The sequence below is a fragment of the Ochlerotatus camptorhynchus genome, unplaced genomic scaffold, assembly GCF_037179485.1.
Source record: "Ochlerotatus camptorhynchus isolate MF236.1 unplaced genomic scaffold, CSIRO-AGI_Acam_v1.1 ptg000530l, whole genome shotgun sequence".
In the NCBI taxonomy this organism is placed as follows: domain Eukaryota; kingdom Metazoa; phylum Arthropoda; class Insecta; order Diptera; family Culicidae; genus Ochlerotatus; species Ochlerotatus camptorhynchus.
Genome location: NW_027041014.1, coordinates 5,436,831 through 5,725,188, shown reverse-complemented (window position 1 = coordinate 5,725,188; position 288,358 = coordinate 5,436,831). Strand labels below are relative to the sequence as shown.

The following is a 288,358-nucleotide window of genomic DNA, read 5'->3' as shown; positions in this document are numbered from 1 at the left end:
TTGGTGCTTATATCCATAGAAACATCACATTGTACGGAGAGATTGGAGTTGTACAGCTCCCAATTTGTTTTCCTAGGATTACGATAGGTTTCCTTGATTATATCACTTGCTTTATATTCAAATAGAATTTGTCTATGATCAGATAATGAAATTTCATCTGATACATGCCAGTTTATTACCCGATCTGAGAGAGCAGAGCTACATAGCGTTAAATCCAAAACTTCCTCTCTTATTGCATTAATAAATGTTGGAGAATTACCCCTATTACATATATCGATATTTTGTTGTGTAAAGAATTCAAAAAGAGACTCACCCCTTTTGTTGATTCCAGTACTGCCCCAAATGGTATGATGAGCATTTGCATCACTTGTTTTGGCCTTTGCAGTATGAAACGAATGCTGCAATTTCTGGAGGAGGTACGTCATCAACGTCACCAGGAAAATACCCCGATGCAACGTAAAACGTTGTTTTCCCCCGCGTAGTTGGTACCTCTATAGTAACTGCAACAATGTCTCTGTTGATGAATCCTGTAATTGGGGTCATTTTTATATTATTATTTATAAGAATAGCAGCTCTTGGTAAGAGTTGTGTATCGTCATAAATTAGCTTACACGATTGTGAAGGCATTCCAAAAATCCTGCTTTTGTGTGTCCATGGCTCCTAGAGGAAAGCAACATCCAGTTTGCTTTGAACAAATGTTTTGCTGAATATAGCTGAAGCTCCCATTGCGTGGTGAAGGTTTTCTTGTATGAATTTTATGCTTTGTTTCGTCATCGGTTTAATTAGTGTTTCATTTTATTGGGCATTTTCTGCTCAATTTACATGGTATTGTGATTACCCGTCAGTTTGTATTGTTTTGTGTGGACTTGTATCTCTCGATATTTTTGTCCAGTATTTTCCGATGCATTTTGTGTACTTTGGAGGGCTAGTTTTTTTCCATTTCCTTCGCTTCTTTCTGAAGTGGACTTATCTGAGCGACAGCAATCCATCTCAACATCATTAGAAGCTTCGCTAGTCTGTCTGGTCTCCCGGATTTTAATTTTGCTAGCTTCTTTATTGCATTGATCAGTATTGCCATCACCCTTATCCACAATTTCAGAATTCTCGTGGATCTTAGGAATTTTAGACTGTTCTTTATCTCCCTCGATTATTCCATCACTATTTCGGATTTCTTCATCTTCTGTTGGAATTTTTTTCCTTATAAAAGCACTACCAAACTTGTAGTCAACAGTAAAATTGCATTCTTCTAGGGTTTTCATGGATACAGCATCAACAGTGAATACGAGTTCAGTGTGATGCTGTTTGACGATATACCTTTTGAGGATTCGCCAGGCATCAACCATTAACCCCTCATTCTGGCTTTCCACCAAAGCAAGAATATCTTCAGTGCTATCCTCTGCACTTCGCGGGAAAAAGCCCAATAAAATTTCAGGTCGAGGTATGTGTTTCTCGTCGACTGCAACGAGACAGGCATTTTCCCATGGTCTGATACTGGGAACTTCAGCCTTTAACCAGTCAGCCGTTTCCTGGTTCTTGCAGATGAGAATCATATACCCCGGTCTGAACAAACAGTTCCCACATTTTGGCTTAACTTTTTCTTTTCTTTGCTGAGCCACAATTTTCAGTATTGCTTTTTGAGTAGCAACCAATTGTTGAGTTGTAAGCTCAGTGTTTGGATAATCTTGAGGCATAATTCCAATTTTTACAGAGCTTAAGACATCTCTATAGGACGGTTTGTTGTTATTTTGTTTGTGGACCCGTTTGATCCCGAATTTCCTGTTGAGCAGAATGATTGATACGAAGATCCTGCTCTAGCTTTATTCAACCTGTCTTGTACCGAGGACGATCTTTTGGGTGGATTTCCTCTCTCATCCTGGCGCGCAATCCTTTTCGGTGGATTGCTGTCGCTACCATTTGACGCATTGGGATCTGCATTTCTACGCCGCTTAGCTGGCTCAACAAACGGCGTTCTAAATGGCTTCTCAGCCAACATACGGGCATCTTCAGGTTTGTGACCTTGAGCTAAGAGATATTTAAACCTCTTCTTTGCAGCTCCATTCAGTCGCTTGATGGGTTTCATTTCTGGCGGGTGGGTTTTAACCTTAATGTTTTATGTTTTTTTTTTAAATCCAATTTCAATTCCAAGCAGACGACAGCGATCCACGTAAGACGGCAAGTTAGCCGTGTCACGCCAAGGCAGATCTCAAATCTTTGATCTGGCTAATCCTCTCTAACGTTTACCCGGAAATGGAATAATGAAATATTATCGGGTGTTGCTTGCGGTGAAATGATATCACATTGCGCTTGTTGATGCTGAGCGTCAAGAAGTTACGGGAGCACCAACTCTGCATACGATCCAATATCAGCTGCAACTCCTCACAATCAGCGATGCAATTGATAATCCCATACATTTTGACATCGTAAGCGTAGAATAGCCGGCATCCAGGTGGCAGTAGACATGAAAGCTCGTTGACGAAAAGCGAAAACAGAAGGGGTCCCAGATTACTTCCTTGGGAACCGCCGGAAACGTTCGTGAACTCTTGAGAACGAGAAGCTCCAATCTTGTCGCAAAGCGAACGGTTCGTAAGGTAAGATTTGAACCAGGAGATGAAGGATCCAGACACTCCGAGTTTCTCAAGCTTACTCAAAAGAATGTTGAGTTCTAATCGGTCAAATGCAGCCTTGAGATCAGTGTTAACATGAGAGAACGCAGAGCGACACGAATTCGGTCAAATTGGTTGCTACTGACTGTTTTGGGTAGAATCCATGCTGAGCCGTGGAGATGTTATTTTCATAACGGCGCCGGTGGTGTAGTGGTAAGCGTGATTACCTCTCACCCCAGCAGGCCTGGGTTCAATCCCAGTCGGCGCCGCCGGGATGTTCTGAGGCATAACATCTCTGATCACGCCTTCCTTCGGATGGGAAGTAAAGCCGTTGGTCCCCGGTTCATGAGTTGATGGGTCGATAGGTAGGGTCCAGGTGTGGGAGCTGCCTTCCTGGCACGTCGGTAGCATTGGTGCTCAGCACGGAAAACAAGATCGACGGAAAAAACAAACCAAAGGAAAAAAAAAAATGTTATTTTCATAGCACCTGAAGAGCGCCTCTCGAATACTTTGGAGCAGCAACATAGTGATGTGATGCCACTGTTATTCTGGGCATTCCTTTAATCCCCTTTCTTGTGGACGGGGAACATATATGAAAATTTCCACGCCTCAGGAAATTTACTCTCTTGTAGTAACTGAATAAATGACTTCACCAAGGGAGTGAGCAATGACTCCGAACACAGCTTCAGAACGGACGCAGGAATGCCGTCTGGCCCGGCAGCAAACGAGAGTTTCAACCTTTGAAGACCTAGATTGACGGTTTGTTCACTGATGTGAAGCGGACGGAGCTCAAATGCATCTGTTGGAGAATCGCTTAAAGCAATCGTGAGTTGATTTCGTGAACGAACTCATGAAATGTTGAGCAAAAAGACGGCATTTTTCCGGTTCAGATTTAACGGTTTGCTCACCGAGATGAACTGACAATGGAAAACCGACTTCGTTCTTTTTTGAGTTTACAAACGACCAGAAACGCTTTGGATTTCTGCGAAGAGATGATTGTGTACGGAAGACATATTGTCGATACAGGAATCTGTGCGGTTGAACTCCTGCTTCGTAATGTAACGATTTTGTCGACGTCAGTGACCGTTAGACCATGGTGGCTTTGGTGCGGGGCGAGCAATAGGTACAAATTCAGCTATGATATCCCAAATCATTTGACTGAAATATTCAACGGCATCGTCAACTCATCCAGCTAATTCTAATAGTCGACAATCGATACCGAAAATAGCAGCACTAATCGCAACATAGTCGGCTCGACAGAAATCCAGTGTACGATAATTTTCAGAACAATCCTCAAAAACATTTGGCGCTGGGAGGTTCATCAGGACGTCTAAAGTAGGGTGGTCTGCATCAAGAAAGATCAGAGGTTCTATGGGTTCCGAAATGGTGCATTCCAGAGTTGCAGCTTCGTTAGACAGAACAAGGTCTAGAAAGCGAGCGTTCCTATTAGATACACGATTGATCTACGTGAGGCCATGTAAAGTAAAATCGTCGATAAGCGCTGAACTAGCACCCGATAGAACCGATTGCGGATCATCCTGCAAAGACCCATCGTACGACTTACTCCACCGGAGCACCGATAGAGTTCACAAGGTCCTGAATACTACTGACATAGTTGCGGCAGTCAGGAGGTTAATAGATTACGCTTACACTAATAACTCGACTTGGCGTAGTTTGGATACCAAAAGAATACCTGTGTGGTATTGTTTTCGTATTGCATTATCATAATTTGGTATTGGAACTGTATTGTGTGAACATTTTTTTGGTATTTTACCTCTTATTTCAGGCTCATCCATACCAATTTAAGTTAAAGATATATTCGTTACTGCTCCGGAATACCTTCACAGCAAAAAAATAATTTTGATATCACGTCAAAGTGGATGCACTACAATCATGTCTAAAATATGGTGTAATATTACTTGCTAAAAAGGACAAAATTATCATTAATACAATGCATGAACTGACATTACGCTGCTTTTACTGCATTTGTTTATTTATGTGGTCATAAAAATTACATGAAATTTTCGACATGATTGTAGTGCATCCACTTTGATGTGATATCAAAATTATTTTTTTGCTGTGTTTCAAATGGACTAAATAGAAGGAAAATGGGACGTAACATTACAGAGATATGAACATAACATATATGCATGTTTTTTTCGGGGGGTGACCCCAAACTTATGATCGGGAGTCATATGTTGGTGCTTTGTGTAATTAAAGTTGATCTGACAAGCCAGAGTAACAACCCTGGGCGGTCAATGTTGCTCATGTTCATGCTCATGCTGATTACTGATAATTGTTCTTAATACCAATCATCTTCCTACCGAATTCCCGATGAAGAAAACGATTTGTTGTGTCAAATGACCATCAACATTTTTTGCTAATCACTTGCCAATATGTGATTTGGAAGATAAAAACACAGCTTTTTGCCGGCTCGTAATTCGCCGGCTCGAAGTCGTTTAATCCTCTCGCTCTATAACATTGCTGTCGGACTTTCGATTCGGCGCGGCAAGCAACAAACAATCGCGCAAGAGAAAGAGAACCCCGTTAGCTTCGCTCGAGCACAAAAAGTAAGAAAGCCAAAATAACAATATTATAAAACATAATTATAATAATCGCTCCATACGATACAGGCAAAAACCCGAACCCGTAATGGTGCTTTTGCTCTTCTATTTGCTTCGCACTCCTTTCGTCGAAGGTCAATCGAGAGGGTTCACATTTAAATCCGTATTGCCGGGATGAATTATCTTCAAAAATTTGATACACATTTACGACCGGATGCCATTTAAGAAGTCATTTACTTATAAATAGAACATGTTTGGTCATAGATGAGAATGGTTGGAAGCGAAGAAAAAATCAGCCGTGGCCAATGGAGACGAATGAGCTCTAGTGCGGGCGCGGGGCTCCATGTGGGGTTGCTGATGGCTACTTACAAGAAGAACCCGATCCAATCCAATCGCGCATGCTCCGTGGAACCGTGGAATATTTTGCCCAAACTGGGAAAGACAATGAAAAAAACATACTGTGTTGGTAGTAGCTGATTTTTTTTTTTATTATTGTGTCCATTATTTTGATATCTTGTAGTGGCACCCTGTCAATGTTCTGCATATGGATGAAATGTGAACGCTGCTCGCTGTCGAAGCAGCGATGAAAATCTTAAGACGAAATATATCAGGTGTAATTTGTAAAATCGCATCGCTTGGTGAGGAGACATTCAATAACTAGGGGAAATGGATGTAGTGTCAGCCTAAATGTCCCTAATTTGGGCCCATACTGCAATTCAGCAATCGACTAAATTTTCAAAAATATCCATAAGTACCGTCCCAATGACGCGTTCATCTAGATAAAATTGATAAATTGCAGATTTTTAGCGATGGGTCCAATCTTAGATCCATAGGCCAACATTCGAGCCATTTCCCCTATGTAAACAATTAGGGACGAGGCGGGTTGTGAAATTTGTTTGTCTTCTTAAAGGGTGTCCCACATCAAATGGCATCACGGAAAAAAACGCTGCAGAAAATTATCTAGGCGATCGATGCTTTTCAAACTTTCAGACAATAAAATTTAACCCATTTGTAAGCTTTTGGCATATTAATTTCATTCAACTACAATACGCTCGCACCTTACGCCTAATTCCACTCATTAGGTTCTGTACAACATCTGGCTGCAGCTTCTTCTGTACGGAAGCCCATTTTTTCTTTATGTCTTTCTCAGATTTGACCTCCTTGGAATGCTTCCGTAGTGCCTGCTTCATAATAGTTCAGTATTTTTCGATGGGCGTTCCGGTGCGTTGGGAGGGTTCATGTCCTTGGATACGATAGTGACCCCGTTGGCTTCGTACCACTCCAGGACAACATTTGAATAGTGGCACGAAGCTAGATCCGGCCAGAAGATCGTAGGGCTCTCGTGTTGCTTCAACAGATGAAGCAGACGCTTCTGTAGACACTCCTTGAGGTAGATCTTCCCGTTTACAGTCCCAGTAGTCACGAACGGCACACTCCGTTTGCCACATGAGCAGATCGTTTGCCCAATCATGTATTTCTTGGCAAACTTTGAAAATGTCTGCTTCATTACTTCCTCCGGAACATTAAACTTGTACTGAGCGGTGTAGAACAGTAGCCCCGGAAGCTGCCGGAAGTCCGCCTTGACGTAAGTCTCATCATCCATGATTAGACAATGAGGGTTCGTCAGCAATCTGGGTGTACATTTCCTGCAACAACATATTTGAATGAAGAGCAAATGTAGAGCAAAATGGAATAAAATGGCATCAAATTTGCAATTGCATAAACTGAAATCAAATTAGGATTTCAGTTTGATGTTGATATTGAAACTTGATTTCAATTTGCAGTCATTTTTATGCTGGACTTTGCTCGGGTTCCGAGTTATTTTCCGATGTCCCGATGAGTGAGTTAAAAATTTTCAGGTGCTTGCGCAAAATCAATTCGCGACATTGTTTTTCGGGTGACGTCATTTTTTTTCCAACTTTCGAAAAACTGACAGCGATAAAAATACAATGTAAAAAAATGCACTCTATACTACTTCTACCCAAATTTTCAAGAGAAAATACCCAATGAGTAATTTTCAACAGCATTTTTTTCCGTGATGCAATTTGATGTGGGAGACTCTTTAAATGGGAGGAAGAGGGTTTTCAAAAATATCTTACGCATTTCGAAAACGTAGTGTGAATTTCTTTTAAATATAGCGTTAGCGTTAGCGTTGTTACGATATACTTCGTAGATTGGATACTAGCGATACTCACATCTTTTCTGAAATTCTCAGTTAGACTACTTTCAGGAATAATGCTTGGGAGTAAACATTGGATCCAATCTAAACAAGAGTAACAGAAGCATGACTGTCGCTATTCCCGGCCACGCCCATCTTTACCATAACCTTAAAGAAATAATTATAATAAAGAGCTCACTTAATCATTTCCCGAATAAAATAATTTCAACACTGTCATGAGCGCAATCTATTGATAAACGGGTGAAGCTTTTTGTTCCTGCCTTGTGCATTTTGTGTTTGTACCGTGCGCATGCAAATTAATTACCGGCGCATTTTCTTTGACAATGAAAACCGAGATGACGACAACTTGATCAGCTGAAAGTTAAACTCAATTGATTTTAGAATAGGTCCGATCTTCATATGTCGATCAAATAATCGATTTACTTTATTCGCGTTCTACTGCGATCTGAGCGATGGATTTGCAATACTTAAACATGCAATCAACAGTTCAAGGTTTGAGCTTTTGATTGCGTGAGTCAATATTGCAAATCCATCGCGGTTGCGGTAGAAACCGAATAAATTTATTCGATTCTTTGATCGTAAAATGGAGATAGGACCTATTCTTAAATCAATCTAGGTCCATACAAAAGGTCTATACCACAATAATAAAAACAACCTCAATTTTATGCTTTCCTCATTTTTGAATAATTCTAGATAAACATTTCAAAGAGTGCTATCTGCATTGATCGATTCTCTTCATCGACTTCCTCTTTTGTTAATAACTCAGCTGCAAAACTTTTCCTTGTTGTATTTGAAGCCGATGAAGAGAATCGATCAAAGCAGATAGGACCATTTAAAATGTTCATCGAGAATTATGTGGTAATTATTGATACAAAAAGATCTTTGCTTCTACGGAAAAAAGTGCGTTGGAATGCATTTTTTGCATTTCTAAAATTAATATTATCAAATTATATCCCTACACACTATTCTTATTTCGCTGGAAACCAGCAACATTTTGCTGGATTTTGCCAAGCTAGAAATCCAGCAATCCTTCCAGCAAAAAAATATTGCTGGATAACCAGCAAAATAATCTGACATAAAAATGACAGCACTTTACTGTAGAACCAGCAAAATTTGCTGGTTGTTCAGTAATACAAAATAGGAATTTATTTTGCTGTATGATCAGCAAAATGAGTGAAGTATTATTTTGAAAAAATATCAAAGATTTTATTTAATTCAAACTTAATTTATTTCATACTCTTGCATCATAACTGTATTTCAAATTATGTAGCGATAAATTCAGTGAAAATGAAGAAATACTATCAAAAACGATCAAAAACGCCGACCAATTATCCACTTCCTCCTGCAAATAAATAAAAAAAGACGTCACATTACAGATGCACTGTTATAACGGATATTTGTATGCAAATGTACCTTTAATTATAATTTTAAATCACATTCAATAGCAAAACACGTTGAAAACTAGTATAAAACAATCAAAATAAATCAACTTGCTATCAGGCATGCGATAAAGAATCCACTTACGAAATTGCAATCAATTTGACAGTTCCCGTATTTTACTGATCATCCAGCAAACAAACATGTTTGCTGGATTCACAGTAAATCTTAATTTTGCTGGACTCTATTCAGCAATTCGTTTTGCTGGAAGGCTGATTCAAAATTTGGTGTTTATACTGTCATTCCTTCGGTGTTGAACCAGCTTCGAACGGATTTTGGAATTCTTCGTCACTGTGCCCGTTTCAGACACGCTTCGTGCTTTATTTAGCTGCATGCCTATCCGGTGGTCCTCGATACACTCGATATCTGATTTTCGTCGAATGTATAATTTTCACAAGTTTACTCCTGCCTTTCAATCTTGAAACGTGAATCAATAAATAATTACTTGTTTGGTAATTTGACAGCTGGTAGTTCATCGTACATGTAAAATGCGCACGCTTGCTGTGAATTAGTTCACCCGTTGGCTGTCATAATTGAAAGAGGCGCTGTTTCAGTGATGCTAGGTTTCCTTCGAAATGAGCTCTCTATTATAATTATTTCTCTATGCCATAACTAGGGATAGGGAAGGAAATGTTGATGTAGTACTTACTTAACGAGAGGCCACCGACTTAGCTACACCCTCATAAGTGCTACGGAGTTGGAGGGTTGGGTAGGGTGTTCGGTTAGGATTCACCTCAAGTTGGCAATGCAACCAAAAGTATGTATTGTTTATTTGTTGTTTATTTAATCTCTCGATAGCCGGCTATCGAAAGAAATTATTCATTTTGTTTAGTGATCATGAATTTTAAGAGTCATGACGGAGAGCTTGGGATTAACCCTAATAAAAATTGTATGGTTAATTTGCTTAACGACGTGTTCTGGGTATAATCCAAACCATTTGTGGAATAGTTCAATGATTTGGGTTATCGTTCGTTTATGGTTATTTTTTATTAGGGAAACCCATAATTTTCTGCTCTGTAAACAAAAACGATCCCTCCAGGGTCATCGAGCATCTCAGAACCATAACGCTTCGCGACAATGCCGGACTACGTTTTCGCTTGATATGCAAAGAGTTTCCAAGGTTAATGTTCAATATCAAATATACAAATGATGGTGGCGATTTATTGTGCTGTGGAAGAGCTTGGGGTTAAATCCATGATTTCCTGCTCAGTAAGCAAAATCGATCCCTCCAGGGTCATCGACTATCTCATAATCCACAGCGCTTCGCGTCAAAGTACGAATAGATGGATGAACTATCTATTTTATTTTTTTTTTATTTTCCTTTGGTTTGTTTTCCGTCGATCTTGTTTTCCGTGCTGAGCACCAATGCTACCGACGCCAGGAAGGCAGCTCCCACACCTGGACCCTACCTATCGACTCATCAACTCATGAACCGGGGACCAACGGCTTTACTTCCCTTCCGAAGGAAGGCGTGATCAGAGATGTTATGCCTCAGAATATCCCGGCGGCGCCGACTGGGATTGAACCCAGGCCTGCTGGGGTGAGAGGTAATCACGCTTACCACTACACCACCGGCGCCGTTACATGAACTATCTATTATTGAATAACTATTATTTACGATAATTGCATGAAAGAAATAAAATATAAACTACAAACAAAAAGTGACTACTAAAATATCAAAAAGATATTCTCATAAATATATTTCACGCAACCAGGAATCTCAAAACCATTAGACGCTATAATGATACTCCACATGTTAGACACAAGAAGAGGCCAAAAAGCAAGCACCTGACACACAAAACCCGCTGTAGTAGATAGAGTTAGTGTTGAATAAATAATGATTAGAATCAAGTGAGCGTGAAGCGTGATAGTTCGTATGTAAACAGAATTTCATTGGGTAGAGAATTTTGATAGGTTAGCAGGTATAAATATGAAGTACCTAAGCTCGTTGAAGTGATGATTTCAGTACAACAAATTTGCTCAGCGCTGAAATGCACCCAGAACATGAAGGCTCCCGGGTTTGACGGTATATTCAACTTGATCTTGAAGAGACTCAGCATGAAAGTGCAGTCTCTTCTAACCGCTATCTTCAACAGATGTTTGGAACTGCACTACTTTCCAAGTATCTGGAAAGTAGCAAAAATCATACCAATCCGCAAACCCGGTAAGGATCCAACATTGCCTTCAAGCTACAGACCAATCAGCCTCCTTTCAGCGCTGAGCAAATTGTTCGAGAAACTCATTCTCAATCGTTTGCTCAAGTTTGTCGAGGAAAATAACATTCTCCTTCCGGAACAGTTTGGGTTCAGAAAGGGGCACTCCACCAATCATCAGCTAGTACGGGTGATGAATAACATCCGAAGTAACGAAGCTGTATCCAAGTCCACAGCCATGGCCTTGTTAGACGTTGAAAAGGCGTTTGACAATGTTTGGCATGACGGACTTGTGTACAAGCTTTGTAACTTCAACTTCCCATTACATCTGGTTAAAATCATCCGTAACTACCTTCAGCAAAGGTCGTTTAAGGTATCGTTGAATGGTTGTCTTTCCGACACGTTTTCCATCCCAGCAGGAGTCCCGCAAGGCAGTCTACTGGGCCCGTTGCTTTACAGCATTTATACTTCCGACATTCCTCCCCTTGGAGACAGTTGCGTGTTCTTCCTGTTCGCAGATGATACCGCAATAGCCGTCAAAGGAAGGATGGCTCGCGAAATAACGAACAAACTTCAACGATGCCTTAACGCCTTTGCTGATTATGCCACCACGTGGAAAATTAAAATCAATCCCTCCAAAACACAAGCGATCATGTTCCTACATCGGCAATCGCCCAAACTGAAACCGGCTCCATCTTGTACTGTAATCATGGATGGCACAAGGGTTGAGTGGTCCGCCGAAGTAACCTATCTCGGGATGTTGATCGATGAAAAGCTCCTCTTCCGTTCGCATGTAGAGAAAACTGTAGTCAAGTGTTCTGCCTTGGTTAGGTGTCTGTTTCCGCTGATTTGCCGCAGATCCCGCCTCTCAAGGGTGAACAAACTGGCCGTCTACAAACAAATCATAGCACCTGCGATCCTCTACGCAGCTCCGGTGTGGGAATCATGTGCACAGACTCACAGGAACAAAATCCAGGTCGCTCAGAATAGAGTGCTGAGGATGGTTCTTGATCGTCCTTTCGACACTAGAATAACAAATTTACATGAAGAGGCAGGCATTGCCAAAATAGATTCCAAAATTAACGAAATTAAGACTAAATTTGCACAAAAATGTAATTTATCAGAACATGCTTTGATAAGCAATTTGTATATAGTAGGTTAGGTGTATATAGTAGTTGTAGGTTAGTTGTAGTTGTAAATAGTAGTTATAAGTAGTCTTCTTTTTCAAATTTTCAAGCAAACCAATCCCACCAAGGTGGTCATTCTCGTAAACAGGCCTGATAGGACTAGGAACTGTAATTAATAATAATTGAAATTTCACAGGAACTAAAGTTGAAAAGACGCATCTGTGTCACTTGATAAGTTATACATGTAAACCACACAAATTCAAGAAATATAGATCATTTAAAGTCAAAAGTCATGAAATAAACCAACCTATCTGGTCGGTCTGTCTGCCATTTAAAAAAAAAAAAAAAAAAAAAATCGAAGCCTTGGACTATTAAATTTTTGAGAAGATCATCAACTAACGGGTGTTTAATAAAAATTATTTTTTTTTCAAAAACAAAATTTTTTTTTCAACGAATTTAGTATTTTTTTTTATTAAAAACATAATTTTAATTCTTCAAAAAAACGTCAATGAATATTGGAAAAGGGGCCCTGGTTAGCCGTACGACGCAACTTAGTCACGATGCTCTCACAAGAGCGCTGGATGGCACTGAAATCATTCTCATTTTATATTGAACACCCGTTATTAAAGATTACAATAGAGGTGATATAACGGCGCTGGTGGTGTAGTGGTAAGCGTGATTACCTCTCACCCTAGCAGGCCTGGGTTCAATCCCATTCGGCGCCGCCGGGATGTTCTGAGGCATAACATCTCTGATCACGCCTTCCTTCGGAAGGGATGTAAAGCCGTTGGTCCCCGGTTCATGAGTTGATGGGTCGATAGGTAGGGTCCAGGTGTGGGAGCTGCCTTCCTAGCACGTCGGTAGCATTGGTGCACAGCACGGAAAACAAGATCGACGGAAAAAAACAAACCAAAGGAATAGAGGCGATAACACGCCTCCTTGCGGGTATCCTTTGGTTGCTCTTACACTGATGAGTGAACTTGCAAGATTTGCTGATATTTCTCTTTTTGATAACATCTCATAAATTGGATCTTACAATGCTTTGATCGAAACCACGTTTCTTCATAGCTGTAGTCATTGAATAGTGAGATGAATTATCAAATGCAGCTTCAATGTCAAGCAATGCAGCAAGTGAAATTTCTTTGGCTTCAAAAGATCTTTCTAATTTTGTAACAACCGTTTGGAGTGCTGTTACTGATGACTTACCTTCCTGGTATGCAAACTGATTTTTGATCAAAGGATTTCTAACCAGATATGATGACTTTATGTGTTCATCTTTTGTTTTTTCATCATTTTTAGCATAATAGACGATAAGCTTATTGGCCTGAGAGATATTGGTGAACTTTTATCCTTTTTATTAGCCTTGGGGATAAAAATAACCCGTCGCCTCGCTGCCGGTAAATTCTGGTAAGCGCCTACATAAATTTGGTGCCGTGACCAGGATCGTCGACACCGTCCCGGATCCAGCATCCGTCGAAGCACGTGGTACGATCTACTGGGCGCTCCCATTTTGCTCCCGCCATACTGCTGGTGGCGGATTGAATACATGCAAGGCTCGATCTATCGGGCAGCAGGTGATTAGCTGTCCAATTGTTTCTTCCGGGGTCTCGCTTTAGATTCCTGTTTCTTTTTGCATGTACGAACGGGCGTTTTCGATTGCTGCCAAGCCATTTGGAGCACATCAATAGGACGACGCCATCCCGTTCATCGCCATTGAAGCAAGGGGTAGAAGCTGCTACCCAAGCCACGCCATTCCGCCATTGCATTCCGGCCATCCGGCTTCTTTCTAGAAGAATCCACGAATTGTTTCAACCATCGGCATTGTTCCTGCGGTGCATTCATTGCAAGCAACAGTGATCGTACGACCACGCTTGCTACGCCACTTTTCGGTGGATTTCGATCGACATCGGGCTCGACCAACACCAGCTGTGCGTAAACTCGTTCCGGCTTGCTGTTTCTTTGAAAATTCAAGGCATTATCTTGCCTTGGAATCAGTGAGTACCAATCCAAGTGAATATTTCAGGCCCTCCAGGTCTACCGTGGTCTTTTTGTTCGACAGATCCCACAACTACCACCAGTGCGAATTGTACGCCGTTTCCTGCAAACAAAATGGCGCTTCCGCAAAACCTGGCAACGTTGGTGTCGAGGAGGACCACCAGACGCTCTGGGTCGGGCAGAGGCTTTCATAGAGGCCTACGACGAACAACGTGATCGGCCACAGGTACCCATTCGACTGGAGTATTTCAACAGCATGTGGGCTGCTCTGGAGGTGGTGCAGGGGCAGCTAGAGGATCGAGAGAAGACGGAAGAAGGTAGGCAATTCCATCGTGCCGTCCGTGCCAATTTTGAGCCTCGGCTATTTTACAATAAAAGCCGATTTAATTTCGAAGCTAGTAATCTTATTTTCACTGTTCCCTGGGTGTGTTACAGCGAATGTAAACGCATGCTCCATAGGCAGTTGTCGAGGCATCGGCAAAGGTGTGTAGTACCACGCTGGCGTCTGGTAGGAATGCGTAACGGTCAACTCTGTAGACGGAGATCTTCGGTAGATCGTTCCGAAACTGTTCCCACTTCACTCGAATGGCATTTGGCACCGGATAATCCCACTTACAGGCAAGCGACCACAACTCCTGCATGAGAATTTTTGCTTTGATGACGACTGGTCCAATTAGACCAAGAGGATCGAACAATCTGGCGATGTCAGATAGGATGGATCGTTTCGTGGGAGGGTCATCGCGTGTTTGCACTACCTTTGTTGAGTAGTTCAGAATGCCTTATTTTGTTTCTTGCAGTATGAAACAAACGCCACTACGGAACATTATCTATAGTTTAACCTTTCTAGGCAGTCTACAGAAAACGTACATTGGAATGACAAGAAACCAACTCCAAACAAGAATCAGTGGACACCGACCGATTAACCAATACACAAAACTAAACCAAAACAACCACACAATGAAGAGATACGTAGTCTAAGGTAAAGAACAACCATGATCAAGCACATCATCGAAGAATTCCATTGTTCAACATAACACAACCAAAAATTCTGGACAAAACAAACAAGACATCAACATTATCAATATTAGAAATGTGTCACATAGCACACACATCCAACACAGTCAACCACAGGCTTGACACCACGTATACAGGTATGTTACACACAATTAAAAGTCAACAACACGTAGAAGAAACACAGCTGAGTTAAGATCTGATCAAACAGTCCAAGATCATTTAGCTCACAATGATGATCATGACCCACCGTAAATAATCACGGTCACTCCCCTTTTGTAGATGTTCCCACCATCTTATTTAAAACAAACGTTGTAGTGCTGTGAAAAAGATCTACAAAAAAAATCTACAAATTTACAGTAAGTAACAGTATGATCAACCAACCAAACTACACTTTAACATACCGTTTGTTTATATAAAATTTAATTAGACAGGTCATGAAAAATCCCCATGTACGGTGTTCACGATGCGTAAAAGTTTTTAACGAGAAACGATAGACATTATTGAGATACAAATTTGAGTAATTATGTTTAATTTATTTGTTATATGTGCAATACATTGTTTGTAGCAACCCTTGAGAAAGACCGAAGCCGAACGGTCGAAACGTCGGGAACGTAAAAAACAAATCATTTCTACTAAAAGACTGAGGAAGCCACCCCATAAAGTAACTTCAATCAACCAGTCAAAACCACCATTAGCATAAGTCCAGAAAATTTTCTCAAGATGTCAGCTCAATTGGATACAATCCCAGTGTGTTACTAATTTTTACCCGCTAGATTTCACTCCTGGCCCACTGTGCATTGTCTTGAAGACTCTCGTAGATGGGAGCTCCAAACAGACTCATTCTAATCTTCTCATTGCTGTGGATTTTTCGTAGTCTCATTGTATTACAACTAAAATAAAGTTTCAAATTGGTGAATGCAATGCTCACCGTGATATTTGAGCATTATCACAAATTATGTTTTAAACTAGCATCCTCAGCTTTTGTCAATATCCACATGACCCAGAAGAGTGAACAAATTATTTTTCACCTCAGTTGAATTTTGCACCCCAACACAAAGCGATACTTTATTATCTTGCATCTTCTCTTCATACTAGTAGAGCAGTAGAGTAGATAGCAAAGGTGCGAGTATCTTCTCTTTTCAAGGTTCTCAGAGGTCTGGGTTCAAATCCAGGCTGCAGCACCTTTGGCTTTTTTAATCTGGTGATCAATCGTCAAAAAGAGCGCTGGGCCCCGCGAGGTTGAGGACTGTTTTTTATGATGATCTAAAAATAGGAAAACACTCAAGCCCAGATTGTGATGAAAAGCCCAGTTTATTTAGTTTTACCCTAATGTGTAATTTTATAACAAGCTATGTTGGAAACATGATAATCCCCTCACAATAGTTGTTATAATTTCGTTACCTAGCAGTAGATTTTTTGTTAGGTTTCTTGTTATTTTAACTTCATATGAGCTCTAAAGTGTAATATCTGTTGTTTCAACAATCTATGGATCAAAATAACACAAGAAATAATAATCTTATTATTTTCTTCTGGTCGGGAATCCTTCTTCCTACCCAAGTAAAAATTTCAGTTTCATTTCAATGTTTGCAAGATGCTTGAATTTAGGAACTCTATTTAACTTCAAACAAGTTTCGCTAAATCTTGAAAATATGGAGGAGTTAAGGCATTCGTATGATTCTATTCTTATCTCAAGTGCCTACCCTAACAAGAAACTACACAGACTTCGTCCACCTGATTCCATCGTGCCACACTCTTTCCGTTTTTTTTCTTCATCTCGGCACTCAATTTATGCACATTATTAATGAAAGGTGATGGACGGTAATCGACATTTTATTCTACATATTGATTGTCAGATTGTGACTTCGGAATTCACCGCAGCCAGCAGCGGGCCGCCGAGCAGCGTATAATTGCTTATGATTATACTCTCCGAAGCTCTGCCTCATTCGGCATGGCCACGGCTGGCCGGTTCTCATTCAACACTGTCCAAAAGTGCTCTGCCACTACTGGTCACAGACGGTGCGGTGTGGGTTATCGCCGGTGTGAATGTATTTTCAGTGTCTCCTGTTCGGAAATAATGATATTGAAATTGCTTTTACCCGGTATTATTATTATGCATTATGCTTTTAAATTAAGTTTTGGCAGCTTAATAGTTGGACCTGCGATGTAGGACATTGTTCGGCTGGTGGCGGCTTTTGAGAATTCGTGGCAGCTTGTTTTGATTTTCATCGTTAAAACCGTTAAAATTCATAAATCAAAGAGGAAACTTTTTACCCACGTAGAACGCTATTCAAATCTGCCTACACTTTCATAAAATATTCAATGGCTTCCATCAATGTAATCAATTCACGTGTCGATGCAAACTAAAATGTATACAAGTAAAGCAGTAAAATAAAAAAAAGACTAAAAAGAACTACCTTTGCATGCACATCTGAACGGTGCACTCGAGCAGCGACTGTATTCGAATGGGAAGAGAAACGCCCCGAGTTGATCGATTGGACCAATAGTTGAGTGATTTTTTTTCGTTCGTTCATTCATTCATTCGCTTCACCTTGCCACTTTTGCTCTCTGGGCTGGCCTCTTTCGACATACATATTATATAAAATATAAATAATCGTTGTGCATACAGGTTGCATATTTTTTTAGCTGTTCTCATAGCACGACGGGCTTCGCGTTGGTGATTGGGGATTGCATGCGACCTGGTCATTCGGGGCCAACGTGACTCGCACTACCGCTGACGGTTTGTGTATATTTTTAATATTATTTCCCATTTTTACCGAGTTAATGAGCTCGAACATGATTCCTCTTCTCCTGGTCGGTCGGTTGGTCAGTCGGGGTACATGAATTAACCCAGTGGCCACGACCAACCGAGAACTCGCTTTTTATAATAATATGCAAGCAATTTTAAAATAAATATATGGCTTCCACAGAGAGCGAACCAATTCCGAATGTGTATTTCGAATTTTAAAAAAAGAATGCAAAATATATAAGAAATATAATGCCGTAATTATGCATGCACATATCATTCGGTGCGCACAGACGAGTTTTTACCACCACGAGATGTTGTTGCAGTTCCAGGCCGGTTTTTGAATTTCTTTCCGATAATTCCAACTCTCAGAAAATGGACGGTACTTCCAAAGAGAGCAGCAGCCGACTTCGAATGCCCCTTGGGACTTGGATCGATGGCAATGCAGTTATGCACTGCCTGGGAAGCTGATAAATGTATTCATCAGGCACATCAATTAAGGTCGTTTAGTGTGAGACACAGCTGACCAGAGGGTGTGGGGAGAACTGGCGTCCATCACGTTGTTGTGGCTACTGAATTGAGTTTCCGATGAATGATGCAAATATGTAATTTTGATAATGCGATGAGAAGATTTTCGGTTGAAAGCGGTTGGCAATCCAAATTAATGGCGTTCAAGATTTGTGGGGTTCGATTTCGGATGATTCCTTTTAGCTGTAATCAATTTAATTAAAATAGTCTCATTAGCCAAAAACAAAGCCAAGGGATTCAATAAGATCTTGAATCACCATCAGCAGTTCAATCGAATTTGTATCAGCAAATCGCTAGTAGTTCGCTTGGGAACTGATTTGGAAAGAACTCTGGGGTTCTCTTCATATGGGGCCAGGGCTGTTGGCATACAGACGGAAAGGTACTCCAGTTGCCACCTCAACCACAGTTTCTTTAACAGCTTATGGGGTCATGCAATAATCACGTTAATCCTTTTTTAGGATTTTCAAACCGCCCTCTCCCCATTGTAAGACTAAGTTATATTTAACAAACCCCCTATTCCCCCCTTTGTATAAGTCGAATATTTTAATGGTCTGTATAGAACTTGATCATGCTTACGTAAAATACTAACTGAGACACCCTCCCACCCATGTAAGAAAAAAGAAAGAAAATGTCACCCCCACCCAGGGGTCGAAACAGTTGACGTTTTTTACTACACTCGCTTCGGTGTCGTGCGCGACAGTTTGTTTGTATTCGTACTCTTATGCTCTACTGTCGTTTCTCTTAAACAACACAAACGGTAGAATAACATGCGAGCAAAAATAAAACTATAAAATAACTATCATATGACATGTGTGATTTTGTTCTAATTCATCAATTTGATGTAAATTAAACCATTTCTGATCAGAAATGATATTACTAGGACATCATTGCTTGCTATTCTCAGAATTCACACAAGCACAACAGCAACTCTTATTATGAGAAAAACTAAAATACATACATTCGTCACGGTCTTCGATGACAGCGTCGTATGACAGAGCCTGTCATATGACATTTTAGTTTGGTACTGTACTATGATAGCTTGTTTAGCAAATGTCGGAAGCAAAGGCAGTAAGATCAGTCCGCATCGTGCTCTCTTGCCGTGCGGATATATTTGCTTTTTGCTGAAGGAAGTGTTACTACTACCTAAAGCTACAACAAATTTAAACAGCACTTTTCAGTGCTCAACCTGTAAAATTTCTACCTTGTTCAAATTTATTCCTCTTCGATCCTTGTTTGGACCCTACCCGAGGTAATCCTTCTTGGATATCGATTTGGAAAATTCCTCTTCGATCCTTCAGATTCTTATAGTAATCTGCTTGGAAGTCGATTTGGATAAAAATTTACTGTCGCCATGGCGCCTAAACGCAAAAGAAAGGGGCAAACTCTTGACCCCCCTTCTGAAGAAATTAATTTGAGTAATCAATTTGATTTGCTCACGGATGATGAGAATGATCCATCATCCAAGAAAAATTCTAGTAAACTTTCCCGGCTTAATGCCAAGAAGGAAAAGATTCCCCCTATTGTGATAACCACTTCCGATTTCCATGCTCTTCGCATGGAACTTTTGAATTTCGTGAAAGTTGAGTTTTCACTACAAATTGGACGTCGGGGTGAATGCCGTGTATTGGCTGAAACCTTGGACGGATTTAAATGTCTTCTCAAGTATCTTACTGAGAAGAAGCACAACTTTTTTACTTACGACACCAAAACTGAACGTGTGTTCAAGGTTGTCATGAAAGGACTGCCCAGTGGTGAATCCCTGGATCAGATCAAAGATGAACTGGCAAAATTACTTGGAGTTGTGCCACAGAATGAAAACCCGTCCTGGCGATTCGCGCAACGGGATTTCTAATGATTTTTATTTAGTTCACTTCAAGTCTAGTGAACTAAACAACCTTAAGGCCTTAGAAAAAGCTAGCCTTATGCTCCATGTCCGAGTGAAGTGGGAACACTTCAGGAAGACTGGAGGAAATTTCCAAAACCTCACTCAGTGCCGGAAGTGCCAGGGATGGGGTCACGGAACTAAAAATTGCTACATGCCAGCTAAATGCATGAATTATGGTGATTCCTCTCACGCAAAGGACGACTGTCCTGTGAAGGAAGATCCTAAGAAATTTAAATGTTCAAATTGTGGTGAAAACCACAAATCCAATTTTTAGGAATGTAAGACTCGCAAAGCGATCCTACAATCTCGTTCTAACCGACAGGTAAGAAACGCTCCTCGTTTCCGACCAGGTACAAATTCCTCTGCTGTTAACAACGGTCAGCGAGGAACAAATTCTACATTCGTACCCGTAGGTACAAATATCACCCCTGCTTCAAATTTTTCATCTGTACCTACTCCCCTCGCTGCTAACAATGTTCAGCGAGTTAATGGAGCTACCTATGCTGCTATTGCACCGGGTAGGAATCAAAATACTAACCAAAGTAATTCCAACGGAAATTTTGACAATTTTAACTTAGGAAGCATTACTGCCCCTAAAATGGATTTTTTACAGAAATCATTAATTGACATGATTTCTGATATGCTAAAATCTAACTCCATGTTTGATGCTATTCAAACTGGAGTAAAATTTGCAAATAATATTGTCATGACTTTAAAATTCAGTAATGGATTTTAAAGCATTAAATATTGTAAATTGGAATGCTCGATCTCTTAAAGATAATGAAGACGAGCTATTTAACTTTTTGCGAGTTCATAACGTGCATATTGCCGTTATAACTGAAACGTTCCTTAAACCTGACCATAAGGTAAAGAAGGACGCAAATTACTTGATTTATAGAAATGATCGTCTTGATGGACCCTGTGGTGGCGTTGCCATCATTATTCATAGACGAATCAAACATAAAATTCTTTCTTCATTTGAAACCAAAGTTTTTGAAACTTTGGGAGTTTCGGTAGAAACAAAATTTGGACAACTTACGTTTATAGCTGCCTATTTGCCATTCCAATGCGTAGGCCAGAAAAAGAATTTTCTCAAGGGTGACCTTCAGAAACTTACCCGTCATAGGTCTAAATTCTTCATTATTGGTGATTTTAATGCAAAACACCGCTCATGGAATAATGCTCAAAGCAATTCCAATGGTAATATTCTGTTTGATGATTGTTCTGCAGGTTATTACACTATTCAATATCCAAACAGCCCACATGCTTTTCTTCTGCAAGAAATCCCTCCACTATTGATTTGGTCTTAACTGATTCATGTCAACTTTGTAGCCAACTGGTTACCCATGCTGACTTCGGTTCTGATCACCTTCCAGTAACTTTCGAAATATCCCAAGAAATAATTTGTAATCCCAGCAGCTCTACTTTCAATTACCATAGAGCTGATTGGGAGCAATATCGAACATTTATGGAATATAATTTCGATCCAAACATTCCTTTGCAAACCAAAGATGAAATTAATTATGCTCTTGAATCTCTGACTACTTCTATAGTTGCAGCAAGAGCTGCCTCAGTACCAAAATGCGAGGTTAAATTCGATTCAATTATAATAGACGACGATCTTCAGCTCTTGATCCGTCTTAAAAATGTCCGTAGGAGACAATATCAAAGAACACGCGATCTTGCCATGAAAGTTATCTGGCGGGATTTGCAAAAACAAATTAAAAAGCGATTCGCTGCCCTGAGGAACAAAACTTTTGAAAATAATATTTCTAAATTAGACCCGAGTTCCAAACCCTTTTGGAAACTCACAAAAAATTTGAAAAAACCTCAAAAGCCTATTCCAGCGCTTAAAGAAGGTGGTAAAATTTTGATCACAAATTTGGAAAAAGCTCAGAAACTTGCTAAGCAATTCGAGAGTTCCCATAATTTCAGTTTGGGTCTTACTAGTCCTATTGAGAATCAGGTTGCTCGGGATTTTCTGAATATTTTCTCTCGGGAAAATATTTTTGATGATTCCTGGGGGACTGATTTGGACGAAGTAAGGTCTATAACTAAAAATACTGTTAGAGATGTAGGAAGTAAGACACAGCAAGTTAGTGGTAATGGAGCGACCAGCCATGAAACCATTATGGTCGATACTAGTGAGCGAGTAACGATTCCATAACAATGAGTTCGAACAATTCAGCAACAGCGCTAAGTGAACTGATGCCACGGTAGTTGCCAACGTCTTGTTTGCTGTTTTTCTTGTGTACTGGAAACATGTGCGCTAGCTTCCGACAGGATGGAAATACGCCGACGTCCACGGACCGTTGAAAAACGTGCAGCAGTGGAGGCAATAAACTGCCCAAGTGCGTTTTGAGGAACGCCGATGGAAATCCGTTAAGACCCGGATTGTACGACGACTTGAGTTTCGAGGAAGCCCTGGAAAACATCTCGGGATTGATATCAATTCTGCTCATGGTTTGGCCAGAGAGTGGTACGTAACTGGCACAACCAGTCGGGCATGGTCGTCACTCAGTCTCACGTCCGTGAAGACACAAGCAAATTTTTCAGAGAACAGCTGACAGATATCTTGCGTAGATGAGGCCACGTTACCATTATGTATCATAGACGACGGCAAACCAGCTTCATGACATTGCTCGTTGAAAAACTTCCAAAACTGCTTGGGACGTGACTTAAGCTTTCTCTGCAATCCACGTCGATACTGAAGAAAACACCGTTTCGCAACTCGTTTGTATTCGTGATTGATCCTTACATAGTGACGTTGAAGGGATAGTGTGTGGTGCTTGGTGAATTTCCTAAGGGCGGCTCTCTTTCTGGATTTCAGTCGACGAAATTCGCTCGTGGCGGTGGATGGGTCGTATGATCATGAATCTTTTTCGGAACGTGTCTGTCAATGACATATGCCAATACATTGGAAATAGTTTGAGCGGCGGACTCAATGTAAACGATGTCCAATAAGTCGTCCCAATCTAAGCTGGAGAGTAACTCGGCGATACTACCATGGTCGGCGTTGCGAAAATCGTAGAATAAGGTGGAAGGTGAAATATTAATATCATGCATCAGCTTAGTACTTAACGTCACCAGTAGCGGCGGGTGGTGCCGATCCAGTCTTCAGAGGTGTGGACGCCTCGCATAAGAAAGGATCTACGTCCTGGGCGGTTACAAATCAAAGATCCAAACTGCGGTTGTTCTGGTTAATAACATGATTGATTTGAGAAAACGTGAGCTGTAATTGTCCAGAAGGAGCGAAGCGTTGGAATGGATAACAGAGTGATCCATATTAGACCTGTGCGCCGCCACGCCGCCGATGAAATTGAGCCGGCGCGCCGCCGCAGCAAAATCGTTCACGCCGCCGAATAAATTTATGTCACGCAGATGAAAAACCGCAATACTTTTTCGATAAAACGCATCTTGAACGCGTTGAAATTAGAACACTCGTTCATGGCTACTAAAAATGGAGTGGAAAACCACTGAGTTTCATTGAAATCGAATCTACTCAAAATTTAGTAACATAGTCAGAACTAAATTTTGAGTAAAACGGCGAAAAGAAGCAAATATTTCGTTTCTTTTCTTTTTTTCTTCTTTAGGATTAATAGACTTAAAACTAAAAAGCATTTGAATCAAGCATTTTATTTTAAATAAAACAGATTGCAAAACAATTACAATTCACACAATTATCACGCCGGCTGCAATTTGCACCATTTTCGAATGATTTCTTTCGAAATTTTAAAATTTTCTTCTACGACGGCAAACTTCGTTTTTTTCAGCACTGAAAAATTTCATCACAGCTACTTTTTTGAATTATGAAGATATGATATATTGTAATAATAATTTTTATATGTAAGATACAAGAAGAGGAGGTGAAGTTTGTGTATGACACAAGAAACCTGTCAATTTCACTTCCAGAGTGTCGCAATTAGCTATTAGTTATAACGAAGAGTACTCACTCATTGAAATATTTCAATTCAGCTAAAATAGCTTATTGTAACCCTCTGAATGTAAAATTGACAGGTTTTATGTGTCCTACACAAACTTTACCTCCTCTTCTTGCATCTTACATAAAAAATATTATTAAAATTTCTCATAGTTGCATAATTTTGAAAAGTAGCGGTTTAGCTGTAATAAGATTGTTCAGGCATGCTCACAATTTCATTTTGTTTTTTTTTTTAGTCAACAAATGGGCTGCAAACTCAAAATTGAGATCCACCTTCATTTATTTATTTATTTAAATATTGTTGCGTCAATGTTACTCATATCCAAAAATCCCAACTACTCATGCTTTGACGTTTAAAAAGAAGTTATGAAAATGAATACGTCTGACTCATGTTTGAGTAACCTCTAACAAGCCTGTATGAGGCAGCGATTTAGCGTCATTTAGTTTTTTGACGTTTGTTCGCACTTTCTCTATCTAGCACACAGGGATGAATCCAAGGGGTAAGTCACTCAGCACATTGTGCCATAATTAGATTCGGCACAACTTGAGCACATCAATCGACACACCTTTGGCACAATCTCGTAGGCATTTGATTGTTGTAAATAAAATGAAAGAACTGCTGGTCACTCAAGTTGTTCAAAACATTACGTGCTGATGGTTGTATATTCAGGAACATCTTCTAATGAGATATACCTGAGGAACTCATACCAGCAGTTCACTTCTTGGTTCACTAATAGATTTAATTCCGAAATGCCGCTATGCCGGTTTATCCTTGCGATTTTAAACCAAAACATTTCAGGTGCCAGAAATAACGGGTTGCCGGGATAAGTATTTAAAAAAAAATCGCAGCTTGCTCTATGACCGGCACAAACGGCACACCTTCGGCACACTTGTGGCACACTAAAAAAAGATGACCCAAGATTGGTGTGTGGAGTGACCTATCCTCGTTGATCGATTATCTTCATCGACTTTCTCTTTGGTTCACCACGGCAACATAAACGAATTTCTCGCTAAGCTCGCAGCACAGTTCTACATTTACAGCCGGGTTATTCGCGAAAGAGAAAATCGATGAAGAGAATCGATCAACAATGATAGGCCCTTTTCTCGTGTTGCGCGAGATTTGTCCTCCTGCTCGTGCTTGTTCGAGATAGTGTTTTGGTGCGCTGATCAAACGTCAAAAATCTCAGTTCACTGGTTTCGTCTAGATGAGCAAGAACGGCGAGATCTATAGGTGAGACAGAAGGAAAATAGCCAACTCTTTCTTTCTATCGATCCGACGAGAACCCTGGATGAATGAAACAGTCGACTAAAGTTTCCTTCTGCCTCACCTATAGGTCCTGCACATCGGTCTCGTCTCAGTTACGCATTTTATTTTTGACGTTTTGTTTCCCATTCACGACAACATCCACGATGTCGAATTTGAATATAAATAAAATTCCTTTGAATTTTCTGTCGATTGATACTTCGAGAGGAAAAAACCTCGATATGGAAAAAAAAATAATCAGACAAATATTACCCGATATCGAAGAATCTGGAGATTGGCTTGATATGGATGAGTAACACCCGTTATCTATTATAGAGGAGGAGCTAGATGGTCAACTTGCGAGTTTGTGTGAAACGAATATCAATGTTCAATTTGACGGTGAATCTAAATAAGCCCCAACATTTAAAACAATCAGCGTAACACGTTGGCATTAATTACTTAAGATGATGATAAGTCTCGAACTGAATAGAGCTGGCGTGAATGCTTTATTGAACCGTCTTAATAAGCACGATCTCATATTCACAGCACATAAGTGGGCGCTAGTTGAAGACTTGTGAAACTTTCTTGAGCCGTTTAAAGTGAGTTTTTTTTTTAAAGTCGTGGTTCTGAAACTATAATAATTATTGTAAACTATTGTTGCTATATCTCGAGCAACTAAGTCTACTAACAAGTTCCATCTGACCGACTGGTGACCATATAGGGTTTGAAAATCAATATCCAACCAGTGCATTGAAGATCAGATGTTTGTTTACTGATACACTAGACGATAGCTGAGAAAATAATGTTAGATTTTCACCTAGGGAATGGAATTCACTAATATCAATGCATTTAAAAAGCATCAGTGTTCTTCCAGTTAATCTTGACATTTTGAAATTGCATCATTTTGGCAGAAAAAGTACTTTAACTGAAAAACTGTCTCAATTAGCGGACAAGTTAAAAACGTGCCAGTTAAAAGTCGATCACGTAGCGAACGTCTAGTGTGAAAAGTTTCATTTTTGTTTCAATGTGATTTTATTCTAGTCTGTTTCTGAGACATGGTGACATGGTGGTGGTGAACATATTGTTGTAAAATTTCGTTTTGGTTAAAAAGAATGCAACAGTTTACATTGCCATGCTCTTGCGACCTGAGATTGAAGCTTGTATCAGTGAAAAAAATGAGGACTTGCTTATCATCACACATATGAAGCTGGGGATGAAGGAGCAACTGAATCGAAAGTAACCGCGTAAATTCCGAAATCCGCGTAAAAAACCGCGTAAATTCCGAAATCCGCAATCAACAATCTTAATTCATGACAATTACAGCATTTGCCAAAATAGAGTTTTGCAACAAACACTGGCTTACTGACGAGGAACGTATTTACATAAAGGTGAATAAGGGACTATTATTAACTATAGATACTATAGATTCCATAGATAAGCGGAGGCACAAAAAGTTGTTTTGGCAACCATGAAAAATAAATTATCTTTCTGGCATCCGTGAAAAAAGTTTATGCCATCATAGAGCTCTTTGTTGTGCAGTTTTGTTTTGTTTCGTGTGCAAAAGTTCAAAATGAAGTGCAAAGCAAATCTTTGCAACAATGAACCAAAGAATGGTTTGCTTTATCTTTCATTCTTCCGCTGTCCGCGAAATAAATCGGAATGTGGAGTGTGGAAAGCGTTTTGTGCTCATAATATTACAATACTTCTCCCTCAAACAACACCATGATGACGTCATTCTCGTTTGGCTACACTAACTGACAGTTCGTTTGGCTACATTATACTTTGCCTCCGCTTACCTATGGAATCTATAGTATCTATATTATAAACAAAACGCTGAAATTTTACCTTTTTTTTTAATCTCTTACAGGCCAAGTTGTGCGGAATTCTACGTATATCCGAATGACATCATCTTAAAATACATTAACAAAAACTTATATGACTACAATGCGCGTACATTCAAATATGTATCAGAGTAATAAAAGCACATCATTTATCGCTATCAACATATTAATAGCGTGTAAGGCTCAATAAAAGAAAAAAATCCTAGGGCCCATTAAATTGTTACGTAATGCAACATGTTGCTTTTAATACTATCCACCTCTACCTTTTCTTATACTTAATAAAGGGTTGTAACACTTTGCCATACGACTCCACCCCCTGCAATTTTAATAAGCACTTGACATACGTTAAGAATGTCTCAAAATTGAGAACGACTCAAAATTAAGTAAGAGTTACTCATATTTGAGTACCGGTTACTCAAATTTGCGAAAACGTAGGTCACTCATAGAATGAGTCAATTTTCCGATGCTTTTCAGATGAAAACTTCTCGGATATGAGGAAAACTGAATATGGTTTTAGTCTGTCCACTAGTGAACTTCTAATCTGTGTACAATTTTCATAAATTTTCCCCATATTCAAAAAGTTTTCCGCGGGAAAGTGTCGCAAAATTTATTCACACTATAAGTGACCTACGTTTTAACGATTTTGAGTAATCTGAAATTTTTTTGTACATGTGCGATTGGCTTGAAAAGTTATTTTTCTTCTAAATCATTAAAAATAAACTAACGCCGACCCACGCCGCCGCCGCCGAAAGCAAACGGCGTGACGCCGCCACGCCGCCGTCGCCGGCAGAAAATAACATATCACGCCACCGCCAACATTTTTTTGATCGGCGCACAGGTCTAATCCTTATCAGGATAGAGGAAGCCGTTGCAATTTTTTCCATACAATCCCCGGGAGATTAAAGTCACCAAACACAATAACTTCATCAGTTGCTTTAGCGGTATCATGAACAGAGAAAACCGATTGGCAATTAGTTTCGATGAGGTCACGCTCGCGTATACGGTCGGGAGGTAATTACACCGCACAGAGAAGCAAGGTACGATCGCCCAGTTTCATCGACGTCCATACCTGCTCTAAGCATATCCAAGCATTATTTTCTAGTAACCTTGCTTTAAACCTAGAATTTACAGCTACTAAAACACCTCCACCTTTAGCTTTCCGGCTATTAGCAGCAATCCTATCGTAACGGAAAACTTCGAAATCGTCGCCAAACTCCTGACGAGAGAGCGTGCGTGAATCTAACCATGTCTCCGTGAGAACAATGATGTCGTAGCAAAGATCACAGTTGATACCACCGACGTTCTGGTAGTAGACGGATATCTCACGCTGGCAGTTGGCAGGATGGATGCATGGACATGATGTGGGTAGTGCGGAGGCCGTAGAACCGGAAACACAGCTAGAAATTGAAGCGGCATCAGGGAAAGGAGAGGCTGAATCGTCAATATACTTGCCAGTAATAGCTGGTTGGAAGACGCCCGACCTACATCTACACTCAGGGCCGAGACCACTATGCTGAGCACTGGCTAGAGTAAGCGCGACTGAGGCAGAGAAACCGGCGGCTTCCACAGTACTATCCACGATGCGTCTCTGTGGTGATGGTGGTGGTACAGAAGCAGTAGATGTAGCATTTCGTAAGAACGATGTGCAAGTAGGTCCGTTGTTGGGCAAACAATTTCGGAAAACCCCGTTTCTCGACTCAAGCGCAGGACCGGGATGTCTGCTGATCGCTGGCGGAAAGGGTTCAAATGCGGAGAGTGGAAAAGAGGCTTCCAAAAGGCGAGCGACAAGAGCGCGTCCCGGTATCCGGCTAGTAGAGGAGACTCTGGGAAACCAACTGGCAGATGTAGTTTCTTTGAAACTGAAATTCGGATCAACATCAGGCTCCGAAAGATCACAATTACAGTAGTACTTGCCTGATGTAGCAAGCTGGGAGACCCTCATCCCACATCTAGACCCAGGGACAGGACGACTTGAATGAACGCAGGCAGCAATAGGCGCGACTGAGCTAGAGGAGCTGGGGACTCCCAAAATGCTTTCTACGGTGCGTCCTGGTACAGCATTATTCTTGGAGATCGTGGAAACATCTACGGTGTGTTCCGAAGTAGCAGATGGACCATTCGAAGACGTATCGTTTAGCCTCGAGGGATTTGGGAGTACCTGAATGCGGTAAAACTCATCACACAACGACGAACACGAATAATTGAGATACTTGCCTGAGCAAGCGTGGTGGAAGACTCCCTTTTCACCGCTAACCTCAGGGTCGAGACGACTATGATGAACGAAGGCGGCTGTACGCAGGACTGAATTGGGATTATTGGGAGCTTCCATCAGGCTTTCTACGGTGCGTCTCGGATGCTGGGAGTATGTTAGGCCTAGATATCGTCGTCACTCCATGGGTGCAGGATTGTTTAATTTGGTGACTTTCAGTGTTCGTGAATCTTTAAATTCATGAAACCGGATACTCTCCGGCCAAGAATCGCAGGAAAGTGCCGAATCACTTAGATTCTCTTGTACGCCAATCTTGAATGACACGGAATTCAAAGTGGATAGATCTCTCCCTCTTGGTACCAGCTTAGTCACCATTACATCATCACTGGGCTCCAATGCCAAACAGTCGCGAACGAGTGTCGCACTTTCATCGTTCGTAGTGCTGATGATACAATATTCAAATGACTGTTGCAATACTTTTCTATGTCCGTCCATACTCACGACGGGTAGTGTATATGTAGTATATCTGGAAAATACTGATACTAAAAATTCATGCTAGTGTTCAATCGTTAATACCATTTTTAAGTGACTGTTACTCAGAGTTAATGTACACGTGCATCCATCCCGCGTGATAGAGACACGCTTTCTATAAGATCGTAGGTGCCTGGTACATTTCGAGACGTATTATTTCGCGTTTCTTTTTGTTCCTACGTGCCTCATTCGTGTCACATGTGCTGTGTCTCATGAACTAAGCTCGGCGAGCTCCAGGGAGATCGGCAGCGTACCTACGTCCTGCGTGCATGCTAAAAGTGGTTGGTTGGTGCTAAAGAAAACAACAGAGAACTGTTGATCGAGTAGTCCTGTCACATTCTCGTGTTGCTGGTACAACTGATTGATTTCAAGCAGTTGGTATTCAGTTTTTGAGGGTTGAGAGATTGTGGTTTTATAGAAGTATTTCAAGCGGAAGATGAGTTAAACGATTACGAACCAATAACCGGCGGGGCTATTTGTTACCGATCCATGCGCATGGAATTTTCATGGTTCAAAATATTGATTTAGGTCCACCAAGTTCAAACGATTTCAAATCAGCTCCTGATCATTCTCACAAAATTTGTTCTCATTAGGATGCGAACTCATACTGCACTTGGCCCTTTGAAGTCTATGTGGGAATTGAAAAATTGAACGTTAGGATAATTAGTTATTAATTGATTAGGAAGATGATGTTCTTCTGACATGGTTCATTTACTACTCAGCACTACTGGAATAATAAGACAAAAAATCGAGGCTATTATGTCAAAAGGGTAAGATGCAGTGTTGCCCTGAAAACAGCCGATTAATCCTACCAGCAAGTTATCAACTTGGAAATTAATTAGTAACAAATTTTCTTGACATTCAATTAAAAAGTGGTTTTCAACAAAGTTGTAGCTGGGAAATTTTCACGTATGAGGGGGGGGGGGGGCTCTGATGGACAACTTTTCCATAAATCATTATGGTGTAGGGCTAGAACGATGAGGACATATAAACTTCAAAGAGCCAGTGCAGAATCAGTTCGCCACCAAATTAGCTCAAATTTTGGGATATTGATCAGCCTGATTTGGATCCGATTGATCTTGGTGGATCAAATTGATAGGTATTTTGCAGCTGGCAGAGAACCAATAGTTCGGAGGGCCTTTTAAAAAACTTTGTTGTTGAAATTGATTCGTGTGACTTCATCCATCAGCATTTTCAGCCTTTCAAGCTGTAGCCGACATCAAACATGTACTTAAATTTGAGAACTGTTCAAATACATTTAGACAAAAAGCATGGTGTGTTCGTTCCAAGTAGTAGTCAACCTGAAAATATGATGAGAAATAAGAAAACTGGATTGTAAATTTTGGGATGAATCCAACATATTTGTCACACTCAACGGTCAGTATCTGAATCAAAAACCATGTTTTCCAAAATGTTTATTTAGTAGGCTGAATATCTTTGAAAGCTCTGCGGAGCTGAAGGACTAAGCAAATATTACAATGGAGATCTAAATCGATTTCCTATATTTTTTGTGCTTGCAACGCATCGAATCTCGACAGATCCGCAAACCCTTTCTGCCGAGGATGCTGATGTTCGTTTCTGCATGCTTTATCGGCCTTTTGAGGGCACGTCCATTATCACCACCTCTTCATGCAGCACCTCTACCACTTCCTCTGTTGATTTGCTGGTGCTGTCTGACAATGCACCTACAGCCACTACAGCAGGGTACGAACTGCTATCCGAGTTGCAAGGAATTTTGTAGTTCTTCGAGAAACTTCGTGGTACTACAGGGAACTTTTTTAAAAGTTCAGGAAACTTTCTTGAAGTGCAGATTTTTCTTTAAAGTTCAGCTAACTTTGTAGAAACTCACCGAACTTCAGTGCACTTCATAGAGTTTCATTGAACTGCTTCGGTAACTCTTCTTCTTCGTACCTGGAAAAGTTATAAGACAGCGACATTTCATACACCTCGCAGCTCGTAATTGACAGTATGGGCTGAATGAGGCTATTCATACTGTCGCTAATGTGATTAGTAACACTTATGTTTCGTTTGACTCTAATGTTCCGTTAACTGTTTTCACTAGAACACTGTCCTGATTTTGAATGTTTCTTTGGTATTATTATTATATTTTGTTTTATGCATTAAGACCAACATATGTCATATGAATCATGAGCTAAATTTAGTGAAATTATTTGAAGTTCTGAGATCATGGAAAAGTTCAGAAAACTTCGTAGAAGTGGGAACTTTATATAAGTTTAGGTATCTTCGTAGAAATTTATTGCTTAATGGCAGGGAACCTCTTTATTATTCAGGGACCTTTTTTATAACTTCAGAGCTTTGATGAAACCTCATGGACTTGACATAGTTCAGAGAATTCCGCACAAATTCAGGAAATTTCGTGCGTCGAACTTTGCGGAAAATCAACCAGAAACGTAGACGTGAAGCAAGCATTGATGAAGTTTTGTGGACTTCGTAATAATTCGAGGAACTGCGTATAACTTCATAGACGTACAGGGCATTTTGAAAAAGTTCAGGGAATTTCGTAAAGATAGAAAACTTCAGGGATCTCCGTTTCAGTTTAGGGAACTACATAGCAGTTTGCCAGAGATCTTAAAAATCTCAATGAAGTTCCTTGAGATGAAGATTTTGGACCATCGTTTAATTTCAAGGTACTTTGAAATTTGAGTAAATTTTCTAAAACTTAAGGAAATTTTGTAGATGTTCAGGAAACGTTGCATAAGTAACAGGATATTCTTTCAGATATGCTCCCTAGTCAGCCAGGAAGTTTTAAAAGATCAGCATTTGCTGATGTTCTTCTGATCTGAATTATCGAGTTACTAAAAAAAAAAAGGATGACTTAAGAATGTGCTTAAGTTTTTGAATATCATAATTTTTCAAATGGATAGATCAACTTTCAACACGGTATTTTCCAAATTTAAACCATACACTCTAGCAACATGGTGGCAACATGGTGATTTGATTGGTTGATCTGTTGCAGGTTGTAGCAATGGCTGTACCACTTTCTGGTTTGTTGTAGCGAGATGGTGGCGCTTGGTGGTCACTTTGTGGTATTGGTGCCGACACTCAGGCGCTTCCTTCTGACACTGTTGGTATACAAAGGCAAGGTCGCCCATTATCTAACCGAAAAGGTTATTTCTTCTTAGCGTTTACGGACATCGACGCGAAAACGATGCCATCGAAACCCGCAGAGCAATGGTCAGCAGAAGTCACCTAGATCATACCGTGCAAACCAGAAAGCGATTTGAAGGAACGGAACAGAAGGTCGGTAGACTTGGTGATATTAATAATTGGAATGGTAAATATATCACTACACTGGTCTACACGCTCATCTGAGTTAAAGCCAATGATGCCCACTCAAGTCATTATTTTGCTGCAGCTATTGCTAGATAAACATTTCAAAAGGTCCTATTTGCATTGAACGATTCTCTTCATCGACTTTCTCTTCTATTAATAACTCAACTTCAAAAGCATTCCCTGCTGTGTTCAACGTTCTAAGCACAAGATATGAACTGCTGCTATCAAACTCTGTGGCAAAATTAGCACCAAATGCATTTGCGTAGGCGTGGTTATCAAAAGAGAAAGTCGATGAAGAGAATCGATCAAAGCAGATAGGATCATTTGAAATGTTCATCGAAATTTAGCATAGATCACGCCATCACCCAGTGGGTCACCGCTTCTGTTATGAATTTATCTGAATACTCGATCACATGAGGCACATTAAAAAAAATCTGAACATTTTTAAAGTAATGGTAACAAAGTACATGTGAAAGCGTTACGCCAAGAAAAAAATGTTCTGCAAAAAATTCTTCCACCCATTAAATTATCATAACATTGCTGCATTCGTAGCATTCCGATATAATCTATTCAAAATATGTAACATCCCATCTAACAATGTATACCAGTTGTGTTGCCGATGAATGGTTAAATTACCTTGAAAATGTGTGAACATCTTGCAACGGTCAAATCCCCGTACTAAACAATACCGATACACTTTTTGTAGAATTTTTGTCCATTCTATATTTAGAAAATAACGGGTCAAAAGATGTTAGTCATGCAAGTGCAGTTAAGTGTTGAACCGGAAAAAGAAACAAAGAATATTCTAACTGACCGGCAAATTAATGGCTTTTGCTATTAGAGGATTTCAAGAATTTAAGCACTGCAAATATATGCTACCTTTCCTCTAAAATTGGAATGGTTTGTGCAAACGCAAATGAAATGTCGGTCAAAGCAACCATGTTTCAACAGCCTGTATTTCGCATGCCTACACATTCCAGAACTTCGAGCTCTGCAGTTCTAGCATTAATCGTAGCACATGAGATGAGGCACATGAGATCAGGGCGAGCCTCGCGCACGCCAGGATTTTTGGGTGTCGCATTTGTATCTCGCTCGTATCTTATTCTCGCGTGTCTCTTTCTCGCTCGTCACATGTTGTTTTCGTTGTTGTTGTTGAGAGTCTCGGCAGCACATTTTTGCACACACGAGGAAAATGTAACTCTGCTGTTACTCCAAATCTCCCTGTCGTTCAGTAAATAATGATGACAAATACATGTACCGTAAAACGGGGTATCTTTGATAATGCGGGTATCTTTGATAGTATAATATAAGGAATAAATTTACTCGCTGTGCTTTTTCCAAATAAGAAACATTGGTTCCATATTGTAGCTTAGGGTATTTCCTTTGATATCGTATATAGTTTTTATATAGTATGTGTTACATATTTTACAAAAATATTTAAAAAAAACCATTTTCGCAAATGGCAAAAATGTGCGTCATCTTGAAAACTGTCGCTTTAATGGCCCTTCGCTCATTTTCAACTTCTATTCAATTTTCATACTGCCGTACTCTAACGGAACTATCCACCTACCCTCTTCTAAAAAAGATCATTCTCTAGCTAATAAATCATCACACTAAAGCTTCATGTTAGCATTTCCAACCAACTCTGAAAATCGTTAACTTCGCGTATGAAGTAACATAAAAAACACTTTGAATGTAACCATTTTCGTGTTTTTCGCCTTTTTGAAAAAGCACTCAAACAATCACTTATGAAATGTATTTTCGATACAGCCATCACAAATTCAATGCTGTATTCTTATTGATTATGAAGTTTTCTGATTTTATACTCATTCAAAGTTTCATATTCAAAGAACTAAATTGTTTGAGTTTCACTAATTATTTCTACATTCATCGAGCATTATCAAAGTAACCCCAAATCAAAATACTGAAGTTCAGTCACAAACCTAAAAAAATAGTGCAAATGCTTTAATTTTCGTTCAACATATTACTAACGAATTAGCTCTTGGATCTTCAGTACTTGTTTAAAAAATATAAAATTTGAAAAACATTCATTGCTGTAAAAAATATTTAAATATACTTTAAAAAAACTTTCAATGTTATCCCGTTTTACGGTACCTTCTATCATGTTTTTAATATTAAAACATTACATTCTGAGTTGATGTACTACATAAATGGCAATTTTTGTGTTTTATATGAATTGTTTCGATTGTTAATGTGACCTTGATAAACACTGAAAACACAACATAAATCTCAAACAGCAAACAAGGTTATCTTCCATTTAATTCCACTTAATTAATTTTGGTATCCATGACAGATACGTATTTCGACTACAATGTGCAGTCTTCATCAGTGTCATTCCCACTAAAGAACTTATCAAAATCTAACCCCCTTAAGTACTCATCCCCTAGGTAAAAAAAGTCAAGATCATAGGTATAAAAATACGTATCTGTCATGGATACAAAAATTAATTAAGTGGAATTAAATGGAAGATAACCTTGTTTGCTGTTTTATTTAGCATTCCGCTAACAACCCAATTTCATTACTTCATTATGATGGCTACCAAGCCTTTGGGGATTTTCCTTTTTAGAGAGTTTTATAGATTTTTCTCCTTTAGCTTACTTAAATCTTTGGTTTTTATTAGTTAGGTAGGTTCCGATTCAACACATTGTAGTTTCATTTTTATACCTATGATCTTGACTTTTTTTACCTAGGGGATGAGTACTTAAGGGGGTTAGATTTTGATAAGTTCTTTAGTGGGAATGACACTGATGAAGACTGCACATTGTAGTCGAAATACGTATCTGTCATGGATACCAAAATTAATTAAGTGGAATTAAATGGAAGATAACCTTGTTTGCTGTTTTATTTAGCATTCCGCTAACAACCCAATTTCATTACTTCATAAATCTCAAGGAATTCATTGGTTTTGAGTGATTGCTTGTTGAAGTTAACACAGAAGCAGAGCTGGTTAATATCACGGCCGTCATGTGACGATAAGAAAACATGTCCTCTCACTATCACGAGACGAAACTACCTATCATTAGCTTTCTTGTAATTTTTCAATGATCAAGTACTCATGAGAATAATTCTTATGCAGTTTTGACATCAACATTTCTAACTGATTTAGATGAATTTAAGCAAACAACCGTATGTAATCGGTAGAGTGAATATATTATTAAGATTTCCTTGGTACAAGTAATTTTAATAACATTAAATGAGCAAGTAATACGATGATCACAACACTGTCACGTTCTGTCATGACAAAACATTCGATGAGATTTTCAAGAAAATCTCTGTCATCGTTTTCTCATCCAATGATAGTGACAGAAGTATCTCTGTAAATATCACGTGAGATATATTGAAAATGACATTGGCCAGCCCTGCACAGAAGTAGATATCAACCTGAGGCTTCCAAGACGACTACACAGAGTTTTTAATTTTTTATTCAAACGATACATTTTCATACACGTTTAAAAGCAACATCAACTATTGCTGTCCCTGCTTATTGCTTTACGTAGGGGAGAATAGTCTATAATGCACCCCTGGGGTAAAATTGCCCCACATGGCTTTTCGTTGCTTTCCCATTACTAATTCTTTAATTGTATGAGCCAGAATGCAAGTTCAAGTACTGAAACTGGCAATGCGGCTCGTTAAATCCACGAATTGACAATCGGAAAGCTATGCAGGGCCAGGGGTGCGTTTTTGACCATCCTACACACGCGCACCGATGGATTTTTCCTGCCAACCGCCAACTAGCCTGATCTCAAGTGCCATTCAGTTTTCGTACCCTGCAGGGGTTTCGTGTGAACTGCGCGTGAAAATTTGGTAAACGCACCATGTGCGTTGCGGTGTAGCTTTCCATGCCTTTACCAACGTAGGGCAATGGGCCCTAGTCTGGCCCAGAGCAGCGGGGAGGAGCGGCACAAGGGGTACGAATTTCGAGTGCGCGTAATTTAAAATTATTTTTTTCCCTTCTACCCCCCCTCATCATAATAGCACTTGAGAGCTGCGCACTTCACGGTGGTTTTCCAGCTGATGAGATTGTTGCAAAAATTGATTGAAACGTTTTGGTATGGATTTTTCGCCGTTTGGGAAACGCTGCGGGCTAAAATTGTGTTTAGTTTGGTAATTGAATCTGATTCGTTCGTTCGTTCGTTTCTTTTTTTTCGCTGCTTGCTCTTTTGTCGTAATTAAAATGTATTGTGCTCTACATTTCATCTTTTATTATTGAACATAATAAAAAGAAAACCAGAAAATGCAAATTTTAATCGCTTGTTTCCTGATGTCAGGATGGTGGCCGACCCTCCAAACAAAAAGCTCGATTCCAGCTTCCCTCTAGCAGTCGGCCGAATGCACATCGAATCGTGACCGAGCCTTGGTTGTGTCTTTCCCCAATGCTGTCGCTTCTGTTCATAATGTCGAGAAAAATATTGCAACACGACGACGGCGACACAGGCAACAGGGCATCCAGCCACACGGCCAGGGCGACTAAATTGCCCTTAAACTGACTGCTACCGCGATGCTACCGGTCTACTACTATGGGCCCAGGCAAGCAAGCAAGCACCCACGACAGACACAGAATTGGGGCTGCTGTTTGTGTGGGTAGGTAGGTTGGTAGCCAGCAGCCAAACCGCCCAAGAAGACACGAATTCGTGTTGGCCGATTGTTTTTCCATTCGGCTAAGGCTGAAATGCAAAATCGGGACAGAGAAACAGAGGGAACAAATCCGTGAGGGTCCGATAAATTATAATAATCATATTACGAGTAATATGTTTATTATTGTGGAAAGTGTATCGACAAAGAAAGAGACGAATCCGATGCCGGCGACGATGGGTGCCGTTTGGGGGCGCGCGGCGCGGTTTGCATTCAATGTCTCATGGAAACTATGGAGGTTATGCTTTGGGAAGCTGGAGAGTAAGCAGCTAAATTTACATTTGTGACGTGGGAATGTAACTGGAGGATCATAAATCACTGATGTGCATTTGGAAGTATTTTATCTCAATTGATAAAGGAGTGGAAAGCGGTATTTGCATGCGGTTTCGTAACCCAGAATTAATCGTAAATTAGGCGCTGTTCAACAACTACGTATTTAGACAGCTTTTTGAAAAGGCTAAGACCCCCTGCCCTCCCCCTGCGTAGACAGTTCATATGCCACTCTACCCAGATACCACCGATTCTCCGACTTGATTTCTATTTCGTTACGTCGTCGTCAGGGTTTGTGATGTTGAGAATATTTCAGATTCGGTGTGAAACGTTAATTTATTTATTATTATTTATTGGGACCACGAAATAGCCAATTTGAGTGGAGCTTACATAAAAGCTCCTGTTTCTCAAATGGGCATAAAACCTCCTCATCCTTTCGCATCAACAGAACAGTACATTCCAAATGATGCAGTATTACCTTAAGACTAAACAAAAAATCAACTTATTCTATTTCTAACTACTTCCTATAATTTACAAACTGAGCACTTCACGGAACCTATTTTTATTTATTTCACGTGACAGATGGAAGTCGAAGACATGGTAACAACGATTGAACAGACGACGCTTACTAGTGAAAGGCTCATTAGAGCCTTAATTAGTACGGAATGTCGATATACGAATAAATTGGTGAGAACGGAGTATACACACTTATCCAGTCAGTAATTTTTACCATGTTTTTGAATTGCGGAACTCTTCGGTAAAATTTAAAAAAGTCTGTGAAAAATTCAAAGTTGAGAAAATGTGTTACGAAAATTTACAGACTTACTTCTGTTAACCCCGTGTATTGATGAAACATAAATTTTGTCGATACTGACTCCTGTAAGTGTGTCCGACGAAGAATATCAAAATTCAACTCACGTAACACTGCAGGACACTCTGTGTGAGATTAAAGAACATCCGATATGTGAGAAGCCTTAGTGACATTCCCACGAACCTCCAAAAGGCCAATGTCAATTAGTTTACAACGGTCTTCATATATAGGGAGATTATATGGATGATTCCAAGGCAAACGCCGAAGAGCAAAGCAAATAAACATATGTTGGATAGCTTCTACTTGCTGTATGTTGTTCTGATAGTCCAGACCTTACCACTTATCCAGGGTTTAGGTGTTCGGGAATTATTTTTGCCGACTCTGCTTTGCAAAGCAAAATAATAGCTGAAACATCAGTTCAGAACTGATTTAAAACCGACCATCGGTACTTAATATCTGAATATCAGTTAAATTGCCAAAAAATAAATAAATACTGTATACTGCGAATCTTTTTACGGATTAAACGGTAAGGTAGTATGTTTACTGAACAGCACTAATATTTAGTACAATCGATTACCAAAGAAACAGTTTTATACAGTATTTACCGAATCCTCATCAATGTTGATGTACATATAACTGATCATGAATAATAATGGAGATGTTGGATTTTTGGTCAGAACAAGTTTCTGACACGTAAGCATTTTCAGTTAATTGTAACTATTTCATATGTAACTGATTGAACTCAGGTAAGTAGCTTATGTATAGATGATGTTCTGTATTCTCATTAGTTTTTCCTTCCTAGTTTTACAGTTCCTTCTGTACGCCAAATGATACTGCATGCAGTTGAAAGTATTGTAGAATTTCAAAACAACATTATTGAGCCACTTCGCCAGCATCGATGAACAAATGCAACATCAGAATGGAGATGTTGTCAAATTGAATACAGGGATTCTGAAGATCCCAATTGAACTAAGATATTATTGTTTAATTTACATAAAAGATAGAGAAAAATAGTAACAGATGATATCACTGATATCACTGAACCAGTATCACAATACGACCATGATTGCTTCGATTGTATCAGCCAACGACGATGGATTTGTAATGGCTAAAGTAGCCGGAATGCTATGTCGTTTCTTAATTGATTCCGGAGCTCAAGTTAACACCTTTACGGAGGATATGTTTAGTGCCTTGATGTCTAATGAGACGTATAGTAGAGAGGTTTTCAACATAAAACAGGAGTCGGATCGCTCTCTTAAAGGTTATGCTTCAGTCGGCAAAATTGAAGTCTCGGGTACATTCGAAGCATATTCTTACAAATCCGATGAAAGGCCAGTATTTTTGGAAAAAATTCTACGTTGTTAAAGAATTTCAAGCATAGTTGGGCCGGTCAACAGCCACGAGATACAGCATTCTAATGCTAGGTGTTACAGTACCTATAGCAGTGAATTCCTTCATCGATTCAACGCAGCTTTTGGCTGGAGAGATAGCTGCCATAAGCATGGAAGAAAATTTCCCAAAATTCAACATTCCTCCTGTTCATATCAATTACAACAAATCCGAACCACCTTGCCGTAATGTTTTTATGAACATACCACAGGCAGTTAAACCACTTGTTGAAGAACGATTACGTAAATTGGAATTGGCCGATATAATCGAACGTGTAACTGAGGAAATGGATACGTCATTCTGTTCATCAATGCTGGTAGTACCGAAAGGCAAAGATGACATTAGATTGGTGATAGACCTCAGAGGGCCAAATAGATACGTTTACAGGACACCCTTTGCAATGCCTACACTGAAAGGTATATTAGCTGAATTGAATGGAGCATCGTGGTTTTCAACTATCGACTTGAGCAACGCATTCTTCCACATTGAACTGGATCAAGAATCCCGTCTTCTGACCAACTTTTGTACAGAATTTGGCATGTTTAGGCGCGTTCGCCTTCCGTTTGGACTCTGTAACGCTCCGGATTTGTTCCAGGAAACCCTACAACGAAGAATTCTAGGTGGATGCCAAGGCGTAAAAAACTACTTGGACGACATACTCGTCCAGGGAAAAACAAAGAAAGAACATGACGAGAACTTGGCAGCGGTGCTGGCAAGACTCTGAGACCATAATGTGAAGCTAAACGATTCTAAATGTATATTTGGCAGTCGTACAGTGAAATTCTTGGGATTCACATTAACTCCAGATGGCTGAAAAGTAGAAGAAAATAAGTTGAGTGCAATCGAAAACTGTAGAAAACCTGAAAATTGTTCAGAGGTCAAAAGTTTTCTTGGCCTAATTACCTTTGCAGACCGGTTCATCCCTAACCGAGCAGATCTAACGAAATATTTGAGGGCTTTGGCAAATGCGGATAAATACTACTGGACTGATAATGAGGAGCATTAATTCCAATTTCTGAAAACTGGAGCATTGCAGACCATCCGAACTCTTGGTTACTATAGCCAGACGGACAAAATAGAGCTTTTTGTGGACGCGTCTTCGATAGGACTAGGAGCAGTCTTAGCGCAATACGATAATCAGCTAGCTGCACGGATCATCGCGTGTGCCTCCAAATCTCTGACTCCAGCCGAGAAAAGGTACCCTCAAACACACAAAGAAGCACTGGCTGTAGTCTGGGGAGTAGAGCGGTTCTCCACATATCTTCTTAGTAGGTCCTTTGTTATCAGAACGGATGCTAAAGCGAACCAATTCACTTTCAATGGCAGCCATCGCCTAGGTAAGCGAGCATTGTCTGGAGCTGATGCATGGGCAGTTAGGCCGCAACCGTTCGATTTTACCATCGAAAGGGTACCAGAAAGCATGAGCACTTTTTGTACGCTCTTGATACGGGCTGCATGGATATCACCTGGGGAGAAATCGAAAAACAAACAGAAGAAGACAATGAGTTACCGAAGGTGTGTACAGCTCTTCAATGTAACTTTTGCCCTGAAGATATACAGAAATACGAAGCTCAAAGAAAAAATCTGAGATTCCTTGGATTCCTCATTTTCAAGGACGATAGACAGCCCGAATCTATGCGCCTAAAGGCAATGCAGTCAGCACACGGTGGGCATGTTGGTGTAGGAGCAACGAAGAAAATAATGCGGCAGTTTTGACGTTGGATAACGTCTTTCGACAACATACGGGTTACAAAATTGAAAACAGTCATTTTGGATGCGTTACGAAAAATTAAAAGATTTTGAACGATAATAACTCAACCGTCTCTCGATAGATTTACGAGATAATGGCATCAACCGATTGGAAATATTTCTAGCAATTTGTTGAATGTTTCAAAACTATTGATTTCATTCTGTAAACTATTGAAAAATGGTTAAAAGTAAACCATTGTCTAAAGATGGTGAAAATCGATTGATTTTTTTATATTCTTATACTTTCTCCAACCGAGACATCAGATGCGAGTATCTGACACCTCTAATATTTTCTGTTCTACTATATAAGCGTCCAACAAGGTCGCCCGTTCCATCATTGTCTATCCGATCGTCGACCCAGAGCCTGGGGGCGAAAGGGCAACTAAGCCGAGTGCGTTGTTGCCAGTGCTCCGGTATGCTGGGCCGCCGTCATGGAATGCCCAGCTGCTGCAGTTCTCAGTCGGTCGTATTTACCGTCTGCTCCGCAAGGGGAACTACGCCGAGCGCGTTGGAAAAATGGCCCTTTTCAGGGCCACAACATTATCAAGAAATAGTTTAACGTACGTATGCGAGTATCGGACACCTCTGATATTTTCTGTTCTACTATATAAGCGTCCAACAAGGTCACCCGTTCCATCATTGTCAACAACATCAGCCCAACAAAACGGCCCTTTTCAGGGCCACCAAACTTTCGCAAAAGAGTTATCAAGGAATATTCCTAAAATATAATATACACAATTAAGTACAACACATAACAGACGTTTTTTTTTTTTTTTCCTTTGGTTTGTTTTTTCCGTCGATCTTGTTTTCCGTGCTATCAACCTACTTGATCACCAATGCTACCGACGTGCCAGGAAGGCAGCTCCCACACCTGGACCCTACCTATCGACCCATCAACTCATGAATCGGGGACCAACGGCTTTACTTCCCATCCGAAGGAAGGCGTGATCAGAGATGTTATGCCTCACGCTTACCACTACACCACCGGCGCCGTTATAACATACGTTATCCAACGCCAACCCTGCGGTCGTATCTAGTATACAACCCTTCCAACTTTTTCTGGTGGCCCGGTATGTCTACCGCAGTTGAAAACATCGTAAAGGTTTTTGAACAACATGCATGCAGTGGTCCAAAAAAATCCACCAATTCCTTTATCCAGCAGAGTTCTTCCGGACGGCCCATGGGAGGTCATTCAAATAGACTTTTTGGCAATGACAGGCTTCGGAAACGGTGAGTTTTTGATTGTCATCGATACTTACTCTAGATACTTGACTGTAGCTGAGATGAAACATACGGATGCTGAGAGAACGAATGCAGCGTTACGTGCACACTTAGATTTTTTCGCCGAGATGGCCACCACCGAGCAGCTCGGCATTTTATTTTGCTGGATCTCAGTGAAAAACTTGCCGAGATTCAGCTAACAAACGGGAATTTTACCGAGATCTCAGCTAACAAACATATTTTTTGCTGAATTTTCAGCAAAATAAAATGCTGAGTTTCTCGGTGGTGCCCATCTCGGCAAAAAAATCTTAGTGTGTGGAATTTTCCGGCAGTGGGGATGTCCGCTAATAATTCAAAGTGACGATGGGCCACCATTCCAAAGCACTAACTTCACTAAGTGTTGGGAAGATAAAGGTGTTAAGGTAAGAAAAGCAATACCGTTAAGTCCTCAGACAAATGGAACAGTAGAGAGGCAGAATCAGGGCATTATAAAAGCGTTAGCAGCATCAAAGTTGGAAGGTTCCAATTGGCGACATGCACTTGAACAATTCGTTAACCATCACAATACGATGGTTCCACATTCCAGATTGGGTATTACTCCTTTCGAATTGATGGTAGCCTGTGGGATCAATCCAAATCGAGGTTAGATCGTACCGATGTTGCTGAACGTGATGCTCATGCAAAGCTGCAAAGCAAGAAGTATGCAGATTATTCGCGAGGCGCTAAAGATTCTACTATTAAGGTTGGTGATTTAGTTCAAATGGCACAACAAAAACGAAACAACATTGATCCAACTTTCTCAACTGAACGATTCCGGATCGTAGCTAGAGATGGTATATACTTTCATCGCCTCACCTATCGTATACAAATTACCACTTTAGTCTGTTATTTGAAATTAGCATCTTCAACTATCTTAACTTTTAATTGATTTAGTTGCTGTTGAATTGACGAGCACAATTTGAGTGAATCATAATTAACTATAACGTTATCTAGAAAACTTACTCTATTTACTGTAGCGCAGCTCAACTTGTAGCAAGCTTATTTTTAGTAGAAATACTCAGAGGGAGAGATGGGCGGAGAAAACAAAATACAATTCGGCAGCAGGGATTTGTATCTAAATTATCTTGCAACACTTGCTAGAAGCTATCATTTCACATGGCTTTCATTTTTGTTTCTACTAACGTGTAAAATAATAATTGATTGCATCGCAATATTTTGCACATTTCTTTGTGCCATTAATTAATCAACTAAGATCAATTAATCAACAGAGTTAGAATATTGTTTTTTGATTCCAAAAACTAGTTGAATTTGAGAATATAAAGGTGATTGAATTTCTATTCGATTGCAATACTCTCAAATGTTATGTAGTAAGAATAAGAAATCCTCGAAAAAAATTCGGAGTGGAATGTCCGATTGGCTCAGATTTTGACAGTTCATTTGGCTCAAAACATTCTCTCCGCCCATCTCTCCCTCTGAGTATTTCTAATTTTTAGAAGCTGTAAAATTGCACCAGGGTTCCAGAGAAATTTGACTTCACTCGAGTTGTTCGCAGATGATAGACGTTGCAGTCCTGTGCTTGCCAAACGCCGTTTGGTCTAGTAACATTTGTAGCAGGCTATTAGCGTAGGTTACCCACAAGTTCGTATTCTGCTGGTAGCGGCGGGTTTGGTGCACAGTACCGTGTTTTTCTTTATCGTCAGTGGGTAATTCTGAGATCTGTAGGCGCTTTATCCACGGATACGGTGAGCGAGTTTGATGTTCTTCGGTGAAAATGGCCCACAGCAGCGTATCGCACAAAGAGAAACTGTACCCGAACAGTGGCGGCGTTGCTTATTGGCTTGGTAGCAATCTGCTTGCGGGGAGCTTTTCCTTCGTTCCGTAAATCGTCTGTGTTGAGCTGCTGCGTAATGATTGATACAAACATATTTTTTTTACGTAGGATTACTTTTTTTGGCAACATATTAGGGGTGCAATTTAAAAAAAACCAAAATTTACCGCGTTACGAAACGTGGTCAGGTTTTGTCCACTTATAACTCTGTCAATAGCGGATGGATTTTAATTCTGAACAAGCCAATCGATTGAAAAAAATTCTACAAATCTGCTAAAATGAACGCTTGATCAATTTTCAATAGGTCACTATTGAAAATAATACAAATGTCCAACTGTTGCAATGGTGATCAAACTGATCACCGATTGCCTGCAAAAAGCGTTTGCCCTAACACAGATTTCGAAATCGTATTCCATCCGGTCTCGCATCAGCAGCAGCAGTGCTTTCGGCGCGTGGCAGTGTACATTTTTCTCCTGTACACAACGAAAGGCTCCCCGCATGCAGCTAGCTATCAAAGCTGACATCAAAAGGCCCTCGATTCACCGAAGAAGGAGAAAGAAGCCGCAACGCTACTGATCAGATGCAGTTGCTCGTCGTGAGCTGTTGTGGACCATCTATGCCAAGCGAGTCACCCTCGTTCAAAACAACACTCAGCTCGCCATCCTCATCCGTGTTAAACACCTTAATATCTCAGCATCACGACAAAACGGTTCTTTTCAAAAGGACCATAAATTATTGTTGTTTAAGAGTTTTTTTCTGTTCGGGACGTAATACCACTGCGACCAGTAATTTGATCTATTGTAGTATATCTCGTGTCCTTAGTTTAGTGCATGACGTATTACTCCATCACTATTGAGAAATGATGAAGTATTCGATTTTTTTTTACACTTGTCATTCTTGCATTTATCACAAGGATCCGACTCTAATTGAAAGTTCCCGCCATTTATACCATTCGGAGTGTTGGAATATCCTCCAAAGACGTGACCCCTTGTAACGGAAGCCTCGTAACCTGCGATATTTCAACCACTGAATACACTTCCTGTCTCAAAAGAGGAGCTTAAGCGCCACCTCCGAAGAGGACCACTCGTCACGGTTTGATTTGCCCAGCAAGAAACCCAACCTCAGGGCGGGTTTATGTGTAGAAGAGACCGAAAGTGAGTTTGAGGGCGATTCAGTAGACTGAAATCCCACGAGGGATTGAGATCCTCGCAGATAGAGGCTGCTTCAAATAGTCTTAAGCGAAAGTTGGTGCTAGCCGCCGTTCTACCGAAACACAACAAACCCCACTCACATTTATCATCACTGGAGGAACTTCCCCTTTCAGATTTCCTCCACCGATCGTGACACGTGAGTACGGAGACTGTTTTCCCAGGCAGTCCAACCTGGAGTAAATTCTGCTAACAAAAAATACCACAACAACTAATGCAAAAATAGAACGACGCCAAATGTGAAAAACCTAGTCAACCAAAATAACATTACATCGAAAGCTTAAATTTTACGAAAAAACAACATTTATTTCAAGGGAAAATAACGGAAATCGTTGTATATTTTATTACAGTTCCTAACCTAGGTTTGTTCATAGCTTGTTCCTTTCCATATGTTTATTTGTTTGCTAGCTCTCCCTAATCGTGTGTGTGGTTTTCTGATCTGGTTCTAGCGATTGCTAGCCTATCCTTTCACTTTTCTTCGAGCTCATGTGTTTGTGTGTGTGGAGATTTTCATGCATTTTGTTTACTCACGGTACCATCGATGTCGTCGCTGCTTTATCCGTATCGGCACAGAAGCATCCCTTTGTCGGAGTGAGGTCGACAAAGAAGCACTCTATTGATCAGTGTTGGTGTTGCGCATTGCACCCCGGACTGGTATGGTGTGGAAATTCCCAATCGAATCCTCGAATTGGTACTGATACTAGCATCGATTGCCGGCGGCGCAGATGTCGGCGAGAGGATTGTCGGTTATGAACGGAAGCACGTTAGTTCACGTGGTGTATGCTGGCGGATTTGGCCAACACTCTGTCGGAGGATAGGTTAACGGTGTCTCCCTGCCGGATTCTTCACAAACCGGGAACCTTGACACTGAAGCGTGGGGTCTAGAGAGCGCGAAATTTTATCATGAGTGCGGTGTGCCGAGCAAAGCCATGTATCGCTAGAAGCGATGCGGTGCAATCTCCAATCTGCACAAAACGATCCTGCACAAAAAGCCGGCTGTTCGACACATTTAAGTAAAATCTCCACACAAAAGACTTTATTCACCTTACCTTTCTATACACTTTGCACATACAAAAAGTTGACCGCACGTAACTTCTAACCTAATGTTTGAACTCTACAGGCTAACGGAAAGGAACGAGAAATGTAACATTAAATTCAGTCTTTTTTAGACTTCTCACATTTTAGACTTCACATACCACGAAAAACTCACCGCGACACTAAGTACACTTAAGTATCAAGTACTCGCACTCTCGCCTCTTCCACGGTTCAAGTCAAAGTTAACGAGTAGAAGTTCCAGAAACCCTCAGATAGGTATGGATTGAACGGTCATCGTGGCCGGAAGTACGTCAAATTACCGAAGTAATTCAACGACCTTTCAAACGACAATTCTCATCATCTTTCTCTTAAAATCATTCAATGCTACATCTCTTTCCTTATCATGCAATTTCAATATACTTTCTTGCTTAAATCTATTTTCTGTTACTCTTTTATAAGAGAGCATGGTTCGGATTCGTACCCCGGACTTTAACGAACAGGTAGCGTATTCGGGTCAAATGGAATTAATTGGCTGAACGTATTGGGAACTCTTTGTTTATTGAGAGGACATTCCTTGGCGGGGAACACATTTACGATTTAATTGTAAAAAACGTAACATCATGCAATTTGATTAAATGAGTAAATTGCATAAATATGAATTCTGTATGAATAAAAAACTAACAAAATAAATAATCAAATTACACCCTTTGTCAGTCACAATTGGATTCCTCAGCAACAAAATTAAGGAATGACACCGATAATGACCATGCATCAGAACCCTAGTCTTAACCACTTCAAACTAGAGAACAACGAATAGAAGATTAGGCACCACATAGATGAAGACTAAATAACTCAATTTTTCCTTGATTCAAGATCATCTTTGGTGGACAAAGCCGATTCTTGTCAATATCAACAAGGCATAAAAAGTAACGCGATTGCAAGAAATTCCTCCAATAAATTTTCGTTTTTTTTATTATGAACCAAAAATTCCGTGTGTTTTTCATACGAAAATGATTAATTTTGTCATCAGAAAACAAGGCGTTTCCAAGATGGGAAAAAGTGGTTTCCCTAACACAGTCTCCAAATATTGGTACCGAGCATTGATCCTACGTCAAATCTACGGTCGTGTCTTCGAACAACCTCTTACTTTTTTAAATCTTTATGATAGAGATTTTTAGCCGTAGACTAGTTCATCTTTTGATACGAGCACGTGCAAAGTTCGAATGGAAATGTGGCTTCGGCTTGTTTCGGTTGTTACCAACTATTTGATGTCTCTGTCAGGACATACATCTTGTGGTCTAAGCAAATGTATGGGGAAATTTGAAGCTTTCAATTTTGGTTAAATTTCTTAGTTGTTTAACTATTTTCACTATTTGTACTATGTGCCAAAAAAAATGCTGGATAACTTTCCCGTAGATTGGCATATTGCATGACGTATATCACCTTAATGCTTTGGAGAAATAGACATTTGAAAACACCTCCTTTTTTCGTTGCATGCTTCATTTTCGATTTCTTAATGTGACCCCCAGTATAGTAGTACTGCGTCAAAAATCCCCTTTAGTCTAGTACGAGGTTAACAAGTCCCATAGAGATTTCTATATAAACTTCAGTGTTGATTCAGTTTACACTCTAGAACTTATTTTTTATATTGTAAACCTCCTTCATTGCTGAACACGATGTTTACGAACAATCATTTAGACATAACAGTGACGCGTTCGATGAAAACTACCAAACCGTGATCCACTTCCATCTGCATTGTGTCATAAAACATGTTGGAATGAGAACATGCAAATAGGCATTGATATGAGAAAAAAAAAAAGAATTCTGAAAAACAAAGACAATCCTCTCACGGAATGATTGAAATCCCATGCATTCAATTGAACCATTGGCAACGCAGTCTGCACATCCCACACTACCAGCAAGGCCAGAGAGCTCTCAAGCATACATATCGTCAATTTGATTAGGCACGTCCATCCATAGAAAAGATGCGTTGCACGTCCACTTTTTGATTGAAGAATTTCATCTCCACTGCAGCCTGGAAAAGCTTCAAAGACCTCGTCCGTCAAAAAAAAAATCCGGGGATTCAAGTATTTTCACAACCGATGCACTCCTGGGCCGGGAGTGATGTTGGGAGAAGTCCCTGGCGCACGCTGCAAGCGTAAAATTCTTTTGATTGCAAAAGACAGATGCATGTTATCGGAGAATAGTTTCGCTTGTTTAATTTCACAGCATCACGCTCCAGCTTCCCCGCCCCTCCGTCCAACACACACGAGAGGAAACACAAACGCGCCCGCACACATGCACACAGTTCCATGCTCAAGCAAATGGTATGGGGAGTTTTTCGGGTGGGCCTGAGTAGTACACAGCAGAAGCCCACTTGCATTCCTCAAACAACGCACGGCGGCGTGGCACAGATGCCGAACTGCAGCGAGAAAGCACCTACCTAGCTACCAACATACAGCCGCACATCGCAAGCCGTTCCAGGACGCTTTCCTTTTGTACGAATGCACACACAAAAACCACCACCCAGCAGCGCCCGAAGAGTTTGATGTTTTTCCAATGCGAAATCCTACCATCAGCAAGCAGTGGGTAGATAGGTAGGTAGATAGGTAGGTAGATAGGTAGGTGGCCCGGCCAGCAATAGTTTCGAGCAATCGCAGAGAGGGTGGAAATGCATCTCTGTGTGTTTTCTGTTCGTTTCAAAGCGAGTCAGTGTGTGGATGACGACGATGAAAAGGAAACGGATATGCGTAAATGCAGCCAAACCGAAGCCTGGCAAGCAAGCCAGTAGAAGCAGGACCAGGAGCTAGTCGTCAAACACTCATTTTTCTTGCAACCCTCCATCCACCATCCACCCGTGGCCCACCTACTGAACGAACGTCGCGACGCTCCTGCAGTTGGTGCATCGGTATTCGCATTGCTTTTCGCAACGAAGCACTTCACAGCGGTTTGTGTTTTTCGGGGTGGAGACGTCCGGGAATGTGAGAAAAAAGGCGTTGGCTCAAGGCTTTTCATTAGCTGGATTTTGCATCGAGTTTACCAAAGTTACAAAAAATCTACAATTAGGCATAAAATGTGGCTTTTCCTGAATCAGGAAACAGTACATCTATTCTGTTGAATCGATGGAAGTCTCTTGTAAATGACTCAATAATTGGCAATTTGCACATCCGACAAGTCCCGAATTGAGTTTCACCGTTGGAACAAGAGGAAATTACGTCCCGATATGTAAATAGACAACATTCGAAGCCAATTGCTATTTCAATTTGCCAAACGGCATCAAACCAGCATCTCTTAGACGCAAATCAAACACACACACATATCCCGTTCGATTGCAAATTTGTTAACTCCGCTTGCCGCCACACATCGTTCAATTCGATTTATCAAATTTTCTATTTAAATTTTCAATATTGAACATCATATAGAAATACAATCGATTCCATATGCATCATGTATTAGTTGGCAATCACGCCCGGTCATTGATGGTACATCGAATGATCTGTTTCGCGTTTTCGTTGGAAATGGAACGAAAACAAAAATTTGCAAATTCATATTCGGTATCTTCCCAAAGGACGAACCGCCTGCCTCCCACTCCGAACAACATTTACACACCCGAAAGATAGGCGAGTGCACGATTACTCCCTCGTAATAGTAGTCAACAGCAGCAGAGTCGAAAGGCAACGGTTGATGATTTCTGCCCTCATTGACCCTCTCCTAAAACTAACTCTGGTCGGCGATGGTTGCCGGGAAAAAGGCACTTTTCCTATCTTCATCATGAGCCTCGAAACAAATCGAGAGACGGGAATCGTACACACACACACATGGTATAGTCACCGAGGCCAAAATCAAATCACAAATTTATTTCTCTTCTCCATTAGGACTAACCTTCATCATCATCATCGCTCACTCCACTTGCATACACTACACATCCTATAGAGGCTGGCTGAGCGACCTTACCGTTTACGAAAAACAGCAGCAGATGAGCCTACCTGCTGGAACGATGGCGTTCCCCATCGGCAGCACGAGGAAAGGCATCAAAACAAACTATTAGTAAAACATCCGTTTCGATCTGAACTCCCCGCACCAACCAACCGAGCCGGCCCACTAACCCCAACACGGCTGCCGAGCAGAGAGTTTTAGCAATATTACGTTGTATTTTATGTAAAATGATCAACGATTCAACTATGTCAATTTGTGAGTTTTTGCAAAATTGATTGATTGAATTTGGCTGATTTGAAATCGGTGCGGCAGTCGGAGGCACATTCGAGGATGATGACGATGGATGCAATTGGGAAATGACATGTGCTAGTGCTACGGGGCCCGATGGCTTTGGAAACCAATTCTAGAATGGAAAATCACATTTTCGTTGCCGGGTGAACGAAGATCTAAATCAACTGTGCGGGCGGAAGTCACCGCTGATGGGTTCCACGAGACGATGAGAATCTAATAACTGGTAATGAGAGTTCTTCGGAGTAAATTATTTCGGATAAAGGGCTACTTCTTCCTTGCTGTTTTCTGGCTGTACTGGAACTTGAAAGCTGTTTGGATGGTGGTGTTTCTTTTACATTGTTATACTTGTTTTTCACCGCGAGAGTTCATAAAATACATATTCATTTAGTAGGAACTAGCCTACGGCTAAAAATCTCCTAAATAAAGGAAGAAAAAAAAATTTAGTAGGCCTGATACTGATGAAATGATTCGTGGGTGACTCAGAAGAAAAGCGATGTTATCTCATCATGTACTGATGAAAAGCGAGGTGGGTTCAGATTACCATAATCGTAAATCATCTACCTAAGTCTGTTGTAAATACATACATACATTAAAAACGCTACCATTCAGGCATTTATTGAGCGATTTTTTTAAAAATTTCACTGAATCAAGCTAAGAGTATATAGAATCACAGTAGGCATTGATTGTCAGGATAAGTTCTTCTGTTTACATCATGGCTTCACTGGATCAAGCACGTCGTGATTCGATCCTGTACGCTTGAAGCAAAAATCCCGGTCTATCCGGTCCTGGCAGTTTTCGATAAAATTCCTAGACATGAATTTTATACCTCGGTTGACCGCAAGAGTGTATGAAGAAATGTTCAAGGAAGGAAGGAAGACTGAAACAATGTAAACATAATACCTACTAATGTATAGCTGTTACATTGAACTATGGAAAATAAAACGCATTTTTAAACCCCAACAAGATTTTCGTGTTAGCATCGCCGGTGGTGTAGTGGTGGGCGTGATTATCTATCACCGCAGCAGGCGTGGGTTCAATCCCACTCGGCGTCGAAGGGATGTTCTGAGGCATAACATCTCTGATCACGTCTTCCTTCGGAAGGGAAGTAAAGCCGTTGGTCCCCGGTTCATGAGTTGATGGGGCGATTGGGGTAGGGTTCAGATGTTGGAGCTGCCTCCCTGGTATCGGTAGCATTGGTGATCAGCACGGAAAACAAGATCGACGAAAAAGAAGTCAAGGAAAAAAATATTTTTGTGTCCGGATTTTTTTGTGTTCAACCTTTATCTCACAACACTTTTAGTTTTTCTTTTATTCATAGTCAAATGTCACTGTGAAATGCAACGCGTGACACTGACGACATTTAACAAAATTGTGCAATACATTCCTATTCTTCTATTAGGCTATCAAAATATGTGTAGTTCATTGCTGATTTGTGGAGTAGTGTTAAGCTTAAATAAGTCTTGTTCAGTCCTTAGTTCAGCTAACTTATTAAGGCTGTTTTATGCGGATACAATTTGCTTTATACATTATGTTAATCAGCTTTGGACACCTCAAATCAACCAGTAATCAGCTTCTGTTCTTACTGTTCAGCTTGAATTGTTACTTGAGAAGCCTGCGTTTATTAACTTTTAAGCCTGATTTTAGTTAAGATATTTTGAAAGACGTCCGTGAGATTTTTGAAAACATTAAGAAAATTTTGTTCATGATCAAAATTGAAGATAGTTCAATGAATTTCAGGGAAAAGGTTTTTTGAATAGTTCTGAGAAAGTATAACATGTGTATTTTAAATGTCATCAAATTCTAAAACCGTGTTTGCTATCCTTAATTCCAAGAACCCTAAGTTTCAAGACCACACTAGTGGGACCCTGCTTCAAATATTGTGTTAGCAGAGCGTGAAAAAGAAACAACTGATCGCTAAGGATTGTAACAGTGGAATGAATAAATTTTTATTAATCGTTCTTTACAGGCTACTTTGATAGGTTTAGGTTTCAGCTGGTTGCTGTGATTGTTCGTTATCTCAACACTCCTCCTCGAACTTCACAGCTAGCACACCAGCCGATGTTCGATGTTTTGATATCTTGAAGTTGCTCAATGTTTTTGATGAGCATGTCCGCAACCATATGCTCCGTTGGACAGTAGATTACGAACAGCATGTCTGTTTGAACAAGATCCTTGGTGAACTGCGACTCGGTGTCAACGTGTTTGGACCGGCGTTTCAGTTTCTTCGACTCCAACTGTCGGATGGCACTCTGGTTGTCCTCGAGTAGCGGGATTTAAGTTTCCGGCTCGTGGAAATTCTTCATCAGCTTTCGAATCCAGAGAGGTTCTTGACATGCCTCTGCAGCAGCTATAAACTCAGCCTCGGTTGAAGATAGGGCAACGCAGGTTTGCTTCCTTGCCGCCCATCTGATCGCACCTTCAACGAACATAATCATAAAACCGCTATTGGATTTAAGGTTCCGATGATCGCCTGCCCAATCTGCATTCGGGTAAGCCTTCAGGTCAACATTCTTGCCGCTCAAATGCAATCGAAAATGCTTTGTCGCTAGGAGATACCGCATAGTGCGCTTTGCTTCAGTCCAATCTGCTGCATGATCGCTACATCTGGCCTCGTATTGATCGCTATGTAGAGCAAACCACCAACCAAACTGGAGTACGAAGTAATGTTTGGTAGCTTGCTGGACTCCTCCACCTTTGCTTGAAGATAGCCGGGGTCCATGGGGATAAGTGATGGCTTTGCCGTTTCGAGTCCGAATTGCGACGCCAGCCGCTGGATGTAGCACTGTTGGTTGAGCAGAAACCTTCCATCCTTTTCCCGCTCCACCTGTATGCCCAGGTACTGCCGCACATCGCCAAGAGAAGTGGTTTTTATGAGATGGATAATAACTTGGTAGGTCATGACTTTTCTTACACATTTCCTGTCAGTTGGTGAAAGGTCATTTTTGGATTCAGCTGCTGCACGGGTATGTTGAACAATAATTAGCTGCGCCGTGGGTGATTTGCCCATAACTAATATCGGCGGATTTTTACATTTCTGGCGATCCTGCCAGGAGACGAACCTGGAATCTTGGAGACCACCGATAGGTAATAAAGGGCAAATCATCCACTTGCAAGGAAAATTGGAAATTTGAACGCGACCGGGACGGTCGTTCTAAGAAAACGAGTGAGGACGGATTTGCGAAAAATCGTCTCCTCGCGGTGGCACGGCCACAGGATAAGAACGCGACCGGGACGGCCGTTCTGAATGCGAGTGAGGACGGATTTGTAAAAATCGTCTCCTCACCGTGGCAAAGCCACAGGAGAGAACGCGACCGGGACGGCCGTTCTGAGAAGACGAGTGAGGACGGATTTTCACAGGTGTGACGCCAGTCAAGCCCAGCAAAAAGAAGAAATCGGAAAAGAAACGGATTGCTCTGGTCAGGCACAGACGAGGATGCAAAAATGAAAACACTAGCTTCTCGGAAATTTGCATCCTCTATCCCCAGATTCCGGTCCAGTATCTGTGGGATTTGTTCGAGAACTGCAATGGCACGGTGATTGGACAGCAAATCTGTTTCTAGAAGAGCAAAACTAGATAATTTGGAAGCCGGTGCGGTTGGCAGCCTACTCGCGTTTGAATGTGATTGCAATGAAACAATGGTATTTATCGCAAGTGCCTTCCGGTGATCCCTCCGGTAGTGGTGGTGGTGGAGGGGTTTACGAAATCGATCGATCTACCGTCAGCTCGAAATCACCCTGGAACACAACGAAAAGAAAAGACAAAGCGGAAGATTTGCAAAACGATCCCTAAGTGCTGGAAGTGACGTTGGGAATTAATCTCATAGGCCAGCTACACGCCGTTTTCAAGGATAAGCATGGCTCGGGTGCCATCTCCTTAGTCGAACTAACCAATGAACGAACAAAGGTTTTCAAGGCACCGAAATGGCAGAACAGTTGTATTTGTCGTTCTTGGATTCCATGTACAGCTGCAGGGGGAAAACAAGATTCTATGAAAAAAGATTCTCGATTGGCACAGCAAATGGAAGCGAAGGAAAAGTATCCCGTTTTGTTCAAAATGACCATCGAGGATTCCTCCAACCTGAACGACATTATGTAAATGGAGTACGCCCTAACGGCGTGCCGAAGCGAAATCAACGGCTGGGCTAAGCAAGCTCCGCAAGATCTGGCCTCGCATATGACTCATCAAAAGCTAGCCTATCATTGACGAGAAAGTCCTGGCAGAAATCCTACATGCCCACAAATTCAGCGACACTATAACCTTCCTAAACAATTCCATTCCGGAAGAGCTGAGAAACCAAATCGCCCGCGCACGGGAAGCCCTTATGAAGCGAGCAGAAGCCGAAAAACAGAAACCACTTCCTTCGTCCTCAACGTCGCCGCCTCCAACGGTCGAGCAGGTATCGTCATCCAGCAAAGACGACATCAATCTTCACCTGAAAACGGCCGAAGAATGCCGCAATATGTCCCAGGACCACCAGGAACTGAAAAACGAATGCCACGAAAAGGCACGGAATGCCATTCAGCGGGGCATGGCCGGGGTGGTCGAGTACTATGTCCAGGTTGCCCGGCTTCATCGAACCAATATCGATATGTACAGCAGTAAGGCCTCGAATGCCATCATGGAGGTGCACAAGCTGACGCTGAACAATGTGGACTTGTTGGATTTGCACTATCTACACTCGGAGGATGCGCTGCAGTTTTTAGAGATTTTCCTAACAGAGCACGCCAGAAAACTGAATCACCGGACGCAGCAGTTCAAAGAACTGTTCATCATTACAGGACGCGAGTTGCACTCGGCGGACGGCATACCGATCATCAAGCACCGGGTGAAGGCTATGCTGCGGGACCTGGGATTGAGGTAACAGGAAGCGATGGATCAAGATTCAGTAATTGATCATCATTAATTATTGTTTAAAAATACTTTTTATAACTTTTATACCAAAGGAGAGGGAAGATATGAGATGGATAATAACTTGGTAGGTCATGACTTTTCTTACACATTTCCTGTCAGTTGGTGAAAGGTCATTTTTGGATTCAGCTGCTGCACGGGTAAGTTGAACAATAATTAGCTGCGCCGTGGGTGATTTGCCCATAGCTAATATCGGCGGATTTTCACAGTTTTGAACTTCCTCGATAATGCTTTCAGGATCGCTTCGTAACCTCGGTCTCACACACGATGAGCAGATCTTCGAAGTACAGAAGGATGAACGCTTGCTTCTCACCCTTGATCCTTACGTATAGGCACGCATCAGCAGTTGATTGTAGAAATCCCAGCTTCTTGAAGCAATCGTCAATCGTCTGGTTCCAAATTCGACCGGATTGCTTCAGACCGTAGAGGCTTTCCTTCAAATGGCAAACTTCTGCGGGATTTCCAGTCCGGTATCCTTTCGGTTGACGCATGTATACGGCCTCGGTAAGCGTCCCATACAGGTAGGCCGTCTTGACATCGACGTGTTTCACTAGAAGTTGACGACGGGTGGCAATGGTTAGCAAAGAACGAAATTTTACCTGTTTTGCCACTGGAGCGAACACCTGGTCAGTGCCGAACTTCTGACTAAAACCTTGTGCGACCAGTCTCGCCTTGTAGCGTGTCACGTTTTCATGCTCGTCCAATTTCAGCTTATACAGCCATTTGCAGCCAACCGCCTTTCCTCCATCTGGAAAGGCCTCAACTGTCCATGTCGAGTTATGTTGAAGGGACTGGATCTCTTCTTCCATCGCAGCTATTCACGATTTGCTCTCTTGTCCGCTTACTGCTTCTTCGTACGTCCTCGGTTCAGTAGCTGCTGCCATGTTGCTTGCTTCATGGTACCGCTGTGGGTCGACACCTTTGTTGGACCGATCTGATCTTTGTACGATGGTTTCATCCAAATCTTCATGAAGGGACTCGTCACAACAATCGAAGTCCGTGTCGATTACGTCCGACCTTTCATCGTCATTTTCTTCGTCAATCTCTGGATCGTTTGGATCCGGAACTTCTTGATTTGCTTCAACCATACGAGGTACTGGCTGTAGAATTTCCTCGTACAACTTCTCCTCCAGATTAGGAACATCGGTAACCAACTCCTCCTCAAATAAACGAACGTCTCGACTGATGATCAGCTTGTTAGTGGCTATATCAATGAATCTGTAGGCCTTGTAGTTACTGGAATAGCCCACGAACGTCATTTCCTTTGACTTACCCTGGAGTTTGCTTCGCTTTTCCTTCGGCACATAGACAAATGCTCTGCACCCAAACACTTTCAGATGTGAAACGTTCGGTTTACGTCCCCACCAAAGCTCGTATGGTGTGATCTCCACAGCGCGAGGAGGTAGGTGGTTCTGTAGGTACACGGCCATAGCGGTTGCTTCAGCCCAAAATCGTGTAGCCATCCTGGCGTCCATTAGCATGCACCGACACATTTCAATGATCTATCGATTTCGTCTCTCCACCACTCCGTTCTGCTGTGGCGAATATCTGGCACTAAACTCGGGGTGGATTCCATTTTTTATGGTAGAACTCCAGCAGTACTTCGCTCGAATACTCCCCTACCCGATCAGACCTGATGCGCTTGGGGTACTTCCCGAACTGCGTGTGGACATAATTACAGTATTCCACTATGCATTCTGCGACCTCGGATTTCTGCTTGATAAAGAAAACCGTACAGTAGCGACTATAATCGTCTACTAAAGATACAAAATAACGATATCCACTCACCGAGGGTGTCTCCAGTGGTCCATACACGTCCGAGTGGATGAGGTCTAATGGTGCAGAGGTCTTGGGGAAGAGAGTTCGAGCCTGCTTTCCGATCACACAGCATTTGCAACCTTCACGTATTCCGCAATCTGCAACTTTCATACCGGTAACAAGCTTCTTTTTCAGCAGAACATTCAACGCATCAGCTTCCCGGTGTCCAAACCGTTGGTGCCAGGTGTGCTGGCAATCTCGCTTGTGAGATGCAGTTACCCTCGCGGTGACTGCTTGTTCTTGCTTATTCAGCCGGTATAATCCTCTGCATTTCGTCGCAGATGCAATTTCCTTCCCATCGACGATGATTTTGCACTTAACGTCATCGAATTCAACCTTCACCTTTCGAGTGGTCATAGTAAGTACTGACAAAAGACTCGTCGACAGCTTTGGCACAAACAAAACGTGGTTGAGACGAATTTTATTGATGCTTCCAGAACCGTCCACACATTCGATCACACCAGTTCCAGTACCAGCGACCGCTACTACACGCCTGTGAGCCAACTCCACTTCGCCTGTGGCCGATTCTAACTCCTCGAAGAAATCCCTGTTGGAAGTCATGTGCGAACTTGCGCCGGAATCGATGATCCAGTCGTTCGCCGTGTCGCCAGTTCCGATGGTACATGTTGCTGTAGTCATCATCCCGCGCGGGCTTCGCATTCTGTTTCTTCGATCCGAATTGCTCTCGAGCTTGCTCTCTCTGTAGCTGCTTGCAGTCCCGTTGTTTGTGGCAAGGCTTCTTGCAGAAATGACACACACTCGGCTTTCGTCCCGCCGCTTTCAATGCCGTCCCTCCGGTTGCGTTACGACTTTGCTTGCTTACCCGGATCAGGTTCAGCGTCAAGACATCATCCGTACGTGTTTCGAGGGCAGTCGTCAATGGGTTGAATGATTTCGACAATCCTCGTAAGATAAAAGCCACCATGGTATCCTCTCCCAGGTCCTTTCCTGAGCTGCACAGCTTCGTGTACAGGTATTCCATCTTCGTGAGGTAATCGTCCATATCCTCACCTTCCGTGTACCGGATTTCGTACATCCGTTGTAGTAACGAAACCCTAGTGGACAACGTTGCCGATTGATGATGCATGGCCAACGCCGCCTACGCTTCCTTCGCCATCTTGATTGTCCACCAGCAGTAGCAGAATCGTTGCACGGGCCTTTTCATCGCCTTCCACCCACGCCGCCGAGGCACCCGCAGCCGCATGACCTTCTCCAGCTGCCGGTGGGTTGTTCTTGATGTAGGTCCACAAACCTTACCGGATCAGCAGCGCTTCGGTGCGAAGCTTCCATGCTTCATAATTTGCGTTGTTCAGCTTCGTAGAAATCTTCAGATCCATCCTATCGCAGGTTTGGCTTCGGTCTTTAACTTCTAGAAGCTTCTACAGGGAAAAAACTTACACGTTGCTAAGGGCCCATAACCTGTTAGCAGAGCGTGAAAAAGAATCACTAAGGATGGTAACAGTGGAATGAATAAATTTTTATTAATCGTTCTTTACAGGCTACTTGGATAGGTTAAGGTTTCAGCTGGTTGCTGTGATTGTTTGTTATCTCAACACAAACTACAAGAAGTGGTTCGATGATCGAAAACACTAGTTGGCGATTCCATTTTCTGTCCCATAAGGATCATGGCCACATTTCACTGTTACCAAGGATGCTCTAGTGATTTGTTACAAAGCACCTATTAACGCTTTCTACATTACATGCGCTATTCTCTCAATTTCAATGTCGATCACCGATTGGTGCGCTAAGTCCAAAACAACTTAAAAGAAGTTAAGATCCCATGAACGTCAGTTAAATTGCGGGAACATAAATGAAGTTCCAAGAACTTATGGAAAATTTAAAAAACTTTATATTAGTTCCATTAAGAACTGCGAATTTCATGGGAATTCCAAGAAATGGATGTGGAAACATCAAGAACGTCTAGAACGCTCGGAACAACGCTCCGATAATTTCAGGGAAATTTCATAGACTACAGTTAAATTTCGAGAATTTGAGCAGTTCTGACAAATCAGGGCAGTTTCATGATGATCAGGAAAATCATGGGCACTTCAGGTATATTCCGAGAACTACAGCGAGGTTCGGATAATTTTAGGTTAAGTTTGAGTACTTAAGGGCAGTTCCATTCAGGAAAATAACGAAAACCTTAAAGAAGTTCCATAAATTAACGACAGTCTGGAGAGCATTAGTAAGTTGAGAGAACAATAAAAATGTCGGAAACTGGGGGAAATGGATGTAATGTCGGCCTAAATGCCCCTAATTTGGGCCCAAACATAAATTCAGCAATCGACTAAATTTTCAATAGCGACCAAAAATATCCATTAGTACCGTCCCAATGACGCGTTCATCTAGATAAAATTGATAAATAGCAGATTTTTAGCGATTTTTAGCGATGGGATTAGATCCATAAGCCAACATTAAAGCCATTTCCCCTTCTCAGAAAAAAATAACAGAAAACGTCGCGAAATTTAGTGGTCTTTAGGGCAGTTTTATTAATTTCAGGGACATTCTACGAACATAATCAGAAGTGTAGTGAGAACTCCAGGAAAATAAAAGAAGTTCAGGGTGATCTTCAAAATTTGAAAAGGTTCTGAGGAATGAAAGGAACTTCCGAGGATTTTGAAGAAAGATCATGAACATACTGCGGGATAGTAAGAAAACTTCTGTAAAATCTCGGGAACTTCAGGCAAGCTTAGAGAACTTTAAGGTGGTTCCATCAGCATCAGGAAAACCACAGAAACTTTCAATAAGTTATTGAAACTTCAAGAATATCCAGAGAGCTTCAGGTAAGCCACGAAAACTTCAGAGCAGATCATAAAGCTGTGGAAACTTTAGAGAAGTTCTAAGAACCTCAGAGAAGATATGATTAGAGATTATCAGGGTAGCTCAGAGATCTTAGAGAGAACGTTAGATTTGATAAATTTAGGACAGGATGGTCGTCAGCAAAATTTTGAGATGCGATCGAAGTGTGCCTTGGCCGCGATTAAACGTGTTTGTTTTCTATTGTCGGGATTTTTTGCGATAATCTTCTGTCAGCGTTTTGGCTGGTGGCGCTACGCCATCCGGAAGAATTTTCGTTTGAATTATTTCCAAATGTATAGTCCAGTTCAGTTTTTACGTATTCAGTAACCATGTTGTGGCAGTGTTAGTGATTTAGACCGTGAAATCAGCATGGAAAGAAAAGATTCCCATTGGTTAAACCCTGTTAAGCCGTGCCGTTCTTTTCTGGATACTAATTTGGTGAGCTCGTTCCTTAATTTTAGTGGTAATTCTATAGTAAATATTTTTTTTTAAATCATTAATACGCGTCAATCAAATTTTGCGCTACTGTTTTATAGAAAGTTTCAGTACATTATCAGCATCGATACTGTACCGGAGCGGGGCTTATTGTAAGCAAAATCTTCGGAAGCATGCGATCTTGAAATGGGCTAATGAGTATACGGTAAAGCTATCACCTTCGAACTTTTTGCAGTCATAAAAAAATGGTTACAGGTAGATTTTATACATAATACCACTGCCAGACCACTGCCAGACAGGAGTGTGATTGTAGATACATACAGTACATACAATAAATGAACGAATGAAAAATTGCATCAGTCAAATGTGTCAAAATTAGTCTGTTTTTTTATAAAATCTATATTCTGTCTTCCTAACATATAAACATGTCTTACAAGCTAAGCTATTCTAAACTAATTACAGGCATTTATTTCTAAGAAGAATTTGAAGCTAGGCAAGGAGATCATATGTCGTTCTGTTTCCAAAATATATTGACTAAACTGAACAAATTTTCTTAGAATCATAATTTTGTCATCCCTGCTAAACTCTTCTAAGGTTGGAGCTATCAAACTGGAAAAGGTTAAGAAGCGCATTAAACAAGGATCAAATCTGTTTAGTAAATGTCTAATAAAATAGTTCCATGACTGATTGACCGAAAAACGTTTACAAAATATATGCTCAAGATCTTCGAGGAATCCGCATGATAAGCAATAAGGGTTGTCAGCAATACCTATGCGATACAAATGAGCTCTGTGATCAATTTTCCTATTATAAAGTAAATAAAGAATAGATTTTTCATTTGAGTTCAGGTTCTTTAAGTTAATATTATTCCAGACACGTGGCCAATTGTTTTGTTCTTTAGTTTCAATAGTTGGTCTAGGCAATGATCCAATTTTATCAGAATATAGTTTTGTCAGAGAAAAAGGTTGTGTTAGATCATGTTCGTAAAACAAATTCATGAAAGAAGGATACATATGTGGTAATATAGTAACAGGTTTCCTAATGACTACTGACTACTGATATTAGGCAGAATATAATTTTTCAACAAACACGTGTCGGTCGAATTAGGATTTATCCCAGGCTACTATTGTAGAAAAACGTAATTGATAGATATTGGGCGGAACGCGTCGGAATGTTTAGAAAAATATGGCGCACGCTTGATCCGATTTAAGATACATTGTTGACTGCTTTCGGGAACGTGATTTCATTTTAATAACTTGTTTACTTGTTTAACCATTGAACGTCGCGTGAAAGTGGAACTTAATGAAGGCATCAGTGCTTTTTCGTAACTTTTAGTTTTCGGATTAGAAAAATCATCGGTTGCAGGACAGTGTTACCGATTTATATTGGATAATCCAAAGCTATGTTGATCATTATAACATTAAATTTTGAATAACAAATGATAAGACAATCTTATTCAAATGTCGTAACAATACCTCTGACCAAGGAAAAATGATTTATATAGTTTTCATAAAAGTTGACGATACAAATACTAATGAGGAAAGGAATTCCGCATTTCCTTTTCCCAAGTCCTTTTCCTCTCCTTCCCTTCCCTTCTTCTCTTTTCAGAAAGCGAGTAATGGCGCTATAACCATATGCCATATAGGGCTAGGACAAGAGTTAGTGCTCAGGTCCCAACCGCTAGAAGAAAATGGTAGCGAGCAAGGGCGCTATAACCTAGGCGAATACAGCATTCCCTCCGTATAGGTTACGTCCGCACACCGCTCTCTGTTGTCCTTCGACTGAGGTCGGCTGGATCGATTGAGGGATGGCAGTGGGTTGGCGGTGCCGTCCACGCTTGTACGGAGGGAGGACTGTACGCTCGAACACAAGGGGTAAATACCTGTGTTCCATCCCAGGAGATCGGACAACCAAGGAGTGTACATTAACTTTCTTAGCTCTGTCACTCCCAACGATTTATATAGCCTATTTTCAAATCCTGCATACGGAGCGGTTGGTACGGTATGTCCCCGCTCTTTGATTACCTGTGGATTAAATGTTAACCCATGTCTATACTTATTAAGTAGACATGGTAAACATTCACTTCCACAAAATTAACTAAACGCTACACAGTAGGCCTGGCCGCTTTATTGCTTGTTTCACATCCTTGATGTGCAGCAGGCATTAATAATGACAAGAAAATGATAGATGTATCATTTTCCAGGATTCTTTCAAGTACTGGCTGTGTATGTGTAGACTAGGATGGTCGTCAGCAAAATTTTGAGAAACTTAAAGAAGTTCATGGAAGTTCAGAGAAGTCCTGAAAATTTTTGAAATCTCTAGACATATTTTGGGAATTTCAAAGAAGGTCCAACTGTTTTCATGGAGACTCAATGATTTTCAAGACAGTACCAAGAACTTCACGAGAATTACAAGAACTTCTGGATGGCTTCCCTTAGCTCAGTCGGTAAAGGCACAGCTACAAAGCAAGACCATGCTGGAGTCGACTGGGCTCGATTCTCGATTCGGTCTAGGAATTTTCCAGGTTGAAAAATTTCTCAACATCCCTGGGTATAGAGTATGATTGTTCTTGCCACACAATTATACTAATTCAAAAATAGTAGAGCCATCGTAAGCTCTCTTTTAATAACTGTGGAAGTGCATCTAGAACACTAGGATGAGAGCCCGCAATAAGCTAATATGCGATAAGCAATAAGCTTGTAATGCGAAGAAAAATAAGAAGATCTGGTTGACTTCGAGAACCTCAGGGCAGTTCAATTAACTTCAAGGAAATTACGGTAACTTTAAAGAAATTCCAAGAAATTAAGGGAACTTTTGGAAACTTCACCAAAGATCCAACATCATAGAGAAGATAAAAGATCTTTAGATAAGTTTGAAGATTTTAAAGTAGTATCATTATTTTCAGAGATATTCCAAATATATAGAAAAAGATCAGAGATCTTCAGTGCAGTTCCATTGAATTGCAGGAACCGCCAAAAAGTTCCAAAAAGATATAAGTAGATAGGGGATATGGATGTAATGTCGGTCTAAGTGCCCCTAATGTGGGCCCATACATAAATTTAGCAATCGACCTATATTCCGAGAATTTCAGGAATATTCTTAAATGTCTTCGCATAAGTCAGGTCTTCAGGGAAGTTCAATTAATATTACGAAAAAAATTGAAACGAGAACTTACAAAATTAAAAAAAGTAAGAGAAAATTCTAGAACTTCTTGGAAATTTGGGAAACTTCAGGAAAGTTTCGCGATTTCAATGGTTTTTCCATGAGTTCAAGTATCTTCAAGAATATTGCGTTGACTTTTAAAAATTCGATGAGAAATTTAGATCCAAAGAACATTATTGATGTTCAGAGAGATCATTAGGGAAGTTCCAATTACTTCAGAGAAGCTCCAAAAACTTCAGAAAAGTCTAGACTTTCGAGGAAGTTTAAGGATTTTGCAAAATTACAAATTTGGATTAGCTTTACAGTTTCATCATCGTCAACGTTTTGGTCCAGGGATTGGGTTCTTCATTAGGGCTAGTTTTAGTTTAAGATTATAAATATAAAAATATATACTCTGAAGCGAAGTTAAAAGACCAAACCATTGAGCATGAGCATGAGCATGATTGACCGCCCACGGTTGCTACTCTGTTATTGCCAGACCAGCTGTAATTACTCAGAGAACCAATAGACGATGCTTGGGACTAGCAATCATCCTCAATGTGTAAAAACTGATGATCTCGAATTAGGTAAAACCAGCGCCAGCCGCGCCTGAACGCAGGTCAAGAAAGGAATGGGTAGGAATGTGTTGACGTGACACTCGCTTTGATGGAAGCCGAGGAGTCCTCTGCACTTCCACGAGGAATCACAGGGATGTTGGGTACGAGAGTTGGGCTTGCAGCAGGGTTCGTTTTGGTTAACGATAAGCTGAATTTATGTCCTAACGATCGTATAACGCGAAGGAGCTTGGGTCTTCTGCTTAGTAAGCAAAAACGTTTGCTACTAGGTAAACGAGCTCCTTTTTAATCATCTAGTTGCAGTTATTACCATGTAGTCATATTAACAAATAAAACGATTGACGAATCTTGATGTGGATGGGCTTGAGATTAGATGCATGATGTTCTGCTCAGTAAGCAAAACCGGTTGCTCTAAGGCCACCGAGCCCCTCATATCACATCATACCGTTACTCAAGTTGTTATAACTATGCAAACCCGGCACCGACGACAACGAAATTTTTTACAAAATACACGATAAACAAGCGATCTTACCATACATTTTTAATATGAAAGGACCTGGGACCGCGTTTTTCTGCTAAGTATGCAAGCCACTGCAACCGCCGATCTTTCAAATCCGAAAACAAAAGGCTACGAAAAAGTATTTAGGCCTCGATTAAATTCCACTATCACGTGACGTTCAATGTTTCGATTTGCTCTTTACGCATTACGCATAACAAGCTATGACCGACGTGACGATTGTTTAAAGTAATATGAGTAATCGAAGTTAAAAGACCAAATCATTAAACATAAAGATTGTACTCGAAAAAAAAATGCAACACTTTCTTTTGTGTATACCGTTTTATTGCATAGCTAAAAATTGATGAAATTTTGAGTAAAACTAGTTTAGAGTGTAATGCTTACATGTGCAAAACCTCGTCACAATCTGTCGAGTGGCTATCGAGATAGCTTCCAAGCAAGAAGTGCTTCGACAAAAAAATATGGGAGTGGTGGTGGAAAATCCAGGCCAGTCCACAGGTGGATCGCGAAACAGTTTGGAATCGACAATTCGACCGTGTCCCATGTGCTAAAATCGTCCAAGGAGACTCAAACAATCCAGCGGCGAGGTGACAGTGGAAGAAAAGCGAAGACGACCAACCCCGTGAACGCAAGGAAGGTGAGGGATTACTTGAAGCGCAGTCCGAACCTTTCGATTCGGGACGTGGCCAAGAAGGTCAATTCTTCCGTCTGGTTTGTCCAGCAGACAGTGAAGCGGCCGGAATTCATGTCTTCAAGGTAAGGAAGGTGCCTAATTGAACCGATAAACAGAATACGGTGGAGTAATCCCGCGCCTGGAAGCTGTACCGCGAGTGGTTGGTGCAGCCAAAATGCATCGTAATGGACGACGAGACGTAGCGGACGCCAAGCAGATCGCTGGCCTGGAAATTTTCGTCGTTCCAGAAGAAGAAGGTCGACAAATTTGCCAAGAAGTGTTGGGTGCGGTAAATTCAGCAAGCCGTACATAACGACCGGCACCATCGACGGCCAAATATATAAAGAAGAGTGCCTCCAGAAGCACCTGCTGTTCTTCCTCCGGTCCCACAAAGGTGACACTCTGTTTTGGCCGGATCTAGCATCGTGCCATTACGCTAAACCGGTGATGGAGTGGTACGAAGCCAACGATGTTGTTTTTGTGCCGAAGTAGGCAAATCCACCAAACTCGCCAGAACTTCACCCAATAGAAAAATTCTAGGTGATTATGAAGGGTAAGCTCCGGAAAACAGGGAAGGTTTTCAAAGCCGTGCATGTTTTGCGCACCATTCAAAAGGTGCGTCATTTAGCCTAGGAGAGGAGGTCGAATAAACCAACTTTGCAAAATCATAGCTAATATGTGTTTATTTCCACCCCACTGCGACCTAGCAAGAAGTACAGTCGACTTGTTTCGCGCTCCGGTATTTCGGAAGTTTTCTCGGTATTCGGTTGGTTTAAATTATCAGTTTTTTCTCGCTTAGTGATTACTGGCATAGTACCCGGCTAAACAATTATCTGAAAGTGAGTTTTTTTCTGAGAAGAAAGTGTGTTTTCGGCATCATCGGAAGGAAAATTGTTTTTGCGATTGCCAATTCGCCAACCATTTTGCCATCGGTGCGTGATCACGCATACCTGCACACAGATCATCGTCATCGAGTGTCAGCATCTGCCTCCGCATTTATACCGGTCATCCATCATCGTGTGTCCAGCTGAGTGCCGAGCCTAATACAAGCACACCACTACAAAGATCGCCCGCACACGCGCATCGAAGGTCACCCACGCTGCGCGTCGCTCCGCTGCTGCTGTGTAATCACTCGGTGGTAGTAGTATAGCAGATAAGTTTTTTTTTTCCTGTTTCTTTCTCTCGCCCATCAGTTAAATTTAATTTTGTGTTTCTGTGTTTGTAGTTTTTTTTTTCTGTTTATTGTGTCTGTGTGGTTTTAAGCATCGTTTCAGTGGTAGAGCGTTTACCGCTCCCAATAGTACGGCAAAATGGACGTCTCGTCAGAAGACGATATGGACATTTTGTCGGAAGATGACACCAGTTTGCCACTCGATGGCAAGAAAAGACGAAAACGTCCTGTCATTCATGGTTCGTCTCAGAAAAGCCCTCGATCGCGATCCTATCCAGATGACTCGACTGGGCCATGGGTTGTCTACTTTCAGCCCAAAAACAAACCTTTGAACTTGATGCAAATTTCCACTGATCTGACGAAGCGATACTCGGCCGTGACCGAAATCACGAAGGTTAGGCATAATAAACTTCGTGTTGTCGTTTCTAACCTGAAGCAGGCTAACGAGATTGCTGCCTCCAAGCTCTTTACGATTGAGTACAGGGTTTACATACCAGCTCGTGATGTGGAGATCGAAGGTGTGGTCACCGAAGCGAGTCTGACCCCCGAGATCTTGGAGAAGCAGGCGGTTGGCCGTTTCAAGAACCCCTTGCTCCCCCCGGTGAAGATACTGGATGTCCAAAAACTGGGCTCAGTATCTGTCAGCGAGGGTAAAAAGAGTTTTACCCCCACAGACTCGTTTCGCGTGACCTTTTCTGGTTCAGCCCTTCCTCAGTATATCGAGCTGGGAAAACTTCGACTACCTGTGCGCTTGTTCGTTCCCCGGGTCATGAACTGCCAAAACTGTAAGCAGTTGGGACATACGGCGTCCCACTGTGGCAGCAAGGCACGCTGTTCCAAATGCGGGGAGAAGCACGAGGATGGCGCCTGCACAGTCACGGCACCAAAATGCGTGTACTGCAAAGGATCTCCTCCTCATGGTCTCTCGTCGTGTCCGGTGTACAAACAACGCGGGGAAAAACTAGAGCGCTCTCTTAAAGAACGTTCCAGGCGGTCTTTTGCAGAAATGCTTAAGACAGCCAAGCCATCGACCAACGAAACAAATCCCTTCGCTCTTTTGTCAGATGACGAGTCTGGCTCTGACTTGGCTGAGGAGGGAGTTTCTTTCAGTTTTCCGGAAGGTTCTGCCCGGAAACGAAAACGCATCCGTTTGCCCAAATCAAGGAGTGGTGGAAAAAAGGAGACTTCTACTCCTCCTGGATTCCGCAGAACTGATTATACCCAGGATTTTCCACCTCTCCCGGGGACATCCAAAACCCCCGATGCCCCAATTTTCAGAACACAAGCCCCTTCTTCATCTGGGTTGTTCTCATTTGATAACATTGTGGACAGTATCCTCAATTACCTCGATATTTCTGATCCTCTGAAAAGCATTGTTCTGGCAATGCTTCCTACTGTGAAAACCCTCTTGAAGCAGTTGACATTAAAGTGGCCCCTCCTTGCAGCAATTATCTCCTTGGATGGATAATTTTCCAAACGAGGTCGGGGATTTGATCACTGTTCTACAGTGGAATTGTCGAAGTCTTATTCCTAAGATAGAATCGTTTAAGTTTTTGGTTCACAATAACGATTGTGATGCATTTGCTCTGTGTGAAACTTGGCTCTCTTCAGATATCGATCTTCCTTTTCATGATTTTAACATTATTTGACTGGATCGTGAGGATTCGCATGGAGGAGGAGTACTTTTGGGGATCAAAAAGTGCCATTCCTTCTATAGAGTGAATCTTCCACAATTTACAGGTATTGAAGTTGTCGCATGTCAGGCTTTTGTTAAAGGCAAGAGCCTTTGTATTGCTTCTGTGTATACTCCTCCCCGAGTTTCGATTAGTCAAAAACAACTTTCAGATATCTGTTCAGTTCTTCCTACTCCACGGTTGATTATGGGAGATTTTAATTCCCACGGTACAGGCTGGGGGGAACTGTATGATGACAACCGTTCTACTTTGATATATGACCTCTGTGATAACTTCAATATGACAATTCTTAACAATGGAGAAGTAACACGTCTGGCTGGTCCATCCTCAAATGGAAGTAGATTAGACCTCACACTTTGCTCTAATTCATTATCGTTGGATTGCACGTGGAATGTGATCCAGGATCCCCACGGTAGTGATCACTTGCCGATCAAAATTTCGATTGCCAGTGGGTTCAATTCGTCGGAATCCGTTAACGTCGCGTACGACCTCACCCGTAATATCGATTGGACAACGTTCAAGACCGCGATAGATGAAGCCGTGTCGTCGGTAGAAGAGCTTCCACCGTTGGAGGAATATAACTTCCTCTCCAATCTGATCTTGGACAGCGCGCTTCGAGCTCAAACTCGGCCGGTTCCAGGAACGTCTTTTCGTAGGAAACCTCCTACCCCTTGGTGGGACCAGCAATGCACTGAGGTTTATCGTAAAAAATCCGACGCGTTTAAGCTTTTCCGGAAACGCGGAACACCCGAGTATTTCGAAGCGTACTCAACTCTTGAACGCGAACTCAAGAGCCTCATCAAAGCCAAGAAACGCGGATACTGGCGGCAATTCGTGGACGGTTTATCGCGCGAAACGTCGATGAATACGCTTTGGAACACGGCGCGAAGGATGCGTAACCGGTCTTCAAACAACGAGAGCGAGGAGTACTCGGATCGGTGGATTCTCAAGTTCGCGCGAAAAGTATGTCCTGATTCCGTGCCGGCACAGATGATTCCTCGCGAAACGACGAATTCGGTAGACGAGATCAGCCAGCCTTTTTCAATGCTGGAGCTCTCACTCGCGCTCCTTTCGTGTCGCAATTCGGCTCCGGGGGCTGATAGGATCAAGTTCGACTTGTTGAAAAACCTCCCAGACGTCGCTAAGAGGCGCATATTGAACTTGTTTTGTCAGTTCCTGGAGTTCAATATTGTTCCAGATGATTGGAGGCGAGTGAGAGTTATAGCCATTAAAAAGCCTGGAAAACCCGCATCAGATCATAACTCGTATCGTCCCATCGCGATGTTATCGTGCATTCGAAAATTGTTGGAGAAAATGATCCTTTTTCGCCTCGACAAATGGGTTGAGACGAATCACCTACTCTCAGATACTCAATTTGGTTTCCGTAGGGGTAAGGGAACGAACGACTGTCTCGCGTTGCTTTCCACAGAAATCCAGTTGGCTTTTGCTAAAAAAGAGCAAATGGCTTCTGTGTTCTTGGATATTAAGGGGGCTTTTGATTCACTATCGGTTGAAGTCCTTTCAGACAAACTCCACGCTTGTGGCCTTTCCCCATTAATTAATAACTTTTTGTACAATTTGCTGTCAGAGAAACATATGAGCTTTTCTCATGGAAACTCTACAGCTTCTCGATTTAGTTACATGGGTCTCCCCCAGGGCTCATGTTTAAGCCCCCTTTTGTATAATTTCTACGTCAGAGAAATTGACAATTGTCTAAGTGACAACTGCACGTTGAGACAACTTGCAGATGATGGCGTAGTGTCTATGACAGGGCCCACAGGGGTCAACCTGCAAGGACCCTTACAGGATACCTTAGACAATTTGTCTACTTGGGCAATCCAGCTAGGTATCGAATTCTCCACGGAGAAAACTGAGTTGGTCGTTTTTTCTAGGAAGCATAGCCCAGCACAACCGAAGCTTCAACTTTTGGGTAAGCCGATCACTCATTCCATGTCTTTCAAATATCTTGGGGTCTGGTTCGATTCCAAATGCACCTGGAGATCCCACATTGAGTATCTGAGACGAAAATGCCAACAAAGGATCAATTTTCTCCGAACAATTACCGGAACCTGGTGGGGAGCTCATCCGCAAGATCTTCTAACGTTGTACCGGACAACGATTTTATCGGTTTTGGAGTACGGTAGTTTTTGCTTCCAGTCGGCGGCTAAAACTCACATCATCAAACTGGAACGTATCCAGTATCGTTGTCTTCGTATCGCGTTAGGATGCATGCACTCGACTCATACGATGAGTCTCGAAGTGTTGGCGGGCATGTTGCCACTATCGGATCGGTTTTCGGAATTGTCCCTAAGGCTCCTCACCCGTTGTGAAGTTATGAACCCACTGGTAATCGAAAACTTTGAGAAGCTTCTTGAGCTAAACCCTCAAACTCGTTTTATGTCATTGTACTACGTGTACATAACTCAGGATGTCAGCCCTTCACAGCATAATCCCCATCATGTATGCTTCTCCGACTTCGGCAATTCAGTTAGTTTTGATTTATCTATGACGCGGAAGATTCGTGGAATCCCAGAACATCATCGTTCCATGATTGTTCCGTCAATTTACGCTGCAAAGTTTGGCCAAGTTGATTCTGCAAGATCGTTCTTCACAGATGGATCACTAATAGAGTCGTCCGCTGGTTTTGGTAGTTTTAACGAATTTCATAGCGCCTCTCGAATGCTTCAAGCTCCTTGTTCCGTATATGTTGCTGAACTGGCGGCAATATACTATACGCTAGAAACGATCGCCTCACTTGCACCAGATCACTATTTTATTTTTACGGATAGTCTCAGTTCTGTCGAGGCTATTCGATCCATGAGGCCGGTAAAGCACTCCTCGTATTTTCTCATAAAAATACGAGATCTTCTGAGTGCTTTATCTTTAAGATCTTTTGTCATCACCTTTGCATGGGTCCCATCTCATTGCTCGATTCCGGGCAATGAGAAGGCGGACTCACTTGCTAAGGTGGGCGCTATGCAAGGCGATATTTACGATCGACAAATCGCCTACAATGAATTTTTCTTCATTTATCGTCAACAGTCGCTCGCCAGCTGGCAAAATAAATGGAGAGAAGGAAGTTTGGGACGATGGCTATTCTCGATCATCCCTAAGGTGTCGAAGAGTCCTTGGTTCAAGGGGTTGGATGTGGGTCGAGACTTCATTCGTCTGATGTCTCGCCTCATGTCCAATCACTATTCGTTAAACGCTCACTTGTTTCGTGTGGGGTTGGGAGACAGCAATCTCTGTGAATGTGGACAAGGTTATCAGGACGCTGATCACATCCTTTGGTCTTGTGCGGAGTATCGTGGAGTCAGATCAACTTTTTATGATTCCCTTCGGGCTCGAGGTAGACAACCTAATGTTCCAGTTCGGGATATTTTGGCTAGACGCGATCTGGAGTTTATGAAACTCATATATGTTTACTTTAAGAATACTAACCTTAGATTGTAAGTTTGATTAACCTTGTGTTTAGTTTGTGTATTGTGCGTGTAGTTTTTTTTATGTTTGTTTTCAAGATGAATAGAAATAAGTTCATGTTTTAGGATTAATTAAATATTTATATAATAAATCATATTTCAAACCTCCTTCTCCCTTTCCCCATCCAAAAAATTGTAAATCTCCACTAACCTCGAGACGACCGCGAGTAATCGGTTCAATTCCTTTAACTCTAGATTTAAGACATTATTCATGTATAATGCAAATGATAACTCGGCTCTGTAAAGTTTATTCGATTGAGCCTGTACAAATAAATTAATATAAAAAAAAAATGTGTTTATTTACTCCCTGAGAGTGTCAAAAATATCCGACTTAAAATTAATTTTCGGTGATGATTTTTGTCTGTTGCATTTTTTTCGAGTACAGTCTTTAAAACATCCTAGCGTTTTGATCCATCGTTAAACTGGAAAGCTAATTTGCGAAAAATTTGTATTTCTAAGATTTAGGGTGAGCTGATAGCAAACAAGAGTACGTTACACAGTGATTTTTCATATGTGCACCCCCTTTATGGACCGCCCATAATTTTAATTTCGGAATGTACATAAAATTTAGTTCCTTCTAATTAAAGCGGCAGCTATGGAAACGTTATATTGAATCGATTAAATGCTCCATAAACCTCGGATAAATGCTTTTTTACTGCGTAGCTACTGAGATTTACTGTCCTGCCTGTGTGTGTGTGTGTGTGTGTGTGTGTTTTTTTTTTGTCAAAGTGGAGCGACAGTCACGCCTTTTTTAAAATAATCTTGATTAGCTTCTTCTGACAATAAATCGAAGTTGCTACGTAGTAAAATAGCATTTTTGCAATGTTTAAGGAGCATTTCATCGTTTTACTATTTCGAAAGTCATTTTCTCAATGAATAATTGCAAAAGCCTCAAGTAAATGAATTCAAAAAAAAATCAAATAACTAAAGTCATGAAGTAATTATTTTCAATACTTGCTACTCCACAGAGTACAATGCATTGACAAATAAACGCATCAAAAATTAAAATATTGCATTTTTAACATGAATACTACCTGACACATTGATTTGTTTCAGATGACTTCAGTGAAATCAAATATAGCCGTATAATCCTGGAGATTTCCCAAATTCTCACCCCGGCTCTCATTTCATCTCAATTTTCCACGCTCCCAGACACCGTTAATAGAAACATTCGTAATCCTTTTTCACACCCGCTCCTAATTGTTTGGCCACTTTTCCAGCAAAAGGACAAATTTTCACACATTGCCGGTGCCATTCCTCAGCCATGAACCGTCCACCCATGGTGATGACAATGGCACCGACCAACCGACGAAAGGACAAACGAATCCTTTTCCACCCACCCACCCACGGCACACGTAGGAAAACATGAATATATTTACCCAGAGTAACCCTTAAAAATAATAAAAGGATTATCCTTTTCCCACTGACTTGGCTGATGCTCACTCTGATTTTCTCGGTCAAGCATTTTGTTGCTGGTTTCGGTTTCTGTGGTTTTCGCCCTCGAGCGCAGAGCGTTGTCCACCCAGCAGCCGCTCTGCTCCACCCCGCCCCTTCACGACGACGAAAGAGTCTTGGGCGACCACCGACCGTGTGAAAGGAAAAGTTTTTCTTTCATTACCACCAGCCCTACCGCCTCGATCGCACACCAGAATGGGAAAATTTTCGAAAGAACAAGTTTTTCGGAAAACCGAGAAAAGCGCAGACAAATTTTTGGGAAGGATTGCTCCCCTCGCCGCACCGCTCCCAGATCCAGAAGCAGATTGTGTGTTGACTTTTCAAACAGCTCATCGGGGTTTCCGGTAAAATCCAAAGGAATGTGTGAAAGGCAATTAGGATGCCACAAAGTGCGGTTGCAATGGGAGCAGGAACAATGGGTGAGGGGGGATAAGGTTGGATCATTATGCTTCCTGGTACCCGAGGTACATGGCTGGTTGCTTCTGGTGGATAGAGAAAAGAAGGAGAAAAGCGTGCTGGGTTAGACAAGCCAGTTAATCGTTTGTGTAGTTTGTTTGTAGCTTCCTTTTTGTGTGGGGTATAAAGTGCTGGCAGCAGATGGTCAGCGTAGGAGACAGAGATGGTACGAAAGAGATATGTACAGAGTTGTCTAGTGGTCCCAGGGTGCTGACCTAAGTCAAGAAGGATCAACTTCTTCTTTGTCGACGAGGGACGACCGTGTCGAGAGCTTCGGCGTGCAATATGATACAGGGGGATATTCCGGAAGACACTTGTTGCTTTGCTGGATGGTTTCGGTGGTGAAAAAAAGGGTACGTCAGGGATTAGAAAGGGTAAGAGTAACAGTAGTACAAATTATGCGAAGGAATTGGCCTGTCATGATGCTGTACGCAACTTAAGATTGGGCCATCGATTATAATTAATCGATTGCATATTTTTCCGCGATTCATGCGTCATCTACAAGAAGGAGCTTTTCTTGATTATTTCCCGTCCCGTTTCAGTTCCGCACTTAGTGGCAATCACCAGCATAAAGGAGACAACTCCAGGATGTCTTTATTAGAATAACATTAAAACCAAACAAAAATCGGCATTGAGCCACACCTCCGTAGTGAACAGACGCTCGGGCTTGGTGACGCATTTCCTCTCTCACCGTACTATGGCTACCGCGCCAGTGTTCGCGTCGCACCTCTTCACGGAGTGGCAACATTGCCCAGGCTACGCCACCCAGCTGTGTCCATGTTTCAGCTGATAGTCTTTTGTTATCACATGACTCGGGGAGACGTGAGGTAGGAACTTGTGAGGACCAGAGCTAGATATCCCGTTCCTTCCAGGCTGTCAACTCACCATGTTTTAGCCCACTGGTATCCAAGCAATAAACGATTGGTTCAAAAGCTATTAAGTCTTCGCCACACCTAGATTATATCGAAGTATGACTGTATTACATTACATTACCAACGACTCACTATCGATTGTCAATAGCTTCGAAATGGAGGACAAGAGGCTGATGGGGCTATAGCTTCTGGCACTGGTAGGATCTTTACCAGGCTTGCGTATTTGGAATCACTTTGGCTAACATCCAGCATGCAGAGAAGTAGCCAAGCTCCAAACATTTGTTGAAGATAACAGTAAGATGGTTGAAGAAGTCAATACTCAAGTTTTTCAACTCGAGGTTGACTACACCATCCATACCCACGACCTCCATGTTTTTAGTGCTTCTAATAGCTGCTATCACCTCATCATCCGATATTCTACTATCATCTTGCACTACTACGGGGGTGTCAGCGACCCTAGACATTGCCTCCAGTGCGACAGGCTCATGGGGGCTCACCATGGTTTGGCCAAGATTATGTAAAATCACAAAATGTTGGCCAAGAGCATTGGGGTTATGAGTAGGTATGGTTCCGAGTACTGGTCAACAGAGGAAAGCGGAGGGATCGGTTTCGACTTATTTTTCAAAATTTTGGTCATCTTTCTGGCCTGGATAATTTTGGTTAGCCTGTTGACATTGGTCTTCAAGTGGGGCAGCCCAGAACGCTGGAACTGCCTACGAATCGTGTTACGGAGCCTGATAAGATCTTTGGTTGGGCTGTCAAGGTTCAGAGTATGACTCACCTGTCTGGATGCTGGTACGTGTTGCTCGATGGAACGGGATATCGCCTCTTCGATGATTTGTAGACACCGATCGACTTCTTCGAACGACTCCGGTAGGACGTCGTAGTCAATTGCTGTGTCCACACAGCGCTGTTACTCCTGCCAGTTGACACGATGGTAATTTCGCCGCGAAACTTGAAACCTATTGGCCGAGGAACCTACTTCGGCCACCACCGAATAGTGGTCCGAGCTCAGTCCCTGATAGGTTTTTTTTTTTTTTTTTAATTCTTTATTTAAGAGATTTTTAGCCTTAGGCTAGTTCATCTCTAAGTCCCTGATAGGTGATAGGTTGAGAGATGTTATCGCCAATCTTGCTGATGAAGATGTCGATGGTGGCATAAACTGACGCGATTGGTCAAGGTGACGATGGATCGAGTGATGTGCGTTGTTCGAGTTTCGGGGACACTCTCGAGTCCCTTTGAATCTCGAAGGGGGTTACGGCAGGGTGATGGACTTTCGTGTCTGCTGTTCAACATCGCGTTAGAAGGTGTGGTCAGAAGAGCTGGGATAGACACGAGTGGCACGATATTCAGGAAGTCCATCCAGCTCCTTGGCTTCGCCGATGACATTGACATTATGGCACAGAACTTTGAGATGATGGCGGAAACGTACATCAGACTGCAGGCTGAAGCTAGACTGATTGGACTTGCCATCAACGCATCGAAGACAACATACATGAAAGGAAGAGGTTCTAGGGAAGACAATGTTAGTCTCCCACCCCGAGTTCAGATTGACGGTGACGAAATCGAGGTGGTCGATGAGTTCGTGTATTTGGGCTCACTGGTGACCACCGAAATTGATAAGAGCAGAGAAATTCAAAGACGCATTATGGCAGGGAATCGTGCCTACTTTGGACTCCGGAGGACGCTCCGGTCGAATAAAATCCGCCGTCGCACGAAGTTGACTGTCTACAAGACGCTGATTAGACCGGTGGTCCTCCACGGCCACGAGACCTGGACTATGCACGTGGAGGACCAACACGCCCTTGGTGTTTTCGAACGGAAGGTGTTGCGTACCATCTACGGTGGAGTGCAGATGGATGACGGAACGTGGAGGAGGCGAATATACCACGAATTGCACCAGCTGCTGGGAGAACCATCCATCGTCCACATTGCAAAAATTGGGCGACTACGGTGGGCTGTGCACGTCGTAAGAATGTCGCACGACGACCCAGTGAAAATGGTTCTAGAAAGCGACCCAACATGAACAAGAAGAGGCGCGCAGCGGGCAAGGTGGATCGACCTGCGAACCCTTCGCAGACTACGAGGCTGGTGAACTGTGGCCATGGATCGAGTAGAGTGGAGACAACTTCTTCGGACAGCAGAGGACAACAAGGCCTTAGCCTGATTGGTAAGGTAAGTAAGCCCCAGGCTTGATGCTTGGCGTTCAGGTCGCCAGCGATGATGGTGATTGGACCAAGCGATGTGCTCACCTCAACTCCGATTGCTTCAATAATTTTCAGCTGGAAGTTTGGTAGTAGCCGGCAGCTGATGTTCCATCTCGCAGTGATGAACACTCCCCCTCCCCCGATGACTTCACGGTCCATACTTAGTGACAAGGAACAGGGCAGCATGTAGCTGTTCCGATCGAGTCTTGCAGATGCGCATGATGATGATGACCTCGGCCACGAGCGTCACAAGTTCCTCCGAGGTGAACGGAGAATCGTCGACAGGTTCACCTGAGACAACACCAGCGTATGATAAACCAGGGGCGGTGGATGAACCTGGAATTGGCTGGGCCGCAGCAGCAGCAAGACGGTTCTGAACTGTCCGACTGTTGGGAACCATTTGGATACTTGCAGAATTGGCTTGTTTGGGCGGCAGCGGGGCTAGGTTCGGAACATGTCGACGGGACTGGAGAGCTAGATAGTGGACTTCCGTGAGTATAGGAGGCGAACGATGATTACGGAGGTGACCGAGTGGTTGTTTATTGTAGCCTTCCAACGGAACTCCACTCGCTTGGGACATCAGTGATTGGAGGCTTGGTGGTTTCCACCGTAGTTGATACACGTTGGCTCGATGTCATTCTTGCTCACAGGATGCAGTTGAGTGAGTTCCAGCACACTTGCCGCAGTTTGTCTTTATATTACAATTTTTGGTGCCATGACCATAGGAGAGGCAGTTCATACACTGCGTAACACCACGATGTTGGGTTTTGTAATGCTCCCAACTGATGATGACCTGAAACAGGTCCCGGATTTTGGATCTCAGAGCCGCAAGACTGGTGGATCCCTTCGTGAAGTGCACCAGGAACAACTGGTCATGGAAGCTGGTGTTGTTGTTCGAACGCCAGTTCATCTGGAACACCACCTCAGGTTTGAGCTCAAGCCGCTCCAGCTCGGATTTCATCGCAGCCGCCTCGAACGACGGTAATCCACTCCAAACCACCTTAAGTGGCTTGCGCGATGACAGATCATGCGTGAAGTAGTCCACGTTGTTGTCCTTCAGGAAACACCCTATTTGTTTGTACTCCTCCAGGCACATGATATTGGTACCGATGCTGCAAAACTTGAAGCGAGGCAGCAGCTTGTGTTTTGTCAGTTCGGCACCCAGCTTAGCAGCATCCTTCATCGGCGTGAAAAGCGGGGGAATCCGCTCTCTTCTTGCAATGGGAACGGCGTCACCATCGCAATTTTCTTCCGGGAGTACTGCATACTGGTTGGCTTGCAGTACCCGTTGTCCGGCGTCATCCTGCAACGCGCTGGGCTTGATTAGCACCTTCTTTGAAGAGCCCGCTGCTGTCTCATTTGAACCTTTCCGCACCATCTGTTTCGTGTTTGCAAGTTCATCTGAACTTCCACGGCGCAACCCGACAGCACAAAACGAAACAAAATCGAAACAAGAACTCGAGCGAAAATACGAACTGAACAGCTCAACAGTCGAGCAAAGAATTCACTTCATGATCGAACGTGTTTTTTTTTTTTGTTGTTATTTGTTTTTGAACACATCACATCTAGTGAACAAAAGCCAACACAAACTCGAATGACTCAACACAGCAATCGAACAAAAGATCACGAACGGTTGAGGTCATAAGGGGTAAAAGAGGAAAATGCGAGAGCACACCAAGCACCATCGCATGAACAGAACAAGAACAAAACGTGTGCCAAAACTTTTACAATCAATTTTAATTATCACGCACTAGTTATAAAACTAATAAAAGGCTATCACCGGCTTACAACAACCAATAAAACTTCAATCACTCAAGAGCACAACTTATGTGAAAAACTTCTTCTTTTTTTTTCCTCATTTAACGTCGGTCTCTGTTCCGCAATCTAGTGCCAATCACCGACGGACATCGATTGCCATCCATTGACGGCAACCGAATGTGCAGGAAGGCCGCTTCCACACCTGCGTAGGATATCGCACCCATTCACAACACACATGGGCCGGGAACAACGGCATTACTTCCCTTGCGAAGGAAGTCACGTCTTGCCTCAGAAAAATCCCACCGACCTCGGCTGGGATTGAACTCAGACCCATTGGGGTGTTAGAAAGCAGACACGCTTACCACTACACCACTGGCGCCGGCTGTTATGTGAAAAACTAATTAAGTCAAATTATCACACACTAGGTCCTGGACTAACACAAAACGTGACCGAGCCGATTGGCTCCTCACACAGCCTTATCATTGAAATAATAGTCATTGTATGCAAAAAGTTCAATTCAAATAACAAATTTGGATTAGCAAACATGTTATGTACACATTTATTATTCATAAAGTAATACATAACATTGGATTTTAAATGTCCCTCGTGACTGAGCAGATTTTGTTTGTCTTTTGGCATTTGATTTAAAATGCATTTTTAGGAGCCAAACCGGAGATGGCGGGTTCGATGCCAAGGAAGCCAGGCCCTCTCCAGAATGATCTTTCATCCGGAAATTTAATTTCAGGGAACCTCATTATTGCTCGGGGATTTTCATATAATTACAGGACACTTTTTTGAAGCCTTGTGAACTTGGAATAGTTCAGGAAATTACATCTAATTTCGAGAAATTCCATGCTATGAACTTCGTGGAAAATCAATGAGAAAAGTAGCAAACTTTGTAGAAGTTTGGGAAATTTCAAGCATTTTGAAAAGCTGGATAAAATTTCATACAAGTGCAGGGAATTTTGTAGAAGATCTAAAATTAGTTTAGCAATCTTCCAAGATCTTCAGCGATTCTTGCTTCAGTTTAGGGAACTTCTTTGCAGTTTTTCAGAGATCTTTCTTCAAAAAAGCTCAATGAACTTCTTGGAAGTTTTGAGAACTTCGTTAAATATCAAAGAACTTTCCAAATGTTTTAAGAATATTCGTAGATGATGGGGTCTTTCCAGAAGTTCAAAGATGTTCAGATTTCGTAGAATAATAATTTGGAATTTGGAATAAATTCAGGAAACTCTTATAAGTTGAAAAAAATTTGAAAACTTTATGGAGTTTTGTAGATGTTCAGGAAACGTTGCATGAAATACGGGATGTTCTTTCAGACATCCTTCCGAGACAGTAGGAAATATTCAAAAGATCTCCATATAGACGGAGATATCAGTAAAATTCTCTGGATATTTTTCCAAGACTTCAGGTTGATCAAGTTCTGAGCATCTCCAACTGTTTAAAAATTTAAATATTCTTTCAAGACTGTAGGTTGTTCCAGCTAGTTAATTCTGATGGAATCTTGATTGATGAATCTAGATTTAATGGACATATTTGTACATTTTCCATAGGTAAGACCCTTACCGAAGATATCATATCAAGAAGACAGGCAACTTTGCCAGAATCCCATTTGCTGACAGATACAATAGCGCTTCGCTTGAGTGAAGGTGGAAGCAACGCATAAAAAAATGAGCAAATACACAAACCTTTCATCTGAGGATGTACTCTTTGCTAACAAATTCGTTCGAAGCGTTTACCTTTGAGCGGCAGATGATGCGATTGTACCTGTCTCATAGTGTTAGTATGAGAAAATGGAAGAGTTGTCAGTCTTCTTGATTTGTCGTCTTCGCCCTTACCCTGGTGATTTAGCTATTCTGTCAAGACTTAACACTCCAGGATTGTTTGGATGGCTTAGAACATTAAATAAAATGTCTATTCTATTATGTGTGCATTTATTGATATAAAAACACCGGCAAAGCTCTTATTCGTATAAACTACGAGTAAGATTTCAACAATAACTAATTCCATTTCAAATTAAAACTTAGCTTTTGTAGAAATAAAATAAAATAATATCTAGTTCCAAACAAGGGCACAATGATACAAGTTTGGAATTCATTCCTTTCGATTAGATTAGAATTAAAGTTAAATTTGGGACTTATTCTTCTTCTCGAAATGAATCTAGGAAAGTTTTCCAAGGTCTTTAATTACGATTTTATTTTGAAGACCGGGAGATTCAAAGCTGGTCCATGAGCTCAAAACTTTTGATTATTTGGTATTTTTCTATATTGACAAACATTTGGTCGAATTATTTTTCCTGGCGTTTTAATGAAAGTTCAATGTTTGATTTGGTGACATTTAGAATAGTTATTACAATTCTCAATTCATTTTTCTTTAATATTCATGTACTACAATTTTTAAGAAATTACGGCCTAGGAATTAGCTTGCTATTTTATATAAGTCTTAAAATTATGAAAATTGATCAAATTTGAATTTGTACTTACAATCTGTATTTTCATTTTAACTTTCAGAATTTTGAGAATTATTCTTTAACATATGTTTAGAACATTTTCCTAATTCCTAAATAAATGAAATGTTTTCTATGTACACATTACCATATTTCAAAGCCAGATATTTTATAATTATAAATTTAATGTCCTTCAATTTAATTTTGGTACCTATGACTGTGATTTTGTTAATGATTAAATATAGAAGATCTGAAAAAAATCATTCATGGAATTATCTAACTCGCAGAATCACCTAACGTGAGAATTTTATTAAGTTTGAGATCCTCAAAATCCTTATGAGATCTGGATAATATGCTTGTTTAGAAATAAATATAAATAAATTCGCCATAATAGATCATATTATTGCACAAAGTGGAAATGCATCCAACAGGAAAATAAAATAATAAATAGCCTTGACGCTTTTTCATTGATTAGCAGTTCAAGAGTTTCTATTTAACCGTAGTTTAACAAAACATAAAAACCACCTAGGTAAAATTTTCTTGCTACACCAATGCTTACCTTACCAATCAGGCTACGGCCTTGTTGTACTCTGCTGTCCGAAGAAGTCGTCTCCACTCTACCCGATCAATGGACACACTTCGCCAACCTCGTAGTCTGCGAAGGGTCCGCAGGTCGCCTTCTACTTGGTCGATCCACCTTGCCCGCTGCACGCCTCTTCTTCTTGTTCCTGTTGGGTCGTTTTCTAGAACCATTTTCACTGGGTCGTCATGCGGCATTCTTACGACGTGCCCAGCCCACCGTAGTCGCCCAATTTTTGCAATGGTTGGATGATTCTCCCAGCAGCTGGTGCAATTCGTGGTTCATTCGCCTCCTCCACGTTCCGTCATTCATCTACAATCTACCGTAGATGGTACGCAACACCTTCCGTTCGAAAACACAAAGGGCACCGTTGGTCCTTGGCATAGTCCAGGTCTCGTGGCCGTAGAGGACCACCGGTCTAATCAGCGTCTTGTAGACAGTCAACTTCGGGCGGCGGCGAATTTTATTCGACCGGAGCGTCCTCCGGAGTCAAAAGAAGGCACGATTCCCTGCCATAATGCGTCTTTGAATTTCTCTGCTGGTATCATTTTCGGCGGTCACCAGTGAGCCCAAATACACGAACTCTTCGACCACCTCGATTTCATCACCATCAATCTGAACTCGGGGTGTAAGGTTAACATTGTCTTCCCTAAAACCTCTTCCTTTAATGTACATATTTTGTCTTTGATGCGTTGATGGAAAGTCCAATCCGCCCAGCTTCAGGAGATTCAAAAGGAACTCGAGAGTATCCCCGATACTCGAACAACGCACGTCACTCGATCCATCGTCGCCTTGACCAATCGCTTCAGTTTATCCGGAAATCCGTACTCGTGCATAATCTGCCATAGCTGATCTCGATCGATTGTGTGGTATGCGGATTTGAAATCGATGAACACATGATGTGTGGGCACGTTGTATTCACGGCATTTCTGAAAAACATGCCGAATCGCGAAAATTTGGACCGTGGCACAGTGGTTCCAAGGGTATTAAAACACGCGCTTTTTTTTTATTTACGCTGAAATGGTTGATTAAAGGTACTAGGTGTCTTCTTTAAAGTTTCTTGGGTTACAACACTCCTTCTTATGGTAACAGAAAATTAAAGATAAATCCATCTAAAAGTGAGATGCAAAATTTATTTTTTCAATATAATAAGATACAAAATAATTGTGTTCGACAAAGCTGTAGGAAACATTACTGTGAATAACTTTGCTGAAAACTATAACTTTCTAGCTCTCAGAACTGCTGAGATATAAAGGTTTTTTTTGTGGAGACATCGTTAAAATCAGTTTTGTATCTGTAACTTTTTCTACAATATTTCTACATGTCTGGCATGTTCTACAAAGGTGTTAGAAATATCAAATTACATATCTTTTCACAAAACTGCAAATTGTTATCATCAATATTTGAAAAGTTATTTACATTTTTTGGTTGAAAATTACCCAACTTCCAATACTAATAGCTCCTAAACGGGCAAAACCGAGCAGGCCATTCTTTAAGCAATTGAAAGTTCAAGAAAATGCATTAAATGGTGAAGAAACCAGCCTTCCCCCCACTTGACCCTTAACCAAAATACTTGCATCAAAAATTGTCACTTTTCAGAATTTGAAATGACGATTTTGTGAAACTACGGGACTGCTATCGAGTAGGTGTGAAAAGAAGCATACCAATGGATAACCAAGCAACCTGGGTTATTTCTAATGACTAACAAAATGACTCGGGATCAAAACCAGACCACCCCAATGTAACGTTTTACGTTTATTTGTAAATAGTTTTTCGTTGAAATCTAATTTAATTAACAATTAAATCCTTTTTATGTCAAGTTTGCTAAGAAATGAAATATTTCAACGGTGTAAATAAAATCAGACCATTACTGTGTCGATTTTACAACTTTGCCATATTTACTGTGTCTAGGCTACAACTTCGCCATAAAAGCTCAACTTATAGTGAGCTGTATTATATTGTACATGCTTTCTGGAGGCGCCATGAAGTCCGTCGCCATTCGAAAGGTTTGGCGCAACTCTCGAATAAAGAGAGAGTTTTTAAAAGATGACCTATCTGAATAGGAAAAGGTCGTTAGGAATTTTCCTGCTCGCAAAATTATTCTGACTCATCCATTTCGCTTTCGAATCGGCTGGATAACAGAAGTGCGCGAATTACTTTACGTTCTCGAGTTATATTAAATCAAATTGATTTTGTGCGATAAGTTTCTCTAAAGGTACTAAATAGTAGTGAGTGAGTTTTTATCAACCAGTGGTTTTTTAAACGTTTTCTTTCTTTTTGTACAGTGGACATAAGTCCGTATTAAGTTCCGCGTAGTCTGTTCAGTGCGTTTATTTGTAATATTGTACAAAAAAGGTAATTTTATTGAATTTTGTTAAAATTTAGAATTGTATGAGTAATGTGAGTTCGCGTTGGATTTCCAGCGCGTTGCGCTTTTTTTGTACGGGCTGGATATACGTTCCGTTCGGCTATCGTCAACGCCGGATCGGGGGTTCCATCTGTGGCATCGCCATCATCGTTCGTGGGAGACGGACATTTTCTGTGACTCGTGCGCCCTGCTAAGGCCCGCCTTTTCGAAGGTAGCTAAACGGAGGTGGGTGAAGTTCGCTAATATTCGAAGCGAAATATCTTCCGACGGTCGCCAATCATCCGTCGACGAGGTCCCTTCCACTACAACCCCGTGGACCATCATTTCCGAGAGCTCGGACCGTGTGAGTGCGTCGCCAAAAACGTGCCACGGTCCGGATTCAATCCAACGGGAGAGGGGGTTCATTTCATCGCGGATGGTCATAGCGGAAACAAAGTACGCGAAGCCGTCCGAAGGTAAGTTGGCCTCTTCTCTTTGCGGAGCGAATCTCCCGGGACAGCACGACTTCTCGTCGTAGCTCAGCTCTCGATTGCCAAATCGGAAGTCTTCCGTCCAGCCGCCACTCCCTCCGCAACTCTAATTCGGCCATACCGCGTACGAGTCACCTTCCGTTGCTGCGCGCCATACTGCAGCATGTGAGCGGCACCATCACGTTTACGCCGCCATCGTTACACCGCCATCATCGAGTCATCGAGCCCTCATCGGTCAGCAGTCATCGATTCATCGTTTCGTCAAGTAAAACCTGCGCAGGTACGTGAGAGCATGTTTAATTCATGGCCATGATTTGCTCTTTCCCGTAAACCCCTCTCAGAAATCCAATGCGAATGAATGCTAGAATATAGTTTAAAGAAAAAGTTGAAGATTAGTTTTTCGAACGTTTTGAATGCTACTCCCTGAATAAAACACACTTACTACGTTACGTTCTGTTTTCTTTCGTTTCCGCTCAGTTGAGTCAGCATTCCTTCGTTCTCTTTCCGTTTCGTTTCGGGGGTGAGTCAGAGTAATACCTTGGTTTATTTATTTGGTCCATGCGCTCCATTCCTGTATTACTGAAGGACTTGGCACTTCCAGAAAGTTAATAGTTTTTTTCATTGCCGTTAGTAACCAACGACCGTTCAAGAGGTCCTCTGAGAGAAAAGTCTCATTTGTCGGGCAAAGCTTTAACATGACCAGTGGTCTCTCTTAATAGAGAGTGGCGCTTAAGCCACTGAGTTAAATCAAAACCTCAGCGAAATTTCACTGAATCGCTTATGTACTTTAAATATTTTTCGATTTTGTCAATAAACAATACCAAAATCATTCATGTTTAATGTTCATTACGTTCCGATTCAAATTGTACGAATCTCAAAGAGCGCTTGCAGTTTCCTGTTCTCGCCGTTGCAAAGCATCCCGGAGCACACGTCATTTGTGTTTTTCGGTAGTTCCTTCATGTTGGAAATTAACGGATCGGAGGATTCCAGAAGACGGTGAAGAAGATCTGTATTCGTAGCTTCTCTGGAAAACTTTCTCGTGTGGTAGATTCTGTATTGCTTGGTATTGTTGTTTCTGCTTTCCTGGGCCTCTTCAGACTGTTGCCCAATGGGTATTAGATACGAAGAAATCACTTTCGCCCCGTGTATGAGCACTTTCAGACACGGGAAGATAGGGCCATGGATATAGATCGACTAGTTTACGAGCCGTTTCTATTCCGCAGCTTTCGAACCTCTCGCAGTTAATTTCGTTTGACGTTTTGATCGCGAGTAATTTTGTTAGTCACTAGAAATAATCCAGGTTGCTTGGTTATCCATTTGTATGCCTCTTTTCACACCTACTCGATGGCAGTCCCGTGGTTTCACAAAATCGCCATTTCAAATTCTGAAAAGTGACAAGTTTCAATGAAAGTATTTCGGTTAAGGGTCACGTGGGGCGGTCTGGTTCCTTCACCATTTCATTGCATTTTCTTGTACTTTCAATTGCTCAAAGAATGGCCTGCTCGTTTTTGCCCGTTTAGAAGTTATTGATATTGGAAGTTGGGTAATTTTCAACCAAAAAATGTAAATAACTTTTCAAATATCAATGATAGCAATTTGTAATCTTCTGAAAAGATATTAAATGTGATATTTCTAACATCTTTGTACAACATGCCGTACATGTAGAAATATTGTAAAAAAAGTTACAGATACAAAATTGATTTTAACGATGTCTCCACAAACTAACCTTTATATCTCAGCAGCTATAAGAAATATAAAGTTATAATCTTCAGCAAAGTTGTTCACAGTAATGTTTCCTACAGTTTTGCCGAACACAATTATGTTGTATCTTGTTAAAATTAAAAAATGTTAAAAAATAAATTTTGCATCTCACTTTTAGGTAGATTAATCTTTAATTTTCTGTTACCATAAGAAGGAGTGTTGTAACCCAAGAAACTTCTCAGAAGACACCTAGTACCTTTAATCAACCATTTCAGCGTAAATAAAAGAGCGCGTGTTTTAAAACCCTTGGCACCACTGTGCGTGGTAGCGCGGGAACCCATGAATCCCATCTGGTATTGCCCCACGAACTCTCTTGCAAGTGATGACAGGCGGCGGCATAGAATTTGGGAGAGTACCTTATAGACGGTGCTCAGCAGTGTGATCGCACGGTAGTTGCAGCAATCCACTCCTCCTGTAATCCTCCTCCTCTTGGCAATTACCCAGTGCAGCGCTCTAGCCAGTGCTTCACCACCGTATTTTAATAGCTCACTTGGTAGTTGATATACACCAGTTGCGTTGTTGTTCTTCAGCCGACCGATCTCCTCCTTGAAGATCAGGGGTCGGTAGCCAGTCGTCTTCTGCGCGTGCTCCAAGGTATGTTGCCGTGCCACCTTCGTTTTCTGCTGCATCACCGTTGAGGTGCTGGTCATAGTACTGCTTCCACCTCTCAATCACCTCACACTCGTTCGTGAGAAGGTGACCGTCCAAGTTCTTGCACATATCTGCTTGCGGCACGTAGCCTTTGCGCGAACTATTTAGCATCTCGTAGAACTTTCGTGTGTCGTTTACGCGGTACATATTTTCCATCGCCTCGCGATCATCATCACCATCATCATCATCATCACGGTCTTCCTGCTGATGCTTCTTCCTTCGGAAAACCGAGTTTTGTCTGTTCCGCGCTTGTCTGTATCGCTCAACATTCAATCTCGTGCGGTGTTGCAGCATTCTGGCCCGTGCTGCATTCTTCTCCTCTACTAACAGTTTGCATTCGCTGTCAAACCAGTCATTTCTTCGATCCGGGATCGCAGTACCTAGTGCCGCTGCAGCAGTACTATCTATTGTTCTTCAAGAGAAGCTGCGCCACGCTGCTCTTCCGTGGGTAGTGCAACTTCCAGCTGCTGCGCGTAGTCCTGGGCAACTCCGGCGTCCCGTAATTGCTCAATGTTGGGTCGCGGCGTTCGACTTCGACGGGTGTTTTGCACCGTCGAGAGTTTTGACCGCATGCATACAGCAACTAGATAGTGGTCCGAATACATGTTCGTACTGCGGTACGTGCGGACGATGATAATGTCGAAGAAGAATTTCCCGTCGATTAGAACGTGATCGGTTTGGTTGCGGGGGAAAAAGGTACTTCGAACTACCATACCCCGAGAGGCTGCAAAGTTCACGCATCGTTGGCCGTTGTCGTTCGATACGGCATGCAGGCTGTTTGGCCCGATTGCCGGTCTATGCATTGCCTCCCGTCCTACCTGAGCGTTCATGTCGCCGATGACGATTTTGACGTCCCGTTGCGAACAGCCGTCGTACACCTGCTCCAGCTGCGCATAGAACGCTTCTTTCTCGTCGTCGTGTCTCCCTTCGTGTGGGCAGTGCACGTTGATGATGTTGGAAGAAACGGCCCTTAATCCTCAACTTGAACGTACTCGCTTGATCGTGACCAATCCACTATGGGGCATTTTCATACAACCAGGCGGTCAAAAATATTTCTATAATTTTTTCACAATTTCTGCTATTATTCTTGCTTTGTTTCATCAATATAAGGTGTGCGTTATCACTTTTCAACATTTTCACGACCAACTTTTGAAAAGGGCCTAGCTTTTGATTAATTAAAATTTAATTTTACGATTTTATAACGGTTACAGTTTCAAGCTTGTTTTCAAAGAATAAAATCTATTGAACAAAGACAACCTACCATGGTTTTATTGGGGGGAACACCGTAAAAAATAAAAAATAAACCTTTTTTTTGGAAATATGTTTATTTTTTTCAACAAATCTTCTGTAAAAAATACAAAAAGCCATGATACAATAATCAAAATCAAATATGTTTCAACGAATTTCTTTTTATTCCTCTGTTACAATATCATCATGAACAAATTCTTCTTCAATTTCATCGACTGCTTTCATAAGTTCCTCCAAGGCTTTGAAGTTATTAGTATCGACTACTGAATCACTTACAGAATTTTCAAATATCATGAAAGTTTTCACGATGTCGGGATAATCCAGGGATACTTTTTTCTGTTGTCTTTTTGCCATCCAAATGGAACTGATCAGTGGGTCCGATTCATTAATGGCACGAATAAAGACAGCATGTAAATTTTCTACTCTTGATCGTTTTCTTGCATGATGGGCTCGTTATTTTTTTCAATTGTTTATGTTGACTTTCTGCTGCCTCTTCCGCTAATGAACCAAGTGGTGCTGGTGAATGTATGATTATTTCTCCGGCATGAGCGAGAACTTTATGCACGGTTGCAGGAATTTTGTACCAATCATACAATTTAAGATAGAGCCTATATGTTTCCTTGCAATATGCATCAAATTTTTCCGGGTTTATTGGCTCTTGGCAGTTAATAGCAATTAATATATTCCGGAATCTGAAAATTAACTCTTTATCAATGTTCAGCACGGAGCTTAAAAGCTTGGGATTTCCAAATGCTCTTCGACAAACGTTTCCTGTAGTACTGGTACCTGTTCCACCCGATCGTGGTTGATCTACTCTTACTCCAAATTTTTCGTAAAGTTGTGTCGTCACATGTTTTTTTTAGTTCTTTGAACGGTTTCGTTACCTTCCATTTTTTTTGATATCCATTCTGTATGCAATATGCAAAAGGCATTCGAAAAATCTTATCCAAGCATGAAGTGGAGATATGCCGTAATGCAAGGCTTCTTCGTTTGATATAAATCCTTCCTCGAATTTCTCTGCATCATTCATTACATTTGGTGTTGCCCCACATATTGGACAATTCTGCATCGACGAATTTCCAGTGATATAAGTTAAGACTTTTCCGTCTATCATACTGAGGACAAAATCAAAATCAACAAGTATAAACTTGTCGTTTGAGAGTTCAATTTTCACTGGCGTTAGTTCACTCATTTCTTTTTCTACATCCTGTTTTGTAGCCAGAATAACTTCTTTACTCTCTTTAATGAATTCAAGGATGAATGGCCTACAAAATCAAATACTTTGAGGCATGGGATTAAACCACATAATTTCCTTTCGATCATTGCACATGAACAACTGAATTGGTGTTAAAGTGCACGAAAATACATCTGAATCGTTCTTCTGGTAGCACTTGATGATATTGCGAATATCCAGTTGATCCGTCCATACCCCAGCTACATAGAAGAACCAGTTCCGTAGAAACTAGATCGTTGCTATCCACATACTCGTTGAGCTCTGCATCAATTATTTGGACGATTCGTTTCACTGTATTTTCCATCTCTTATTTTCAATGCACTTTTTTCGATGAATTCACTAGGAGGGGCGCATATTTTTTTCACTGCTCCGATCACATAGTAAGGTGGAAATCTTGAAGGTGATTCACTATGTATTACTTCGTATTGAAATCTACTCAATCCAGCCTCGATAAGTACACTAAAAGCCTCTTCTGGTGACATCATTTCTCGTTGATCAGTTAGTTGAGCCAGCATGGTTTTAGAGCTATTTTGGTTTTTTTTTAAATATGCCCAACTAAATTAAATTCCTTTCCATTATAAGCGGTCCATCTTGCAAATAACAAAGCTTTCTCGATGGTATCGAATTTTGGATCAACTGCTTCTTTATCGATGACGCGACGTTTTTCTCTTTCACTCAAATCCAAGAAAGGTTTTGAAGGTCGTCCACGTTTTGTTCCCGAGGCCGAGGTTGAGGCAACACATTGCTCCTGTTCGATGAATTCCTCGATGTCAAATTCTCCATCAAGCCAATTCCGAAAATACGACTCAAATCGCTCTTTCGTGCGATTAGCTTCATGCCATTTGTTGATTATTTAGTAACGATTTTATGGATCTTTTCATCGAGACGTTTACGTTTTTCCACCGAAATGTTATAATTTTCACAAATGAATTCAATGGCTCTGTGAACATTGTCACTATGGCTTAATTTTGCGTCTAATAGATTAATAATGGTTCTATTATCCATGCTCACACTTGGTCTCAACCGTAAATTTGAATTACACTGTAGTAGTTTAAATAAAAGCTACACAAAATACACTATGGCTTCAAATTGACACTACAGTAGGTTAAGTACAGACTTAGGTATACATTAAACTCATCCGCGCATATGCGTAGGTACATACTTACGCATAAGCTTCTATAATCGTCATAACCCAGGTACTTACTCTAGAATAAAGCATAAACGAATGTAGTTTTACGTTCATCCAACAGTGAACTTTATGATAATGATGACTTCTTTTTGTACAAAAACTTAAGCCCTTTTTAAAAGTTGGTCATGAAATATGAGAAAATGTTCTTTAACAATATATTTCGACAATACCAACCGAATATAACTCCAAAAGTTGCAAAATAATTGTTGAAAAAGTTTATTTCCAAGCCGGCTCTTGTACAATTTGAAATCTCCCATAATAACCGAAAATTTTCAAATCGCTTATATTTCCAATGGGGCAGGTTGGTGCAGGCAAACTCTTCAGTACTTGTTAGAGTACACTCAAAACTTCATCCAGAGCTGAGAATTAGCCTGGGAATGTGCGAGACTCGAAAGTTTGTGATCGATAAAGTTAAATTTTCATTAATTTTCAATTATTTTTTTCTATTTTTATTTTTAATTTTTTTTGTCTCCATCAAATTTCCAAATAGATTTTATTTTCGGAAAGCTTATTAAATTACCTTTCCAACGATGTATAATGATGTGGTAGTTATATGATAAATAGTGGATGAAATTTTATTTGAGTGGTAGTGTATTTTTGCGGCAAAATTTGTACTTTTCTTGCTCTTTTTTGACTTCGACATCCGATATCTCAGAAACTAAAACTGCTAGAAGCTTGAAACTTTCAGATTCTCTTAGTTGAAATGTTTACTATCGACCAAAAATAACGAAATAAGGATTAGTGAAAGTCGATTTTTTGATTTTTGACCGCCTGATATCTGATAGTGAAATCACGCTTTGGCGCATCTTACCCAGCACTACAAAGCCGGTTCCCAGCTCGTTGATGGTGCCACAGCTCTAGTAGAAAGTAGCCCATCGATGTCCGCTTTTCCATACCTTTTGTCCCGTCCAGCAAAGTTCCTGCAGTTCGAAGTTGCGTGGTTGAAGTTCGTCATAGATTAACCTATCGCAGCCCGGGAAGCCGAGCGGTTTGCAGTTCCAGGTTCCGTGTTTCCAATCTTTGAAGGCATACATAACTCTCAATTAATAACTGAGGAAGTGCATCTAGAACACTAAGTTGAGAGATGTCAAAACGCTGGCTAGAGAAGCTTAAAAAGCCTAGAAGAAGCTTAAGAGTTGCCAATCATCTAGATATGATGTATACATTATTCAGTTACCGAAATTTTATACTTGGATCCTAAGGAACAGAATTTTGATTAGTTTTCAAATTGAGTCTTCAATTAAGAATACTGAATGTTGCCTATTTTCATAACTTGGAATGTTGAATGTTCGTTCATTTTGGAATTAAATTTAGAAATCAATAATTATGCAACTATTATTGCATTGAGCAACTAAAACAATCCCGTCTAGTCCTACGCCAACAATTCGGTCATGCTTAGGACACTACCCTTAACTTTTTTGTTGCTTATATACGATCATATAATGGTAGCCTTTCAAAAATGTTCCCAATTGAATGCCTCGGGTTCCATTTACTTAATCCGGCTTCGAAGGCTTCCAACCTCCTCTGGAGCACACTCGCATCCAGTTCAACAGTGCATTAAGATTAATGATCAAATATGCAGAACTCTCCTCGCTCGACGCACTCATCTTTCCCAAAGCCAAATGCATGACCGTTCCGACTTTTGGGGGAGGCGATGGCTTCAATTTACTTTTCCGATATTTCTCGCAGGATGCAGCAACGGGAACCCGTCCGATTCTCGAATTCTTTCTAAATTAATTAAAAAGGTCTACTCTCTTGTGTGCGGGGACGTTCAGTCGTTGGCTCACGTTCGGTTGCCATCGACGTCGTAGTCGACGTCGTTCCGGGGAAAAAGATCCTTGAATTGAAGACTGCTAGCTGCTAGTTGCTAGTTGCAATGGGCCTCTTTGCTAGACGCATATGTGTGTATGAACGGGTTAGGAATGGGGCCGAAGGATAGGCGGGGGAAGGAAGCATTTCGTATATGCATTCGAGCGACTGTTCCCGGTAAAACCTCTCATTTCGTACATTTCGAAATCGGATCAATCGTTCATTCTTTCTTTATTCTATTTCCCCAGTGCAGCAGTGGGTGCGTCTGTGTGTCATGGCTCCCCGTTGATGCTTGCATCCTGCATCTTTCGACTGGACGACGCACGGTCCTGGTCCTGGTCCTGGTCCGGTGGGCTCCCGTTTCTTTCGTTTCTGCGTGATGTACATCCTCGATAGGTCCTTCTGACGACTACGACGACGATGACGACGGTAAGTCCCGGCCAAAAATTTGCCCTGAAAAAAGGCCTATCCCGTTGTTGCTGTCACCCACCCTCCGATTTCAGAACCAATCCCACCCCAAAACCGGTATCGGGATCGGGGAGAAAAGGTGAAAAGGAAAAGTCCCCGGGAAAAAGCAAGTCTCGGCAAATGCATACACACGGTTTTTACCGATTCGTTTCGACTTTTCGGCAAGGCGGATCAAGGAAGTCGGCCGAACTATTTCTAAAACATTCATAATAATCATGATATTTCATTTTAGGCTTTCACTCGACGGACCCGTCCGACGTCCGTGGGGGTGCATGCGTGTGCCGATGCCTAGATGTTTGAATTCAAACCGGGTGGAATGAGTGCACTCTGCCGATGCCTATGCCGATGCAGCAGTCCAAAAAAGCACCACAGGGAAAATTCTATTTACATACATTTTTGAATACATTAGCAACGGAGAGAGAAGCAGAGAATCGAGGTTTTTCTTCCGATCGGTGTTCCGGCTACTAGGCATATATTCAAACTCCACAGCTACGGCCGCTGTCGGTCGATGCGATGAGCAAGTGCATGCCGGTTTGGCTGGGTTGGAGAAATGCGTGCATGCATCATTCGCTTCGGTTGAGCCTCTTGGCTTGGAGGGAGAAGCACCGTCTTTTCGGCTGGGAACTATGGGCCATTGGTACAATGCATCGTGTAGCATTTTCCACGTAGGTTATTTCGTAGTCTTTGGAGCGATGTAGTATTTATGATGTAGGATTTGTTTTGTCATACGATATTTATATATGTTTAAAATAAAAGATAGTTAGCTAGTTAATGCAGTCGACTCTCCATATCTAGATGTTCTTTATCTCGATATGTGACCCCTTTTGTTTCTATATATCGATGGTTATCCCGATCCCTTCAAATGATCTAGTAGGCTATTCATGTTCTATATCTCGATGGTTCCATCAATTTCGGGATATGGAGAGTTACATACATTTATTGTCTTCAATTTGATACGACCAAATGCACCCTTCAACAATTATATTAGTACAAAAACGAGACTTATAAGCGATAATAGATGTTATCAAATCACACAAAACCATTCTCAACTCAGCATCTCGAACATTCAAAATGCTCAAGCTTGGAACCCCATTTCAGCCCACTGCAAAACCTCCTTCCAAAATCCACCCATACATTTCGGACCTGGGTCCCGCAAGCCTTCCGGTATCCTTTTCCAATGGACGAGGAATGCACACAAATCGGGCCTTTTTCCGCGCGAGGTCGTATTTCTGTGTAGCATTCACTCGAGCTTGCTGCACCAACCACCGCGACAACGACGACGACGAAAACGATGACGACGTGGGCCTTGAGGAGGGCAAGCACAAGGATGAGAAAACGGCTGCCCGGTCCATCTGTGCATATGCAGGTACATGCACACACAAACACACGCAGCTTCACAGAAAAAGGATTCGTTCGGAGCCGCTGCGCCCTGTCTCTGTTGACCACTCCATCTCAGGTCAGCATCTGCAGCCCGGACAGCTTTCCCTGGAAAGCGAAGAGGCCGCCCCATGATATCTGATGATTTCTGCGCCTGCTGGCACCTTGTGTTTTTCCCGTGTTGCTGGTTGCATTCTAAGCCATGGTGGATCTACCTACATATGTATGTGTATCCATAGCAATCGCGGACGCGAGGAATTCTATATAGATGGACCATCATCGATGGGCTCCGGCTCCCGGATGTGAACACGGTGCATGGTGGATTTTCGGAATTGAAGGCTTTCCGCTGTGTTGTTAGGTCGTAGGTATTCCGAATCGTCTTTTTCGCGGTGCAATCGATGCACTCCCTGGTCTTGTCTTTGCCATCACCAGCGAAAGCGAGCATGAAGCTGAAGAGAATCCGAACAGTTTGCGGGGTAGGGGTTTTTTGTGCACCGTGAATTTGGTTCAATATTTATTTATCCGGAAGCTTAGCTGTTTTCGGGGAATTTATGCTGTTATGGAGCGTTCTGGTAGTTTGAGGTATTATTCAGTTGTGTTTGTTAATGTATTTTTGCAAGCTGGCTTGACACTACTTAGTAAATTGAGGAAATGTTAAAAGTGGCCAATGTTGAAAATCTTTAACCTTGTGTTGGAAAATATCATAAATTTTAATAATCTCAAGCTCTAACATGTTACTGTATCTTAATAAAGTAACTGCAACTTGTTCTTTTTCTATTTTGTTTGTTTACTTCTGCGTGATGTTAACGATTTTACATAGTTTAAGATGCTATCAACTCTATACTTTCATATCCTCTTCTATCGTATAAAAATGAACTCCTTAGTCTGTTATTTGAAATTAGCATCTCTAACTATGCAACTAGCTATAAACGATTTTTTTTTTTGAAAACAGTGAAATATACACACTGATCATTTCATATAGGAGAATTTCGCCAGTTATGGCTCTAGTGCCTCCCTAATTGGCCATTTGACCTAAATCAGGTTCAATATAAGTTTTTTTTTCCAAATTATTCAACGTAGGCATGCAGAACAGCATTAAACTAAAAGAAAGTGGAAGAAACTTTGAAATGACCATAATGGCCATTTAGGGGACCACTAGTGCCATAACTGGTACACTTTCCTTGTACAATATGCACGCAAAATTGAATTAAATACAAAACTATTTTACCTGTCTGACCCTTCTTACGTATTTGAATTTTTACGACGATTCACAAAATATTCAAATGAAATAAGTGTGGTCATATGATCCCACATTAAGATAAGGGGCTGTTCATAAACTACGCAGACAATTTTTTTTAATTCTTGACCCCCTCCCTTGCGTAGACAATTGTCCATACAAATTTTTTTAAATTTGTATTTGTCGTGGATAATTTCAACCCCCCTCCCTCCTAAACTGTCTACATAGTTTATGAACAGCCTCTAAGATATCTCGATTTTGCCTACTTTTTCTGCTGAACGGGAATTGGAAAGTGTGTGCGTCGTTCTACAATAAGTGTGTATGTATTCCCTCTAACCTCTACTGGCCGACAGTGTTATTATGGAAGAACTCTCTCTACAATGTCGCAATTTATGGTCATTGTAGACAGCTTTAGTCCGGGAATTAGAAAGTGATAGCTCTATTGCAGATTCAGCAACCCATGTAAGAATGTCTGGAGAGTCACGCCCATTCCGAGGTTACTTTCACTTACAATAATTGCATGTATGCATCACCATTATCAAATGGATATTGGTATTACATACACGCTTCCAGGTTCGAAAATATTCTTTTCAAACCTGGCACGTATTTAGTTTAAAAAACATTTTAATTGTGAAATGTGTTTGGACTTGTCTTATCATGTTATTGTGATTCTCCAATCCATAGGTAATTTTGATTTTCTCTAAGCTTTGCATCTCATTTCGTGATGCACCTTTGTCGTACTACTTCCTTTAACAAACACACATTTTCTTGCATTGCCATGGTCATCTGGGAGGAGGTTCGCGTCTAGTGCTTTCCCCAGGAATAGTTCATGACCACCAACTGCCAGCCGGCGTATCGCAATCTCCGACACCGGAGAGAGACCAGCAGCCGAGTACTTTTGCAAGCGAAAAACTTGCTGATTCACGGCAACGTCGGCCACCGAATAACCACCAAAACTCGCGACGGAGATATTAATAACACGTTCCCGGGCTAATTCACCAACCGGACCGATCTCTCAATAGAACTATACGCCGAAGGTGCAGCATACGAACTCGGAGAACCGGGCTCCCGGGAGGCAATGAAAATCGACACCGAACAATGGAACTGAATCTGCGTTGTATATTTTGGAGGTAAGATTCAAGGCCAACCAAGCCACTCAAGGCAAACACAGGCAAAACACGATATATCACTTAATGATAACTTTATGAACTCTTGAAACTAAATTTCAGCACACTAATTAGCAAATTTAAACCCAAATACGAAAAATACGCAGCAAAAGAAAAACACGACAGCTTTCAAGCGCGGCCTACTGCGATCGCACTTTCTTGTATATACTAGGTGCGGTGAAAAGTAACCGCCTTGGAAATGAATTTTTTTTAATGTTTATTTTATTTTATTCAATGTAATAATACACTTATTCCAGCGATTTTCCAACTTCATGATCCCGTCCGAAAAGTAATTTTCCTGAAGATCTGCAAAATACTCCTCCGCGGCGTCGATAATTTCCTCGCGCGGGCTGAATTTTTTTTATGAGCCTTCTTTTGAGGATTGCGAAGGTCTGAGGGAGCCAAATCGGGCGAATACGGTGGATGCGGAAGCAATTGGAACCGTAAGTCATTGATTTTAGTCGTGGTTGTGATGCTCTTGTGAACCGGCGCATTGTCTTGCAAAAACAAAACAAAAATTCGCTTAATGTGAGGCTGTTTTGCAGTGATTTCGGCCTTCACTCATTCGTGTATTATTAGTGGATCCAGGTTTCATCAACAGTTACCAACAGACACCAAAAGTCCGCCCGATGCCGCATCAGCAAGTCCAAACACTCTTTCGAAGTTCTCTCGCGTTCGTGGTTTTGGTCAGGAGTGAGCTTGCGCGGCACCCAGCGACAGGATAACTTTTTCATATGCAAAATCTCGCCCAAAATATGGCGTATGCGTTCAGTACTAATCTTTGTGGTATCTGCTAGCTCTCGCACCTTCACTGTCTGGTCAGTCAACACCATTTCATGTATTTTTTGACATTGTCCTCTGTAATCCGCATCGGAGGGCTTGCCGCTGCGGACTTGATCGGTAGTGGAGTTGCGACCACCACGAAACTCTCGAAACCAATATTTGACGGTGTTATCTGACGGAGCATTAGCCCCATAAAAAAATGTTTTATGAGAGAACGAAAATCGTTTTTATCCATACTCAACATGATGTCAAATACGTCAACAACAATCAGCTGTCAAAACAAAACTAAAGACAGTATCGCACTGAAGTTTGGCATGTTTGCCTAAATATGAACGGAGTACAAGGCACCATAACCGTTTTTGCAGTCGCAGCGCATTCTGGCGGTCAAGGAGGTTACTTTGCATCCCATCTACTCCCAACCGGGGGATGTGAGATTCGCTTACAATTATGTGGGATTCATCATCAGAGGATGTTAGTGGAGACCGAATGAACCGAGGATGCGATATACCTAGCTGCGGTCCAATGCAAGAAAATTGGATACCGAAAAATTTAGAGTGTATTAGTGAAGTAAATTAGTTATGTCGAAAAAAAATTGGAAACAGACTGCCGTCGAACCACGAATGTTGTGATTATCAGACCTGTGCTTTCTCCACTGCTCTCTCCATGCTTCTGAATATGGATAGCCTAAAAGCAATCACGAATCGCTCATTTTCTCGCATACTCGACTTTGTATGCTTTTTTTCTGCTGGAGAGTTTCGAGGCAAGTGTGTGCGTCGTTCTACAATGTTCTACAATGTGCGTCATTCTACAAGCTTACTGGTATAGTCGAAAGCGTAAATAGAACACGAAATAAAAAAGACAAAAAAACCATTACATCGCCTGCATGGTCAATTTCTAACATACGTAATCACGCTTACCAATGAACAGAGGATGATAGGAAACGGAACTAACATACATTGTAATAGATTTTTGGTTTGCGTGTAGTATTTTAACGCGTAGACATATCATGAAATAAAAATTAACAAAAACCTTACGTCATCTGCAAGGTCGACTTAAATCATTCAATGTAATATATGTTTGGTTCGCGTTTGTGCAGTGCACTTGGCATTGAGTTGAATTGGAATTTAGACATCCCAAGTAACAATTCTGCAATCGTTTGGCATCCACTCTGATTTAAATACAGCATTTCACAGTGTAAAACGTTCCTGCTTAGTAGTTCACCTTTCCGCTGTTTTAAAAACCTTTTACAGTCTGGCGAGAAGTCAAAAAACTGTCTTGTTTTAAGATTAAATTTAAAGTAGTTCTCAATCCCACCATAGAACTGTTCTATAAATCAATCATAAACTTCATTCGCAATTTTGTATTAATGTCTCGATAAAATACTCTATAAACCTGAGCAAAAGGCATATACTGTTGCCTTTTAGGCTTTTTAAAGTGTATCATAAAATCTCCTCTGTATACAAATTGAATTTTAAGGATGGATCCTCACAGTGAATATAAACCAAATATATGACAAGGATATCTCGAAAGATAAAAGAAGTTGCAGTAAAAATTTAAGCGGTGCTAACGACCGAAGGTAAGTCGATTTCAGTAAAGTTTAGTTCTTTAGAAGAACCAGCACGTACGGCGGAACGGGTACCATCAACGACTGAGCATCTGGTGGAGAAGAGTGAAGTGAGTGTGGTCCTCAAATTCATAAAACATTGTCAAAACAGTCTGAAAACAGACCAGCCTTCTCCAGACCTTGCGAATAGATGAAGATTGGACTAACTTGTGTCAGTACCGACAGCAAACCACTGAAACTGTCAGTTAGCGGACACTAGTTGGTTTCCGATCCATAGCTGCGATTTTATTCGGCGAAAGGGTCATCACTTGGAAAAAATTCATTCAACCGTACATTCCTGCATCGCTTGATGGTGCACTTCCAGAACCATCCGGAAGAAGGGGATCTTTTCGGGAATGATCGAGGTTACAGCTGTGCAAAATGTTGTGAACACTTTCTGAGTAACTGCTTCCAAGTTATCGGGAGAGAATCGCCTGGAAGGACGCTGAATCGCACAGCGCAACTTTGGAAAGATAAACAAACTTTGACGTTGGGGGGGGGGGAGGGGGGGGGGGAGGGGGGGAGACACCCCTCACCATCCCTCTCCAAAAGGGGAGTTTGGTAAAGAGAGATGAAAAAACCGATTTGTAGCTTCCTTAAAAGTTGTCCTAGCTTGCTTTTCTAATATCTATATACAATCTTCACACTGCCGTACTCTAACGGAACTATCAACTCTATGCTTTCATCTACTCTATCTATCGTATAATAATTACCACTACAGTCTGTTATATGAAATTAGCATCTTCAACTATGTAAACTTTGACGTTTAAAATTTTGTAGGCAACATTGCCGCCATAAATGCTGCCATAAATCTGAACGGGCTAGGATCAAGCAAAATGGCTTTAGATAAATACAATTCAGTCTACAAGTCTTCTTCATGAAAGCCTTTTCAAAACCTTATGAATTTGTTAAGGATTTCTTGAAAGCAAAATAACTTTTTCACAAATGGCCCATGAAAATCAACTTTTATGCCTCCGCCATATTACAATTATTTTGTTTGTTTTTTACAATCTTTGATTTAAATCGATATTTCCTTGGATATAACTTTATTTTAAATAATTTAGCAATGAGAAAATATTTAGAATGCAAAAATCTCGGCTAAGCTTAATGATCGATCTGAAGAATTTTTCTTAACGTAAACTAATTAGTAAAATTGATGTTTTCCGTGGATGGACTCAAGTTTTTCGATGTTTTCACGTACATTTCACATCAAATTTTAATGGCACCTAAAACTAGGCCACTTCATGAGAACTATTTTATAATTTTGGAAATTCGACATGATTTTCATACGATCAGTTCTAATTTTAATTATTTTGATAAGATCGGATGGTATATATGATTCCTTTTTTATCATGATTGTTGTTTTTCTAGTGGACTTAGCAAGCAGCTAGGGTAAATGGCTCGGATAATGCTTTTAATTGTTGCCAAATAGCTTTTATTGTAGCTTAAATACGGGTTTAAAATGGATCTCAATGCGTCTATCGCACAACCATTTTGCAGTAAATCAATCTTGAAGAACTTCGAAAATATACCCTTCAGAACCTTCTCCAGGGTGGGCCAACTAGACAGATTCTAGCATCAATGAGGTTTTGGTGGATGCATCAATGGCAAAGCAGTCTTGACCAGGGTTTTATGAATGTTGTTTTATAGCAGCTTTGTAGTATTTCATTAAACTTAAAATGTTACTTGGGATAGTACAAGTGCGATCGATTTCTTCTGGAAATGATAACACCCAAAACTAAACATTATGCTTTCCCATGATTTAAAAAAAAATGGAAGTTATAAGTCATATAATATGTCAACCATCTTGATCGAATAAACCATATCGGAGAAAGCTTGTCTAGATAGTACGTGTCCACAGACGCACATACAGAAATCATTCAATTTCGCCTTGCTCAGTAAACTTCTCATATGCAATTTGATTCGACGATGTCGTAACGAAACTGTCGAGTTAGAGCGAACAAATACCTATCGATTGGGAATGTTGTATACAGATGAAATAGTTTGTGTGGCCGGCAATTACTCACAGACTGAAATACGTGTTGAATCCACTATTAAAACCTTAGTTACAGATTAGGTAACAAAGGTTAAACAGTAAAAATAACCGAAGTTATAACAGAAATAGTGAGAAATGTAATTTTGGGTTGGTGCTTGAAGAGTTAATATAGAATATATAGATGTAGCATCAACATAATTCGTACTCGTCCTGGCTACAATACCTAAGTACTTACAAAAAAAAAAATAAACAAACAATGATTGTGAGTAAACGATGACTGTGATATTAGACAGTAGTTAGTTGGTTATCTTTATTAAAGAGGCATTTGGCTTGTTCACCTCTGGTAAAGAGTTTGGGATAGCCAGAAGGATTCCACCTTAGTTACAGAGTAAGCGGAAACGAAGTTTGGTACAAGGATATCCCAGAAGGGGTTCTCCGGGAAAAGGTGAGGTTCCAGAGGGTTGACCTCCTTATACAGAGTAGGTTTCAACCGAGTTTTTTTTTTTTTTTGAGTATCTTCATATCGGTGCTGTCGATTGTCTGAAGGGTAAAGTAAAGTCGGTTCCGTTATAGATGCGGTGGTCCTCATTTCCGGTTATATGGTGGTTTTTCTTGTTCCGTATCGTGTTCCTTGGATAGGTGGTAATCATTGTCTAAGTTGGAGATTGTGATTCGTTCCCACCAGTTTGATTGGTGGGAAGGTCCGTGGGCACTGCTATAATCGGGGTTTATTGGTAAGTTTAAGCTTCAGCTTGTGGGTTGGAACCTGCTAATTTAACGGAACTATCTTTCTATCCTCTTCTAAGACCATTCTCTAGCTAATAAATTTTCACACTAAAGCTTCATGTTAGATAGCATTTCCAACCAACTCTGTTTTTGATAGTTGGATTTAGGTAGATTTTGGGTAGGTTCCTACTTCTGGCTACAACACAGTGAACCTGGCTCACTGTGGGGAGCTCCTGGTTGGATTGGAGGTTTTAAATTTCATTAGGAAGAACCCTCCCTCGCATGCTGTCTTTGAAGCTATCCCGATCGTTATTCGACTGATGGCGTTGGCAATAAACCGGTTTGACAGTGGATTGTTTACACTTCTATAGAGAACAACTGGTGCAAGTTTGATCAAAGTAGGTGATCGCGTTCAGAAATAATGTGAAATGGAACCCGAAAGAAGACAAAATATTGAACACAAATAACTGGAAAATCCGGAATGGCCCGGCTCCAAGCTTGCTAAATGCTCAAGATGCCAAAAACAACAGTTTGTCGAGTGCTCAAAACCTACAAGAAAACCCTGAGTGTGGAAAGGAATCAGCGAACCTACCAAAAAATTGGAACCAGAGATCGTCAGCTGCGCAGCAAGGTGTTGAGGTGCGTTAAAGCCAACCAAGTATTTCGATCCGAGATGTGACCAAAAGGTACAATCCAAACTTTCAAACAAGTCATACAAAGCCAGTAAACATCCGAACCGGCACATGAAGCAGAATTCCGTGGCCAAAAAGCGTGCAAGGCTCTTGTACGACCGTGTTTTGACGAAACACAAAGGCTGAATGTTGATCGATGACGAAACATGCGTCAAACTCGATTTTAAGCAGCTTCCCGATCAAAAGTTTTACATCGCGATTAGACGTGGTGATGTGCCGGGAAGATTCAAGTTCGTGGTTGTCGACAAGCTCGCAAAGAAGGCCATGATTTGGTGAGCGATTTGCAGTTGTGGCCTGAAAACGGAACCATTCGTCACATCATCGACTATGACATCCCAAGTTTACATCGAAGAATACCTGAAAAAGCGTGTATTGCCGTTCATCCGCAAGCATAAGTCATCTTTTGGCCCTATTTGACCAGCTGCTACTACTCCAAGGTGGTTCTGGAGTTGTATGCTGCCAACAAGATCGATTTTGTCCCCAAGCTAATCCTCCGAATTGCCCCGAATTTTGACAAATCAAAAAATACTGGGCAATTTCAAAGCTGTGACTTCGACGAAGCGGCGGGGCAGTCAAGGACATCCAGCAAATGCGGGCAAAATGGAAAAAAAAAATGCACTGATTCCGTGTCCATTTCTACTGTGTGGGCGCTGATCTTTTTGTGCGTACCAATTTACTTTCAGTCAGCTTTTATGTAGCTTTCCTCAGGAAAGTTTTAGAAGATCCCATACATCCGTACTAGAAATAACGTTACGGCGATAGCCGAGACTTGTGGGACTCCTGTCTCCTCCGAGAAAGTTTTTGAGCGATGGTTCCCAATAATTACCTTCAGCAGAAGGTTCAGTAGAGCAGGAAATTCCTTATGAAGTGGAGGATGTGTCCGCGAAGGCCCCATTCTGCTAGTTGATGGATGACGTCAGGCATCCAAGCCATCCCAGGCAGGAGTTGGCCAAGGAAATTGAACCGGTCGAAAGTATGAAAGGCATTTTGCTGGTGATCGAGTAGTCCTTTAGTTTTCAGGAAGTTCAGGAGCCGCCTATTAACCATTCACTCGATAACCTTAGAGAAATAGCACGTTAAGGAGATGGGGCGATAGTCATCCGGCTGTCTTCCGGGTTTCCCTGTTTTTTTTTTGACGTAGGACTACGTCTTTGATTTCTATATGGGAGTACACTTTGTGAAAACCGAAAATGGAACATGTAACAAATTAAGAAAGATTTTGAACGTTAATAACTCAGCTGCCCCTCGTCCTATTTCAATAATTTTATCACCAATCGATCAGAAATATGGCAACGCATCGATAACAATGCTTTCGAATGTGGATTTTCAACAAGAAACTATTGAAAAACTGGTAAATGTCCAGCATTGTCCAAAAGCATCGAATTAACTAACAAATCCACCAATTACCTACATGCATATGCTGCTTCCCCAGCACAGTCGTCAGAGAGTAGTAAGTAGACGAAACAAGTCGAAGTGGCATTCGCGTCCGCTCCTCGGGCGCGTGCGAATAGAGAGGATTGTGGGAAGGGTATAATATTTTGCACACTCATCGCTATATTCAGAACCAAACGCAAATTCTTCGAGATAACTACCATCCGTCGTCTGGCTCGCCGTGGCGGTGTCTGACGTATCTCCGGTCCGATTTACGAGGTGTGCTGAAGGTGTTCCTGAAAAATGAGATCCGTGATGCTGTCACCTACACTAAACACGCCAAGCGTAAGCGGCCATGGATGTCATCTACGTTTTGAAGTGACAGAGACGCACTCTGTTTGGTTTCGGAGGTTAAATCATCACCAACTTTGGTAATAAAATGGCTCTTTTCAGGGCCACCAAGCTTATTACAGTAAAGAGTAGGAATAGAATTCATCTGCCTGTTTGTCCATATTCAGAAACAACGATCACACAAAATGCTCATGTAATCAAACTGGAAGCAGGGGTACAAATTATTTTGATCAACCTTGATCAACTTTGAATCGCCACGGCCGGATATTTTCGATGGAAGAAGCAACAATCTAGCATCTAATTCGGCGAAGACGGCAGGAAACATTTGTGAAACCGAGTTATTTACGAAAGAGAGTGTCGATGAAGAGAATCGATCAATGTAGATAGGACCTATTGAAAAGTGACGCGAGATTTGTTTTCCTTACTGAGCTCCAATGCTACCGACGCTAGGGAGGTAGCTCCCACACCTGGACCCTACATATCGACCCATCAACTCATGAACAGGGGACCAACAGCTTTAGTTCCCGGCGTGATCAGAGATGTTATGCCTTAGAACATGACGGTGGCGCCGACTGAGATTGGACCCAGGCCTGCTGGGATGAGAGGTAATCACGCTAACCATCGGCGCCGATATCTTTCAAGGTGATATCACGGCGAATGAGAACGACCCAAATTTGAGTTTAGTTATCTTAGAAATAAGAAATAAAGTGCAGGAACTCAGCGATGAGTAAATTTGCCTCAGGTTTTCCCAGGTTTTTCCAGGATTTGAGAAAAGTAAAGATTGGATTCACTCAGTATATTGGTACTACTCCGAGACTGAATAAAATTTTCGTCAATTTCTTCATTTTCTGGCAGATTTCCACAGGAAACCATGAGACAAATTTACTCAACGCTGAGCTCCTGTACTTTTGGCGATTATGAGTGAACTAAACTCAAATTTGGGTCGTTCTCATTTGTCGTGTACGCAAAAGGAAAAGAGCCAGTGTCGCTACTTGATAGCAAACTACTCATAATGGGAGGTGTCTTTGTAGTTTTTATACCACTTGGTTGCACATCATTCTGCTTTAACCTGAAACGATATAAAAGAGCACGACTGTATGGCATTAGCTCATTAGCTGCTTGAACGTCAAGCAGTACAGTTCGGTCTTTGCTCGCTCTGTCGAGTTGTTCGATTAACCTATAGTTTGTTACAAACGTTCGCAGATATACTGCACGTCGCGTCGTCAGTAGTGTCGGTCGCATAGCGTGATGGGAAGACAGCGCTCTCGGAGCAGACTTCGTGACCAAGCGGAGAAGAAGAACAGTGGTGAGGGTAGCTTGGTACCTACCTCAAATAGGTACGCTACCCTGCCCACCGATGTTGGAAATACCAACCCAGTCCCGGTGAAGCGGACGAAAAAGAGGAAGAAGAACCAAGGACAGTCCGATGGTACGAGCGGACGCGACGATGTTACCGCGACGAACGCCAGCGACATCGGTGATTTCGGCGACGCCGTCGAAACCGAGAATTCTGCCGGCCCGAGTGCGGTGAAAATCAAGCTTCCTCCACTGGTGGTGAAGCAAGTACCACTCAACACGCTGATTGGCGATCTCTCATCGCTGGGCGTTGCCGCTGAGTTTAAGCTCGGCAGGATCGGCACCAAGGTGATGCTCCAAACAAAAGCGGAGTACGAAGTGGCCGTGAAATATCTGAAGGATTCCAAGGCGGAATTCTTCACGCACGACATCCCCGGTGAGAAGCCCTTCAAGGTAGTCATCAGGGGTCTACCAAATTTCGACCCCAAGATGGTCGAAGCTGAAATCAACCGGTACAAGCTAGCCCCAATCGCTGTATTCCGAATGACAAGGAGAGACGAAAACGTGAAGACGTACCCGGATTGCCTCTTCCTGGTGCACTTCCAGAAAGGGACGGTGACTCTCAATGCGCTGCAAGCCATCCGATCGATCTACTCCATCATCGTACGATGGGAGCCATACCGTGGCGGCCATCGTGACGTAACGCAGTGCCAGCGGTGCCTCAATTTTGGTCACGGTACCCGCAACTGCAACATCAAGCCACGCTGCAGCAACTGCGCTCAAGAACACGCCACTTCCAACTGCCCTGCGGATGGAGCCGTGGCGTTAAAATGCGCTAACTGTGGTGGTGCACATCAAGGTTCCGACAGACAGTGCTCCAAACGCGAGGACTTCAAACGCATCCGAAAGCAGGCGTCAAGCAACAATCAACCAGGACGCAAGAAGGACAAAACCCCAGCATTCAGGACGGAGGATTTTCCGCCTCTTCGTGCTCCCCAGCAAAGGCAAGCGAATTCGCGGGTGCAACCCGCCCCTCCTCAAGAAGCTTCCGGTGATTCTGCTGGCCAAAGCTCTCCATCCCCCCCTGGATTCTGGAGACAACCAACAGCGCAAAACAACAACCCCGATCTGTTCTCAGCGGATGAACTGATGGAAATTTTCGTCAACATGTCCGGTGCTCTTCGTAAGTGCCGCAATAAGCCCGAACAGATCCAAGTGCTCGGTAAGTTCATCATCCAGTATGGCGTCTAAACCGCTAACTATCGTCACCTGGAACGCTTGCTCCGTAAGAGCAAAAAGGATTGAGCTTGCCGACTTCCTCCGCAAGCACAGCATCGACGTGGGCCTTCTAACCGAGACCCATCTAAAGTCCGGCGACAGCTTCTGGTTGCCTGACCACAATATTATCCGGCTTGATCGCACCAGCTCCAGGGGGGGGTGGTGTTGCGGTCGTCGTCAAGAAAGGAATAAAATACCACACTCTGTCCCATATCCGCACCTCTATCATCGAGGCCCTTGGTGTGGAGGTGGAGTCGTCGACTGGATACGTCCAGTTCATCGCCGTCTACTGCCCTCGACAGTGTGCCGCCAGCAGTGGACTAGCGGCTAAATTTAAGAAGGACCTGTCCACCATCACCCGTACCGGTTCCCGCTTCGTAGTTGGAGGAGATCTGAATGCTCGCCATGAGGCCTGGCGGAACTACCAGCAGAACCAGAACGGTCGTCTCCTGTTCGACCACTCACAGCATGGGCTGTATTCCGTTTGGTTTTCGGAAGAACCAACATTCATCTCACCGGCGGGTAACCCATCGACGCTAGACCTGTTCCTGACAAATATCGGCTTGTCCAAGCCGGTAGCCTTGAACGAACTCAGCTCCGACCACCAACCGGTGGTGTCTGAGCTGGGCTGCAACGTGGCTCCTGCTTCAAGCCTGCGCAAGAACTATCATCACGTAAACTGGGCCCAGTTTGGACGCGTGGTAGACAGGCACATCATCGACAACCCGCCGCTTGACACCGTGGAGGACATCGACCGAGCGTTGGAGGGACTCCACCAAGCCATAACCGTGGCTGACGAGACGTGCGTCCGACGAGTTCCTGTGAGGGGTAAGTTTATTGCTATTGATTCCCACACCCAACTCTTAATTCGCCTGAGAAATGTTCGTAGACGCCAGTTTCAGAGGACTGGAGATCAAGCGAGGAAACGTGAAATGGCCGATCTGAACAAGGAGATTGCTTCCAGAATGGTCTCACTCCGGAACGAAAGTTTCGGGCGGCTTGTCCAGAATCTGGACGACCGCTCCAGACCATTCTGGAAAGTTGCCAAGGTCTTAAAGACGCACCCTAAACCCATTCCGCCACTAAAAGATGAAAATGATGACGATCGGCTCATAATCACCCCTCAGGAGAAAGCAAATGCGATTGGTGAGCATATTGCCAAATCGCACATGCTTGGCTCCAACATCCAAAGTCCGCTTGAAGTTCAGGTTGAGCAATGCGTACTCAACCTTGATTCCTCCCCTTGTGCCATCCCTCCGGAGGATAGAATCACAGTGGAACAGATTTGCTCAGCGCTGAAATGCACCAAAAACATGAAGGCCCCCGGGTTTGACGGAATATTCAACCTAGTGTTGTAAAATCTCAGCATGAAGGTTCACTCTCTGCTGGCTGCTGTCTTCAACAGATGCTTGGAACTGCACTACTTTCCAAGTATCTGGAAGACAGCGAAAATCATACCTATCCGCAAACCCGGGAAGGACCCAACGCTAGCTTCAAGCTACAGACCAATCAGCCTCCTTTCAGCGCTGAGCAAATTGTTCGAGAAACTCATTCTCAATCGTTTGCTCAAGTTTGTCGAGGAAAATAACATTCTCCTTCCGGAACAGTTTGGGTTCAGAAAGGGGCACTCCACCAATCACCAGCTAGTGCGGGTGATGAATAACATCCGAAGTAACAAAGCTGTATCCAAGTCCACAGCCATGGCCTTGTTAGACGTTGAGAAAGCGTTTGATAATGTCTGGCACAATGGGCTTGTATACAAGCTTTGTAACTTCAACTTTCCATTACATCTGGTTAAAATCACCCGTAGCTACCTCCAGCAAAGGTCGTTTAAGGTATCGTTGAATGGTTGTTTTTCAGACACGTTTTCCATCCCAGCAGGAGTCCCGCAAGGCAGTCTGCTGGGCCCCTTGCTTTACAGCATTTACACTTCCGACATTCCTCCCCTTGGAGACGGTTGCGTGTTTTTCCTGTTCGCAGATGATACCGCAATAGCCGTCAAAGGAAGGATGCCTCGCGAAATAACGAACAAACTTCAACGATGCCTTAACGCCTTTGCTGATTATGCCACCACGTGGAAAATCAAAATCAATGCTTCCAAAACACAAACAATCATGTTCCTCCATCGACAATCACCCAAACTAAAACCGGCTCCCTCTTGTACTGTAATCATGGATGGCACAAGGGTTGAGTGGTCCACCGAAGTAACCTATCTCGGGATGTTGTTTGACGAAAAGCTCCTATTCCGCTCGCATGTGGAGAAAACCGTAGTCAAGTGTTCCGCCTTGGTTAGGAGTCTGTATCCGCTGATTTGCCGCAGATCCCGCCTCTCAAGGGTGAACAAACTGGCCGTCTACAAACAAATCATAGCACCTGCGATCCTCTACGCAGCTCCGGTGTGGGAATCATGTGCACAGACTCACAGGAACAAAATCCAGCTCGCTCAGAATAGAGTGCTGAGGATGGTTCTTGATCGTCCTTTCGACACTAGAATAACAAATTTACATGAAGAGGCAGGCATTGCCAAAATAGATTCCAAAATAAACGAAATTAAGACTAAATTTGCACAAAAATGTAATTTATCAGAACATGCTTTGATAAGCAATTTGTATATAGTAGGTTAGGTGTACATAGTAGTTGTAGGTTAGTTGTAGTTGTAAATAGTAGTTATAAGTAGTCTCCTTTTTCCAATTCAAATTAAACCAATCCCACCAAGGTGGTCATACTTTAAAATAGGCCTGATAGGACTAGGAACTGTAAATAATAATTAAAATCTCAAATGTACTAAAGTTGAAAAGACGCATCTGTGTCACTTGAAAATTCATACATGTAAACCACACAATCACAAGAAATAAAGATCATTTAAATGGCAAAATGGCATTAGCTCATTTTCGCTTCGGACGGCGTGGTGAACAGCAATAGCAGCAGTAGGAAGTTGGTGGCTAGTTCACTCGTTCACACCTAACAAAGGAGGGAAAGGTCTGGTAAAGGAGGCGCTAAGCGTCATCACAAAGTTCTTCGAGATAACCGCCATGGGTCGTCTGGCTCGCCGTGGTGGTGTCAAACGTATCTCCGGTCTGATCTACGAGGTGTGCTGAAGGTGTTCCTGGAAAAATGGCCATGGATGTCCTCTTCAATAAAACAGCCCTTTTCAGGGCCATCAAGCTTACATCAGTAAAGAGTTGGAATAGAATTTATCTGTGCTTGTTTGTTCATATTCAGAACCACAAACCCCCAACGACCACACAAAATGCTCTCCAGAGTTGTAATCTGGCAATCAAACTTGGAAGCAGGGGTGCAAGTGATTTTGATTGATGCTCTTAATCAAATTTCTCTTTGAAAAAGATTACTACAAATTTGATACGCCTACAATTCAAAAACGGAAAGAGTTGAAATAATAGATAATTGATCAATTAAAAGAACTAAATGCTCTTCACATTTATTCCGTCCACTAGCGGTCCTACGTCAAGCTTCCGTTCATGCCCCTAGGCACAGACCCTTCTACTTTTTTAATAGGGACTACAAGGCTATGTGTCTATTCAGCGGGGAGGGTGTTGTGGGTCCAGTTCAAGTTGTACAGATCCTCTCTGGAGGGTTTCTTAGAGCATGACGATGAAATTTAATATGCATATTCATTCATTTTGAGAAAGTCGCACTTATAGATTTTAATTAGTTATGTCCTGAAAACATTCCAAAGAAGACGTGAAGAAATTTATTTTATTCCTTTAGAAAATGTGTCAAGAAAATTCAAATCTTTTTCTTTTATTTTAATTTATTTTCCAAATCTGCATGTACTATGCTTTGAAATTTGTAGAAAAAGGCTGTGGATCACGATGGTGCTAACAGAAAAATATTTGATTATATAGGGGATGTAATTCGGTCTTAATGCCCCGTAATTTGGGCCCATACATAAATTTAGCAATCGACTAAATTTTCAATAGCGACCAAAACTATCCATTTGTACCGTCCCAATGAATTGTTCAACTAGATAAAATTGACAAATATTAGATTTTTAGCAATGGGCCTAATCTTAGATCCATAGGCCAACATTAGAGCCATTTCCCCTATACTTTAAAAAAGCACGTTTAATATATTTAAAACAACAAGTCAAGAGAATGAATCCATGTATTAAGAAAAAAAGAAAGACATAGAAAATTTAAAAAAAAGTTAACCATTTTTTATTTTTGATGATTCAAAACGCAATTGCTCAGGAACGACGTAAATTTATTTTTGTCAATCAGTATTTCTTATGTAAAGTAGGATGGCAAACACGATGGTGCCAACTAATTGGAAATACTTTCAGAGTTTTCAAACGTGAATCAAACATTTGGCACCACAGAATAACAATAAACAATACCCAATGCTATCTTAGCTTCATTCATGTGGATTGGGAGTTTAATATACTTTCCCTACAAATTTTGTCCCAATCGGAAGAGGTCATTTTCAACTGCCTTGGACACCTCGGGCGGACCGATGTGATTTGGATGGGGAGAGTGAAGATGTCAACTCCCTGAAAAACAAATTGAGGACAGGTGCAGAGTTCCCGTTGGATCGTAGAAGCCATGAAGAAGATTCAGCCTCTCAAGTTTCACTACGACCAGCAGTAAAGTTCAAGGCCATTTTTGCGATATCCAAGCATAATCATAGAACTCCTAACATCTCTATCAAAACTAGCTACGCAACATTGTACGTTAATTAAGCTATAAAATAAGCTACTTCATTTCATTAATTGCTCTATCTGAACAATTAAATCGTAGCAAAACCAGCTAGGAAAAAAAACTTAACACACTTTTGTACCGTTCACTTTCTGCAATTTGCACCTCGATGCACACGCATCCCATAAAAAAGTCTCAACAGCATTTATTGTTCAGTGCCAATGAGTCCCTTCATTCCCCTTCTTCTGAAAAGCCCAACCTAGCCAAGATAGAAAGATAACCCATTACGACAGGAAAGCCACTCGCTGAAAGGTGCCGAGTGGTGGGATAATTAGTGCTGACATGAAATGAGCTTCCTCGCATAGTTCAATGTTTCGACTTTTTATTTGCAGTTGCTTCGTGCTTCATCCATCTACAGGTTGGTTGCCGAGTAGATACGAAGTAGCCCCTATGTCCAGTAATGCAAAGAAAAGGAGTGTGGCTTATGATGGGTTACCGCTCGAAGGGATAAGCGTCTTGTTTGGAAGGCCGGCTGAACATGTGTTCTTGTCTTTTCCAGAAGGGGAATGCGTGAAACCGGTAGCTGTAGGTAACTATATGCATGTCAAGCAGATGTTACGTCACTTGTCGGAAGAACGACGTCGACCACGATGAAGGGAGCATCTTGTTGTTGCTCAGTTCGAAACCGAAACCTGTTGATCGGATTCCAAGGGAGGAGAGAGCTCCGACTCGAGAAATGCCCCACATACTTTCGGGCCCATGAACATTCTTCGCATTTACCAAATGCAATAAGAAAACCGGACGGGGTGAGAAGGAAATCGTCTCTCGTTCAGGATGTTGATTCGGAAAGCATCTTCTCCGTTTCTGAACTGTAGAGAACCCGGCAGAGTACGACGACGACGACGACGACGACGATGATGATGCTGCAACAGATGGTACACAAGAATCTGGTGGAAAGAGATTCAGACTAGACGACCGCCAGACAGAAGGATAGCCTTACTGCGGTACAGACCCCTTTTTGGAGTGAAAGTATGAGGGTGTTATCTTTACAATTCTTGTGTGTAGCACTTCTGGCACGTGGCAATCTGGAGAAAAGGAAACGAGGAATGAATTCCTGGCTTAGCACTGGGCACTTCCAGTCATGTGCCAACTGGAAATGCTTTCTTCACTCGTGCGGCTGGATTGGAATGTTAGTTAGACTTCACCCTCTCACACACCTCGCAGACGAAAAGAGCAAGATTTCCTCCACCGACCATCCGGACTGTTGTGGTTCTGGCTCAATGAAGTGTTTAATCAATTTGCTGTGGTCTTAGTAGTGGCTAAACGCATCAAATCTTTCCCCATCTGTTGAAAACGATCTTGTAGTAAGCGTGAGCGGAAAATAGCGCAACGAAACGAAATCAATTACCACTCCGTGCAGCGCTACCGGGCCGCCCGTTGGATGCCAGCTGGCAATAAATGTCAAAAAACGTGCCTCATGGTGTATGTATTCATAACGCTCTTATAAATATACTCATTATCATCGCCACACCATCAATCGGAGCATTTGATGGAAGAGTGGGGGGTTCGGCAGGCTCCCCCATCGTGGTCAGCTTGGGAGCGGAGCAGTCAACGGGTGCTGTAAATATTATTTTCAAGGCTAGATGATACGGAGAAAAGAGAGAACCAACGTAATGCGCATTCGTATATCAAACGAACCATTTGAAATTTTAATCGTATCAATTAAAAAACAATTACACAAATTATCAGACCAAATAAAAAATCGCATTCGCACAGGTAGCAGGTGTGTTTGGATTGCGTACTACATATGAGTATTGGGATGAAGATTGATTTATGGTTTTGATTCTCGAAATGCTCTAGGAATTATCCTTCGAATACCCTCGAGTACCTTCTCGAAATTATGCCCGCAAAAATCGAATTCATTGGTGTTCTTCTTAGAATTACCTTTGGAACTAATCATTTGAATTACCTTTGGAATTTGCTCCAGAACTATTTCGAAACTATCCTGATAATTCAAAGTCCTTTGCGTTCTTTTCGTAATTTCCTTTGTTTCACACATCAGAACCCTCTTCAAATTCATCTAAGAACTTGTTAAGAATATTCATACGAATTGGACCGTGTATTCTCTTCACACTCTACTTAGAAGTGGCATCGGTGGTTCAATCACAGTCAGCACCGCACAGTGGAACCATTCTGAAAAAAAGACAGTCATAGCCCTTTTCTCACTTTTCCCGATGTTATAGCGTTTAGGGTCTGCATATTCTGCATCTTTTGAATTATGCATATACATTTTTATTAAGGTTGTATTACACTTAGAACAACTAACTCTTTGAAATAACAAGATAATATGATTTTCGACAAAGTTGTAGAACTATAAATTTCATAAAAATTTGCTCAAGACATTAAGTTTCAACATCATAAGTCTAGTGAGATATAAATGGATATTTGTCAGGACTACCTTAAAATCAGTCCTTTAACTGTTTTGCATTATACATCTTAACTAATTGATTCCACATCTTCTAAAAAGTTCATCATCAGAATACACATTTTTTTTACGTAGGACTACGTCTTTGATTTCTATATGGGGATACACTTTGTGAAAACCGAAAATGGGACATGTAACAAATTAAGAAACATTGACTATATGTTTTTTTAGTATTACTTCTACGTGAAGTCAACGATTTACATAGTTGAAGATGCTAATTTCAAATAACAGACTGTAGTGGTAATTTTTATACGATAGATGGAGTAGATGAAAGCATAGAGTTGATAGTTCCGTTAGAGTACGGCAGTGTGAAGATTGTATATAGATATTAGACAAGCGAGCTAGGACAACTTTTAAGGAAGGTACAAATCGGTTTTTTCATCTGTCTTTACCAAACTCCCCCTTTGGAGAGGGATGGTGAGGGGTGTCACCCCCCCCCCCCCCGCCACCACTGGCAAAAAGAGATGAAAACCGACCCGCTCATGTACCAACTGTGTGTTTGAAGCAGTTCTATCGATTTTTACCGCACTTCAGTTGTTATTTGAAGGAAGGCATCCAGTCGTAGGTTTGGCCGTACTCTAACGGAACTATCAACTCTATGCTTTCATCTACTCCATCTATCGTATAAAAATTACCACTACAGTCTGTTATTTGAAATAAGCATAAATTAAGAAAGATTTTGAACATTAATAACTCATCTGCCCCTGGTCCAATTTCAATAATTTTATCACCAATCGATCAGAAATATGGCTACGCATCGATAACAATGCTTCCGAATGTTGATTTTCAACAAGAAACTATTGAAAAACTGGTAAATGTCCAGCATTGTCCAAAAGCGTCAAATTAACTAACAAATCCACCAATTACCTACATGCATATGCTGCTTCCCCAGCACAGTCGTCAGAGAGTAGTAAGTAGACGAAACAAGTCGAAGTGTGAATAGGGAGGATGGGATTGCGTAAAATTTTGCACACTCATCGCCATACTCAGAACCACACGCTCCCAACGGCCACACCACTGTTTGGTGGTGTTCGGTCGTCGAAATTAGAAGAAGCAGTAGCAGTGCTTTGTGTGTGGCGTTGAAAATTGTTCTCCAGTAACAACGAAAGGCTGCCTGCAAGCAGCGAGCTGCAGAGCCCACATAAGCAACAATCAAAGGAGGAAGAAGCTGCACCGCTATGCTATGGATCGGAATCAGTAGCTCTTCGTGAGTCGATGCGGGTCGGTCATCTATGCCAAGCGTGTCACCCTCGCTCCAAACGACATACAGCTCGACAGCCTCATCCGTGTTGAACACCCAGCTCAGAATTACTCAACCATCACTACAAAACGGTCCTTTTCAGGGCCACCAAAAATTTGTTAAAGAGTATTATTTGGACATTGGTCAAGGTCATCAGTTTCCACAAGCAGCTAGCTCAAGGCTCAACCTGTCTATAGAAGGTGTAAAATTTTAGGCCTGAATATATTGGTACAATTAGTTTTTCCTCGGCTTTCATTCCGCACGATTCGTTTCTTTCGTTTAATCAATCACCCTTGTAGTGAAGTCGAAAAGATTGTTTCAATCGGCGCTTACATATGAAATTTAATGTGGATTATAGAATTTTTTGTATGTTAATAAAATTTATGAATGGTTTGCAACTAAATCTTGAGATAATTAATTGACTATTGAATTATCACACTGTATACCATGAAAAAGTAGGCTGTTTGTGAGTTTTTGCCTGTTTTCAAGTAAGGATTTATCATAAAAAACAAATCGCCAGCTGGTATTTCCAGGTGACTTTACAAATAAATAAAATCTAACAAAATCATCATGCAGAACTAGCTAGGATTTGTTTTACTGTATATTTCACAAAATTGCTTTCGAGTGGAAATTTATCTACCAATCTGCTAAATGAACACTTAGTTAATTTTCAATAGGTCACTATTGAAAAATACCAAATGTCCAACTGTTGTAATGGTGATCAAAATTATCACCGAATGTCTGAAAACAGCGCATTCCCTAACACAGACTTAAAAATCGAATTCAATGCGGTTCCACTGAACGGTGCTCATTCAATCACCGTAAGTGGTGGTGTCCAGTCCAGCAGCAGCAGCAGGAGTACTTTCAACAACAACAACAACGAAAGGCTGCCTGCAAGCAGCGAGCGCAGAACTCATATGAGCAACCATAGAGAAGGAGGAAGAAGTCCCGCTAGGCTAGGATCGGAATCAGTAGCTCGTCGTGCTCAACTCAGCATTACTCGACCATCACTACAAAACCACAAGACCACCATAAATTTGTAAAGAGTAATATTTGGACATTTGTCAAGGTCATCAGTTCCCGCAAGCAGTTAGCTATCAATGCTCAACCGGGTCTATATAGAAGGTGTGGAATTGTAGGCCCGAATTTCCAGAACACGCTGGTGGGAAGTGTTAAAAATCCATATAGAATTTGAGAGAAGTGGGAATAAGTCGCTTTGGGTGTATATTCAGTCCCCAGAAAGCCAATAATATCAAATTTGTGAGAAAATTAGCTCTCACGAGTTCAATCTCTCGAAGTCCCTCCTTTTTTATATATTCTGCACAAACGATACTTTCCGCCCCGCCCCATTCATATAATTCGGAAGGAAATCCTGTGAGGGGTGAATTGAATACATTTTAATACCAAAATGTACAAAACTCAAATTCAAAACGTAGGACCAAGTTTTGGATATTTTTCCAAAAACTTGAGTTTTTTAAAACATTATAACTTTTTTGTCCACCATTTCTCTATCTTGACCTATAGTGCAATAGATGGAAATTTGTGTTCCCTAAAATATATCAAAAAATAAAAAAAAAAATACAAAAAAATCTTTTTGAAGAAAAATTGTTTTAAAGATTTAATTTGAAATTTAAAAAAAAAGTTTGGCAGGTTTTTTAAAGTACATATTTTTTTCAAATAGTCTCAACCATTATCTTGAATATATACTCAAGACACCAAACCGATCAGGCAAACAGTTTTCGGGTAAAATTTTTCTGAAGATAAGCTTGATATTTTTCTATATTCCATTTTCAAAAATAAGGCTGGATTCAAAATGGTTATATGAAGATGCAAAATGGCATTGTCAGTCATAGGGAACGTTCTGCAAAATTTCAACCTAATCAAAAAATACAAAAATAAACCGATTTGCGAATTCGTAGGGAATTGCTCACCTGTCTCTACAACCGAATTTCATTACGCTTTATATCATATTACTAAAGAAAGCCGATTTAAAGTATAACAATATAATGTGAAGGAGCATGAGATTGAACCCATGATTTTTTGCTCAGTAAGCGAAATCGGTCACCAAATGGCCACCGAACTCCCCATTTCACAAAACAATTACGACCAAGTTTTTATTCAACTTGCTGTTACTAGATTACGATCCCGGTGGTGACCTTACCGACGACGACAAGAACTACTCTTAAGACAGATTTGTTATAAATTTCCTATCAACACTTCTTTCCCAAAACTCGAATATTATTCTCCCAAACGAATTTCGCTTGATCTCGTGAATTTATCGTGAAGTTCTCAGTCAGACTGCTTTCAGGAATAATGCTGTGATTCTAATTTAAACGAGGTTATCAAAACCATGACTGTCGCTATTCGCAGCCACGCCCATCTGTACCGTAACTAGAGATAGCGAAGGAAATGTTGATGTAGTACTTACTTAACGAGAGGCCACCAGCTTAACGACACACTCATTAGTGCTACGGAGTTGGAGGATTGGCTAGTGAATTAGATTAGGGTTCGCCTCAGTAGTGATGTTGGTGAGGATAACAAATTGGAGGTAGCACAATACAAGACTTCTTTTTTGGCAGTTTGTGGAAAGAAAGTGTATACGGAATTGAAAAAATTGTTTCCGGGGACAGATCTGAAATCTGATGCTCTATCTTACCAGCAAATTACGGACACCTTGCGAAAAAGGTTTGATAAATGCGACTCTGACGTAATACACAGCTTTAAGTTTTGGACAAGAAAGCAATACAAGCATGAAAAATCGGAGGACTTTGTGATTGCGGTTAAGGTGCTGGCAGAAAAATGCAATTTTGGTACGTTTAAAGAGAGAGCTATTAGAGATGTTTTGGTGATTGGTGTTTACGATCGCCAATTGCAGAAAAGACTATTTGATGAAGATGATCTGACTGTTGAAAAAGCTGAAAAAAATATTCTTAACCATGAAATTTCTAGCAGCCGCACCAGGTACATTAAAGAGGATGATGAAAGTAGAGTTTCTGTTGTAGCGCGTTTAGGACGAAGAAGATGATCACTTTCGTTCAAGACAGAGATATAGGCGTAGTAGTTGGAACCGTGATAGAAGTTTTTCTCCATCTAGAAGCAGGCAGGACAGAAGGGAGAGCAGATTTTACGATCGTCGGTTTAACAAAAAAGACAACACTTATTTGTGATCCTTCTGCAAAAAGAGAGGTCATACAAGAAAATTTTGCTATCGTTTGAATGGTAAGGACCTAGATCAGCCAAATGACACCAATGCCAAAGAAACCTCCTTACTCACCATGGACACCAACAAGTAAGCCTTTTAGCAGATTGCATGTTGATTTTTTTTTTTTTATTTAGAGAAAAAGGTGTTTTTAGTCGTTGTAGACAATTTTTCAAAATGGATAGAATTGAAGTATATGAAGACTACCACGGACTGTAGAACGGTTACTAAGGTTTTTATAAGTATTTTTGCAAGATATGGATTACCTGACGTTTTAGTCACCGACGGAGGCCCCCCTCTCAATTCTGGAAGTTTTGTAGAGTTTTTTGAGAAGCAAGGAATACGGGTAATGAAAAGCCCACCTTACCATCCGGAAAGCAATGGACAGGCAGAAAGGATGGTTCGTTTGGTAAAGGATGTGTTTAAGAAGTTCCTTCTAGATCCTGAAATGCAAAAACTGGATACTGATTTACAGGTTTCAAACTTTTTATTTAACTACAGGAATACAATTTTGAATGCTGATGGTAAATTACCATCAGAAAAACTCCTCGCGTACAAACCAAAAACCCTTTTGGATTTGATAAATCCCAAAAACAGTTCGAGGAATTTTGACACTAATGTGCATGATGATTACTATAACATGGATACTAGCAAGCCTGATAATTTCAATGGCGATTTTGCTAAGCTAAAAAATGGTGATCTGATTTACTACAGAAATACTAACAAGACTGACATAAGAAGATGGCTTCCTGCAAAATATTTAGGCAGAGTTTCTGAACATGTTTTCCAGATTTCGCTCAGCGGAAGAATCATCACGGCGCACAAACAACAGATTAAGGTTTATGAAGGTTCTCGCCGGAAAGTAAAGAGACGTTTAGTTTTCCATGGAGAGAACAAGCAACAAACCAGTACCAAACGAAGAAGGGAGGAAGATTTTGAAGATGACGGAGAGATCTCAGATTCTGAATCCGAGTTTTATGGTTTCCCGGCGGATTCTTTTATTTTTGGAGATCATCCCTGTGAACAGCAAGTTGAGGAGATTCAACGTTCAGAAGTACCATGAAACATAAGAAAATCCAATCGAAATGTGAAAAAGAAGCTGAAGAAGGATTTCGTTTATTATTGAAATATTTTGAATTCTCATTAGAATATCGATTACCAGAAGATTACATTTAAACATAAGGAAGGAGGAGTTGTAGTGATGTTGGTAAAGAGATTTGAGTTACGGGTTAGGTTTAGAGATAAAAGAGAAAACGAGAAATCAAGAGAGTGAGTTCTCGCTAACGAATGTATAAAAGGTAAAGACGATAATATATGGGTTCAGAATTTGTACAACCATCAACGGATTAAGTGCTTTATTATTTACTCACATCACTTCGACTCGGTACCCCTTTTTATAGTTATTTCAGCCTCAAGCTGGCGAATCGACCAAAACCTGTTCATGTGTTCCTCATTTAATCGCTCAACAGCCGACTCTCCAAAGAGTATATTAATTTTAGTTAGTGCTTGTGCATTTGAAGGTTTATGGTTAAGGAGAGGCAAGGAATAGTTCCAATGTAATAATTATTTAAACATTCAAACTTATGGTTATTACGACGCATTATACTCTAGAAGCCCGGAAATGACGATATATTCTGTTGTGGAAGTGCTTAGGATTAGACCCCTGATGATTTGCTCAGTAAGCAAAAACGATCCCTCCAGGGTGATTGAGCATCTCAAAACCATAACGCTCAACAACAAAATACGATTAAGTTTTCGCTTCGTTTGTAATGAACGGCAGAGATACGCGATAATTCAAATAGTAGCAAAGTGACTTTCCTGATCTTCATTCCTTTATTTAACGTCGGTCTCTGTTCCGCAATCTAGTGCGAATCACCGACGGACATCGATTGCCATCGCATTGGAGGAAGGCAGCTTCCACACCTGCGTAGGATATCGCACCCATTCAACACACACATGGGCCGGGATCAACGGTTTTATTACCCTTCCGAAGGAAAACGCGACCAGAGATTTTTAAGCCTCAGAAAAATCCCACCGACCTCGACTGGGATTGAACCCAGACCCCTTGGGGTGAGAAAGTAGTCACGCTTAAGGTTCCTGTTTCACCTGTGCATACAATGCCCTGGTTTTCTTTGCATGCACGTAATCTATAGCTCATACCGTAGTAGGCTGTGTTTAAAAGAAAATGATTTACTTAGTTTGACAGTTGCACCATGACGAAGTGGCAGCGTATTCGTGATTTGTCCCACGTGCAAATGTCGCAAAAAAAAACATTTCAATCGCCGTGGGAGTGTCCCGGTGGACCGTCAAAAGGGTTTTAGACCGAGAAAAGAAAGGACAACTATCCGCAAAGGTGGCCACAGGTCGTCCGAGGGTTATCGCTGCTATCAAAAGGAAGATTCGGGTGAATCCAGTGCGTTCAAGTAGGAGAATGGCAAAGGAACACGGGATCAGTGACTTTACGGCACGGAAGATTGTAAAGGAAGATTGCGGGGTGAAGTCGAGGGCACGGAAAAAAACTCACATGATTACCAACCGCATCCGGGAGCTACAAGTCGAACGATGCAAAAAAATCTTGAAATTCTTTAAGTGAAAAAATCCGGTAGTCCTGTTCACCGGCGTGAGCATGTTTACCGTCGATCCCGTATCAAATTCCAGAACCTACCGGTATATTAGTTCTCTTCCGGTAAAAGACGTGGTCGACGAGCACAAGAACGTGTATCTGACCAAGCATCCTGCTAGCGTTATGGTGTTTGGATTGGTGGCTTCCGATGGCAAAAAAATGGACCCGGTGTTCATTCCAGAAGGCGACAAGGTCAACACGGAGGTCTACATCGGGATTTTAAGTAAGTATGTTCTTCCGTGGATCAAAGAACAGTAAGGTAAGTAAGTAAGTAAGTAAAGAACAGGTCCAAAGCCAAATGTTGTATTTCAACAAGATGGGGCTCCATGCCACACCTCGAACCGCACTCAGAAGTGGTTGCAGGAACATCTTCCGTTCTGGGCGAAGGATATGTGGCCGCCATCCAGCCCCGATCTTAATGCGCTGGATTACTAAATATGGCGCGTCATGAAGGCCAAGGCCTGTTCTAAACGCCACCCGAGTACAGCAAGCCTCAGACAAACATTGACCCGTACCTGGAGATATGGATCCAGACTACATTATTAGAACCTGCCGTGCATTCCGGAAGCGTGTGGAGGCCGTAATTGCAGCAAGTGGAAACTCGATCGATGATTGACATAGTTTAGGACTCTGAGAAACATCCCCTCGTTTGAATAAATAAAAAACTCGAAACGAAATTTTTGAGAATTTTTTTAATTTTGACATTGCTCAATGGTGCAAACATTATCACACATACGGTACCACTACACCACCAGCGCCGGCTTGTGACTTTCCTGATGTTTAATGTGCTTTCTCTATGTTATTACGACTACCAGAACGATCTCTGAACTTCCCTTAAATTATCTAGACTTCTCTGAATTTATCAGTATATTTTGAAAGTCCCGCAATTTTACTGAAGTTAATTTAATTACCTTGAAGTTCCTTGAAGTTCCCGCAATTTTCCTTTAGTTTTGAAAACTACTGAACAGCTCACGGAACTTCATATAAAATTTATATTATTTCCTGATGTTCTCTGGAAGATTCCTAAATTCTCGGAATATGTCCATAATTTCATACCTTCATGAAAATTCCTGCAATTTTCCTTCAATTAATGGAACTGCTCTGAAGATCTCTGATCGTCTTGAAACTTCCCTGAATATATTGAAACTTCGGAAAAATCTTTAAACTTTTCAAAACGTCACTGATTTTTGCTGAGCTTTAGGCTATTTTTGAAGTTCTTGAAACTTCCAGAATCCTTGGAACTGCATAAATTCAATGAGTTTACCGAAACTTCTTTCCAGTTGATGTAATTTTCTTGGAATTTATTGAACAGCCCTTATAGGTTCTTTGATTTGTCTTGAAGATCTCGTAGCATATCTAAAGCTCTCTAAATTGTTTTGAAGTTTTTGGTACTTGTGTATCGTCTACAATGTGCAGACTTTTTCGGTGTCTTGTACTAATACTCGACTGTTAAGAAATGAATGGAACTGCTCTAAAAATCAATTAAACTCACTTACTGTTCTCTGTGCTTCTATGAAGTACCCAAATGTCCAATGAAGTTTTTTCACGTTCTCTGAAGATCTTTCAATTTTCGGAACTTTTTAAGGTTGACGTCAAATAAATCAAATTAAAAAAGTATTAAAATTAAATTATTCCGATTGAAAGTGGTATCGTAAAACTTTTCCCCGATTAACGAAACTAGTAAATTATAGACTGCGATCGTAAATGTGTTAGAAAAAATCTAAAGCTATGTCCATTTAGAATCCGGAATAATCCGAAATTATCTGTATCTCGGTAACGGGTTGACGTACAAATAAGGTTAATACATCAAAACAAAGGTAAGGGCCTGTTCATAAACTACGTAGACAGTTAAGGGGGGGGGGGTTACAATAATCCACGGCCCATATAAATTTAAAAACATTTGTATGGACAATTGTCTACGCAGGGGGAGGGGGGTCAATAATCCCAAAAAAACTGTCTTCGTAGTTTATGAACAGACCCTAATTCACTGTACTTTTAGGAAAAAATGTCAAAACAAATCATTTCTCTTCGTTTCTAATGAAAATTAGCACTGTCTTCTTTAATCCTCCCATCAAACGCTGCACACCTCCGGAGTCAACTTCCTTGGCACATTAGTTCCACATTTTGGTCATCTGAATCGTGTCCCGAGCCGTTTTTCCACTTTTCTAAAGCTTCCGCTTCATTATTGCGCAAAATCTCTCGATGGGCCGGAACTGCGGGCAGTTGGGTGGATTTATGTTTTTATCGATGAAATCTACGTTATTATCGCGGTACCACTGGATGACAACTCGCCAAATCTGGCCAAAACTTCACGGGACCTTTATGGGGTTTAATGAAAGGTAGTACGCGGTTTTTGAGGCATTCTTCCTTGTACAGCTTCGAGGGCGCCTAGGTAAACAAACCGCTGTAAAATAATTCTTGCAGCGGTCACTTTCCGTGCCGCTGCAACACAATAAGTGATTCCGGATTCTAACTGGACAGAACTTTAAGCTTAAGGTGATTCGCTGTGATATCCTTATTCTCGTAACCACTTCGAAACTTTAAGTGCACAAATATCAGCTTCAACGACACGTGCAACATTTAAATAGTTACTCCACGTTTGCTGCACTGCAGCGAAGTAGCAATTTCAAATGAAATGGAGAACTGATTTCCGAGATTTGTTTAATTGAAAATTCGAAGTGAAAGTGCAAGTGGCGGCCATTTGTGGACTCAACAAGGAATCATCTTAATTTTCCGGCTCTTCATGCTTCTTTTATTGAGAATTTCTACACACTTCGAAAAAGTCATGTAAATGTCGATTCCCTGAGACCGACACATGTAAGTGGCCCTTCTGACATAAGAATCAGTTGAAAGAAACGATCAAATCAATTCAATCAAACGTTCTCTTCATCGAGTTGCTTATGTTTCGGTTTGAGAACACTTAATGTTACATGAAATGTTTGTTTACGTTCCATAATTTACATCCAGTATGGATAACGTCTCTTGTAAAAGAAGTTACTTCTAAGTGTGTATTTTATTTAAGGAAGACCCAAACTTCAACTGCCCGGTCATCATATCTCCACGAATGGCATCAGTCTGCTGCTGCACAACGGTAGAAAAAAAACCTCTGCCTAAAAAAACTGCCTCACTCCCATCCGTTGGCGCTTGGCTTCATATTATATTAAATAACGTGCACCAGAGATGCTCGCCACATATTCATCTCACATAGCCGCGAGGTGGACGATAGCACCACCACACCGGGATGGGAGAAAACGCACATGTGATGATGCAAAAAAAAAATACTCTTGCATCCTTTTCCCGAACCGAGCTCTTCGTTCCAAGCGAAGAAAAAACGAAAACAAGATGATGGCTTGTCAGTCGGAGAGCACGCTGGGAGAGTGTGACTGCTGCTGCGAGCGCACGTTTTTATACCTACGGAAATGAAATCCTCGCTGTCCACGTAAACTTTTCGCGAGGCTTGCAATTGCGAGCCGGCGGAAGAAACAAAAAAATCCGCTAGAGTTTGGGTGAGGACACCTAGGCGACAGTCACCGGTGGTGGCTGGCATATTTGGGCATGATATCAACGACGACGCTTGGATAGTGGAGGAAAAGGAAAATGAATGCGATTTTTTCCGCGGCTACCTTGAATGATACTGCAGTGTGCAGAACCGGGAGAAGGGACCACATCCATCGCGAAACGGAGGACGGAAGAAAAATAACGGCAGGCCGAAGCGCATCGTTTTTCGATTTTTCAACGAGGTAAGGAGGAAAAGCAAATGGAAGATGCGGGCTAGCTATCGGCGTGGGGGGGGGAGGTGGAAACTAAAATCAGGCGCACTCAAGCCGGCATCGCAATCGGAAGGGTGTCCTGTAGGCTTCCAAATCACCGTGCACATTGGAGGATGATAAAAAAAAATTTGGGGAAAAATTTGATAAAGGAAGGTGGAAAAAATGGATCAGGATATCCTGTAGAAGTGGATCTTGATGCGAACGTGTGCGTCACCTAACGGTTTGAAATTTTCTAATGATACCGTTGAATGTGCTCCGCTGTGAATACTTTTGCAAGCTTGAACAATAACGAAAGGCTTTTAAAGAAATGGCAATGGAGATGAAAATAGCTTAAACCATCGCATGCGGTAAATTATAAAAAAAAACGGTTACATGCAATAATGTCGGTAAGCAAATATTTTAAGCTAAGGGGTGTGAGAGTAATTTTCAAATGCATTTATGATCAAACAAATCTGTTGCAGGGAACCAAAATTATGTAATCGCAAACGAACGAAAACACCGCTTCAACTGACGAACGGTGTTACCACGGCTGGAACGTCAAGCTTAGAAGTTGACAGACAATGGCGTAATCAAAACGTCCATGGTTCGGTTCCAGTCTGCTACGATTTATTACTTGCTTTGTGAACGTTAGTTTTCATAAGACCAGGGCTGTCATCTGATCGATAAATGTTCGCAATGTACTGATTTTCCAAAATAAACAAAGTGAGAATCACACAAACACAAAGTTTGCTTGTCTTTCACCCTGCGCAAGTGTAAAGCAGCGGAAAAGAGCAGATATACACACACACACACACACACACAGAAATAACGAAAGCTCAATGTGTAGCCATCGTTCCGACGGCTCCTACGCAAAGAGCGCCACTCAGTGTATGGGTGCACATGGGAAACCCAGCAAAAAGACAAAAAATTTCTTCTTTATGCCCTTCTTCATCTCATATGCATGCAGTCGTGGTAAGGAAAGTGTGCAAATAGTTCAAAGAAGACATTTGCGCTTGTTGTACTATATTTGCTCCGCACGGAGTGTACCGCTCATTGTGTGGATCGCTTTCTCACAGATAAGTTGGAAAAAGAGAGTTTAAAGTAGATGGGAGAACCACACACACTCTTTGTCGAGTGTTGTGAGATGCATGCACAACGCTGCTTTGCTAACACTCTGAGGTGCTTTCCAGCCCTGCATAAAGCTGGGTTTAGACTAGGCAAGTCAAATGATCAACTCAGTTGAATTCAATTGTCTTGAAAAGTTGAGCCCGGTTCTATTTTTTTCAATTCAAGTGAGTTGATCAAGTCAGTTGAATGACATGGTTTACACGTTCAATTCCCGTTCAAGTCAGTTGAATTCAATTGACTTGATCAATTGACTTGCCCTGTCTAAACCCAGCTTAAGGCAAATCAATGACATTCATACTGATTTCTTGTGGCTAAAATTCATAAAGCTGGGTTTAGACTGAGAAGTCAAATGATCAACTCAGTTGAATTCAATTGTCTTGAAAAGTTGAGCCTGGTTCAAATTTTTTCAATTCAAGTGAGTTGATCAAGTCAATTGAATGCCATGGTTTACACGTTCAATTCGCGTTCAAATCAGTTGAATTCAACTGACTTGATCAATTGACTTGCCCGTCTAAACCCAGCTTAAGTGTTTCTTATGAAATGCTTACGAAATGTTGCCTGTAATTGAGCAGCCTTCAGATTTGTTTGAACGAATTAAATTGGTAACTCTTAAGAGTTGATGGGTAGTTGAATGCCCATGGCAAAATCTTAACTGCTCGTCTACAAAAATTGAGTTCGTATTGATGTGAAGCCATCATTCTATTCAAAATTATCCTTTCGAAATGTTTACTTATTAAAGAAAGAAAACTTATTGGACAGTAGCTAGAAGCTTTAGTTGGATTTTTATCCGGCTTCAAAATTGGAACAACTTTTGCATTTTTCCATTTATCAGGAAAGTATGCCAAATGGAAACATCTGTTAAATAATTGTACCAAGAAAGACAAGGTACTCTCTGCGAGTTTTTTATGAGGATATAGAAAATTCCATCATCACATGGAGCTTTCATATTTTGAAACGTTTAAGTTATAGAACTCAATTCGTCCAAATCAGTCCCCCAGGAATCATCAAAAATATTTTTCCAAGAGAACAGATTCAGATAATTTCGAGCAACCTGATTCTCAATAGGACTAGTTAGACTCAAAATGAAATTATGGGAACTCTCGAATTGTTTCTGAGTTTCTGAGCTTTTCCGAATTCATGATCAAAATTTTACCACCTTCTTTAAACGCTGAAATAGGCTTTTGAGGTTTTTTTTTCAATTTTTGTGAGCTTCCTAAAGGGTTTTGAACTCGGGTCTGATTTTGAATCATTATTTTCAAAAGTTTTGTTCCTCATGGCAGAGAATCGCTTTTTCATTTGATTTTGCAAATCACGCCAGATAATTTTCATGGACTGAGCGCGTGTTTTTTTATATTGTCTCCTACGGACATTTTTCAGACTGATCAAGAGCTGGAGATCGTCGTCTATTATAATTTAATCGCGCTTTTTGGTACTGGGGGCGCTCAGAGCTCAGAGATTTAAAGCATAATTAATATAATCTTTGGATTGCAAAGGAATGTTTGGATTAAAGCTTTATTCCATAAATGTTCAATATTGCTCCCATTCAGCTCTATGATAGTTGAAAATAGAGCTGTTGGGATTACAAATTATTTCTTTGGATATTTCAAAAGTTACAGGAAGGGATCAAAGTCGAAGTCAGCATGGGTAACCAATTGGCCACAAATTTGACATGAATCAGTTAAGACCAAATCAATAGTTGAAGAAAAGCATGTTGCGTTGATTGGATATTGAATAGTATAATACCTGCAGCCCAATCATCAAACAGGATTTTGTCATTGGAATTGCTTTGTGCATTATTCCATGAGCGGTGTTTTACATTAAAATCACCAATAATGAAGAATTTAGACCTATGACGGGTTTCTGAAGGTCACTCTTGAGAAAATTCTTTTGCTGGCCTACGCAATGAAAAGTTGTCCAAATTTAGTTCCAACAGCAACTCTCAAAGTTTCAATAACTTTGGTTTCAAATGAAGAAAGAATTTTATGTTTGATTCGTCTATGAACAATGATGGCAACGCCACCACAGGCTCCATCAAGACGATCATTTCGATAAATGAAATAATTTGCGTCCCTTTTAACCTTATTGTCAGGGTTAAGGAACGTTTCAGTTATAACGGCAATATGCACGTTATGAACTCTCAAAAAGTTAAATAGCCCGTCTTCATTTTCTTTAAGAAATCGAGCATTCCAATTCAAAATATTTAATGCTTTAAAATCCATTGCTGAATTTTAAAGTCGTGACAATATTATTTGCAAATTTTACTCCAGTTTGAATAGCATCACACATGGAGTTAGATTTAAGCATATCAGAAATCATGTCAATTAATGATTTCTGTAAAAATTCCATTTTAGGGACAGTAATGCTTTCTAAGTCAAAATTGTCAAAATTTCCGTTCGAATTACGTTGGTTAGTATTTTGATTTCTACCCGGTGCAATAGCAGCATAGGTAGCTCCATTAACTCGCTGAACATTGTTAGCAGCGAGGGGAGTAGGTACAGATGAAACATTTGAAGCAGGGGTGATATTTGTACCTACGGGTACGAATGTAGAATTTGTTCCTCGCTGACCGTTGTTAACAGCAGAGGAATTTGTACCTGGTCGGAAACGTGGAGCGTTTCTTACCTGTCGGTTAGAACGAGATTGTAGGATCGCTTTGCGAGTCTTACATTCCCAAAAATTGGATTTGTGGTTTTCACCACAATTTGAACATTTAAATTTCTTAGGATCTTCCTTCACAGGACAGTCGTCCTTTGCGTGAGAGGAATCACCACAATTCATGCATTTAGCTGGCATGTAGCAATTTTTAGTTCCGTGACCCCATCCCTGGCACTTACGGCACTGAGTGAGGTTTTGGAAATTTCCTCCAGTCTTCCTGAAGTGTTCCCACTTCACTCGGACATGGAGCATTAGGCTAGCTTTTTCTAAGGCCTTAAGGTTGTTTAGTTCACTAGACTTGAAGTGAACTAAATAAAAATCATTAGAAATCCCGTTGCGTGAATCGTCAGGACGGGATTTCATTTTCATTTTGATTACTTGGAGTGGCCCAACTCCAAGTAATTTTGCCAGTTCATCTTTGATCTGTTCCAGGGATTCACCACTGGGCAGTCCTTTCATGACAACCTTGAACACACGTTCAGGTTTGGTGTAGTAAGTAAAAAAATTGTGCTGTTTCTCAGTAAGATACTTGAGAAGACATTTAAATCCGTCCAAGGTTTCAGCCAATACACGGCATTCACCCCGACGTCCAATTTGTAGTGAAAACTTAACTTTCACGATGTTCAAAAGTTCCATGCGAAGAGCATGGAAATGGGAAGTGGTTATCACAATAGGGGGAATCTTTTCCTTCTTGGCATTAAGCCGGGAAAGTTTACTAGAATTTTTCTTGGACGATGGATCATTCTCATCATCCGTGAGCAAATCAAATTGATTATTTAAATTAATTTCATCAGAAGGGGGATCAAGAGTTTGCCCCTTTCTTTTGCGTTTAGGCGCCATGGCGGCAGTTAATTTTTATCCAAATCGACTTCCAAGCAGATTACTATAAGAATCTTAAGGATCGAAGAGGAATTTTCCAAATCGATATCCAAGAAGGATTACCTCGGGTAGGGTCCAAACAAGGATCGAAGAGGAATAAGAGTTGAACAAGGTAGAAAAATTTTACAGGTTGAGCACTGAATAGTGCTGTTTGAATTTGTTGTAGTTTTGGGTAGTAGTTCAGCAAAAAGCTAATAGATCCGCACGGCAAGAGAGCACGATGCGGACTCTCATCCTAATTATTTTGTTAATCTACTTAATGTCATTAGGCTTTCTGAAGTTTCTTATTTAAGTTCATTTGATGATTATGATGTCTCATTAGTCTAATTGAATAAATTATTAAAAGCTCTAATTCACCTAATCAATCATAACCCAGGCTTAATTAAGTACCTGCACTTGTGCTTGTAATCTAAAACTAAACGTGTTTCAAGTACTTTTGATTTAAGCCTATACCTATTTATTATATCTTAGTTCGACAACTTCATGAGACAAATGTTTCATTTTGAAGTTAGTTTCCTAGCTGATTTTTAAATTATATAGGGTATATGCTCCAACTATGCTCACACGCTTCCACTATGTCGCACCACAAAAATACGTATGGGTATGTCACAATAGAAGCACGAAACAGTGGAAATCCCGAGCCATAGTTCAAACACTTATCCCAAATCAAAATGAAGCAAATATAAGATTAGTTACAATACCATGTATAAAAATGATGTTTAACATTGTTTCCTGAGTAATACTTCAATGAAAACAACAATGAAAGCTTGTAGCGCAAATAGAAGGAGCACCGTTGGGCACTTTCTGAAATTAGTATAATTCCCTTGCAAACCCAAATAAATCTATCTGCGTAAAAATAAATAAAATAAGAGTGATTTGCGGCAAAACCCGCCAGTATCACACCCAACGTCAGTGCCTATACCTAAGCGTACTACGACGCGGCTCTCAATTGATGGAGTAACAAGTGTGATACTATCACTGCTAGACTAGATCTTTGGTTCTCTCATGCAGTGGTTTATCAGAATTGTTTTCCGTCCTGAGCAACAATGCTACCAACGCCAAGAAGGCAGCTTCTACACCTGGACCCTACCTATAAAGCCATCAACTCATGAACCAACGGCTTAACTTTCCTTCCAACGGAAGGCGTGATCAGAGATGTTATGTCTCAGAACATCTCGGCGGCGCCGACTGGGATTGAACCCAGGCCTGCTGGGGTGAGAGGTAATCACGCTTACCACTAAACCACCGGCGCTGCTAACTTCAAGATTGATGTTTAAGGTAGACTTTGGTTCGAAAGATCACTGACCACATATCGACAATACACAGTGATATTTACAAAATAGCTATGGTCACTCACCCGAGTTAAAAATGAACTTCCAGGGAGATGTCAATTGTCAGTGTCAGGGACAAGCATATGTAGTTTTTATAATTGCCATGATTTGGAACAATATGTAATGAATTAAAAAAATAAATCCTTGGAGCCTTTGAAGTGAAGCCTGTAACTGCCTAGATAACAATAATGTGATAAAGAATGCACGGAATTACACTACTTGTTGCCAGGTGAAAATTTGTGATTGACGAAAAAATTAATGAGATTTTGACAAAGGTTTTTGTGAGAGTCAATTCTGCGCCAATATCGCGTGAAAACTTTCAATGACAATGACAATTATGCGCATGGGTTTCGTAGAACATTCGAAAATATGTTCATAAGAAGGCTGACAAAATCGGACTAGACAGTAATTTTTTTTTTTTTTTTTTTTTTCCTTTGGTTTTGTTTTTTCCGTCGATCTTGTTTTCCGTGCTGAGCACCAATGCTACCGACGTGCCAGGAAGGCAGCTCCCACACCTGGACCCTACCTATCGACCCATCAACTCATGAACCGGGGACCAACGGCTTTACTTCCCATCCGAAGGAAGGCGTGATCAGAGATGTTATGCCTCAGAACATCCCGGCGGCGCCGACTGGGATTGAACCCAGGCCTGCTGGGGTGAGAGGTAATCACGCTTACCACTACACCACCGGCGCCGTTTAGACTGTAATTTTAAAATGTTAGAAATTTTCAAAATTGCATTTACCGACGGCATTCTGAAGCAGCTTTCCTTTCGACAATGCGTTGATCCTTTTCCAACAATCAAACCAAAACATTTCCAACACTTTTGCAAATGCGTGCAAAAATTCCGCAGACTAAAATGATTGCCAAACAACGTCGGACCTAATTGAGAGATAAAACATAACACAACACCCCATCGAGATGCGTGAGATAAGAAAAACGACATGCTTTAGGTACAACATAAAAGCGTCTTCCAACATGCAGTTTTCTCCACCACCCAGATAGTATGAATACGAAAAACAGAAAAAAAAAATAGAAGAGCTCTTCGAAAACAAAAAACACCCAACATTCGGCGGTGTCGATTTCAACCGTCGTCGTCCGTCGCGACACCCAGCTCTCATTGTCTGTGTGTAGTGGTGAAGAAAATGCACTTTCTCACATGGTGCACTTTTGTGTGAAGCATTATGGCATGCATGCACGTTTTGCTCCGTCCGTATGTATTACGGTTCCGCTTATCTTCGAGCCCCCCCCATCAGTCTCCACCGTCCACGCTCCTCAACCGAAGGAACAACATAACCCATGCAACATAAACGCTTCGTGATGGTCGTTGTGCTGCGAGAAAGCACTCTCCTCATCACCACAACCACAAATTCACAACGATACAAAGTTTGCTCCAAAGCTCCCCCGACCCCGGCTGATAAGGTGGTAGTGGTGCCGATGACGATGACGATAATGACGATGACGTTCCCCCACTTTGGATCGCTTCTCCGAGAGCGAGTCGCCCTCTCTCTCTCTGTCTCTGACTCTGAACTAAGCGGAGTTGGCGAGCGATCAACAACAAGAATTATGGACGTCCTCCATCAATCAACTCTCGCTGCGCTGCTCTCAACGTCTCCCATGAAGCCGAATGCCATATTTATGAATGACCCAGACGGCCGACGACGACGATGATAACAATGATAACTACCAACGGATGACGATGACGATGACGATGCTGATGATGATGATGACGGCTCTCGAGAGCGAGCCTAGACCAAAAAGGGGGGCCACGCGCTGCAATGATCTAGCCGAGCCGCTCTCCCGGAACTGTCAGCAGCCGTGTGTGTGCTTTTTTCTCCATCTTGGAGAAGGGGGCGGCGCTATTTTTCCTCTGTGTTTGGTTTTGTTATTTTCGGGAGAGGTGCGATTTATTTTCTAGCATTTTTTTTATCGAGGCGCGAATAGTTTTTATTAGATATTTATTTCCGGCGTTCGATTGGTGCGTGAGCTCGAGGTGGCCCACGTGATAGATGGGTGTTTTCCTCTGCCGCCTATAGCGGTCGGAGAGATCCCAGAATGGTGGGAGAAATTGTTGATGAAGGAAAACGTTCATTGGGGTATGGATTCGGAAATGTATTAACATTAGAGTATAAATTTACTAAACACACAATTTTCACTATGCAATTGTTCTATGTGGTACCCATTGTATTGAATTCATTAAAAGTTTAAACCACAATTGAAATGGCGTGTAATTTAATGTGTCTTTGCGAATGCAGTTTTTCGATACTTAAGTAACAATCTATTCATATGTTTGAACATTTCATTGCACCAAGTCATTCTTTAATTTTATTATTTCTACTACTCTAGCTTTTGAACTCCCTATTTAAGACTTTCTGCATAATTTGGCCGGTTTATTTACAGTAATATATGGTTACGGCTAGAGAATGGACATTTTTTTTAAACAGTGTGAATATAGATTTTTTTTTCAGCTTGGGCGGTACTTGATCAACTATTTGTTGATACATCGGTATAGTTTTGGACTTGATTGGCAGAGGATGTATGAAGTTTGACCAATTTTAGTAAATCGCTCCGTCCTCATGGAGCTCATGGGCTCGGCGCAGTTGTTAGCATCCATGCCTCTCACGGTAAAGGTCACGCTTAGTGTTACCTACCCGGGACGTACAGAGAAATTAGCTAAAATTTACATTTCCGATTCCCGGGAAACTAAAATGACTTCCTGGACAACAGCTTTTTGAAATGACCTGGATAGATCAATAGTTCTGCTATAGTACGGTAGTGTGAAAATTGAACAGAAGTTGAAATTGAGCGAAGGGTCATTAATGTGACACTAGTAATCAAACGCGCACTCTTTTACCTACATCATAAATTGATGGATCAAGGGATTTGAGGTATGGAACACTGCGTTCTTAGCTCATTTACTAATTTTTAGTAAGGCTAAGATCTTACTAAAAAATCAATTACTTAAAGTTTTGAATTCCAAGCCCAAGATCTTGAAAATGTTCAATGCGTAAGAGTAAACAAAAATGAAATGAAGAGTTCACAGTCTTAAAACATGCGGAAGTTCAGTATCACGAATACTTCTGTTAGTTTTGGAACTAGAAAACTTCTTACTTTCCAGAATCTATAACAGATACGTATTTCGTTTACTACTTGCAAACTTTTTTTTCCTTTATTTGTTTTCCGTCGATCTTGATTTCCTTGATCTCCAACACCTGGACCCTGCCTATAGACTCTTCAACTCATGAACCGAGGACCAACGGATTTACTTGCCTTTCGAAGGAACGCGTGATCAGAGATTTTATGTCTCACAACATCTCGGTGGCGCCGAATGGGATTGAACCCAGGACTACTGGGGTGAGACGTAATCATGCTTACCACCGGTGCCGCTTACTTGCAAACCTCTTCAGTGTCTTGTCATAGACTCATAGATAGATAGACTTTTCTCCATGTCCGGAATATTTTAAAATAAAGCTTCCTGAGTTTTAAAGTTTTTTTTTTTTCATCCAGGATCATACATTTTCTAAACATGAAATATCATTTTTTTTTATTAAATTTTTCATAATCTTGGATTTTGATTCATTTTTTTGTCCAGCATCTGGAAAAATAACACTAGTTTACAGCATTTTTGAACTCGGTAAGGTGAAGATCATTTCCAATGCAAAATCCTACGCTGAATTCAATGCCGTGGTCAGAAAAAATTAAAGTAGAGCAATTTTTGTGATATACAAAAAATTTGATTTTTTGAATTTCGGACAAAAGTACGATTATTAAAATGTCAATATCTTTGGAACTAGTGCACCAATTTTGAATCTTTTTTTTATGAAAATGAAGCTAAATAAATTTGCTGTCGTTCACTTCAGTATTATGTCTTAATTAAAAATTTAACTTTGAAGTCATTTAAAAATTTACAGCATTTTTTTTATTTTTTCCTGAGAATTTTCCATAAAAATCTTGTTTTAATCAACATTTTTAATGGGATAAAAAGATTCAAAAAATCATTCAAAATCCATTCAAAACCGGAGAAAAAGAGCCTTTAATGGATGAAATCGGTTGGAAATTGTCGAAGTTATGAGCATTTTTGTAAAACACTTAAAAATGTTGCTGAAATACAACAGCTTTAGAGTTCCTTTTCTAGGTGTCGTTGTAAGCAACCAAATCGCATGTAAAGTTTTCATGGGAGATTCTTTTCTCTACATATCAATTTGATTAAGGCATATCAGGATTTAAAACCGAGTTGATACAAAAGAAATTTATTTAGGTTTTATTAAAAATGATTGAGAATCGAATGACTTTGTCTTCGATGTTTTGAACTTGTTTCTCGAATCAGAAACCAACAATAGTCACCCATCATTGCTTCATCCCAAAACTCTTGGTAACGACGTTCCATCATCTTCATTTGTTGGTGAAAACGTTCGCCGTGCTCATCACTCTCGTCACCAAGATTTTCCGGGAAAAATCCATGTGAGAATGTAGGAAATGTATCTTCACACCTGTGTTCAGTGAAATAAAAGGATTTGAAATTAATTATATGTAGCAAACACAATATTTTTGATTTATACCTATTTTCTCATAATTTTTGAGCAATTCATCGACGGCTTCCTCATAATCTGGGCTTCTGAAATTTCCTAAAAAGGTTGTGACAACACGCTGGAACGATTTCCACGCTTCTTCCGCATCTGGTGTCAAAAATGTATTGAATGCGGAATCATTGAGCAGTTTTTTGATCTGTGGGCCAACAAATACACCTTCCTTTATCTTTGCGTCAGATAAATTTGGAAATACTGATTTCAAGTACTGGAATGCCGGCCCTTCTTTTTGCAACGCTTTGACGAAATTTTTGAATAGCCCAAGTTTCATATGGAGTGGTGGAAGTATTATGCGTTCTTTTACCACAAGAGGATCATTTTTAACGTTGTCTTTACCAATTGTGAAATTATCCCGTTTTGGCCAATCTTTTCGGACGTAGTGTTCCTTACGAGCTCGACTGTCCCATTTACACAAAAAACTATAAATAAATATTTTGTGTATCCCTGTTGCAATCCAGTCAAAATGGCAACCATTTTAAGATCGGAACAAATTTTCCAATTGTGTTGATTGTAATTTATCAAATTGAGCAATAGAGCCATTGATTCATACGTTTCCTTCATATTAACGGCATGAGCTAATGGAATAGAAGGTTTCTCATTCCCTTGATGCAGTAAAACGGCTTTCAAGCTCAACTTGCTGTTATCGATGAATAAACGCCATTCAGCTGGATCATATGGCTCACCAAACTCTTCAAACAAGCCGTTTACGTCATGGCAAAAACATGCCTTGTCCTTTGTAGAATAATATTTGTCAAATTTCTTGTGACGATTCCTGTGACAAGAAATTTTGACCTCCTTGCTCAGCATGTTGTGTTCTTTCAAGCGTGATGCCAGCAATTCGGATTTCTCCTTCGATAAGTCGAGATCTCGCACCAAATCATTAAATTCGGATTGTGTAAACAGTTTTGGGTTTCTTTCCAATTCCACCTCGAAGTCTTCCTCGCATTCCTCCTTGAATTCCTCCTCACTTTTTGTAACGGTCGATTCAACAGAGGGCGCTTGTTTCCGCTTTGGATAAACAGGATACGGGACCGAACTTGAATATGGAACAGGTTTTGTCATAGAAGCCACTTGTGGATACTCAACTTTTTTGTGACGTCCTTGTTGCTTAACTTTTGTCAAGCAGAAATAACAATCCGTTGCATGACAAAACGGTCGACGCCATATGGTGGGCATGTCAAAGGACAAATAGCGACTGACAGATAACAAATAAGTGAGTTAGTAAGTAAGACATTAACACTTATCAAAAATAGATGAAGTAAGATAATGTCGATCAGGAAAGAACAAAGCACTACCATGCTGTACATAAATTGTCTATATGAAAGTTATTCAAAAAATCAATTTACCTTGCGCCTGACATCCACCTAGCCAAGCACGTTTTGCACGAACTACATAATACTTTTGGAATCCACGGTTCGTCAAAGTCTCCAGGATCAATTTTAAAATAAAGCCTGTATGCAGTTTGCAACGAAGCAGTGAAATTGACCGATTTTGTAAATATATAGTTGCCACACGCGTAACAAAACTTTTGAGGATCATTTTTACACTTGAATTCACGTTTTGTCGTATACATCGTTAAGCAATAACGACGCCGGTGGTGTAGTGGTAAGCGTGATTACCTCTCACCCCAGCAGGCCTGGGTTCAATCCCAGTCGGCGCCGCCAGGATGTTCTGAGGCATAACATCTCTGATCACGCCTTCCTTCGGATGGGAAGTAAAGCCGTTGGTCCCCGGTTCATGAGTTGATGGGTCGATAGGTAGGGTCCAGGTGTGGGAGCTGCCTTCCTGGCATGTCGGTAGCATTGGTGCTCAGCACGGAAAACAAGATCGACGGAAAAAAACAAACCAAAAGGAGGATCGTTAAGCAATGTTAAAGAAAGAAAGCTGTCAAATTGAGTTGGTTGCGTTAGGTTCTCGCCGAGCGGTCTCACCGAGCCGAGCGGTGACAGCTGGTAGTGTTAGTGAAATGCACCGTATACGTACACGTCCGCAGAAAGGCTTACTCGAAGTGGTGCATGAACCTAGGAGCGGGACAACGGCCAATCTTAGAACATTCAATTTCCATGATTTTACAAAAAAAATCATAACTTCGACAATTTCCAACCGATTTCATCCATTAAAAGCTCATTTTCTCCAGTTTTTAATGGACTTTAAGAATAAATTATGGAATGATTTTTTGAATCTTTTTATCCCATTAAAAATGTTGATTAAAACAAGATTTTTATGGAAAATTCGCAGGAAAAATAAAAAAAATGCTGTAAATTTTTAAATGACTTCAAAATTAAATTTTTAATTAAGACATAATATTCTACTGAACGATAGCAAATTTATTTAGCTTCACTTTCATAAAAAAAGATTTAAAATTGGTGCCCTAGTTCGAAAGATATTGACATTTTAGTAATCGTACTTTTGTCCAAAATGCAAAAAAATCAAAAATTTTGTATATCTCAAAAATGGCTCTACTTTATTTTTTTTTTCTGACCACGGCATTGAATTCAGCGTAGGATTTTGCATTAGAAACGTTGGTCAACCACTAAAGTTCACACTTTTTATGTTGTTTTGTAAACTAGTGTAATCTATGCGTCCTGATACTTTGACACTCTTTGCAGGATTTATTCAGTATTTTCAGCATCCTCATAGTGCATCTTAGACCTCTTTCTGATTTTTCCTTATAATTTGCTCCATAATACTCTTAAAAATCATCTGCATAACACTCTTTGATTTCATCCTGCAATGCTCTCCAAATTGTTTATAATTCATGGAGTATTACCTACGGAAAATTCACCTGAAGTTCTCCTCTGCATTCAGTTTGTATTCTCCAGAAACTTCTTTTGAATTTTTCTACGAATTCCTATTTAAATATGATAAGGCTCCCAAAAATTGTTTGAAATGCTTCTCTGAATTCCCTTTGAACTCTCTTTTGAATTCCCTAAAAATTATTACCGAAACACGGTTGAAATTCTCGTAATTCAATTTCCATGTAATTTTCCTCGGAATTACCTCAGTAATAAATCCTTAGGAACTATTCTCAGAATTTCTTAGCTTGGAGTTCTACTCACTTTGAAAGTTTCCTAAGAATTCGCTTGCCACTCCAGTAACAAATTCCTTAGATTTCTCATTTAGATTATTTGGCATTCATGTCAGAACTCTTCTGGAATTCTTTTCCAAGTTCCACTGAAGATCACCTGGAATTATTTTCAGATTTACATGTAATCCTCCTCCTTTAAATGCAATCCTCCAAATAAAAGAAATTTTTTTTTTTTTTTCTTTTGGTTTGTTTTTTCCGTCGATCTTGTTTTCCGTGCTGAGCACCAATGCTACCGACGTGCCAGGAAGGCAGCTCCCACACCTGGACCCTACCTATCGACCCATCAACTCATGAACCGGGGACCAAAGGCGTGATCAGAGATGTTATGCCTCAGAACATCCCAGCGGCGCCGACTGGGATTGAACCCAGGCCTGCTGGGGTGAGAGGTAATCACGCTTACCACTACACCACCGGCGCCGTTAAAAAAAAAGAAAAGTTGCAAAGACTGGCTACGGTATCTACAACAGGTGCGATGCGTAGCACACCTACGAAAACCTTAGATGCGATACTAAGTCTTCTTCCACTACACCAATTTGTGCCAATTAGATGCTGAAACGAACGCACTAAGACATAAGCGAACTAAAACCTTGTTTAAAGGGAACAATAAGGGACACTTAGGGGTTGTTCATTAACTACGTAGACAGTTTTTTGGGATTCTTGACGTCCCCCTGCGTAGACAATTGTCCATACAAAAAAAAATTGTATGGACCGTGGACGATTGTCAAACCCCCCCCCCCACCCCTACTGTCTACCTAGTTTATGAACAGCCCCCTTGCATATATTAAAACAAATTCGAATCAATCCATTAGTTAAAGTCCGTAATGATTGGATGGAGACAAAATTCAATTTTAGTCGACTGTTCAATGTGGTACAACCAGACCGCTCTCTCTGGAGTGCGGGAGGACCAGAAATCCACCCAAGATCAGTTATATGCTTTACTTATGGATCAAAACAAAATGATAAAGTGGGAGCTGGTGTGACAGGTCCTGGTGTTAATATTTCAGTTTCTATTGGTGGATGGCCAACCGTTTTTCAGGTTGAAATTCAAGCCATACTAGAATGCACTATTGTGTGTTTAAAGCGAAAATATAAACATGCAAATATATGCATCTTTTCTGATAGGCAAGCAGCTTTTAATGCTTTAAAATCATTTACATAAACTTCCAAATTAGTATGGGAATGCATTCAGTTACTTCAACAGTTGTCTAATAACAATACAGTAAATCTCTACTGGGTGCCAGGACAGCGTGGAGTAGAAGTTAATGAAAAAGCTGATGAACTAGCAAGGCAAGGATCATCTAAACAATTTCTAGGACCTGAACCATTATGTGGAGTCTCTCCAAGCTCCATCAAGATGGAATGAAGGAACTGGAAAAAGATAATGATAGATTGTAATTGGAATAATACTGTCACAGCCCGAAAATCAAGAAAGTGTGTGATGCTAAATGCATCAAACACACAAAAACTCCTTAGCCTCTCAAAGAAAGACCTATGTACTTACATAGGACTAATTACAGGGCACTGTCCAGCCAAATATCATCTAAGACTAATTAAAAAAGTTGATGATGATATGTGTCGGTTCTGTAACGAGGAAACAGAAACCTCCTAACATTTATTGTGCAACTGTGCAGCACTTCTTAACAGCCCTTTGAAATATGGTGTTCATTTTATTTTATTTTATTTTATTTTATTTTTATTTATTACATCCATCTGACAATAAGTCTTAATGAACCAGAAGCCATAACAAATACTAAATGTATCTTGAGGTAATAATACGTCTCTGGAATTGAGCAGCAGGTTCCCCAAACTCGAACAACTCTTCAACTGTAGAAAACGTGCGAATCATACTCGTAACAGGTTCATGTTGTCCAAAAGAAGAGCGGTGTGAGTCTTGACGCAATAGGAACGTTGAGCGTAGAAATCTGCTTGGCGCACGAAAGTTCAAGCAAGAGAGTAAGTGGGTAGAGTCAATTTCACCACTTAATAACTTCGCGACGAATGTTGCCTGTTGAATTTGTCGCCGTCGTTGTAACGTGTCCATGCTTAGCAAGCGACATCTCTCAGCATACGGAGGTAAGTTTAGTGGATCTCTCCAAGGAAGTTGTCTTAATGCTCGACGAATGAATGTTTTTTGGATACGTTCTATTCTGATGTTCCAGGAAAGTTGGTAGGGAGTCCAAACAACAGATGCAGTCTCGATAATCGGACGAACGAGTGAACAGTACAGTGCTTTTAAACAGTACGGATCCGAAAAATCTCTTGAGATTCTTGATATAAAACCAAGCTGACGATTAGCCTTAGTGATTACCATTGAACGGTGTAAGTCAAACGTAAGTTTAGGGTCCAGCATTACACCTAGGTCGCTTACTTGTTCTACTCTTTCTAAAACAAATCCATCAATTGAGTAATCGAATACGATTGGCGTTCTTGTGCGATTAAATGTCATGACCATACATTTTGATATACTGACGGCAAGCTTGTTTAAGCGGCACCAATCAACAAATTGGTCTAACATTGCTTGGAGCTGACGGCAATCCTCGAAGTTCTTGACAACAATGTATAGTTTGAGATCATCGGCGTATATGAGCACACAACCACTCGGCAAGAGGAGCGTCACATCGTTGCCCTGCCCGCTGCCCTGGGGAACACCGGAGGTTGCAGCAAATGGTGATGAAGTGCACGAACCCAGCTTGACACGAAGTGTTCTGTTGGAAAGATATGATTTCAGCCAATCAACCAAACCATCCGAAATTCCCAGGCGAGACATTTTCCGAAGAAGAATACCATGATCGATGCAATCGAATGCCGCTTTCAGATCGGTATAAACGGTATCTACTTGAGCCCTATTTTCCAAGTGATTTATACATGTTGAGGTAAACTCCAGCAAATTTGATGTAACTGAGCGTCCTGGCATAAATCCGTGTTGCGTTGCTGAAATGTAGCTTTTGACATGAAAGAAGATAGCATCGTTCACAATGATCTCGAATAATTTTGAAGCTGCAGATAGACTTGTTATGCCACGATAATTTGTCACGTCACGTTTGTCGCCCTTCTTATGGACAGGGAACATAAAGGAATGTCTCCATATTTCGGGGAAAACTCCTTGGTGCAACGAAGCGGTAAAGATGCGAGCTAGGGGATCAGCTAAAACAGCAACACAGCGGCAAAAAATGATTGCAGGTACACCATGAGGACCCGGTGAAACAGATTTCTTCAACTTCCTAACAGCTTTAACGACATACATATTGCTAACCACAAATGTACGCAAATCGATGAGACCCTCAGGAACATTGCAAGCCGCTCTTTCTACTTCATCTGCGTTGGCGGCTGAATCCGAAAAAACAGAACTGAAGTGGCGGGAAAATAGATCACACGATTCGAGCATAGAAGTTGACTCCAAATCGCCAAAAAATACGGATGAAGAAATATTCGACGATTTTCGCTTGGAGTTCACAAACTTCCAGAAGCTCTTGGGATTTCTACGTAAATTGGTCTGGACACGCAAGACATATGACTTGTATAGGGTTGAATTAAGCTTACGATAGGCGTTGCAAGCGCGATAAAAGTTGCGTTTCGTTTCAGAAGTTCGATGTCGGCGAAGTTTACGCTGCCAGAAATTTTTATCGCGTTTCAAAAGCCGCAGGAGAGGAGAACTCCAAGCAGGAGATATAGGAGGTTTTCGTCTTGGAGTGTTATCGGTGAGCCAATTGCAAATTATGTTGCAAATTTGTGCTGCCATATCGTTGACGTCATTTGTTGCCAGAATACTGCTCCAATCACAGCTCATCAGGAACTCGTTGAGCATGACGAAGTCGATTTTTGAGTAGTCGAGCGTATGTTCACCAGCATCAAGGGATTCCACACGGTCAACACAATCGGATTGAGTTGGTAAGGAGAATAAAATCGGTGGATGATGCAAATCAATAGCCAGCAATGGGGACACCGCTTCGTTAACTACAATGTTGCAATCGGAATCACAGAAAACCAAATCTAGGATGCGCCCCAGGTGATTGCGAATAGAGTTGTATTGCCGGATATTCAGGAAGCTCGTTCCATCCATCAGAGCAGCACTGGCAGCAGACGTCGTGGAAGGATCAAGGTTTAAGATTCCATCATCAAGACAATCCCATGCTATGTGTGGTTGATTGTAGTCACCACAAGCAAGCAAAAGGTCACCATCTGGAGTTGCATCACGTAATTCACGAAGAGTAGCTAAATGGGCATCGATAACACCTACGTCCCGACTACGATCTGGAGGAATATATACAGCGCAAAGCACGAACCGCTTTCCGCGAATACAGGCAGACACACTTACTTGTTCCAGGTTACTACCATTAATAGTCTTTATCTCAACAGACTTGTAAACGCTGGCCACGGCAATAAGCACTCCTCCAAACTTCGCTTTCTGGCTATTACGAGCACTGCGATCGCAGCGAAATACATTAAAGTCAGTACCAAAAAGTTGCAGTGAGTTGATGCTGTCGTCAAGGCCCGTTTCTATCAATATGATGACATCGTAATTGCAATCACATACCGCTACAACCAGCTCGTCAATTTTGGTTCTTAGACCACGTACGTTTTGGAAGTAAAGCCAAACATCGTTGTCACCAGCAATTCCACAACTGTTGTCACGAGATGCCGGCGTGTAGGAATTTTCGGCGCGTCCCGACATAGGTAGGGGACGTTCAAGGCGTTGTCCATGTTGGCTGGAGGTACTCCCGGCAGAACAAGTTGGTGATCTGAGGAGGGAATCATCATCAGGCAGGAAATTATGAAAATTATGTTGATACTTGCCTAGACAAGCAAGCTGGAAGACCTCTTCTCGCACATCAGACACAGGGCCGGGACGACTTCGACTGCATTCACCATTTATCGGCGTGACTGTGCTGAGTGGATAAGAGGCTTCCAAAATGCTTATTTTTGCGCGTCCCGGGGTCCATCCATCGGTTGATTTGCTGCAAACGTCGTCTGCGGTGTCACTGGCGTGGGTGTTAGATTCACACCAGATGGTCTCCGAAATTTTTGAGGCTAGTGATCTTCGAATTCACGGAATAGAACTCCTTCGGGCCAAGATGACGGATCTAAAGCTCTCTTCTTCAAAGCTGGGTCTAGACCGACTTTGAATGAAATAAAGGTCATGTTACTGGTGTCTCCGGAAATTCCCATGGAATAATGATCCAGATTATTTTTCTCCCTGAAACTTATTGAAATAATCATCAGAATTCTTTTGTACTTCTTCTCTAAATTCCCTTGACGCCCTCTTCAGAATTCTTAAGAAATTAATTTCTGAAATTCTTTTGAATTTTCATTAAAACTCAAATCCTATTCGTATACTTGGAATTTTACTCAGAACTTCCTTGGTATTCAGCTTTCACATAGAATCTGAAGTTTCTCAGTTCTTGCCAGAAGTCCCTTGGAATGAGTTCCTTAAGAATTATCACCAAATTTCATAAGCCTTGAACATTATGCAAGGTCCTTAATGTTGACGTTTTTCGAATCTGTGATCATGGAAAATACCTAAGAAAATACTCATTGTCCGACATAATGCAATTTAAGGTCAATATGCATATTTATTCTTCTATTATTAGCTGGTTATTATCTTTTTCAAACCAGCAAATTTTCTTCGCAAGTGATAAGAAATAATGGTTTTCAGCCTAATGACCATTCGGCTTATTGACCATTTGGCTTAATTACCGTTTTGCTTAGTGACCATTCGGCCTAATGACCATTCGGCCCAGTGACCATTCTGAGTCATGACCGTTCGGTCTAATATCCCAGCAAGTACCCTGAGCATTCAATATAACCTGTCTGGTATATCTCATGAGAGGTCCAGGTGTTAATTAAAGGTACGGATCATTTCCCCGATACACCAGGAACATGTTCTGATGAGGTCGATGGGTCCTGGGTACTCAATATGACCACCAGTTATCATGTTTTGGGGCCTCCCTTTGCTCAGTCGGTAAAGGCGCAGCTACAAAGCAAGACCATGCTGGAGGTGGCTGGGTTCAATTCCCGGTCCGGTCTAGGAATTTTTCGGGTTGGAAAATTTCTCGACTTCCCTGGGCATAGAAGTATGATTGTACTTGCCTCATAATTATTCCAATGCATAAATGGTACAGGCATCGAAAGCTCTCAATTAATAACTGTGGAAGTGCATCTAGAACACTAAGTTGAGAGTACGCAATAAGCTAATATGCGATATGCAATACGCTTGAAATGCGAAGAAGAAGAAGCTTTCATGTTTTTAAAAAGCCTTTGAATTCAACATCAACATCACAGAATTAAGAAGCTATCGAGTTCTAGAATCAAAATAACACTACATAGATCATCGATCAAAGGAGGCATTGACTTATGGAGAGTACGATACATAGGAAAATGAAGGGATTGCAGAACCCATCGAGTTATACAAAATATCGAGTTATAGAATATCGAATTGTGGAGAGTTGACTGTATCTCAGAAAGTATATCTTCAATATTTATATATATTTTTTAATACACCTCATGAAAAATACAATTGAACTATTTAAAACCATTAACACGGTCATATTTTCAAACATTATGATAAGTAGCTTTTTTAAGTAACTGTTGCACAGATAACGATTCAGAATGTCTCAAATATAGATTATGTTTTTGAAATAACATAAAAAAGCAAAAAGATCAAATAATTGACCAACAGTTCTTCTTCAACGATTTTTGTCAATTTCCATTATTTTAAATATTCCAAAAATTTACATTTTGTGTGAGCTTTTTTATTTTAGGAAAAAAAAAATTTAATATACTTTTTGAGATATTTGAATTGTGACACTCTTTTGGAATTTTTACTCTAAATTACCACAAAAAACTACCATCCCAGAAAGGCTATATTTGTCTCTTAAACTTTGTCTCGGACGTCATTTCGATCAGAAGTGACGTTTTCGTGCTACAATTTACTGAAAAATTACAAAGACACCATTTTGAAAAAAAAACTACAACATCCAATATGAATTGGGTGGTGGTCAATCGATAGCAGAATGTGCAAGTTGAGGATCAAAGGCAGTTTCTTCAATGTCAGCATAATCAACGTGCACAGCCCTCACTTAGCAAGTGACGATGACGATAAAGACGCTTTTTACGCGCAGCTGGAACGGGAATACGACAGCTGCGCAAGCCATGACGTCACAATCGTCATCGGAGATCTTAATAGGAGGAATTCAGACCGGTCAACGAACGCCAACGGCCTTAGAGTCATCGATTTCACCGCCTCTAAAAACATGGCCATACGTAGTACCTACTTCTAGCATAGCCTCCCATATCGGTACACCTGGACATCACCACAGCAGACAGAATCGCAAATCGACCATGTTTTGATCGACGGAAGGCACTTCTCGGACATTATCGACGTCAGGACCTATCGCGGCGCAAATATCGATTCGGACCACTACCTTCCAATGGTCAAGGTGTGCCAAAAACTTTCCGTTGCCAACAACATTCGGTACCGAAGCCCGCCATGGTACAATCTGGAGTGACTGAAGCTGCCCGAAGTCGCAACTGAGTACGTGCAATGCTTCGACGCAGCGTTGCCGGATGAGGGAGAGCTCACCGAAGCCCTTCTTGAGGACTGCTGGAGCAGCAATTAACAGCGCTGCTGAAGGCGCCGTTGGGTTCGTGGATCGGAATCGACGGAGCGTTTGGTTCGACGAATAGTGTCCGACGGTTTTGGACGTCAAGAACGCAGCGTGGGCGGCGATGCTGCAGCAAGGAACCCGTCATAATGTTGAGCGATATAAACAGAAGCGAAGACAGCAAACCCATCTTTTCCGAGATAAGAAGCGCCGCCTGGAAGAGCTGGAGTGCAAGAAATGAATCAGCTGTATCGTTCTCAAGAAATACGCAAGTTCTACAAGAAACTCAAAGCATCCCGGCAAGGCTTTGTGCTGCGAGCCGAAATGTGTCGAGATAAGAAAGGGGGTATCTTAACGGACAAACGTGAGGTGATCGAAAGGTGGGAGCAGCACTGCGATGAACATCTGAACGGCAGGTGGCAGGAGGAATGGCTTCGTCGGTACAGCGGATGAGGGGTCATGCCAGCTCCCATGATAGGTGAAATTACGGATGTTATCCGACAGCTTAAGAACAACAAAGCAGCTGGGAAAGATGGTATCGGAGCGGAACTTATCAAAATGGGCCCGGATAAGTTGACCACTTGTCTGCACCGACTAATATTCAGGATCTGGGATACAGAACAACTACCGGAGGAGTGGAAAGAGGAAGTAATATGCCCAGTATATAAAGAAGGCGACAAACTAGAATGTGAGAACTATCGAGCGATCACTATTCTTAACGTGGCCTACAAAGTGCTTTCCCAGATCATCTTTCGCCGTTTTTCGCCGCTAGCAAGCAGATTTGTGGGAAGTTATCAAGCCGGTTTTGTAGATGGGCAATCGACAACGGACCAAATCTTTACGTTGCGGCAGATCCTCCAAAAGTGTCGTGAATATCAAGACCCTACGCACCACCTATTCATCGATTTCAAGGCCGCTTATGATACTATTGACCGTGAAGAGCTATGGAAGATTATGGACGAGAACGGTTTTCCCGGGAAGCTGACCAGACTGATCAGGGATACGATGGATGCTGTACAGTGCTGCGTGGAGATATCGGGTACGTAATCGGACTCGTTTGAAACTCGCAAAGGACTTCGCCAAGGCGATGGTCTTTTCTACCTCATGTTCAACAATGCGCATGAAGGTATTATGAAACCTGTGGGCTTTAACATGCGGGGCGCGATGTTCAATAAGTCCAGCCAGTTCATCTGCTTCGCTGACGACGTGGACATTGTCGGAAGAACGTTTCAGGCCGTGGCGGAGCAGTATACCAGGCTGAAACGTGAAGCAGAGAAGGTTGGATTAAAGGCGAATACGTCGAAGACAAAGTATCTGTTAGCTGGAGGAACCGAGTGGGATAGGGCTCGCATAGGCAGAAGCGTGACAATCGACGGTGATGAGTTCAAGGTGGTGGATGAATTTGTGTACCTCGGATCATTGGTGACGTCCGATAACAACTGCAGCAGAGAAATTCGTCGGCGTATTATTGCCGGAAGTCGTGCTTACTACGGACTCCACAAGACCCTGAGGTCGGGTAAACTTCACCTCCATACTAAATGTACCATGTACAAGACGCTGATAAGATCGGTAGTTCTCTACGGGCACGAGACGTGGACGATGCTCGAGGAGGACCTGCAAGCACTGGGTGTTTTTGAACGACGAGTGCTTAGGACCATCTTTGGCGGGGTATGTGAGAACGGTGTATGGAGGCGAAGGATGACCACGAGCTGGCACAACTCTATGGCGAACCCTGTATCCAGAAAGTTGATAAAGCTGGACGGGTACGATGGGCGGCACACGTTTTAAGAATGCCGGACAACAATCCCGCAAAAATGATGTTTACCTCGAATCCGGCCGGTACAAGACGAAGAGCACTTGTTCAGTGTTGGGCTGGGAGACAGTTGTCTCTGTGAATGTGGACAAGGTTACCAGGACACAGATCACATTATTTGGTCATGTGCTGAGCACCGTGGAGTCAGATCCGAGTTGTACGATTTCCTTCGGGCTCAATGTAGACAACCTAATGTCCCAGTTCGGGATATTTTGGCTAGACGCGATCTGGAGTTTATGCAACTCATATATGTTTTCTTTAATAATATTAACCATAGATTGTAAGTTTGATTAACCTTGTGTTTCGTTTGTATTTTGTGTGTGTGTTTTTTTTGTATATTTGTTTCTGTAATAATTGTATAATTACAGAGATGATCTAACGTCGATAGGAGTAAGTATATGTTTTAGAAATAGTGAAATTTTTGAATCATAAATCATATTCCAAATCTCCTTTTCCCTCTCTCGATCCAAACAATTGTCATCCACTTACCTCGAGAAGACCGCGAGTAATCGGTCAAATCCTTTAATTTTAGATTTAAGACATTTATAATGTATAAAGAAAATGATAACTTGGCTCTGTAAAGTTTATTCGATTGAGCCTGTACAAATAAAGTAATTAACAAAAAAAAAAAAAAACGAAGCGAGCAAGGTGATTAGACCAAGTGGAGCAGGATCTTGGAAGCGTGAGACGGTCAAGAAATTGGAGACAAGCAGCGACGCATTTTATTATCTAATTGAAGCTGTCATCCTCTACCCATTTTCAAAAGCTATTTAACATCTTAGGGCTTCATTCTATTCCCAGAGTATCGAATTTACGGAATCCGATGAAACAAGCGGTTCGTCGAGTACATCTTCCAAATTCTTCACCTGAAATCATTCACTGACGAGGATTTGAGTTCCGAAATATACCTACTATTGAATGATTCCGTTTCCGTACTGCAACTGGACGTCAGTCAGCTGTTAAAATTTAAAATCGTGAAGAACATGAAGAAAACATGACCTGCCTGAGCACGCTCCAAGACAATGGTTTGCCCACTCGACCAATGCGCAGCTGGGGAACGTCATCCTATTTTTTTTTTCTTGGGCGACACTCAACAAAGTGTAAACCCAGCTTAACCAATGTTGTTCAAATTGAAGATGGTTGTCACTTTTTAAGTCAAATTTACCTTTCACTGCTATACAAATTTCCAATCGAGTTATATAGGGGCGATGGGGATAAAATGCCCATGCTAAGAAAGATCTCCGTTTAATCCACAAAGTGAATCTATATTCAGCCATTCCATATCAAAACGATATACCGTGGCAAACCGAAATCCGTACACCTAAGAAATGAATCAAAAATGCTAAAACTGCTTGATATGTTTTTCAAACTCACTTTACATTGTGGTTCATGCATATTCAAACATAGTACATTGAAGGAAAAATGTAAAAAATATGGTAATCCAAAGTTGATGTTAAGTTTATTGTCCAGCTCGGCCGAGGGACAATTATAGATGCTCGAAAAATCTCACACCAGCGAATCAATCTACGAAAATTTTTCTTTCATTCCTCGCATTTACTTGCATCTCACATCATCCTTTTGTAGGAAATCGTCAGAATCGTCAGCAATCAGAAACAACACCAAAACAAAATCTTTCTGCATCGTAGATAGAGCCGCCCCTCTCGAGCTCTGCTCCACTGTTCACTGTTCAGATAAGGGATGCCAGATTTGAAGAAATCTCTTCATTTTGAACAAAATTAGAAATTCTGTGAAGACATTTTTCCTCGCAATCGTTTAGAAGACATTTCATGATCTGTGAAGATATTGGAAAATGTGTTGAAATTGATGTTGTCTTCTGTAGGCTTTTTTTAATTTTAAGCACACGCGTTAAGATTATTACAATAGAAATGTAGATTTTGATTACTTTTTTAAGCTCCTTCTTGCAAATGTCAATTATAAGTAATGTAAACAAACTCAGCTTTCCTTTTTTTCAGAACAATGCTCTACCTGACAATGCACTGGACCTTGCTGAAATTTTCAATTAGCTGGCGATGTTTTGAATATTTCCTGATCAACCAGCATTCTTGGGAGAATATCTGGAGGACGACATTTGAATTTTAGATCAGTTGAAGATCATCACAACATCATCATGGGATGCTATCTGAGTACCGTTACTCAAATTTTTGAACTGATGGATATCTTTTTGGAACTCCCTGATCAACCTTCCAACTAGGGAAAATATCTGTGGACGTAATTTTAATGTTTAAACTGGTGAAGACCGTCAAGACAACCTTTATCAAGTATAAGTTTTGAAAAAATCTCGGAGATCTTCAATCAGCTGAAGAACTTTAAATACTTTAAGCCAGCAATCATGGGCGAAGATCTGAGAGTCGTCATTTGAATTTTTGAACAGTGATTGCCTGCCTCTTAGTTGAGACATTTTCGTATTTCATTTAAGGTTCCTTATTCTTGTAACCACTTCGAAACTTTGAGTGCAAAAAAAATCAGCTTCTACGACACGTGCAACATATAAATTGTTACTCCACGTTTGCTGCACTGCAGCATACATGAAGTAGCAATTTCAACTGAAATGAAGCACTGATTTCCAAGAAATGTGCAATTGAAAATTCTAAGTGGAAGTGGATGGATAGCCTACGTGGCGACCATTTGTGGACTCTACAAAAAATCACCTTAATACCCAGGATTTTTGCAATGAACTAAGCTTTATTTTAGAGGTACAGCAATCTTGGAAGAATATCTGCGAAACGTCATTTAGAGTTAAAAACCTTCACTTCACATTCACCTTCACCTTTAATACTTGGATCAATATGAGGTCTTGAAGAAAATATACAGAGAACTGAAAGTGAATCTTTGATCATCTTTAGATCTTTTGGGATCACCCTTATCAACCTGCCGTCTTGGAAGAATATCGTAGAGCCGGCATTTTAATTTTTTAACAATTGCAGATCTTAAGAATAATAATAAGTTTTGAAAATATCCAGAGGACCTTATTCATATATTAAAGAAAATCGGTCCATATCAACAAAGTTTTCTAAAATTCTTCGAAGTATCCTGAACTTCAAAAAATGTTCCAGTACTTTAACAAAAGTTCTTGAACTTAATCTCAGTTCCATAAACTCAAACGAAGCTTCCTGAACTTCTTTACAATCCGTTGAGCTTATCTTAAGTTCCCTGAACTTGTGGAGAATTAAGCTAACTGCTTGACTAAAAAGTTTTCATAAATTACACAAACTTTCCTTAACTTTTAGAAAGTTAGCCCAAGTAACGCAAATTCATAGAATTGTGTTAAGCAAACTGCTACACAAACATACATGCTAGTCATACAAATGTTATATAAACTGTTATAGAACATGTGTGTTACTTGGGGACTGACTTTCTACCAAGTCTGCTGAACTTATTCGAATTTCGTATAGCTCAAACTTCTAAAAAATTTGCTAACTCAATAACTTCTAAAAAATTTGCTCATTATCTTTGAAATCCCTTGAACATGTTCCAAATTCCATAAGTTTTCATTCAACTAAGATCGCAGAATATCCGACCTTCTGAGAGGACACTGAAACTTTTCTACGAATATTACCTAAAATTAAACGAAGTTCCCAAAACCTTAAGTCAGTTCTCTGACAAACTACTACGAAGTTCCCTAAACTAATACGGGGATCCCTAGAGTACTAAGAAGATTGCTGAACTGCTACTATATTCCCTGAGCTTGTACGGAATGCCCTAAACTTCTACGAAGTTAGCTGAGCTTCATCAATGTTTACTGATGGTTAAAGAAGTTCCCTGAACTTTATCAAAATTTCCGTGCGCGTCTATCAAACTCACGTTAATTTGAGTAAATTTGAGAAACAATTGCTAAATAAACTAACTAACTTTAATAAACTTTTTTTGGGGGTTAATAACCATAACCCGGTTAAAAACCTTAACAAAAAAAATCAAAAAGTTTTTAGCATTTTTACAAACCGCCCTGAATTCTAATTCTAATTCTAAGATAATTGATGGTTTCCTGCGAAGTTTTACGAAATTTCCCTAACTTTTACGGAATTCACTAATCTATTTCAAGTTATTGAACTTATATAACAACAAAGTACCGTGAAGTTAAAGAAGTTCCAAATGTTTATGAAGTTCCTTGAAATTAAAATAAAGACACTTAACTTTAATGAAGCTTCCCAAACTTGTGCAAAGTTGCTTTTACGAATTTTTCCCTAATTTTTCAAAGTTTGCTTAATTTTTACAACTTTCCCTTAGTTTTTTTGAAGTTTTCTAAAGCTTTACGAAGTTCCCCGAATTTTGAGAAAGTTTCCTGTACATCTATTATGTTCCGTGAACATCTACGAAGTCCCTGAACGTCAACAAATCTGATGTTTTCTGAAGCTTTGAGAAGTTTTCTGATTTCCTATGATATATTTCCTGAACATCTACGAAAACCTTAAAACGAAGTTCCCAGAATTTCTACGAAATTAAAAAAAAAAATCCAAAGCTCGCTAAATGTCTACAAAATTTTCTGAACCTCTCAAAAGTTCTCTGCAGTTCTACAAAGTTTACTGAACTACTATAAAATTCTCTGAGCTTGTACAAAGTTTGCTGACCATCTAGAAGTATGATGAGCTACTATGCAGTTCCCTGAACTTCTTTGAAGCTCCCTAAAACTCTACGAAGTTTCATGAAGATCTACATAGTTACTTGAATTTTTGCAACGTTCTTTGAACTTTTATGAGCTTCCGCGAATTTCTACGATGTTCCCTGAACGTTTATGAAGTTCTTTGAACTCAAATGATGTTGTCTTATCATATTTTCTTTGACTTCTGAGAATTTCTCTGAACGCCTTAAAAACTCAGTTTTAAAAACCTTAAATATCGAACACCCTCTCACGCTCTCAAATTTGAAAAAGAGCGGTGAAGACTATGCCTTTTTACAAGTATGCAGGCTCGCGGCATAATCAAGGAATGGATGCGGTGTCCTCATCTGTTTATACCAGAGGGCAGAAGAGGATCGCAGAACCTTGGGGAATTTCTTTTCCGTTTAGCGGTGTCCAAACCTGTGTATCCCAAGTTGGGCAGGAGAGGATCGCAATCCAAAGTGATTCTTTGATCGAAAGTATCTGGCTTTATTAATCAACTGCTTGGGTTTATATACGGAGTTATTGTCATAATACATTTTACAATTTGTTGCATTGGCATGATGTGATTTATATTTAATTACTGTAGGCAAAGTGAGATGCCTATAACGGTGTGACAATTCTATGTTTGTTTCATTGATGTCAATGTGCTTGCTAGGCTATTAGCGTATTGAAAGATGTAACATGATCCGCGCATTCGGGTTCGCTGTTCTGGGTGTAGGAAAGGTAAATTAATAATTCTGTTTGGCAAGGCTATGAAGAAGTGAACGCTACTGACGTGAGTGCAACTGCATGATATGCATTTTTCTGTCTTATCGGCAAATTTAGTAATTTCAATTCTTACAGTGGCGTAAATGATTTTAGCTACATATGACAAAGACATTTCATCGAGCTCGTTGATTTTTTTCTTCTGAATACACCAGGCATCCCTGGTGCAGAGGTACCAAGAACGAAATCCGACAACGGTACTCGGCTATTGAGAAAAAAAAGTAAAGCGATCCTGCAGACGGTACAACCGAGCGTGGGTGGACTCTCTGGCTCAAAGGGGAGAAAGCCGCAACAACTGGTAATATTCGACTTCTGGATGAACTCAAGGATGCCTGTGAAAGACGTGACTGGACTGTTGCTAACCAGCTGAAACGTTACAACTTCTTCAAGTTTTGACGACCAATCAGCCGTCAACATCTGGGCATGATCCGCATCACTCACTTCAGCTTCGAAGTTCCATCATTGCAGAAGATAGAAGCAGTTATCCTAAGCATGAAATCCAACAAGAATCCCGGGCGTCAATCGTACTTCGGCAGAGTTGCTCAATGCTGACCCCGTGTTCTGGAACACCGTGACTTTTCCGGTCGATTGAATGCAGGGGGTCTCTGTCAAAGAAGGGAGATCTGACGGAACGAAGAGCGACAAAGGTGCACAGATTGAAATATTTGGAGATCTAACCAGACTAGTCAACGTAGTGGAAAAGTTGGCTTCGGCAATACCTTAACCTATTATCGTCAGGGGCGTCCTAGAGCACTCAAATTTGGCCAATAGTTTCTCTGAAACACAATGTATCCACATGCCAAAATTGAGCTCTCAACGACGTTGTTTACCTCCCTGACGATAATAGGTTAAGGTATTGCCGAAGCCAACTTTTCCCCTTCCACAATTCGAACTTTTAATTCAAATGTGAAATATAGTTTGTTATACGCCAGCAAAACAAATCACTCAAAATTTGCAGGTGGCCTCACAACTGGATCTCGAATGATCAGTCCTATCGTCGATGTCATAAAAAGCCTTTATCGACAGAAATTCGAGAACTGAAGCGAAGATGGCTCTGAAATGAATCTGCAACCAAGCGCTGCATTGGAACCTAGCAAAGCATTGCAGCAGAGGTGGCGGGGCCTTGATAAGCAAATCATGCAATAGTTTGACCTGAGCCCAGATCAAGGCAAAATCACAAAGCCATCCAGGATGGAAGTCTTTCACGTTGGCTCCATCCATGGATAAGCTCAGGATACTTGCGTGGTTGAGTAACATGATTGAGGTGTTCTACGCTTTCCTCAAATTTCCTTGACTGTTCGATTGAGCCTTCAAGTTTACCATGTTGGCTTTGTTAGACATGTGTCTGGAACCAGATACTCAAGATTTAATCTGAAATCAATGACAGTGGGAGTTATTCCGAAAGTCGAAGTGACTTAAGCCACTTTACTAGTGGCAGAAGTCACTTCGACTCTCGGAATAACCCCCATTCTCTAGTATTTACCTGGGCCATATTTTATCTAGTTAGTTTGTTTGGAAGTCTCAATCGTGTTAGCTTTACAGAGCCGTATTTTCTGGACCTTTCCAGCATCCATTACCTGATCCCTTGATAATCCTGAAAACCACTATCCCTTGGTTGAAAAACTCGAATTGTCCATCGCCATTCCAAAGCAAATCCTATCATCGAGTCCAGTTCAACGTAGCTTTAGCAGCCGCTTTAATTTCCCAGAATTTCTGCTGAAAACCCGTTGCTACATTTCCAAAGCCATCATCAAAAGCCACGATCAAAACCGCACTGATTGTTTATTAATTCCCACGAATGCATTAATCACCGGTGTGAATTGCTCCGAAAGCTGTTGCTCACCTGTTTGTGCTGCTGCTGCTGCTGCTGCTAACTACATAGACGAGCTGCCATCGATATCGCGCCGATGAGTTGAGTACCTACATAATGAACTGCTTAATGTAGCGTTACCTCGCACCATCATCATTCAGCACCCTCCAACCCTTCCGCTCTTTATGCCCTGGTGTCATTCAGCCATGATCTGAATTTATGCATCAAAAATCGCATCCCACCTCGATACCTCGTGCCACGTTCCAACATCACGTGGGCTCTAAATAGTGCGGCGGCAGCGGCGGAGGAGTAGCGCATACACGTGGTCAATAATCCCGCTAACCGGTCCACCTCGCGTGGAAATTTTGGGCATAAAGCCCGGCCCCAGCTTGTTCTAAGTGATTCAATGGAGTGACGCTTCACCACACCACTCATCGTCGTCGTCGTCGTCATCGTCGTTGCCGCCCAGCGTCATTTGACCTGCTGCAGGCAGGCAGCCAGCCAACCAGCCAGTCAGTCAGTGTGTGCATAGTGATGATGACAATCAACCACCGCTCGCGGCCGGGAAAACTGCATACAGGGGGGGATATGCTAACGCTACCGCCGCTGCCGTGATAGGCATCAATGAACTGACATGTGTTCCAGGACTTTGGGACACGCGGTTGTCAACCGAAGGGGTATCGGTGTTGGCAAACGAGGCGGCGATAATTAGCCAATGGTTTATGATTGATCAGCTCAATTTACATATTTACAGAAAAGATGGAGGCGCCTGGGGGGAGGGGGGAATGTTGCCGTTTTACTTTTTACCATTCTGTTCTGGGAAGCCCTGTGTTCGAAGTCCATCCTACATATAAAAAATGCACTTCTCACAACCACAGCTGAAAGATGCAGCCGCGATACGAAGCTTAATTTAAAAGCATAATGCATAATAATAACGCTGGGAAAGCCAATTCCAATATCGTTATTGGATGAATGGAGACACGAAGAGCCTGGACGGTGTACTTTTGGGCACTGTTCAGGCCGAGTATAGGGTTTCTTCAATGGGGGGAGTGGTCATGCCATTGGATTAAGAAGCGGGAGCGGACCTACGGAGATGATACAGGACCTTTATATACCATTAGCAAGGCTCATTTATTTCAATCGAACCTGCACACACCACTGCTCATAACCTGGCCCAGCACGCTAGCTAGTACCAAACATGGAATATTGCACACTTGCCGTCTCGTTTGTTCATATGGACTTTAAATTGCCCAAATTTATCGATGCCTTCCGGACTCCTGCCGACCTTCTTCCGCCCCACCCGAAAGTGAAAGCAAGAGAAACGGCGGCAGCAGCGGCAGCAAAGTGAAAGCATTGGCACATTAGCAATTAAAACGATGCTTGGGATTTCAGTCGCAATGTGACAATCAATATGAAATAAAATGTCGATTACCGTCCATCACCTTGCATTAATAATGCGGATAAATTGAGCCGAGCCGAGCCGAGACAAGACTGAAGTGGGACGGGGCACAACTAGGGACGGGCGGGTTGGGGGAGGTGAACTGCATTTTAGTTTAATCGAAAAAAGATCAACTGGATGCAAATTTTGATTGAAAGCCAAAACCGGTTCTCTCGTTCTCGGTTGTCGGTTCTCCTGGGTTTGAGGGCGAGGAGGAGAATTGTCGGTCAGTATTGGCAGTTCGAAGGGTAGGAAAAAAAAAACTACAATCTAGCTAGATTATCGTCTAATTACAATCTTACCTATTTGAGTTTCGGTTTCATAATCCTACAAAATTAACGAGAATGTTAAAATCACAAATCAATTGCTGAAAGGCACGAGCAGCTCAAATCAGACCACACCACATCCGAGCATTCATAGCGCTTCCATACCGTCAAATTCGGCACTCTTCCGGCCTTTCTTGCCGCCTGTCATGATCGAATCATGGTCGTCGGTTAGTTTTAGTCCTTCGTAGTACAGCGAAACGATCGAGTGCTTCCGACAGAAGGCCCACCACCACCGAAAGCCGGGCTTTCCGCCAAACTTGAAGCGGTCACCCTTCTCCCGATAGCTCTGGAAATGGCTCACAAACTCCAGTATGCTACTCAGCGATCGCTTCGTTCGTTTATTGTACGGTGAAGTTGCAGTGTCGCAGCAGAAGTTCAACACGGCTGCTTCCTCGTCGGGATTGAGGGCCAGCTCCTGCAGGACGGCCATCCGGTGAGCCTTGCCGAGAATGTTGTCGTAAAGCGTTCCTTTGGGGATGTTGTACTGGGCGCTGGCTTGCGTAAAACGTAGTCGCTGGGTGACGACGGCGGTGATCGCTTCCTGCAGTTGGTTCCAGTTCCAGGCGGGTGCCTTGGACGATTTGGAGCGGGATTCTGGTGAGATGAAAAGTAATTTGTTACAAAGGTGGGTGAACTTTGTGATTGGATCGGAAATGGACTTACCCGTTGTAGAGCTCCATTCCTGAGAGTTATTGAACGATATCTGAAAATAGGAATAAGAGAGCTGATATTAGTTCAGAGCAACGACAATTAAGAATTAACATACAGAGAGGTACCGTTGTTTGCGGATGGAGTTTTAGTCGGTATTCGTTTTCCCAAGTCCTAGCTGCCTGATTTTTGTTTACTAAGAATACTGACCACAAATGGTATCTATATTACCAAAAACTAAGGTATCCATCCAGGTAATGCATCCGCAAACTATAGTAAAAATAAAGTACCTCTTTTTGAGAAGAATTTTAAGTAATTTTTGGGCGCATAGAAAAGGAATGCAGCATATTTCATCATAATTTTCGGAGAAAATTTAGGGTTACCATACGCGTGATAATGTTTGCACCATTCCTGGAGGGGATAAATTGAAAACGGAGGAGTATATCGGCATTCTTAGTAAGTATGTCCTTCCGTGAATTACTGAGCAATATGGATCGGAGCCGAACCTATAACCACACGTTGAAGGAACATCTACTTTTCTGGCCATAAAATACGTGGCCGTCATCCCGTCCCGATCTTAACCCCTTGGATTATTAAGTGTGGCGCGTCATGAAGGCCAATGTCTGTGCCAATCACCACGCCAGTACAGCAAGCCTCAGACAAACATTGACCTGCGCCTGGAGATATATGGATCCGGACTATATTATCAGAACCTGTCGAGCATTCCGGGAGCGTGTTGAGACCGTAATTGCGGCAACATATTTTTAAGCTCTTACAAACATATTCTATTCGAATAAATTATTTTTGCCACTCCGAAAATTTCATTTTTTTTACGTAGAACTACGTCTGTGATTTCTATATGGGGGTACACTTTGTGAAAACCAAAAATGGAACATGTAACGAATTTATGAAAGACTTTGAACGTTAATAACTCAGCTGCCCCTTTACCAATTTCAATGATTTTATTACCAATCGATCAGAAATATTTCTACGCATATGCTTAATTTAAGATATTATCATTTTTCAAAATGTCACTATTGAAAATTGCACGAATGTGCAACTGTTGCTATGATAATTAAAATTATCACCGATTGCCTGGGAAAAGCGATTTCCCTAACACAGGGTTCAAAGTTGAATTCGATTCGGTCTCACCAAACGATGTTTATTCAATCACCGCGTGGTGAGTGGTGGTGTTCTCCAGTACACAACGAAAGGCTCCCCGCAAGCAGCTAGCTATCAAGGCAGCCCTCAACCGCTGATCGGATGCAATTCCAATCACCGTGTGTTTTGGTGTCCGGTCGTTGACATCAGCAGCAGCAGCAGCAGCAGCAGTGCTTTCGGCGCGTGGCGTTGAACATTGTTCTCCAGTACACAACGAAAGGCTGCCTGCAAGCAGCGATCTGCAGCCCACATGAGCATCCATAGAAGGAGGAAGAAGCCGTACCGCTATTGATCGGAATCAGTAGCTCTTCGTGAGTCGCTGTGGGACATCTATGCCAAGCGCGTAACCAGTGATGGAAAAGTTCGCAAAAAATCACTATTACTCACGATTTTTTCCCTTGGTGAACTTCGTGAAATATCGTGAACTTTTCCAACACTGCGCGTCACCCTCATTCCAAACAACATACAGCTCACCAGCCTCATCTGTATTTAACACCCTAATAGCTCAGCATTACTCAGAGTATTTTTTGGACATTTGTCAAGGTCATCAATCGGATGTCAGTTCCCATATCAAGATAGAGCTGGAATTAGGACGTAACAGCTTTTGTAAACAATGACTTCTTTCGATGTCACTTTGAGCGTGTTTCTACTAAAGGGCTAAGATTTACCAACTTATTGAGAGAAGGAGTTTAACGAGAAAAACTAAAAAGGGGAGGAGCTTTAGCTTGGTGGACACTGATATTCTGCCGCCTTCCAACCTGTCGCAGACACCAGTTCAAGAGAAAAACTAAAAAGGGGAGGAGCTTTAGCTTGGTGGACACTGATATTCTGCCGCCTTCCAACCTGTCGCAGACACCAGTTCAACCCCTGTCCTACATCAGACGGGCCGCGACTCTTGCAAGTGCCCAATCATTGAACCGAAGAATATGGGATTGTCCGGTTCGATTTGCTGATCCAGCTGCCTACACGTCATCATCATCTTTCAAATGCTTTTCAGGGCCACCAAGATACAGAGAGTTAAATTTCTGAACATGTTCCAACTAAAATTCATATCAAAAGGTTCTTTTCAGGGCAATCATAGTCATACTAAAAAGTACAGAGAGAACCCCGCTCAAATTCCTATTCCTACACAAAATACAAGCACCTGATGCAGTTAACAAATAACATTTATTATATAAGACCACGTAATCCTACGTCACCATTGCGCACAACCCCATAGTGCTGACCCTTATAGTTTTTTTACAAGGCTTAATAGTGCAAACATTATCACGCCTACGATAGGGTATGTTAAGGAATATTACGATTGCAAGAAGAACTCCAGGAGAACTTCAAAGGAATTCGGAGGAGAGCTTTAAACTGCCTTGTTTAGATGACACAGTTATAACATGTTTCAAGGGTGTTACAATAATTATCAACTAGAAAGAGGTCATCAAGATAGCCTAATAACATGTTATAACTCTGTTGTGTTGTGTTGCAGGTGAATACTAAGAAGGATTCCAAGGGAGTTGTGAGTAGAATAACAAAGGAAGAAATATAATGTAAAGGAAATTATGAAAACAATTCATTGAAAACTGTAAGGAATTCTGAGGTAAGTTTCAAAGGAATTCCGAAGAAAATTTCAAGAGAATTGAACTTCGAGGAAAGATCCTTCAAAATTTTCCGATAAATTCAAAGGAAATAATTAGGAATTCTTAAGTGTATTCCAAGGCCATTCCAGTGATAATCTTAAGAGCATTTCTAGGAGTGTTTAAATGGAATTTAAACTCTCCTAGCATTAATTCTAATGTAAGGTGTTCATAAATATACAGGTCCGCAAGTATCTTGCCCACTGAATAATACATCTTCTGAATACAAATTTTCTCGATAAATTTTACACATTTGATTTAATATATTTTTCATGATTAAACTCTCTGATTCGTTTCACTTTACTAAATTGATGATACACTACGGTTACTTTTATGGAACTATGTATTTATCAATTCCAAACCATTTTAAAGCTCTTTAGAAAATGACAACCTTCAAGTTTTCGAGCACTTCGTTCACCATTTAAAAAGTCAAAGGGTCTTATATGCAATCCAATTCAACTAGTCGGAAACTGTTAAACCTTATCAAAGAACTGTTCGACCTGAGTTGAAGAATTTCTCGTTATGGATTGAAAAATCGGTGCAAGGAACGTTGAACTAAAGGGTGTCCACGATGAAATTGCCACACACAAAATTGATTCGCAAAATTCGAGTTTTCATCCGATTGCCATCAAATTTTCAGGGATTGAGAAATAACTATTAAACTTCATTTTACCATTTTACTCGTATTTTATTTACAGTCCATACGCAAATGCCCGCACCTTGGCCTTAACCCCGGCCATAAGATTCTGCACAACCTGTGAATCAACCGTTTTTTGCATGTAAACCCATACTTTCTTCAGTTCCTCGACTGTCTTAACTACCTTAGGTCGTTTAAGAAGGTGCTGCTTCATAATCGCCCAGTACTTCTCGATGGGGCGGAGCTCCGGAGTGTTGGGAGGGTTGAACATTTTCGGCACGAAATTGACCTTATTGTCCGCATACCACTTCAGCACGTCCTTGGAGTAGTGGCATGAGGCCAAATCCGGCCAGAAGATTGTTGGGACGTTGTGGGCCTTCAGGAGAGGAAGCAGCCGCTTCTGGAGGCACTCATTTATGTACACCTGTCCGTTCATCGTGTCCTGGGTCACGAAAGGTGCACTCCGCTTCCCGCACGTGCAGATGGCTTGCCAAACCAGGAATTTCTTCGCAAATTTGGACATCTTCTGAGTGCGGACATGCTCCGGAACGCTGAACTTATCCTTGGCCGTGAAAAACAGGTTGCCGGGGATCTGTTTGAAGTCGGCCTTCACATATGTTTCGTCGTCCATGATGCAGCATTCAACTTTCGTCAGCATGTTGAGGTACAACTTCCTGGCACGGGTTTTGGTGGACTTGTTCTGCTTCTCGTCGCGATTAGGGGCCTTTTGTACCTTGAACGTTCGAAGCCCAGCCTTAGTTTTGGCCTTCTGGACAAAACTTCGGCTTAGGTGCAGCTTCTTAGCCACATCCCTAACGGAGGCGTTCGGATTTCGGTTGAAGGCCCCAACTACGCGGTTGTGATTTTTGTTGTTGTACGGAATACTTTTTCCTTCACTTCTGGGCTTCCGATCGGTGGTCAACCGTTCCTCGAACCGCTTAATCACTCACGACACCGTGGAATTCGCGATTCCCAACGTTTTAGCGATGGAACGATGCGAGAGATCCTTGTTCTCGTGATGAATGCGCAAGATTTTATCACGCACGAGCTGTTCTTTCGACTCCATTTCCGCGAGTTTTGATCACAGGACTTTGCAGGATGTAAATAATGCACTATGAACTAAATCCACCCAAATATTCATTAAATTCTACCCAACGGTTAAAAAGTTAGAGCAATTTCATAGTGTGGCAATTTCATCGTGGACACCCTTTATTAATTACAAATTTATAACATTATTACACACGTTATTATCCCAAATGGTCATTACCCCGAATCCCTTGCCAAAAGCTATTGATTACATATTTTCCTTATATATTAAAAGAAGGGAATATTCCCTTCTTTATCATACATCCAAAGAATTAATCATTTTCTCTTTTATATATTCAAAGAAAGGAATATTCCCTTGTTTATCGTTTATCCAATAATTAATTATTTCCTTTTGCTATATTTTCAAAGAAGAGAATATTCCCTTCTTTATCATATATTTAACGAATTGATTATGTTCTTTTTTATGTATTAAAAGAAGGGAATATTCCCTTCTTTATCGTATATCCAAAGAATTAGTTATTTCCTATTGTTATATTTTCAAAGATGGGAAACCCCCGTGAGCCATTAAGGGGCTGTTCATTAACTACGTAGACAGTTTTTTTGGGATTCTTGACCCCCCCCCCTCCCCCTGCGTAGACAATTTTCCATACAAAATTTTTAAAATTTATATGGACCGTGCACAATTGCCAACCCCCCCCTAAACTGTCAACGTAGTTTATGAACAGACCCTAAGAAGTTTTTCTTTTCTTTTTATATACGCGAAAGAAGATTCCAGGAGTGACTATACTAAACAAAAATAGTCAATCTAATACATGGCATACTTTTCTGGGGAATGGTACATTCTGGGGAATGGTTTTCTGGGGAATGTTATAGAATCCTATCATTTGTATTCAGTATAAATTAGAAAAAGAAATTTCCTTCTCAAAAATTTACCCTTCTTTTGATCCCTTGCTGTTCTTCCATTTGTCTTAATTTCGGGGTAATGGCCATTCGGGGTGGTGTACTATTCGGGGTAACGGCGTTCGGGGTAGTGTAACGTTCGGGGTAGTGACATTCGGGGTAGTGAAATTCGGGGTAGTGTCACAGAATCGAGCTACTTACAGCATTTATTTATTAAATACTTGATATAACGATTGCCAGCAACGCCGGTTGGGCGTATCGTATGGTTTACCCTCCCTACTAACAAAATTCCATCCTTCACGTGACACTTATGAGGGGTCGTAGAGTTCTCTGCATCTCTCTTAAGTAAGTGTTGGACTAACATTCCTCCCCCTTCCCCACCAGATGCAAGGACGTGTCTAGGACAGCTCTGATCTGTTGGAGGGAGACACATTCATTATCTAAGAGCTAGTAATTAATCACAAATTACTATCTAAGAGCAATGGATGAAGGTGGGTCTCCTTCTTAACAACAGTTTGGAGCTCGTACCACCTACGACATTGTGCAACCTGGTTTATGCTATGCTAAATACAGATTTATCAGATTTTACTGGAATGCAAATTATTTTCTGCAGTTTTTTTGGAAATGTAATATGATTTAAGTTTTCATTGGACCTGAATTGCATTCAGGGTGATCATAAAGCTATATTTTATGAAAGCTCTAATACTCGTCCCATACATTAAGTTTTCGCAAGGTTCAAAAATTTATATGCAAAATTTACTAGTTCTTAGTTCAATATTTCTTTCTGTCAAGAACTTTGCAATTTTTAAATGTCGGTAAGTGTAAGATCCATTTTAAATATTTGATATGCTTGGGTTCTTTCTATTGCTATTCTATCCTATTATGTGCTGTCAATACAAGTGAGCTGCTTAACATTATTCAACCTTTTCACGTAAGTTGTTTAAATCATGCAAAAGCTTTCAACGTGAATCGCTTGAAATTTGTTCGCAGATGCATACATCACGTGAAATGAAGAGTCCAGCGTACAGCGATATGTTGTTCTCTAGATTTTTAAGGTACTCCAAATAGTGAGGTATCACATTCGGTTCAGATGAAAAATTACTCCTTTTAGAATTTTCTCCAATTGCAAAGGGACATACCACACCCTGCACAAAATATCATCGTTTGCATCGGTTCGAGGAGGCAAACAACTGCATCCCTCGAACTAACTAGACTCCATCAGGCACTCTCATATGGGAGGAACATTTGGCTGATGCATCCCGAAAACCACATTTCGAAAGCCCACCGAAACCGGACCAACGAACGAATGCCTCGAGCCATCATAGTCGATGCGTGTGCAAATATGTTGTGACCTACACAGTGGCTTCTTTCCGGTAAAGAAGCAGCCAATATTCCAACAGCCAACGGCCGGGGTGCATCCGGGGAACCTTTTTCCAACGACTTTCACGACGACGATGACGACGACGATGCGATGAAAGTGCGTGAATATTCGAGTACCAGGGACTAGTTAAGGCATCCCGGAGTAGCTGAGGCAGTCATGGGAAGGGAAAAATTTGCTTAGAAGCATCTCCAGTAGCCGGATGTTTTAATGCGGTTAGATTGCGTTTCCGAATGTTTCTAGTAGCAGCGGTGAAACTGTGTACAGCTCGATTCCCGAATGTCCGGACAGTCCATTGTCCGATGGTTTCGTTTGGTTCGAATGAGGAACTTATCGACAGCACTAGAAGGTAGAATCTTTCCCCCGTTCATTAGAGATTCTCTAAGAGGGCAGCACGGAAGAGAGATGCCGGACTCTTTCCATGATAATCAAATGCACCAGGATGAGCGATTCGGTTCCGGAGGGAAAGCGGCTCCTATCGGGCACATCGCAAATAGAGAAGTGTACATTTTTGTGTGTTTATTACCATGTGTAATCCAATTTGTTGCAAGCCGGTCGACTGATTGTTTGACTGGGATGGATGGTTTCGGCCGAAATGTGATGGAAATGTGACTTTTATGGAACAAGGCGAATGTGTTTGCCGTTAGATGTAACCCGGTGGGGATGCTGAAGGGTTTCGGGATGATATTCTGTGACAACCGGCTGTGGACAGCCGCCTTGACGAGCAACTTTTGAATGCATCGATGATTTATTGGTCCACATTGAACGATAAAAGGGAATGACACATATACTAATTATTCTGTATTTTACAGATTTTCTCATCCGAAATTCCGTTTTTCCAGATGGTTTGTTAGATTTTCAACATAAATACAGATTGAAAAGATTTTACTGGAATGCTAATTTTGTTCCGCATATTTTTTTTTAAATATAATTCGATTTACATTGACCGATCTATATATCATTGACATTTGAAGGTATTTGTATTAAACTTCACTTAAGTTCTTTAAACTATTTTACCATCGTAAATAAAGTTTAAATATTCAATTCTGTGATGATTAGGTGCTCCTAAACTTAAAACAAATTTTCATCGGGTTTTTCAAATCTTTAAACGCGTATATCTGCGTAAATATGGCTTTAATTGTGATGGGTGTTTGGGTGTTCCAAATCTTAAAATTTTGATTAGTCTTTTAAAAAGATTGTGATTTTAGGGGTGTTTGTGTTTTCCAAATCTTTAAACTCATACATCTGGATTCCTTTTTGAATAGCCCCTGTGGCCATTTGCCGATTGAAAAATCGATTAACTTGATTAGCGGTGGTGGCTTTGCAATATTGATGCATACAATCAAAAGTTCAAAAATTAAGTTAAAGATTATACGTCTATTTATTGCAAAAGTACCGCTAAAATAATCGTATTTAAATAAAGCCTAAATCGTGATTTAATGGATGTTTGCATTCTCTAAATCTAAGAATTGATTTAACTCTATTAAAAGGTCTCAACCGCAATGTGTTGGGGTGTTTGGGTTTTCCAAATCTTTAAATTTAATTCCGTGAAAGTGCTTATTTATCCACCGGGCAGATGTAAATAACCTTTGCTAAATAGGATAATCTCGATGTTGGTATCATCTTGAAAAAAAAGGCTTTGTTTATTTTTAATTGTCTCGGTTTCAGTTCCTTCACAACTCAACAGAACACCAAATGCGGAAACCAGTTCATATATTATAATTGCCGGGTGAATGCATATGGTTTCCAACTTTGGTAGGCCTCTAGCTAATCTCTGCATCCTATACGACTTATTTTAATCGTATATGATTATGTCTAGCAGAATATATGCACCTTCATTTTAAGTGGAAACTATCCATGCACAACCTTCCTATATTGCTGGTTTGGTTATATTTATACCAGTTCTGATAGCGATTGTATGAATGAAGATTATGTTAAGGTACAGTGTAAGTGCGTACGATTTCATCTTCAATAATTACGAACAAACTGAATGTTATGCCTTTCCTCCTCTTAAAAAAAACCAGAAGTAATATGTCATAAAATATATCAACCATAAGCCGTTTCGGGGAAAACTTTCCTAGATTGGTTTGTATCCACAGATGCACATTAGGGTGCTTCATTCTGAAAAAAGTGATGAATTTCTGATGGGCCACCCTCCAGTTCGATTCATAGCCCCAAAATATGAACCTGTGCAAAAATTGGTAAAGATTGATGAAGGTTTAGAGGTCGCGCCAATGATTTGAAATTTGTATGGGAATTACTATGGAAGAATTTAAAAAATCGCTTATATCGCTATAACTTTGCTTCTACTTGTCCAAATGTCGAAAAAAATTAGTATGTTATTGCTATGGCAATAAACAAAAAGCCTACAGTTGCTACGCTCATATAAACTTCAAATGGTTTGTACCAAGTCAGTTTCTTATAAAATGAGTTTAAACTTTCGGAGGCTAATCAGGACCCGATTTGAAACCGTTTGAACACTGTGGAGCGAAAATTTGAAATTTTGCATCAGTCTAATGCACATACTGATAAACTGGATCCTCCATTTATGAACCAAAACGGAGGTTCGTAAATCGAATTAGTGCGTAAAAAAACCTCGTTACATATTTGGGATTTACTTCGTAAAAAGAGGTTTTTGAAAATATTGTCAAATACCCCACAATATGGGTATTTTTGGAATCGGAGTGACGAGTAGGGACTGGAAATCGATGTTTGACACCATTTTGAAATTCAAGGTACACGGTAACAGTCAAGTACCCTATTGTGAGCAGGGTTGCTTCCACTCACTTGCTATAAAAAAATATTTTTCGGAATTATGCAATCATTAGATGTTTTAATGATATGTTGTACTAGTAAGTAACAAGAAGAGGGTGTAAAATATGTGTTTGACTCATAAAATCTGTCAATTTCGCTTTCAGAGCGTCACAATCAGCGATCTTATGATTCGTGAGCGTTCACTCAGAGTGAGCGCTCACGAGTCGTAAAATCGCTGATTGTGACGCACTGAAAGGAATATTGACAGATTTTATGTGTCAAACACATACTTCAGGACCTCTTCTTGTAACTGACAAGTACTAATTAGCATTATACTATTTCATGATTTCATAATTCCCAAAAATATTTTTTTATAGCAAGTGAGTGGAAGTAACCCTGATTGTGAGTAAAGGTTAACCCATTTTTGATAAAGGTGGTTTTACTCATTAATGAGTAAATTATTTTAACAACAATGAGTTTCTGCTAACAGTAGCTAACAGTTACTACTTAATTGGCAAAATGAATTACTCATTAATTAGTGGTGCCGCTTTTATTGACAATTGGTTCACTTTTAATCATAAATGGATGTTTGATTCTTACCGTGCACATGACAGTATACGCTAGTGTGTGTAATATTATGTTATCAGTGTAGTGTTCGTGAGATCCTGCTTGGAGAGCTCAATATTCCAGTTTCCCAAAATCACAAAAAAAACTCGTTATTTGGAATTTACTTTGTAAAAAGAAAACCCGTTATTTGGGATTTACTCGTAAAAAAACCTCGTTATTTGGGATTTACTTCGTGAAACGAGGGACGTAAATTGAATACGTAATCGTATAAATGCGTTTTTCTCCGTAACTTCTTCTAGGGTTTTTACACTCCTTTTGCGACTGTTTTTCAGGCTCTCAAATTAGTGTACTAGCTGCACTTTCACAGTTACTAATGGAAAGCTTTTTTTTCTCTTCTTATTTACAAAAATTGAAGATTTCTCCCAACGCTTCCAAAACTCAATAATTCCACATATGCCTAGAGCTTCCTTTTTGAAACCTAGTAGTAGTCACATAGTCACTATGAACGGAGTTCCAATTTCCTGGTCAAACCAAGTGAAATATCTTGGATTAATCTTGACCAAAAATTAACTTTTAAAGATCATATTGAGGGCATTCAAGCTAAATGTAAAAAATATATAAAATTTTTGTATCCTCTTATAAACAGGAAATCCAAACTTTGCCTAACGAATAAACTTCTAATATTTAAACAAGTTTTTAGACCGGCCATGCTTTACGCTGTGCCAATATGGTCTAGTTGTTGCACTACAAGGAAAAAAACACTTCAAAGGATTCAGAACAAAGTTCTGAAGATGATTTTGAAGTTGCCTCCCTGGTACAGTACTAGCGAAGTACATATAATTTCGAATGTAGAGACTTTAAAACAAATGTCCAACAAAATAATTAATAATTTCAGGCTAAAATCGTTGCAATCCTCAATTGCAACGATTAATTTCCTTTATACTTAGATAAGATTTAGTTTTTTGATTTAAGTTTTAAGATTTCAATTGTTATACTGACATGCAGGTTTAAAAAAACCTGTTTATAATACTGAATTGCCAAGGCAGGAACAATGATATATATCATAACAATTAAGGCTGGTAAGTAACTGTAGTAACTTGAGCATCTAGGTTAAATGAAATGTAATTTATTTTGAATGTGAAACAAATAAAGAGTTAAAAAAATGGAAAGCTTTCTATGCCAACCAATGCATGAAAATGTATATTGTGAGTCAAGCACTATGATACTCTGTGTCCCGGAAAGTAAAAAATCACTTTCTTTCTTAACATGAACCCATCACTTCAATTCAGCGTATGGTTAACCAGCCAAGCGATTCCTCGTGGACGTGCAGACAATTTCTCGGCTTCCATCACAATGGAGCGAGTGTCACGTTAACTCATCCCCCAAGTGACCTGCATTCGGACGCGGCTAACGCTGGTATTGCCTATTACTTAGAAAATCTGAGTTCACCACTTGTTACACATCGAGGAAGAGTTCAAGCATTAACCTAATCATTTTCCAGGATGCTTTCTCGTACTGGCTGAGATTTTATTATATTACATTAGATTATATTGAGGAAGCATCATATAATGGTTATGTGTGTATTATAACAGCTGATCCGACAATAATGGAATGTAAACCGCAATCTTTCTCATGCTAATGTCTGACGTTCAACTTTGAAATGAACTTCAAAACTTCAATTCCGGAATGAACTCCAAAGTTTCTTGAATCCAGTACATATAACTTGTAGAGTAGGCTATACGTTCTTTTTTATGGTTTGTTCCAATTATAGCCTACCCACTTCAAACATATCTAAACGAATGGAATTACATACATAGGAACAGAAGCTTTTCAGTTTTTTGAAGTAATTTAGACGCCTTCCGAAGCTCAGCATGTTTTATAGAAGTACACTTATATTCGTCTCTAAACTGGCCGTCAGATGAGGGCTTAAAATGAGATAACCAGGGATGCCAGATGATTTCTTTAAAAGCCTGCGATGAGAATTTAAAATGTCGGTAGAATTGTGTGTTACCAAAATTAGCTGGTATTGGCATGAGACCTATTTATCCCAAGTATCAAAAATTTTTTTTTCTGTGTCTACGCTCTTGAAAAAATGTCTACATTTGTATCACAGGATTGATTTAGAATTTTCCTGGACTTTCCGCTGAATCAGAATTTACTCAGAGCAGTCTTGAAAACTGTCACTGTAGAATTCACGAAATGACTGATCATAAAGACAATTAACGCCGTCTTCAACCAGAGGTTGTACAGACTGAATACTTAACACTAGACAATGGACAACACACAACACCCAGTAGACCAGTAGGGAAATTTCCGGGTTGCGAAAAGTTCCACCGGCTGGAGCGGGAATCGAACCCTCACTTCGTGGCACTCACAATACGCCTGAACGACGGGTGACGCCGCTAACCGCACGACCACGAAGCCCAACATAGTCACCTTTTTTATTTTATCACTCTCGAATCGGACGCTCACTTAAGCAACGTACCAGTTGCTTTTGACAGTTGACAATGAAAGTTGGACACTCACCGCTCCACTCAATCAATCGTGCTGTTTACACGCTTCTTCATAGTGAGTGTCATCTCAGTAGCAAAGTTTCTATCAATCAGTATTGTTGACATTGAGATGCTCAGGCATCATAATTATCCCTATCCATTATCCATTATTCAATCTATCATTGTATATTATCCCTATCCCTATCCGAATAATTTTGAAGCCTGGTTCGTTTTTGTGTCAATAAATCTCCTCGTGGTGTGCCCTGGAAACCTTAATTATCGAACCCAAGGAAGACATATTGCGGCTAAACGAACTACAGCAGAGTAAGGACGCTGGAGCTCCATCCAGCTCGTCCCAGGAGGTCGATAAGCCCTGCACAAACCCTCGTTGTGCAGAGGCAGGAGTGACACCGGGTTCTTAGAGTGCTTAGCACACGCAGCTGGTAAGCGGTCACATCTGTCCTGTGCTGCCCTGGACAGTTGGCTGGCTATCACGTCTGCTCTAGAACTCAGGCGAACAACTAACAGCGATCAACAAGAGGAAGGCCCTGCACAGCTGCTCACTGTGCAGTAGCGAGTGTCACGTCCGACACAACACCTAGTGATGTGCCATAGCGCAATCGGCCCCCTCCCATGACGTAATGCCTTCGGGCGGTTCCGGGGGGCAAGGGCCTAGAGCACAGGGTAAGGTTTAGTGGGTCGGGAGCGCTACTTCTCCCATCCCCACACCCTGAGTTATCTTCTCAGGTGTCTGGGAACAGATTCCCCCCGCTGCATAAAAAAAAAAGTGTAGTACATGTCAGGTTTGGACAAACAATTCATAATTAATTTCACACTGGCGCTGCCTGGTGAATGAATTTTGAACCAAACTCTTTACCTTAGGTTAGGTCTTGTCCATCTGAACCACTTTGCCGAAGACGGAAACCTTATATCTAGTCCATATTTTAAGTTAGGGCAAACAATGCAAAGTTAACGTCACACTATCACCACCTGGTGAATGAATTCTGAACTAAACTCTTTACTTCGGGATAGGTCTTAGTCATCTGAACAAATTTGCTCAAGACTGCAACAATTCATTTAAGCAGGAGCTGTAGATAGCGTTATGAAATGTTTATTTAAGAACGTAATTTGATCATTTTCATTTTAGCGCCATCTAGGGAGTAAATTACATCATAAACTAACTATAGTTTTGAAGACCTTGTATTTCTGAACTTATTTGCAGACGGATGCAACATCCTAGATGGATGGGATCTTGTGATATAAACATCTCTAACATCAACTTATTCCACTTCATGCCTATGTTTTTACAATAACCCCTCCCCCGAGAGATCCGCCCAAAAAAAATTCTGATAAATTTAACTGTAAGTACATTAGATTTACTTTGCATAAAATTTTAAATTTAAAAAATCCATTCAACCTTCGCTGAAATATGAGAATTTGAATTTGGGGTAGTTTTTTTTGGCACAGACGAAGGGTTATAAGATCTTCCCAAAAATCTAAATTAACTCAAACTTGGTCCTTGGAGCCCAATGCTCAGTGGGCAAAAATGGACAAAACCACGACTAAATTGAATATATCGGCTGCCAAATGCTTTCAGTCAACATGTTATACATATTGTCTAAGGAAAAACTCTGCTGAATCGATTAGTCTCATTGGCCGGAAACTTTTGCGTACCGTGATAGAGGGCCGGGATCAACCCGAGTTCCCGGTAAAATTGGAAATGCCACTATCTATCGACATAATTTCACACTTTACTTAACGTATATTACTGGAAATTGATACTTCTAAGTATATATGGTGTAAAGACATCATAAACGCCTTCAGGAAAACTCTACTGGCCTACAGGAGGATCCGGAAAGACCGATAAAGTGGCTACATTATAAAAAATGTCCTAGAACTTTGTGATTTTTCTATGTAGCCGTATACCGTATATACTTAGTACTATCAATTTCCAGTAATATACGTTAAGTAAAGTGTAAAAATGTCGATAGTGGCATTTCCTACTTTAACGGGAACTCGGGTTGATCCCAACCCTCTATCTCAGCACGCAAAAGTCTCCGGCCAATGAGACCACCTCCAATCGATTCAGCAGAGTTTTTCCTTAGGGATTATGTATAACATGTTGACTGAAACCGTTTGGCCGTCGAGATATTCAATTTAGTCGTGGTTTTGTAAATTTTTGCCCAGTGTGCAATGCCATTCTAAACAGCAGTGGAGAAAAGGAGGTTGTAACGTTGACCCACCCTTATCGGTATGAATCCGACCTCCAAAAAATGTGTTAACAATTCGTTAACCGCCCCTCCATACATGTTATGGGTGGTACCGTCCACCCACCACTAATTCTCGGCTGTCCTTCAACCAACTGAGCTGAGATTTTCTGAGGGTAGGGGAAATGGATTTAATGTCGACCTCTATACCCCTAATTTAGGCCCATACATAAATTCAGCAATCGACTAAATTTTCAATAGTGACCAAAAATATGCATTAGTACCGTCCCAATGACGCGTTCATCTAGATAAAATTGATCAATAGCAGATTCATAGGCCAACATTAGAGCCATTTCCCCTATCTAGTTTATTGTTGACATTAAGCACATACAAAACATCAACATTATAGGTTGAACGACAGCCGAGAAATAGCGATGGGTGGACGGTACCACCCACCGCATATATAGCGGAGTTGCTGTAAATGCTTCGTACTGTACTTCAACCAGCCAACTGCATTTGAGAAAGCTCACTTCTTCAAAACAGAGCTCCTTCCATCAAACCCCTCTTATGCATCAACAGAACCATAGCCCTATTTGATATGCAATGCATCCCATTCCGGCTCAGTTGCAGTAGCCTATCCGATACATTGCCTACCACCGCCGCCACAGTCAACTCACATTCATCCAAATTCATCGAAATCCAAAAGAAGAACCATTCCGAAACCAGGGTGCACTGCAGCTGGTTCTACGTTCAATCGGTAAATATGCCACGAGCAGAAAATCCCGCATCCTTCCCATTCGGTGCATTGTTTCACTTTGCCAGGATCGGGCAAATACGCAAAACCCAGCTCGGTCCAAGTTTTACAAAACTATTCAATCATTTTGAAAAATTAATCAAGAATTCTATTTTCTTTCAATTAAAAAATGTTTTCCGATACGCAAACCGTTGACCGTTGCTGGTCCCGGCCAGCCGGTCTGAATACATACCTACGTCGTGGTGGCGTACATACGACAAGAGCCCAGCGAATCTCTTCAGGATATGGGCGGACAAACGAACCAGCGAACGAACAAACGAGAAGGAGAATATTTATTTTCAACGCTACCGCCTTTGGCCAACTGTAGTGCGTGGATCGACTCATGATGGTGAAGCCGTTCGGAACTCCTTTCCTTTTCACAGATGCGCTACTGCACGGATGCAACGCACGTTTGGACTCGGATACTGGACCGAGTCCGTTTCGAATCTGGGTGGCTACAGTGTGGATCTCCAAGGCAGTGTCACTTTGGTGGGCCAGCTCTGGGGTGACCAAACAAATGCCACTAGAATTGTTAGCAAAATTCAAAATCAGGTAACCCTATCGACGAAAAAGAAGTGCAAACCCCATTCACGGATGCACCCGTTGCATCTTCGTGTGTCTAGCTCTAGATTGGCCCGATAGATGGATGGATGGATGGATGACTGTACACAGACACTGCTCTACGGCGGTTGGTGGAGGTTGATGTCGATACCATTCTCGGTGCACGTTCCGTTTTGAAGCACTACCATTCTGGTGCACTGGTCACTGTTCTCAAACTGCGAACCGCAAACTTTCGAACTCGGACGCCTCTCGGATCGAAGGCCTCCTCTGGAGACGAAGGGTTGAACCCCACCCAACAACGAAGTCTCCACAGCTCTCGCGTGTAGAATATCGCGCAGCACAGCGAAGCTAGGCAGGACGAGATCCGGAAAGGCTTTGATTTTTGGAAGAGAAAATTGAAACTTCGTCTAAATTAAAAGGGTTTTGAACAGGAAACGCACAACCGCACACTCGGAAATAGCTCTCTGTATGTATGCGATATACTCTATTGCATCGCGCGTGCATCGGAAGAGTGAGATCTGAGCTCTTGTTTCGAATGCAGCGGGATTCTTTGATTTGCGAAAGACGTATGTGTACTATCGATGTGGAATGTTTGCCTTGTTTAGTTACGCTGAATTCTACATTCTTGTGCGCGTGTTTTTGCTGGATGCAACTCAGATTGGTTCAGGGGTGAGTTTGAACGATGAGCGATTTGTGCTTTCTCGCTTTCTGTACATATTTTTCTGAGTGGTTTTCAGACTGGACGTCCTGGAAATTATCCACAAATTCTTCACTGCCTTTCCTGGAAATCCCATCAACAAAAGCATGATGTTTCCCACTTGAAAGAATATTCAAACTACCCAAATTAACAAAAATTTCACCATGAATTGATCTGTTGAGTGCTTTTTTGAATATTACATTTCGGCATTTTATTCGTCCGTTGCTGCTCTTCGGCATCGCTGCAGTACTCAATTTGTCCATTGCATCCTATTCACCACCACCAACAGCAGAAGCGCATCCCGATTTGAAAGGCAACTTCAAATTGGGATAAAAAGTACCTGTCCCCTACCCGGCCTTCGATCAACCATGGTCGAGTTATATATCCGTAAGTGATTTTCACTATTCACGTGCATTCACTTGGATAAAGGCCTGGCACTACTTTTTTGCGCATTCATTTTTCAACAACCCGTTGCAGCGGTTGGGGCGGGTAATATATGAAACATGTACACTTTTACCTTTCCTCCCACCTTCACTGCAACCGCTTCACCCGCATTCTAGACGATGATGGCAACGACGACGACGGCGACGACGGCGAACCAACAGCCTACCAACCAACATGCATCGATGAAAACTAGGTTTCAGGCAAAATTTACTTCATATTTTTTAATTGAATCGGACGAATCTGGAAAGAAGCGCTGACGCGGGAAAAGAGCTAGCAGAGGACCCCCCCCCCCCTTTCCCACCACTTCTAACAAACAACATACAGGTAGGTACAACATAGCCGTATCTGCGCCTGCATCACCGCTCTGTGTGTTCCATGGATGCTGGCACGACCGAGTACTGAATAATCCTGCTGCTATGTTGTAATCGTATTTTATTCATAGTTCCACCTTTTCTGAATAAAAAATACTTTTTTCTCTAGACCAACCCAAACTTTGTTACAAAATGTAGGCTTGGATGTGAAAATATACAGTTGCAATCTCGGTGCGAGAGTGATCAATATTTAAAACAGGTTAGTGGCCGTTTGAAATGTGCAACAAAATAACAGAACAAGAAAGGGAACGGATAGGTACTTACATCGTCTCCTTCGTTGGTCGAATCCAGGAAGTTCATCTTCGAGTCTGTATCTTCCGGTTGGAAGGTGGACTGAAATACCAACTGCGGCGCAGGAGGTGGATGCTGAGGTGGGGCAACCATCGTTGTCGGTTGGCTGATTGCGGGTGGAATGTACGGCGGCTGTTCTAGTGGAATTGCGATGAAGTTTCCTTCTGCGGGTGCGTCAATGGACGTAGACTTCCGTTTACGAGGATTCTTCGATGTTGACTCTACCGTAGCTGGAACCTCCTCTTCCTTGGGCCACTCAACGGGAACCTCCAATGTTTCAAGGGTCTGCTTTCGAGCAAAGTCCCGCTCCTTGGATGATCGCCTTTTGACGATATCGTTGCTATGGCTGTTGAAACTCTGCTGAATATTCTCGACGATCGACGCCGTGTAAACCGTGAACTGCTCAACGTTGCTAGCTTCGCGAGTTACGCGAACTGGTTCCGATTCGACGTCCTCGTGTGACACATCGGTCAATCCTCGGATTTGAAACATTTGTGCCAGATTCAGCAGCGGTCGGATCTGTTCCTGAGCTACATTGATCTCACCGCGATACATAAAATCCACCAACGCTTTGAGCTCTTCCCACTTGACATCATTAATGATAACGACCGGATGTTTACAGGGAGTCTCCTGAAATATGGTTTGGAAGTAGGGACTGCTGGCAGCCAGAACCATCTTGTGAGCTTTGATCGGACGACCTTCGCCAATTAGGGTCACATCGACGAAGGACTCGGCTTGGAGTAGCTGATCGAAGACCGTAGACAGATTCGAATGGTAGTTGTTCCAGCGTAGACAGAACTGCTGCTCTTGGGTTGGGTTGGGCTGAATCGTCGAGTTGCTGCTGTGGTTCATGGTGAAGTTATTCGTTGTGGTAAACGCCAATGGCTGTAGGTCGTTCAGAGGCATCTTGACATCTGAGATGCCGACGGTTTCTGAAATTGAAAACCAAAGTGATACAATTCAATTGGTGTGTTTAGAAGAGTTTTAAATAATGCTGAAGTAATTTGCAGGAGTTCCAAGAGGTAAGATTGCACGATCTCAATGCTTTCGATGTGATTTCACATACAGCTGTTGTACCACGCGATCACGTATAGTCGAAAGAAGATTCGGTGTGCTTTGTTCATTGTCAACAGATCGGTCGTCTTCGCCGTTCAAAACATAAATTTGATGATGGATGTTGAAGTGTAGAAAGCACTGGATTTCCACAATGGAAGCGCGAGGCTTATTTGTGGGCAGTTTGCCAATAGGGGTGTTATTATCGGTAATACCGATAAAGTAAGACAGAGGAAATTTGGTAGGTTTTTTTTTCAAGTATATTTTTAATATTTTTACAACATTTTGTAAATGTTTTTCAAATGAGGGGGTTAGAAGGAAAGGGGTGTAAGTGACTTTGATCGATTCTCTTCATCGACTTTCTCTTTTGATAGCTACAGCTTTATAAGCCCCTCAAATATAACCTGTGTTAAACAAGTACAGAGGATCCTACAGTCAAGTAATTATTAATATGTTCAACGGAAATTATTGCATTTGCACCTTTTTTTGTCTTGTGACTGAACATCAGTTTTTTTATTTGGGGTTACTCGATGAATGTAGAAAAACATGTGCGAATCTCAAACAATTTAATTCAAGAAATATAAAACCTTGTATGAGTATATAATCAGAAACATTCTAAGCAATATAAAGCCAAAATTGAATTGAGGTATATCGGCAATGCATTTAATAAGTGTGAGCCTTTTCAATCAGGCGAGAAACAAAAAAAAATAATTTTTTTCAGATATTTGGAAAATATGTAAAACATACTAAATACAAACTCTGTACGTTATCAAAGATAATACCATGATCTCCAAGAAGTTGAGTAGGAGATCGGTTGGCTGAAAAACAACAAAGCAACTGGTGTAGATCAACTACCAAGTGAGCTATTAAAATACGGTGGCGAAGCACAGGTTAGAGCGCTGCACTGGGTAATTGCCAAGATTTGGGAGGAGAAGATATTACCGGAGGAGTGGATGGAAGGTGTCGTATGCTTAATCTTCAAAAAGGGTGACAAGTTGTATTTATGCAACTATGTGGAGCGGCGCCTATAAGATACTCTCCCAAAGTTTATGCCGCCGCCTGTCACCATTTGGAGGCGTTTTTCGAGTATCGGGGACACTCTCGAGTCCCTTTGAATCTCGAAGGGGGTTACGGCAAGGTGATGGACTTTTGTGTCTGCTATTCAACATCGCGTTAGTAGGTGCGATAAGAAGAGCTGGAATAGATACGAGTGGCTTCTTAGCTTCACCGATAACATCGACATCATGGCACGGAACTTTGAGACGATGGTCAAAACGTGCATTAGACTTAAGACTGAAGCTAGGCGAATTAGACTTGCCATCAACGCATCGAAGGCAAAATACATGAGAGGAAGAGGTTCTAGTGAAGACACCCACCCCGAGTTCAGATTGACGGTGACGAAATCGAGGTTATCGACGAGCTCGTGTATTTGGGCTCACTGGTGACCGCTAAACATGATACCAGTAGAAAAAAATTAAGACGCATTATGGCAGAAAATCGTGCCTACTTTGGACTCCGGAGGACGCTCCGGTCGAATAAAATTTGCCACCGCACAAAGTTGACCAGGCATGGAAAATCATTTGCATTCATTTCGTGCATTCATTTACATTCATTTACCTGTAACTTTTTTCTTCAACAGCATTCCGCAAAATGATGTATAGAGCTTTTTGGTATCCTGAGGTTTTGTTATTAACTACAACTTTTGTTAACAAGTTAAATCCGCATCTCTTATGCATGACAAAGCAGAGCGAACAGAAGCCACTACTGTTTTCAATGAATGTATTTTACATTTACTGAAAAACAGTAACAAGTTCTGCCCGCTCTAGTTCGTGATGCATAAGAGATACAGATTTGAGTTATGAGCAAAACTTGTAGTTAATAACAAAACCTAAAAAAGCTCTATACATCATTTTGCGTAATGCTGTTGATGAAAAAAGTTAGAGGCAAATGAATGTAAATGAATGTATGAAATGAATGCAAATGATTTTCCATGCCTGAAGTTGACTATCTACGAGACGCAGATTAGACCGGCCACGAGACCTGGACTATGCTCGTGGAGGCCCAAAGGGAAGGTGTTGCCTACCATATACGGTGAATGACGGAACGTGGAGGAGGCGAATGAACTACGAATTGCACCAGCTGCTGGGAGAACCATCCATCGTCCACACTGAAAACATTGGGCGACTACGGTGGGCTGGGCACGTCGTAAGAATGCCGAACGAAAACCGAATGCCGAACCCTGTGAAAATGGTTCTCCAAAGCAACCCAACAGAAACAAGAAGAAGAGGCGTACAGCGAGCAAGGTGGATCGACCAAGTAGAAGGCGACCTGCGGACCCATTGGTAAAGTACCCTAAGCTACAAAATGGAACCAATGTTTGCAATTCGGAGATAATTCTAAGAGTAAATTTAACCATTATGTTCTAATATAAAAGTTAGCCGCATTATCGAAGATACCCCGTTTTATGGTACCAAAAATCGGTAATACCGGACCTTTACTTTTATTGTTGGGTCGATTGGAGCTTGGACAGCTAAAATGGTGAAGCTAAACCCCTTCAGTAAAAGTGTCGACGACTTTCACCAAACGAGCTGTAGCTTTGTTACAGAAATCTCTTCTTTGAATCCACAAAATCCGTGCCAGGATACCAAATCAGCGCCATAATATTGAATATACCACTCTAATATTTACACAAAATTAGGACTACACTCAAATATATTAAAAATAACATTAGACTTTAATTATATCGAACTTCTAATACTTTCTAAATAGTGGTGCTTCACTACTTCTGATGAAGTTGGAGTATGGGGGAGGGCTTTCAATATATGTATATTTTTAAATTGATGTAATTATTCATAATCATAATATCCAAAAAGAGGGATTCAGGGAGTATGCTACGCCCAATACATTAGCTTAATAAATTTGTAGATTTTTTTTTTCAAATTTCGGAAGTTCAAGAATCTGGAATCATTTTATAATTTTGGGTAGGGGAAATGTATGTAATGTCAGCCTTAGTGTCCCTAATTTTGGCCCATACATAAATTCAGCAATCGAATAAATTGTCAATGGCACCCAAAATATCCATAAGTACCGTCCCAATAACGCGTTCATCTAGATACAATTGATAAATAGCCGATTTGTAGCGATGGGCCCAATCTTGGATCCATAGGCCAACATTAGAGCCATTTCCCCTTCTTTCTAGAATTTATTTTTTTTTTATGTGCGTAAACTCCAAAAGTCTCCGATATTTTAAGTATCATAGAATTTTTTCAAAGTCTGTTAACGCTACTGGGATAAAAAACGCTTGACGCTTGAAATTTCATTAATTGAGATCCGATGCAATTGTTTTAAGATTTCATTAATATGAAAATCTTCAATCAAGACTGTGATATTTAATGTAAATTTCAAAATCATGAGTCATATTCCTCAGATCCTGGAAAAATAAAATTTTAAAGGGCTGAAGAATATTTTCAATTCCTGGACCTTTAAAAAAATAATCCAAGCTTGAAGAAATTTTCAAGATTCAGGAGTGAAGATACAGATTTCGGATCATGAAATATTTTGCAAGATCCCAGATTTGAAAACGAATATTACGGTGAAATAATGGTTCTTAGAAAGTTTTCAAGGTTCATGGGCTGGAATAAAATATTAATGATTCTGGAATTTCGTAGAATTCCTCTCGAATTTTGAGGCGAACTTAAAGGGCATTCTAAGGAGTAATCTAAGAGAGCTCTGACTGGAATAGCATTTAAGTCTTGAGGAGAACATCAAGCAAAATCTATGAAATGCTTTCAAGGTAATTCTGATAACCTTTTTATTACTAGTAAATGCTCAGGAGGTTTGCAAGGAAGTTCTGAGAAGAATTCATTGGTAGGTCGGAGAAGAATTCAAGAAGAATTTAATTCTAAGTAGAATTTCAGTACAATTATTAAGCAAATGTGAGAATAATTCCGCATTCCAATCGAATTCTAAGAAGAAATTCTACGGGAGATGGATGCCAGTGAAGAGGAGAAAACTTAATGAATGCCTAAGAACATTGGCTAGGAATTATGAAGAGGGAGTTTGGGTATAATTAAAGCTGGAGAATTATGAGGAGAATTCAATGAAAGTTGTGAGGATACATCCAAATCTAAATTCAAGGTGTATTCCAATGGAATTCTGAGAAGATTTCCAAGGGAATTCCATGCAATTTTCCAATGCAATTTCTATGAGAATTTCATAGAAACTAAAAACGGAATTCCATGCGAGTTCTGAAGAATATTTTGAAGAATTACTGAGCAGAGTTGTGACCTATCGCAATCGCGATCGTGAAACAGCTGATGCTAGTAACGCATGGTACATTCCTATCAATGTGCTTGTCGAAGCATTCTCAATGACCATCCATCAAGTTGACGAAAGAAGTAAAAAGCAACTGGTGAATGTCATCTTCGGTGGTGATCCATCACCGATATAGTCATTCCCGACTATCACGACACTCATCAGTGCTCGTTTTGAATCTGTTGCTACTTTGCTTACTTATGGGAGTGGGGACAAAAGCTTCCGTTTAATTTTGCCAGCTTTGTTTGTAACTCACACAGTCGCGCGGGCCGAGGCGAACTTGGAATGCGTAGGCATTGTTTTCATTGTCTTTTGTCGTTTCACTTTTTCTCATCATCGTACTGCAGAATTCTTTACTGTTTTCGTTGTGCAGCGAGTGATACGTTTTGCCTGTGAGCAGCGACCATTACTGGTGATTGTAGTTTGTCATGGCTCTACGGTTGATGAGTTGACGAGTGTCGAGTGTCATGATATTTTGCATCACTGTTGCTGATCAGATTTCAAAAGCAATTTAACGAATAATTCCTTAAAAATTTTGTAGAAATACTAATACCGAGGAGAATTTTAAATTAATTATGCTACAATTATTAGAAATTCGAAGTTAATTGCAAAGCAAATTTCAATAGATGATTTCTAAATTATTTTGAAGAAAATGATGCATACATAACCATAGAGCGTCTTAGTCCCATGTTGGATTTCAAAGATTATTTTAAAAAAAATTTCAAACAAATCCCAAATAAATCCTGTGAACGATTCCAAGATAAATCTGACTTGGAACAAAATTAAGATTGTGAGACTTCAGACAAGATTTAACAGTCAAAAATTGGGCGATTCAAATACAGCGTATTTATTTTAATCGTGCATTTGAACAACTTGAACTGTCCTCATTTTGCATGTCTGTGCGAATGAAATGTTGCCTCTATTTTGTGTTTGCCATTTTCCATTCAGATGTCAAAATGCCGTCGAAGCAAGAGGAACAGCGTATCAAAATGTTGCTCGCGCATAAGCAAAATCCAAATAATTCCCACGCAGATTGATTACGTCATAATCGATAATGAAACATACGTCAAGGTGAACTTCAAAAAGGAATTATTCAAGATAAGTTCAAGCAGAAAAAGTTGTCAAAGTTCCCGAAAAAATACTTGGTTTGACCGGCGATTTCCATCTGTGGACTGAAAAGTAAAATTTTCAAGGCAACTGGCATTGTCAACCAAGATATTTATGTAAAAGAATGTTTGCAAAAACGCTTGTTGCCTTTTTGAAGAAACAGTTATTCCATGCTGTTTTTATAGACCTCGCTTCCTGCCAACAACGTGCAAATCGTACCCAAGGATAAAAACCCTCAAAACTCGCCGGAGCTACACCCGATTGCAACATATTAGGGAATCGTTAAGCGGCACCACATGAAAACTCAGAAAACGGTTGGAAATGAGTAACAGTTCAAAGAAAATTGACGTTCAGCATCAAATCAGATGCTAGAGGCAAGATAGCTACTAATCATGAGCAATTTCTGAGTTGCTTTTGATACACCACGAGTAGCTCACATTGCTCAGTGAGAAAGATCACTGTCATTTGCTTTCTCACTTTTCGCATCACAGCAACATATGAAGGCGCACCTTCATGCGAAGTCGAAAAGCTGCTGTCAATGTTTACAGAACTCAATAATTCAGCGAAACTCGGAGACACTTAAATTGATTGATTTGATATCACCTCTGTATCACCTCTGCTTAATAATCTTCGTTCAACCATAACCAACTGTGAACTTGAACGGAACCTATTGCTGCGTAGTTGCCTTACACTTACCAAGGGCGAATGCTTGTCCGGCTTGATATGTTGGAAACATTTGATCTGCCTGACCAAATACTCAAAATCCGGCAAATTACGTACCCCGCACGTACTACAATACTCGTTGAAGCAATCCTGTTCCCATGGCTTGGCAAACTACCGCTGGATGAAACTGCGAACCGAGCTCTGAATTACCACTGTGCCGCTCTAGTGACAGTGGACATCCATCCTTCCTCTTTTGGTGCTTCCGATGTGCCTTCCGGATGATCGTGATCAGGGAATCAAGAAAATGCTATCTTCCGATGCTTACCGACGATAAAAATACTAGTTAACGGAATCATGATCAGTGTACAGTAAGATCATGGATTATCATTTGTGTTACACATCATGATCAGCAACAAAAACGATAATCTACTGATATGATAACAATCACTTTGTAATGTATATCAAAATCTAGGAACTTGCTGTCTTCGGAAAAGTTGTTCTAGAGGTCAAATACCCTGCAATACGGATATTTTTGGAATCGGGATGACACATATATTTTGAAAATCAATGTAGGTCGCCATTTTGAAATCCGTCATCTCGGCCGTTGGTTTCGGAAAAAAAAACTGTCAAATACCCTGCAATATGGGTATTTCTGGAACTGGAATAATGTATAGATGTCGAAAATCGATGTCAACCGCCATTTTGGAATCCAATTTGGTGGCCTTTGGATTTAGATAGAACTGACAAATAAACTATTCAACATGGCGGCCGACATCAATTTTTGACATCTACACGTCATCCCGTTTTCTAAAATGCCCACATTGTAGCGAAAAGTTGTTTCTAAAATCAATAGCCGCCATCTTGGATTCCCAAATAGCGGCAGATATTAATTTTCTACATCTGCATACTATCCCTGTTCCGAAAATACCCACATTTCAGGGTAATCTTGGATTTCCAAATGATGGCGGACATCAATTTTCGACAGTTTTTCTTAAATCGATGGCCACCATCTTGGATTTCATAATGGCGGCAAACATCGATTTTCGATCTCTATTCGTCATCCTCATTCCGAAAATTCACATATTATAGGGTATTTGATTAGCCTTGTCTTAAATGGGGAATTTTCAGTGACGACAGCTGATGATGATGATCTGAGATTATCGCTATTGCATATGATCATGATGTGTTACGCAAATGATAATCGCATTATCGTTTCCAGAACTGTCCATTGTGATTTATGGATTTGTACTAACCATGAGTGTAACCAAAATGAGAATGCCATTATCTTTATCTGAATCGTTCATTTTGATTCCCTGATCGTGATACGGTCCCAATTCTGCGATACACCACCGTGATTTTGCTACGGCCGTCGACAGCAGTCTCCTGTAAAGTAGAACATCACTACATACGTGTGTTTTTCTGTTTCTCGTTGGCTAAGTCCATAGCGGCAGCGCTGACGATATAGAGTGATTGGTAGTGATCTTGTAAACTTAATCACGTTTCATGACGATCCTGTGCCGGAAACATTGGTAGCGGTTACTTCAACGTCCTCCTCCTCTTCGGCTTGGGAAACGACGGGAAAACGCTGTGATGAAATCTTCACGCTGTAGCTAACTTGCATGGTGCTAACGAGAAGGGGATCGGAGTTAGTTATTACCATTTTCAATGGGACTGCTGTTACGACTACTGGATGATCCTTTTGAAGTGACAACTGAGACTGGCTGCTGAGGAGGAAGATCAGCTGCTGAAGGCTAACTGGAACTGTAAGTTCTTGCTGGTAGTAAGCAGGTACCGGTACAGGTACAGGTTCTTCCATAATATTCAAGCTATTCGAAAGCCTCAGGATACACTTGGGCTTACTTTGTTTACAAACAAAACCGACGTCTAATATGAGAAGCATATTTTTAAAGGGAAAAAACGGAGCAAGCAGAGAAAAAAATCGATGAACGTCGATTTAATATTGAGGTACATTAAGTTACTCGTGAGTTACTCGCTGCAGAAAAGCAACTCAGGGTAAACCTGTCCCACCCCTTGATAAGATGGATTCAACAGCGGTACAAAATCTGATGGAAGGTTCGAAACGCAAGGCCCGACAGTTCCCATTTGGAAAATCGAAAGCCAAAGTTTGATCATTTATACAATCTTGTATAAATGCACTGTACACCTAATCATGTTTGATCAATTTGTGACCGTCCCACCCTTTATTGAAAATGTGGAACTTTTAAACATTGCTAATTTTAAATAAATCAAATGTCTAAGCCTTCTTAGCATTTTAGGGATCTTGCATTCTTAAAATCTTGAAGATACTGAGCTCAAATAACTTTTTGAAACGCTAAGGTACTGAGATTTTTTGAGATCTGGGATTTAAAACCGATTTCCGAAATTTCTAAATTTGAAAACATTTAAAATTTCAGACTTGAAGAACTTTTATTAAAGGTTTCATGATCAAGAAATGATTTTTCATAGCAGATTTCCCTTCCAATGTGATCCCTTTTTTTAAGATGTTGCCCCCTCTATTTTGATATCTAGTGACACTCATAATAAGATTTGTTTAGAATATGCTTAAAATATGAATAAAAAATCTACTTCAATCTCCAAGTGTATTAATATGTCCTAAAACGTCTTCACAAAACATGAAATGTCTTTAAAATGTCTGCGGAACACAAAAGTCTTCACAGGATTTAAAATGTCTTCAAAATGAAGGCATGTCTTCAAATCTGGCATCCCTGATTCAGAGCTGTGTGAAATCAATGACATTTATATAAGGTCTGGGCCAATATGTAGCTTGCTGGTATTAGAAGCAAAAATGTTGTAAACATTGCTGAACATCTGAGAACAGATAGAAATACGTAACTGCCAACAGCTGTTTCGTGTAAAAAGATAAACATTGCAATAAAATACGAACACCACTAAACAATTGCACATTTCACTAACACCAATAACCCCTTTGGCCCAGACCTTATATAAACGTCATTGGTGTTTAATGGGGCCTATTTTTGATGATCGAGTTCCACATATAGTTATGCGCAGAGCAACAATAAAATAATAACTCTTTTGTATTTCCAACCTATTTCCGAACTTGGTGAAATTTTAGCAATATTTGCATTTTTGGCAAGCAAATGAATAGGTTCATTTCGTTTCTCATACATTTTCCCATACACAAATTAAAATTCTACCGCAAAACCAAGTAATAATCAAATTCGTTCAAATTTGGGAACGTTTCTGAAGACCTTAATATACATCCGAATCAGGGTTCTGCATTTTCGAAACAAAGAAAAGAAAATGAACTCTCCACAGAATCGCTTCATTTCAAGCAATATTATTTTCGTGTTAGTCATTGTGTTTCTTGTTATCGAGTCACGAGGAACATTCCTCATGTCAAATATGACTTGACCATAGCTTGTCTCGTTCGTCAAGTTCATCATTTCATTTCGTTTGAAGCAGAAACTTGTTTCAATTGACGTAATGAATGACTCGAAAGCTGCTTCCTTCATTTATTCCACTTTCACTTCAATCCGGGGCTCATTCAACTTGACACGCGACGCGTAGTAAGGCATATACATTACCTCTATCCATTATCCATTATTCAATGTATCATTGGATGTTATCCTTATTCTTATCTCGATAATTTTAAAACGGATAATATCCAAGTTAGATCTATCCGGATCGAATCGGTTTTAAAATTATCCAGGTAGAAGAAGGGGATTGGGATAATATCCAGTATTTTTTACGAGGGCGACTCAGCGTAGTGGTCACCACGCCAAAGTCACGAGTTCAAATCTCACCCCGGACAAGTCACGAATGACCCCGGAGTGTTAAAATACAAAAAAAAGGAGATGCCGAAAATAAATATTCGACACCATTTTGGAATCCAATGTGGTGGCCATCAGAGTCAAATACTCTACAATATGTGTATTTTCTGAACGGAAACGATGCGTAGATGCCAAAAATCGATATCCGAAACCATTTTGGAATTCAATGTGGTGGCCATCAGGGTTCAGGAAAAGTGTCAAATACCCAAGATCTGGATATTTTCGGAACGGAGATGAGGCATAGATGCTGAAAATCGATAGTCGACGCCATTTGTAGGGTATTTGACACTGCTTCTAAAATCAGAAGCCACCATCTTGAATTTCAAGATGGCGTTGGACTTCGATTTCCAGACTCTAGATGTCACTCCGATTCCAAAAATTCCCACACTGATCGGTATTTGACAGTATTTCACACATTTTCTAAGCCACAGCCATCATCTTAGATTTTAAAATGGTTTCGGACATCGGTTTCTGGCCTCTATCCGTTACTGGGATTTTGAAAATATCCATATTGATGGGTATTTGACAGTATTTCACGCTTTTATTCCTGTTAAAAAAAAACACATATTTTAGGGTATTTGACAGTTTTCTGAAATCGGATGCCACCATCTTGGTTTTCAAAATTGCGTCGGATATTGATTTCCGATCTATAGACGTCACCCCAATTCCAAAAATACCGATATTGATGGGTATTCGACAATATTTCGCACTTCTCTTAAAACCGGAAGCCGCAATCTTAGATTTAAAAGGGCGTTTCATATCGATTTTCTATGTCTACACGTTATCCAGATTGCAGAAATAAATGATGGATCGGCGTCAGTATTTCCCACTTTTTCTGAAATCGGAAGCCTCGCTTCAATGCGAAAGTAAGTTCATTTGACAATGAAAGACGAAATTAACACGAGTCAAGCCAAAACAAACAGCATGAAAACTGATCGAAAGTGGTTCTGTTGATGTTTAAGTGGATCTGCGCGAAGAGAGGACAGAATGACTTTCAATTCAAAGTAATGGTTGACAGCTTCGTCGTCACTTGACGATTTTCGATTGAAAGTGACTTTGTTGGGTCCTGATCCGAAGAGCAATGGCGCACAAGGGGTTGTGATCCACAATGCAAACTTGACCCACCCTGTTTAAATCAAATGGGCGATATTCGTTTGGCTACACTTTTCTACAGTTAGTTTGGCTACTTCAGACAGACATTGGTCTGTATATATTATACAGTGTCTATAATTTTGACCTGGGTGATGCGGAAACTGGCACCAAAATCGAACCATTCAAACCAAAATTTTGTAATTGCCTTTTAATAATTTACACATAAATTCATAAACTTGAAAGGTATTTATCTAAACTCTTTTATCTAAAAATGACGCATTTTTATTATCCCTTCTCTTTCAAGAATTTATGGATGTAAATAAACAATCCAATTTAAGATCTGTTAAAACAACATTCGCTACTTTTGGTTGGAACAACACGTATACAACCTTAAAGGAAACATTTGAATCCAACTAAAAACACCACATCAAAATAAACAAACCCATAACTCGAACAAAGCTGAAGCAAAACCTTACATTTTACCCAAGGGCACCCCCGGAAACCAACGTCCTTCATCGACGAAAAACGAAACGAAACAAGGCCTCCTCTCTCTCTCTCGTTCTCAAGTCCCAGTCAGCCCCGTAATTGGATTTCAATGAAAAATTGCAGTTTAATATTATTACTGGTTGTTGTCGATAGAATATTCAAAAGTCCTGTGTCCATCCGTTTCCTTTCGCGGCGTAGTCAACCGTAGTCACCATTCCCGTAGTTTTAGGGATGTTTATTGAATTTCGACCGTGTGCGACCGATGTGCAATTTCCTTCGCTTTTGTCTCCAAACGACGACGAAGTTATGGACATCATCGTCGTCGTCGTCGTCGCCCGAATCACACGATTCGACACATGCAGTAAGAATACGTATTCCAATTGGTCCTGAAAATTGTAAATTTTCCATTCCAAATGGAAGAAATTGCTGGTCAGTGCGCTTTCGTTCGATTGCCGGAAGAGAGCTTCGTCGTCGTCGTCGTCATCACCGGGTATCCTAGCTGTTGAAGCATACCGGGGCACTGGTGATGGTGACTGAACGAATCCGGTTCCTTTTTACACCACTACCTTATAGGTGGGAGAGGTGGAGGAACACGAGACGGTCGTCAGTGAGAGAAAAAAAAGCTTCGTTTGACTAATTTGTTTCGTGAAATGCGCGCACGTTTCACAAATGGACGAAGAGTTTGGGGTTCAGTGCGGGGTTTCGGTTTCGGGGGGGTTGGAGCTAAATAAATTATAAGCTATACAACGGTCGAATTTTTTTGCCTTTCTCGAGTCACACACCCTGTAGGTAGGTGGAGAAAGCAGTGAGTAGGAATGCGATTTTGTATGCATGTGTCCAGAAAAGTGTGAGAGTGTGTTTGTGTGCGAGGCTATTTGTGGTAATACTCTGAGCTGCCGCGTCGAACGGGAACGGGGAAAACAAGGATGGCGAACTAAATTTTTTAAACTTGCATACACTTATTGCTGAATTTTTAAAATTTAATTTTCATATTGACGTAATTTTATCTCGCTTGTATTTATTCCCGCTGGCGGTCTGTCTTTTGCCGGTGCTCGTTTTGCATTTCGAAGCCGAAAGAGATTTTTTTTAGTTTCTCTTATGAATGTAGTTAGCTTGAGTTGGACAGTCGCTGGTATATTTATTAGATGAATTCCGTTTGATAAAACCATTTCTTTTGACATTTTTTTTTGCTTAGCACTATGAAGCTTATGTAAACTAGTAGAGCGGAAGCTTTTCGACCTATTTTTCTAAACATTACACTTAGTGCTTAGTAATTGAGTATAAGGCCTTAGTATCTTTAAATAAACGATATATTTGAATGTTTTGATGTGGAGAACCTTATCAAAATATTTTTTTTTAGATTTCAAACCGCCATATTGCCTCACTCTGACTTGGCTGAGGAGGGAACCATTTTCAATTCTTCGCAGAAAGTTGCAAATCAGCTTGCTTAAATTAAGGAGTGGTGAAAAAAAAGGAAATTTCAACTGCTCCTGGTTTCCACATAACTGACTATAACCAAAATTTTATATCTCTCCCGGGGACATCCAAAACCCCTGACGTCCTATTTTTAAGAACAGAAGCCCTTTCTTTATCTGGGTTGCTCTCATTTGATGACATTGTGGACGGTATCCTCAAGTACCTCGATATTTCAGATCCTCATTGTTCCGCAAATACTTCCTACTGTAAAGGCACTCTTGAATCAATTTACATTGAAGTGGCCCCTCATTGCAGCAATCATTTCCTCATTTCCTTCGATTGATAATTTTCCAAACGAGGCCAGGGATTTAATCACTCTTCTACGGTGGAATTGTTGAAGTCTGATTCCTAAATTGGAATCCTTTAAGTTTTTAGTTCACAACAATGATTGTGATGCATTTGCTCTTTGTGAAACTTGGCTCTCTTCAGATATCGATCTTCCTTTATATGATTTTAATATTATTCGACTGGATCATGAGGATTCGCGTGGAGGAGGGGTAATGTTGGGGATCAAAAAGTTCCATTCCTTCTATAGAGTGAATCTTCCACAATTTCCAGGTATTAAAGTAGTCGCATGTCATCCTATTATTAAAGGCAACAGCCTTTGTATTGCTTCTGTTTATATTTCTTCCTGAGTTTCAATTAATCAAAAACAACTTTCAGATATCTGTTCAGTTCTTTCTAATCCACGGTTGATTACGGGTGATTTTAATTCCCACGGTACCGGCTGGGGGAACTGTATGATGTCAACCGTTCTACTCTTAACAATGGAAAAGTAACACGTTTGGCTGTTCCATCCTTGAATGGAAAGAGATTAGACCTCACACTTTGCTCTAATTCATTATCGTTGGATTGCACGTGGAATGTAATCTAAGATCCCCACGGTAGTGATCATTTACCGATCAAAGGTTCAGTTGCTAGTGGGTTCGATCCATCGGAACTCGTTAACGTCGCGTACGATCGTACCCTAATATTTATTGGACAACGTTCAAGACTGTGATCGATGAAGCCCTAACGTCGGTAGAAGGGCTTCCACCGTTGGAGGAATATAATTTCCTCTCCAATCTGATGTTGGACAGCACGTTTCAAGGACAAACTCGGCCAGTTCCAGGAGCGTCTTTCCGTAGGAAACCTAATTGCCCATAATGGAACCCGCAATGCACTGAGGTTTATCGTAAAAAGTCCGACGCATTTAAGCTTTTCCGGAAACGAGCATTTCGATGCGCACTCGGCTCTTGAACGCGAACTCAAGAGGCTCATCAAAGCCTAGGCGCAATTTGTGGACGGATCATCGTGCGAGACGTCGATGCAAGATGCGTTACTGATCTTCAAACAACGAGAGTGAGGAGTACTCGGATCGGTGGATTCTCACGATCGCGCGAAAAGCGTGTTCTGATTCCGTACTGGCGCAGATGATTCCTCGCAAAACCTTGTTGAAGAACCTCCCAGACGCCACTAAGAGGCGCATGTTGAACTTGTTTTGTCTGTTCCTGGAGCTCAATACTGTTCCGGATGATTGGAGACAAGTGAGAGTTATAGCCATTAAAAAGCCTGGAAAACCCGTGTGAGATCATAACTCGTATTGTCCCATCGCGATGTGAACGAACGACTATCTCGCGATGCTTTCCACAGAAGTTCAGTTGGCTTTTGCTAAAAAAAAACAAATGGCTTCTGTGTTCTTGGATATCAAGGGGGCTTTTGATTCAGTTTCAGTTGAAGTCCTTTCAGACAAACTCCACGCATGTGGCCTTTCTCCATTAAGGGGTTACGCCTACCTGTAAGACCGAAAAAAAGCGAAAGTTTGGATTTTTTTTTCTCGAAAACGACGCAACATATCGAAAATCGGTTTTTTGCCGTTTATTTAACATACATTAAATGGTACATTTATCAGTCGATGCTGTAAAAACGAGGTCCTAGTGGGCTCTCCGTGGACGATGTTCTAAAAAACGCTTTTTGCGGTGCCAACTGCGGTTTGTGATGTAATCATCTGAAATAATAAAAAAAAAACCATGCCAAATCGTTAAGCATGTGTTAAACTAGTCCTTGATCGTTCGGTTTTTTTTTTTACTTTTTTTTTTTGACAAAATGGCGGCCTTGCAAAGTTGAAGTGCCGATGTTTGATCCTTAAAATTTGTCTTTGATCGGCTGTAAAAAATCGAAATTAAATGATAGACGAAATCCGAACGATCGTGGACTGCACAAAATAGTACTGAACAGAAATCAAAACGAATCGGGCGAATCGAATGTATACATTTCGAGAAATTTTTGGCACCGGTTTTGAAAATATGATTCCGAGATAATCACGTTTAAAGTTTCAAGTTGGGTTTAGTCCACTATAAGTGAATATTTTTGTACGTCGCATAACTTTGACAATTTTCATCGGATCAACTTGATCTTATGAGGAAATATTTTTGACTTTATATACTTTCGATTAGGACAGTAAAAAAAAATCGATTTTTTGAAAGTTTGGTGGTAGGCGTAACCCCTTAATCAATAACTTTTTGTACAATTTGCTGTAAAAAAATCATATGAGCTTTTCCCATGGAAACCCTACAGCTTTTCGATTTAGCTACATGGGCCTCCCTTAGGGCTCATTTTCAAGCCCCATTTTGTTTAATGTCAGATGCGTCAGATAAATTGATATTTGTCTTAGTGACAACTGCACGTTGAGACAGCTTTCAGATGAAAACGCTCGTCGTTTTTTCTAGGAACACAAACGAAGCTTCAACTTTTGGGTAAACCGATCACTAATTATATGTCCTTCAAATATCTTGGGGTCTGGATCAATTTCAAATGCACCTGGTGATCCCACAATGATTATCTGAAACAGAAATGCCAACAAAGGATCAATTTTCTCCGTATACCGGAACCAAACCAACACCAAACTTTGAAATTTAAGGTTGCTTGAAATAAATTAAATGGCTGAGACATCTTTCTTCTAATGCTGGAATTGTGGAACTTTGAAAAGTTTCTAGATCTTATGGTGACCAGTGAATTCTGATTATCAAGTTTCCAGTTTTATATTCCGATGTTTGCCCGTAATTTTCGAAATTTTTACGGTTGTGTGATAAACATTTAAATGGAGCATAAACCCGAGATCCGAATGGATCACTAGGTTAAATGGGTCAATACTAAGACAGAAGCATTTTTTCTGAGTCAAATTCGGACCTGTATTCGAATTCTTCAAAATTTGTTTATATTAAACTTTCCTTTATTTAACGTCGGTCTCTGTTCCGCAATCTAGTACCAATCACCGACGGACATCGAGTGCCATCCATTGTGCATTTTGAATGTGCAGGAAGGCAGCTTCCACACCTGCGTAGGATATCGCACCCATTCATCAACACACATGGGCCGGGCTTTACTCCCCTTCCGAAGGAAGACGTGACCAGAGATTTGTATGCCTCAGAGAAATCCCACTGACCTCAGCCTGGTTTGAACCCAGATCCATTAGGGTAAGAAAGATGTTTATATTTTAACTTCCCTGAAAATTTAGTTTAAAAAAACTTTTAAGAGAGAGAGAGTCCCAAAAAATTATGGATAACAGCCTAGAAATTCTCTGCAGATCCATAAAAAAAAACATAAAATTCATCCTTGGATTTTTTTTCAAAGATTCTCAAGGAATTCACTGATTCCTTCACTGATTCAAAGATTTTTCTAGGAATTCACTAAAGATTCCCGCTATAATTCTATATAAAATTCGCTTTAATAATCTTTGGGGCCTCCCTTAGCTCAGTCGGTAAAGGCGCAGCTACAAAGCAAGACCATGCTGGATGTGGCTGGGTTCAATTCCCGGTCCGGTCTAGGAATTTTTCGGGTTGGAAAATTTCTCGACTTCCCTGGGCATAGAAGTATGATTGGACTTGCCACACAATTATACCAATGCAAAAATGGTACAGGCATCGAAAGCTCTCAATTAATAACCGTGGAAGTGCATCTAGAACACTAAGTTGAGAGCACGCTATAAGCTAATATGCGATATGCAATAAGCTTGAAATGCGAAGAAGAAGAAGAAGAAGAAGAAGAAGTTTAATTCTATTTTGATTTCCAAATAATTCACTTCAGAATTGTCATGAAATTTTGTCCCGAATTATCTTCGACTTCTCTGCTAAATTATTCTGCTAAGAAGTTTCCTTAAAATTCTCTTGAAATTCGTTTCGTGAAGCCTTGTGCACTATCTCCGAATTTTCTTTAAATTATCATCAGAATTTCTTTGAAATTTTACGCTCAAAATTCGATTTACTAGGTATTTTTTACGGATTCTGGGATCCTCTTCACAATTGATTTAGAATTTCCCGCAGAGCTAATTAAAAAAAAAATAATCTGAACTCACACAAGTAACCTGGAGTTAAAGTCTAAAATCATTAAAAGTTCTTTCCAAAACTCCATTTGATTTTCTCTAAAAAAAACCCCTGCTGTTATCCATTCTAAAATATCCTCAAAATTCCTTCAAAGCAAAATCTAGTCCAGTCCAAGAATCTTGAGAATTTTTAAAGATTCAAAATTTTATGTTTTGTAATAACAAAAATGTTATGAGATTCAAGCGTAACTATTCAAATCGACGTATCTGATTTTGTAAACAATCCTTTCAATCGACGATTTGTGGCAACTGCTAGCTCTTTCACAGAAACTAACAACACCATCTAGTAGGGAAAGATTCCCCTACCTGATGATAGTGTTTGTTTACGTGGGTAAGTTAGCGTTTCTGACAAACCGTCGATTGAAGTGATTATTTACAAAATCAGATACGTCGATTTGAATAGTTACGCTTGAATTGGGGGTTATTCCGAGAGTCGAAGTGACTTTCGTCGTTAGTGCAGTAATAAAAGTCACGTGCTAATCAAATGGAGAGCAGTCTTGTAAGCGGTCACGGTAGTCGACATATTTTCTGTGATAATCGACTGCCCCTGCCTCCGACACTTGCAAAACAAGCTATCATAGTACAGTACCAAACTAAAATGTCATATTACAGGCTCTGTCATACGACACTGTCGCCGAAGACCGTCACGAATGTATGTATTTTAGTTTTTCTCATAATAAGAGCTGCTGATGTTGTGCTTGTGTGAATTCTGAAAATAGCAAGCAATCATGTCCTAGTAATAACATTTCTGATCAGAAATGGTTTAATTTACACCAAATTGAGGAATTAGAAAGAAATCACACATGTCATATGAAAGTTATTTGATAATTTTCTTTTTGCTCGAATGTTATTCTACCGTTTGTGTTGTGTGAGAGAAACTACGGTAGAGCATGAGTGTACGAATACAAACAGACTGTCGCGCACGACAACGAAGCGAGTGTAGTAAAAAACGTCAACCGTTTCAACCCCTGATGGAGGGGTCACCACGACGTGACTTTTCTCACTTCACTAATGACGAAAGTCGCTTCGACTCTCGGAATAACCTCAAATTTTTTCCCGACTTGTTACTGAAATTCATGGGTTTCTCCCGGTAACTTCGAAATCCCGGTCCTCTGCTTCGATAGTTTATGAGATCTTAGACTTATGGATTTTTTTACGTAGGATAACTTCTTTCAGCAACATATTGCGGGTGCAATTGAAAAATTTTCTACGAATCTGCTAAAATGAATACTTTATTAATTTTTATTAGGTCACTATTGAAAATTACACAAATGTCCAACTGTTGCAATGGTAATCAAAATTATCACCGATTGCCTGCAAAAAGCGCTTTCCCTAACACAGATTTCAACATCTAATTCCGCCCTATATCACCGAACGGTGCTTATTCAATCACCGTGTGTGGTGGTGTCCTGTCGGTCGTCATCAGCAGCAGTGCTTTCGGCACGTGGTGTTGTGCATTTTTCTCCAGTACACAACGAAAGGCTCCTCGCAAGCAGCTAGCTATCAAGGCTGCCCTCAAGAGCACCAAAATTCAACTGGGCCACATCAAATTAGCTCAGAATTCTAAAACAAGCTGAATTCATCCACCTATGCACAGTGGTTTAAAAGTCTATTTTCAAGCACTAAATTAATATCACCATGAATAGTAAATTAAGAGTGATGACGTGTTTAGCAAACTTGATTGGAATGACCTGCAACATCTTATGAAGGTATGTGTTTTGTGATTAATCGCCCTAAAAGAGAGATGCGACATTTAATTTTGATGTAGGATTACGTCTTTCGGCAACATATTGAGGGTGCAATTTAAAAAAAAAATCAAAACCGACCGCGTTACGAAAAGTGGTCAGGTTTTGACTACTGATAGGTCTATCTTAAGCTTATAGATTTTAAATTCTAAACAAGCCAATTGATTGGAAAATTTTCTACAAATCTGCTAAAATGAATACTTAATGAATTTTCATTAGGTCCTATTGAAAATTACAAAAATTCAGGGCTGTTACAACAGGCGCGGATTTCGCGAATTTCGCGGATTTCGGGATTTTCACGGATTTGTCCCGGATTTGAATTTTCAGTCGCGAAAATCGCGGAAACATTAAATAATGTCGCGAAAATCACGAAGGAATTGATGTGCTGTCACAAAAATTGTGGAATTCATTGTAACCTTTCCGTCCCGGACTATTTTGCTGTCATCAATTTTGTTGTTCATTTGGCTCTCAATTTTTTACCGGTTCAAACCAAACACCGTGTAAATAATCGAGAAATCATCTCAATTCAATAGGTCACACCGGATTTACACGGAAATTCCCTGAGGTCTGTCCAATGCAAGTCATTTTCCTTTTTTTTCCAAGGTGAACATAGCATTTTTCGTTGTCAAATCATAAACAAATTGTATATATGCGAGTAAATGCCATGTATACCAGATATTCTAGGTTCTCCAAATCGTCCTGGAGTTCAGTTGATTGTTTCTAATATATAAACCAAGACTCCAATAATGTCTGTGGTATCGAAATATGTCCAAACAGATTCAAAGTGTCAATGTGGATTGTACCCGACCTATTGCTACGTATACAAGATGTTATAGGTTCTGGAATCATTCTGGAGATCAGATTATTTTTCTACTAGATCACCCAATCTAATTCAATATCTGTAGTATCGAAATATGCCCACACAAATTTGCAGTGTCTATGTGGATCATGCCAACCTATTTCCGTGTATGCCAAATGTTCTAGGATTTCCAAATCGGTATTTCGATACTACAGATATTATCCTAGTCTTTGTTGAACTAGTAAAACAAATCATCTGAACTGCAGGACGATTTGGAGAACCTAAATCATCTGGTATACGTGGAAATAATTAAACATTATAGACACTATGAATCTGTTTGGACATATTTCGATACTACAGACTTTATCCCAGTCATGGTTGATCTAGTAGAATAAATCATCTGAACTCCAGAACGATTTGGAGAACTTAAAACATATGGTATACATGGCAATAGTTCATGCATGATCCACATATACTCTGTGCATCTATCTGGAAATATTTCGATACTAAAGACATTGTCCCAATCTCGGTTGATGTAGTAGATCAAATTATCTGAACTCCAGGATGATTTGAAGCACTTTGAACACCTGGATTACTCGAAAATAGATCATGCATGATCCACATAGACACTTTGAATCTTATTGGACATTTTCCGATACTACAGACATTATTGCAGTCTTGTTTGAACTAGTAGAGCAAATCAACTGATGTCCTGGCCGATTTGAAAAACCTATAATTTTCGGTATACATACCAGTGCTGCAAAATCTCGACAGTACACGGGGATATTGACAATTCTGCTTTGGTCACTCATTTTAGCTAACAGTCATAGTCAAGGCAAACCATGTCAATTGTCAATGACAATGGTGTCAGTGACGAACATGTGCAGATTTGTTTATTAGCTAAGTTTGTAACAAAATTAAATGACTTGAGCAAAACAATTACATGGATCCATTTTAGTGAACAAGTATCTACGTCCTGAGCTACTTGGATAACAATAATGTGACACAGAATGTACTAAATTACACTTTTTGTTACCAGGTGAATCTTTGTCATTGACGAAAAAATGAATGAGATTTTGACGAAGGTTGTTTTGAGGATCAAGTCTATCAGTGACTATGTGACGAACAATTTTGTCAATATCGCGCGAAAGTCTGTCAATGACAATGACAAATCTCAGCACTGATACATACTAATAAGTCGTGATTTGATTCGGTTATGATTTGACAACGAAAAATGCTAGGTTCATATTAGAAAAAAATAAATAATGAAAATGTCTCACCGTGTAAATACACAACCGTGACATGACCAACAAGTGTGACTTATGAACCTCTGGTAATTTCTCGATTATGTGCAGGGTGTTTGGTTTGAATCGGTAAAACATTGAGAAAACTAGAGCCAAATTAACTACAACATTTAGGACAGCAAAATACGTCAAGAAAATTTGTATTTCAAATGAAAATGTATTTTTTTTTAAATAATGTTTCATCAAAACTAGACCGGTATTATTTAATAGAATCTCATAATGTAAGGGTGTTTTATTATGTTCACTAATTACTCAGAATTTATACTATACATAAATAACTGAAGATGATACAATGTAATTAAACAAAAATTAAAGGTTACAAACGATACTCCTTTAGCTCAGTCGGTAAGGGCGTAGCTACAAAGCAAGTCCATGCTGGAGGTGACTAATCTCGATTCACGTCCGGTCTTTTAATTTTTCGGCTTGGAAAATTTCTCTATTTTCTTGGGCATAGTTAAAATTCTCTCAATTAAAATGTGAAAGTACTTCAAAGAACACTAAGTTGAGAGCAGGCAAAAATCTAATATGCTATAAGCTTGAAATGCCATGTAGTTGTATGCATTTTTAACAAATGCTATTTTTAGGCAATGACATTTTTTTTGGCGCGGTTTAGTATTTGAAGTCGCGGATTCCTTTTCAAAAATCGCGGATTTCGCGGATTAAATTTAGAAAATCTTGTAACAGCCCTGCAAATGTCCAACTGTTGCAATGGTGATCAAAATTATCATCGATTGCCTGCAAAAAGCGCTTTCCCTAACACAGATTTCAAAATCGAATTTTACCCGGTATCGCCAAACAGTGCTTATTCAATTACCGTGTGTGGTGGTGTCCTATCGGTCGTCATCATCAGCAGCAACAGCAGCAGTGCTTTTATGTGTGTGAAGCAAAAAAGTGGTTTCCCTAACACAGTGGCTAAACATTGATACCAGGCACGTAATCCTACGTCAAATCTTCAGTGGAGTTTTGGATACAATCTCTTACCTTTTTCTTCTTTATTATTGAGATTTTTAGTCAGTTGTTAGCATCTCATACTTAAGAAAATGTTAAACTACAACTTTTAATGGTTTTCATGGTACATTTGATTTCTTAAAACTGATCTCATGTGTTAAATCGTTAGTAGAAATAAAGTTGTCAATCTCAGGAAAGTTAATTTAGCAAAAATGAGTAGACACCCTGTATAAGAACTAGCTAAAAGGTTACTTCAATTTCATTAAATAAATTCACAAGAGAAGATAATGAAGGCATGACACGCCCGAATAACTTCAAATAATAATGTTAAATAGTTAATATTAAGTTTTAATATTGTCGGCATGTTTTGTGACCATTCCATTGTTCTGAAATTTACTGATTTGTTCCAAGTTCTCAACATCAGTTAGGCTTTGACATAAAGTTATGTTGACTGTCAGAATACAAAACCAGCAAAATCTGTCTCGATGCCGTGAAGCGAGCTTGATCGTAACATCGCCACGAATTTTGTAGATTCCATTTGTAATATTCTTATAAATTAAAACTGCATTTCCAGATTTCAGTTTCACCATAAAAGTTTGAAGTGTAGGCATCCTAAACATTCTATAAAATGTTATTAGTAAAATAAATGGATAAAACTGGACGAATTCTTAAAAACAAAATGGAAGATTTCAAACTTTAACTCTGTGTTAACTGGAATGTTGGCATCCCTGTTATGTACATCACAATAGACGATAAATAGAAAATCGTGATAATTATTCATAAAAATTATCATAAACAATTACTTCTGACATCAGTCCCTTCGCAATTTTCGCAACTGAAAGCTCAAATCCGCTACAGATCCTCGAAAATCGCGAAATCCACGCCTGTTATAAAGCCCTAAATTCGATCAGAAATTCCGTTTTCGTGCTACAATTTTTTGAAAAATTTCACAAACACCGTTTTAAAAAATTTGCGAGGACCAAAATTGCCAAAGTTTGGACAAATGTAAATCATTGCCCAAAACAAACAATTTCGCAAAGTTACATACAAATTGGAGAACATTATTTCAAACATTTAATTTCTTTCACTATTTTTCCTGAAACTACTTTACATTAAAATTCCAACATAAGAATTCGAAAATGATGAAAACCAGACAGCTCTCAACTAACAACTTTGAGAGTGCTCAAACATCATCAAGTTGAAGGCAGGTTCAACATTTCAGTTGAGACTTAAAAGCCATGGCAAAGAAGAACCAATTTGGAACGATGGAAAAACTGCACAAAGTTCAATCCAAAACAGCGTAAGTGATTTTTCCAGCAACCAGATTTGTTTATTTAATGCCTCCGACCAATCCGTATGCATTCTTCTTTCAACGGCATACAACAATGCAACTCCTTCGGCACAGGTGCAGGCGGTAGCAATTATTTATTCATCACTCAGAATATTCCCATGACGATACTCGATTCCATCGTTCCCTTAGCTTGCTTTGGGCTTGGAAAAATAAACAACCCAAACTTATTCGATGCTTCGGAGAAGCCCTATTCTACCAAAATCACATCCTCTATCCCCTGCCATCGTCTTTTTCACTCAATAGAATTCCGAAAGCATCGACAATTGTGCAAAAATGAAACAAAAGATCACACAACCAAGCCGCCATCATACGTCGTCGTCATCGTCAGCGTTCAGCTCTCCAATTCGAAGATATGATGTGTACAATTTAAGCAATTATTTATTCATTGAATCGACGCAGCAGCTGGGAACAGCAGCAACATCTGAGAGAGAAAAGAATCAATCATAGGCCGATACACACAAAAACGCACCCACATAGAGTCGAGTCCGTTTCCTAAACACCATCCCCCCCCCCCACCCCCGCCCTTCTATCCCAATCCCGCTGACCGACCGACGATATGGGGAGCCAACTGATCCACGCAGTACCCAACCACCCACTTTCGACTGAAACCTGAAAGAGCTGGTGACGTTTTGTGTTTCCTCTACTGCACAGTCCTAAGCTGCATCATCGTCGTCGTCGTCGTCGTCGCCAACGACTACGACGAGAACTAGCAAAGATGGAAACTAAAATCAATTTGTCCATCGAAAAATAACATCTCTATATCGTTCCGGCTTCCCGTTCCAGTAGGGGGCCTAGCCATATCAAACACCCCACAGTGTGTTCTCGCGAAGACCCCTCCTCAGAAAAAGTGATCAAAAGGCCGCCACCCGTTCGATCTGAAACCCGCACCCCCGCAGCCGCCTCGCCGTATAATATTTGTTTGCACGTATATCGTTCAACATTGCATTTCTAGTTTTCTCTTGTTGATAATAACGACGGCGAGTGAAATATCTACCCAGGAAATGCCTATAGCTCCTCTCCGTTTGCGTGTGCGAGCCGTATCTCTCGCTCCTACAGAGAAGAACCTGTCCCTGTGCAGTTCGATTCCGTTCCGTTTCGTTTCGAGCTCAGAACTAGAATATCGGACTCGTCTACCACCTTCCCCTGTTTGATCGTAGGCATCACCAGCCGGGTAAACATACGAAACAATAAATCCTCGAATTTCGAATCGAGAACCGCTGCTGGGGCCTTCTAGCTCCAATTTCAATTCCAATCCACCGTCGTCGTCGTCGTCGATGTCGTTTTCGTATCCGTAGTCGTCCGTCGTCATCGTTGACCACCGTCGTTGGTGCTTGGTGGCTTGCTTGGTTATATGCCTACATAGCCTGATCCGGTACCCGTTCTTTTCGGCTCACTTCGTTTTCTCTATTTTAAAATATAATACAATAACAAAACAGGCAAAAAGGCATCTCGGTCTCCGGCGGACTGCATCGATGACCAGCACCACCTTCAGTCGGAATGAGGGCTAGGACACATAGGGTGGGGTGAATACTAACGATGATGACGACAAACGACGACGATGATGACGAAAGCTGTTTTTTGTGAAAGCTAAGAGTCTAAGTCTAAGAGAGCTAAGTAAAATTTCGTGTATTTGTTCAATCGAGTGAATTAAAACTCAAGAACGGAATACTGCAAATGACTTCAAATTTAAATGTATTTTTTTTGTTCAGAATTGTGCCTTTAAAATATTATGTGTGGGCTTTTAATTGGCTACCTGCGACGTGAATCTTCAGATACTGCTGGATTATTTAAGCTGCTGTAATATTCATCAAGGATTAACTGATCTGAACTTTTTTCTTCAGTCAGATAAAAGCTAAAATCTGAGAGCAAACTTATCAGTCAAACGCTTCAGCATTTGACAACATTGGTTCTTTTTTTAATTTTACAGATAATTACATACAGATAAATTGTAATATTTACTCCATAAAACATTTACATTTCTTATCTAACTCAAATCAGGCATGGCATTCATTTCGTGCATTCATTTACATTCATTTGCCGCTAACTTTTTTCATCAACATAATTCCGTAAAATGATGTATGAAGCTTTTGTAGGTTATGGTGTTAGCTACAGCTTTTGTGATTAACTCGAATCTGTACCTTTTATGCATGATGACTAGAGCGGACCAGAACAGAATCCACCATTATTTTTCAGTGGATGTAAATTCTATTCACTGAAGAATAATAACAAGTTCTGCCCGCTCTAGTTCATCATGCATAAGAGGTACTGATTTGATATACTGACAAAAGTATTACCTAATATCAAACTCTACAAAAGCTATAAACATTCTTTTACGGAATTCTGTTGTTGGAAATAGATAGAGACAAATGGATGTAAATGAATGCACGAAATGAATGTAAATGATTTGCCAGGTCTGGCTCAAATAAAGACGGCCAAATACAAATACTTTGTAGTAGTCACACATGGAACACACTGTATGACTAATTACGCCGCATTATTTTGGGCATCTCAAGAGATTTTTGACGTAGAACTACGTCTTTGTCGACTATACTGGGGTGCAAGTTAAAAAATATGTGTGGTGAAGGAGTGTTAGGTTTTGAACGCTTGTAACTTTGTCATTTATAGATGAAATTAAAATCCAAATACGCCAATCGATAGGATATTACATTACGAACCTGTTGAAATAAATATTTTTCCAATTTTTCTGTAATTAAACTTTTGAAAATGTACAAATGATAATTTTATCACTGATTTCATGAAATAAGCCTTTTTCCCAAACCCAGTCATCATAAACGAATACCACTTGGTTGCACATCATTCTGTTTGAACCTGAAAAGATATAAATCAGCGCTGCTCTCATGCCACTGCTCATTAACGCTTCGGACGGCGTGGCGCTTGGTCCTGCAGCAAGCAGGACCAAATCAGTGGCTTAAGGTGGATCACGGCGTGACCACAATGAGGAAAAGCACACACGCCCTTCACAACAATCTCTCGCCCCCCCCCCCTCAACAACCTCTCCTACCCACCCACCATCAAACCCCTCCTACCCCCCTCAAATACCTCTCCTACCCCCCCCCCTCAAATGCCACTCCTAAACCCCCTCCCCTCAAATACCACTCCTAAACCCCCCCTCAAATACCTCTCCTAACCCCCCCCCCCCCCCTCAAATACCTCTCCTAACCCCCCCCCCCCTCAAATACCTCTCCTAACCCCCCCCCCTCAAATACCTCTCCTAACCCCCCCTCCCCTCAAATACCTCTCCTAACCCCCCCCCCCCCCTCAACAATAACCCGAAAACGAGACAGACTTTGACGATCCCTTTTTTCCGGGAAATAAATTTTAAACAAACCACAATCATTAGTAAAACCAAGTTTTACCAAATTTGAACAAAAAATTGCATTGAAGACATGTTTGATGACATTCAGTTGGTGAATTACACACAACTGACGGTTAAACATATCTGGTGCCTCTATATATGCAATTATATTAACATCCAAAGTCCATCCTACTTTACATATTCTGCACAAAAGAAACTTTCTGCTCCGCCCCATTCATAAAAAACTGCGGAAAATCCTATCAGGTTCTGAACCGGAAAAGATATAAAACAGCGCTGCTGTCATGCTTTTGCTCATTGTCGCTTCGAACGGCGTGGCGCTTGGTCCTGCAATAAGCTGGACCAAATCAGCGGCATAAGGGGGATCACGGCGTGAGGAAAAGCAATAATGTAAACCCCCTCCGCCCTTCACAACAATCTCTCGCCCCCCCCCCCCTCAACAACCTCTCCTCCCCCCCCCCACCATCAAACCTCTCCTACCCCCCCACCATCAAACTTCTCCTACCCCCCTCCCCCACCATCAAACCTCTCCTACCCCCCCCACCATCAAACCTCTCCTACCCCCCCCCACCATCAAACCTCTCCTACCCCCCCCCCCCCCCACAATCAAACCTCTCCTACCCCCCCTCCCCACCATCAAACCCTTCCTACCCCCCCCCCTCTCAATTACTACTCCTAAACCCCCCCCCCCCCTCAAATACCTCTCCTAACCCCCCCTCAACAAAAAATAACTCGAAAGCGAGCCAGACTTTAACGATCCCTTTTTTCCGGGAAATAAATTTTAAACATACCACAATCATTAGTAAAACTAAGTTTTACCAAATTCGAACAAAAAATTGCTTTGAAGACATGTTTGATGACATTCAGTTGGTGAATTACACACAACTGACGGTAAAACATATCTGGTGCCTCTATATATGCAATTATATTAACATCCAAAGTCCATCCTACTTTACATATTCTGCACAAAAGAAACTTTCTGCTCCGCCCCATTCATAAAAAACTGCGGGAAATCCTATCAGGTTCTGAACCGGAAAAGATATAAAACAGCGCTGGTGTCATGCTTTTGCTCATTTTTGCTTCGGACGGCGTGGCACTTGGTCCCAGTGATGCCACATATACAGATTTATCTGTAATGATACAATTTTTTTTTTCAATATTTTGATACAGATATCTGTATATGCAGAATACAGATTTTTGAAAAATATACAGATTTTTCAGATTTTTCAAATAAATGTATAAATAAATTTCATATATTTTTTTTTATATTTATTATTTACGATAAATAATTATTTTTTCCCTTCTAAGCAACTTGAATTCAATCTGATCATCAAATCCAAATCGATTTTTCACTAAATGAATATTATTATTTTAGCTGCGAATTGCCTTGGAATCTTTCGAATGGACTTATGATGTTCAGATGTTCTGATGTCTCGTTATAAGGGATTTTAGTTTCTCTTTCTATTTGTTTAATTAATCATATCACATGGTTACAGATATGAAGGTTAATTAAATATATTTTTCGTCAAATCGATAAACAAGCCATTTTAGAAAACAACCAAGGGGTTGATTAAAGTTTGTGAGTCGAAGAGTCAACTTGATATTTTTATAATTGAAAAGCATACTTATAGAAATAAAGATTATTGCATGCCATTCGACTAAACTTCCAGTAAAAGTTCTGTGTTATGTCCAATGTCCAGATAAAGGTTTTCGTAACCTCAGACAAAAACAAAATCAAATTCTAGGGATTTTTGATAGGGGAAATGTTTGCTTCAGCAATACCTTAACTTCGTCAGGGGGGTAAACAAGGTCTTTGAGAGCTTAATTTTGGCATGTGGATACATTGTGTTTTAGAGCATCTATTGGCCAAATTTGAGTGCTCTAGAACTTTGTTTACCCTGCTGACGATAATACGTTAAGGTATTGCCGAAGCCGACATTTCCCTTGGGTAATTCATTACGAAAATTTTCACTGTAGAAGAGATACAAAACACATCAAGATTGTGGGATTTCAAGATTTTAAAAATAGACAAATTCTTTAGAAAGCAAACTTCATTAAAATGCTACGAAATTCGCAAAACTTCTATAAAGTTTGCCGCACTTGTATTTCTGAAGAGGCCTGGCCCCCTTGTCACCCCCATTAGCTATGCCAATGAAACTTTAGTAATTTTTTATGATTCTAAACTTAGAACAAACTGAACTATTTTGAACTATGAATTTGCTCAATGGAGATTTACGTAAATCCGCACTGAGACCATAAAACGGAAATTATACAGATTTTTGTGAGCAAGATTTTTAAAAAGATTTTTTGCGATGAAAATACAGATCTAAATTCGAAAAATGTGGCATCACTGCTTGGTCCTGCAGTAAGCAGGACCAAATCAGCGGCTAAAGGTGGATCACGGCGTGACCACAATAATGATGTAAACCCCCTCCCCCTTTCACAACAACCTCTTCCCCTCCCCCTTCACAACAATCTCTCCCCCTCCCCCCTTCACAACAATCTCTCCCCCTCCCCCCTTCACAACAATCTCTCCCCTCCCTCAACAACCTCTCCTAACCCCCCACCGCCACTCATCAACAACCTTTCCTAAACCCCCTCCCCCACCCCTCAAATACCGCTCCTAACAAATCAATATCTATGTGTCGGCCACATACTTACAATATGTACATATAAAAACCATGCGTGACCACACATACTATTCATTTGCGTGTAAATTTCATGTGTACTTCTGAGTGGATTCTGTTTATGTGTGGTCAAATGAAAATCATGTAGAATTTCACATGGATATTTGTCAAGAAAAATGTGTAAATTGTTTTGAGTCAACCATAACCGAAACATTGAAATACTTGAAAATTTTAAGATAAAGTATAATAGTCAAAAATGCATGAAAAACATCAATTTTGTGTGGTTCTACGTCATACTGCGGTCGTGTCTAGGACACAACCCTTTACTTTTTTTTAGTAAGGAAATCCTTCCAGCGCTAGACAAACAAAACTATAGAATTTCGATAGGCATTGGCAAAAGTTTGCAGGGGATAACTAAATGACATAGGGTAAATGTTGGCTTCGGCACCCATTGACTGTTTTCGGCAACCAAAATTTAAACGTTAATTTCACTATGTTTTCCCAGCAACGCACTTCCCTGAATGTGTCCAAACGATTGTTTAGCCTTTCAGCTTCAATCTGATTATATTTGAACGATCGAGCAATCCAGTAATGCTACATTTTTCTTCAAATAAAGCATACGCACTACAAAATGGGGTTGATTTCGAGTTGCCGATAATAGAACAGCTGGTTAACACGCAGTTCTAATGGGAAGGTTGCCGAAGAAAAAGAGACTGCCGACAATAGTCACACTCACCTGAGAAGTTTGGAGCGTTGTAAAAACGCTTTCAAAACGTTTTGAAAAATTCTGTCGATTGGAATGGATAGAGAAGCAAGCAGCAGATGAATGTAAACAAACAGACACATCATATATGTGCGTGACGCTGATAAAATGCTAGTAGAAGTGCAGACGCTGCTTAGATTGACGAGAATACGTAAATTCCCCTACACAGAGTTGGCATGGTGAAATGAAACAGGACACAGGGATGCACTGAAATGTAAGTTCTGATTGATATTTTTGTGAGATTTTCTGTTATGTTAAAATGATCAGACCAGGATTGTACGGGACAGTTTTGGATTCCTGTGGTCGAATGCGTCAATTGGCCTAATATTTCATTGGGCCGAACTTTAAGTCATGCATGTGTCTTCATACGACAATCATGTCATGAAGAAGGCAAAATAACGCTAATGTATGATTAAGTTCAAATGTAAACTGCTTCAATATGACCCAAAAGAACTGCTGATTCTTATAAGAAACAAAAACACTCGCATGTAAAAACGGTCGTAGGATAAAAGGTCGAAGTCCGAAGGATAATAGCTCGAAGGACAATAGCTCGAAGAAACAAAAAGTCGAATAAGCTTTATACTGAGTATAGCAAGTAGGTAAATCAAATTGAGACGTAATTTGAGCAATTAATCTGAACTGCTCAAAAGTTAATCATCTCTCTCTTTTTTTTTTCCTTGATTTGATTTGCGTCGATTTGCCGTACACCTGAACCCAACCTATCGACCCATAAACTCATGGACCCGGGACCAACGGCTTTACATAACATCTCTGATCAATGGCCTCAGAAAATCCCGACGACGCAGACTGGAGTGATAGGCAGTCACGCTTATTTACCACTACACTACCGGCGCCGCTAATTATCTCTCTTATGGCGGTAAGCTCCAACTCGGATTAACTTTTAATACCGTCCCTGTTTGGATGATCTGCAAAATATTTGCTTAAAGTCACGTTGATTCACTCTGATGTCAACATCAAAGCAGCCGGAAGTTCTTGATCGAGATTTAATCCGAGGATAATACCGGTTGGAGCTTACCACCATTAAAGTTAGCTACTGAAAAATCCAATTGAAAAGCCATGAAGGTCATTTCGCTCTCTTGGGACCTCAGTTAGCCTAGTCAGAAAAGGCACGGTGTAACCAAGCCAAATGCAGCGGGATCGATCCCGTTCCAGTCGAGGAAATCTTTCTCAACTAGCCACACAGTATACAAATTCATGCATTGGTTGGCATAGAAAGCTCTCAATGAATATCTGTGGAAGTGCTTCAAATCTAATCTAATCTAATCTAGCACCAACACAGCCAGTTCTTGAAAGCATTGATATATCTCGTGTAACATTTGAAAAGGGCCTACCCTCGTAGATCTATTCTCTTCTCCGACTTTCTCTTAGGTTTACCACGGCAACATAAACGAATTTTTTGCTAAGCTCACAGCACAAATCGACAGAAGATGATGTTAGCTTGCCCTGAATGGGAAATTCATTTGCAGTCGGGTTATTCGCGAGAAAGAAAATCGATGAAGAGAATCGAACAACAATGATAGGCCCTTTTCTCGTGTTGCGCGAGATATATGTCACATCGAGGATGCGTCACATATATTAAAATTGCAGCATTTCAGGGGCATGATGGTTCAGAGAACATCGGGCCTGTTTAAACCGAAGATTTAAACACGATGCTCAGATGCCAATAAATGGATGAAACGTGGACATCTCGTACCGTACGTTCCGTTTTTGGTAATTATTGGTTGGTTGGTCGTTGGAAGCATCTAGACTAGAAAGGTTAAGTGGTGCTCCATTTTCCTCTGACGGTTGGGACATGAGCACTAGGGTGCTTCATTCTGAAAAAAGTGATGAATTTCTGATGGGCCACCCTCCAGTTCGATTCATAGCCCCAAAATATGAACCTGTGCAAAAATTGGTAAAGATTGATGAAGGTTTAGAGGTCGCGCCAATGATTTGAAATTTGTATGGGAATTACTATGGAAGAATTTAAAAAAATCGCTTATATCGCTATAACTTTGCTTCTACTTGTCCAAATGTCGAAAAAATTTAGTATGTTATTGCTATGGCAATAAAAAAAAAGCCTACAGTTGCTACGCTCAGTTTTGCAGCGTATCAAGAATTATAAAAATGTGAAAAAATGGCAAAATAGGGTAAATTGACAGATGAATATGTACAAGGCAACAACGCCAATTTCATCGCAACAACAACAGGCTTGTTGATCATTGTCATGACAACCACATATTTTTTTTTTCAACGTTTGGACAACTACAACCAAAGTTAGAGCAATGTAAACGAAAATCAATAATTTCCCATACTAATTCACCAAAATCTCCATACAAAATCCAAATCATTGGCGCGACCTCTAAACCTTCATCAATCTTTACCATTTTTTGCACAGGTTCATATTTTGGGGCTATGAATCGAACTGGAGGGTGGCCTATCAAAAATTCATCACTTTTTTCAAAATGAAACACCCTAATGAGCACTATCTCTTGCCCTAGCCTTTTATGGCTTATGCTTATAGCGCCATTACTCGATTTCGACGTGGTGGAGGTGTTTTGGTTGGAGTCAGAAATGTTTTGAATAGTGCCGTTTGGAGCATCCCGGGAGCAATTTGACAGCTCCAGTGTAATGTCAATGTACTCCAAAAATTCTGGTACTCTGGTTCCGTCAAATCGAATAATGGTGGAGTATATTTACAATTGGTCTTATTTTTGATTAACTTTTTTTTTCACGTTTATAGTTTAATTTTTTTTTTTGCTTTTATAAAAACATTTATATTTTTTCTAATAAAGGGTGTACCGTTTAAAATCCGCACACACTCAAATTACTCTAACTTTTGATCCGTTGGGTAAAATTAATTGAAATGTTGCGTAGACATAGTATAATGTGTCTTGTTTACACTCTGTGAGTTGATTTCATCAGGTGCGCAAAAATTTTCAAAATGACGACGAAAGAACAGTGCGTGCGCGAAAAATTTTTGCACGAGTACTTTGAGAATAAGGATCGGTCGCATCGTGCCACCGGAAAAAAAAAGTTGGGAATCGCGAATTTCACGGTGTCTGGTATCATAAAACGATTCTAAGAACGTCTGACTGTTGATCGGAAGCAAAGATCAGGGAAAAAAGCCGTCAGGTCAGGCCTTTAAACGGAAACCGAACGCCTCAGTTCGAGATGTGGCTAAAAAGTTGCATGTGAGCAGGACTTTCTTCTCGTCACGATTACAGAATACGGTCGCAAAAAGCCGTGCCCGGAAGATGCACGGCCAGAAGTTAACGAAACCACACTGCTGCGTAATGGATGACCAGACGTATGTGAAGGCGGACTTCAACCAGATTCCAGGAAACCTGTATGTGACTGCCAAGGATAAGTGTGATGTTCCCGAGAACCTCCGGACAAAGAAGATGTCGAAGTTCACAAAGAAGTTCCTAATTTGGCAAGCGATTTGCACTTGTGAAAGCGGAGTACACCTTTCTGAAGGCTCACGGATTTGGCATCATGCCACTACACGAAGGAATATGTATGAGTATGGGAAAACAAAATTGTTTGTTCATTATCTTCTAGCCTTTTTACATATTGTACTTTTAACAAATTCTATTACTATTCTTAGGGAATTTTTATCAGCTACAACTTTGCAGAAAATCATTTTTCAGCCAAACGTCAAATTAAATAATTATTAATTGTTTAAGAGATAATCTTATGGCAAGATTAAGCAACTGTATTGAGAACAACACTGTATTCTGCAGTATGATATAGTAGCCATGCTTTTTGTCCTCTATTCTACGCGCCATAAACACCAATGCTGCCTGCTGAACAGTCGATTGAGCATAATCATAAGACATCAGTGACTTGAACCATTAATAATTTTTGTTCCTTACATTTGATCGAAAAGTGGTCTTCACAAAGTTGTAGCTGAGAAAATTTTCAATAAGCTCAGCTATCATTTTCTAAAGTAGAGAGAAATGGTGAATTTTGTGATAGATATGAACCAAAATTATGGTTTCTCCATAGTAATTCCCATATAAACTTCAAATGGTTTGTGCCAAGTCAGTTTCTCACTAAATGAGTTCAAATTTTGGGAGGCTAATGAGGGCCCAATTTGGAACCGTTTGAGTACTGTGGAGCAATTTTGCATCAGTCTACCCTTTAGTCTTCCAATCGACTCAGCTTGACGGGATCGGAAAAATGCCTTTCTGTGTATGTGTGTTTGAGAGCACGTAACACAAATTTCTTAAACATATTTCGGCAATCACTCTACCGTTTGAACGCAACAACTACACAGTTCGAAAAAGTAGTGTAAATTTCTGTCCCTATGATGCACAATAGACTGATGCAAAATTTGACTTTTTCGCTCCACAGTGCTTAAATGGTTTCAAATCGGGTCCTGATTAGCCTCCCAAAGTTACAACTCATTTGGTTAGAAACAGACTTCGCACAAGCCATTTGAAGTTTACATGTTAATTACTATGGGAAATCTCAACTTTTTGTTCATTGCCTTCTAGTCTTTTTCCATACTGAGCTGCGAAACAGTTCGATAGCCATTCTTATAGAAAACTTTCTCAGCTACAACTTTGCTCAAGATCGTTTCTATGTAAAACGAGACAGGAAAAAGTTATTAATTATTTAAGAGCTTGGTAAACTTATGACATGATCAAGCAGCTGCTCTGTAGGCAACACTGTATTTTGCAGTGTGACATAGTAGCCATGAGATTTGTGTCCTATTCAACGCCCCAGAAACAGCAATGTTGCCTGCTAAGCAATTGATTGAGCATAATCAGAAGACATCAGCGCATTGAACCATTGATAACTGTCGATCCTTCGCATTTAATCAAAAAGTGGTCTTGAGCAAAGTTGTAGCTGGGAAAATTTCCTACAAGTACAGTTGAAAGTTTTTGAAGCAGACCGATATGGTGCATTATTAGATAGACATGAACAAAAATCTTGGTTTTACCATAGTAATTCCCATACAAACTTCAAATGGTTTGTGCCATCTCAGTTTCTCACCAAATGGGTTCAAATTTTGAGAGGTTAGTCAGGATCCGATTTGGAATCGTTTAAGTATTGTGGAGCGAAAATTTCAAATTTTGCATCACTCTAATGCACATAAATGGAGCGTTATGTATCATACAAATTCACATTGCAGATTGTTTAAATTTAAGAGTTATTCTATGGAATATTCTAAATATTGTATGCAATCATTCATCTTTGTAAGCAACATTTCTTGCAAGCTGCTAGTTTAAGTGGAAAGGAAGTTCACATGCTTCAATTTTAGCATGCATGGATATTTACATCACCATTAAAATTCATAGTTTTTTGCAGTGTACCAAATGGAAGGTACCATGATTCTATACAATCTTAATTAATAAATGGATGGAACAAGACCCGAAAATCACGGAATTCGTGAACTAAGAGATGTTTGTCGGAAACCAAATAACCGAATTAAACGAAAAAACCAGCGGTTATTGGCAGATAGGAGGATACTTCTGCAACGATTGTTTATATTCGAAATTCTGAGCAACAATGTTGATTGTGCTGAACTTCATGGACAGCTTAATTTCAATGCTCCTGTTAGACAGACGCGTCTAAATGATCTTCTTCGTATACCTCGATATCGTACACTCTATGTACAGAATATTCCACTTGATGTTTGCTGTCAACGTTTCAATGAGTCACGTGACAGTTAGGATTTTAATGTTTGGAAAAACCTTTTTTTAAAAAGGATTAGCTGTATTTTAAGGAATTATCTGTCTGCGTTTTTTTTTATACGCCGTCAAATAAATAATTTTTTTTTTTTTATAATTACTTTATTTGTACAGGCTCAATCGAATAAACTTTACAGAGCCGAGTTATCCTTTGCGTTATACATTATTACTGTCTTAAATTTAAAGTTAAAGGAACTGGACCGAGTACTCGCGGTTGTCTCGAGGTTAGTGGAGATTTACAATTTTTTGGATGGGAAAAGGGAAGAAGGAGGTTTGAAATGTGGTTTACGATACAACTATTTAATTAATCCTAAAGCATGAAATTATTTCTATTCATCTTGAAAACAAACATTGAAAAAAAAAAACCCACACGTACAAAATACAAACTAAGCACAAGGTTAATCAAACTTACAATCTAAGGTTAATATCCTTAAAGTAAACATATATGAGTTTCATAAACTCCAGATCGCGTCTAGCCAAAATATCCCGAACTGGAACATTAGGTTGTCTACCTCGAGCCCGAAGGGAATCATAAAAATGTGATCTGACTCCACGATACTCCGCACAAGACCAAAGGATGTGATCAGCGTCCTGGTAACCTTGTCCACATTCACAGAGATTGCTGTCTCCCAACCCCACGCGGAACAAGTGAGCGTTTAGACAATAGTGATTGGACATGAGACGAGACATCACGCGTATGAAGTCTCGACTCAAGTCCAACCCTTTGAACCATGCAAACTTCGACACCTTAGGGATAATTGAATGTAGCCATCGTCCCAAGCTCCCTTCACTCCATTGATGTTGCCAGCTAACGAGCGACTGCTGACGATAAATAGAGAAAAATTCACTATAGGCGATCTGTCGATCATAAATGTCGCCTTCCATAGCGCCAACCTTCGCAAGTGAATCCGCCTTCTCATTGCCCAAAATTGAGCAATGCGAAGGGACCCACGCGAAGGTGATGATGAAAGAGCGCACGGATAAAGTTCTAAGCAGTTCTCGTATTTTCAAGAGAAAATACGAGAAGTGCTTTACCGGCCTAATGGAACGGATAGCCTCGACAGAACTGAGACTATCCGTAAAAATAAAGTAGTGGTCTGGAAGAAGTGAAGCAATAGTTTCCAAGGTGTAGTGAATTGCTGCCAGTTCAGCCACATACACAGAACAAGGAGCTTCAAGTTTTCGAGAGGCGCTATGAAATTCATTAAATACACCAAAACCAGCGGACTCCTCTATTAGAGATCCATCTGTGAAAAACGTTCTTGCAGAATCAACATGGCCAAACTTTGCAGCGTATAATGACGGAGCAATCATAGGACGATGATGCTCTGGAATTCCGCGGATTTCCTGCGTCATAGATAAATCAAAATTCACTGAATTGCCGAAATCGGAGAAGATTACACGATTGGGAATATTTCTTGAAGGGCTGACATCCTGTGTTAAATATAGGTAGTACAAAGTCATAAAACATGTTTGAGGATTTAGCTCCAGAAGCTTCTCAAAATTTTCGATCACCAGTGGGTTCATTACTTCGCAACGGGTGAGGAGCCTAAGAGATAACTCTGAAAAACGGACGGATAGTGGCAACATGCCCGCCAGCACTTCGAGACTCATAGTATGAGTCGAGTGCATGCATCCTAACGCGATACGAAGACAACGATACTGGATCCGTTCCAGCTTGATGATGTGCGTTTTAGCTGCCGACTGGAAGCAAAAACTACCGTACTCTAAAACCGATAAAATCGTTGTCCGGTACAACGTCAGAAGATCTTGTGGATGGGCTCCCCACCACGTTCCGGTAATTGATCGAAGGAAATTGATCCTTAGTTGGCATTTTCGTCTCAGATACTCAATGTGGGATCTCCAGGTGCATTTGGAATCGAACCAGACCCCAAGATATTTAAAGGACATGGAATGAGTGATCGGTTTACCCAAAAGTTGAAGCTTCGGTTGTGCTGGGCTATGCTTCCTAGAAAAAACGACCAACTCAGTTTTCTCCGTGGAGAATTCGATACCTAGCTGAATAGCCCAAGTAGACAAATTGTCCAAGGTATCCTGTAAGGGTCCTTGCAGGTCAACCTCTTTTGGCCCTGTGATAGACACTACGCCGTCATCTGCAAGTTGTCTCAACGTGCAATTGTCACTAAGACAGACATCAATTTCTCTAACGTAGAAATTGTACAAAAGGGGGCTTAAACATGAGCCTTGGGGGAGACCCATGTACACGGGAAAAAAAGAGTTCCCATATTCGTGAACCACAGCCGTGAACCATAGTTCACGGTGTATATTTGAGAAAATTTTGTTCTGGATAGCTGGCCGTGATTTTTAGTTCACGGTCCGTTCCCGTTTTTGGGAACGGATTTTTTTCCGAGTAGCTAAATCGAAAAGCTGTAGAGTTTCCATGAGAAAAGCTCATATGTTTTTCTGACAGCAAATTGTACAAAAAATTATTCATTAATGGAGACAATCCACAAGCGTGGAGTTTCTCTGAAAGAACTTCAACGGATACTGAATCAAAAGCCCCCTTGATATCCAAGAACACAGAAGCCATTTGCTCTTTCTTAGCAAAAGCCAACTGAATTTCCGAGGAAAGCAACGCGAGACAGTCGTTCGTTCCCTTACCCCTACGGAAACCAAATTGAGTATCTGAAAGAAGGTGGTTCGTCTCAACCCATTTGTCGAGGCGAAAAAGGATCATTTTCTCCATCAATTTCCGAATACACGACAGCATCGCGATGGGCCGATACGAATTGTGATCCGACGCGGGTTTATCAGGCTTTTTAATGGCTATCACCCTTACTCGTCTCCAATCGTCGGGAACAATATTGAGCTCCAAGAACTGATTGTACAAGTTCAACATGCGCCTCTTAGCGACGTCTGGGAGGTTTTTCAGCAAGTTGAACTTGATTCTATCAGATCCCGGGGCAGAATTGCCACACGAAAGGAGAGCGAGTGAAAGTTCCACCATTGAAAAAGGCTGACTGATTTCGTCTACCAAATTTGCGGTTTCGCGAGGAATCAACTGCGACGGCACGGAATCCGGACACACTTTTCGCGCGAATTTAAGAATCCATTGATCCGAGCATTCCTCGCTTTCGTTGTTAGTAGACCGGTTACGCATTCTTCGCGCCGTACTCCAAAGCGTATTCATAGACGTTTCGCGCGACAATCCGTCTACAAACTGCCGCCAGTAACCCCGTTTTTTGGCCTTGATGAGGCTCTTGAGTTCGCGTTCAAGAGATGTGTATTAGGGTGCTTCATTCTGAAAAAAGTGATGAATTTCTGATGGGCCACCCTCCAGTTCGATTCATAGCCCCAAAATATGAACCTGTGCAAAAATTGGTAAAGATTGATGAAGGTTTAGAGGTCGCGCCAATGATTTGAAATTTGTATGGGAATTACTATGGAAGAATTTAAAAAATCGCTTATATCGCTATAACTTTGCTTCTACTTGTCCAAATGTCGAAAAAATTTAGTATGTTATTGCTATGGCAATAAACAAAAAGCCTACAGTTGCTACGCTCAGTTTTGCAGCGTATCAAGAATTATAAAAATGTGAAAAAATGGCAAAATAGGGTAAATTGACAGATGAATATGTACAAGGCAACAACGCCAATTTCATCGCAACAACAACAGGCTTGTTGATCATTGTCATGACAACCACATATTTTTTTTTTTCAACGTTTGGACAACTACAACCAAAGTTAGAGCAATGTAAACGAAAATCAATAATTTCCCATACTAATTCACCAAAATCTCCATACAAAATCCAAATCATTGGCGCGACCTCTAAACCTTCATCAATCTTTACCATTTTTTGCACAGGTTCATATTTTGGGGCTATGAATCGAACTGGAGGGTGGCCTATCAAAAATTCATCACTTTTTTCAAAATGAAACACCCTAATGTGTATGCGTTGAAATGCTCGCGTGTTACGCGTTTCCGAAAAAGTTTAAACGCGTCGGACTTTTTACGGTAAACCTCCGTGCATTGTTGATCCCACCAGAGCGATGGTGTTTTCTTACGAATAGACGATCGCGGCACCGGTCGTGTTTGAGCTTGAAGTGCGCTGTCGACGATGAGATTAGAGAGGAAATTATATTCCTCCAACGGCGGAAGCTCTTCCACTGACGATACTGTATCGTCTATCGCGGATTGGAACTAAGTCCAATCGATGTTACGGGTTAGATCATACGCGACGTTAACGGATTCTGACGAGTTGAACCCACTGGCAATCGAAATTTTGATCGGCAGATGATCACTACCGTGCGGATCCTGGATTACATGCCAAGTGCAATCCAACGATAGTGAATTGGAGCAAAAGGTGAGGTCTAATCTGCTACCATTCGAGGATGGACCAGCCAAACGTGTTACTTCTCCATTGTTAAGGATTGTCATGTTGAAGTTGTCGCAGAGATCATAAATCAAAGTAGAACGGTTATCATCGTACAGCTCCCCCCAGCCTGTACCGTGGGAGTTAAAATCTCCCATGATCAACCATGGAGCGGGAAGTACCGCACATATGTCGAAAAGTTGTTTGCGATTAACAGAGACTCTAGGAGCAATATATACAGAAGCAATACAAAGGCTCTTACCTTTAATAGTAGCCTGACATGCGACAACTTCAATACCGGGAAATTCGGGAAGATTCACTCTATAGAAGGAATGGCACTTTTTGATCCCCAAAAGTACCCCTCCTCCACGTGAATCCTCACGATCCAATCGAATAATGTTAAAATCAAAAAAAGGGAGATCAATTTCTGAAGAGAGCCATGTTTCACAGAGGGCAAATGCATCGAAATTATTGTTATGGACTAAATACTTGAACGAATCTAATTTCGGAATAATACTTCGACAATTCCACTGTAGAACAGTGATCAAATCCCCGACCTCGTTTGGAAAATTATCCATCGAAGGAGATGATAGCTGCAAGAAGGGGCCATTTTGAAGTCAATTGCTTCAAGAAGGATTTCACAGTCGGAAGCAATGTGAGGACAATGCTTTTCAGAGGATCAGAAATGTTGAGGTATTTGAGAATACCGTCCACAATGTCATCAAATGAGAACAGCCCAGATGAAGAAGGGGCTTCTGTTCTTAAAATTGGGGCATCAGGGGTTTTGGATGTCCCCGGAAGAGGTGGAAAATCCTGGGTATAATCAGTTCTGCGGAATCCAGGAGGAGTAGAAGTCTCCTTTTTTCCACCACTCCTTGATTTGGGCAAGCTGATTTGGGGTTCTTGATCTGCAACTTTCCGCGAACGGATGCGTTTTCGTTTCCGGGCAGAACCTTCCGGAAAACTGAAAGAAACTCCCTCCTCAGCCAAGTCAGAGCCAGACTCGTCATCTGACAAAAGAGCGAAGGGATTTGTTTCGTTGGTCGATGGCTTGGCTGTCTTAAGCATTTCTGCAAAAGACCGCCTGGAACGTTCCTTAAGGGAGCGTTTCATTTTGTCCCCGAGCTGTTTGTACGCCGGGCACGACGAGAGAGCATGAGGAGGAGTTCCATTGCAGTACACGCATTTTGGTGCAGTAGCTGCGCAGGCGCCATCCTCATGCTTCTCCCCGCATGTGGAGCAGCGTGCCTTGTTGCCGCAGTGGGAGGCCGTATGTCCCAACCGCTTACAATTCTGGCAGTTCATGACCCGAGGTACAAACAACCGCACAGGAAGACGAAGTTTTCCCAGCTCGATGTATTGAGGAAGGGCAGATCCAGAAAAGGTCACCCGAAACGAGTCTGTGGGGGTAAAACTCTTTTTACCCTCGCTGAGCGATACTGACTTCATTCTATGAACGGCCAGTATCTTTACCGGAGGAAGCAAGGGGTTCTTGAATCGGCCAACCGCTTGCTTCTCCAGTATCTCGGGGTTCAGGCTCGCCTCAGTGACCACGCCTTCGATCTCCACATCAGAAGCTGGAATGTACACCCTATATTCCAGTGTGAAAAACTGGGAAACAGCAATTTCATTGGCCTGTTTCAGGTTAGCGACGGTCACACGAAGTTTGTTGTGCCTAACCTTCGTTATTTCGGTCACGGCAGAGAATCGCTTTGTCAGATCATCAGATATCTGAACAACATTCAAGGGTTTGTTTTTGGGCTGAAAATAGACAACCCATGGGCCAGTCGAGTCATTCGGGTAGGCCCGCAATCTGGTGCTTTTCTCATCCTGCCCATTGACAGACTGAGACGACGAACCAGGGATGACATCATCATTATTCTGAGATGAATGGTCATCCATGTCGTCTTCTGACAAAACATCCATTTTGTTCAACTAGTGGGAGCGCAAAACGCTCTCCCACTGAACGCACAGACACAATACACAGAAAACACAGAAATACAAAATGAAAATTTAACTAATGGAGGAGGAAAAGAAACAAAAAAAAACAAAAACTTATCTGATAATTCTATACTTCTACCACCGAGCGTTATATGTGTAGGCGTTTACACAGATGGCTGGAAGAGACGCGCTGCGTGGATGACCTTCGTTGTGGTGCACTTGATCGAGGCTCGGTACTCAGCGCACACAGGCGCACGATGATTGATGATTGATGAACGATGTAGATGTAGAAACGGGTGCTCACACTCGATGATGATGATACGTGCGCGGGCATGCGTAAGCGCGTATGCGTGACCACGCAACGATGATGCCCAAATTAGTTTGCGAATTACCAATAGCACGGATTAATCGATCCGAAAATGACACTTTCTACTAAAAAAAACTCACTTTTCGATCAATTTACCGGGAACTATGCCAGGAGTCACTTAGTGAGAAAAAAAACTGATAATTTATATCAAGAGAATACCGAGAAAACTTCCAAAACAACGGAGCGCGACCGTACTTCTTGCTAGGACGCAGTGAGATGTCAAATAAATAATGATAAAAAAAATAATAAAATAATAAAACGGTTGTGGAAATTTCTATGTGTTCAGTCACAAGCAAACTGCTGCAACTTTTTGTGACGAAAGTGTGCTTCTTTTGTTAGGAATTGCGCGTCAAAATTTACATCACATTGCCGCTAGAGCAATGTTGTGTTGTTTTCGTCAATATTTTCTCATTTGACACCTCCCGTACCAAGTTGTGTATTCTAAAATGCATCAAGTATCGTAAACTAAAAGAGCATGTGACAAAACCTCATAAATCAATTCTAGAGTCGACAAACATCCCAGGTAACAATGTTTCATGTAAATTTAAGCGCGATATTGCATCAATCAGCAATATTTTATACAAGCTTGCAAACAATTTCAGCTCTAAATTAAAAGGGGATAATTTTACGCGATGATCAAAATTTAGATTTTTGTTCTGTGTGCGGTTGTAGACAGAAACAATAGGAGCGCTTCTTTAGTTTTTGAGCATTATAGATGCAAATATTCATATTATGTGGTTTTGTAGCTTTTGAACTAAGCTATCGTACACAGCAAAAAGTTAATTTTGATATCACATTAAAGAGGATGCACTTGAATAGCGAAGCCAGTGGTGTAGTGTTAAGCGTGATTACCTCTCACCCCAGCAGTCCTGGGTTCAATCCCAGCTCTGATAAAACGCTTTTTTGAATACACACACACACATCAAAGTGGATGCACTTGAATCGTGTCGAAAATATGATGTAATATTACTTGCCAAAAAGGACAAAATTATCATGCTTTTTACTGAATTTGTTTATTTTTGCAGCCATAAAAATTACATGAGATTTTCGACATGATTGAAGTGCATCCTCTTGGATGTAACATTCAAATTAATTTTTTGCAGTGTACCAAACGTCGTTCGTTATCGTTCACATCGAAAGTAATGATATATTTGATCTTTTTGGTAGATATGATGGAAATAAGCACTTATGCTAAAGTAGTTCTCTACCGTATATCTACTACGCAAATGAAACAATGATATTTTAATTAGGGCCCTACGGCCAAAAACTGGAGCACTTACCCAACTCAAATATTGTCTGGAGTTAGTTCAAGTGTTTTAAATAATCAAAAAGTCCGTTTCAGTTGGCGCAAGTTTAGTGCAGTAAATATTTTATTTAATAAGATAAGATAACACAGGCCTTGCTGTCCAAATTTTGCACAACGTTATAACAAAAGAATTTCCGAACCAAACTACCCTCTTGAGTTCCATATATCATCACTTTGATATGTCATAAAGAAATCGCAGAAAGCCCTCGATGCAGAAAACGTTGGAGATCACTGATTTAGGTTAATATTCTTGAAAAAAAATCATCCTTACCTTCTGTTCATTTGAATCACATATAATTTAAGATCAATATTTGTTTACTAATATAAAATTATCTAGACTCTCCAAATCGTTCAACCCTGTTCAATGTCCCAAGCGGCCAAAAACAATAAAGTACCAAAAGCAGCATCCTCACAAAAATGTAGCACCCTGTTCGGCAAAAGACGCCTCCTGCCTGCACACGTTCCAATTTTGGTTATATTTTTTTTTTTTTCATCCCAACTGTTTTCTAAATTTGATGTTCTCGAATTCAATTCGCAATTGTACGGAAACCGACACCGTTCGTTCGGTCGTATGCCTCGTCGTCCGTCCATCCCGTAAATAAACGGCTAGAGAGCGAAACAAAGATACACTGCAGCAGCCAGCAGCTCCCCAAAAAGCCGTATTCTAATATTCGGCATGATTTATTTATTTGTGCAGCAGGGAGAAGAATAATTTGCTTCCATACATTGCATTGGCTAGCTTCTGGCGCGGCGGACTCTATAGTTGCCAAGTGGTCATCCCGCGAAGACCAGTTCCGTTCCGTGATGGCTCGGGAGAGCATGGTAGAAAATGTCGGGAATGTGTTGTTTATGCAATTTTATCGGCCCTTTTCTAGCTTGCATATACATATATATATAGTGAGAGACTTATACTGGGGAAAAGCCAATAGGTGTAGGAAATAATTCCTGCGCTCTCGCCATACCGTCGTCGTCGTCGAATAAATACGCTGCGATGATGATACCGACGACGACGACGACGGTTGATCTCTGCGTTCGCGATGCAGTGCAGCATAGTTGGTATGTTTCAAATTTAGGCTGCAGAGGGAGCGAAGGGGTGTAGCAGGCAGAAGACGTGGCTTAGATTTTCGCGTTCATCGAAATCTTTCGGAGTTTTTTTCCCAATGTGTATTTTGTCTTTTGTGAGCGAACGGGGACTGGGGAATGTGGCAGTGTGTATATTCTCGCGTGCGCGCATGTGACAGCAAGCAAATAGATTTTCAAAGGATTAGTTTCTTTGCCCGATATGTGACCGGGTGCGCGTATAGAAAAGATGGGCCGTAAAAAAACGGGGATTGTCAAATAGTTGGCGATTTTCCCCCCGGTGGGGTGGTGCACCGTGGGGCTGGCGCTCAAAACTGATGGCTAGTGTCTAAAATGACACTATTTTTTCGTTCGTTAGGATGGGAGCAAGGCAAACCCATACGGGCAGGTACCTTTCAACGAGGTGTGCTGTAAGGCTTAGGCATAATTCAAAAAGCTGGTGCTCGAACGGAAAACACGGACGGAAGCGAACGAAATCTTTGTTTGTCTTGTCGCTGATAGCAGAAGTGCCTCACCTGAGCTTTTTTGTTTTTTTTTTTGGTTCTGCGACGAGTAGGAAATCAAGCGAAGATGTGTTTGCTTTTCAATAGAGTGCAGCGATGGGAACGTCTGGTTTCAAAAATAGAAAATGTGTTTCTCTAAAAGAATCTATCTATTCGAGTGCCAAACAGAAAGCTCACGAGGCTGATATAAATCCAGATAGCTCATAAAGTTTTTGAGTTGTGTGTATGAATCTAATGTGGAATAGAAATACGATCGCATTACGAAGAATTAAGTTGTTTTTGTTTTAATTTTATGTATTTTTATCGCAGTCCTTCGGATCAAGATCATAAATCAGATCGGACTGTTAGATGATAAATTGGGGTTGGCAGATGTCCATGATTCAATTAAAATTAAAAAATATATAAATGGACGATTGACCACGCAGAGGTGAGAAATCTCAATCCTGTCAAGAACTGTTGACGTGGAAAATGTACAGCCCCTGGCGATTCTTCGTCGATTGGAGTAAGCGTAACAAGTCTTTTCTTGCCAGTTTACAGCGTCACGCAGGCCGGCTTATTAATTATTAATTTAGTTTTCCTATTCGAGTTCTTCTAATCGACTTTTCTTGGTAAAGTCACGAAGTACCTTTGTTACCGTTGAGGCATAATATCCTATGCTTGCTTTCCTAATATAAACTTATCTCTATTCTACCTTTTTTGAATAATAACACTAAGAACAAATTAAAATCAATTAAGCGCCAATATAAAACGAAACCAAGAACAATGCTTATAAACTATTTAGTATACCCAATTCAAACACACTAAAAATGCTACGTGGGTGCAAACAAGGACTGTCGCGAATATGGAACTTCCCGAAAAGCTACAATAAAGAGAAATTTGAGGACATTCTGGAAAGAGATAGATTACTGCGTTCACGCTCGCAGGAGATTGGTCTTTTCCACTCTAGTCGTCGTGGCTAAAATAAGTGGTCGACTATAAATTTAAACGATAATTTTAATAAGTTGACTAAGTAAAAGTCTCTGGTTTCATCGAACGTGGAAAAGTGATTTAGTGAAGCATAATATAGTCGAAACAGGTAATGTTCCTGCGGCAGAATGCACCAATTAAGGAAACTCGTGTTTTCTCGTTGAAATTAAAATCCACAGTGAATATCATGTCTTTCCTAAATCCTCGCACTATTTAATTCATTCAAAAAGATGTGTTTCTTCACACGTGAAGCTTACGAGAGTAGGAAGAAAATGCTATGCTAATATCAACATGAAGCTTTAGTGCGACAATTTATTAGCTAGAGAAAGTTCTGAAAAGGATAGATTGATATTTCCGTTAGAGTACAGCAGTGTGAAAATTGAACAAAAGATAAAATTGAGCAAAGGGCCATTAATGCGACAATACTAATCAAACGCTCACTCCTTTACCTAACTCATACATTACTCATACATACAAGTCAAGTCAAGTCAAACGCGCACTCTGTTGCTTGTGGATTTGAGGACATACCTCAAATCCCCTCATCCATCAATGTATGAGTTAGGTAAACGAATGCGCGTTTGATTAGGGGCTATTCATTAACTACGTAGTCAGTTAAAAGGGGGGGGGGGGTTATCAAATTATCCACGGCTCATACCAATTTTAAAAATTGTGTATGGACAATTCTCTACGCAGGGGAGAGTGGGAGGGAGGTCAATAATTTAAAAAAAAAACTGTCTACGTAGTTAATGAACAGCCCCTTAGTAGTTTCACATTAATGGCCCTTTGCTGAAGTTCAACTTCTGTTCAATTTTTAGACTGCCGTACTCTAACGGAACTATCAATCTATCGTCTTCAGAACTTTCTCTAGCTAATCTAATCTAATCTAATCTAATCTAAAACAAACGCAGCCAATACGAGAAAGTATCATGGAAAATGATAAGGTTAGTGAAGACCTATTCATTTTTCTTGTCAAAATTGATGTTTGCAGCATGTCTGAAATATGACACAAACATCAAAACGGCCAGGCCTACTGTGTTGCATTTGCCGCAAAGATGATTCTGTGAAAGGATTCGAGTATAAATAAAGCGTGGAGGTCAAGGGATAATCAACTCTGCACACTTTGCCGAAACACAGCATGACACACTATTCGGCTCTTTAGGACAAACGGTGACAAGTAGGATACAATCAACATAATATAAAACGGCATCACTGTCGAGTGTTGACGTTTTGCCAATCGTTGCTAAGGTTGACTTCTTTGTTTACTCCATTGGGCTTCACATTGGGCTCGGATTCCAAGGAAATATACTTTGAGTATTGCCTGCACCTGTCTGCACCATGAAACTAAGTTTATCTCATCCGATTCGTAGCGAAAATCCCAGCGGCTCGTAGTTTCGTCCAGAATAGCTTCATGCCAACAGCGTTCTTCCACAATATGGTCGGTCGAGAGGGTCGATACGACAGTCAAGATGGCCAAAATAGGTTCCCTCCAGCAACGGTTGGTCAAATGCTTGTAAGATCGTCCAATACGATCTTACGATGCGGTGCGGAATGCGATCGGCGAACTGAATGGACAATAATCCTCTGAACATTGTGCCAGCTGCGGAAGAGTTTTGTTTTGTTTTACAAGGTTGTTCTTCAGAGCGAACGATAAAGGTTTTGTATTTGGCTTTGAATCCCGGTTTTACCAAGAGTCTTCCGGGATGAAAATTTTATCGTTTTCTCCTACGTTTTTCCTTAGGTATCCTTGGCAGTCATTGGTTTCAATTGGTGGACTTCGATGGGAAATCCACAGGATTTTAGTTCCATACAAGTCCCAGAACTTATTGGGGATGTCGATACGTATTAACCCCAAATATTCCATCAGGTCTGGGCGATTGCCTTAGCGAAACAGTATAGGATTTATAGGAACAGATCAATGCAATCAAAAAGGCAATTACATTCTATTCCGTGAGAACACTCCATCACCAACGATCCAATCTCCACTCTTCTGTTGCACTAGTTCGTCTAAAAAAGATCCGGTGCGATGGTTGGCCTGCCAATCAATAAATTATAAAGCCTTGCTCAATCTCGAAAGTGTGTGACGCATGACGACAGTAAGTAATTTACTGTTCAGCAAGATCCCATGGGCATGCAGATTAACAACAACAACCACAGGGTACAGTTGAACTGCAGATGCGAAGTTTATCTGGATCGTGCACCATTTCCGAGGTATGACAGATATGAAGTGGGGGGGGGGGCATTTGATTGTTTTCACAGGCGGTACATTGACCATTGGTTTTGATTGGTGGTACCTTGTGGAAGGTATCACATCTGCAAAGGATCGTGAACTTGATAGGCTTGAACGTGTGTCATTGGGTGACGGTAGGAGACATCACAATCTACGATATGATAGGCTTGGGTGCTGTCTTCGAGGTTGCGTAGATCTGAGTCGATCAGAACTGTTTCGAGGATTTTGTTTCTAGGGTGGAAGTGAACTTTCGTCCGTTTGAATTCTGGGTTTGATTTTTTTTTTTTTCCTTTGTTTTGTGTTTTCCGTCGATCTTGTTTTCCGTGCTGAGCACGAATGCTACCGACGTGCCAGGAAGGCAGCTCCCACACCTGGGCCCTACCTATCGACCCATCAACTCATAAACCGGGGACCAACGGCTTTACTTCCCATCCGAAGGAAGGCGTGATCAGAGATGTTATGCCTCAGAACATCCCGGCGGCGCCGACTGGGATTGAACCCAGGCCTGCTGGCGTGAGAGGTAATCACGCTTGCCACTACACCACCGGCGCCGTTAATTCTGGGTTTGATTTTGTCGGGAAGCATTTTACTGGCAGCTGGTGAAAATTTCATCCACCGTCCGTTTCTTGTGGACGGGTCATATAGGTTGTATTGCTGCCAGTTTCTCTTTCACTGCCCAATCCGCTTTCATTCTATTGAGAATGAATCTTAATATTTGCCATTAACCATGGTCATGGAATTAGATACATTGAAAATGTAAACACAATCAAAAAAGTTTAACGTCAGGGTTGCCAAACTTATGGGATATTGACAACTTGATTGATACACTTCGGCCTGCTTCGGAATGAGCAGCACAACGCTTGGCACAGCTTTCGGCACTGTCAAAACTCTTGGCACAGATTAAGGTGTGCAGAGTTGAATACCCCTTGGTGGAGGTACCATATTCGAAGCATTTCCTAAATCGACGCAATCAATAATGTTCGACTATTTTCAATAATTATTTTTGAAATGTTACTTCTGCAAATATAAGTTTCAGTGCTCTAAGAACGATGGTGTGTCAAGATTTCAAACTCGGTTTTAACAAATATCTTGTCAAAATCGAGATGCGATCAAAAATATACGAGTCCGTCATCATTAGGAACGCGTCAAATATGGTGATGACCAGTGCTGTAAATTTTCATATCATTCGATTGAAGATGAACCAATTCTGTGTAAACGAATTCTCACATGACCATAATTTGAAGAGCCCCTTTCTCATTCGAAGCTCATTGTCACTGTCAATTGAGTCACTCAGTATCATTTGATATAAGACAGTGGAGTATGGAAGAAATCCAGCAAAATGGTCCCGAACAGACAAGTCGACCCGATGTCGGATCAATGTAAGGCTAATTTAAGGTCGATGTCGACCCAATGTCGTGTTTTTGTCGGGTCAATTTTGAGTTTATGTCGGGTCAATGTCGGGTCAACATCGGGTTGGGGTTTGATAGAAGTCAGGTTGGTGTAGGGTTGGCTTAGCTTTTTCGCCTGAATGTCGACCAGAGCTCCGTTTGTGTGTAGGTTACACTCAATTGAATGATATATAGCGTTTCTCAAATGAGAATGATCCATGCCTTCGTCAAATGACTAAGCAACTGATATCACCCATTCGGAGGAGGTCCCGTTTGATAGCGAATAGCTACTTTTCTCATTTTCATCAAAAATGTTCAAATGATTTTGAGAATGTACAGCACTGGTGATGACACGGTATATTTAAACAGCGATGCATTTCGTGAATCTTAAGGTGATACGGCACGTCATGCAACAATGGCTGTCCCTAAAATCATTAAATAAACGTATTATGGTATGCGTACGAAAGACATCTTCCAACAAAACAATAAATTACTAATTACATACCTTAAAAAATGGGCCTGAATTGTATGAATAAGATCTGGATACATATTTCAATACTTTGCCACCCAAATATTGCCAATTCATTCACTCATTGGTAATATTTACATTAAAAAGTACGATCAGCGGATTTTGCTCTGCTCAGGGCATGAAATTTCAACAACTGTTTTCACTAGCTTTCACTTCTCAGAACCACACTAAAAACAATTACGACACATGCTTCTACAAGTACTTTCAAGTTAATTCACTTTTAAAGACGATATTTACTTAAATAATATCATTTGCATCGTTAAAAACGCGAGCCGCGAATAATTTTGCAAATTGAAACTGTTTTGATTACCTTTTTTCTACACACCGCATTACGGAGGTGTGTGTAAGAATCATCTTTCATCGTATCCAGTGTTGTCGATTTAATTGAAACAAAGTGTGTAAAAACAATGTTTTTATTGCTTTTTAAGGTACTTAAACTGGGTGCAATTTAGAAACCATCACTAAAAAATGTTTAAAACAATTTCTTATTTTGTTTCTCAAGGCAAAAAAATGATAGTAAATGATCCTAGAAATCTTCTATAGAAAAAATATGTGTCGTTCTGGTTGCACTGCTCGAAGCCATCAGCTGATATGCAAAAGGCGGCAAAGGATGATTCAAAAACAAAAACATACACTATAAGAAAAAATATCCAGCGGCCAGTTCATTTTTGCCTACTTTTGACTTTGAGTGGGTAGAAACGAATTGGCAGTTCCATACTAATTGAAAACAATCAAATAAAAACTCTTCGACCCACATTACCTACTTTTGGCCTCGCTTTTGGCTTCCTACAATATAGTGCCGAGATTTGTGAAATTAAGTCATTTTGGGATCGTTTTTCTTACCGTGTACCTGGAGGTTTGAGCTCTGAAATCACTTTTGGACAGGTCGTATGTAACCAAAGTGTGATGTTGAATCAATTAACTTCTATGATGACTTGACATGTTGGTCTTGGAGGCTAGGCGCAAAATTGTTTTCTGTATAGGAAGGGGTGTCCTGGGAGGTGGTAGGTCGATAATATTGACAAATTGAATGGAAATGTAGTGATAGTCTCTTACACATTCGACCTAATAATAACGAACTCTAGCAGCTATGTTTACGGTAGTTGCGGTAGTGCATGATGTACACTCACACTACTACAGCATCAATGATAATCAATTCACTGACACATAGAAAGGAGAGAAAAAAAGCAAAAAAAGCGTGACGTATCGTATCACCTTAAGGAGTGGAAGGATGCATGGACATACCGTACCAAACGCTCCAAATTAGATTAAGAGTGAATGTAACAGTAATGTCGAATGTAATGAATTGTATATAAAATATAGTGTGAGATCTCACCAAATACCGCCAATGTTAACCAAATTCCCGATTTCCACTTGACGTTTGTAAGCTTCTGGAAACTCTTGAATGAAGTCCTTCCCCAGCAACATGATCGCACCACAGACAAACATACGTAACTCTTTGAAAAAAATTTCCTGGAATATATAGTATCTCAAAACATAGGACCTCAGTAACGACATCTCTCGGGCTTCTCTCGGAAAACAAGCTTGCTCGCCAAGTCTCAAACAATATTGCATACAAGTTTGATATAATGTATAGAAACGTCAAAGTGATCCGATGCCAGCGCTGCGGCGAGTTGTTCGCGGAACTGATAATATTCAAATTAATCGTTAAATTCATGAACGAAGATTCAAAATGAAGAGTTACGTCTGTTTGTCTGTGATCGCACCGAACGATCGGACGTTGAGAGTTTAGTGGCTTGACAACGGCTCCAGAAACGAGCTGGGGGATATTGCAGAGACGTAGAGCTAGTAGGTCCTGCACGCCGTCGATGTACGTGCTCCCGCTGAGTTCCGAATGGATGATGCTGATTGACCATTTGCGCCAGGAATTGAATCTCGGCGTTGGTGGCAATCCAGAACCGGGCAATCGAATTCAGGTCCATATCTATGGTAGTTGTTGACCGGATAAGCACCGAAGTATAAATACAACACGGAACAGCACCATTTCATTTAAACAGTTAATCACAAGTAATCACTGGCATTTTGATTCGCGGAAAATGTGCTCCAATTACGAGACAAACTATCATACATACCTACATTATTAATTTTATTTTTTTTCCAAATTTTCAAACACGACAAAGAAAACAAACGTCACGTCCGTACGCATGCACAGCCTACTCTCCTGAAATTTACAAAACGTGTCTCTCTTCAGAACTTTCTCTGGCTAATACATTATCACACTAAAGCTTCATGTTGATTTTAGTATCTAGGGGAAACAGCCCTATTGTGGTGGTACGTTAGCAGCATTAGAAGCCAGCCGCAGCAATAGGGCTGTTTCCCCTATATAGGGGAATTTACGTATTCTCGGCAACCTAAGCAGCGACCATCTTTCTATAGCCTTTTTCTCTAAGGAACGCACACATATACAGTATTGGTTTGTTTACAATCTTTTGCTGCCAGCTGCTCTAACAATTTCAGTCGAAAGAATTGTCAAAAACTGTTTTGAAACGCTTAAGAATAGTTTGAATGCATTCAGCGAAGTGTTTTCTTAAGAAAATCCAGTGAAATTAGCGTTTCAATTTGGGTTGCCGACAATAGTCTGTCATGCCGAAGCCGTCATTTCCCCTATATAAAAATGGATTTTTGTATCTGTCTGACCCTTATCGACTCGGAAACTACTGAACCGATTGGCATGAAAATTTGTATGTATTGGTTTTTGGGGCCGGGAATGGTTCTTATGATGGTTTGAGACCCCTCCCCGAGAACTAATCAAGCAAATGGAACCAAATTTGGCATGTGGAGGTTTGGGGGATGGTCATAGGAGTTAGCCACATAGATAAGGGGAGGAGGGGGCTATGTACAATATATCATTTTTTTATTGGCGCATAAACTCCAGCTTATATTGAATCCCGAGCAAGGCCGGGCACACTCAGCTAGTATCATATAAATAAGTATTTTATAATTTGATAAAATTATGCGGAACTGCCACTAACCGGAGCAAAATGCTCTACAACAAAAGGGCAAGACGCACCATAATGATAAGTCAAAATGCACCCGAATTAATTCTAGCAGGAAAAAATAAAACGCTCTGGGATTGTATCCAATTGAGTTGACATCTTCAGTGAAATTTCTTGGATTTATTATGACTACAATTTGAAGGATAAAAATAGTTCAAGTTGTAGCCACAAAGATGGCGCAGCGATACAAACTTTTTAATTCACAAGGTAGATGTTTACTGTCTTCGGCAAAGTTGTAGAACGTAGAATTGGATGCAATCCCAGAGCGTTATGATTTTTTCCTGCTAGATTTAATTCCTGGCCCATTGTGCAATGGGGCAAAATGCACTACAAAAATGGGGCATTATGACTCTCCTTGTCATCTCATAAATTATGATGACAAATTGAGGCAAAAGAACTTGATAGCGTTTTTAACAACCTCCCGTTCCGCTCGTAGTTGTTCAAAGGTCCATGACCGCTTGATAGACTTTGGAACGTTGCGGACTATTTCCAACAATCAATACGAAACTAACGATTTTAAATTGGCTCACCACTTTAGTAGCCTATTGGTCCCAAGCAAACGATTAACGTACCCTATTCTAGTTGAAATTCTATTACTACACTATGTTTGTTTTGATTCGCTATGAAAGTTTGACAGATAACATCAGGGGTGTGTGGATTCATGCAGAACATGCAGGGGTGAGTGAAATAGCTTGGGACTGCTTGGGACCGTTGTTCTGGTACTGAGTGAGCCAAAAATAATAATGATTTTCTTCGGGACCCAGTGGTCTTAGAGTTACCTCTATGCTATTTCTGAACAAAAAATAGATCGTAAACCAAGTTTGTTTACTAAAGCATAATTTCCCCCCGAACTTATCTTGAGGTATTTTGTCCCACATTTTCACCAAACGTTGCATCTAAGTTTCCATGGTTAGTCCCTTGGTATTCCGCAGTTTGCCTAACATGTAGTCCCATGCATAGAAGTCGAGAGAATTCAAATCGGAAGGAGAGGCAAGTCACTCATTCGACGAAATAAAATCCGTAAAATTGAGCCTGTATAGCTTTTGCCAGGTGAGACGGTGCAGAGTTTTGTTGGAATGTGAAGTGTTTCTTGACGAAGGGAAGCAAATGGTTCTTCAAAACATTATCAATCATTATCTTTAGGTTCAATGAACAGCAATTGAACCTTCAATGTTTTGGAGAAACATCCGCAAACCATCACCCTGGAAACATTCTGAAACCTTTGAACAGCCAATTTGTCACGAGGAATATCAAAAAGATATGCTGCATATAGGGGAAATGGATCTAATGTAGGCCTAAATGCCCCTAATTTGGGCCCATATATAAATTCAGAAATCGACTAAATTTTCAAAAGCGACCAAAAATATCCATTAGTACCGTCCCAATGACGCGTTCATCTAGATAAAACTGATAAATAGCAGATTTTTAACAATCTTAGATCCATAGGCCAACATTAAAGCCAATTCCCCTACCCCTGGTTGTGGTGATCCTGTAGCAGGAACATGTTCTGGTCCGAAAACAGAATTTCACAATCACCGTGCCAAAAACAGGCTTATAACGAGTTCTCTTTTCGCGTCAATGATTACCACGAGTCTCAAACGAATGAAAACTTAAAATGAACTTGCAAGCCGTGTTGAATACATTCTAAAAGAAAAATACGCAGACATGTATGTGATTAATCCATCTGAAACCACAAACGTCTAAAACATACAGACAGGAATCACCCTGTACAAAGAAAATCTTTTTAATCATAAAATAGAAATGCATATTTAAACTTATTTGTATTTTATCAGAAAGATGTAGCTCGAATCTCAATCAAATTAGTTAAAAAGGATTACGTTTGATTCTGCGAATTCTCCGAACGTCTTGAATAGCGATACCCATGAGTGGAGCCGACCCTAAGAGCAATTAGGCCTCAAGTTCGAGTTTGCCAGTCGATTAAAAGAGGCACCCTCGATAGTCCTCGTGGTTTAGACCAAGAATCGAGAGCTTAGCAGAAAGGTCCGTCCGACCCCCTAGTAATACCTTTAACGCACCAACACACACCTTTTCTAAGTTCACTGTTACCACCAAGACGATAATCTGATTAATTCTTGGCAGACGCTTCGATCGACATCTTCTTGATCCAGCAATAACAGTTGAACACAAGTTGCTACTCAAGTAACAATTTTGATTGAATCGATGTCGAGATCTTTAAGAATGCTTGATTTGATCTTTAAGAATGCTTCAAAACACTCGAAATGCGTCGTGACCATGTTACAGTCGCTAAAAATCAATGGAGACGGATGGTAGTCTAGTCGCATAGGAGTATTGAGCGCAAACCCAAAACTTTATAACTTAAAAAAAAAACTCATGAACGAAAAAAAAAACACATCGCTGATTGTCATATTTTGTGCAAAAAAGCCTACATTTTCAAGGAAAAAATATAAAAAAAATATTGTGCCCTCTATCTACAAACAATACAAAATTATTTTTAATTACCTTTCATTTGATAGTTTGATCTCTGAAATTTGCGCAGTAGTTCAAAAGTTATGAATTTTTGAAAAAAGTCTTTTTTCGGTTTTTGAACAACCCTAACATGAAAATGGTCACATAATTCATCATGTTTGCAAGCATCAGAAGATTTGGCGCTATCTGCGTTGTTGAATTTTTCATCCGGACCAGAAATTTGTGGCATCGCGAGTAGTAATTTTAGTTTCAGTTTATGATGTTGGTTCGTTCGCCACTATTTTCGAAAAATTTTTCGCGAGAGTGACGTTTATTGGATCCGTTTCTTTGAACGGCTGTGTTTTTTTGTAATAAGTGATTGTAACTGTGCTTGCGAATTGCATTGCCTCATGGGAGACCGGTTCACCGTGTTCAGATGTCACGCTTTCATTGTGTAGTTCTATCGAGAGTCTTTCAAAGACGATTGTTTTTGTTTAACTGCAGAAGGATATAAATCGTCTTCTAATCTATGGGAGCTCTTCGAAATCGCCGTGAAGTCATGGGTTCCTTTGCAACTTATCGGGTGAGATCTTTCCTTTATTGTTCTCTTAAGATTCATTCCATTATTATATGACGCATTATATGCTGGGTATGGGACAGTCCAACCAGGGCACCCGATTGAAACGATTTGGATGGGGAGAGTGGAATTGCCAACTTCCTGTCGTTAACAGATCGTGAATTGAAGGCCGGCTCTTTTTCCCTACTCATTGGGACAGCCCCTAGTGCGATGGCTTATACATTACCGGGTTGTAGGGTCTTATTGTTGGAAGGAGATTCTCTTTGATCCCGCGGACTAAGCGTAGGTGTCTCTGCTTACAGGTTCGCCCTGCATTTTTGGCCCTTCATACAATGGTAAATTGAATACAATCAGGTGTTGTACTTGATCAAGTTGTACGAGGTGGACAGTTCACTGTCTAATGGTTGTGTCTGCAACAATGAGTGGTTTCCTTTGTATGTATACAAATACGGATTTAATATATTACGATAAGGAACAAAACTACCCCAATTTGTACGAAATTCTGAGAACCACTACATTGTTTTGCTATGATTACACAGCAAAAAAAATTAAAAAACACATCAAAGTGAATGCATTTCAATCCTGTCGAAAATATGGTGTAAAATTACTTGCAAAAAAGGACAAAATTATCGTTAATACAGTGTATGAACTAACATTACGCTGCTTTTAGTGCATTTGTTTATTGATGTGGCTATTAAAAATACATGAGATTTTCGACGTGATCGAAGTGCAGTGAAGTTAAGTTATTTTTTGCTGATTATCAAAGCTACGCGCATTATCAAAGATTCACCGTTTTAGGTAGTAATTGAAAAAATAAGAGTACGGTCAAGTTCTAACCTTCATTTCCACACTCAGCACTCATTTTTCTAACTTTTTTTTTATTAAATAAACAATTTACTAAGCTGATTTTATATTCATATAACGAAAATCATAAGCTAAAACTTACGCATCAAAATTCAAATTTAAAGTGTTCGTCAAAAGTTGAGATTTTTTTTTTCGTCAGGATCCATTCCATCCATCAACTCAACAAGAGTTCGATCGACAAAATTGTCACAACGCGGTAGACATCATCATCGATGGCTTATAATTTTCCACAGACCTTATCAAATATTTACAGCCATATTATAATTAAAATTGCCATTTCGTGCTCACTGCCTAGAATAGTGTCTAGTTTGTAGTGGATGTGCGTTCAAGTACAATTGGCCTGTATTATTACGATGGGGTGGGTGGATGGATTGATGTTGCTGTCTATATAGTAGTGGCCTATATTATGCTACCAATCAAGTCCGAAGAAGAATAGTGAGTGAGGAAGGAAAATGCAGGGATGAACGAACTACACTCATAAATTGTAATTCAATCAAGTGTGCATCTATTACCGAAATAAACCCGGAGCCTATTATATATGGCCAGTGACAATGATTTGACGTCACGTCACAGCGGCGTCGCGGCGACTGTGTGATGTGTTTTGTATAAATTATAGCCATAAACGATTATAATTATCCGGAATCAAACCGGGGAGAGAGAAAGAGAGAGTCAAAGAGTCTGCGGTCGAAAAATTATTATTTGTGTAGTTCTGATTGGCACTTTATAAAGTGCGCCCGCATGGGATGGGGCACTTCCGTGACAAGTTTATTAGTGATCAGACACCACATTATAAACACCCATTCGATGGATTTATATGGGAGTGAAAATTAAAATGAAATATTTAAATCGATTTGCGGATGCGACAAGGGATGATCCATCTAATTTGATTCTATTTTCAAACAACTTGCTGAATGAAGTGGACGTGATTATTGAAAACCAAACCCACCACCAAACGTAACGTTGAGGTGTCTTGTCGAAATTTGCCCGCCAGCAAACCCAATCTTGTGCGGTTACTCACTTTTAATGGCTTCCCAAAGAGTTGCTCTGTTCCCCATTTTTTTTTTTTTTTTAACCGCCGCAGCGTAATTCAGTAGTCAAATTTGTTCCCTCTTCACTTTATTTGCTGACATTAACAACATCACCAGCAGGACGATGATGTTACCACTCGAAAAATATCAGAGCAGAAAACCGGTTCATTTTCACCGCGCCGTCGTTTTTCGTCCAATCACGACGCCTCAAGGAGGAAGCGCCGGTTTTTGTGATTATCACATTTTCGGTATATAATAACAAATTTATCAAAATTCGGTTGGATGCCTTGCGGTGGCGAAATGTTTTCCCGCTACTTGCATGCGCAGCTGCCGGTTGTGTCGCAGGGGCGTTCCTTGCGAGATGGTTTGAATCAAGGACAGTTAAAGACGATGCTGAAAAAGTAGTCTGGAAGATTAAATTATAGACATGTACACTTTGCTCGCATTTCTTAAGTGCTGAGCGCTGCCAAACACCCAAGAGCAGGAAAAATAAGTTAAAAATTAAAAGAATCTGCTGAAGCCCTCGAGATTTTAAAGTTAATCAGTTGGCATCTCGCAGATTGTTTATCGGAGTAATTTCTGTATTTTTTGTTTCGGAATGCTAGCAATCCAAAAAATAAATCATTTTTGAAACTCAATTGCTGAAAACGCCGGTGTGGTATCTTATATGTACCGTATGCGTGATAATGTTTGCACCATTAAGCAATGTCAAAATTAAAAAAATTCCCAAAAATTTCGTTTTCGGGTTTTTTTTTTTTTATTCAAAGGGGGGATGTTTCTCAGAGTCTTAAACTATGTTAATCGTCAATCGAGTTTCCACTTGCTGCAATTACGGCCTCTACACGCTTCCGGAATGCACGGCAGGTTCTAACAATGTAGTCTGGATCCATTTCTCTCCAGGTACGGGTCAATGTTTGTCTGAGGCTTGCTGTACTCGGGTGGCGTTTAAAACAGGCCATGGTCTTCATGACGCGCCGTATTGAGTAATCCAGCGCATTAAGATCGGGGCTGGATGGCGGCCACATATCCTTCGCCCAGAACGCAAGATGTTCCTGCAACCACTTCTCAGTGCGGTTCGAGGTGTGCACAGAGCCCCATCTTGTTGAAATACAATATTTAGTTTTGAACCGTACTGTTCTTTGATCCACGGAAGAACATAATTACTTAAAAATCCCGATGTAGAACGTCGCCTTCTGGATTGAACACCGCGTCCATTTTTTTGCCATCGGAAACCACTAATCCAAACACCATAACGCTAGCACGATGCTTGGTCAGATACACGTGCCCTCGACTTCACCTGCAATCTTCCTTTACGATCTTCCGTGCCGTAAACTCACTGATCCCGTGTTCCTTTGCCATTTTCCTTATTGAACGCACTGGATCCACCCAAATCTTCCTTTTGATAGCAGCGATAACCCTCGGAACCCAAATTGACCTCGGACGACCTGTGACCACCTTCGCGGATAGTTGGTCCATCCATTTCAAATGAATATTCAAAATAAGTTCTTAGCAGAATTGGGATGACAATTCGAATGAAATTCTTAGAAAATTTAAAGATAATAACAAGTGAACTCTAAAGAGAGTTTCAAGGATCTCACGATAAATTCCAAGGGAATCGAATTTTGAGCGAACAATTCCAAATGAATTGAGTTTTATGAGAATTTCGAGTTTAATTCCACGAGCATCTCGAGAAGAATTTAGTGGAGAGCTCCAAGATAATTATGAGAAGAATTGTATGACAATTCTGAAGAAAATTGCATGAAAATTACAAGGAATATTCAGACTAATACAAAATAGAATGCAAGGAGTGCAAGTTTCAGTTTTTTTTTCAAAACGAATCTTAGGATGAATTCTTCGATTTTTTTTTTTAGTGTTCTGAAATTAAAGACATTTTCAAGGGTGTCTCGGAGAGAATCTCAAATTAATTTTAAAGAAACTGTGAAAATAACTCTTTGATAGAAAATGATTCTAAAGGAAATTTGAGAACAATTTATATGTTATAATTTAAAAAGCAAAAATGTCCTTGGCTCAAAACAACCGGAAAAATCACCTATATTCCGGGAAAAACCCAGGAAATCACAAATTGAGATCGACCATGAGTATGATTATGAGTAATGTAAATTTTATTTTTTTTTTTATGTCACCCAAAATTTGACAATGTAGCTCTTTTTAAAATCGTTTTCCACTCTACGCTTTATTCTAAAAGTACCGTAAAACGGGGTAACTTTGATAGTTTTTTGAAGTATATTCTAAATATTTTTACAGCAATGAATGTTTTTCAAATTTTAATTTTTTAAAACAAGTACTGGGGATCCTAGAGTCAATTCGTTGGTAACATGTTTACCAGGAATTGTTGCATTTGCACTATTTTTATTGTCTTGTGACCGAACATCAGATTTTTTTTTGGGGTTACTTTGATAATACTCGATGAATGTAGAAAACCATGCGAGAATCCCAAACAATTTTGATCAAGAAATAAGAAACTTTGAATGAGTATGTAATAAGAAGCATCATAAGAAATAAAAATACAATATTTAATTTGTCGTGACTATATACAGGGCTGGTAGCGCTGATGCGATATAATAGTAGTGACTTTAGTGACTAAAATTACGCAAATAGTTACCAAATAGTGACTTGTAAATACTAAATAAGTAACCATTTATATGGTAACATAGAAATTCAAATACGGTTTGATATTGAAATAAACTTTTTATGTAATGGAACTCAATATCAAATTTCATAAATTCCTCTAATTTAATCGAATCTCACAACGGAAACTCCTGTGAAGAGCATTTGAAGTGATTTTAATAATTTACTTTTGCTTACGTTATACATGATGACTAGCAAATAGTAATTCCCATTTTTATGATCTTGAATTTGATTCTGCGTTCGAAATCTATAAATATTTGATATATCTAGGTAGATAACTTTGATAATTTGCTATGAAATTTTCACAGAATTTCTTCAGAATGATCTCAAGCACTTTTTTAGAATAATTCCTCTTCTCTTAAATTTAGAGGCAAATAAGCTTTTACAAACATAATATTGCATTCTTGAATTCTTTGCAGAACAATCAACAATATTCTTGGAAATAGATCATTTTCGTAGTTGTCGCTTAACATCAAATATCAGAATTAAAGTGGACATTTTATACGATAGATGAGGAGATGAAAGTAAAGAGTTGATAGTTCCGTTATAGTGTGGCAGTGTAAAATTTGTATATAGATAGTAGAAAGCGAGCAAAGGATAATTTTGAGGACTTTCCCGAATTTTGTAGAACTTGAATGAAGTTCGAATGCCTTATCTGAAGTTTGTAGAAATAGAACTTTTTTATTGAACATGTTAAACAGGTACTTCAAAGTAGTTACGCGTCGGCACCGCTTAAGTCTGCTATCAATTAAGCGCAAATCATACATGCAATTGATTCGAGAGAAAAATTTAATTAAAAATAAATACAAAATATATTTACTAAATTCTCAGGGTAAATTTTGTTCATCAATGTTTAGTTGTGTGAAAGATTTAGCTTGAACAAAATGGTTAGTTTTGACCTGATTATAAAAAGAAACTTTTGCATACATAAAATTTAAAACCTATTTAAATTATATAAACAAGATTATTTTCCTGGTGGACTTATGAAATTCCTGGTTTTTTCCCGGTTTTTCCTGGTGAAAATAAATTCCCGACTTTTTCCCGGTTTTCCTGGTTTTGCTGGCACTCAATTGCGAATTTAGTGAACGGAACTCACATATGAGCCAGATTTATTTGCCGTGTAGAATATTTTGCATGCGTCTCGGACTTAACAAACGGAAATAAACAAAAATGAAAGATTCCGGGATAAATTTTAGAGATTTTGGACCAGTTTTTCAATGCTGGGACTTAAGCATTTGAAATCTCTAAAACAAACAAGTTAAGAAACGACGCGGGATAATTTTCTTATTTTGAATATATGGAATGTAAGTTCACAGTCCTTGAAAAATTTGAATATTTCTGAAACGTAAATAACATTTTATGATCTTGGCCATAGATTTTTTTCTAAAATCTAGTTTTGGAAATGTTTGGACGAATATCAAAGCCAGTTATGCAAAATATCATGACACTCACGTGACACTCGTCTACGCATAAACCGACTATCGCTGACAGAACGTTTTATCACGCATTGAGAGAAAGAGCCATGGCAAACAACAATCACCAGTAAGGGTCGCTGCTCACAGGCAAAACGTAGCACTCGCTGCTGATTATGTAAAGCACAACGAAAACAGTGAAGACTACTGTGCTACTACTGTACTACGATGATGAGAAAAAGCGAAACGACAGAAGAAAATGAAAACAATGCCTGCGTATTTCAAGTTCGTCTCGGCAGGCGCGACTGTGTGAGTTACAAACAAAGCAGGCAATATTATACGGAAGCTGTTGGGCTCACTGACCAACACACTCACATAATCAAGCAAAGCAACAACTGCTTCAAAACGAGCACAAATGAGTGTCGTGATTGTCGAGAATGACCAGATCGGTGATGGATCACAACCGAAGACGATATTCACCAGTTGCTTTTTACTTCTTTCGTCAACTTGATGGATGGTCATGGAGAGAGCTTCGATGAGCACATTTATAGGAATGAACAATGCGTTAATACCTTTTAATATATGTTTGACGATTGTCATTGTGATAGGTCGCAACTCTGATTAAAGCTACCGAGCTTCTAAGATTTTTTTTAAATTATAGTCTTTGAAGAAATGTTTAGGGCAAGTGAATTTTCCTAGACCATTTTTCGATATATCTAAGACCTGGAAAACTTCCAAGATCACAAAGTAAAGAAGCCAGGATGTTGGAATCAGATTTTTTTATCGAAACCTCTGAAAATTTGCGATAAAATTTTCTTTGAATATTCCGAGATCACAAGGCAAAGGAAAAACTTAGAAATTTTATAATCTGGTCTGGAAAAAATCGAAGATAACGGACCTGAATGTCTAGATCACGAAGATAAAAAAATATTAGTGATTCCATCAGCACCAATTGAACAGTTCTGGTCTGTTCGCAACTCTTCTTTGTTGGACTTTACACGCTGATTTTAAATGAATCTTTTTAACACAAATTTGTTACTAAATCAAGCTGTTACTTTAGTGACGAAATTTTAAGAAATAGTGACTTTAGAGATTTTTAGGTGAAAAAAGTGAATTTTTAGTGACTGACTTGAAAATAGTGACCAAGTCACTAAAAAGTAACCTGCTACCAGCCCTGTGAAATGAACCAAACAACCAAATGGACCTAGAAATCAAATATAAACGCAAATGAAAAATGCAAGACTTCAAAACTTAGCAATATGTCATTGCATGTTGCGTAGTATATCGATTGAAATGAAGAACAAAAATGGACCGAAGTTTGCAATCCTTATTGATGTCGAAATATCGGAAGATATTCATGATGCGGCATATTAGGCCAAAGTAAAATAAAAAATCAGAAATGTTGGCATCGATCCTACAGAATGCAAGAAGAATTATAAATCTTGAAATAAATTCCCGCTAAAAACGTTGAAAATAGTGACTAATTGCAACAAAAAGTGACTTGGCCTTAAAAATGAAGATTACTAAAAGCAGCTCACTACCACTCTTGCACTAACTCGGAAAACTGAAAAAAAATCTATCTCACTTGAAAGCGGAGTATTCAGTCAGAAGGAACCTTCCAAAGAACTGCATTAGCATACCGATAAACTTCTCCAAATACACCATATCTCTAAAATGACATACTAATGCACCAACAGTTAAGCACACAGAATATAATTCACAAATCAACGTCAAACCCAGCGCATCCAATTTGTCGGAAGCACATTTTCTTCAAAAGCTCCGGAAAATCCCCAATCAAATTCAATTCAGCACCCGGCACAAGAAAACGAGCCAATTATCGTAAAGACATCAACGAAAATAGCCGAAACGCACAAATGTGTCACTCTCCTTGGGTACGTGTAGGGCCTACCTTCGGACGACCAGAAAAGGCACAATCAAATAATACATCCTGAATTCTGACACGTTTTTCCTCCGGGCTGGAAATTTTAGACCTTTTCTGACAACCGTTTTGACATTTCTTTGCTCTGGAAGGTGATGGCTGGGAGAACGAAAAAGCTGTTTTTTTTAATCCAGAATGGTGTGAGGTTGTCGTTTATGAGAAAATAGGGTTGTCTTGAAGTGAAATTTTGATTCTGAAACAACAAATCTTGAACAGTTCATTTTAGAACATATCTTATCTGACTACAGTTTTTTTTTTAAGTAGTTTATTTTGGCATTTGAAGCATCACCCATGGGTACAATCTGCGCTTTCGTGTCAGATTGCATGTTTTCGACGAAGGGTGTTATTCGGGACACCACCGGGCATCAAGCTCCCCAGCTGGTCCCGTACAACCAACGCTAAAAGACATATACGTAGAAGAGGCTTCAGCTAGGCTGCTACTGATGGCCATGACGACTACGACTATGACTACGACGCCGACGACGATATGTTGATGGTAACATATGTGTCACCTTGCAGAAAATTCTTTTGTCCCGGTGCTTAGAGGCGTGATGGCTGTTGTAGGTTGTTCACACGCAGCCAGGCTGCCAGGCAGGCACACTTCAAAAAGTCTGACGACCATCAGAAACATGACGACCAGCGACGGCCAACGGATGACGACCGACGACGACAGTTTGTTTTAGGCCGTTTGAGAGGAAACATTTTTCGAAAATTTTCTGGAAACGGCTGACGGGTACTTAGCACTACAATAGCAGCAGCAGCAGCAGCTATCCATCCATCTCCCCAGACGCAGATCTCATCATATCGCGCGTTCCCTCTAGTAGACTGAGGCTCGATGCAGCGTGGATGCAGAATGCACGGAAAGGCACTTGACTCAATACGCACATCTGGAACAGACTTGTGGTGCTTTCCCTCACTTTTGCAATATGACAGCAGAATGATGGCAGTTTCGAAGGAAATTAGTTTTATGAATTGACAATTTTGAGTCGACGTCGAGTGGATTGTGAGGTAATTGAACGAACATCTCTTTGAACATACCAATCTGGCTCATTCCAAAATATTTCTTCTCTATTATGGACCACACCATGACGAAAGCTGTAACCGCGGGGAAATTAATTAAACTGCATATTTAATAGCCGATAGCAGAGAAATTTCTCCTGCCAAAAGTATCAATCCGTTTATCCATTCATGCTGCGGCAAACCACAGGAATCACCACCAAAGAAAGAACAAAAACGACCAAAACATCGATATCGGCTTAATATATTATATTATTAACGGTGATTCAATATCATTTTATTGGTGACATAAACTGCTGTAAATGACTGTCCACGTTCCCCGCCTTTCTGCTAGGTCCTCCCTCTCCACCCAGGGTATGGATAGAGTGAAATACGAACGCAAACAACAACGCAAAAAAATAAAATCGGACATGCCGCGATTTGATGCACCGAGGGAATTGGAAATTGGCTCAGTCTGGTGCCAACCCAGCATTCAGTTGCAGGAAGAATGAAAGGAAGAAAAAACCGAATAAGTGGACTGGGCATCCGAGTGCATCCGAGAGTTGCAACCGGTCAATTGATTGCAATGTAAAATCGGGACGAACGCCAGCAAAAATCACACCGGAGTTGTGTTCGAACATGGTGTTGAGTAGGTGTTATTTTTGATAGCCGCTCCAACACCCCCCGTGTCCGATTTCAGAAATAAGGGGCAGGGGAATGCGAAGCGGTTCGAGAATGGGGGACTCCATAGGGCTAACCGATGGATGTAGGTAGGTACCATCATCAGCAAGGACGACGACTTCATTGTTGCTGGCAGTCATCTGGCTGTCCTCTTTTCGGGATTGATTGTAGGTGATCTCTCTAGGCTACCGTGAGATGACGGGAATAGGTTAGAACCTCTGTGGTCATGAGTTCAATATTTAAGAATATTTCGGTAAAGCTAAAAATCAACTGACTACTAATTGTGATGAGATATCAGAGGAGTGCATTCTTAAAGAACAAGATGGTGGAAGGGCACAAAGATTGCGACCTTTTCACAATCCAAAATAAAGTTAAGTAACAATGAAAGTATACACAAACTGGCCTTGATATGCCAAAATCACTTTATGTATGGGCCCAAATTAGGGGCATTTAGACCGACATTACATCCATTTCCCCTACTTACTTTTAACTCGACAAAATAATATGAAAATCGGTCAAACGAACGCAAAAACGCAAATCCAGCAACCTAATTCGTTCAAATTTGACTCAGATGTTGGGGATCTCAATACAGATCGAAAGAGCAGTGGAGAGCAGGGGGTTGTGATCCACCATATAAACTTGACCCACCCCATCAAGCCATGTGAATATTTCTCTATCACTCCATCAACCATTCAAACAGTGGGAGAATGAAAGAGACGACAAAATCACAATGTTTACATAGCATTGGACAGCGCCGAGACGCTCCTTCGCGGCGTCCTCAAATACCGTAATCTGTCATGAGATAGTTAGAGATGTGACCCGATATTTAAGAGATGTGGTGGATGAAATACGATATTTTATTTATTTTAGAGATTATATCGGATAAAGTGGATTTATTCAGATATGAATCGATTTAACAAACTAAAGATTATTTTTTAATAAAATTTGAATAAATCTGGGAGTTTCGTCCCCCTCGGAGTGGATGCATGTCATTCCGATCATCATCGAAACTCAATTTCTGGAGAAGGCTGGTCTGTTTTTATTCAGAACGTGACGCAAACGCCATTGACAATATTTTGGGTATTATCATCATTTTTAAGCGTCTAATTTGATGGCTTCCAGTGCTTCGTGAACCGCATTCACTTCACTCTTCTCAGTTGGCTGTTCTGTCATTGTTAACCGGTTCAGTCGGAGCTGCTGAGCCTCCCAGGAAGTTCTGAAATTGGATTGCTTTTCCCTTCCGTCGACAGCATCGCTAGAATTATCCCTCCTAGTATCGCTAGTATTATTATTAGACTATTTTTCGGCATTTCCTTGTGATTCTGCCTTTAAAAGCTGTAATTGAATTATTATTTTCTCTGTCTCTAGGCGGATCCATATTTTTAGTTATATTTGTAAAGAGTAGGGAGTTTTGTGATACACTTTATATATATGCTTATTGTTCCCGTTTGAAGCCGAAAGGTTTTATAATTGCTCTTATAATGATAAAACACCTTTATGGAGCAATTTGTCGTGACATCAATATAAAAGATTCCGAGCAGGTTTATGACTGACTAACTGAACAGTTTTATACAGGGATAGAGTGTTGCATTAAATTCATTTTTAAAATAAGACCCGTTTTGACTTCATCGTCAGACTTTTAAAGGTTTTAAAACAGCAAAATGCTGAGCTACTGACCAAGAATGTGTTGCACTATTTAATTCTTTTTTTTAATTTAAACCTTAAACCTTAATAAATTAGTGTGAAAGGCTGCTAAATTGTTACTTGGGTTGTAAATACTCGCACTAAGCCAGTCAGTAAGGTTTTACTGGGTTTGTGAAGCCATTCGATAAAAATTTAAAAAATCTGTGGAAGATTGAAAAATAAGAACATTTATTTCGAACTTGTATCGACTTAGTTCTCCCATTTAATGATAGCAAATAAAATTAGTCAAAGAAACAAACCAACTAAGGGCTGAAAGTCTCTATAATAAAGCAAAATGAGAAAAAGAAATAAAATTTGTCAATTAAATTGATTCTTTGCGATAACGATAATTTAAAATTTTACCGACTTTTACAGAAATTCAAAAACCCAGTAAAAATACTGGTAAACGTGATTACCTCTCACCCCAGCAGGCCTGGCTTTAATCCCAGTCGGCGCCAACGGGATTTTCTGAGGCATAAAACCTCTGATCACGCCTTCCTTCGGAAGGGAAGTAAAGCCGTTGCACACTGGGCAAAAATTGACAAAACCGCGACTAAATTGAATATCTCGGCTGCCAAACGGTTTCAGTCAACATGTTATACATATTTTCAAAGGAAACATTCTGCTCAATCGATTGGCGCTGATCTCGTTGGCCGGAGACTTTTGCGTACCGAGATAGAGGGCCGGGATCAACCCGAATTTCCGGTAAAGTAGGGAATGCCACTATCTATCGACATAATTTTACACTTTACTTAACGTATATTACTGAAAATTGATAGTACTAAGTATATACAGTGGGGGAAATTCGTTTAAACGCAATGTCATTTTTGCGTTTATTTTCAACACAAAAGATCGAGACAAAAAATCAAATATAGTTTGTCATAGCCCATCAGAAGTCTCGTATTTGAGAACACAATTTGATTGGAAGTTCATAATGACTTTTGAAAAAATCCCAAAAAAGGTGATTTTGGGGGGGAAATTCGTTTAAACGCACTTTTAGTTTTATTAATCAAATCGAGTTCACAGTTCAAAAATCAACAATAAACAATAGTTAATACTTCGTTTGCTTTCCGTTTTTCTGAATAGTTTCGAAAATTCTGTTCGGCATTGATTTCACCAGCTTCTGCAGAGTTGTATCAGGTATCAAGCTCCAGGCTTCTCTTACGGCTGACTCAAGTTCACGAACTGTTTTAAACTGCCTTCCGCCTTTGTAAACCTGTCGTGCCAGGATGCCCCACAAGTTCTCGATAGGATTTAGATCCGGACTACGAGCTGGCCAATCCAAAAGACTGATGTCTCGTTCAGAAAACCATTTCAAAGATTGCTTGCTGACATGAATTGCTGCATTATCCTGTTGAAATACGAAATTTTCCGGCATAACGTCTTCAGTAAACGGGATCAAAACATCTTCCAGAAGCTCCAAGTACTTTCCCGAATTCATCCTGGTTGAAATGGTGGCAATAGGGGTCTTTCCATGGATCGAAAAAGCGGCCCAACACATTAGAGTACCACCTCCAAAGTTCCTGCTCAACTTAACCTGCGGAGATTTCCTCAAATCGTGCCAATAATATGCGGTGCAGTCTGGGCCGTCCAAATTGAATTTCTTCTCGTCAGAAAAAATAACATTGTCCCATTCCGTAGTCCAAGACATGTATTTTTTAGCGAAATTCAATCTGGCGCTAATGTGGGCCGGTTGAAGATTGGGTTTTTTTGCTTTTTTGGTGTACTTTAAGTGGCCACTTCCATGTAGAATCTGCCGTACACGCCTCTTAGAAATGGAAAGCCCCATTTCTTGCTTGATTTGCGCAGCAGAGAAGTTTCCAGAGTCTCCCATTTGTATGATTTGGTTTCGGACACGGTTGGTGATCTTCGAATTTCCCTTTGTTTTCTTTTTTACGCCATACGTCTTGCCTTTTCTCAGCAGGTTCCTGATTGCTGCTTCCGATCTGTGGATCACACGTGCAATTTTGCGATTGCTCTCACCGCGACTTTTGAGTTCTCGAACCAGTATTTGCTCCGACTGGCTTAAATACTTTCCTTTACCCATTTTGCCAAAAACAAGCAACAACTACCGCGCAACGCAAATTTAAACTCGTGTTAATGGCGAACGAGGGCTATACAGTGTAAATATGACAGATGCGCAAGATAACAGGAGCATAGGTACGCTCAATGCGGCTTTACGTTAGTGTGCGTTTAAACGAATTTCCCCCCCAAAATCACCTTTTTTGGGATTTTTTCAAAAGTCATTATGAACTTCCAATCAAATTGTGTTCTCAAATACGAGACTTCTGATGGGCTATGACAAACTATATTTGATTTTTTGTCTCGATCTTTTGTGTTGAAAATAAACGCAAAAATGACATTGCGTTTAAACGAATTTCCCCCACTGTATGGTGTAAAGACACCAAATACGCCCTCAGGTAAACGCTACTGGCCAAAAGGAGGATCCGGAACGACCGATAAAGTGGCCACATTATAAAAATGATCCTAGAGCCTTCACCCAACCGGGGGATGTAAGAATCGCTTACAATTATGTGGGATTCTTAATCAGAGGATGTTAGTGGAGACCGCATGAACCGAGAATGCGATATACCTAGCTGCGGTCCAATGCAAGAAAATTGGAGACCGAAAAATGTGGAGTGTATTAGTGCGTGACATTAGTTATGTCGAAAAAAAAATAGGAAACAGATTGCCGACTGGACTCAAAACCACGAGAACGTTGCGATTATCAGACCTGTACTTTCTCCTCTGCTCTCTCCATGATTCTGTATATGGATAGCCTAAAAGCAAACATGAAGCGCTCATTTTCTCGCATACTCGATTTCGTATGCTTTTTCTGCTGGAGAGATTCGAGGCAAGTGTGTGCGTCGTTCTACAATGTTCTACAATGTGCGTCGTTCTATAAGCTTACTGGTATAGTCGAAAGCGTAGATAGAACACGAAATAGACAAAAAACCATTACATCGCCTGCATGGTCAATTTCTAACATTCGTTGCGATGTTCATGAACAGAGGATGATAGGAAACGGAACTAACATTCATTGTAATAGATTTTTGGTTTGCGTGTTGCGATTTTTTCTATGTTGTTCAGAATCAAGAGATCAAAGCGTATTTAATATGGAAACTATATTTTGGGGTAAAGTGACTATATTCTAGTTCTCCAGATAATCTAGATTGACCGATAAAGTGGCCACATTATAAAAAAATTGAAATGTTGTTCAAGGCACTCTGTAATTCGTCTGGCTTCCAACTTCCCTTCCAGGTGTGTGAGGGCTGGATGTCCTGGTACTGATTTTTTGGCTGCTCATGTCCCACGGATGTCCCACTGAACGGAATTCACTTTATCGGTCAATCCAGATTATCCGGGAAATCAGAATATGACCACTATACTACAAAATATAGTTTCCATGTAAAATTCGCATTGATCTCATGATTCTGAACAAACATAAAAAAAAATCACAAGGTTCTACGACAATTTTCATAATGTGGCCACTTTATCGGTCAATCCAGATTATCCGGAGAACTAGAATATAGCCACTATACCCCAAAATATAGTTTCCATATTAAATACGCTTTAATCTCTTGATTCTGAACAACATAGAAAAAATCGCAAGGCTCTAGGATCATTTTTATAATGTAACCACTTTATCGGTCAATCCAGATTATCAGGAGAACCAGAATATGGCCACTATACCCCAAAATATAGTTTACATATAAAATACGCTTTGATCTCTTGATTCTGAACAACATAGAAAAAATCGAAAGGTTCTAGGACAGTTTTTATAATGTGGCCACTTTATCGGTCGTTCCGGATCCTCCTTTAGGCCAGTAGAGTTTGCCCGAGGGCGTATTTGGTGTATTTACACCATATATACTTAGAACTATCAATTTCCAGTAATATGCGTTAATTAAAGTGTAAAATTATGTCGATAAATAGTGACATTTCCTACTCTACCGGGAATTCGGGTTGATCCCGGCCCTCTATCTTGGTACGCAAAAGTCTCAGGTCAATGAGACCACCATCAATCGATTCAGCAGAATTTTTCCTTTGAGAATATGTATAATATGTTAACTGAAACCGTTTGGCAACCGAGATATTTAATTTAGTCGCGGTTTTGTCAATTTTTGCCCACTGTGCGTTGGTCCCCGGTTCATTAGTTGATGGGTCGATAGGTGTGGGAGCATTGGTGCTCAGCACGGAAAGCAAGATCGACGGAAAACAAGTCAAGGGAAAAAAAATTAAAAATTGATTCCGCCATTCGTGTCCCTACAAACCCGAGGAACATTGCATATTTTATTTAGGTTTAAAATAATTCTTCATGTTTAAATTGATCTAAAAACACGTGTTTTGGCTACTCTTCACAGTTATTGAAAAAAAAACGAACTCCCAATACTCTTGGAACATGATTTGTAAAGCTACTCGACAGAAATTGTGAAGAGCAAGGCTACAAAAGCCCCGTAACGTGGGTAGATCACCTTTTCGTGGTACGTTACGGGATGTAAGATCGACCACCGATTCCTAGTCCTGACTACTTCAAACTAGGGGAACAGGATTTTTCAGTAATCCAAGGAACACATCTTAGTCCTTGTTTCTTTGTATGCCTTGTTGATAGTGACAAGGCATAAAAAATGAGTTAGTTAGTTAGTCTTAATCTATGTGATTCCTAATCTTCTATTCGTTGTTTCCTAGTTTGAAGTGGTTAAGACTAGGGTTCTGATGCATGGTCATAACCGGTGTCATTCCTTAATTTTGTTGCTAAGGAATCCAATTTTGACTGACAAAGGGGCGCGCCTTTGGAGGGTGTTTCAACACTCCGAAGGGTATAAATAGCGGAACCTTTCAATTAGAGTCGGATTCTTGCGATAAATGCAATAATGACAACTGTAAAAAAAAAATCGGATACTTCATCATTTCTCAATAGTGATGGAGTAATACGACATGCACTAAACTAAGGACACGAGATATAGGGGAATTTACGTATTCTCGGCAACCTAAGCAGCGACCTTCTTTCTATAGCCTTTTTCTCTAAGGAACGCACACATATGCAGTATTGGTTTGTTTACAATCTTTTGCTGCCAGCTGCTCTAACAATTTCAGTCGAAAGAATTGTCAAAAACTGTTTTGAAACGCTTTTACAAAGCTCCAATCTTCTCTAGTGAGAGCGAGTATTGTCGGCAACCAGTTTTTCTTCGGCAACCGTTCCATTTGAACTGCATGTAAATCTGCTGTTCTATTATCCGCAACTCGAAATCAGCTACAATTTGTAGAACGTGTGTTTCATTTCAAGAAAACCCTGCTAGATTGCCTTTTTTCAGTGGTAAAAATATAGTCAAATTGAAGCTGAAAGCATAAAGAATCGAAGCGAAGTGTTTTCGTAAGAAAATCCAGTGAAAATAGTGTTTCAATTTGGGTTGCCGAAAATAGTCTGTCATGCCGAAGCCGTCATTTCCCCTACTACAATATATCAAATTACTGGTCGCAGTGGTGTTAGGTCCCGAACAGAGGAAAAAAAAACATCTAATACGACAAACACAACATGAAACGGTTATGTGCTCACGAAAGAGAAAGTCGACGAAGAGAATCGATCAATGTTCCTTAGGACCTAATGCAATGTTCAGCTTGTCATATCGTCAGGACAAGTTGAACTAGTAGTTCAGAGCTGCTATAGGTGTTATAGTGCAATTCAATATAGATCACGCGACTTCACTAGAAATTTGAACACATATGACTACTATGTATTATAAACAGCAATGACCCAAGAATTTCGTCAGCCTCCTTTTTGAAAATCATTTCTAATGTTCTACCAAACTCTTGCGCTTATTGCACCAAAGCATACCTTAAACATCCATCTTGAAAATGAATGAGAAAGATTTTAAACTACGGTCATCTGAAATTATTGAAAGATAAAAACCTGATGCGCGGAGGGGATGGCAAATTAGGTTCATTACTGTAATTCAAAAATTAAGAAACTCTAATGGAGTGCTAAAGATCTGTCCGACTGAATATTAAACCTAGTGACAAATTTGAGATTCTGTCATAACAGAAATGGCAGATAGGAAATTGTCGCCAGCGGAAGCATTTCTCTGCAACTTTTATTTGTTATAAGCGACAGTTAGAAGATACTGAGAGTTTAGCACATATTTATCATCGGCAAGAGACGTGCGTGTGAGAAAATTTGCGAAAAAATCTAAGGGCACCGGTGGGATTCGAACCCACAATTCCCATTCAGTACACGGGTGCATTGCCAATTATACAACGGTGGACCTATGGTCTACGGATGTATTTGGCTAATGACATATGAGTTTCGAATCCGTTTCCCTCCCTTAGTCTTTTTGCGCAAGCGTTCTCAAAACACAACAATCGTCTATTACCGACGATATGTGCTTGTACCGCAACCACTCTGCAACACTAATACGATCGCTCAAGGCTCTAAGAAAAGAAAGTCAAGCTAACGTTTACGATTCGATCCATTCCAAACTGCCACCGAGTGACGGCATCGGCCGCTGGACCCTGCAGCGATTTTTTCTCTCCTCCCGATACAAAGTTCCCCCGACAGGAATCTCTTCGCCGACAATTTGATGTCAGAAGTTCACTTTTTACTGCCGATTTCCTGCTGGAGATGAACTCTCGCAGCCGCCTGTAGCACTACACCAACAATCATCCAACCAAATGGTCGTAGAGATAGGTTACCGCGGCGCTGCTGTTTGTTTGCAGTTGCAATTTTATATATTAACATGCATCTATGCACTCGGTCCCCTACTCTGCTGCAGTGGAACACTACCGATCCTGCTGTTACAGTGAGCAACGTTGTCGTGCCATCCAGAGGAGAGCCTGTTGTGGTTTGGAGCCAATTTTGATGGCGAGCACGCGGATCGTCAAAATCTGCACACCGAACAGCAAATGTGGTGTGACGCCCGTTTGGTTGTTGATAGGAAATTCGCACAGGGGGCAAAGCCTCGCAGGTCGCATTTTTACCAGCTGAGTGCGTATCGGTTCGGGGATGCACCTAGATCCCGAGTTGCACTCTAGCTGGGTACATTTTTTTTTTATTTAGTTCAGTGGGATGAGTGCTGAAGTGAATTAAGTGGGAATTTTCACTTTATTTTCCCTGTGATTTCGCTGTTTGCTCGCTGTCCATTTATCCGGCAATCCAGTGTGAGTGATCCAAGTGTGATTGCGGTGTGGGGTAAAAAACATGTTTTGGCAGATCGGGATGGTGGTCAATAGCAATGTAGTGGAAGCAAAAAAAAAATTGGCAGATTGCTGACCGCGAATGGAACGCAAAGCCCCATGCGAGGTTCCACTTTTTTGTCCAATTTTATGACAATTGATTTTTCATGCAATTCGATCCGATAATTCTTTCAGTGGATTATGATCCGTATCAATTACAGCAAATTATGACCTTTTATTGCGCGTGTGTGTGTGCTAGAGTTTGGATGCATTTTTGTTGAATTTTTGGCCTGAGTGGATGGCAAGAACGGAAGCGAGTGATTCATTTGGGAATAGTAGAGAAAGGAATTTAAATATGGAATTCCAAGGGTAGTCTTTAAGGATCAAGTCAACGTGGTAAATAATATCCAAGATAGGTAAACACCGACTCCGTCAATACATATATCTTAGCACTTTGACAGTCATTTTTGGCTTGTCTGGGGATGAGATGCGAGCTCGTGACCTACTGCGTGGCATGGCCCCAAAAGATTGATAATCAGATGTTTTTTGCTTACTCATTCTCACTACTTATTATCACCGGTGTACGATAGGTTTGATAAATAATAAGTAGGGTTAACTATCCCATTTCCGGCACATTAAGCACAACCCGCGCTTAGTCTTTCTTAATCTACCGCAGTTTAGTACGGAATGGAATGTTATTATTACTGATGGCTTTCAATTTTTTTTTAGCTTTCCGTAAGTACCGTAAGATTTAATAAAGACAAACCAATCGTTGAGATATTGTCAAATGTCTAACACTACTTCTTGACGCCAAACTCGGCCTACGGATTCTAAACTCGGCCTAACGCATTGAAACGCCATTGAAACGCCAGTGAATTCACTTCGGCCTATCGGATGAAGATAAAACATGATTCGGTCGGAGCGCTTCTTTTGTTTTTGGGAATAATGGGTGCAAACCTTCATATCACGCGTTCTCATTGACTTCGTTCGGTAGCTTATTAACTAAAGTATCGTACCAAACGCATAACTGGCTTGTTAACTCAGAAACCATGGATGTTTTGCTTGATAGGCCCAAAATGGACGATTAGGCCGAAGTAGTTCTCTACCTTATAAACAGTAACACCCTTGCGCTTTGATCAGAGAACTTTTAGGGCATCGTTGTGCCAGGTTGGTCGTGGCACATTTTGAGTATGAGAGCGTCATTGCAGTTTGCTCAAAAGTATCTGAGTATAATGCAAGTACTTTCGATGATTACCCGTAGTTCCGATAGTGAAGATGTATACCCATATTTCTCGTTTCGGATGTGGACGGGCATATGGGTGATAATATTCAGTTTACATTAGGATAAAGTTGAAACATTGAGAAATGTATCGCTTCAGTTTGAGAAGTACTTCACTTCGTAACCGATGAACCATTCTGATGGCCCACATTACCGTGCAGGCGCCGTGGGCGGCCAGGGTCCAATATGGATTAGCTTGATGTTTATAAAGTACTATAAAGTTTATAAAGTTAAAATTGTATTTTCAAGCTTTATCTCTATATATTCTTGGGTGTTTCCTAGCAGATAATCATGTCGGTGCTCGCTGATTCAAAGAATAAATGGGATAAGCATTGAGCTGTCCATAGTTAGGCGTTGTTGAACTTGTGACTTGCACATCATTTTATGTGAGTATCCAAGTCACCAAATAATCACAAAATAACTTGAAATTTAGATTCAGACTGAGACAATGGCACTGAGATACGATATGGTTAGTTGGGTATTCAAATGAAACTAATACATTAAAAAACTAATCCTGGTTGTATCTCTTTTTCGTTTACGTGTAACATTATTTGATATTAATAACCATATCACATCTATGATGCACCGAGCGTTCATTCCGGGTGGTGAGCGAACCTGAAGAAGAAGAAGATGATACACACAGTATGAGTGGTACCATAGAGCTCCTTCTCGGAACAAGTGTATTGTCAATGGACCTGGTCTACGATTCAATGTTGGCTTCTGTGACGATTGGTATCACATAAAAATGTAAAATAGGTAGCACCATCTTCATCGAACTGTAAGTATTATTGACTATAATCAAAACTAGATAAAATGCAAATTTATATGATGGGTAATTGGATCAACGATATTAAAAAAATTGCATTCAATCTTAACGACTTCTAATTCTGCATGTCACCACCTTTGACTCTCCTTTCGCTTACCCTTCACCTATGCATCTACGCTTCTATGTTAAGAATCAACTTAGCCCTCATTTATTTTCGGCAAATTTCAATCGACTCGCATATTATTGTAGACGTTATGCTTCTGATTATCTGATTATAATATTACATATTACTGTACATAAAAAAATTGGGATGAGGAGGGTCTATCAGGGCACTCAATTGAAGCGATTTAGATGGGAAGAGTGAAGATGTAAACTCCTTGTTGCTAACATTTCGTGGATAAAGGGCGGGCTCTTCTCCCCATTAATTGGGGCATCTTCCTGTTGGATGGCTCGTTTTCTGACCAATTGGCTGATCAAGTGGTTGGAAGGAGATTCTTAACTTCCCCAAGGAAATGAATAGGTGACTGACCTATCAATCCATCCATTCGTTTTTGGCGTTATTTTGGACGCCAAGGTGAATTGGAATGCTCAGGTTGGTTCTACGATTAACAAAGCAATCAGTGCCCTGTGGGCATGCTACAAAAATATTGGAAGAAAGTGGTGGTTGAAACCAAAAATGATAATGTGGATTTACACATCAAAAATCCGTCCGAAAGTAGCGTATGCTTCGTTAGTGTGGTGGCCAAAATCAAAAGAGGCTATTGTACAGAGGAAACTAGCAAAACTTCAACGTCTAGCATGCATTGCAATAACGGGTGCATCATAAGCATTAGAAGCAATCCTCAATCTGCTGCCCTTGCATGAACATGTGCAACTAGAACCGGAAAGAAGTGCTCCAAGGCTCAAAAGATAAAAAAAAAGTCATGCCAGGTGATCTTGTTGGTCATCTAAGCATCTTACAATACTTCCAAAGAGGATGATGAGTATGAATAGAGACTGGATGAAACCAGAGGACAACTATGAAATTCCCTTCAACGTATGTGAAACGGCACGTTTGGATTGGAAAACTGGTGGTCCTAACGTTCGTCAAGGCTCAACCATATTTTTGACAGATGGCTCAAAAATTGGAATACGAACAGGTGCAGGAAATTTTGGCTCCGGGTCAAATATTTCAGTTGCGATGGGACATTTTCCAACAGTGTTTCAAGCGGAAATTGTAGCCATACTTGAATGTGCACATGTTTGTCTGAGGAGGAAATACAGATGTGCAAATATTTGTATTTTTTCTGAGTCAAGCAGCGCTAAAAGCACTGAGTGCTTACAGATGTACATTGTACATCAAAGATCGTCTGGGAATGTATTCTCTCGGTTAGGCAACTGTGCCAACGGAACTCAGTAAACTTATAATGGGTAACAGGACACTGTGGCATTGAAGGTAATGAAAGGGCAGACGACCTAGCAAAGTTAGGTTCCAATTCACAGTTTTTTGGCCCAGAACCATACTGTGGAAATGGAACTCAAATGCTGGGAAGAGCAAAGGTTGATGGCCAATTGGATGACTGTCACAAACTGCAACCAGTCGAAAAGATTTATAACTCCTAATATAACATACACCAAAAAGCTCTCAGAGCTCAATAAAAGAGCTCTTAGTATATACACTGTCCTAGTAGATATCACATGAAGAACATTGGTTGGGTTCAGAGTGATATCTGTCGTTTCTGCAATTTGGAACGTGAAACGTCGGAACATCTGCTCTGCAGTTGTGATGCATTACACAAGTGTAGATCTAAATTTCTTGGAAGTGAACCTAGTGAAATTTGGTCTGCAAATCCTGGAAAGGTAGTTGGTTTTATAAACCATATTATACCGGACTGGGAAAAGATGTATCCAGGCAATTAGCCGTCCAGTTGTTAAATAGTGGTCGGTTTGCATGATACAAACAGCAAATAGGGGTACCACAAAAGTTCAAAAAATGGACGCAGTGGTTTTACTCCCCTCCCCAACAAAAAACAAAGCTTGATCAAGTTCAACAGTGAGGAGTATCCACAGCTATCGGACTAGTTTCCGTGCTACAATGAGTGGTAGACCAGTATCATCATCATCATCATCATCATAAGTATAAACAGTAACACCTGTTTTAGTCTACCACCGCACAGCAAAAAAAATAATTTTGATATTACATCGAAGCGGATGCACTTCAATCATGTCTAAAATATGGTGTAATATTACATGCCAAAAAGAACAAAATAATCATTAATACAGTGCATGAACTGACATTACGTTGCATTTACGGCATTTGTTTATTTTGTGGCCATAAAAATTACTGAGATTTTCGACATGATTGAAGTGCATCCTCTTGGATGTAATATTAAAATTTATTTTTTGCTGATTTTGGCCAGAATTTCTTCCAGATTTTGACAATTTGATAGTCAACAAAACGTTTTTTTTAATGTTTGAGCCTGTTGCATTTAAACTAAAACTTATGCAAAGTTATAACTTCATTGTTTGACCGTAAACTAACAAAATGACAGCTCGCCCCCAAACAAAGCCTCACCGAGGGGTCGCTAAGATGGTGATTTTTTCCAGTGGTTCCAGTGTACTAAAATTGATGAAATTTTGGATTCCGGTCCCATTTGAAATGCACATTACGAATATGCAATTACCTCAATACCCCTAAAGACCGTAATTGTATAGGGTGAAGAACAATGAGAATTTCCTGAAGTACTTTGACTAGCCCCTCGCTTGCAGGGTCATTTAGAAACTATTATAAATACTTTGACAGATCGATGTTCATGTATAACTCTTCAAATTTCAAAAACAAGTTTCAACATTTGAGGCTCAAGTAGGGTAGAGAACTACTTCGGCCTAACCGGCCGTTTTGGGCCTATTGAGCAGAAAAAAAACATCAAATAAAACCATGATTTCGGCGTTGACAAGTCAATTATGTCAAACAAAAGAGACTCTCTGACCGAATCAATTTTTACCTTCATCCGATAGGTCGAAGTGAATTCAATTGCGTTTCAATGACGTTCCAATGGGTTAGGCCGAGTTTAGAAACCGTAAGCCGAATTTGGGGTCAAGAATCAGTGTTAGATTTTTTAGCAATATCTCAACAATGTGTTACTCTTTATCAAATCTTTCGATACGTACGGACAGTTAACTAAATTTGGAAGGTATCTGCAGTGCGAGCATTCTATTTTGTGAAAAAAAAATCCGTTCGAAAAATAGAGGCAAAGGGCGGGTCGTGCTTAGTAAGCCCTACTACATTATTTTTTGTGAGAATATCGTGGTACAGAGATAAATGTATGCCATTTTGATGATACAATGCTGACGAATTTGATCAAAAGAAGGTTTCGACTATGCAGTACCCAAGCAATCAAACGATTAGATATTATCGTTCATTTGTTCTGAATAATTATGTAAATGTACTAAACCATAGAATTTTTCAAATAACAGTCAAATTCCTATACTCTCATGCCTGCCTCATCGGACACATGAGACAGGGACCGTTGTAACTGGTTCAAGTTTCCAATCAAAGATGTCTCGCTAGTTTTATCACACAATGTAGTATACAACATTGTATGCAATAAGGCCCTTATGTTGCGTTGCATCCGTGATGAAAGATGTTGCAAATCGTATTGGAAAATGAAGCATCAAGCACTTTGTTATAACATAATTCCTTCCTGTAGCATAGCTAATAATATTGGTTTGCCATTTATGTTATCAATAAGAATTAACTTGAAATAACAAAATTCTAATGCTAATCCTGCAGAGCAGAATTCAGTTTTGAATTTCGCATTGACGGAACGTTTACGTAGCATTGCTTTATTTATGTAGAAGGAAAATATATGTAGGAAAAACGCATTTGCAGTGACTTACCGGCATAAACTTGATGTTCCCCAAATAACAGCTAGTCGAATTCACCTTCTTGTCACCACTCAGCGCTAAAAATCTACGAATTCAATCAAAATCACGACACTAATCGATAAATTACACCGAAAAACACGCCAAAACTTGCAAAATTCCAGAACGACGCCAAAACACCTGTTGACATCACTCGATGTCCGAAGAGCACATACTACTAACCAAAGTCAATGTGAGAAGAAAAAAAACTAGCCTGTGCTGAGACGAAGTAAAACGTCAAATAGTCGTCGACGTCGCCGCCACCGCCTGCTGCTACTGCGCTTATTCTTCCCCAATCATAGCTTCTTCAAGAGCGTACGGTCACCAACCATACCATCATCATCGCCGTCTTCGTCGTCGTCGTCGTCGTCGCCTTTGCTCTTGCTTCGATGCTGTGTTTGGTAGATGGTCGTCGTGGTGCCACCGGTCGTCGCCGCCGCCGCCGTCGTCGTTGTCGTCAGTGCGTCGTCATGCAAGTTTTGTTCTTTGTCGCCAATGTTGTGTTTTATTTTTGCTTCCTTCCTTCTACTGTTCGCGACGGACGGACGGATGCCGACGACCGATTGACGGCGACGACGACGGTGAAGCTGTGTGTGTTTCATCCAGCAGCAGCAGTAGATTGAGGAACTTGACTTGCAGTGCTGCTTGCTGGCTGATACCTACATTGCCAGATGTGTCGACGGACGTCGACGACCAGCGTCGCAACGCTTGTATGGGCCGAAACGATGCAACGTGCTACGGAATGTTGCGCTGTGGGACGGTTCTGGGAAGTTGCGAATTTTATTGCAACTCCATAGAAGTAGCACATGGTGTTCACACTTAGAAATTTTTAAAGAAATCTGTAAAATTTTACCGAAATCTCAACAGCTGAACGTTCGGTAAACAGTTTCGCAGATTTCCTGTAATTTTTCACAAATATCTGTGAATTTTTCACAGATATCTGTAAATAATTACAGGAAAACTGTAAAAAATTTTACCGAACGTTCAGCTGTTGAGATTTCGGTAAAATTTTAAAGAAATCTGTAAAATAATCTTAGTGTGTTCAGAGAATTGAGTTGATGGTACTAAGTTGAAAATATGTTTCAAGTCGGAAAGAGCGGTTTTTCGGTGCAAATTAAAAAAAATTAAAATGTGTTCACTGTATTCCGCTTTTCTTGAACGAAAACTGCTCTCCGAAGTCTTGAACATACACAGTTTGAAAAAGTAGTGTAAATTTCTGGAAAAACAGAATAACGGGTTGTCTTATTAGTAATCTTATTACATAAGATGCAATGGTGCGAAGCAAACTTAAAACGCGATTTCTCGGCATTCTGATTTGTGTTATGGGACCGACTTGCCATGAGCGGCAGTATAATGCACATAAATTGGACCGTCATATAGGGTTAACTATCCCAGAGTTGGTTGGAAATGCTAACAAGAGGGACGCACATTTTTGCCTGTGGACTTGGAGACATACTTCAAGTCCCTGCGTACATCGTACGGGTTAGGCAAAAATGTGCGTCTATCTTGAAAAACTGTCGCATTAATGGCCCTTCGCTCATTTTCAACTTCTATTCAATTTTCATACTGCCGTACTCTAACGGAACTATCCACCTACCCTCTTCTAAAGATCATTCTCTAGCTAATAAATCATCACACTAAAGCTTCATGTTAGCATTTCCAACCAACTCTGAAAATCGTTAACTTCGCGTATTATCACAAGTAGTAACAAGAAGTAACATAAAAACACTTTGAATGTTTACTATCCCATTTTCAGCCTATTAAGCACAATCCGCACTTAGTCTTTCTTAATCTAGCGCAGTGGTGGTAAAAACGGAATGTTTTTATTACTGATGGCTTCCAAATTTATTTACCTTTCCGTAAGTACCGTAAAATTCAATAAAGAGAAACCAATCGATGAGATATTGTCAAAAGTCTAACACTGCTTCTTGACGCCAAACTCGGCCTACGGATTCTTAACTCGGCCTAACGCATTGAAACGCAAATGAATTCACTTCGGACTATCGGATGAAGATAAAAATTGATTCGGTCGGAGCGCTTCTTTTGTGTTTGGGATTAATGGGTGCAAACCTTCATATCACGCGTTCTCATTGACTTCGTTCCGTAGCTTATTAACTAAAGTATCGTACCAAACGCATAATTGACTTGTTAACTCTGAAATCATGGATTTATTTAAAGTTTTCTGCTCGATAGGCCCAAAATGGGCGCTTGGGCCGAAGTAGTTCTCTACCCTACCATACAATTGAGTAGTTCAATGCCCAAATGACGATTCGAAAAACTCGACCTTTTTCGATTTGCATAAAACTTTGCATAATTCGACAGTGATGATCGATTCTCTTCGTCTATTTTCTCTTTTGTTAATAACTCGTTTGGATTAACATTCCTCGGTTCGTTTGTTGTTGCTTTTGATGGCCAATCAGCGTTGCCAGATATACCGATTTATCGGTATTTATACAGATTTTTAAATTTGATAGCGATATACAGATAAGGTGTCTCAGAATACCGGTTTTTGAGAAATCATCCCGACTTATACCGATAATTTTTAATAATATAAATGTGTATTGCCTACCCACGCTTAACTGTCAGGGGAAACAATTGTGATAAACTTTAATCTTTTTGAAAATCTTCCGTGTACTCCCGTCAGATTTTTTCCAACTTCCCCTGAACTTAAGGGTTGCTTTCAGAGCTTTATTTCAGTTCCATTAGTTTCAGGAAATTTACAGGAGCTTTAAAAAGTTCTTAAACTTCAGAAATGTCTAAATTTGTTGGTAACCTGTAAGGGTAAGTGTGTGTGTGTGTGTGTGTGCGTGTATTGACAATCTAACTCCCACTGACTGGTAGTGGCATTATGAATAAAATCCTCCTGCAACCAACTTTTATATAAATAATTGCAAGAAGCTTAAATCCGGGAGTCAGAAGGTGACAGCTCTAACGCAACTCCAAAAGCCCATTTCAAGAACGCAAGCATTCCGAAGCGTATTTAATGAGTTGGAAATGTTTGTAGTATCCAAGGGGTAAGTCACTCAGCACATTGTGCCGAAATGAGATTCAGCACACCTTCGGCACAATCTCGTAGACATTGGATTGTTGTAAATTAAATTGGGAACACTGCTGGACAGCTGTCCTTGAGGTTATTCACAACATTACGCGCTGTTTGACTGTAGATTTAGGAACATCCTCTAATTGAATATACTAGAGCCGGAACGAAAGCCGGATTAGCGGATACTGTATAAAAATGGAAAGAAATTGGTCGTCATCCTAAAAAAAAACCCATCCCAACTTATGCCACATCTAGAACGTTCTTTAATACATATGTTTTGGTTCAATAATTTGATCTTGATTCATGACTGGAATTTATTCCTTCACATTAAGAGAGAGAGCGAGTAAAGATCATCTTTGGTTGTAGTATTGTACACAGCAAAAACAAAAAAGTCGTGGAATGTAACATCGAAACTGCAGCACCTAGGTCATCCCATCGGTTGTGTAATATTACGTTGTAAGATGTATACAGTTTTTACGAACAAATTTTCATTTTTGCTGTGTACTGGACATGTTGATATACACATATGCATCTTTATTGATTCGGAGTAGTTGCTTTATCGGAGGAATCGGAGCTTTCTGAGTTGGGACTTTTATCGGACACCTGAAATAAAAAAATGTCGTTCCATTAAATAAAAAAAGAAGCAAAATAAATAATTCCACTAACATGAAGACTACTGGACAGTAGTCTTTCGATCGATTCAACGTCCAAATTGTCATCCAGTGCTGAGACCTTTTTCAAGGCTGCCGAAACGATGCTCAGGTCCCCGCGAAGTTCGCTGACCAGAGCGGTGATCTTCTTGGCATTACTCAGAACGTCAACTGTCTGCGTGTACGGGTTGTAGCGGACTCCGAAAGGTCGTTGAATGTTCTCAGCAAATGCCCTACAATGGAAGGTTGGTATCATCGGTTAGTTGTCACTCTCCACTTTGATTCATAACCCCAACATATGAGCCAGTGCGAAATGTTTAAGGTTGATGAGGTCTTAGAGGTCGTGCAAATGATTGTATGTATGTACATGGAGATTATTACGAATACATATAAGAGATTTGTGAATTTCACAAATACTGCTCTATCTATGGCTAAAGTTGACAATTTTTTTTTTATTTTATAGAACAAACATGTCATGGATTAAACTACACAGCAAAAAAATAATTTTAATATCACATCAAAGTGGATGCACTTCAATCGTGTCGAAAATATGGTGTAATATTACTTGCCAAAAAGGACAAAATTATCAATAATACAGTGCATGAACTGACTTTACGCTGCTTTTACTGCATTTGTTTATTTGTGGGGTCATAAAAATTACATGAGATTTTCAACATGATTGAAGTGCATCCTCTTGGAGGAAATATTTAAATTTATTTTTTCCTGTGATGTGTTGTTGTCAAGCATAAATTAAAATATCAATTTACCCAATTTTGAATTGCTACCAAAATGACGAATATTGCTTGTTCGTCATTATCGTAGCAATCACACATTGGATTTTTACAACCTTTGGACAACTAAAACCAAAGTTAGAGCGTTATTTGTGACATTGCAATTGCTTCCATAGTAATTCCCATATAAACTTCATACCATTTGCAGGGCCTTTAAGCCTTCATCAATCTTAACCATTTTTTGCACAGACTCATATTTTGGAGTTATAATTCAAACTGGAAGGTGGCCTATTATATTGCAAATACTTTTCTCAAAATGAAGCACACTAATGTAGAAGTTATAGTACAATATAATGACAACCCTCGCAAGTAACATTGCACGTGTTATGGAGGTTTTAGAACGTTCTTTAAGAAGAGCTTTTGAGTGTGTTGATTATTTTCTTCTAATTCCGTTTTTTTGCTTATCTTTTAATAGATACGCGTATTTCGTCTACTACTTGCAGACTTCATCAGTGCCAAGTGGTGTTGAGCAATCATGGAAAATCATTTGCATTCATTTCATACATTCATTTACATTCATTTGCCTCTAAATTTTTCATCAACAGCATTCCACAAAATGATGTATAGAGCTTTTGTAGGTTTTATTATAAGCTACATATTTTGCTCACAACTCAAATCCGTATCTCTTATGCATCACAAACTAGAGCGGGCAGAACTTGTTACTGTTTTTCAGTGAATGTAAAATACATTCACTGAAAAACAGTGGTGGCTTCTGTTTGCTCTGCTTCGTCATGCATAAGAGATACGGATTTGACTTGTTAACAAAAGTTGTAGTTAATAACAAAACCTACAAAAGCTCTATACATCATTTTGCGGAATGCTGTTGAAGAAAAAAGTTAGAGGCAAATGAATGTAAATGAATGCACGAAATGAATGCAAATGATTTTCCATGCATGGTGTTGAGTACACCAGTGTTGGCAAAATCATCAATCAATTGATATTTTCCGCTCTTATACGTTCTCAATATCACGCGTGATATTGGAACAAAATATCATGCTTGATATTGATTTTACAAGCTCCTTGGATACTGCGAGACTATTCACAACGTACAAAAATCAAGCTGAGAGTTGACTCAACACGAAAATGATTCCGTTGCACATCGTTTTCTTAGAAAGAGAAAGTATAGTTTACTATCTATTTTTTTATCTTCACCAATGGCAGACACGAAGTGACTGCTGCCAACCGAAACTGCGTTCGGGTGTAAAACAAAAAGCATGAAATTTAATCTCACCACAGTTTGTTGAGATTTTCAGCTGGTGAGTTTTGTTAGCTTGATATTCTGAGCTGCGATACCACAGCTTGCAAAATTTTTTGCTTGTTGATTTTTGTCTACGAAAATCAAGCGTGATCTTGAGAATTGGTGAGATTATTTTTTTTTTATATTTTCCCAACACTGATCAACACACTCAAAATCTCTTCATTAAGGGATTCCGTTAAGAAATTCGACAAAATTAAGAGATTGAAGTTCTTTAAGTCTGAATCATGGTCTACAAGACTATGATAACATCAGAATTGTTACTTGAACAGTATAACATTGATACACAATGATTGGGGTTAGACGCATATATTTATTTGCTCCATGATTTCGGGGCAATCTATTATACCCTGTATGCTGTCCTGGATGAGCAAAGCTCTAGATCGAACAGCTGGCATCAACTTTCATTACTGAGCAGACGAAATAGATCCCTCCTAAATAGTTGAAAGTTGAATGGACTCAGCTCTCACAGCACCATAGCTTATTATTGAATCCGAACAGTATGTATTCAAGAAAGGACATAGCAGCAGTGACACATGTCACTGAACAAATGTGATTACTAGTGTGCAACCTATTCTAGTCACAATCATGCTGTAGCAAATTATATCGATGGAAGTGTACAATGATTTTAGACTGCATGGGAGGATGTACCATTCATAGAACAGAGCCTTGACGTATTGTCGACAACATACTAGATGTGCTACTTGTACGTTAATTGGAAATCTAGAATTACTCCCAGATCTTGTACACAGTAGCACCAACCGGTGAAAACTAACGATTTTAAATTGGCTCACTACTTGACTAGCCTATCGGGCCCATGCAGATCGATTAACGTACCCCATTCTAGTCGAAATTCTAGTACTACACTGTGTTTGTTTTGATTCGCTAGGAAAGTTTGACAGATAAAATGAGGGGTTCGTGGATTTTCCTATGTTTCGAGGGGTGCATTGATTAACTTGGGCCCGAAGAGAGTGCCAGAGCTGAGCCAAAAAGTTGAGCACGTTTCTTCGGGACCTTCTGGTCTTAGAGTTGCCTCTATGGTAGCACAGTGGTCGGAGATGGCAAAATCACAAACATATTAGGTATTTCAGAAAAGGATTTCATGAGTAATGATGTAAAATGACAATTGGCACCACCTTCATCCAGATATTACACAGACTAAACATTTTAGACTGGACAACGGACAACACACAACCCCTAGTAGACCAGAAGGGAAACTTCTTTTCATTTACGAAATAGACCTCGACGCCTAGTGAGGACAACTTTAGGTGAATTATATGGAGAATTCGATGATAGTTATGAGCTTTTAGTAGTTACGTAGTTAGATGTATAAGGGCAACAGAAAGAGCACAAGTAGTTTTTCCAGACTTTAGTCATATTAAGTAGATTTTAGTTTGCAACCACAATTATAGCTTTACAACAAAAAATATTAATGATCATAATTGCGTTGTTAAAAAAGAGGGAATAGCGAATATCCTTGTCATTTCCTTCCTTGAACTCCACCATTTCCAGATTTCAACGGTATTCAAAATGGAAGAACTTTGCATTTCATCAAAGGCTAAAGATTTTCCACAGCGACTACATTGAACATATTAAAAAAAAAAAGATTTATATTTTCAGATCCCATTCCGCTAAATGGCCCAACAATTTCAAAATAGTTATAATTTACATGCTGCATTTGTTTCTTAGGATATTGGTATTATTTGTCATTATTTTATTAGAGGATTTGAGTTATGTCCACAAATCCACAGGCAAAAGAGTGCGCGTTTGACTTGCTCATTTATTGTCTGCGGCTGTGGAATAGTTCTAGCGACGTTTTCATCACTACCTAAGGCACCACGTTGCCGAAATAATTTCCAGGCGATGGTGTGTTATAATGCAATTCTTCTTTACCCAAATATTGTTTTGTTTCTCTCGTCATGACTAACGTATTCATCTAAGAGAGAAACGCCTTAGGTTAGTGTTGCATGCTGTACCATCATCAGCATTGTTGACGGTTTCTCCGGTTACTACGTTGGTCACAAGAGTACTAAAACAATAGTTCTCGGAGTCGAGAAGTCGGATTCGAGAAGTCGGAGTCAAGAAGTCGGAGTCGAGAAGTCGGTGTCGAGAAGTCGGTGTCGAGAAGTCGGAGTCGAGAAGTCGGAGTCGAGAAGTTGGAGTCGAGAAATCGGAGTTGAGAAGTCAGAATCGAGACATCGGAATCGAGAAGTCGGAGTTGAGAAGTCAGAGTCGAGAAATCGGAATTGAGAAGTTGAAGTCGAGAAGTCGAAGTCGAGAAGTCGAAGTCGAGAAGTCGAAGTCAAGAAGTCGAAGTCGAGAAGTCGAAGTCGAGAAGTCGAAGTCGAGAAGTCGGAGGTCAGGTAACACAGGGAACGGCGCCGGTGGTGTAGTGATAAGCGTGATTACCTCTCACCCCAGCAGGCCTGGGTTCAATCCCAGTCGGCGCCGCATAACATCTCTGATCACGCCTTCCTTCGGATGGGAAGTAAAGCCGTTGGTCCCCGGTTCATGAGTTGATGGGTCGATAGGTAGGGTCCAGGTGTGGGAGCTGCCTTCCTGGAACGTCGGTAGCATTGGTGCTCAGCACGGAAAACAAGATCGACGGAAAAAACAAACCAAAGGAAAAAAAAAAAGGTAACACAGTAGCACTAAGATCAGGATAAATTTATAAATTTTTCAAACTGTAATGTTTAGAGTTTAATAAACTGAGATCTAAAAAACTTTTGAGGTACATCTGAAAAGTTAATAAAAATAAGAAGCTAGAAAATAAAAAAACAAAATTGCGAAAAGTACCTATACAATTCGGAGGGGTGAGGGAAACTAATCCCAGTAAATAAATACGAATTCGAAAGCTCTCCATTACCAACTATGGATGAACTACAACAGAACACTTTGTTGAATACAGGTACACAGTTCCATTTCATACGCATGAGCCATGTAGCAAAAAATTGTCATCCCTATCGATGTTGTAAGCCCAACTATCATTTCTCGCGTTACATTTGAAAAGGTCCTATCCTCATTGATCGATTCTCTTCATCTACTTTCTCTTTGGTTTACCACGGCAACATAAACGAATTTCTCGGTAAGCTCGCAGTACAGTTCGACAGAAGATGATGTTAGCTTGCGCCTGAAACAACACACAGAATGGGAAATTCATTTGCAGTCGGGTTATTCGCGATAGAGAAAATCGATAAAGAGAATCGATCAACAATGATAGGCCCTTTTCTCGTGTTGCGAGAGATTTTTCCCAATATAAAAGATTTAATAATTTAATTTATACAGCCTCAAAGCTGTATTCAAATGTTATACGATATGTGGCAACCTTTACTGTACTATACTGTACAAGCAAAACTGGCTACTTATGATTGTTGGGACGGGACGAAGCTCTTACCTTCCGGGAGCTTCAGTTTGCCCTCGTCAGCAGTAGTGGTAAATCTGCCGGGCCGGACGAGATTGGATCCCCGGTGTTAAAAAACCTCTCCCTCGACGGAAAAACGAGGCTACTCGCCTTCTTCAACGATCTATGGCTCACTGACTCGTATCCGGACCTCTGGAAACAAAGCTTGGTAGTGCCCATTTCGAAGAACAACACGGAAAGTGAAGAAGCCTCCTCCTTTAAGCCGATTGCGCTCACTTGCTGCTGACAAGAGTGATGGAAAGAATGGTAAATCGTCGTCTTAGGCAGTACCTGGAGTCAAACGGCCTCCTTGACGAACGGCAGCATGCGTTCTGGCAAGGACACGGCTCCTCCACTTACTTTGCAGCCCTCGGGCATGTACTTAAGGAAGCCCAGGACAACGGTCACCATGCGGAGCTAATTTCCCTTGATATTTCAAAGGCGTTCAACAGGACATGGACACCTGGTGTCATCAGCATCACACATTTTGTACGGAATTTCCTCTTTGATCGTACCTTCCAGGTGACTGTCGGGAACACTCGCACGGATCCGTTCCCCGAGGAAACTGGCCCCAGGGATCTGCCATAGCGGTAACGCTATTCCTGGTGGTATTCAGCCAACTGCCCAAGAACGTGCACGTAATCGTTTATGCCGACGACATACTCATCGTCGTAACGGGACGAACAACTAAGTGGACCAGGAACATAGCTCAAGCAGCAGTCTCCGCCGTCAGCAGGTGGGCGCTTTCGGTTGGTTTCCAGCTTTCCGCGCCGAAGAATGTACGGTGCCATATCTTTCACTCGGGCCATCTGATTCGAGGACCACCGATCACCATCCAAGATCGTCCGATTCCGCTCAAGAAAACGTTGTGTGTTCTGGGGGTAGTACTGGATCGCACCCTAAGCTTCAACCAGCACTTCAGGATGGTGAAAGAAAACTGTCGTAGCCGCATCAATATAGTCAGGACAATCTCCCGCCCGCATCGCTCCAGCAACCGTGAGATCTGCCTTCGTGTCGGGCTCGGGCTGTTATCGACAGTCTACTTTTCTACGGCCTCGAAATTACCTGCTTTGTCACCGAGAAGCTCAACCACATCCATGTTCCGATAAACAATACCTACGTACGTATCGTATCCGGCCTTCTCCCTTCCAGGCCCGCAGACTACGAAAGCCGCTGCCCTCGCTGCTAAGACATTCGGGAACGAAAGGGTCTTTCTCCTCAACGAGGGGAACAGAGGCCTCCGCACTGCATCCAACCGTGACCTCCCCCGGTGGCCAGGGTCCACTGGCATGGAGAAAAGAGTTGGCGATCAAGCGTCGTCAAAATAGATAAGCGGATTAAGAGTGGATTCCAAGCCGAAGATAACTCTGTAGCTTTGAGACGTTCTGTTGCAGAGCTTCTCGGGTCGGTTTATCCGGGGCTCGTTCATCGCTTTACGGACGGATCGTGGTTGCGGGCTGGAGTTGGACTCGGAGTGGCAGGACCGAACACTGCAACGAGTCAAAGTCTACCGTAGGAGTGTTCCGTCTTTTCCGCTGAAGCCGCAGCTATTCTAGACGCAGCCATCACTCCGGCAGATCAACCGATCCTCGTGTTAACTGACTCACACAGCGTCATCCAAGCGCTGGAAGCCGAAGCCCCGAGCCACCCCTGGACACAAGCCATTACACGGTACGCCCCACCTTAAACCGTCTTTACGTGGATACCCGGAAACGAGGCTGCGGACAGACTGGTGGGATCTGGTGCATCCCGTCCCCTCTACACCAGGAACGTACCCCTCCTAGACGTCAGGCGTTGGATTGCGAATACTATTATGGAAGCCTGGCAGCAGAAATGGTTCCAGTCGCGGACCACTTTCCTGAGGAAGATCAAGAAAACCGTACGCCCCTGGCTGAACAGCCAAGGACCAGCAGATCATCTCAAGACTCCGGACCGGCCATGCGAGGATTTCCTGTAATTTCGGTGGATCACCTTTCCGCAAGGTTTGTTCAATTTGCAGCATCCTCGCCTCGGTGGAACACGTGCTGTGTGTCTGCCCGGAGTTCCAGGAGCTACGCGAACAACACGGACTACCCGAGAACGTCAAGAATCTGCTTGGTTTCGCCAATCGGCGTTGTCTGCGCTGATCGCCTTTCTGAAGGACGCCCACTTGTATTATCAAATCTAGCCCCCCGTCGGTGGCTGCACTGTTCGTGTTTTCCTCACCTTTCTATTTTTTCTTCCGTCGGACGGAGCACTGTCTTCTACGGTGAAGCTCTACCTTGTTCGCACACCACAGTCCTCACCACAGCCCCGATGTAATCTTAACTTTACATTAAGTTTTTAGAATGTTGTCTGTCGCATTCGTTGGGTAATCAAAGCCAGTTATACGTCACGTTAATGTCAAAAAATCACGGCGATAAAGAAAAAAAAATCTAGTACCAATCACCGACGGACATCGATTGCCATCCATTGACGGCAATCGAAAGTGCAGGAAGGCAGCTTCCACACCTGCGTAGGATATCACACCCATTCCATACATGGACCGGGACCAACGACTTTACTTCCCCCTTCCGTAGCACCAATATGTAGCACTTTTGATGTTTATGTTATTCATCAAGAGTGGTTGGTTGTGTAGAAGCCATCAAATGAGTAACATATTCACTTTGTTAGCTTTGTGTTGCAGCTACAAGTTGGAAGTTGATTAGTATGTGTATTGAAGTGACATTAGCGTTTATTGACTGCTGTTATTACAGCTTCTGCTATTTTGCTAGCTTCTGCTTGTAGCTGTATTTGCAGTTTTTTCAGCTACTTTACAGCACAACGCTGGAAAAGATGGCTTATAGATAATGCTGAAAATGTCAGTGGGGAAATCGTTAAGGTTTTGATTTACAATTCATCATTCAGATCATTTTTCTTGCATGTGGATTTCTTCAGTTATGGTCGTCCCTGAAGCCTATAGAGCAGCGTTGCCCAAGGTGCGTCCCGCGGGCTGGACATGATCTCTCGCAGCAATTATATCATTCTAGTTCAATTATATCCATCATTATGAATTTTGGCCCAGAATGAACGAGAAATAAATAAAAATGCAGCTTGAAACATGTTCATCGAACGAAGATACAGCCATTTTAAAAAAGCAAGTATAGAAAGGTTGGGCAGACCTGCCAAAGAGGTTAAAGTCTCGACGAACACTTCTCCGGCATCTACATACAAACCTCATCTTTTCCTTCGCTTCCTCAAAGGAATCCGTATAGAAGTACGCATTCTGATAAGCCGTAATGATGCACTCTTCCATGCAGGTAACATCCGGATCGAATCGCTTAATCTTTACCGTGGTGGTAATGGCATGCTGCAGCTCTGCAACCGAGGACAGCAATCCTGCTCCGAATACCTTGAAACTGCCATCCTGCTGACGGCAGAGGCCGAATTCCACCGTGAAGAAATATAGCTGAAATTATTCATACACTAATTACTCATTCAAGTTGGAACGCACACGAACGGAATCCTACAGTCGCCAACTTATTGATATCATCATCCGTAGCGCCAAGCGAAGCCAGCCCAATCTCCTGCGAAAATTGCGCAAAACTCTGATTCGCCAGCAGCGGCATGTGTCCCAACAGCTCGTGGCAACAGTCGCTGGAAATACAAAATTTCAAATTGTAACCACCGATGAGTTATAATTTGAAATTTTAATTTACGGTTCCGGAGTGTAGAACGGATCTGACGAGTGTCGAATATACTGGGTACAGTGGAAAACACGGAAGGCCAATCCGGAGAGAAAGTCCCTTGGCGAAAGGTACCCTGCGACGGGGCGAATCTGGAAGCCGGTTTTCCTCTTGAGAAACACGTTGATATCCTGCAGCTGGGGGAGATTGTCTTCCCGGTAACCGCAGTACTTTACCAGCTCCGGCCAATTTTCCAAGTACTCCGGCACTGCATGCTTGATGTAGAGTTTCTGCAGCTCACGAAATACAGTGCCCCTGTCAAGAGAAAGAGAGAGGACGCAACCAATAAATTGAATTAAGTTGTTTTGAATATTCTCGTTAACGAAAGGATAAATTGCGCTCATTCAATTCGATCCATCCTGCCTTGATGGTGACCGATATTTCTTAGCAGAAGGAGCAACTTCTTCCCATACATTCGAGTCGAAATTCAATTTACCATGTTTTGATCTCTTCCGGTGTATACTGAACTCTCGGGATTGGATTGCCACTGAGAAAATAGAAAATAGGTTGTAAGTTTAATTGGATCTTTGCAACATGTCAGGGTGAAACTTACTGCTTGTACGAATTGGCAATAGCTGCAAACTGCTCTCGCCGTTTGCGATAAACCGGATCCTTGAATCCGGGATGGTCCGCATCCAGGGCATCTCCGTACATCAGCACGTTCTGGGCACGGTCCAGATCGGAAATTTTTCTTGGAAACCAGTGCATTTCGCCAAAATCTGTTGGAAGTTTGAATGAGTGACTCGTGGAACGATTGAAAGCTCAGTAACAAGTGTTACCAAAACTCCCGCAAGCCGACAGTGGAGTTGGTGGTGGTCCATCGCTGGTAATGGGTGCGGCAAAGCTAACGTTGTGAACTTCACGTTTCAACAATCGCATTACTTGCTCCATTCGGCTGGCGTCGCATTCGATGTCCACTAGGACATCGGCTTGCTCGCATGGTTCGCTGGATTTGTTCAGTTCCACGTGAAGTACGTTAATTCCCAGCTCCTGGAAGACCTGTAGGGCACGTGCCAAACCACCCACTTGGTTTTTGAGGGTAAAAACGATCGACGTCTTGTCCGACCGTTGACCGTTTCCGTTGCTGCAGTCGATTTGTTTGCTTTCCTGTGGAATGGATCAAAGTGCGATTATCGCTTAATCGTTGTTGCTTTTATCAATGTACAGTACCCGTTCGATTTTGGCAACGAAGCCGAATATTTAATGTTGCCAAAATCGAACCGTGTTAAAATCTAACAGGTTATTTTGGAATTGGGCCGATGGGCCGCTTCGAAAGGCTTTCAGCTATCTGCTGGAAAGAGCGCTAGTCACGTTTACCAGTACCGACATCGGGTCTGCGGACCATCCATAAAGATCAGTGATCAAGACATCCCACTGAAGAAAACTGTGAAACTGTTGACCGGTCGCTGAGTTTTGACCAACATTTTTAAGGGATCAAGGCCAGCTGACACAGCAGGATCAACCTCATCCGCACAATCTTCCGTCCCCACCGTTCCCGCATAAACGCGAACCATAAATTGACCTTACCGAAAATGGTTAAAAATTGTTTATAATCCCTGCTAAACTTCAACTGAAATGGTTATGGAACTTTACAAGAACGTTTAATGATAAAGTTTTAACCTTATGTATTATGGTTTTTTGGAAGCGGACCTAACAAATAATGAGTTGTTAAGAACCATTACCATTCAAAATTCTTGTTTTCTCCATATATTTTCGGGAGGAGGACTATATTAGAACCTTTTAACTTATGGTTTGAGAACATTAATGGTTATGGTTATGGTAGTCAGTAAGGTCCATAAATAGTTTTGTAACATCGATCAACTTTATGTGGAATATATCGCGAATTAGTTGCCTGTAAATTACTGATTACCAATTCACGATATATTCCACGTAAAGTTGAGCGATAATACAAAACCATTAATGGACCTTACTGACTATAATAACCATAACCATTAATGTTCTCAAACCATAAGTAAAAACGTTCAAATATAGTTCTCTTTTCGAAAATGTATTGAGAAAACAAGAATTTTGAATGGTAATGGTTCTTAACAACCCATTATTTGTGAGGTCCGCTTTCAAAAAACAATAATACATAAGGTTAAAACTTTATCACACAAACGTTCATGTAAAGTTCCATAACCATTTCAGTTAAAGTTTAGGAGTGATTATAAACAATTTATAATTATTATCGGTAAGGTCAAGTTATGGTTCGCGTTTATGCGGGTTGCCCAGTGCGGACAGCGTAGGAAACGGAATGGTCCCGTGCCACACTTCCGTTCATTCGAAAGATCAAAGGCGACATCGGAAAGTGGACGGACGTTGCGAACCTGCGAGACTAGAGGATTTTTTCCAGACTTCAGATAGGACACGCCATATTTCTTCGACGGCGGAGCACGTGTTATGCGTATGCACACAATTCGAGCACCTTCGTGGCCACCACGGTCTGCGCTTTTTAAAGGCGGCGAAGCTATGTTTCAGGATTTAGCACCATCGATTATTTTGGCCATCGGGACATCCCCACTGAACGGGGGCTCCCACAGACCTCCTACAGTGAAGCTATGTTTTGTTATTGGTTCTTTATTAGACGTAGGACTACTTCCATATGGGGGTACACTTTGTGAAAACCGAAAGTGGAACATGTAACAAAATTATGAAAGATTTGGAACGTTAATAACTCAGCTGCCCCTAGACCAATTTTAATAATTTTATCACCAATCGATCAGAAATATTTCTACGCATTTGTTTAATCAAGATTTTATCATTTTTTCAAAATGTCACTATTGAAAATTGCACGAATATGCAACTGTTGCTATGATAATTAAAATTATCACCGATTGCCTTCTTCTTCTTCTTCTTCTTCTTCGAATTTCATGCTTATTGCATATCGCATATTAGCTTATTGCGTGCTCTCAACTTAGTGTTCTAGATACACTTCCACAGTTATTAATTGAGAGCTTTCGATGCCTGTACCATTTTTGCATTGGTATTATTGTGTGGCAAGTCCAATCATACTTCTATGCCCAGGGAAGTCGAGAAATATTCCAACCCGAAAAAATCCTAGACCGGACCAGGAATCAAACCCAGACACTTCCAGCATGGTCTTGCTTTGTAGCTGCGCCTTTACCGACTGAACTAAGGGAGGCACCGATTGCCTGCGAAAAGCAATTTCCCTAACACAGATTTCAAAGTTGTATTTTATCCAGTCTTACCTAACGGTTTTTATTCAATCACTGCGTGGTGAGCTTTGGCGTTCTCCAGTACACAACGAAAGGCTGCCCGCAAGCAGCGAGCTGCAGCCCACATGAGCATCCATTGAAGGAGGAAAAAACCGCACCGCTATTGATCAGAATCAGTAGCTCTTCGTTAGTCGCTATGGGCCATCTATGTCAAGCGCGTCATACAAAAGAGTATAAACAGAGGGAACCTCGCTAAAATTCCTATTCCTATACAAAATACAAGCTCAAATAAGATTTATTATAAGACCACGTAGTCCTACGTCACCAATGCGTACAACCCCATAGGGATGTTTTTTCTTAATTTGTACCTTTTTAGTCTGTCTGTTTTCCTATGCTGTTTACTTTGTTATTTTACTAGCTGTTTATACTTTTACTTAAGTAAAAGTATAAACAGCTAGATAATGAAATGTTGAAGTAGCATGATATTCAAGCAAGGCTAAGGCTTCTCACTATTTACGGGGATGAACTAGCCTACGGCTAAAAATCTCCTAAATAAAGTTTGAAAACAATGTAAAATAGTGATTCATTGAAATAAACGCTCAAATTGAGCAAAATTTTGTATGAAAGTGCCCCCGATGAAACATTTCAAAAGTAATCTTTAAATTATGAGAAAAGTCCCCTCATTCGAATATCAGGGCTGTTATATAACAGGCGCAGATTTCGCAAATTTCACGGATTTCTCGATTTTCGGTGATTTGAATTTTCAGACGTGAAAATCGCGGAAACTTTAAATAATGTCGCAAAAATCTCAAAGGGACTGATGTGTTATCATGAACATTGCGGAATTCGTTTTAATGGTGCGAATTGTTCATTGTAATTGTTAGGAATAATTATCACGATTATCTTTTTATAGTGTATTATGATGTACAGAGCATTTTTAGGAATAATTATCACGATTGTCTTTTTATAGTGTATTATGATGTACAGAGCAGTGATGCCAACTGGATTCTTAAGAATTCATCCAGTTTTATCCAGTTTTCCATTATTAAGGTGAAAGTTAATGATTTTCCCTTGATACTGAATCCACACCCTTTCAAACCACACCCAAATTCGAAATACACCAATACAAACAAGCATTGAAAATTAGAAAAATGGGAAGTATTGACATTTTGAACATATGCGTAAACAAAATATTATTGTATAATTATAATAATTCTACTACTGAAATAACAACTTCATTTCCAAGATTACAAGTTCAGGGTAGTTCTACTAATGCTCAGGGAAGTCTTGCCGTAGTTCAGGGAAGGCCTGCCGAACTTCAGCGAAGTCCTGATGAAGTTCAGGGAAGCCCTGCCGAAAGTCCTACCGAAGTTCAGGAAAGTCCTTCCGATGTTCAGGGAAGCCTTGCCGAAGCTCAGGGAAGTCTTGCTGAAGTTCAGGGAAGTTCTGCGGAAATTCAAAGAAGTTCTGTTGAGTTCAGAGAACTACTGCAGAAGTTCAGAGAACTTCTACCGACGTTCAGGGAAGTCCTGCTGAAGTTCAGGGAACTCATGCCGTAGTTCAGGGAAGGCCTGTCAAAGTTCAGGGAACTCCTGCTGAAGTTCAGCGAAGTTCTACCGAAGTTCAGAGAAGTTCTGCTGAAGTTCTGCTGAAGTTCAGGGAAGTTCTGCCGAATTTCAGGGAAGTTATGCCGAAGTTCGTGGAATTATCTAATTATCTTTAAAAATACCAGGATATAACAGAATACCTTCATCAAATAGGCTGAAATTTTCGCAGAAAATCCTCAAATACTACATGGGCATACTTTGGTTCACGTGTAGAGGGCCTTAGAAAGTTTGTTTACAAATGCTTTTGTGCCGTTATCAAATGTTATGCCTGATATCTTACAATATGCATCATCGCAATAAAATGGAAAACGTCACGCGCGAGCTTGATCCTGCTGACGGTGCTGATGGTGTTTCTAGCTAATTCATTCATGGATCGCCCCGTCGTGTGCCTTTTTTTTTCGCTTCTCTTTGTTCCTAACAATATTTTGAAAAGATCTACGGGAGTGAAATATGACCTTTCATACGAAATACTTGTGTAAATGATGAGCAAAGTTAGCGACCACTATGATTGTGGTCCTAAAATTGAACTTAGAAAATCGTTTACAGAAAATTTAAACAATAAATCAATCTTGTAAAAATTGCTAGAGATAGCCATTGTAGTTCTTTAATTTTGCACGGAAGAGTTTTTTCGATTTTCTTCTTCTTCTTCTTCTTCTTCTTCTTCGAATTTCAAGCTTATTGCATATCGCATATTAGCTTATTGCGTGCTCTCAACTTAGTGTTCTAGATGCACTTCCACAGTTATTAATTGAGAGCTTTCGATGCCTGTACCATTTTTGCATTGGTATAATTGTGTGGGTCAAGTTCAGTCATACTTCTATGCCCAGGGAAGTCGAGACATTTTTCAACCCGAAAACTTCCTAGACCGGACCGGGAATCGAACCCAACCTCCTCCAGCATGGTCTTGCTTTATAGCTGCGCCTTTACCGACTCAGTTAAGGGAGGCCCCGATTGAGCGCTGCGTTATTTTGTAAAAAATCGATTAAGTGAGTCATTCTAAACCGATCCACTTTCACCTTAACAGCAAAATATTTTGAATTATTACCAGTAAAATTAAGATGCTAACACTTTAAACTTTTATATGGGAATTGAAATCTGGAAATGCAGTATTTAATTGAAATGCAATAGTAGAATTTAAATCTGCAACGACGATCAAGCTCGCTTAACGGATAGGCTAATCTACACTCATAAAATTTGACACATTTTTATTGTCGAATTTCTATGTAAAATTCCACGTGATTTTCATGTGTCCACACATAAACACAATCCACTTAGAAGTACACATGAAATTTATTATACAAATGAATAGCATGTGTGGGTACACATGAATTTTATGAATACACATAAGAACTATGTGTCCCACTCATATATATCATTTGTTTATCACATTGCATAAATTCATGTGTGGGACACATAAAAATTAGCATTGAATTTTAATTAGTGCAACTGATGTTGAGAACATGTAACAAATCCGAGGGGGCGACACATCTAAATCACAATTCTAGATACTCAAAAAATCTCACACAAGCGAACCAATCTTCGAAAAATCTTGTTTCATTTCTCACATCTTTCAATAGTAATGATGTATCGCTGTCAATAGTAATGATGTATCGCTGTTGTTTATCCACCAATATAATTTGAAATTTTCGGGGCCCGAAATCTATTTAATGAAATTTAAATACCGTAAACCGGGCGAAAATTGATCATGATTTTCAGCAATATGTGAACATTGTTGTCGCTTGTATTTTATTTTCAATTCATTTTCTGTTTAAACTAGTACAAACCCCTAGAAATTGATTTGTTATATTATTTACGAATGTTTTAGTTTAAGTAGTTATTGCTCGAACATTTGAAAATACTGCTTTGGGGTGAACTTGCAGCTATTCAGCAGTTCCATTTCAAATGACGATTTTTTTTTAAATTTTTTGATCTAGAAGGTCGATCGATTATGTTTAAACTTTGCACAGTTGTTTGTTATTATTCAACATGCCATTTTACATATTTGGTTCCCTAGTTTTGTACACGACTGACACTTGAAAAGGGCTTATGCAAAAATAATACGCATCAATAGAAAAACATATATCTTGCGAACGATTTGTTTGATTGAGATAGATAGATAGAAGAAGTTGCGGACAAGTATTGTGCCTTTCAAGAAAAAAAATATATACTGTAAAAAAATATAATTTTTTTTTAACAAATAAAATCAAAATTATCAAAAAAAAAAAATTAAAATTACTCAAATTGTGAATTTTTTTCAAATTATTTTTTTATATTTATTTTGTAGTTTAGATAAAGTAATACTTACTGACACTGTACATTTGTTGGGCAAATCATAAACAAAAAAGTTATGAATTATTGAAAAAATAAGTATTTTCCAAGGGACCACCTACAGTTATCAAATATCTTTAAAATAGTGCTAATATTAAATTTACAAAAAAATTACTCATTATGCTTAAATTGCCCAAAGTTGTTATTTTCGAGATACTCGTAGGTTAAAATTCACTTATCGCAAAATTTGTGCAATTTTCGCTCTTTGAGATGTTATTCTTGAGTGTTCAATCTTGAAAATATTTTTAACAAAAAGCCCCATTAATTTCCTTAAACTTTGCTGTTCACAGTTTTTTAATCATACGCATGAATTAAGATATAATTAATTAGCTAAACTAGCTAGCCGTATATGCGGCCAAACAGAAAAATACACTTTTCCCATACCGCCTCTTACTCATAATTAATTATATGTTAACTCATGCGTATGATTAAAAAACTGTGAACAGCAAAGTTTAAGTAAATTAATTGGGCTTTTTGTTCAATGCCCATGGTGAAATCCAAACTGCTCATCTGCAAAAATTGAGTTCGTATTGATGTCATTCTATTTAAATTATCTTTTCAAAAAGTTTACTAATTGAAGAAAGCAAACTTATTGGACGGTAGCTAGAAGCTTCAGCTGGATCTTTTTCTGGCTTCAAAATTGGAACAACTTTTGCAGAATACCAAATGGAAACACCTGTTAAATAATTTTACCAAGAAATACAAGGTACTCTCAGGGAGTTTTTGATGAGGATGTTGAAAATTCCATCATCACCTGGAGCTTCCATATTATGAAACTTTTTAGTTATAGATCTTACTTCGTCCAAATCAGCCCCCAGGAATCATTAAAAATATATTCCCGAGAAAAAATATTCAGATAATCCCGAGCAACCTGATTCTCAATAGGACTGGTAAGACCCAAACTGAAATTATGGGAACTCTCGAATTGCTTAGCAGATTACTATAAGAATCAAAAATTTTCAAATTTCCAAATCGATATCCAAGAAGGATTTACTCGGGTGGGGTCCAAACAAGGATCGAAGAGGAGTAAGAGTCGAACAAGGTAGAAAATTGGCAGGTATATTGAGCACTGAAAAGTGCTGTTTAAATTTGTTGTAGCTTTAGGTAGCAGCAACACTTTCTTCAGCAGAAAGCAAATAGATCCGCACGGTAAGAGAGTACGATGCGGACTGATTTAAAGTTTCTGTTTAGTTCTTGTTACCACCACCTAGAATGCACTCGATTTTATCATTAAAATAGAGTGTCCTAAGGAGAGGGTTTTTTGCGTAAAGTTGTGCAAGCCATAACTGGGAACAACAAGAAGATGGGTTATACAAACTAATTATTTGCATATGGACTGAACCCGAGTATTCAGTTTTATCAAAGTTTAAAATCATTATAAAAGTCCAAATCATGGGCAACAAGACCAGGCTAAATTGGATAATGATCATATATTGATTATACCGAATATTTATGAATATTGATATCAACACTTCTATTAACATCAACATTCCCTGACGATGGAACGTTTTTCAAAAAAAAAAGTCTAAACAGGGTTGGAGTGATGGAAATAAAAGAAATCAAAACATAAATTAAGCTTATTGATTAACGTTTAAAAACGTTTTGCCCCGTAACGTGAGTAGATCACCTTTTCGTGGTACGTTACGGGATGAAAGATCTACCACCGATTCCTAGTCCTGACTACTTCAAACTAGGGGAACAGAATTTTTCAGTAATCAAAGGAATACATCTTAGTCCTTGTTACTTTTTATGCCTTGTTGATAGTGACAAGACTCGGCTTTGTCCACCGAGGATGATCTTGAAACAAGGAAAAAATGAATTATGTGATTCCTAATCTTCTATTCGTTGTTCCCTAGTTTGAAGTGGCTAAGACTAGGGTTCTGTGGCATCGTCATTATCGGTGTCATCCCTTAATTTGGTTGCTAAGGATTCCAATTTTGACTGACAAAGGGGCGTGCATTTGGAGTGTGTTTCAACACTCCGAAGAGTATAAATAGCGGGACCTTTCAATTAGTGTCGAATCCTTGCGATAAATGCAAGAATGCAACTGGAAAAAATCGAATACTTCATCATTTCTCAATAGTGATGAAGTAATATGACATGCACTAAACTAAGGACACGGCATATACTACAATAGATCAAATGGTGCTGTTAGGTTCCGAACAGAGGAACGTTTAATACGTGAATCTACAGCTTTGGTACTATACTTTTTCTGGATAATTATTACAAACCAATTACAAACTAAATAATTAAGCTCGTCTTTCATTAATAAGAATCATTTTTATAGTTGTGGAAGTTTCTAATGTTGGTTCATAAAATAGAGAAAACCATTATTTCCAGTGGAGCAAATATCAAACCATTAACTGAATACATATGATAATCCGACATTATTCGAGCAAAAATGCCATACCACAGCTATGGAAATTCCACCATTTGTAGATTCATAAGTTTTAGATATTAGCTGGAAAGTTCAGAGAACTTGCATTGTTGCTCGTAATATTCTTAAAAATTTAGTAAGCGTGATTGCCTCTCATCCCAAAAGACCTGGAACCAATATCAGTCAACGCCGCCGGGACTTTCTGAGGCACACAATCTCTGGTCACGTCTTCCTTCGGAAGGGAAACAAAGCCCCCGGTCTATGAGTTGGTGGGTCGATTGGTAGGTTCCAGGTGTGGCAGCTGCCCCTCAAAATTGTCACTCACTTTCTACTTTCTATATACAATTTGCATACTGCCGTAGTACAACGGAACTATCAACTCTATACTTTCATCTCCACATCTATCGTGTAAGAATGTCCTCTTTCAGTCTGATATTGACGTTAAGCACCTCCAACTATATTTTAATTATTTTTTTTAAATCCCCAGGATATCAAAAGTCACATCATAAATGTCTTAATTTAGAATCTGAGAAATCTTTCTTAGTCTTAGTACCTCTGGGATCATGATATTTTTTCGATGTCCAGGATCATATAAAATTGGAAAATTCAAGATATTCAGGAACATTCATACTACTTTGGTAAATTGATTTTTTTTTTTATTGCTGCACATTGATTGTGACTTTTTTTTATTCAGGATATTGATTTAAAAGTTTGTTTTGTTGTGGACTTTGAATTTTGTTTCGATATTCTAAGATCTTAACCCGTAAAAGCCCGTAATTTTCAAAAAAAGTTATCTCAGAGATGCCATATCATATATACCTGCCATTACGATAACATATTGATTTTTTCATGGAACTCCCAAAAAAGGTAGAGAGCAATCATAAGACTCCATGCCTACGTTGGAATCGGTTCCGGATGGTCCGGATTATGGATCCATATAATCAAATTTATCATCCATCATAACTATATCAAGCGACATATCAAATCACATCACTCGACGAAATATGAGCAATGACACTCAAAATGACAACCTTAGAGCCATATGGCCACCGTAGAATCGGTTCCGGATCATGGTTCTACATAGCCAAATTTGATATCTCTCATAACCATATCAAGCGACAGATCAAATCACATCCACTCGATGAAATATGACCAATGGCACTCAACAAACATTTTTCGATTAACAGTTTTCTGAAGATAAGCTTAACATTTTTCAAAATTATGGCTCGATTTAAAATGGTGATCTGAAGATGCAAAATGGTAGTTTTGGTCATGAGGAACGTTTCTGATAATTTTCAGCTTAATAAAAATATACGAAAATTAATGGATTGGATTTACAATTGTACCTTATTAAAAAGGGTCATGATTTTAAGTATTAAATAATTTTACTGCATGGGTTTTGATTGAAAAAAAAAATGTCACAACTTATTATCGATACAGTCCAGAATTATTTCCAGAATCATAAATTAACATCCACCCATAACTTGATCCAACTGTTTTTTTTTTTTAATTTGAAAATTCTCTCGGCACTGATATTTACTGCAAATTCCTTCCGTTTATGCAGCGGGCTGCCCTCCTTGACGGTCCATTCCTGCTCGCCACTGTGGTACAACCATAATCCGAGTAATCCTTTTCCGGATCCACTCATCGTACTTGTTCACAATTTTCCACAAAAACTTGCTTCACTGCCCGGAAAATTTCCCCTAGTAAATCCTGCTCGAGAATCCACTTGAAATCACTGCACTAAAACAAGTCACCAACCCGAACCTATTCACAACCGATCCTGTATGGCACGAATCTCTCCGACCCGACACGCACAGCCAGCGATATTCAACTGTTGAATCTCGGTAGAATTTTCCCGCCTTTTATACCTTTCGGTTTTTCTGGGTCGTTTATCTCCCACCCCCACCAAAAGGGAAAAAGTTCTTCAGTGAAAAGGAGGAACCAGCATCATTGTCGTCATCCATCTCCAGCCTCAGGTCTGCAACAGAAGCAACAGCATCCATCCTTCCATTGGCAACAGGCAACAAGTGGCAGTCGTTTGGGGGAGCCATCACCACATCCGCCACCCACACCACCCACCACCATGGATCCAAACGAAATCGTTGTTCTTAAGAGATGACGCTCCTTCGTCTCGCACTCACGAAGAGATAGCTGCCAATTGGCTGAATCACGATAAAGTCAGGAATAATCTAAACTTTACTGTCACGCTAGGATTTTCTGCTGGGTGGGCACATATCGAAGCACATGTTTTACTGCAAGCACTTACGGAAATTTGGTTTGCTGATGTCACCCATCCCAGTGCGGGTCTTTAATTGTTTTTGAATTTGAAGACGGTTCGGTGGTTGACGAATTGTTTTGAGAATGACGAATTGTTTTGAGAATGACGAAATGATAATTTTCGGACTGATTGATGTACTTTTCCTGGAACTTTGGACAGAAGGATAAACATCAAATCTACGTAGCGTCAGCGGTGGGTGGATACAAAGAATCATCATTTCCATTTGTAAGTTTTCTGCGTTTGAACTGTCTGGGGGATAATGCCGAGATTGGAAAAGGAAGAGAAAAAAAAAAACGATTGAATATGGATACATTCAAGGGCGTTGCTTCGGAAAGAAGATTCCGAGGATTGCATATAAAATTGATTAATCCTTTTGGATTTTGTAGCATTTACAATCTGGTGCATCTGCTGCCTAATGATGGACTAATTTAGACGCAAAAAAGGACTATTTTTGATCAAAAATTACAGTATTCTAAAAAACTGGCATACAATGTTCTGAAAAATTTCTATTTTTCGATCTGCCAATGAGCCGGAACAAAAATTAGGATACAAAACTGATTTTTAGGGATCGTTCATGACAAATTAAATTTTTACTGATAAAAACGGAAAAATGGAAAGTTACTGTTTTCTGCAAAGCTCATTGTAATAATCTTTTCTACAACTTTGCTGAAGACACCAATGCATTATATTGACAAATGAAAAAAAAAGTAGATGCTTCTTCTCACTTCTAGGGTGATTAATCAAAATAAAAAATACGTCAAAGGACAGCACACAAAATTCTACTAAAATTTCCCCAAGGCACTACATGCCTAAAGTCAGAGTTGAAAAATGTTGAACTTGTATTCTGAAAATCACTATAAGATACACATCAGCGCATAAATGTTTTCACTTAAATTTGACACTTTCCTCTGTTGTTGCTCTTCCGAGTTTCTAAAAGGTGTTTGTCAAAATTGATTCATTTTTTTTGTTTTCCTTTGGTTTGTTTTTTCCGTCGATCTTGTTTTCCGTGCTGAGCACCAATGCTACCGACGTGCCAGGAAGGCAGCTCCCACACCTGGACCCTACCTATCGACCCATCAACTCATGAACCGGGGACCAACGGCTTTACTTCCCATCCGAAGGAAGGCGTGATCAGAGATGTTATGCCTCAGAACATTCCGGCGGCGCCGACTGGGATTGAACCCAGGCCTGCTGGGGTGAGAGGTAATCACGCTTACCACTACACCACCAGCGCCGTTAAAATTGATTCCTGTTCTGTCAGAAATAAGTCTGAGACAGTAGCAGGTTTATTTATAAATTTTACGTCAGTCAAATTTAAGTGAAAATTCACCAAATGGAACACAGCCTGAAATTCATTCCTTGCTTTCTTGACGCAGGTCACTATGATTTGGTGTTTCAGTGAATTTCTCACTTTCGGTTTGTTTTATTGTTATCTTTTTCATTCTACACGCGTGAACTCTTGTTGTTAATCCACTATTGTCTGTTTTAGTTCCCTCTTATTTCTATTTTCTACGCAGAATCAAGGTTGCAAATACTCATTTCAGCTAAAATAATGTTTTTTGAAGTATTAAAACAAAAAGATGGTATGATGGCATGTTTTACTTGTAACTTACAAGAAGAGGTTGCATAGTATGCGTTTGAAACATAAAACCTGTAAATTTTGCTTTCTATGAGTCACAATCAGCGATTTTCTGATCGCTGAGTGAGTGAGTGAGTGAGTGAGTGAGTGAGTTTGTGAAAAATCGCTGATTGTGACTCTTGTTTGGCATTTCACTCAAGGAAACTCCGTTGACTTTCGAAGAATTCTACACGCTGCTTACTCAAGTGGAAGCAATTCTAAATTCACGACCTTTGTTTTCCCATTCCGATGATCCAACTGAAGGCGAAGTAATTACCCCTGCACACTTCCTCATCGGAAGACCACTTACCGCTATTCCTGAGCCTTCCTATGAAGGCCTGAGTAAAAACCGGTTGTCCAGGTGGCAGGATTTACAGCTAATGAGAGAGCATTTTTGGAGGTCTTGGGTCCATGATTATCTTGTTAGTTTGCAACCAAGGGGTAAAAAGGATAGAAAAGTGTACTATAAAATACAATCTTGATTGTGATTGGTTGTTGTCATGTTAGTAGGGAGGCCGTTTTCCCGCGGCTATCTCGGGGTTAGTAAAAAAAAGGATGAGGAGGAAGGAAGGGAGATTTTTTCTGCTGCTGATGCATTGACGGTCGGTAAACTCAGGACGTTTACAGTGCCAGCGGCGGTGCAGGGTCGTGTCGAAACTTATTCGCTGTTGCGAACATCCTCCCCCACGCGATTCGATGATTCACCTGGAGATTCCTGATTGTTGACTTTAGGCTTATTGTCATCTATGGGTAGAATGGAAATTTTCGTTATTGGGCGTCGGTAAACTGTATCTCCCACTTTTACATCAACAACTCTCACTAAGTTGTCTTCGCCAGGGTGCGAGTGGACAATTCTTCCCAATTTCCACTGCTGTGGTGGCAAATTTTTATCTTCGAGTAAAACGACTGAACCGGGGTTAACATTGGGCTGACGAATCTGATTTTTACCCCTTGGTTGCAAACTAACAAGATAATCATGGACCCAAGACCTCCAAAAATGCTCTCTCATTAGCTGTAAATGCTGCCACCTGGACAACCGGTTTTTACTCAGGCCTTCATAGGAAGGCTCAGGAATAGCGGTAAGTGGTCTTCCGATGAGGAAGTGTGCAGGGGTAATTACTTCGCCTTCAGTTGGATCATCGGAATGGGAAAACAAAGGTCGTGAATTTAGAATTGCTTCCACTTGAGTAAGCAGCGTGTAGAATTCTTCGAAAGTCAACGGAGTTTCCTTGAGTATTCGCTTCAGGTGGTACTTTGTGCTTTTGACGCCAGCTTCCCACAAGCCTCCAAACTCGGGAGCATCTAGTGGAATGAAATGCCAAACAATTTCCTTGGTTTGGCAGAAGGATTCAATTTCATGAACAGCGGAGTGATCACGAAATAAGACAAAAACCTCATGTAGTTCTGTCCGGGCACCTCGGAAATTGCTACCGTTATCCGAGTGCAACTCTCTAACTAAACCTCTCAAACTGATAAACCTCTGTAGAGCGGCGATGAAGGCAGCCGTAGTCATGTCCGACACTAATTCCAGATGAATGGATTTTGTTACCAGACATACAAAAACCGCAATGTATGCCTTCACGAGAATTGGTTTCCTTACTCCATGCTTAATAACGAACGGCCCTGCATAATCGACTCCAGATACTTCAAAAGGAGCTGCAGGAGTAACGCGACTAACTGGCAAGCTACCCATATATTGAGTAACTCCCTTAGGTTTTATACGGAAGCATCGGACACATCCTCGTGTAATCTTCCGTACAGCCGATCGAGAACCCAGCAACCAAAAGCGTTGACGAAGAGCGGACAACAAACCAGACGGTCCGACATGGAGGTGTTCCTCGTGGTATGCTCGAATGAGAAGATCGGTCAGAGGGTGATTTGGCAAGATGTACTGGTGTTTCGTACTCAGGGGAACCCGGGAATTCTGAATCCGTCCTCCAACACGTAGAACCCCATCTTCCAGAAAAGGTCCTAGCATTCCGATTTTTCGACAAGGTTCTCCATTCTCAACCCTTTTTATATCGTCAATCAGTACATTTTGTTGGATAACCTTCACAATCGTATGGAGAGATGATCTTAGTTCGCCAATGCACAGTGGTACAGAATGCAGATTTAGGTGGAATGATATGTTTTGAGCCTGAAATTGAAACTTTAGACTAAAAGTCTCTTCTACAAAGTTGTTCCTTATAGTTAGGCCCTCATTTTTATGACAATGAATTCTAGGGTGGTTCCTATTATCATTAAAATCAAAAATCTAACTTTTTTGTTTGAATTAATTAAGGTATACATTCTTCGGCAAAGTTATAGCTGAGCTAATTTCAAGCAACTTTGATGAAAATAACTTTTTTGTATCTCTTAAATTGGCCGATTTAGAACTATTTCCTTGAATTGAGTTAGGGTGGCTCTTAAAAAAACAGTTTTTTTGCTCTATTTTTCTTATTTCGAATTTCTCAGCAAAGGTGTTTTCAGATAACTTTTAGATCTTAAGAAGGCGCAAATTTTTGTTACACAAAGTTTGTCAATATCTTTCGCCGATCAAGAGTTATTGTCGTTTTTATACTAAAAATATGCACTTTTCAAATGTTAATATCTCTGTTTGGGGCAAACAAAAAAAAAGTTTTTTTGCAGCATTTGAAAGGGCGTATATTATTCTCAATAATTTGGAAAAATTGGAGGTATGTTATTTTTTAAACTCGTATAAAATCAATTTGAATTTATTCATATTTTTTACTATATTTGAGTATATCTTTTTTATTAGAAGAGATACAGGCAACAAATTCAAAAGTAAAACATTCGTCTTAAAGAGTTTTGAAAGTCTCTAGTAGATAACTTTCATGAGAATTTTCAAATAAAAAAGTTATTGTTAAAAAACTATTTTTTCCAGGAACACCCTAAGTCAACTCCGAAAAATTACTCTAAAACGAGAACGTTAAGAGATAGAAAAAATTTTTCTTCGACAAAGTTTCTTGCAAGTAACTTAACTACAACTTTTTTGAACAACACATGTTTATATTTTGTAAAACAAAAAAGTTAGTTTTAAAAATTCCCTAATTTGAGGACCACCCTGACGTTTGCAAACACCAAAAGAAGGGAATTTTTAAGAACAAAAACTTCTTCGAAGACACTAAATGTCCAAATATTGAAACAAATGTACTAGCACATTTTATATAAATTTGTCATTAGAGTGGTCCTATGAAATCCATCTTTTGCCAATAACTTTTTTATTTGAAATTTATCATGAAAGTCATCTTCTAGAGACTTTTAAAACTCTTTAAGACGAATGTTTTACTTTTGAATTTGTTGCCTGTATCTCTTCTAATAAAAAAGATATACTCAAATATAGTAAAAAATATGAATAAATTCAAATTGATTTTATACGAGTTTAAAAAATAACATACCTCCAATTTTTCCAAATTATTGAGAATAATATACGCCCTTTCAAATGCTGCAAAAAAACTTTTTTTTTTGTTTGCCCCAAACAGAGATATTAACATTTGAAAAGTGCATATTTTTAGTATAAAAACGACAATAACTCTTGATCGGCGAAAGATATTGACAAACTTTGTGTAACAAAAATTTGCGCCTTCTTAAGATCTAAAAGTTATCTCAAAACACCTTTGCTGAGAAATTCGAAATAAGAAAAATAGAGCAAAAAAACTGTTTTTTTAAGAGCCACCCTAACTCAATTCAAGGAAATAGTTCTAAATCGGCCAATTTAAGAGATACAAAAAAGTTATTTTCATCAAAGTTGCTTGAAATTAGCTCAGCTATAACTTTGCCCAAGAATGTATACCTTAATTTATTCAAACAAAAAAGCTAGATTTTTGATTTTAATGATAATAGAACCACCCTAGAATTCATTGTCA

The 288,358-nt window shown here is 40.5% G+C and overlaps 2 protein-coding genes and 1 pseudogene across 2 annotated transcripts; 1 reads left to right on the top strand and 2 right to left on the bottom strand.

The window, feature by feature from the left end:
* The first annotated feature begins 54,574 nt into the window (after nucleotides 1-54,574).
* LOC135713040 (uncharacterized) lies at nucleotides 54,575-56,539 on the top strand (annotated as a pseudogene).
* Nucleotides 56,540-157,668: 101,129 nt separating this feature from the next.
* On the bottom strand, nucleotides 157,669-258,574 carry LOC135713049 (zinc finger and BTB domain-containing protein 9-like). Its single transcript, XM_065236133.1, has 4 exons — nucleotides 258,242-258,574; nucleotides 176,272-177,230; nucleotides 158,389-158,428; nucleotides 157,669-158,319 (listed from the first exon to the last, which is right to left on the bottom strand). The coding sequence occupies exons 2-4, from the start codon at nucleotides 177,202-177,204 to the stop codon at nucleotides 157,814-157,816; spliced, it is 1,479 nt and encodes a 492-aa protein (XP_065092205.1). The 5' UTR covers nucleotides 177,205-177,230; nucleotides 258,242-258,574; the 3' UTR covers nucleotides 157,669-157,813.
* Nucleotides 258,575-261,562: 2,988 nt separating this feature from the next.
* Trh (tryptophan hydroxylase) lies at nucleotides 261,563-282,399 on the bottom strand. Its single transcript, XM_065236132.1, has 9 exons — nucleotides 282,134-282,399; nucleotides 271,885-272,212; nucleotides 271,659-271,824; nucleotides 271,542-271,592; nucleotides 271,079-271,360; nucleotides 270,890-271,016; nucleotides 270,596-270,828; nucleotides 261,972-262,188; nucleotides 261,563-261,908 (listed from the first exon to the last, which is right to left on the bottom strand). The coding sequence occupies exons 1-9, from the start codon at nucleotides 282,239-282,241 to the stop codon at nucleotides 261,840-261,842; spliced, it is 1,581 nt and encodes a 526-aa protein (XP_065092204.1). The 5' UTR covers nucleotides 282,242-282,399; the 3' UTR covers nucleotides 261,563-261,839.
* Nucleotides 282,400-288,358: the final 5,959 nt, after the last annotated feature.

Excerpts from the sequence above, each read along its gene's own strand:
- LOC135713049 (XM_065236133.1), bottom strand. The coding sequence starts at position 177,204 with ATGCCTCTGAACGACCTACAGCCATTGGCGTTTACCACAACGAATAAC. Across the intron at positions 158,429-176,271 it reads CGACCAACGAAGGAGACGAT|ATATCGTTCAATAACTCTCA; the intron begins GTAAGTACCTAT and ends TCCTATTTTCAG. Across the intron at positions 158,320-158,388 it reads GGAATGGAGCTCTACAACGG|AATCCCGCTCCAAATCGTCC; the intron begins GTAAGTCCATTT and ends TCATCTCACCAG.
- Trh (XM_065236132.1), bottom strand. The coding sequence starts at position 282,241 with ATGAGTGGATCCGGAAAAGGATTACTCGGATTATGGTTGTACCACAGT. Across the intron at positions 262,189-270,595 it reads GAAGCGAAGGAAAAGATGAG|GGCATTTGCTGAGAACATTC; the intron begins GTTTGTATGTAG and ends CTTCCATTGTAG. Across the intron at positions 261,909-261,971 it reads TACTGTCCAGTAGTCTTCAT|GTGTCCGATAAAAGTCCCAA; the intron begins GTTAGTGGAATT and ends TTTTTATTTCAG.